Source organism: Pipistrellus kuhlii, unplaced genomic scaffold (assembly GCF_014108245.1).
Source record: "Pipistrellus kuhlii isolate mPipKuh1 unplaced genomic scaffold, mPipKuh1.p scaffold_m20_p_1, whole genome shotgun sequence".
NCBI classification, from domain to species: Eukaryota; Metazoa; Chordata; class Mammalia; order Chiroptera; family Vespertilionidae; genus Pipistrellus; species Pipistrellus kuhlii.
In genome coordinates, this window is record NW_023425404.1 from 196715225 (window position 1) to 196992087 (window position 276863).

The 276863-nt window shown below is 62.4% G+C and overlaps 7 protein-coding genes and 1 long non-coding RNA gene across 9 annotated transcripts in view; all 8 read right to left on the bottom strand.

Annotated features, from left to right (window-relative positions):
- Nucleotides 1–1612: 1612 nt before the first annotated feature.
- On the bottom strand, nucleotides 1613–38749 carry CUNH4orf50 (chromosome unknown C4orf50 homolog). The gene is made up of 14 exons (XM_045572153.1): nucleotides 38445–38749; nucleotides 35984–36418; nucleotides 30105–30249; nucleotides 26759–27327; nucleotides 20281–20332; nucleotides 19305–19434; nucleotides 18207–18334; nucleotides 14940–17375; nucleotides 13115–13294; nucleotides 10224–10280; nucleotides 9074–9256; nucleotides 7644–7692; nucleotides 6392–6498; nucleotides 1613–2104 (listed from the first exon to the last, which is right to left on the bottom strand). Exons 2-14 carry the CDS (start codon nucleotides 36307–36309, stop codon nucleotides 1862–1864), a joined length of 4605 nt encoding a protein of 1534 aa, XP_045428109.1. The 5' UTR covers nucleotides 36310–36418; nucleotides 38445–38749; the 3' UTR covers nucleotides 1613–1861.
- Nucleotides 17074–19480, bottom strand: LOC123651485. Its single transcript, XR_006740244.1, has 3 exons — nucleotides 19305–19480; nucleotides 18207–18334; nucleotides 17074–17375 (listed from the first exon to the last, which is right to left on the bottom strand). It is a non-coding gene; the product is annotated as an uncharacterized LOC123651485 (long non-coding RNA).
- Nucleotides 38750–40433: 1684 nt separating the features above from the next.
- JAKMIP1 (janus kinase and microtubule interacting protein 1) lies at nucleotides 40434–108099 on the bottom strand. The gene is made up of 22 exons (XM_036420781.2): nucleotides 107924–108099; nucleotides 77019–77280; nucleotides 74938–75432; nucleotides 71506–71715; nucleotides 70342–70461; nucleotides 69185–69331; nucleotides 67528–67668; nucleotides 67252–67311; nucleotides 61447–61575; nucleotides 60371–60499; nucleotides 58853–58936; nucleotides 57805–57867; nucleotides 54809–54907; nucleotides 51575–51676; nucleotides 50834–50887; nucleotides 50288–50353; nucleotides 47310–47378; nucleotides 45361–45438; nucleotides 43076–43279; nucleotides 41775–41840; nucleotides 40980–41024; nucleotides 40434–40536 (listed from the first exon to the last, which is right to left on the bottom strand). Exons 2-22 carry the CDS (start codon nucleotides 77145–77147, stop codon nucleotides 40507–40509), a joined length of 2520 nt encoding a protein of 839 aa, XP_036276674.1. The 5' UTR covers nucleotides 77148–77280; nucleotides 107924–108099; the 3' UTR covers nucleotides 40434–40506.
- Nucleotides 108100–124926: 16827 nt separating this feature from the next.
- WFS1 (wolframin ER transmembrane glycoprotein) lies at nucleotides 124927–139745 on the bottom strand. 2 transcript variants are annotated; one of them, XM_036420820.2, is made up of 8 exons: nucleotides 139574–139745; nucleotides 135788–136019; nucleotides 132124–132206; nucleotides 130173–130317; nucleotides 129291–129461; nucleotides 128681–128761; nucleotides 127612–127763; nucleotides 124927–127322 (listed from the first exon to the last, which is right to left on the bottom strand). In XM_036420820.2, the coding sequence occupies exons 2-8, from the start codon at nucleotides 136011–136013 to the stop codon at nucleotides 125514–125516; spliced, it is 2667 nt and encodes an 888-aa protein (XP_036276713.1). In that variant the 5' UTR covers nucleotides 136014–136019; nucleotides 139574–139745; the 3' UTR covers nucleotides 124927–125513. The 2 variants fall into 2 exon arrangements, with proteins under 2 accessions (XP_036276713.1, XP_045430210.1); XM_045574254.1 differs by having other exon boundaries at nucleotides 135788–136014; nucleotides 139570–139745.
- PPP2R2C (protein phosphatase 2 regulatory subunit Bgamma) lies at nucleotides 129578–207639 on the bottom strand. Its single transcript, XM_036420839.2, has 11 exons — nucleotides 207230–207639; nucleotides 172982–173079; nucleotides 171758–171923; nucleotides 170516–170628; nucleotides 166804–166981; nucleotides 158674–158838; nucleotides 152314–152483; nucleotides 151793–151884; nucleotides 150219–150527; nucleotides 149921–149926; nucleotides 129578–129624 (listed from the first exon to the last, which is right to left on the bottom strand). The coding sequence occupies exons 1-9, from the start codon at nucleotides 207297–207299 to the stop codon at nucleotides 150236–150238; spliced, it is 1344 nt and encodes a 447-aa protein (XP_036276732.1). The 5' UTR covers nucleotides 207300–207639; the 3' UTR covers nucleotides 129578–129624; nucleotides 149921–149926; nucleotides 150219–150235.
- Nucleotides 207640–223572: 15933 nt separating this feature from the next.
- On the bottom strand, nucleotides 223573–257705 carry MAN2B2 (mannosidase alpha class 2B member 2). Its single transcript, XM_045572204.1, has 19 exons — nucleotides 257568–257705; nucleotides 256225–256371; nucleotides 252832–252937; nucleotides 246888–247060; nucleotides 246234–246319; nucleotides 244418–244567; nucleotides 239719–239945; nucleotides 238221–238411; nucleotides 237048–237201; nucleotides 234449–234582; nucleotides 232869–233146; nucleotides 230621–230812; nucleotides 229690–229936; nucleotides 229064–229174; nucleotides 228726–228918; nucleotides 227419–227550; nucleotides 225695–225807; nucleotides 224801–224909; nucleotides 223573–223842 (listed from the first exon to the last, which is right to left on the bottom strand). The coding sequence occupies exons 1-19, from the start codon at nucleotides 257703–257705 to the stop codon at nucleotides 223751–223753; spliced, it is 2973 nt and encodes a 990-aa protein (XP_045428160.1). The 3' UTR covers nucleotides 223573–223750.
- A 5695-nt stretch (nucleotides 257706–263400) lies between these two features.
- On the bottom strand, nucleotides 263401–265631 carry LOC118709080 (putative MORF4 family-associated protein 1-like protein UPP). The gene is made up of 2 exons (XM_036420886.2): nucleotides 265103–265631; nucleotides 263401–263616 (listed from the first exon to the last, which is right to left on the bottom strand). The coding sequence occupies exon 1, from the start codon at nucleotides 265474–265476 to the stop codon at nucleotides 265117–265119; it is 360 nt and encodes a 119-aa protein (XP_036276779.1). The 5' UTR covers nucleotides 265477–265631; the 3' UTR covers nucleotides 263401–263616; nucleotides 265103–265116.
- Nucleotides 265632–275289: 9658 nt separating this feature from the next.
- The window catches only part of MRFAP1 (Morf4 family associated protein 1), a 2052-nt gene continuing 478 nt past the window's right edge, over nucleotides 275290–276863 (bottom strand). The window contains exons 1-2 of the mRNA XM_036420877.2: nucleotides 276771–276863; nucleotides 275290–276240 (exon numbers count right to left, since the gene is read on the bottom strand). The exon at nucleotides 276771–276863 is cut by the window's right edge and continues 478 nt beyond it. Coding sequence (XP_036276770.1) covers nucleotides 276780–276863 — 84 coding nt within the window. The 3' untranslated portion in view covers nucleotides 275290–276240; nucleotides 276771–276779. The remainder of the gene's footprint in view (nucleotides 276241–276770) is intronic.

Genomic DNA, 276863 nt, shown 5'->3' on the forward strand with positions numbered 1-276863 from the left:
GAGCAGCGGCTGACCAGGGACCGAGACCTTGCAGGCAGAGGTGGGGTCGGGTAGGAAATGGGGGTGGGCATCTGTGTCTTTCTGTGACCACCACGTGGAAGGTGCCAGAAGGAATCCCACTGTGCCTCCCCTGTCCCAGTTAACGTGCATTTTTAGTACAGGGGAAACATTTTTTAAAAATTCAGAAGGCAGAGGAGTCTACAGTGCAAATCCCCTACCCAACCGCCTCCCAGTTCCCACCCCAGGGGTTTCCTATGGGCCTTCCCGAGACGGCCTCTCTATTCTAAGCAGACACACACACACACACACACACACATGCACGCATACACATGTACACACACCCTCTCTCCCCCGATGGCGGCGTGCGCCACGCTCTGCCCCGCACGCACCTGCTTTAACAGCTGGATTGCACCAGGCGCTCCTCCCTCACGGCTTGAACAGCCGCGTTGTTCCCTGGTGGGTGGATGTTACCGGCCCCTCTCAACGCCCATCTGCGTGTCTCCGGTCTTGGCTGGTGCTGACATCACCGTGCCTGCGTGCACATCTGTTCACACACGTGTGCGGACGCCTGAGGGAAGCTCCCAGGGGAGGAATCGCCGGGTCCCCGCTGAGCGGCACTTGTCTGAGAGCCTGGCCCCCCCACACCCTCTCCACTCTGCACGTGTCCAATTTCGCTCCCCAATGCAATGCTTGGGGGCCCCTGCTGCCCCCAGCCCTCCCAGCGCCCACCAGTGTGCTGATCCCACTCAGCACTTACTTTCTGAGGCCCTGCCGTGGGCTGGTGTGGTTTGAGGCCCACAAGCCAGACCTTGGATTGGGGGAGGGGGGGGGTCAATGAGTAGGTGTTTGCTTCCTGACCCCAATGAAGGACCGTCCGTGTGTCATCCCACAGGTGCGTGGGCCTGCGTGGCCTCGGTGCAGGGGCGCTGGAGTGTGCCCACTTGCAGCAGGCTCGGCAGGGAGCGGCTGTGCACACTCCTCCACCGGGACACACCCAGGGCCTTTGCGCATGCTGTTCCCTCTGCTGTGACACCCTTCCCCCCTCACCCAGGTGTTGACAACCTCCTTGGGCCCCGGGGCCTTGCCCAGCCAGCCATGCCTTCCTGGAGCCAGGTAGAACCGGCCCTGCCCTTCGGCACACATCTTGCGACACCCGTGATGTGTCTGCACGTGATGTGTCTGCCCGTGATGTGTCTGCATGTGCCTCTCCCCGGGGCAGGGACCAACGTGGACTCGTCTCTCCGCCTCACACAGGCTGCCTGGCACACACTGGGTGTCTGCCAGTGCTGAACAGGTGGACTGATTAGAAAGTCCTGACGGGCTTTTATTGTTTTAAAATGCAAAATATAGAATGAGACCTGGGGGTGAGGTCCCAGGGGCGGGAAAGTAACAAACAGTTCCCAAGGTGGACAGCGTTCGGCGCTGTGAGACCAGCCCGGGGCCTCCCTGCCCGGCTCTGCCGACACGTGGGCGAGGCGGCTCTGTCCAGGGGCTGCCGTGCATTGTGGGATACTCAGCAGCATCTTTGGCTCCTTCCCATGAGAGGCCAGTAGCGGCTTCCTGGTTGTGACAACAAAAACGTCTCCAGCCGTTGCCAAGTCTGCCTCCGGGGGCCAGCACCGGGTTAGGATTGAGTCCAAGAAGCATGCCCTTTGCCGCCTTGCATTTGCCAAAGCCAAACTGCTTGACATTGGCAAGGCCCGCCCAGGGCTCCTGTCAAGCTCTGACCACCTCCACAGCCCCCAGAGCAGGACCACGTGCCCTGGCCCCGGGCCCCAGCTGCTGCCCGTCTCTTCAGGTGCCCGAAGGCTCGGTGTCCAGTCCTGAGGGCCCGCGGGCGACCAGGAGCGGGCGGCGGGGGTCACAGCTCCAGCGGGGACTCAGTGACCCGGCGGCTGCCGCGGACGCTCCGGCTGAGCTCCCGGTGGAAGGCCAGGATCCTGGCAGGGCTCCGCAGCTCGGAGGGCAGGGGGCTGGCGGCCTGGGGGCCCGGACAGGACACGCTGCCTCTGTCCAGCAGACGCTGCACAGGGAGTCCCGACGCCTCCGCGGCCACGGCCGGGCTCGGTCCAGGATCGGGCGCCGGCCCCGGAGGCAGGGGAGGCTGGAGGCGAGAGCATCGTGACAGGCCTCTGCTCCCACGCTTTCCCGAGGGCAGATGGCGAGGAAGCTGCCATTTCCCAGCACTTCCCGTGCCGGACCCCAAACATGCCTCCCCCTGAGCTCACGTCCTTCTGCTGAGTCCCTGAGGCCCACACCATCCCCGGGCACAGGTGCGCAGAGGAGATGGGGGAGAGGTGGCTTACCCCATGTCACCCAGATGCCTGCCCGGACACCTGGTGGGAGACCCCAGGGAGCCGATGTCGTCTGCAAGCCTCCTTGTTCCCAGTGACAAGAGGGGTGACTCTTCCCATCAGGAGGAACCTCTGTCTCCGGGACACCAGCCTCCTGCCCTGCCCTGCCCTGCCCTGCCCTGCCCAGCCCCCCTCTGCCCAGCTCTGCCCAGCCCTGCCCTGCCTATCCCTACCTATCCCTGCCCTGCCCTGCCCTGCCCAGCCCTGCCCTGCCCAGACCCCCTGCCTGCCAGCCTGCCCCAGCCCCCTGCCCTGCCAACCTGCCCAGCCTATCCCTGCCCTGCCCTGCCCTATCCCTAACCTATCCGCCCTGCCCTGCACTGCCCTGCCCAGCCCTGCACTGCCCAGCCCTGCACTGCCCAGCCCTGCACTGCCCTGCCCTGCCCAGCCCTGCCCAGCCCTGCCCTGCCCTGTCCAGCCCAGCTCTGCCCTGCCCAGCCCTGTCCAGCCCAGCTCTGCCCTGCCCTGCCCAGCCCTGGCCAGCCCAGCTCTGCCCTGTCCAGCCCAGCCCTGTCCAGCCCTGCCCTGCCCAGCTCTGCCCCGCTCAGCCCTGTCCAGCCCAGCTCTGCCCCGCTCAGCCCTGCCCAGCCCTGCCCAGCCCCCTGGTGGTCAGTTCACTCCCACAGTGGGAACAGCGCTCAGAGGGCGGGTCCACAGCCGCTGGGCGGACAGGGATGAGCAGTGCTCCCATAGTGGGCTGGTCCCTCAGGTCACACCCCCACCAGTGCATGAATCCCTGCCCCGGGCCTCTAGCCTTGCACTAATGATACCAGTTTAAACCATCTGAAACCCTGCGTTTATAGGGAGAGGGTGGTATGACATCAGCAATTTCGTAGGGTTCAACCCATGGCGGTGAGCATTGGCTGAGCTCTTATGCACATGTATCCATTTGCTCTTTAACCAGAAGGGAGAAGTAACATTATCCCATTACACAGCTGAGGGAGCAGAGGCCCAGAGGGTTAGGTGACTGGCCCAGGGCCACACAGCTCCTGAGGAGGCAGAGCGAGGTTTGAACCCAGGCTGCATGGCTCCCACCCTGCACCATTCGCCGCTCAGTCTGCTGCTGCCCAAGGCAGGGATGAGGGGTCTTCGGTGGGAGATGAACGTTTCCTCAATCCTCCGAGGCTCGCCGGCCCCTTCAGCGTATTTGTGAGTGTTTTAGGCCCTCGCCTTCCTTTCCTTCTCTCTGAGCTCAGCCATAAAGGGATCGTGACATGTGATGATGGAGCTGCTGCCCTTCCACTGTGACCTCGCTTTGCTTAGAGGCCACCACTCCCCTGGTGAGCTTATTAACCAATCGGATTTCACCGCAGGAGGCTCCGAAATCCAGAAACCCAGCCTGCAATCCCAGGCAGAGAGCCCGGCCTCCACGCCCACCGCAGCGGACAGAGCCAAGGTGGGGGCACGCGGTGTGGGGCGTGGGGTGCGGGGTATGTGGTGCGGGGCATGTGGTTCAGGATGTGCAATGCGGGGCATGGGTGTGCGGATGGGCATGGGTGTGCGGGGTGTGGGGCGTGCGGCGGGGCATGCGGTGCGGGGCGTGCGGTGTGCGGGATGTGCGGTGTGGGGCGTGCAATGAGGGCCGTGCAGTGCGGGGTGTGCGGTGCAGGGCATGCGGTGAGGTGTGCGGGGCGTGAGGTGTGGGGCACGCGGTGCAGGGCGTGCAGTGTGGCCGTGAGAACCAGGCTCCTGCATGGCCTCCCAGAGAAACAGCCCAGCAGACACCGCCCCCTCCGGTTCTCCATCCCATCAGGCCTTGCAGAGGCTGCCTGCGGACCAGGTGCTATGTGAAGCATGGGACGGAGCGTCCCAGCGACAGCTGCCATCTAACCACACCGGAGCTGAGTGAGATCAGGTCCAATGAAGGAGGCGTTTCCATCCGTGACATCCAGTGGGAACCAGGAGGGTCAGCTGCTCTTCCGGTTCCTCCATTGATTTCATCTGCGTTCTACCTGCTCCCTCCAAAGGTCCCCCCTCACAGAACTCCAGGTGGGCGCACCCAGCAGGCGGGCGGGACCTCTCCTGTCTCCCCTCCCCCACCAATGCCGGCCCAGCACCATCGGGCCTCAGGATGACCCGCGTGCCAGCTCCAGAGCCAGGCTGCCCAGGTGGAACCCCTGCTCTGCCAGTACTGGCTGTGTGACCTGGGGTCAGCGATCCACCTCCCTGTGCCCACCCCTCCCCCCGCCCTTTCTCACAGGTAACGTGGAGCTAATGATGAGAATCACGTGGTGGGCCAGGTGAGTACTGGATAAGCCAGTGGTCAGCAAACTGCGGCTCGTGAGCCACATGCGGCTCTTTGGCCTCTTGAGTGTGGCTCTTCCACAAAATACCATGGCCTGGGCCAGTCTATTTTGAAGAAGTGGCGTTGGAAGAAGTTTAAAAAATGTGGCTCTCAAAAGAAATGTCAGTCGTTGTCCTGTTGCTATTTGGCTCTGTGGACTGATGACTTGCCGACCACTGGGATAAGCGAATGCGTTGCACACAGGCCCAGCACCTGGGAGCCTTCAAGGATTGAGGGGTGGGGGCGAGGGGCGGGGGGAGGCTTTCTCATTCTGTTCTTATCCGCAGCATGCTTGAGGCCTCTGAGCCTCCTGTCTGCACTCCGCACTGCCTGCGGCAGCCGTGTTTGATGCTTGCATCACCCCCCCTAATTCACAGGCCCTCGCCCCTCCGTCTTTGCGGGTGCTGTTCCTTTCTGTGCCTTCTACCTGCCCGAGATGGCACAGGTCAAAGATCAAATGTCAGAGGTAACCCTCCTAGAAAAGGAGCCACGCAGGAAAGGCCTTATTCCTGGGCAGTAAGCCTGGAGGCACGTGATTGAAAGCCACCAATCGGGGCAGAGAGTTCCAGGTCAGTGACAGGCTGTCCCCTCGTGCGGGGCAGTGCCTCTCCGTGTTCCAGGCCCGTGCTCAGCCCTGCCTGCCTCGCCTCCTACAGCAGCGGCGGCGTTAGCCCGGTTCCCAGGTGAGGGGAGTTAGGAGCACGGGGGGAACCCTCCCGCACCCCCTGAATCACAGCTGGGATGTGAACGCAGGCCGCTCAGACCCAGAATTCGTCACCTCGGTTTTCTCTGAATTCAGAGAGCTGCCCCGGCTCTGATCGAGGCGGGCATTTTGGACCAAACCTCCGGGAAGGACGATGGGGAAAGCTGAACGACATGTAACAGAAGAGCTCTCTGCACCGTCTGAGGGCTCCGGGGACTGCGCGGGTCTGCGGGGCCATCACCGGAAGCAGGAGAGAAGCCGGGAATAGCCGCCCGGCCCCGGGGCCGGCCGCCTGTCCCCTCCGCCGGTGAGGGCCCGTCTGCGTGAGGCTGGCAGCTGAGCGGCGGGAAGCCGGGCAGAGCTCCAGGGGCCACGGGGAAGGACGCTAAGAAACACGCCAGGCTTTGCCCAGGACCCTGAAAGCTCTGCCCTAGGAATCAGTGTGAACAGAGAGGAAGCAGACCCCTGAGCATGGAAGCAGCTGGTGTGAGGAGTCTGCACCGGCCCAGCTGCCTGTCAGAAGCTACAGGAATCCTCTCTGGATACAGACAATACCAAGCTCAACCTCAAAGGATGATGTTTGCACAAGTGTCCATACACAATGTCCAGCACTCGCTGAAAAACAGCCAGACACAGAACATACGATTTACGGAGAAACACACACTAGCCCAGCAAAGTGTAGCTCAGTGGCTGAGCGTTGTCCCCTGCTCCAAGAGGTTGCCGGTTCTAGTCCCAGTCAGGGCCCGTGCCCCAGGGTTGTGGGCTCGATCCCCAGTAGGGGGCGTGCAGGAGGCAGCCGATCAATGATTCTCTCTCATTGATGTTTCCATCTCTCCCCCCCCCCCCCCCTCTCTCTCAGGCCAATGAAAACATAGAGAACAGAGAGACGAAACCAGTGTTGTGGGGTTGGCCATTTTCTCCTCCTTGGCCTGGGGATGCCCTCACAGGTGCAGGAGGCCCTGGGATAGTCACGGAGCTGCCCACTGCCGCGTGTGCCCTCTGTGTGCGGCACACCTCCCGTGGGAAGTGTATTTAAGAATGCCCTCTCACCTCCGGAGGACCCAGCCGCGCTGTCTGTGCTGGCCACTCCGCCTCAGTCACCGGCCACGGTCCTGGGGGGGCGCTGTCCACGTCAGGACTCAGGAGAGCGCTCTGAGCTGGAAGGAAACGGTCTCAGTCAAGCCTCCACCAGAGTCCAATGTCAACATGTCCCTGAGCCTTGTCCTCACCCTTTCATTCCCAGACCCCCACGCCCGCAATCGGGCCTGGAACTCTCCGCGCCTCCCCCACAGGCCTCCGATGGTTCTGCCATGGCCTTGGGCAGCCTGAGCACTGCCTCCCGACCGCACCTTCCCTGCCGGCTGCGGGCCCTTCTGCTCTGGGACCCGCTCTCACCTTCCCTCTCCTTCCCCCATCCTTCCTTCTTTCCTCCTCCCTCCTTCCTTCCTTCTTTCATTTTATTTGTTTGTTTGTTTGTTTAAAACATGTATTTTATTGATTTTAGAGCAAGAAGAAGGGAAAAGGATAGAGAATAGAAACATCGATGAGAGGGAAGCATTGATTGGCTGCCTCCCGAACACCTGCTATACCTCCTACTGGGGAGCAAGCCCACAGCCTGGGGATGTGCCCTGACCAGGAATCGAACCAGCGACCTCTTGGATCCTAAGTCAACGCTCAACCACGGAGCCCAGCTCGGTGGCCCACTTCCTTCTTTTGAGGTTGAGGAAGCTGAGTCCAGACAAAGAGGGAGACTTACACCAACTAATGGGCAAAGCAGGACCACCAAAATGCATGCCCCCCAGCTGTGAGAACAGACCGGCTAAAGCTGAGGACAGTCTCTCCTCTGGGTCAGGCACTGGACACCCCTGAGAAAGGCCGCATTACCGCCTTTGGAAGATCAGCGTCGGGGGCTCAGAGGCCAACGGGCTCATCCAAGGTCACCAGCTGTCAGAACGGAACCTCGTAACAAGAGCGGCTCCCTGAAGGGGACGCCCCCCACGCTGCCGTCTGAGCCGAAACAGCTGTTCTTACTGAGCTCACCGGAGTGCCTGCTGCCTCTCGCCTTAAAAGGCTTTTATTTTCAGGGGAGCAGGGGGGCTGCGGGCTGGGGAGCTGGGCCATTCTGCAGCAGCAGCGTTTTTCTAACCTGCTCTCCTGAGCTGTGAAGCGAAGGCGGCATCAGTAGGGAAGGGAGGGGGCGGGGAAGTGGCTCAGCTCCTCCTCCTGGCACTGACATGGGTGCTTCCCTGCCCCTCCCCCACAGGTCAGAGCCCAGGGCTGGTCCTGCCTGAGCCGCGCTGACCTGTCGCAGCCGCTGGCGCCTCCGGCTCCACGGCGGGGTGGCGGCTGGTCTGGAAGAGACGTCCCAGTGGTTACTCTGCATGACCGGGAGGGAGCTCACACAGGCGGCCACCGGACAGAGCAGGGCCGCATGCAGAGTCCTCCCAGCTTCCTGTCACGGACCCCCGGGAGGCCGGCCAGGCCTGCGCAGGGGAACCGGCCCGCCGCTCCCTGGCCAGGTCAGCTGACCCAGCCCGCCCCCCCCCCATCCCAGGTGGAGACCAGCACTTGCTTGCAGGGTTTTGTTAGAACCGAATGAGAACAGCTAACTGCCCCCAGGAGAGCAGGCAGATCAGGCCTCGCCCTAAGGCCCCGCCCCCCACGTACATTTTTGGGGAATATTCTAAACTTCCTGAAAGGCAGGCGCTAAAAGAACAGAATTGCCTGGGTCCCCCGAGGCCCAGCTGGGCTTCTGGTTTGATGAGTGAGGGGGGTGTAGGCCTCTGGGTCTCACTGTGGCGTTTTAAAGGAGCCTCTACTTCTGCAGGCTGGGATCTGGGGCTTGTTGACTGAGCCCCAGCAGAGAACAGGACGTTTCCAGAAGGAAGAGAGAGGCAGAGCGGGCAGGAGGAGGCCACAGGGCAGCTTCCTGGCCAATCAGCCAATCATAGCCTCTGTCTTCCCCCCCCCCCCCCCCCCCCCCGCCCCGCCGCTCCGGACTGTGGCCCAGAGGACAGGCTGTGGCCCAGCCCCCTCCCGCCCCCCCCCCCCCCCGCCACCATTCCCCCGAGGAAGACAAGCTCCGGTTGTGCTCAGTAAACGTCTGTGGGATGCGGTGGCAGAGCTGGATTTTGTGGTTTGTGGGGGGATCAGTGAGGCGCTCCCAGATCGTGAAAAGGGGGTTATTCTTATAGAGCTGGATTTTAAAATAAAGCAAGACAGGTCCGCAGACTCAGTGACCTCAGAGGGAGTGGACGCTTACAACTGGCCAGGGCCTTTCAGAAGGTCTGGGGAGACCCCGGCCCACGGGGAGACGTGTCCGGGAGCAGGGGCACCTCCTCCCGGGAAATAATGCAAGGTCGCGCTCAAACTGTGCCCGGAGAGATGGACAGGAGCTGGAGGGCAAACAGGATCTTGCCAGAGGAAGCGGCAGGTGCCAAGGTCCTGAGGCACACGGGAGAGAGCCGTCTGGGGAAGCAGGCACAGCGCCAGGGTGACCCTGAGCTCCAGCCGCTGCGGGTGCGTCTGTCTCCTGCATCGTGTTGTGAGCCCTGTAGGGTAAGGATGGCCGCACCCCCTCCCACGCCAGCCCCGAGCACAGAGGAGGTGTTCAGGGCGTGTTCCCCGCGGGATCGGGGCACAGGGAGAAAGGGGGGCAGGGCAGGCCAGCAGGTGGTGGGGCCACTTGCCCAGCCCCACAGGAGGAGGGACAGGGCTGCCCCGGGAACTGACCTCCGGGGCCCCGGGCGGCAGGAAGGCGGCCGTGTACTCGGCCAGCGCCACGTCGTCCACCAGGCTGCGCACCGTCTGGCAGAGCAGGCGGTCGGCCGGCCCATGGCGGCTCAGCTCCCCCAGCAGGTGTGTGAGCAGCCGGTTCCGGTCCCGGCACTTCTGGACCAGGGAGGCCAGCTTGGCCTGTGGGAGAGACGTAGCCGGTGGGTCCTCGGACACAGGGCGTCCAGGGGCTGGGCATCGGCTCCCTTATCTGGACCCCCACCCCCGCCTTCGCAGCTCTCCCTCAGCCCTCCCTCAGCCCTCCCTCCACCAGAAGCCAGAGTCCCACTGACTGTTGCCTGAGTTGACAGCAGGATGGCTTCTCTCTACTCCTCGCCTTGCCCATCGGCACAGTGGGCATCTTGAAGGGCACCAGGACAAAAGGAGACAGTGCAGGCAAAGCACCCGCACAGGGCTGGCCACTCAGCCCCGGAACCCAGCCATTCCCGCCTGCCATCACTGACTCTTTGGCCTGCACCCTCCAGCCCATCATGGCCCGGCTTCCTTCTCGTTGTCCTGTTCCCATCACACTGGCCACCCCCAGCCCAAGCCCAGCACTTCCTGGTCACTCCTTCGTGGCTCCCACACGCCCCACGTGCAGAAAAGCCGGATCACCTCCCCAGCAGGCCTCCCCATCTCAGGGCCGAGTGTCCCTCTGTCCCTGGCCCCGGCTTCCTGCTGTCCCTACAGGTAACCATACTATGGGCCTGGCTTCCCCACGGCCTGGAGCACCTCCAGGTCAGAGCTGGGCCCGGCCTGTCACATGTCATCACTGGGCACCGTGTGGCCCTCGGGACGGATGTGTTCCATGAACGACACGAGTGGAGGGGTGACAGGCCCGTCCTGCCCAGGGAGGCCCTGCGGGGGGCCCTCCGCTCCGGGGGGGGGGGGGCGTTCAGGGTTGCTGGCGCGTCAGTTTCCTGGCAGTGGGGCCAGGGTGCCCGTGTAAGACACCCAGGAGCAAGCCCAGGCACACGCCACAGGCAGCGGGTTTGGGAGTGAGCGCCGTCTGTCCCTCCCCCTCCCAGGACTCTCCCAGGACGTCCCATCTCTAACGGGTAACAGCTTTTCTGAGAATGCAGGCACAGCACCCGCTCGAACGTGTTACCTTCAGGGGGGTCACGGCCAAGGTGGCCTCGTGCTGCCGTCTCCGAAGCTCGTCCACCTGGAACAGACCGCACCGTCAGGGCTGAGCCACTGCCCCACCCCCTGCTCCCGGGGGCTCCCCCAGGCCGCTGTGCCCCTCCTCTCCCACAGGAAGTCCCGGGGGGCGCCTCTCCCGGCACAGGTCACCCCGGCAGGGTCGGGAGCAGGGGTGCCCTGAGCACGGCAAGCGAGCCCCACGCCAGCTCGGACACCCCTCCCTCCCTGCCGGGTGCCAGAGCCCCTGGCACCAGGTGACACCTGCAGGTTCCCGGCCCGGCCACGCCCTGGGACGGCGGCCTGTGCCAGCCCCTCTCTCTGCCTCCGTTCTCCATCTGTGGGGAACGTTAGTGACATGCAGGGGTGGTGACTGCAGCCAGGACTCCGTGAGTGAGGACCAGGCCTGGCACCCGGGCAGCTCCCCAGGACTGTGCGCCAGGGCTGCCACCTGGCCAGAGGGGCCAGGCCCGGAGAGAGGCCGCCTGGGCCCTGCAGCCCCGCCCGCGCCGGCGGGACCAAGAGACCCGGTGCCTGAGGGGCAGGCCCGCCGGCCAGGCCCACCCGCGCGCCTGAGCCACAGCTCAGGCCGGTCCACGGGGGGCGTCCGAGTTCTCCTTGCTCACCCTCCTGTCCCCACAAGCAAAGCCCTTCTCCCCTCCCCCCTCTCTGACCCTGAGCACACGCCGGGATCGAATGTGAGGGGTGGGTATGAAGCGACATGCAGAATGCCTTCCATCTTGGTTTCGTTTTGTTTTTTGTTTGTGTTGTTGTTGTTGTTGTTGTTAATCCTCACCCAGGGATATTTTCCCATTGATTTTTTGAGAGAGCGGAAGAGAGAGGGAAAGACAGAGAGAAACATCGATGTGAGAGAAACACATGGACCGGCTGCCTCCTGCACGCCCCACAATGGGAACAGAGCCTACAACCCGGGCGTGTGCCCTTGACCGGAATCGAACCCGGGACCGTTCAGTCCACAGGCCGATGCTCTATCCACTGAGCCAGACCGGCTAGGGCTCATCTTGTTGTTGTTGTTGTTTTTTCCATTTGATTTAATACCATGGTGTGATTTCCATGTCAACACAAACGGACCACGTTCTTTCACAGTCCTGCCTATTCCTTCATCATGAGGCTGAAACACAACTCATTAGCTAATTCTTATTCTGAAAATGCATATTGTTCCTGCTTCTCTATCTGCAGACCAGCGGCCACTGGACCTGTCTTTCGGCTCCTTTCTGGATGAGCTCAGGGTAAAGGCCAGCTCCCAGCGGACTGTCCATCACCAAGAGGCACCCGCTGAGTGGCAGGCGTGAGGTAAGCCTTCTCTCCGCTCCGGTTCAGGAAACGGCCTGACTCCGTTGCCGAGAGCTGTGTACTGGCCGTGTCCGGTCACAAAGTCAACGAGAGGAAAGTGAGAAGACCACAGGTGACAGGAGACATTTCCAAATCAGATCCCGAACGAGGGACATGTGTCTAGGACATACAGCAAATTCTTACAGCTCAACAACAGCCAAAGGCAACTACACAACGCACAGAGGGTCTGACCGGCTTTCTCCACAGAAGATCTACGAATCTCCAAGGAGCACGTATTTAAACCGGAGGTAATTACAGCTTCACACGCAGCTGTGAGAAGCCATGCAGAGACCCCGGATATCCCGCTGGTTTCCCCTGAAGGGAGCAGTTGCCACCAAATAATGTCAGTTCCATACCATATTTTCCGGTGTATAAGACGACCCCCTAATTTTACAGTTAAAACATAGGTTTAGGCCTATATTCGCTGTATAAGACTACCCCCCACTTCCGAGGCCACACCAGTTCTTTTTTTAATAGACCGCCTCTCTGACTCCGGCCAATCTGAGCAGTGTGTTCTAGTAAAAAGCCTGCTCAGATTGGCCAGAGTCAGAGAGGCAGTCTATTAAAAAAAGAACTGGTGATGCCTCGGAAGTGGGGGGTAGTCTTATACAGCGAATATAGGCCTAAACCTATGTTTTAACTGTAAAATTAGGGGGTCGTCTTATATGCCGGAAAATACGGTATATAGATACACCCCACCAGCTTCATTCAGGCTTTTCCAGTTTGCTTGTGTGTGTGTGTGTGTGTGTGTGTGTGTGCATGTCTGTCTCTCTGTGTCTGTGTATGTCTCTGTGTCTGTGTGTGGGTCTGTCTGTGTATGTCTGTCTCTGTATCTGTGTCTGTCTGTGTGTCTGTGCGTGTATGTCTATCTATCTATGTCTGTGTATACATGTATATCTATGAGTCTCTGTGTATGTGTACATGTGTTTGTGTCTCTGTATGTGTCTATCTGTGTGTCTATGTGTATCTGTATCTGTGTCTAAGTGTATGTCTAAGTGTCTCTGTGTGTGTGTGTGTGCATCTGTGTGTTTATGTGTGTCTGTGTTTGTCTCTCTGTGTGTGCCTGTGTATATCTCTGTATGTGTACATGTGTGTCTCTCTGTGTGTATGTCTATCTATGTCTGTATATATGTATGTCTATGTGTTTCTCTCTGTGTGTATGTCTTTCTGTGTATACATGTGTGTGTGTGTGTGTGTGTGTGTGTGTCTACTTGTGTGTCTATGTGGATCTGTGTCTGTGTACTGGGCTGTATACAGTTTTATCACCTGTACCACCACACACACATCCTTGAACAGGCCTGATGCCGCCGGTTCTGTGTTCTTTTTAGGATGGACAGGTGAGCTGCCTGGAGGTTTTCTCCCTGTGCTGCCCTGTACTTTGTAAGCCTGATAGAGACTAAGCAGTTCCTGGCAATGGCCGCTGAGGGCTGAGCTGGTTCCTTCTCCTGTTCTCACTACCTTCCGGAGGGTGGGCCGCTGCATGGGAGAGGCCGCCCGCCCGCCTACCTGGCCCTGGAGCTGGTCCCGGTGCCGGAGGGCCTGGTCCCGGGCCGCCTGCAGCTGCCGGCCCGCAGACGCCTGGTCCCGGAGCTGGCACTGCAGAGTGAGCACCTGGTGGTGGAGCCGCCGGACACGCAGCCGGAGGGCCTCCTCCGGGGTCTCGGCCTCGGCCTCGGCGTCCGGGGGCTGCGGGACACAGACTCGGTGACAGTCTCAGCTTACCTGCCACGCCATTTGCCTTCACAAATGCGTTTTCTGTCGTTGGTCCTCACCCGGGAGTAATGTTCCATTGATTTTTAGGGAGAGGGGAAGGGAAGGGAAAGAGAGAGACACATAATGTGAGACAGACCATCTCCTGCTGCCTCCCGAACACACCCCACCGGGGACTGGGGATGGAACCCGCAACCGAGGTAGGTGTCCATGACCGGGAATCAAACCCAGGAATCAAACCCGGGAATCAAATCAGTGCTCGGGCCCATGCTCTAACCACTGGGCAACAGCGGGCAGGCCAAGCTCTTTCCTGCTTATGTTTTCCTAACAGTTAAGAACTTGGAGAAGATAAAGGAGCAGAAATCACTCCTCATCCTGTGAGCTGGTATCACCGTCGTCAGGACACACGTGTGTTCTTCCCCTTCGCTCTGTGCTCTTACACACACGCTCATATCATGTGTGTGTGAGTGCAGGGCCCGTGCTGGGCTCCTCCAGGGTGGATGGCGGGCACAGGTCTGGGAAACTGAGGTCTGACAGTAATACTTTAGAACATTGTTTTCAGAAACACCTCTTCCACCTGTATTTCAAAGGCCTGGGGTCTGATTTACAGCCGCTGGCCGGCCGCCATTGCCTAGAGCTCAGGGTGGCGAGTGGTTCCATGTCAAACCCAACTCTGAGCGGCTCATTACGGGGTGCTTCATGGTGCGTTTGTAGGAAACATAAGATACTGCGTTTTAACAGCTTTCTTTCAAAACGATGTGTTTTTTTTATTTCAGAGAGGAAGGGGGGTATAGAGAGAGAGAGAGAAAGAGAGGAAAACATCAATGATGAGAGGGAATCATTGATTGGCCATGGAGCGTGTAACCCCTGATCTCCTGGTTCTATGAGCCATGCGGCCAGGCTAAACAGATTTATTAAACCGGTGCACAGCGGTCCAGCGCAGGGCCGGAGGAAGGCCGTGGGACTGTGGGTAAGTAATTGGGATGCTGCTGCCCCCAGTGGCCTGGAGTCTACATTGTTATTTCTAAGAGATTTATGCAGACACCCAGGCGTGCACATACATACACGCAAGCCCACCTGTCTGTTTCTTTCCTTTGTTTATATATATTTTATTGACTTCAGAGAGAAAGGGGGGAGGGAGAGGGAGAGATAGAGACATCCAGGATGAGAGAGAATCATGGACCAGCTGCCTCCTGCACGCCCCCTACTGGAGTTTGAGCCTGTAACCCAAGCATGTGCCCTTGACTGCAATCAAACCCTGGACCCTTCAGTCCCCAGGCTGACGCTCTACCCACTGAGCCAAACTGGCTAGGGCTATTTTTCTACGTAAAATTCCGTCTGTATCTCTGTGGCTCTGCTCCTTCGGCCACGCAGGGAGCAGCTGTCCGTGTCACGGAGGAGGCTGGAGGGCGGCGTGCGGCCCTGTGCCCACTGGGAGCTCAGGTTAGCCTGAGACACGCTCCCTGACTCCCTGAGCCAGTGTGTTCTCCCGGCTCAATGGCGGTGGCTGCGCCTCCTCTCGGAGCTGCGGGAGGGAGGGTGGCATGTCTAGGGGGCAGGGGTGCGGGCACAGTCTAGACCGTTAGCACGAGGAGATGAGGGAGCGACGCAGTCAACCTACCTGGTGGCCGCCACCCGGGGGCGCCAGCGCGGGCCCCGGGCCTGCAGAACGCCGCAGTCCGGTCTCCTCTCTCCCTGCCTCGGCCTCCTGCGCTCCCATCCCGCAGACATTTCCTGGCAGGGCTCCGGGCACACCAGCCCTTCTCCCGGCCAGCGAGGGGGTGGCCGCCTCGGCTCCGCGCTCAGGACGCTCTGTGCCCAAGGAAGGACCCATCCTCCCCTCTCCGGGCTGATCTGTGTCCTCCTCCCAGGGTGGCCCGGGGGCTCCCGCTGTCAGCGGCTCGGAGGGCGGACCGACCTGCACCGCCATGTCCACGGCGCCCACCGGGCCCACGGCGCCCACCTGGCTTCTCCCCCGGGGGCGCTGCTCTGCTCCCCCCGGTCGCCCCGCGCCCGCGCTCCCCCCCAGGGCGACCCCCGTCTCCAGGGCCCGGACCCGGTGCAGCAGGTGCGCGTTCTCCCCGCGGAGGGCCCGGACCATGTCCTGGATCCCCAGCACCACGTCCCTGACCAGCCCCCTGTAGCCCAGCCCCAGCTCCGAGATCAGCGCCTTGAGCTCCCAGTTCTCCCGGGCGGCGTCCCCCGTGAGGCCCCGGCCCCGCCCGGTGCCCGCGGCCACGGCGGCCTGCAGCCGGCCCAGGCCCCGCCTCAGGCCCTCGTTCTCCTCCTCCAGCTCCGAGAGGCGGCGGTAGCTCCTGGCGTTGCAGTCCTCCAGGTCGGCGAGGAGCTGCAGGTACTGGGCCTGCTCCCCGCGCAGGCGGGACAGCTCGCCCCGCAGCGCCCCGAGGTCCCGCTCCAGCGCCCGGGCCCCGCCCGCCTGCCGCTCGCTCTGCGCCCGCAGCGCCCGGATGGTCCGCCGCAGCCGGGCGTTGTCCTGCAGGACGAGGCGGCCCTCCTCCTTCAGCCCGGACACCAGCTGGCGGAACCGCCTCCGGGCGCGCTCCAGGGCTCTGGGGGGCGGGCGGGGGCTCGGGCCCCGCTCCAGCTCCGAGGGCCGCCCTGGGCCGGGGCGCGGGCCCCCGGAACCCAGCCCCGCCCCTGGGAAAGCGTGTCCGGTGCCCGGGGCCTCGGTCTCTCCTGGCCTCACGTCTTCACGACCCTCCGAGGGGCCTGCTTCCTTCCCAGGACACGTGTCCAAACCCTCGGCAGGCGCCGGGCCACCGCCCCATCTCCCTGCAGAGCCCGTGTCCTCCCCGGCCCCGGGGGCCGCCTGGCGCCCCCAGCCCCCGCGCCCGCGCCTCAGCGCCCACAGCTGCTGGAAGCAGGCCTCCATCTCCTCCGCGAAGGCGTCTATGGTGAGCGCAGGCCCGGCCTGTCCTTCTCGTGGGGGCCTCGGGGGCGTGGGGGGCCTGCGGGGCCTGGCGGGTTGGGCGCCCTCCGGCGAGGAGGCCCACGTGGGAGGTGGCGGTGGCAGCAAACTGCCCTCTCCTGGTAGGAAGAGGGTTTCCTGCGCCTCCCTCTCCTCGGCGCCCGCACTGGGTCCTTCCAGACACAGCGGCTCCTCCTCCTGGCCCGGCCCCCCATCCCCAGGGCCTTCCTCCAGCAGCAGGAGCGCAGTCACAGCCCACGGGGGGCTGTCCTCGTGGCCCTGGGGGCTCCTGGGGGCCCTGTCCCCTGAGGGGAGCTGAGCGCCGGGTGGAGACGGCCCTTTGGCACCGTGAGCCCTGGAGGAGGCGGCTGTGGAGGCCTCTTCCTCCTCCTCCTCCTCCTCCTCCTCCTCCTCCTCCTCCTCCAATGGAAACCCTCCCAGGAGGCCCCACATGTGCCCTTCTGCCTGCCACCTGCTGCCCAGGGACGAGGGGCCCTCAGTGGCCGTGGCGGCCTCCTCCTGTGGCAGAGGAGGGGGGAGCTCCCACCCGGGCCCGGAAGCCCTCTGTGTGTTCTGCAGGCCTCCCAGGGCGCCAGCACCATCCTCCCCGTCCTCCCTGTCCTCCTCGCTGGGGTCCTCCTGGCCCTCCTGACGCCGCTGGCACCTGTCCCCGAGGTCTTCCTCCTTCCAGCCCCACGTGCTGCTCGCCCCCCACGCCTCCACCGCTCTCCACTCTGCAGCTCCCCCTCCCTCCTCCCATGGACCGCTCCGATCGCCGGGCCCTGTTGGGATCCCATCGCCGTGGCTCCTTGCCGGGGGCTGGTTCCAGCAAGACTGTCCCACAGCTCGGGGCGCAGGCAGGGGCCCCGCGTCCAGCCCCTGCTGGGTCTGGGACTCTGTGAACACGGCCTGGAGCAGCAGGGCGGCGGGGCCCCCGTCGGGCCCCCAGGGCGGGAGCACGGCCGTCCGCAGCAGGAGGGACTCCTGGGCCGCGGCAGCCACTGGCCTCTGCGCGGAGACCCAGGCCAGCTCCGTGGGGAGAGGGGAGGCGTCGGCGCTCTGCCCAGAGGGGCAGCCACAGAGCAGGAGGAGCGTCTGTCCCTGCAGGGCGGGCTCAGCCAGAGCGGGCTGGGGGGGGGGGGAGGAAAGGGGAGAGGCGGGAATCAGCCCCCTCTGCCGCATACCCTCCTCTGTCACATACCCCCTTCTGCCGTGTGCCCCCCTCTACCCCGCCTCCTCCTGTCCCGGGGCTTCCTCACCAGCCGCACAGGCCTCCCTAGCACCTGCTCTGCCCTCTGCCAGAATGCCCTTCGCCCAGAGCCCTCCTGGCTCACCCCTCGCTCCGTTCATCTCACCCATAAGGTACTTCCTCAGAAGGGCTCCCTGAGCACGTCCACTCCCTGCCATTCCTGCACGGCACCCCCACCCCGTTAGTCTGTGTGTGAGGGCACAGCCCTCCATCCCCCGCCACACGCACACACACACACACACACACGTGTGCACACACACACAGGCTCACACACACAGCACCTCTGCTGAGCCCCAGAACCAGCCAGGCCGAACGGTCTGAGCTCTGCTGGCGGGCCTCTGCCTTTCATTTGCAGGAAGCGCTGGGCCTCAAAGCGGGCCAGACAGGGCGGGGGTTGGTGGGGGTGGGGGAGGTCGGCTCCTGACCCTCGGGGGACAGATGGGCGGAGTGTGGCTGCAGAGTCAGAGCTCGGGGCCAGCCCAGGGCTGTGTGGCTTGGGGAATCACAGCTCTTGGGGTCCTGGAGCCTTCTCTGCAGAGTAGGGGCTTGCCTCCTGCCTCGCAGCCGGTCAGACGTTTCCACGGGATGAGGCATGACAGGTGGCCGCTGGGCCTGGCACACAGCTGGGCATCTTTACCCACCCACAGGGAGGGCTCACGCAGGGCTGATCACCCAGCTGGCACCTGGGCACCCAGGAGGCCTCTCCTTACCTGTCCGTGGTCAGGAGCCACCAGCTCTGCCAGGAGCCAGGCTGCAGTCTCCAGGCCGGGCACCAGCTCCGAGGGGCCTCGCCCAGCCTCGACGCCACCCAGGCCGCAGGGCGCCTCGGCCGGCTGGCCTGGGGAGGGACAGGGCCCCGGGGTTAGAAAGACCCTCCTAGGACCCTGCCCGGGATTGTCGCCAGTGGCCCTGCCCTTGCTGCCGGGGCTGATGGCACTGCCCGCTGACTCACACCCTTCACACCCCCAAGGCCTGGGGATCCCCAGCACCCTCCGGGGGAGGAACCAGGGGCTCAGAGATGGGAAGTGACCGTCCCTGCGCGCGCAGTGGGTCTGCATCTGGCAGCCGCTTCTAACCACAGAGCCCGTGCAGGGACAACCCACGCCACCTTCCTCCCGGCTTCCTCAGGGGCCGTCATCCCTGTCCCCTGCAGCCCCGTCCCCCGCAGCCATGCCCCGTGCAGTCTGTCCCATGTAGCCTGTCCAGTTGCTGTGGGGGCCAAAGAGCCGGCTCCTGGGCTCCTGCAGGCAGACCCGTGCCTTCCGAGGACGACTCTGACCTTGTTTGCTGGTCAGCACGGCTCCCGGAAAGGGGGCGGAGGGGAAGTGGGCCTCGAGGTGAGTGGCTGATGGGATATCTGACCCTCCTGTGCACGCCGCCCCTGGCCGGGGGACTGCGGAACCCACAGACATTCGGGGGGATGGGTGTCCCTGGGCTCCGGGGAGCAGTGCGTGTGCACAGGGACCTGGGAGCCGTGGCTGAGCCTGCCATCAGGGACATGGCTCCCGTTGGGGACAAGATGGAGACAAGGGGCTGTTGAGGCCAGCAGCTCCCAGGCCTGGTGGTCACTGGGGTGGGGAAAATTGCCTGAGGGGCCTGCGGCCTGTGCTGGCAGTGTGTCATGGGCACTGCGGGCTCTGGCCCCTTCACCAGCCGTGTGACACTGAGGGGCCGCCACCTCTGAGCCCGGCTTCCTGTCTGCAATCGGGACGGCCGCCCCTACACCCTCAAGGTGTGTAAGTGAGCTAGCCCAAGGGGGGGTGTCCACACAGGCGCCCCATGCTCCACGCACTGTGACTCCCTCATACCTGCGGAGGCGTGCGGTCCCGGGGCCCCGTCGGGGTGGGGCGGTGTCTGCCCGCCTGGGCATCCGCGGGCCTCCGGCGCCTCCTCCCAGGGCAGGAGCAGCCACTCATCCCGGGCATGGCCCCAGGCGTCCTGCAGGGAGACAGGGAACCAAGAGCTGAGTGTCCATCCGCGCCGGTCCCCGTGCGTCCCTCCCTGTGGGTGCAGTGGGAACCCAGGGGAAACTGAGGCTCGGAGCCGTGGCTCGTGGCTCTTGGCCTGGCCTGTAGCCCTGTCCCTGCAGCCTGACCTGTGCAGCCTGTCCCATGCAGCCTGTCCCATGCAGACTGTCCCATGCAGACTGTCCCATGCAGCCTGTCCCATGCAGCCTGTCCCATGCAGACTGTCTCATGCAGTCCTGTCCCATACAGCCCTGTCCTGTGCAGCCTGTCCCAGCTCCTGGCCCTACAGCCCTAACTGCCTCCTGTTAGCACCGCAGACAACGAGGGGCTTGTCTGCAGCCAGGACACCTCCGGGCTCCGGTTCCCTCTCCCTCCTGCTCCCACTGTGTCCCACCAGGGGCATGGGCAGTCCTGTCCCTCACATGCCAACAAGGCCAAGCGCTACGGCCAATGCCCCTGGGTGGCGCCCCTGCCCTCGGCCTCTCCCCAGGCCCGGCGGGTGCGCAGTAAGGCGCCCTGCAGGGCACTATAGCACACGCCTTCTCCCGCTGCAGGCAGGCATGGGGCCGCAGAGACTCAGCTCGCACCGCCACCCACGCGCCCCTAACCCGTCCTAACGGTGCTGCCTGCTGCCCTCTGCCCACACCAGACCCTGAGGCCCTTCTGGAGGGGAACTGAGTCCATCCAGGCTGCACTCGCACCTTAGCCTAGCACACAGTAGGTGCCTGATGCATGTGTGACAGCCGGATGCGTAGGCAGACCCTGCAGGTGGGCAGGTGGCTCAGACCCCCCAGTGCGTCTATGGGCACACGTTTACCCAGTTCCTGCCATGTGCCAGGGCTTGGTCTGGGTCAGAGAACGGAGGTTCTCTGGGTCAGAGAACAGGCTACATGGGACAGACTGCATGGGACATGGCTGCGGGGGTCAGGGCTGCAGGGGACAGGGATGACGGCCCCTGAGGAAGCCGGGAGCAGGTAATGCCCCCCCCTTCTGTCCCCCGGGTGCTGTCCTGCTCCCAGGGGCCCTGCATCAGCCCCTAGCTGGGCCTCCCGCTCCGAGCCACCCGGCTTCCTTGGGCTCCAGCGCTGAGACAGGCCCTGGAGGCCGCCATGGGGTCCCGGGCTGACGGACACTCCTCACCCTGGCCCTGGCCCCCACCCTCAGTGGCCTCTCCCCCAGCCGCCTCCCCGCTGGCCCTGGCTGGCCTGCCTCTGTGCGCCTGCGTCTACTGCTCCCTCTGCCCGGCTGGCACGTAATGGGGAGGTGCTCATTGCCTGCAGCTTGCTGGGCACCCCTTCCCCCCCACACACACACACCCCTCAGTCTCAGCCCTGCCCCCCCACACGCCCACCTCCCAGAAGCCCCACTGAGCTGGAAGAGAGGCAGGCTGCTCTCCTGTCTCCAGCCTTTCATGCTTCCCGCTGCGCTGAAGGAGAAGCCCCCTCACCCGGCTCAGTCCGCTCCTCCCACCCCATCTCTGCTCCTCCCCAGACCCTCTCCCTCCTGCTCAGAGCCTTGTACCCTGCCACCTGCTCCGGGCACCTCCCCTCCAATGGAGGGCGCCCAAAAAGACGGTGCCACCCCCCTTTCATTTCATAAGTGATGCCCCTCCAGGGACGCTGGGCAGTCCTGTCCCTCACATGCCAACAAGTCCAAACGCTACGGCCAATGCCCTCGGCCTCTCCCCCAGCCGGAGAGGGAGATGCATTCTCAGAGAGGGAGAGCGGCTGGTCCCAGGCCACACAGCGCACACGTGGAGGACAGGACCCAGCTCGGGGCTCTGACCCGGATCCAGGCTCTCTCCCCTTCCCGCACCTCTCCGCTCCGTCTTATCAACCCTTCTCGCCTTCCCTGCTCACGGGAGCACTGGCCTGTCCCTGTGCATGCTTTCCGCTTTCGTTTTACTTTGAAAGATAAGGAGGAAAACAGGAACTGCGTGAGATCCAGACGCAGCATGCTCATGTGCGAGACTGCATCCTGCTGGGCTTGTCTGTGCAGACACGTTTACATCCGCCCCAAAGCCAGCTCGGTTCTGTGCTTTTCCTGTGTTTGAAGGGCCGTTTCCTCGCGAGTTCTCCTGCCACGTGGCGTTTTGCGCTGCCACATGGTCCCCGATATAAGGACCGCCTTCACTTAGGCCCCTGGGGGGCATGCAGGGTGTTTCCAAGGCTCGCCAGCGAGGGAGCGTGCTGAGGTTCTTGTAACGTCTGAGAAACGTGCAGAATGAAACGCAGTCTCGAGGTCGGGCCTATTGTGATCCTCACTGATGGGACGGGACCCACCTTTGGGGTAAGGTGACCGGCCTGACATCTGGCCTTCTACCTCAGTGTAGGTCACAGCTCCCGCCTGTGTGCTGGTTCTCACACTATCGCCATGGTGTCTCAAAGCCCCGGTGTGCTTCTGGGCGTGAGGGTCAAAGGTGAAATGCCATTTCTGCCCAAAGGCAGGCAGTCCCAGGCCAGGACTCCTCCCTAAACAATGAAAGATTCCGGTCACGGCCACCAGGGGTCGCTTACTCACACCTCTGGGCAGAGAGGCTGGCAGAGCAGGGCCCAGCATTCCTGATGCTGCTGTCACCCACAACAGTCACTCATTCGTCCACAGAGCCAAATATCAACAGCACAAGGACAGAAATTTCTTTGGAGAGCCACATTTTTTAAACTTAAACTTCTAACGCCACTTCTTCCAAATAGACTCGCCCAGGCCATGGTATTTCGTGGAAGAGCCACACTCCAGGGGCCCAAGAGCCACAGGTGGCTGGTGAGCTGCAGTTTGCCGACCACGGACCCAGAACACGGTCTCAGCTCTAAAATTACAGCCCGAGGCTGGCAAATTAAAGGCTGTGACTGAATCTCCTGGCATCAGCCTCCTGCTACCCGCCGGGCCAGCCACAGCCTCTGGCGCCCCTGCTGGAGCAGCCAGCCACCAAGTGCCGCCCGTGTCTGCCTCCCCGGCAGCTCGCAAGGCCAGGTCGGGTCACCTCGCCAGCCCAGTGCCATGTGCCTTCTTGCTAATTGATCAGCTGCCTCCTGCACGCTCCACACTGGGGATCCCAGTCTGTAACCCGGGCCTGTGCCCTGATCGGGAACTGAACTATGACCTCCTGGTTCATAGGTCGATGCTTAACCACTGAGTCACGCCAGCCGGGCAAACCAGTCCTTTTTCATTTCCTTTCACCGGGACCCTGAGCAGGAACTCCCCGCCACGCTCCTCCCAGGCCTGGGCTTGTCCTTGGAGCGGCCGTCCTCCCGGGACGGGGGCTCAGAGCGGCCTGCACCAGACTCCGCGAAGTGTGTGACCCGGGCACGGCCGTGCCCCCGCGCACTGCGGGTTTGGGGACGAGACGCCGATCCCTGTGGCTACCTGCCAGCGTCCATGGAGTTCCAGCTGGGAAATCACTTTTAAAATATGAAGCAAATAAGTTATTATCTTCCCACAGTGACTGCCTTCCCCGTAACTCTCGCCGTGACGGCCACAGCTGCCGGGGCAGCACACCTCGCTGCTTCCCTGGGTGAGCAGCCTCGCCCCCTGCCTCAGTTTCCTCCTCTGCAAAGTGGGATCAGGAACCCTGCAGGTCCTTGTAGGGGAACAGCAGAGGCTGGCAGGGAGTGTAGCACTGGGCCAGGCCTGCAGCAGCCACGCAATATGCCAGCTTCTGTCACGGCTTTCTGCCCGGTGCCCACGGCCCCGGGGCTGGCCCACCCCAGGTTCCCACTCCTGTAAGTCACAGCCAACCTTGCCCTGCGGTGGTCCCTTCCGCTAGGAGCTTCCGTTCCCGTGGGGCCATGGCGCAAATATCTCCTTACGTTCATTTATTCCCCGAGCAGGAGCGCCACCCCAGCCCACCCAGGCAGGTCGCCTGTTCGTCCACCAGGTGTCACAGCCGTGGCTGAGGCCGGATTTAGGGCCGAATGGCCCCGGCAGGTGACGGGGAAGAAGGAGAGTGGTGGAGGAGAGGCGGCAGGCTGTCCCAGTGGGAACTGGAGCCACCGGAGCGGGGGGTCATGGCATCATGGACTCCATGAGGTCAGGGAATCTTAGAGGAAATGACCTTCCCGCCCAATGGGGAGAAGGTAGCAGGGACTTGGGGGGCGGCCTGGGGAGGGGGAAATGGAGGCTCCTAGACACGGAGAAGGTGCACAGGCTGTGAGAGCCTGTACACGCAGGGGCGCAGGGTGCGGGGGGGGAGGGGGGGGGAGGGTCGGGCACGGCCTGGAGCTCAGCCAGAGCAGCAGGGGCCTCGGGTGCTGTGGGCAGGAGGCTCCACTCCGCTCCGGGGCCTGAGGGCCAGGGGAGCAGGACATCAGGCTACCAGAGTTCTCCCGAGAAAGGCCCCTGACAGGACCTGCTGAGCCTCAGCCCCCGGCCCCGCCCCTTGGGCCCCGCCCCTCGGCTCTGGGAAGCGCGCATGTGCACTGCTCTCAGTCCTGAGGCCGACCTCACAGGTGCACGGACACTGCTGCCACTGCTGCCACGGCCACGGCCGCCACGGCCACGGCCAAGCTCACACATTCCAGACCCAGACCCCGTGGGCAGCAGCTGGCTTTGCAGCTTCCTTATCAATAGGCTAGACTAGAGCATTTTCATTTTAAAATCACAGTGGGCTGGAGGCTGGCGGGCCCCTTCCTCTGCCCCCACGCCTTCACCAGGGGGTCTTGTCTCCCCTGTGGGGAGGGGTCTCATCTTACCCCCCCAGGGTCCCGCCCAGCAGTGGAGACCAGTCAGTCACCTCGGACTGTCCAGTCTAGGGGCAGCGTGGGGACAGGGAGGGGGCAGCTATTGTGTGCAAAGCGTGGGTGCGTCCACCCAGCTCCCCCGGGACCCCACGAGCCCAGGAAGGGATGGTGGCGAAGGCGGTGATGATGGTGGTGACAAAGAAGGCACTGACACTGAGTGTGACTGCCCACCCGCCATGCACCACACGGGGCTAAGGGCCGTCTCCGAACCTCTCGTCCCATCCTCACCAGCCAGCAAGGAAGTGGGTCCCGGGTCCCTCCCAGCTCACACCTGCGGGCACGGAGGCCCAGGGGGGTCAGTGACCTGCCCGCAGGCACCGCGGTGCCAGGAGGCAGCGCTGCCTGCCACGCAGGATCCCCGCCTCAGCCCTGCACACTCCACGCCCAGCTCGCAGCTCCGTGTCTAAGGTCCGCGCGCTCTGTCCTGCGGTCCCTACACGGCAGCCTCTGCTGCTCCCTCTGCTCCCGCCTGGGGAGGGGCTGGAGGCGGGCTGGCTGGGACTGGACCTGACAGCCACGCAGGGAACTTTCTGGAGGATCTGACGGCACCACGGTACCCAGAGAAGCCTCCAGAGCCAGAGCCTGGGGCATGGGGCCTCTAACTGATAACTGGCGAGACAGCGAGGTCACAGGTGCAGGCTGACGAGGGGCTGGGGGCTGGGGGCGCACAGCTACGAATCCGGCCGACGCCGCCCCACAATCCTCCAGAGCCATCCCCGGCCTGGCACCTCCAGGTGCGGCACAACCTGGAGCCAGGGCTCCGATCCGACCCGTGTCCCCTCCCGGCCCCGGGACTGGGTGACTGAGTGCCCATGGCCAAGTCTCAATCTCTCCATCTGCCCAGTGGGTGGCAGCCTGGCGCCCAGGTGTGCTGAGGGTTAAATGGGAACACAGACTGTCCAACATGCCAGGTCTCTTAACTATTTGGGTGCCACCCTGCCTCTTGGGAAAGAAGGCGTGGGTCGAGCGTAGGAGGAGCTAGATTGGGCGAGTGAGGACTGACGCCGTGGTAGGCAAACTGCGGCTCGCGAGCCACACGCGGCTCTCTGGCCCCTTGAGTGTGGCTCTTCCACAGAATACCATGGCCTGGGCGAGTCTATGTTGAAGAAGTGGCGTTAGAAGAAGTTTAAAAAATGTGGCCCTCCAAAGAAATTTCAATCGTTGGGCCGTTGGTATTTGGCTCCGTGGGCTGAGTTTGCCGGCCAATGGCCTAAAGGATCGTCTTACGCTTAGGAAGATCACAGGAAGGATTCTAAAGGACAACTGCCATCCAAACACGGTTTATTTTCCAAAATTACAGTCAGGGGCCAATGTTCAAACGTACAGTGTTCCTTTCATCCACGAACATAGCGAAGGGGGAGCGAGCAGGACACGCGGCGGGGGACGGAGGAATATAAAGTCAAAGATAAACAGACGCAGAGAAACGCTCATTAAAAAAGGGTCCCGCAAGGTACAGGGCATCAGGCTGAGACGTGCACGGTTAAAGGTCCAGTGCCTTTGAAATAGGTGGTCTGGTCAGAAGGTAAATGTGATTTTTTTTTTTTTTTTTTAATGAGCAATGTTGCTTGAGCTACCGTGGCTCACTGGCTTTTCCTTCAATGCACGCCGACCCCCGAAGAGAAGCCGAGAAGAGGGCCCGGGAGGAGCTGAGCTGGCTCTTTTGGGGAGGCAGAGGTGCAGCGCAGACAGCAATCGGACTCGGAGGACTGCGTGACCACAGGTCAGTGCATGGCCTCTGAGCCTCAGCCTCCTAGGAAGTGAGGGTGCCGACAGCGCCCGCCTCAGCCGCCACCATTCAATGCAACAGCGCCTCCGAGACAGCCCGGAGGGCGCCAAGCACAGGGCAGGGCAGGTCACATGTAAGCTGTTACCTTTCCGTCAGTCACGTGACTAAGCAACGGCCTCTGCCCTCGCCTCCAGAGCCTCAGAAACCTGCCCGAGGTCACCCCACTGGCGAACAGGAGAGCCGGAAGGTCCGCCCCGTGAGCTTCCCACCGCGCAGCCCCCTCAGGCCCGGCCTGCCCCCGGGGAGCTCACAGTGTCAGGGGGAAGGCAGGTGCACACGCAGGCCACGCCCGGACGGTCACCGCCTTCGGTGCGGTGAGGGAGGCCAAAAGGGGCAGCTGCTGTCCCAGGGAGCGGGGACCGGGGACACACACCGCGCCCCAGGGGCGCGGCCAGCCCAGGGCCTGGCACATGGCTGGGCCATTAGAGGTTGGCTCTGGGTGGGTGGACCACAGGGACCAGACAATGAGGGGTGAAGGGTGGGTGGCTGGCTGGCTGCCTGGAAGTGGTTGGAAGCAGACGGTAGGGTGAGATGATGGAGCATGGGAGACACGTGGATGGGTGGACAGGTGGATGGATGAATGGGTCGGGGGTGAGCAGGACTGGCTGGCTGGCTGGCTGGCTGGTGGGTGGGTAGGTAGGAGCTGCCCGGGGTGAAGGGTGGACCGAGGGGGCTGATGGGGTTGGCTGGGTGGGTGAAGAGGGAGCCTGGAGAATGGGCGGGTCAGTGACTTAACCAAAGTCTGCACCAGGAAGTGAGAGAAAGGCAGTCACTCCTGCCCCCAGGTGCCGCCACTTACCAGGCTCCCGTGGCCAGCAGGGGGCGCGCTGCGCACGCGCTCGCCCGGGGCCTGGGCCGCCAGCTCCTCGCGCAGGCGCCGGTTCTGCTCGGAGAGGTCGTCCACCTGGCTCTGCAGGCCGATCTCCGACAGCTGCAGGCCGTACAGGCAGCAGCGCAGGTCCTCCAGCTGCGCCCGCAGCCGGCGCGCCGCCTCGTCCCGCTCCCGCTCGCCGCGCTCCGCCCTGGCCCGCAGGGCGCGCAGCTCCGCGGCGTCCTCGGGGTCCTGGGGGTCCACGGGGCCGCGCTGGGGGCCGGCGGGGCCCCGGGTCGGGGCGCTGCCCGGGCCCGGCGCGTCCAGCTCGGCCAGCAGGAGGCCCGCGGCGCGGCAGAGGCGCCGAACGTCCCGCTGCAGCCGCTGCACCTGCGCCCGCAGCGCCCGCTCCTGCTCGCGCGCCAGGCCCAGCTCGCGCCGCTGCGCCCGCCGGCAGCGCTCCAGGGCCTCGTCCGCCTCCCGCAGCCGCTCCCGCAGCCGCCGCCGCTGCCGCCGCTCCGCGCGCTCCTGCTCCAGCACCTGCGGTGGCCGTGGGCGAGCGTCAGGGGGCAGGCCCTGGAGCCTGTCTTCGGCTTAAACTTCGGCGTTTGGTGCATCGGAGGATATTTTCACATTAACATGTCGCATCAAAACCCTATTTATATCTGTTAGGGAGTTTTCCGGCGCCCCCCTCCCGTACATCCTGCACCGGAGCCGAGTGGTGCGGGGACAGTCACCCAGCTCAGCCGGGCCGGAGGAGCCGGGAGTGTCTGTTAGGGAGATGCGGGGAGGAGACCCGCAGGCACACCTGGAGACAATTCCCGGTGAGGAAGCCCCTCGGGGTGAACCTGTCACCGGTGGTGCTGGGTGCTCTGTCCCCCGACAGGTGTGCCTCATGGGCTTTCAGAGTGGCCACAGGCACTGCGGACACGAGGCGTCCATGGCGCAGTGCACGCTGCCCGGAGCGCTGACCGCGGGGCGGAGCCGCCGCTGGGCCAGCATCAGGCACAGGGCGGCCGAGCTGGTGCCCGCACCCCTACCGCACCTGCTCCGCAATGCACGGGTGTCGGGGAGGGAGCCAGAGGCAGAGGTCCAGGTCACCCAGGGATCCTGAGCAAGCCCCTCTTCACTGACCACCCTCGCCTCCCCTGGGATGGGGTCCTGGCAGGGGTTTCCCAGGAGCATGCAGGCGTCCTGAGGCCAGAATGGGGATGGGGAGGGGCCTTAGTGTCCACAGAACGAGGGCCGTGGCCTTGCCGCGCCTCACACGGTCTCCCTGGCTCTCTGTCTCCCCAGCGCTCGGTGAGCATCTCTGATCACAGGGCCGAGTCTGATTCACCTTGGAAACCTTGCTTGTCCTGGAGGCACGGCTCAAAAATGCATATCAGTGTATCTTCCACAGAGACCCGTGACGGAATCGCTCACACCTCTGTGTTTTGTATTAAAAACTCCCCTGGGGCCGAAACCGGTTTGGCTCAGTGGTAGAGCGTCGGTCTGTGGACTGAAAGGTCCCAGGTTCGATTCCGGTCAAGGATATGTACCTTGGTTTCGGGCACATCCCCGGTGGGGGGTGTGCAGGAGGCAGCTGGTTGATGTTTCTCTCTCATCGACGTTTCTAGCTCTCTATCTCTCTCCCTTCCTCTCTGTAAAATATCAATAAAATATATATATTAAAAAAAAAAAAAAACTGCCCTGGGGCCCGGCTGGTGTGGCTCAGTGGTTGAGTGTTGACCACTTGCAGACTCGATCCCCAGCCGGGGGCATGCAGGAGGCAGCCGATCCATGATGCTCTCTCGGTGTTTCTGTCTCCTTCTCCCTTCCTCTCTCTAACAATCAATAAAAACACAAGAACTCCTCTTGGGACACTGCTGGTGACTGCTACAAGCCCGGGAGGGTAATGAACTTGACTTTCAGTGCCCGTCGTTCAATAGAAGGGGGAATCGCCACTCATGTGCCGCCCCCCCTCTCCCCCCATCGCAAAGACTCCTTTCAACATAACTGAACGCCTTCCCTGAGCCGGGGTGACGAGCTTTTGTGAGCGTCTCTGAGCGCTCCCACAGTAAGGAGCACACGGCCACGCGTACCCCGCTCCAAGGCCCAGGCCGTGTCCTGAAGCAGCGCCTGCTCAGCCCGGAGCCCCTTTCTCACCGCCTAGTCGGCTCTACCTGTAACCGGGCTGTGACTCAGAGCTGACTTCCCGCCCGCCGGCGATGGCAGCCTGCAAGCAATCACTGCCCAGGACAGGACCCCCTGAGGCTCTGGGGGCGCCGCTGCCTCCGTCTCCACCTCTGACTCCTGTCATTTCTGCCTCCGCAGTATTTCCTATGCGCCCCGCCCTCCTGCCTGCATCATCTCCCCCCTGGAGTCTTTCCATAAACACTACTAATGACAAAAGCGGCCACTGCTGTAAGTGTTTTACACTTATTAACTCACTTAGCCCTCATCACAATCTGAGGGTGTTGGTGCTATATCCTTCCCATTTCACAGAGGAGAACACCGAGGCCCAGAGAGGTTACGTCAGTTGCCCTACGTCACACAGCCATCTGCCTCCAGCTCTGATTTGTCCCCCATCCCTGCCATCTCTCTCTCCCTGCAACTAGAATGACATCCCCCAAAGCCTGGTCCAGAGCCTCTCCTGCTACGTCCCCAGCGCCTGCCCTCTCTCTCTCTCTCCTTCAGAATCGGTCCGCGCAGCGGCCCTGGCGGGCTGGCCCTGTGGGAACCCTCCAGTCTCACCAACTCCCTCTCCCCACGCACACCCCCTGCGGGGACCTGGTATGTCCCCCAGACCTCCATGCCTCTGCCCGGGTGGCTGCCCACGCCTCATCTCGCCTGCCCTGCCCGCAAGGCCCAGCTCTCCGGCCGGCCCTCTGCGGCTCCCGCCCCATGCATTGCTCACCATGCCGCACCGCCCTCGTGACCCCAGCGCCCAGCTCTGAGTCCTCGTTTCCTATCTGGGTCCCCACCTGCACTCCAGCCCGGAGGCAGTGACCGGGGCAGCCCTCTCCCTGTCCTTAGGCCAGAGCTGTGTCCCACCCCCCCATACAGGCACGGAGGCCCCAGAAATGAACTCTGCCCAGCGCTCCCAGTGAGTGCCCAGACCCCGCAGGTCACCCCGCCCGCACCCCCACCCCAACGGTCCCCGCGGGAGCCTGTGAGGCAGGCAGGGCAGGGATCCCATGTTCCACATGACCTCACCCAGGTCCCCCACACACTGTCTCTGCTCAGGTGTAGCTGCGACCACATCCAAACACGGGGGGGGGGGACCCCGAGGGGAAGAGAGTTGGTTCTGGAGGGAAGGGGAAGGCCCGTACCTGGCAGGCGAGCTCGCCCTGCAGCGCCTGCAGCTGCTCCTGGGCCCGCAGGGAGGCGCTCCTCTCCTGGCACACGCGGGCGCTCAGCTGGTCCACCTTCCGCAGGAGCCTCCGCTCCGACCGCTCCAGCTCCTGGATTCTGCACGGGAAGCAGGCGGCGCTCAGTCCCACGCGGACACGGCAAACACGCCCAAGGTTTGCACACGCCCGGACCGCCTCTGGGTGGCTGTTTGGCCCATGTCGTGCTCGGACACAATTGCATTTTGTAAAACATCTCACGTATCTTCCTAGGGATGAGCTACCACAATCCAAAAGGCATCTGTGGACTAAGAAGGCTCCAGGCGTCAGAAATCCCAATAGGAACCTCATCTTTAAGCCAGAAACCCCGAGGCTGGCCACTCAGGGAGAGCTGCGCTGGACAAAGGTAAGTACCTCGTGGTCTCACTCACTTGTGGGACACAATGAATGTAAACTGATGGACAGAAATAGAGCCAGAGGGGGAAATAGTCTAGCCCAGTGGTTGGCAAACTGCTGCTCGCAAGCCTCATGCGGCTCTTTGGCCCCTTGAGTGTGGCTCTTCCACAAAATACCACGGCCTGGGCGAGTCTATGTTGAAGAAGTGGCGTTAGAAGAAGTTTAAGTTTAAAAAATGTGGCTCTCCAAAGAAATTTCAATCGTTGTGCTGTTGATATTTGGCTCTGTTTAAAAAAAAATAAAAAAAAATAAATAAATATATATATATATATATATATATATATATATATATAATTTTATATATATATAATTTTATATATATAATTATATATATATAATTATATATATATATATATATATATATATATATATATATTGATATTTTACAGAGAGGAAGAGAGAGGGATAGAGAGTTAGAAACATTGATGAGAGAGAATCATTGATCAGCTGCCTCTTGCACACCCTCTACTGGTGATGTGCCCACAACCAAGGCACATGCCCTTGACAGGAATCGTACCTGGGACCTTTCAGTCTGCAGGCCGACGCTCTATCCACTGAGTCAAACCGGTTTCGGCAATATTTGGCTCTGTTGACTAATGAGTTTGCCGACCACTGTTCTGGACTATAATAGAAGTAATTCTGTTATTTGCAGATTTTCAATATTTCCTACAACTTCTGTGATATCATACTGTGTCAGTACAGTTTTGATATTAAATATTATACTTAAAATCTTTTTTTCTTCAAATATTAATGTTTTGTTGCATGTAATATTATACTTAAGATTGTTTTTCTTAAAATATTAATGTTTATTGCATGCAACATTATTATATTTAAAATCATTTTCTTGAGCTATTAATCTTTATTGCATGTAACATTATTATATTTAAGATTGTTTTTCTTAAAATATGAATGTTTATTGAATGTAACATTATTATATTTAAAATCATTTTCTTGAGCTATTAATCTTTATTGCATGTAACATTATTATACTTAAGGTTGTTTTTCTTAAAATATGAATGTTTATTGAATGTAACATTATTATATTTAAAATCATTTTCTTGAGCTATTAATCTTTATTGCATGTAACATTATTATATTTAAGATCGTTTTTCTTAAAATATTAATGTGTTTTTCTTGAACTATTAATGTTTATTGCATGTAACATTATTATATTTAAAATCATTTTCCTTAAGCTATTAATGTTTATGCATGTAACATTGTTATATTAAAATAGTTTTTCTTGAAATATAAATAAGATAAAGGAACTGAGCCTGAAGCAAGCACCTGCATGGCCTCAGTGAACCTTCACCTTGCCAGCCCACAGGTGGGCTGCATGACCCTTTCTTCACACTGGAGGAAACTGCAGATCAGAGAAGCCAGGCAACCTGCCCCAGGTCACACAGCATTTTGGAGCCCAGGCTGTCTGACTCCCAAACTGACACTTTAACCCTCTGCTCCATTGCCTCCCTTCTGAGCTACATTCCTGTGACTCTCTTCTGTAGAAGTGATTGAATCAGAAAAAAAAAAAAGTTTGTGCAATTAAAATAATTAGTCTCTGTGACTACAGAAGTAAGAAGTTGGAGGGGCCATTTGTCTGGCAGGGACAGCAGAGGCACGTGAAGGCTGTTTGTTTCCCTGGGGGAATGCTGAGGCGGGGTCACATGCAGCGGAACACCCAGCCTGGACGAGCCGCTGACCACAGCCACGTGTCGGGGGAAGCACGTGTGAGTGGGGGAAACCCGAGGCCACAGCCTGGCTGCGGCCCAGGAGGAACCTCAGAGACGTGCCTGCCACCTGCATGCACCGAGCACCCCAGTCTCCGAGGTGCCGATCTTACCTCCATAATAGAAACCAGGGGCACGTGGGAAGTGTGTGCCCGCCTGCCTGGCCTGCCCATCGCCACTCCTTTACCAACTCCGCCCCGGCCACCCGCTCATCCAGGACAGCGTGGCTTCCCTAGATGAGGACTAGCTTTGCCTGCTGGCTCTGCCGCGTACAGCCATGGAGCCCAACTGGACTCATTCGCCACTCTGACCCTCAGTATCTATATCTGTTAAAAATAGAGTTAATTGCACCTTGCTCAGAGGTTGTTGTGAAGATTAATAAAATGATGCATTCTTATTAATAAGTAGAGGCCCCGAAATTCATGCACGGGGGGGGGGGGTGTCCCCTCAGCCCAGCCTGCACCCTCTCCAATCTGGGACCCCTTGGGGGATGTCTGAATGCTGGTTTAGGCCCAATCACCTGCAGTCAGACATCCCTCTCACAATCCAGGACCGCTGGCTCCTAACTGCTCACCTGCCTGCCTGATCGCCCCTAACTGCCTCCCTCACCCTTTCCCTCCCCCCCAACCCCTGCCACTAGTTTCCCCCAACTGCCCCCTGCTGGCCTGGTTGCCCTAAACTGCTCCCCCCTCCACCAGCCTGGTCACCACCAACTACCCTCCCCAACCCCCCCGCCCCTGCTGACCTGGCCACCCCACCCAGCCTGCTGTTCGGTTGTCTGTCCAGTTGTTTCTGTCATGATGGCCCCTGGCTTTTTATATATTAGGATAAGCTAAGAGACCCTCTCCTCCTCTAGCTCCGAGGCCCTGGGGGAGATCCGAAAGTGGCAGAAGGGCGTGCGGATTATAATCGCGTCCCTTCCAAACTGCACGAGAGGAGGGGCTCCAGGTTCACCGGTCAGGCTGTCCCGAGTGGCTCTGATCTGTTATAAAACGTGGCATCGAAACGGAACAAGGAAAGCCTCTCTAGCCTCTGAGAGCGGCCTGAAACACTAGCCGGGAGACAGTGTTTCACTCGGACATCGTCCCCACCGGGGAATGGTGGGTCCCACTGGGGGCGGGCGGAATAACGGCCCACAGAGGCATCTAGGCCCGGACCCCCGGGACCCGGGAGTGCTGCCTTCAAGTGCATGTGAGACTGCGGTGTGACTGCGTTCAAGAACGTGAGATTATCCTAGACTGTGCGGGGGGGGCCCAGGAGAGAGGCAGACGGCTCGCACATAGAGGGTACAGGCGTGCGGGCTGCTAGGCTGGCGGCATTGCAGACGGAGGCCAGCACGAGCACTGCTCCTGCAGCCGCTGGCCAGGCCAGGGCAGCCCCCGCCGGCTGAGGAGCGCGCGCTGGCCAGAGCGCAGGGCCCCCTGCACCTGACCCCAGCCAGGGAGGCCCTGCCTCCGGAGACGCAGGGCTGTGGGGCCGCTGTTTGAGCCGCAGGGCTGGGCAACAGGAAACTCACACACTCGCCAACACGAAACACACACCGAAGTACAGCTCTACACCAATGAGCGCCCAGTTAGACCAGCATGCAAGGCGGGAAGGAGAGCTATGAGCTGGGAGACACGCTCGGGGGGTGGGGAAAAGTCGTCCCTCACGGCCGCCACTCTGGCCAGGCTGCCTGGGTTCCAGGCCCAGCCCCGGGGGCTCGGTGCAGCCCACCCGCCGAGAACAGAGGACACGGCCCACATTTCCCCACAGACGGGCCCAGGCTGCCTGGCCCAGGTCAGCCTCAGCCCAGCCGCAGCAGCCACGCACTCACAGTGCCCGTCCCCGTCCCTCCCTCACACGGAGGGGTCGCCTGTGGCCGGGGTGTCCCGCCCATCCTCCCCACGCCTGCTGACCTCCTGGTTTTCACTGTCAATCGTTCTGGAGGAAGATTTGAATGGGCAATACTGTGTGGGCCACACTACTCCTCTGTCCGGGGCTGGGCCCTGTCCGCCCGCTCCCCGCCCCCAGGACGTATGCTCTGGGATGGATGTGTCCCCCCAAATTTGTACATTGAAGTCCTAACCCCAGGGCCTCAGAATATGACTGTCTTTGGAGATGGGGTCCACACAAAGGAATTCAGTGAAAATGTGGTCCCTTGAGTGGGCCCTAATCTAATCTGCCTGGTGTCCTTATAAGAAGAGATCAGGACGCAGACACACACGGAGAAATGACTGTGGGGACACAGAGACAAGATAGCCATCCATCAGCCAAGGAGAGAGGCTCAGGAGAAATGAACCCTGCCCACATCCCGATCGGGACTTCCGCCTCCAGAGCTGTGAGAGGATAGATGTCCGATGTTGAAGCTGCTCAGCCTGTGATACTTGGTTGTGGTTGTCATGGAAACTAATACAACTTAGTGCGTGGCTCTTGGGAAGTGAGTACAGGTTGTAGAATCAGTGGGTGGGTGGATGGAAGATGGATGATGGATGGGTGGATGGTGGGTAGATGTATGTATGTATGGATGGATGGATGGATGTGTGGATGGATAGATGAATGGATGGATGGATAGGTGGATGCATGGATGGATGGATAGGATGGATGGATGGATGGATGGATGGATGGATGGATGGATAGTTGAGTGGATGGATGGATGGATGAACGGATGGTGGGTGGGTAGATGAATGGATGGGCGGTGGGTGGATAGATAAATGGATGGGTGGTGGGTAGATAGGTGAATGGATGAATGGATGGGTGGTGAGTGAATGGATGGATGGATGGATGGATGGATGGGGTGGATAAATGAATGGATGGGTGGTGGGTAGACAGGTGAATGGATAGATGGATGGAGAGATGGAAGGATGGACAGATGGATAGACAATCATAGGAGTGATACATAGAATAACTAAATAATTTTTTTGATATGTGAATTCCTCCATGTGAAACGTATTATAAAGAAGAAAAATAGTAAAGCAGATGTAAATACACATTTAATGACTTGCCTTTATTAAAATGAAGGGGAATACAAGGAAAGGCCGAAGTCTCAGGCAGACCCCAGACTCTGGCTGCTGGAATACTGGGAACCCGTGGGAGGCGATCCCGCCATGACCACACTGCGTCTCTCCTCTGAGGTCCATGCCGAGCCCGCCTCCCGCTGCCAGCCCGGGCACCAGACCGCAATCCCGGAAGAGCCCGGGCTTCGGAGAGAGGCCTGGAGCCCATGCTCAGCCTTGGGGCCATGTGGCTGCCTCCGGACAACTTCCCACAGGGAGTTCAGGGTCAGCAGCGAGAAACAGACACAGGGCCTGCTGCGCCGGTGGTGGGTGAGCCCAAAGGCCCATCAGAGATGACAGACAACCCAGGGACTAGTGACTGCCCACGGCTACCCCTGTCCCTGGGCTGGGAGGCCCCCCGGGAGCGGGTGGTGATGCTGGGGCGGGGCCACAGCAGGAACAGGACCACGGAGGGACCGGGAGTAGGACTGAGCTGTGGCCACCGTCAGAAATGTCACGCAGAGCAGCAGAGCTGGGTGGACGGGAGAGAGAGAAGACATGGACAGCAGGGCCGGGCGGGCAGGCTAGCGACGTAAGTGCCTGCTCCCTCGCCAGGGGAACGATGCTACCCGCCTTCTGACCGGCTCTGACGCCCGGGCCCAGGCAGCGCACCCCGCAGAGGCCCACGTGGCACCTTTACCTGCTCCTGAGCCCCGACTCCGACCTCACGTACTTGTCCACCGCCGCCAGCAGCTTCTGCTCCGAGGCCTCCAGCTGCCTCCGGAGCGTCCCTGCGTCCGTGTCCACGTCGGGGCTCCCGGGGGCCACTCCTCCCGGGAGGCGTCCCTGCTCCTCGCCGCTGTCCTCGGCGCCGCTGCCCTCCTCGCCGCTGTCCTCCGCATCCCGGAAGACCCAGGCCGTGTCGATCTTCACGTCCACGTTCACCACGTCCCCGCCGTCCCCGCCGGGGGCCCTGACCACGTAGCTGAAGGTCTTCTCCGCGCGCCCGGCCGCCGCGGGCTCCATCCCGGCATGGCACGGGCCGCGGCCTCAGCAGGCAGGTGCGCTTGCGACGCTGGCTTTCTGGAGATCGCGAGGCGGGTGCAGCCCTCCAGATTGTGCGGGAGAATGTCCCCTGAGGAGGCAGGAGCGGTGCATTATTCATGAGGGGCTCGGTTTCACCCGCCAAGCGTCACGCGATACGCACGGCCCTCTCGGCTTACGCACCGGCATGCCAGCACTCCCGCCCAGCGAGGCACCGCGGGTCCCCGGAGCTCAGTGCCGAGCCCGCCGTGCACAGGAGGGCACAGAAGGGCATAGAGGGTCTCCCAGCGCGGCTCAGGCTGGCACTAATGACGGGGGTCTGTGCCCGGCGGCCAGGACAGCCGGCCTCCACCAAGGACCCGGAGGTGGAGCCACCCTAACTGCCTCGCGGGTGAGGAACCGGGTCTGGGAGGGGGCGCTTGTCCAGCCCACAGATATGGGGGGGCAGAGTCAGCTCACAGCTGGGCCTGACTGTGAACCTGAGGCAGGGATGCCCCCAGCCTGGGGGAGCTACACTTCCCTCCGGCAGGGACAGCCCCGGGCCTGGAGGGGGGCGGCCTCCTCCTCTTTTCTGGAGGAGCGCAGCCCTAAGAGAGGACTCCCCGCCGCATCCCCCAGGAGGGTAAAAGGCGGCCCGTGAGCCTCAGCTGGGGAAGCGCCCAGGCCTTTAGGGTTCGTGACTAAGACGTCCAGGTCCAGGGAATGAGCTCCCTGGTTCTGGGGGAGGAGAGAGGAGGCCCTCCCTGTCAACCACCTCCCGCCGGCTTCTTGGGGGTGGAGCCCTGGTGGGAAGGGGGGGGGGGCATCACAATGAGGGCTGTAAGGACGGGCCCTGCACCCTAGGGAGCCACCAAGGCTGAGGGTGGTCCCAGGAGGGGCAGCTGCCGAGAGCGGGGCGCTGGAGTTCCCAAGTGGACTGTAACAGCCCAGGGAGATGGGAGAAGGGAGGCGGGAGGGGCCCCACTGCACCCCGCTGCAGGGCTGGGAGGGGGGCATCGTTTGGGGTGCAGGAGCCTCGGAGAGTTCTCAGACAAACTCCGGGAGGGGACCCCCACCGGCTGGAGGGACTGCCCCCCCTCGCCGGCAGGCCGCGAGCAGGCACTGCTTCAATGCAAGAAAGCAAACCGGGAACAGAGCCAGTGCCTGGCCTGGGCTCAGTCAGGTGGGCTCCTGCCGGTCCCCCCGCTGACGGATGTGGAGGGCAGGGCCGCAGCCACGCACCCTGAGCCCTCGGCCTGCAGACAGGAGGGGAAGAAGACCGTGAGGGGGCGCAGGAAGGCGTCAGCTGGCGCAGGCACAGCAGCCAGGTCTCCAAGGCAACGCAGTCCCCGCCCCAACGGGACAGCTGACCCCTGGCCTCCCGGCCTGCAAAGCAGCCAGGTGCCGGGTGCAGAGTGGGCAGCCGCATCATAGGTTTCTACATCACCCCGTGCCCTGCCCGTGCCCAGCCCCGTGCCCAGCCCCTGGCTGGCGGCCCCTCTGCCTCCCAGAGGCTCCCAGGGTGGATGCCAGAAACCCATCACTGTCACTGACAGAGAGGTGTGGACAGGGAATCGGAAGGCTGGTCACCCCTAATTGCTCTGAAAGGTCGGAGCTAATCGCTCACTGTTTAGTTGAGACCTTGGCAGCTAAAGCGGCCTCCACCTGTTAGTCATATGTAAATTCCTGCTGAGGAAACCCCAGACCCAGGACCAGCTCCTTTTCGGTTGTGATTTGCAAGAGGAAGAGATGCTGGGAATGGCACTTCTTTTGGAATTTCCTGCCAAACGGATATGGGTGTATTTCATAACCTTATTAAAAGGGATGGCGAGGCCACAGCGAGGCGGTAGTCCTCTCTTGGGCTCCCACCTGGCCCCCAATATTCTCAAATTAATGCTCTTCTAGTCTCTTTCATTTGTGTGTGGCCTCCTCCAGAACCAGAACCCTGAACCGGAACCCTGAACCACGTGAGACGTGAAAGGGGCTCCCCCAGACGGACCCATCCCTTCCCCCTTTGTGTAAGGATGTGACCTTGGGTCCAGCCGACCCCGTAGCTCTGCTCCCTGGAAACCACACCTGTGGACCATGGGCTGTGTTACCAGGCAACCGCCACCACCCCCCTGAGGGGTGCAGCTCACCTGGGCGCCGAGGCGTGGCTCCCAGGGCCCCGAGGTTCCCTGAGAAGAACACTCCTGGCCCCGGGCCGGCCCTGGCAGGGACCGTGGAAGCGACGCCTGGACCGTCACGGCAAATGCCGGCTCCGTTGGCGATGCTGGTCTCCCAGGCCCGGCAGCTCCGTGCCTGCCGGCGTGAGCCTCAGCCCTCACACCCGTGCCGTCTGAGAGACCGGCCTGGTCCCGTGGGCTATGCCGTCTCCTCTGAGGACGCCGCCCGCCGAGGAGCTGGGTGCCCCTGCTGAGCCTCCTGCCAGGGTCCCGGAGACCTGTGGCTGCCAGCTGTGCCAGAGAAGCGCTCTCGGGAGGCGCTGGAGAAACCGAGACGCCGAGGGGCGAGCGTGTTGCCAGTGTCCGCGGCAGGGAGGACGCCGGCTGCTGGTGGACCTGCGTGGGTCTGACTTCAAAGTCCATGCCCTTCCCGCCCGCCGCCCGGGTGTGAGGTGAGCGGACGGAAGGTGGACACGCGGGGGCGCCCTCCTGCAGCGGGCAGAGGACCCCGCGCCACAGGGACTGCTTCCTGAGTCCCGGCGTGGCCCCTGGCGCCCCCCGCCGACTCAGGCAGCAAGGCGGGTCTCTGGGCTTCCTGGGCCCCGAAAGCAGATGGGGCCCGCGGTCCTCCCTGCCCACGCGGCCCACACGCCGTCCCCACCGCGTGCTCAGGCGCCGGGTCTTCACGCACGGGCGTCCGTTTGGTCGCTGAAGGCTGGCAAGTCGGGGGGCTGGGGTAGCAGGTGCTTTGGGTTTAGATTAAGAAGAGAGTCTCCCTCAGCGGTTCCGGGGCGCTTCCTCTGGCCCCCAATCCTTAGATTTGGTGGGAACAACCTCCCCATGGGGCTGGGATGCCCCCTTGGTGCCCACGGCCGGTCCTTCTCCACCCCTGGGGTTGCCCTTCCGAAAACTCCCTGCGCTTCTCCTGGGTGCCCGCCCCCACACGACTGCAGGTATTTTCCTTTCCGCCAAAGGCTCTTCTCACCGGCTGTGCCAGGAGGGCCCACAGCGCCCCACGGGCACCGAGCGGCAGTGCCCGTCCTCGGGATCAGCCCGCCCTTGCCTCCCGCTGCCTCTCCTGGCCCAGCGTGGCTGTCCTTCCCTGCGCACGCACACGTCCATGTCACCTGGTCCAGTCTGTCCAAACGTCTTCCTCCCGAAGGTGTGGGGGCGGCAGGCAGGTGAGCAGGAGCATTATTCTGGACACGACCCTCTCAGCCTCCCCCAAGCCCCACCCTGAGAGAGCAGCAGCGGCAACGCCCCAATGCTTTCCCCAGGAGCCCTGGCTCCGGCTGGTCTCCGTGAGCAGGAGTGCGGCCTGGTCCCAGACCACTGTAGAAGGAGCGCCATTCCCAGCATCTCTTCCTCCTGCAAATCACACCCAGTGGAGCCGGTCCCGGTGGTCAGCGGGGCCGGGCCGCCCATCCTCACTCCGCGTGGCCCCAGGACTGTCATGCTCTGGGACTTTCTCCACGTCACATACATGGGAGTGATGGAGCTTGGTGCTCCTTGGGGTTCGCCTTCCGCAGCGGGCGAGGCCCCGGGCCCCCTCTCTGGCCGTCAGCGGCCGGGCTGGCTGCACACACGTCTGGAGGGTTTTGTGGGCCCGGGGCGTGGCTTTGGGTCCAGGTCACAGGAACACTAGCCAGTCCCTCTGGGTGCACAGGGGGCTGTTCACAGGGACGTATGTACAGGGTCTGTGTCCACCGGCAGGCCGGCCACGGCCACGGCCACGGCGGCACACAGGCCGGCCACGGCCGGCCACGGCCATGCGGACGCTCTCCGGGGAGCTGTGTCCGGTAATTGCACTTGGTTCCCTGGAAGTCGGGTTTCCGCCCCGTGGGCTCTTGAAGGCCCCCCGTGGGGACTCCCTGGCCCCGAGCGTGACACAATCCCGTCCCCCCTGCAGAACTCCTCCAGCTCGGCCTGGCGGGACCGCTGCCATCCAAGGCCCCCTCCGCCGCTGTCAGGGCCGTGAGCCCGCGGGGAACAGCTTGTGAACGTGGTTCGCGTGGGGTGGGGTTGCCATAGGGCCTCAGTTTATCCCACCGGCTCTTTTTCTGCCCTGTGGAAAGGAAAAATAGTGTGATCGGATGCAGGAACAAGGGGAAACTAACATGGCGGGAGAGCCCCAGGCTGACGTGCCCCCTCCTGCCCCAACTGCTGTCCTGCCACTCCAGCTGAGCCCACGAGGACCTTCCCCCCCAAATCCAGGGGAGGAGGAAACAGGACCCGGATAGCCGGCCCTGCAGCACCCACCTCCCCTCACCCCCATGGCTTCCCGCCCCTGCGGCTTCCCGCCCCCACAGCTTCCCGCCCCCACCTGCTGAGGCCCGGGGCACTCCCTGGTCCTGCACAAACCCTGCGTGAGCACTGCTTAGCGTGAAGGCTGACCCAGCCAAGCAGAGTCGGGCCTTCCCCGCCTCGCTCCAGGGAAGGTCCCAGGCGCACCAGGCAGGCTCGCCCTTGAAGCCCTGAGATTTTCTCTGAAAAGGAAAGGGTACCAACCCCAGGTCTCGGCTCCCTGCCGTCCTCAAGGCCACAGAACGAACGCTAGCGAGAAAAACAAAAAAAGGAACAGAAACTATAAAATAAGACAAAAGAAAATGAGACAAGAAAGGAAAAAAGAGAGAGAGGTGTAAGAGGCGGAGTATGGGATTTAGGGGCAGCATTTTCTAAGAACGTGGGCCCAGGGGTGAGGAGTGGAGAGAGAAACAGGAAGTGAGGGGGTTTCCGAGCCGCCCCTTCCCAGTCCCGGGTCCTGGCCAAGCATCTGCCCCTCTCGGGCTCGGTTTCCTCAGCCGTGAAACGGGAATGCCTGTAGCCACACAGGGCTGGTGTGAGTGCCGGCCAGGCTGGCCTCGCTTCTCTCCGGGAGGGAAGACCTCAAGGACATGCCCTGGCTTTGGCAGAGGCGGCCACGGGAAGGGAATGGCCCCTGGGGAGCCCCAAAACCTGTGGCTAGCGGTTGCCTCCTCCTTCCCAGAGAGGTGACGCGGAGGGGGGGGCGAGAGGTCTTTGTGAGAAAAACAACATCATGCCCCCCCAACACACACCCGCGCACACGCGCGCACACACACACACACACACACACACACACACACAATTCATCCCAAACTGCACTTCCCAGAAGCATGCTCCAAGCAGCTATTGGTTCGTGGACATGCCGATTTGGGGGGGAGGGGTCAGGGCAGAAAGGGGGTGTCTGGAGACGGCCCGTTCTCCAGCAGTGGGACCGGCAGGAGAGAAGGTTTCCCGCTAACGTGGCCCTGGCACAGCCCCATGGCCGGGGCCAGCACCCACCTTTTCCTCCAGCTCCTTCAGGTGCCGCCGCTGGGCCTCCAGCATGGCCTCCAGCTCCCGGACTCTCTGAAACACACCCCTTCGCGTCAGCAGAGCCCCTTCAGGTTCTAATCCGGACCCCCCTGTTCACCGAGGAGCAGTGGCTTTCCCTCCCCCAGGAGGCGCTCGCAGCCCCCCTCGCCCCCCAAACTCTGTTCTGCTCCCACTCACTAACGGAGGGTTTTGCCTGCTCCGGAAGTGGAATTAGAGCTCCACAGCGTGTGCTCTTGTGACAGGGTCTCTTTAAAACGTAAAATAGCCAAAGCCGGTGTGGCTCAGTGGATAGAGCGTCGGTCTGCGGACTGAAAGGTCCCAGGTTCGATTCCGGTCAAGGGCATGTACATCGGTTCCGGGCACATCCCCGGTAGGGGGTGTGTAAGAGGCAGCTGGTCGATGTTTCTCTCTCATCGATCAACGTTTCTAGCTCTCTATCTCCCTTCCTCTCTGTAAAAAATCAATAAAAATATATTTAATAAAAAGAATAAATAAATAAATAAATAAGCCAAGACCAGTTTGGCTCAGTGGATAGAGCGTCGGCTTGGGGACTGAAGGGACCCGGGTTCGATTCCGGTCAAGGGCATGTACCTTGGTTGCGGGCATATCTTCAGTAGGGGGTGTGCAAGAGGCAGCTGACCGATGACTCTCTCTCATCGATGTTTCTAACTCTATCTCTCTCCCTTCCTCTCTGTACAAAATCAATAAAAATATATTAAAAAATAAATAAGTAAATAAATAAATAAAACGGAAAACAAAGACTGGACCACAGCACGGCGGTGTCCTGGGCAGGACCATCAATTTGAGGTGGTGCAAGACCCCAGGGGGAGTGGGCAGAGGGAGTAACGGGGGCAGGCCCAGGGTGCAGAGGGCCTGCCTGGGGTTCACCCTGAAAGTCCAGGGTCCTGGGGCCCCCAGTCCTGGAACGGTGCTTGGTACCCAGACATTAGAAAACTCACAAACAACAATGGTGCGATAAGAGAGAGGAAGGTGGTACATTTGTAGAGGGGGCAGGGGCTAAACAACCCAGGCTGCATCCTCTGGGCAGGGGGGAGCCAAGGAGGGTCTCTGGAGAGGGGGTGCTGTGTGAGTGTTGGGAAGGGTGAGGCGGGGGTGGTTGGCAGGGAGAGGGACGGTGTCCCGGGAGGGTGTGGTGATGGCCTGTGGTCCCAGCAGATGTCCCTGCAGGCCGGCTGGGGCGAGGACACTAAGGCACCAGGCACCAACACGACACGGGTGAGGAGTGGCCGTGGCCGTGGCCGCCGCACCTGCTGGGCCTGCTGCAGCAGCTCCATGCGCTCCCGCAGGACCTGGCTGTCGAACTCGCGGCTCTGCCGCAGGATCTGCCGGCGCACCTTCTCCACGGCGGCCTGCAGGCCCTCCCGCTGGCCCGCGCTCAGCGCCGCGCCCGCCTTCCCGCCCGGCTCCTGCTGCAGCGCATCATACAGCGTGGCCTCCAGCTCCTGGATTTTCTGAGGGCAGAGCACACAGGCAGGGCCTGGTCGCAAACGGGGGGACAGTCCTGGCTGGGGCGCCCAGGGCGGCAGAGCCGGGCAGGGACCCTCAGCCCAGGGCGGCAGAGCCGGGCAGGGACCCGCCGGCAGCCGGCAGCCACGGCAAGGGGGTGAGGGAGCCGGGCCCAGCCCCGCACCCGTTTCTGGGAACGTGTCTTCCTGGATCCGAGGGCAAGAAGAACAGGATCATAACCACCCCTTAAACGTGTGATCCAGCCTGGCCGGCGGGGCTCGGGGTCAACCCAGGAGCCAGGAGGTCGCAGTGCGATTTCCCGACAGGGCACAGGCTCCGGTTGCAGGCTTGATCCCCAGTGTGGGGCGTTCAGAAGGCAGCCGATGAACGACTCTCTCTCATCATGGATGTTTCTATCTCTCCCTCTCCCTCCCCCTCTCCATCTCCTTCCTCTCTCTCTAAAATTCAATAAAAGCATATTTTTTTAAAAAATGTGTGATTCAACTGGTTCTTAATTGACCCCTGACCTTGGGAGCAAGCGCCCCCTTCCTCAGGGTGCTGAGAGGGGATCGCCCCAAAGCGCCACGCCGGGGTCCCCTGGCGGCTTAGGAGGAGGGCAGCTGTAACCCACGCAGTAACCCTGCGCCCCCGGAGAGGAAGACGCCCCACGCAGCTAACGGCTGCAGAGCAGTGCAGCATGGGCCTGGGAGGGCTCGTGTCCCCATCGTCAGAGGAGGCATTTCCTCTCAGCTCCCCGTGAGGCCGCATGTGCCTTCATCTAGGGACGAAGGAGCTACCTTCTCCGCCCCCTGGATGCCCGTGCACTCCGCTTCCCCAGAATAGCTCCGCGCCCTAAGACGGCACAGCCAGGCACCCGTTTGGGGGGGACAGGCAAGACGAGGCATGCGGAGGTGTTGGGTGGGGACAGCACAGGGGACCCTCTCCTGCTGGGGGGCCCTGGCCGCCCGGCCTCCTCAGCGCCAGCACAGTGTGCTCACGCCTGGCGGACTCGGGGCCCAGCGGGCCGGGCCCAGTCCCACCCGTTCTGCACAGTGATTGTAACAGCACGGGATCTGGCCCGGAGGTGCCAGGCTCTGTCTGCTGCCCTGCCTCTTCCTGCTCAGCGTGGCCTTGACCTCGCACTTCTCGCCGCTGGAAAGGCTGCCACCCGAGCACTCGCTGTGGGTCCTCGGAGCCTCTGACAGACGTGGGACCCTGAACATGAGCTTTGCCTTAGTCACCAGGAAGCCCAGGACCAGTCTGTGGCAAAAGAGCAATACTGGCCTGGCAGGGGTGGCTCAGTGGGTAGGGCATCCCCGTGCAGTGAAAGGTTACTGGTTTGATTCCCGGAAAAATCTTTAAAAAAAGAAAAGCAATAGAGCAAAAGCCCTCGCACAGGGCCATTTTGTTCTGATGAATAGGCGGCCGCTCCCTGCTTTCCCTGTTCCTTCATGACTGTCTCTTTCCTATCCACAGGAACACTGTCTTGAAGGTTTATTGATTGATTGATTGATTGATTGATTGGTTTCAGAGAGGCAGGGAAAGGGGGAGAGAGAGAGAGAGAGAAAGAGAGAGAGAGAGAGAGAGAGAGAGAGAGAGAGAGAGAGAGAGAGAGAGGGAAACATCAATGAAGAGAGAATCATTGATAGGCTGCCTCCTGCACGTCCCCCACTGGGGACTGAGCCTGCAATCCAGACATGTGCCCTGACTGGGAATCTGAGCTGTGACCTCCTGGCTCACAGGTCGACAAGCAACCACTGAGCCACGCCAGCAGGGCAGCTTTGCACTTTTAAGCATAATATTTAAATGCAAACAAACATAAGAGGGTGTGTTTTTCCATTCGTCTGAAATGATTACTAGAATTGGACAGCTTGTCTAGAGGAGCCACCAAGCTGAGTGATGGAAAGTCACGATGATGTGGGACGTGGGCCCTTCCTCTGTGCGGCCATTCCCAGCCCGGCGTGCAGGTGGCGCCTCTGCGGCTCCCTGGCGGCACGCGGAGGACTCGGAACGGCCTCGGCCGAGGAGAACGCGGCCTCCGCGACTGAGTCTAAAACGCCACCGCGCCCACCCCGCCCGGTCCTACCAGGTGAGCCTGGTCCAGCGCCTGCTTCCTGTAGTCCAGCTCCTCCTCCAGGAAGCCCTTCTGCTTGCTGAACAGGTCCTGGGGGAGGAGGCGCGGTCAGAAGCAGAGGGACAGCTGCAGCCGGCCCTGCCGAGCCTACCGCCGGCCCTGGCTCCGCGCGTCTCCCGGGTTGAGGAGGGGACTGGGGCCTCAGGAGAGAGGGGTGGGTGGGCGCCTGCTGGCTCCCTGAGTCCTCTGGCGGGAGCCTCACAGGCCCACAGACCCGGATCAGGGCTCCCGCCCTAGTGGGAGTCCAACTGCAGAGAAGGGTCCCCCTCCAGCCCCACGCCTGGATCTCCAGAATCTGTGAAGAGCAGCTCAGTGTTTGGACAGGTTCAGGCCTCGGACTGATGAGCAGGCACAGTCCTCTCGTGGCCACGTGCAGATCCCAGCCTGGAGGGCAGAGCCTCCCAGCACAATGACAGCCAACTGATGGTCCGAGCACCTGGCCCCACGTGCCTGAGTGACGTGCGCTTGGTAGAGTTCAGATGCATGTAACTGAATAGGATCGAAACCCATGAGAATGTTGTGAACATATTGACCACGCCCTTCCTTTGCCTCCTGGCATCGGCTATAAAATAAAGACATGGCTTGCAGGCCTTGGCACTGTCTCTGCATCCGGGAGCAGTGTCCCACCCAGACCCAGCTTTCACTCTCTTGTCTGTCTTTTCTCCATCCTTCACCGCCCCCTCTCAGGGTCACAGAGCCTGGCTGAGCTGGTGGCACATAGGCGCCCTGGGGCTGAGGATGCCATGGCCGTGCCGGCTCGCCACAGGAATCCTTTCTGGTCCTCTTACCACATCCTGAGGCTCCCGCCGACCGTCTCAGTCCTTCCCAGAGGCAGGTCTTCTGCCTCACGTGGCCAACACCATTCTCCTCCCCCCCCCCCCCATGAGTGTCACTGCCCCACGCTCCCTCCAGGTCCCACTGTCAGCCCCAAGCTCCATCTCTCCAGATCACAGTCGCTCTCCATTGCGAATTGAAGGTTTCAGAGTTAGAGCGCCTATATGGTAGCCCTTTGACTTTATTGATGAGGAGACGGAGGGCCAGAGTGGACCAGAGCCTAGTGCTGGATACCCAGTTGCCTAGTGACAGGACTGAAAGCCCAGGTTTTCAGTGACCACCGTTACCCAGCGCAGAAGCAAGGTTCCTAACCCAGGTCCTCACCTGTTCCTAAGGCCCACCCGCACCTTGGGGCTGTGCTGAGAGGGCGTGGGTGCCTTAGTTTCCAGCTCGGGGGTCTTTCCACACCACACACGAATCCAGGCCTGTGCTTCCCGCCCACACCTTTCTTGCCTCTCATTTCTGGTCTCAGAAGGCTCAACAGTTCTCTCTTCTGACACTCCTGCCTGCCTCTCTTCCCATCCAGCTGCCCACACGCTCCCGGTGAAAAACCACCAGCAGGCGCCCGGTGCTGCGCAGAAACAGGCTGTGCATCGGGGGTCTCTCGGCTCCACAGCCCCATGAGGTGGAGATGGAACCCACTTATGGCTAAGGAAACGGAGGTCCAGGGTTTCTTCCCAGGCGCTCCGGCCCGTAAGGAGAGACGCCTCAGTATCCCCAACGTGCCTCCCCGACTGCACGCTGCACAGTGGCCCCATGGGCTTGGGGGCCGCTCCTGGCAGCAGGCGCCCCGCGTTCAGTACTGAACCCCTGAACCAGGCCCCGCGTTCGGTACTGAACCCCTGAACCAGGCCCGGACAGCAGAGGCGCCCGAAACATATAGTAAGTGAACAGCGAGGTGGATGGATGACCACCGTTACCCAGAAAGGCGCCAGGGCAAAAGCAAGAGAAATGCGTGCAAATAAGTAACGGGAAAACGCACGCCGGTTTTTCTGGGGCGAGGGCGGGGGGTGAGGAACAGGGGGTCACCTGAGCTCTTCCTCGCCTCCTCCGGCTCCGTCGCTTACCTTTTCCTGCTCCAGGTCCAGCATCTTCTGGGTCAGGGCCGCCTCGGTGCCCTCGATCTGCTTCAGCCACTGGAAGAGAGCGGGCGGAGGAGCAGCTGAGGGCGGGGCTCCGGTGAGGAGGGCGTGTGGGTCTCCTCCCAGGTGGGCTCCTGGCCCAGGGGCACAGCCCAGGGCAGCCTCGGGATGGAATGTCAGTCTCTGCAGATGTTCCAGCTGTTTGCTCAGGGACCGGCCGCGTCATGGACACACACGTGTGGGCACGTGTCGGTGGATGGGTGTGGGGGTTACCCAGGTGAGCCCCTGAGTACCGGAGGCAGTGGGCACGCGTGGTGTGGGAGCCTGCCTAGCACGGGGTGGGCCCGAGCGTGGAGGACTGCAAGAGTGGGCATCTGGACTCCGCAGCCGGCCGTGGCCCACATGTCCGGACCTCCTCCAGCCCCTCGCAGCCGTCCCAGGGAGAAGCCAGCATCACCCCATTTTACAGGTGAGGACCTGGGGGTGAGGATCTGAGGTTAAGTCTCTTGTCCAAGGTCACACGGGTGGGGAGTGGGGATTTTGAACCCAGCACTGCCCCTGCAGCCCCGCCCCCCAGGCACGTCTGAGCAACCAGTGCACCAGGGGATGCAGGCAGGAGAGGGGTCCAGACATGCAGGGGTGCAGCTGCGAGGGCCTGAGAGTCACATGTGCCCAGTACCAGTGTGCAAGGGGCTGAGGGAGGCGGGCACAGCTGCTGAGGGCTGAGGCAGGGGCCGCTGTTCCCAGGCTGTAGGCTCCACACAGGACTCACCGGCACCCCTACAGCCTGGGATGCAGCGGCCCTGCACCTCGGGGGTGTGCTGAGGGGGTGCTGGTGCCTTAGGGACAGGTAAGTGTGTTTTGGGCAGGGAAACGGTTTCGTTCCTCACATCCTGACGTCAGCAGTCGTGAGATGAACAAACTAAAACGGGAGTCGGTGTCAGTGACCACGGCCGGCTGCTCCCAGGACAGGCTCTGCAGGACGTGATGTCCTCCTCCTCCCGGGTACACAGAGCGCGGGGCGCGTGCTGTGCTCAAAGGGCCGGGACAGGACCTCCCCCGCGGCGGACAGAAGTCCGGGCCACGAGCAGCGTGGGCAGGCGAGGTCGCGAACTCCACATCGGAGTCTGCCGTGTGCAGGCCTCGCTCCGGGAGTGGGAGCCACAGGGCTGGGGCAGGCGTGGCCAGTCCGCCCCCAGGCCTGGAGGAGTCTGGGGAGCCCGGCAGGTGCCCCTCCCCGCAGCTCTCACCGCCCACACGTGCTGGGCGGACCCTGGGACCCAGCTCCCCCTCAGGGACACCCCGGCCGGGACTCCGGGCCAGCCATTAGCAAGCCTGACCGGGGCGGCCTCAGTCACCTTCTCTGATCCCGCGTGACCGGCGGGAACACGGGCTTTTTCCAGCACCCATCTTTCTGATGAGCCTTGAACTTGAGGGAAGGGAGGTGACTCGCCCTCACCTGTGAACCTCCAGGGCCCTGTGTCCAGGCCTCTCTGAGGGGCATGTGCCGTGGGGGGGGGGGGGGGGGGGGGCAAGACCCGGTCCCTGACCTTGGCCTCCCCTGACCAGGGGGGTCTGGGTGCTGGGATGGGGCAGGGCTTCCGGCGGTGAGGGGAGGAGGCCTTGGCTCGAGGTCACCGAGGACAGCCTGGGACGGCCCGCCCTGACTTACATGGGTTCACGCCCACGCTACGAAGCAGGCCTGGCCTCTCACCCGAGAACTGCAAGGCCTGTTTGCTCAGGTGCTGGTTTGGGCGGCAATCCTGAGCTGTGGTGTGATGGTGGAGGGGTGACGGCAGAGTCAGCAGGGCCCCTGATCCCGTGAGAACTGCTCTGCAGGGTGACCGGCCCGGCTGGCCGGCCGGCTGCCCAGCTGTCTGACGGGGACCGCCCCTATCTCAGCTGAGATGCCCACGTCCCTGGAAAACCCTGGGCCTGGAGCAAGCCCCACGGGTGGCCACCCAGCTGCCCTGTCATTGCTCTCAGCGGGTCCCACTGACCCGCTTTCTGGGGGGCTCACAGCACCCACATTCTCCCTAAGGGAGAGAGCCACTCCTGGGCATTTCACCTTTGCTCACGGACAGGTGGCAGGATGTGAAAACACCCGTCTCAGTCCAGTCCCCAAGACAGCCCCCAGCTGGACCTCATCCCCCTGGCAGAGTTGGGCTCCTCTACATGAGCCCCGGCAGCAGCTTGCTGCTTCTGCTCGCACCCACCTGTGTGGGATCTGGCAGCTGAGGGAGGAGCTGGCAGGAAGGGGAGGAGCTGATGGAGAGAGGAACTGGCAGGGGGAGGAGCTTACGGGGGGAGGAGGTGGAGAGAGGAGGAGGCTGATGCAGTTCTTTGTGGTCAGGGCACCCATGGTGCCAGGCTGACCAGCCAAGGATTCTGGGGATCCGGGCAGATGGGAGCAGCTGGAAGAGGCTAGAGGAAGTGGGTGGGTGACAGAAACCAGACAGCTGTAGCCACAGCCAGGCAGGCCCCAGGCCCTCGGCCCCTCAGGCAGCCCTGCCCCGGAAACCGGGCTGACAAAGCACCCAGAACTTTCTCCATCACCGGCCAGGCCACGTCCGAGCCTCCCGGCCGGAGGTGAAATGGGAGAGACACAGGGGTCGGGCCTCACCCGCGGTGGGGACAGGAAGAAACGTGGGAATGCCCTCAGCGTCTCACCGCGGAGGGAAGGCTGAGCGTGGGGGCCACCGGCGGGACAGCGGGGGCGCAGCAGGGGAGCTGACGGGAGGCTCAGCCTGGAAGTGTGAGGGGTTCAGTCCATGTGAACAGGGGCGTGGGCAGGGCCGAAGGAAGCACACCCACTGAGGGCCCGGCCTGCGAGTTTCCCACAGCCGCGCCTGACCCTCTAGAAAGCAGGAGGCATGCACGTGCGCATGCACCACAGACCGACAGACCGGCAGACCGGCCTGCGCCCTGAGCGAGACCCGAGGGCAGTGGGTGCTGGGCTCTACCTTCTCACACAGCGCCAGCACAGTCCCGGCCTGGATGATGGCCACCTGCTCCTCGTTCCTCAGATTCTAAAACACAAAACCGGGCAAGGCTGTTTGGCACGGGCTCCCACAGACTTTCAGCGCCAGACAACCGACAGGTCCTCTCCGAGCAGTGTCCTCCACCCTCTCAAGGTCATCCCACCCTCTCAAGGTCAGCCCTACCCTCTCAAGGTCAGCCCTACCCTCTCAAGGTCAGCCCTACCCTCTCAAGGTCAATCTTCACCCTTTCAAGGTCAGTCCCACCCTCTCAAGATTAGCCCCCAGCCTCAAGGTCAGCTTTCGGTGGCAGAGACATTCTCTCTGAGGGGCTCGGAGATGAGCTAATGGAGAACTCCACTTCTGGCAAGTGCAGGCCCAGCCGCCCCTGGGAACACGGCCATATAACAGCCGTACATTGTACGTATCCCATCCCTTACGCTAGGAAGAAATGAAAACAGAACAGAGCCACACAGAGTACACCAGACCACCACGAGAACACAAATCCCGCAGCCAGTCGCTCATAGTTACCCCGTTATCGCCAAGGATATCTAACTTCTTCATGAGGTCGGAAACATCCACGTCCTGGAAGAGACACCAACGTTCATTTCTGAGTGAGCGACAGAGCACATCACGCCAGCCTCTGTGCCACAGTCCCCACTGCTCCCTAGGCCTCCCCCTCCTCCTCTTACAGGGACACAAGCTCCTCCCCCTCCTCCTCTTACAGGGACACAAGCTCCTCCCCTTCCTCCTCTTACAGGGACACCCAGGCCCCTCCCCTTCCTCCTCTCACAGGATACCCAGGCAGGGGGGGGGGGGGGGGGGCCTGAGTCATCCCAGCAGCCCCTTTGGCTTAGGTCCCTGCTTTCCAGGACGGCCAAGACAGCCTGTGGGCCAGGAGGACCATCCCAGGAGAGGGACAGACACTGGGCTGTTAGACAACCACGGCTGCCCTGTCCACGGCGCCCCCTGCCTGATGGGCACCACGCTGAGTGCTCCTCTTGGTTACCAGACCGCCCAGTTCTCATCAACGAAAAAGAGACGGAAGGTCAGGGAGGTCATGGGCCAGCGCTGGCGTTAATTCAAGGCCACTTCCCAGCTCTGCTCTTTTATCGTGGGGCACAAATAGGATAACCATTGGTGATTCACTGAAATAATGAACTATGTCTTTCAGGATCGGGGGCAGGGGTCTCTTATGAAAGCGCATTCTGTCCCTGGCACCCCTCCCCCCCCCCCCCAGCCCTGCCCTGCACCCAGCCCCTGGCCCGCTACCTTCACTCCTTCCTGGTGGCAGAACAGCTGGAGGGCGCTGCCGTGGTTCTCGGGGAAGCTGGCGATTTGGAGGTTAAAGGCGGGCGACCTCCGCTCTCTCTCCTGGGGAAAAGATGGGGTTGAAACACAGCACTTGACTGCATGAGGTACCACTTGCCGCTTCCCCCTCGTTACTGGGCAAAAACTAGCCAATTCCAGCGGGCAAAGACGCTCCTACAGGGCGCCGTTCAGACTGCGGCCTCCTGGGGACGCCTCTTCGCCTCTGACCCGGGACCGGGGAGAAGCGGTTCACCGCGGCCCGGACAGGGGAGCCAGGAGGCACGCACACCGCGGGCTTCCGTGCTGGGAGCGAGCGCCCACGGCCCCGCGCACAGCCCACGTGTGACCCCGTGTGACCCTCGCACAGCCCACGTGGCAGGCGTGGTGCGTTCCTTCGTGGACGGGAGACGGAGGGGCGGCCGGCCGGGACCCCGGCCCCACGTACTTGGATCTAATCTGCTGACTTCGTTCAGGTGCTTCACCTAAGGTGACCAGACGTCCCGCTTTTGGCAGGACCGTCCTGATTTTTAACAATTTGACCTGCGTCCCGCGGCCGCCACGGGACGCGGGTCAAATTGTTAACATATTGTTGAAAATCGGGACGTCCGGTCACCTTAGCCTAACCCCCTCACACCCAGCGGCCACCCGGTCCGCCGTGGCTGGAGTCCAATCTCAGCGACCCCGGGAGGAGGGCAGCGTTCTCCCGGGAGAGGCTCTTACTCGTCACCAAGGCGGCACGTTCTCAGAAAGGACAGCACCGCCCCGGCACCCGCAGGACAAGTGCCCAGCGGCCAGCCGTCCCGGGCGAAGGCTCCTCCCGGCTGCCCTTCCCCCGGGAGCCAGACAGGCCGGCGGCAGGAACCTTCGCGAATGCTCCCCGGACCTCACACCGCCCCTTCCTCCGGGCTGCAGTGAGGCCTCAGCGGGCTTCGCCATGTCAGAGGGCCTCTGAGTGATGGCTCCTCCACTCCTGAGGGGGGCAGTGTGGCCAAGGGCCTCGTTTAGGGCAGGGGTCGGCAAACTCATCAGTCAACAGAGCGGTTTGCTGACCACGGGTGTAGGAGAAAGGTCGTAGCAGATGCAGGGGAGAGGAAGTCCTTCATCCAATCAGCTTCCCTCTCACCTGGGCTTCCCATGGTTTAAAGCACATGTGTCAAACACAAGGCCCTTGGGCCAAATCCGTCCCGCCAGGCCTTGCAATGTGGCCCGCACCGCGCTGTCATCACTGCACTCCGCTGCGTTTCCATCACAATGACAGTTTATGACTGTTCAGTAAACCATTCGGCCCGCGATTTAGGCTGGATTTTAGATTTTGGCCCCTTCTCTGATTGAGTTCGACACCCCTAGTAAAGAAACCTTCTCCGCCTTCTGAGCCAAGAAACGGAACTGGCCACTGCTCCAGTCAGTGGCTGCCTTTCTGCCCACTGACATGGCATCGCCGTAGAAAAGGTCGTAAGAGGCAAAACCGGTTTGGCTCGGTGGATAGAGCATCGGCCTATGGACTCAGGGGTCCCAGGTTAGATTCCAGTCAAGGGCATGTATCTTGGTTGCGGGCACATCCCCAGGAGAGGAGTGTCCAGGGGGCAGCTGATTGATGTTTCTCTCTCATTGATGTTTCTGGCTCTCTATTCCTCTCCCTTCTTCTCTATAAAAAAATCAATAAAATGTATTTTTTTTTTAAATAGAAAAAAGAAAAGGTCGTTAGAGAAAGCTGCTATTCCGTGTGAATGGGAGTTAGGAAATCCCTGAATGGCTCTGAAGGACAGCGGAGAGGCCTGAAGACAATTCTAGTCAGCTGAGCAGCGCTGGTAGGATGCGCAGGAGGAAGAGGAGTAGCAAAGACCCCTCCAAGGCTTCCTAACAGGGCCGATGCATCCACTGTGCCCGCAACCTCACGTAACTTCTGATTTCTGCTGCACCAACGAAACCCCGGCTCGCACGAGCGAGAGCCACGGGCAGTCACCCTGGCTCCTGAGGCCCCGCCGCGGTCCAGGCCAGCAACTGACGACCAGACGCCAGGTTCCAGCCAAAACAGAACTGTCACGGAAGCCGGAGGGGAAAGCAACGTCAGAAACGGGCCCGAGGGTCCCGCATGCAGAGGCCAGCGGAGCCGCCCTGCAGGGACCGTCACCAGCGCAGGGCATGTCCGGGGCGCCGAGGGAGTGTTCAGCGAAAACACACACACAGGAAGGAGTGGGAGGTGACGTGGCAGCGAGGCGCTAGGGACAGGAAGGTGTTCACGGGAAGCCACGAAACCGTCGGCATTGTCACCCGAGGCCGGCCTGTGCAGGGGGAGCAACTGAAGGTTTAACGCAATGTCTAGCCCGGCCGGTGTGGCTCAGGGGTTAGCTCCGACCTAGGAACCAGGAGGTCGTGGTTTGATTCCCCGTCAGGGCACCTGCCCTGGTTGTGGGCTCCATCGCCAGTGTGGGGCGTGCAAGAGGAAGCTGGTCCATGGTCCTCTCTCATCATTGATGTTTCTCTCTCACCCTCTCCCTTCCTCTCTGAAATCAATACAAAATGTCTTCTAAAAGCAAGCAAACGAACAAAAACCTCGCGATGTCTACCGTGTACAATGCTCAGCCGCCCTCTGGGCCAGGGAGTGGCTTCCAGCTGCATCTGGGTTACAGGAAGGAACTGTGAGCCCCGGGCTGCGATGCCAGGTCTGTGTGCTCCGGAGCACAGAGCTGGAGCGACGCGGTGGTTTCCCGGGTCACTTACCTGGCTTCCTGGGCCAACAGAAAGCGGGCCAGACCAGCGCGCACACACAGGCGCCACGCACAGAATGCGGGGGGGCCCCTCTACCCGGCACAGCCTGCAGCAGGGCTGCGGCCCGGCCAGCAGAGGGCGCACCGGGACATGCAGGCAAGAGGTCGTTGTGGGAATGAAACACAAATAAAAAAGGCAAACTATTGCAAAAACAAATCATTTTTATTAAGTGCAAAACAAGCCGTAGGCAATAAATAGTGGGCTCTGGTACAGGTCCGTGGACCGCGGCGAGCATCCCCCACCCCCGGGACGTTAAGGCAGTGAAATCATGTGAACATACAGGTTTCGAAAGAAAAAGAAAGGGACCCCGGGGAGCGCCCCCCTTCCTCATGCTCGGCGGCGGGGCGGGCATCACAGGAATTTCAGTTTGGACTCAAAGAGAATGTCCGCGCCGTTCGAGAGCTTACAACACAGGGAGTCCCTTACTTCGAGCTCGAGCACCCTGAACTCGAGCAGCTCATTCTGGTCCCGCGCGTCCTGCATGTCGCTCTTCAGCTGGCGCTCCTCCATCTCCAGCCGGTGCACCTGGAGCAGACACAGCGCGGCTCAGTGGGCGGCGCCGCCGTGCTCCCGGGGCCACGAGGGGCGGGTGGCCCCGGGCCGGGAGGGGGCCGCGGCGAGGAGCCGGGCCCGGAGGAGGGCTGCCTCGTGCATTTGCTGAATAGATGGGTGATGGGGAAACTGAGGCCCAGAGCGAGGAAGTCCCTTCCTTCCCTGAGGTCGACAGTGGGGAAGGAAGAGTGACCTGTCCTTGTCCTTCTAATCCGGGCGAGTCCAGCAGCCACAAAGGTGCAGCTGCTGGAGGCCCAGGGCTGGAGAAGGTCATGCTGGCTGCCCTCCACTCCCCTCAACCCCGCCCCCCTCTCCCCACTGGGGGTCCCTGGATGAGCTACTAGCTGCCCTGCGCCTCAGTGGCTTCCAAGGAGAACAGCCGCCCGAGGCCCCTGGCTGCAGAACTGAGAGTCACGGAGCACTCTGACCTCACCCCAGGGAGCACTCTGACCTCACCCCAGGGAGCACTCTGACCTCACCCCGGGGAGCACTCTGACCTCACCCCGGGGAGCACTCTGACCTCACCCCGGGGAGCACTCTGACCTCACCCCGGGGAGCACTCTGACCTCACCGCAGGGAGCACTCTGACCTCATCCCGGGGTGCACTCTGACCTCACCCCGGGGAGCACTCTGACCTCACCCCAGGGAGCACTCTGACCTCACCCCGGGGAGCACTCTGACCTCACCCCGGGGAGCACTCTGACCTCACCGCAGGGAGCACTCTGACCTCACCCCGGGGAGCACTCTGACCCTCTGACCTCACCCCAGGGAGCACTCTGACCTCACCCCGGGGAGCACTCTGACCTCACCCCAGGGAGCACTCTGACCTCACCCCGGGGAGCACTCTGACCTCACCCCGGGGAGCACTCTGACCTCACCCACGGAGCACTCTGACCTCACCCCAGGGAGCACTCTGACCTCACCCCGGGGTGCACTCTGACCTCACCCCGGGGAGCACTCTGACCTCATCCCGGGGGCACTCTGACCTCACCCGGGGAGCACTCTGACCTCACCCCAGGGAGCACTCTGACCTCACCCCGGGGAGCACTCTGACCTCACCCCGGGGAGCACTCTGACCTCACCCCGGGGAGCACTCTGACCTCACCTCAGGGAGCACTCTGACCTCACCCCGGGGAGCACTCTGACCTCACCCCGGGGAGCACTCTGACCTCACCCCAGGGAGCACTCTGACCTCACCCCGGGGAGCACTCTGACCTCATCCCGGGGAGCACTCTGACCTCACCCAGGGAGCACTCTGACCTCACCCCGGGGTGCACTCTGACCTCACCCCGGGAGCACTCTGACCTCACCCCTGGGAGCACTCTGACCTCATCGGACGCACTCTGACCTCACCCAGGGAGCACTCTGACCTCACCGCGGGGAGCACTCTGACCTCACCCCGGAGGCGACTCTGACCTCACCCCGGGGAGCCACTCTGACCTCACCCCAGGGGAGCACTCTGACCTCACCCCGGGGAGCACTCTGGACCTCATCCCAGGGAGCACTCTGACCTCACCCAGGGGAGCACTCTGACCTCACCCCAGGGTGCACTCTGACCTCACCCAGGGGAGCACTCTGACCCTCTGACCTCACCCCAGGGGAGCACTCTGACCTCACCCCAGGGAGGCACTCTGACCTCACCCCGGGAAGCACTCTGACCTCACCCAGGGGACACCTCTGACCCTCTGGAACCTCCCCCTGGGTAGCACTCCTGACCTCAACCGGGGAGCACTCTGACCTCACCCCGGTGGACTCGACACTCTGACCTCACCCCGGGGAGCACTCTGACCTCACCTCCGGGAGACTTTGACCTCAACTCCGGGGAGCACTCTGACCTCACCCCGGGGAGCACTCTGACCTCACCCCGGGGAGCACTCTGACCTCACCCCAGTGGGACTGGAGGGGGTCCTGCCCCCGCGGGCAGTGGAGACAGCATCAGAGCTTCCTGTGGCCCCGGCACTGAGCAAGCAGGTCAGACAGCGCGCTCTCTCTCTCTCTCTCTCTGTCTGTCTGTCTCTCTCTCCCTCTCCCTCTCCCTCTCTCTCTCTCTCTCTCTCTCTCTCTCTCTCTCTCTCTCTCTCTCGATGCACAGATGCCTCAGGGGACAGCGGCCCAAATGCAAATGACCACAAGGGGTCAGGGCAGAGCTGGGGCTGCGCGGAGGCCCTGCGCCGTGCCAGGGCCAGGCCAGGCTATCCCGCCCTCGCATCCAGGACGCCTAAAGCCCAGGCCTGGCACCTGTGGCCCAGAAGGTGCAGCCAGGCACACCTGGAGGGACACCGAGTCCCCGGAGGCGCCAGGGCTTGGGGGTGCGGTGGGGGGGACTGCACGTGGGCACGGGGGACCTCTATGGGGGAGGGCAGGGAGTTCCCGAAACCACACCATGGCGATGGCTGCACCACTCACTAAACTGCAGGCAGGTGAGAAAAAGTTAAGCTAAGGTCTGTCCCAAAGCATGAGAGAACTCTCTCCTGGAGAGAGTTCCAGAAAGTTCCATGACCGGCAAGGGAGGGCAGGCTCAGCTCTGCCAGCATCATGGCCTCCAGTCCATAAACTGGACCAGGACAGCCAGTCAATTAGTGTCCTAGGCCCGTCCCCTGGGGTGGGGGGCTCTGGAAGCCCCATCAGGACAGACACATGACCTTGTCTGTCTACAGGTGCCCTGGGGAAGGCCCAGGTCAGCCCTTCTGCTCCTCCCTAGGACGGAGCCAGCACCAAGGCCCGGGATCCCCCGGAACCGGGCTCTGATGAATGCAAGGAAGGGGTCTCCCTCAGAGCCGGCCTGGGGTGCTGCCAGGAGAGGCTGGGAGACTCAGGGCCACAGCGGCCTCGGAGGCCGGAGGGCACGGGGGAGGGACAGGTGCACGTACCTTCTCCTGCAGCTCCTGGTTGGTCCTCATGAGCAGCTGCTTGTCCTCCACCCACGTGGAGCCCTGAGGAGAAGCACCGGGCATGTCCCCACGCACACGGCCAAGCCCCCGGGGGCGGGGCTCCCAGAGGAGGACGGCCCCTAGAACGACCTCGCAGTCCCCCACCTCGAACCCCAGAAGAGAGACGCGGCTGGTTTGTGGAATACCCCGCTCCCGGCTCATGTCCCTAAAAGCGTAGGGACTGGGGTCTGTATCAGCGACAGAGAAACAGCCACGCTGTGAGGGGGCCAGGTCGGCCCGCAGACCCCTCTCCTGCCGGCTCACCACAGCCGACAGGCCAGCGTCTGACAGCGACACCCTCATCCCCTGGCCGTGCCGCCCTGACCACGGCCACCCCATCAGCCCCTGAGCACACGCACTGGCCCTCCTGTCACTGCGTCCCTGGCGCCGACAGGATGCCGGCCACACGGCCAGGGCTCGGAGAAGGCAGAGGGCGGTGAGTGACAGGAGGAGGACACTCCTCCCCCCTGTGCTCAGGGGCTCCGGCTTCCTCCTCCCAGCAGCTAGGCTGCGCTCTGGAGGCTCCCACCCAGAGGCAGGCCTGGCTCTGCCTCTCCCCCGGTCCCGCTGTCACCAGGCCTGACCAGATGCAGGGGCGCATACACGGGGTGGCACTAATCGGAGAGGCACGGGCCGGGTTTTATGGGACGGTCACAGCCTGGAGATCGGGGGCAGGGGCGGGCCTCTGCCCAGATTGGCAGCTGGTGGCAGGCCCAGCTCATCGGCACAGTTAAACCCTGGGCGTCAATGGCAGCTTTTCCTCGGACACAAGTCAGAAAGGATTTGGCAACCACTTTGCTTTTGGGATTGTGTCCTATTTTCGTGCAAACAAACAGGAAGTGAGCCAGGTCAGAGCTTCAGAACTTGTAGGTCTTAAAGGCCTGCACGCAGGCCACCCGGCTGGGGTGTTCTTGCCTGGCTTCCGCTGGTGCTTTTCCCCCTCAATGTCTCCCTCCGGCCCCAGGGGCATCACACAACCACTGCTCACCTGACCCCTCTCGGCCAGCAACTTCTCCAAGTCCTCGATCTTGGCCTGACACCTCAGCAGGTCGGCTTGCAGCTGCTCCCGGGTCTGGAATGAAGAGGCCAGAAGGTGAGCAGGCGGCCGAGCCACGGGAAGGGTCACACTGCAGCGCAGGCCTCAGAAACGGGCCCGTGTTCAGAGCATGCGCTCCCACGTAGCCCCCCGGGGGCTGCCAGCTCTGCCCTCGGAGGAAACATCCGGAAAACCAAAGGCCTGCGTGTTGGCAGGTCTGCCCTGTGTTATAGACAAAGACGCAGAGGCCTGGGGAGGGGCAGTGCCTCTGGGCGAGTCCAGCCGCCACAGAGCGCACCTGCTGGAGTCCCAGGGCTGGAGAAGGTCATGCTGGCTGCCCTCCAGCTCCCCACCCCTCCAGGAGCCTGACAGCCCTGCGCCTCAGTGGCTTCCAAGGGGAACAGCCGCTGGAGTTCCCTGGCTGCAGGACTGAGAGTCACAGAGAACAAAAGGGAGGGAGCCGAGTCCAGAAGCTGCTCACACGCAATCACTAGCACCCTGAGCACTTCACACCTGCCTGGCAATCTCAGGGGCCCCGTATCTATCGCCCAGGGCGAGGGCTGAGCACTGAGGGTGGCTAACAGGGAGCGCACAGCCGGGAGCCTGCCGCTGCAGAAGCTCTGACTCCCCGAGAGAAGCGGGCGCCTGGAGGGCTATGCAGACTCTCCTGGCTTTTCAACATCAAATAAAATTTCCAATAAAACCCACATGGCCCTGGCTGGTTTGGCTCAGTGGATAGAGCGTCAGCCTGCGGACGGAAGGGTCCCAGGTTTGATTCTGGCCAAGGGCACTTGCCTGGGTAGCAGGTTCGATCCCTAGTGGGGGGCGTGCAGGAGGCAGCCGATCCATGATTCTCTCTCATCAATGATGTTTCTCTCTCTCTCTCCCTCTCCCTTCCTCTCTGACATCAATAAAATATATATATTTTTAAAACACACAAAAAACACACACATGGCTCAGCTCAAACCATGCCCAGCCATTTTTTACCTTGTCGGACTTACACGTTTTGGGCCGGAGTCGATCGTGGCTCAGAAGCGCCCTCCCCGCAGCCTCCCTCGCCACCCCTGCCTCTCGGGGTGAACGGGGTGTGCAATGCAATGGCCCCGGTGTGCTCTCCAGTGCCCTCGCTCTCGGAAGGAGGGCAAGCAGCCCCGGTGTGGTGACCCCCGGAGGCGGGGAAGGACCAGCAGGTGGGTGTTACAGGAAGACAGAGCCCAGCCCAGCACCAGGGCAGACGTGGACGGACCCGGTGGCCAGCAGGGGCTGAGGCAGCCTGACAGACCCGCAGGTTTCCGTGGGGTTTGGCAAACGCTGGGACACTGCCGCCACTAGAGTTTGTGATGTGTCCCCCCACCCTGTCACCTCTCAGACCCCCTCCAAGCGACCCCCAGGGCGACAGGACAGAACCACAGGGGGCCAGAACCACAGCGCGAGGGGACAGACCAGCCCTCCCAGCGGGCGCGCACTCACCCGGGCCTCCCGCTCGGCGTCCAGCGTGCCCCCCACCTGCTCCTGCAGGAGGGCGTAGGCGCGCTGCAGGGCCTGGTACTCCCTGGTCAGCTGGCAGAACCGCAGGTCGGCCTCCTCCCTGGTGGTCGTCTGGAGGGCGGGGAGGGAGCCAGGACAAGCGTGACTGGGTGTGGTCCGGGGCAGGGCCACCCCGCTGCCGCCCACGATGACCGGGAGCCTCCGGGCCAGGGGTGGACGGCGCTGAGCGACACCATGGCCAACCCTCGAACCCAGAATCCTGTGACCGGGGCCAGCTCCGACGTGCAGGGCCCTGTGTGCCTGCCCACACCGGGACCTCCTCCACGGAGGTACACTGCGCGGCGGAAACACGCCTGCAGGGGGCGTCAGTCAGCGTGTTGTCTGCACACGCCCGTCACAGGACTGTCGAGTTAAATGCCCATGTGCCCCCACGCGACACAGTCCCGTGTGCTGGCGAGAGGTCAGTGTGGAGCAGGGCTTCGGTGCCGAGAGACACCTGTTACTGTGGCTGAGAAGAGAAATCAAAAGCCCGAGCCTGGCATGGTCCATTCACTCCGTTTTCCTAGGAAAGCTGGGCTGGGGTGGGGGCGGGGAGAGAGGACGCCCTCTTCGCACCCGGTGAGCCAGGTCCAGGGAAGGGGGCGGGGCCTCGGCTGGGGGCCTCCAGCGGGTTCACACCTGCCTCCCCTCAGTGCGCAACCTCTCCCACACACGCCTGCTTCGTAAGGAAGGCAGCAGCCTGCTGCTTCCACTGGGAGGTGTGGGGGTGTGCACGCGTGTGCATGCATGTGCGTGTGTGTGTGTGTGTGTGTGTGTGTGGCAGAATGAGGGACCGGCCACCACACACCAATTTCAATCCAAAGGGTGAGTCACCCCAGGCACCCTCCGTCCTCTGTGAAGCCGGTGCTGGGGGCGGGGAGGGACCCTCGCCAGCCCGTGCCGCCAGCCGTCCAGAGCCCGCCAAGGGGGCCACCTCCCCTGACCACGGCTGTTCCGTCCCCGTCCCCGGGGCAGGGTGGGAGCTCTAAGTGGGGCGCAGGGGCCCGGGGTGCACTCACGTCGTCCAGGTCCTCCTCGGGCGTGGCCGGGGCCCGGTCCGTCCTGTCCGTGTTGCAGGACGTCTCCGACAGGGTCTCCGAGTCCACCGACTCCTCGTCAAATCCAAAAAACGTCTCCACAACATGCTTCTGCGGAGGCAACGTGGGCGTGTGAGGAGCAGACTCAGGCCACCGGGTCCCCAGCCACGGCAGCCTCCGGGCCGCAGGGCACCCTGGGTGCAGGCCGGACCCTGGCTCCGGGCAGGGCTACTGGCCTTCCGCCCCTCCGAGGGACCTGGAACCTGCCCTCACCTGTGGGCGCAAAGTGAGGCCACCCAGGCTGTGCCCACGTGCGGACACTCGGAGCAGCACGCATGCACGAAGGAGCAGAGCAGGCCAGGGGGAGGGTCTAGACACCACACCCAGGGAAAAGCTAATGGGCATAGACGGGCCCTGAGCACCCGTGAGCATGTGGCCCGGTCCTCACCAGGCCTGAGCTGAGAGGCAGCGTTTCTTTAACTTTCTATTACGGGAAACTTCGAGCATTTGTAAAGTTAGAAGGAACAGTGAGTGGACCCTCACGCACCCATCACGCAGAGTCAGAGGCGATGTTAACTCTGGTCACTGTGTAACGACCTCCCGATTACCCTACCCAGTACTTCTCCCACCCCATTCATTCATTCACATTCACACTCATTCATTCATTCACATACACATTCATTCACAGGCACCTGATGGAGCACCTCCTATGGGTCAGACACTGGGAGGGTGGGGCCTGGGGACTGCAGACATCAGACACAGTCTCCAGATCATCTTGGTTTAGGAACATGGTCTTTACCCCCAAACAATCCCTGAGGAGGATTTTTATTTAATTTTACAATCAACAAGAGGCCTGGTGCATGAAATTCGTGCAGGGGAGGGGGAGTCCCTCAGCCCAGCCTGCACCCTCTCCAATCCAGGACCCTCGGGGGATGTACAACTGCTGGCTCCTAACCACTCACCTGCCTGCCTGCCTGATCGCCCCTAACCCCTCTGCCTGCTTGCCTTATGCATCTAACTGCTCCTCTGCCCTGATTTCCCCTAACCACCTCTGCCTGCCTGCCTGATCAACCCAACCTCTCTACCTCCCTGCCTGATGGCCCCTAATCCCTCTGCCTGACTGCCTGCCTGGTCACCCCTAACCACTCTGCCTGCCTGATGCCCCTAACTGCTCTCCCCTGCCAGACTAATCACCCCTAACTGCTCTCCCCTGCCAGACTGATCACCCCTAACCACCCCTGCCTTGGCCCCCACCACGTGGCTTTGGCCAGAAAGACGTCTGGAAGATGCCGGATCTAATTAGCATATTGCCCTTTTATTAGTATAGTTGGCTGTTTCTCATGATCATGAAGAAAGAACCATGACGAACTCCAGAGCCAAGCCCCAGATCCCACTGGTGTGTCCGGACCTGGCTTCGCCCAGACGCCCTGTGCCCCCCTCCCCCCCACCTGAGGAACCAGGGGTGGGGGTGGGGCGCACCCACATGCTAAGGCACCTCCCACTCTCTGCAGCCTTCTGTTCCAAGTGTACAAAGAGCGGGGCTGGGGGAGGAGAGGGAGGGCCTTGTCACCAGGAGTCAGTTTCTGAAGGGGCGCTGCGGGAAGCAGCCGACCACCACACGGCACCCCAACATCCCTGCCTTGGCACCTGTCTTCCGCTGCCCCTCCCGCCTCGCGCCCCGTTTTTGTTTTTTTAATACCCGTGGGGCAGGAGCCGAACTCCTGGCTACGGCCAGTGTCTCCCCTGCAGCTCATGGGCCCAGTGGGCAGTAACGCACCCCCAACGCCCACCGCTCCCATTGCCCATCCAGTGCCCCCCACGGAGCTCCGCCCTGTTAGTCGCTCAGGCCAAACCCCCAGGCGCCCTCGCTGCTCCTGGCCCTCCCCTGGGGCTCCACCTCAAGCCCAAGCCAAGCCCCTCAGCCCCGGCCCCTCCCTCCTGGTCCAGCCACGGGCCTCCCTCGTGAAGTCACCAAACCGCCTCCCACTGGCCTTGGCCTCCCCTGTCTGCACCCTGGCGGCCAGTCACCGCTGCAGCCTCACCCCTCTCCCTCCTCTCTTTGGGTTAATCCTCACTCGAGGACATCTTTTCCTCTGCTTTCAGAGCGAGGGTAAAGGAGGGCCGGGGAGAGAGGGAGAGAGAGAAACACCAATGTGAGAGAGGCACATCCTGCATGCGCCCCGACCAAGAACAGAGAGGGAATCCATAACCCGGGCACAAGCCCTTGGCCAGGAATCGAACCCACAACCCCTCGGTGTGAGGACTGACGCTCTAACCACTGGGACACACCAGCCAGGCCTCACCCTCCTCTACTGCTGTGCTTCAGCCACTCCGCCAAGCCTGCCCGGGCCTCCCAGGTGCCTGGCACAGGGCCTGGCACCGCCCAGACACACTCCTCCGGGACCCGCAGGCTCCCTCCTCACTCCCCTGAGTCCGCACAAATGCAGCCTGATCCAGAACGCTGCCCTGACCCCACCAACGCCTCCCAGCCTATCCCCCTGGCGCTCGCCTGTCTCCTCCTCCACTCACCGCCACCGGCAGGTTATTGGCACAGATGGCTCTGCTTTAGGCTTATCACTGTCTTCCCGCCGGGCTGGGCTGGGAGCCCCGGGGGCAGGGATGGGGGTCCACGAGGGCAGGGTCTGACTCTCCTGGCCCCCCTCCCCCCGTTCTCCTCTCAGAAACCGAGCATGTCTCTGCGTGACCTTCATGCCGAGCAAATGTGTCTGCCCGCCAAGCGCCCCCTCCAGTCCGCAGCCACTCAGCGGGAGCTGCCTAAGGTGCTCCATCGATTCACGTGTTTCTTCTCTCCACGGGCGGGGTGGAGACAGCCAGGCACCCAGTCCCCCGAGGGCAGAAACCCCGCGGAGCTCAGGGTGGCCAGGGAGCAGGGGCTGGGACCCCGGCGGTGAGAGCAGCACCCCCAGGGGGAGTATCTCACACACACACACGCACACACACGCACGCACGCACAGCCCCCTGCTCTCCGGGGCACAGGCGGCGGCCTTGTTGTTGTAAACACCGCTAATTGCCAGGCCTCTGGGGAGGCCTGTTTGTGATGTGCCCTGGGCAGCGTGGGGATGCAGGGAAGGCCCTGCCTGGCAGGGTGTGCCCCCAGGAACCATGAGCCACACTCACCAAGGATCAGGGCAGGACGGGGTGCGACGCTGGGACCGTTCCAGGGGTCATGACCCCGGCTGACCCCGTTGCTGAAACCCTGGGGCTGCTGGCCAGGCGCTCAGGCACGGAGCCCCGGGCAGGGCATCTGCGCAGACACTGCGGGTGGCATCACAGCGGGGCTGCCCAGACCCAGTGGAGCCCTTAAGTACAACGTGGCCCCCGAGACCAGACCCATCCCTCCACCCCCGAGGCAGCAGCTGCCGGGAGGGAAGGAGGCGGCAACTCTGAGGGCGGAGACCAAACACAAAAGGGCACTCGGTCACTGTCCTCTAACAACAAAAGCTGTGGGGCCACAAACGGCACACGGCACACGGCACACGGCACACCGCCTGTAACACGTGCCCGGGGTTAGTGCCTCTAGACCCGCAGTCGGCAAACTGCAGCTCTCGAGCCACATGCAGCTCTTTGGCCCCTTGAGTGTGGCTCTTCCACAAAATACCACGTGTGGGCGCACACGTACAGTGCAATTGAAATTTCGTGGCCCATGCGCAGAAGTCGGTTTTCGGCCTTGGCGAGTCTACTTTGAAGTGGCATAGGATGCTCAAGGGGCCAAAGAGCTGAGGTTTGGCGACCACTGCTCTAGGGCAAGCTTTTTGTAAGAGGCTGTCTCCAGGGGAAGCCACCCTGGACCAGAGTGTGTGCCTTCATTCACAGGACGAGCCGGGAAAGGCCGTTTCCCGCCTGGCGGGGGGTCTGGTCCTGTCTATGAGGACCGAGCTCCTGCCTTTCCCGGCCCCTTGGCCGTCCACAGGAGCCCCCGTGCTGCCTCCCAGGAGCGAGCCGAGAGCCACTGCACCTGCCACTGAGGAGCGAGCCGGGAGCCACCGGCAACACCGGCCGCAAGCACAGTCAGTCTCCATCCTCTTCACCCCCCACCCCCGGGGTCCCCGGGAAAGAGACTGCAGGGGCACCGCGTCCTGTCCGCTCCTCCCGCACAGCTTCTCCGCGCCCACGGGGCTCGGCCTCCAGCTGCATGCTGGTCTGCTGGCTCCTTTTACCAAAGAGACAAGCATGGGGGGATGTGCCTAGAAGACGTAAAGGACCCCAGTTTCGCTCTGATATCCAGAAGGGCTTTCCCTGAGCTGGTCACACGCCTGAGGGGGGAAGAGGGAGCCCCAGAGTAGCCAGCCCTCCACCGCTCCAGCCGCCCCTCTGCGCCCCTGCCTGCCGGCCCTACCTTCATGCCGGTAGGTCATCTCCTGGCAGCCGGAGAAGTACAGGCAGACCAGGGCGCAGAGGCAGAGGAAGAAGGAGAAGTACAGCACGAAGAGCACGTACTCCATGGCGCCCGCCCGCTGCCCCGTCCAGCTCCCCCCCGCCCCAGGGCACCCCTTCCCGCAGCCTCCGGCCCTGCGTCCTAAGGACTGGGCAGGGACAGGATGCCAGCTCTGGCGGATCAGCGGGGAGCCGGTTTCCAGAGCCTGGTGCCGGTGAGTCACACAGCTCAGCTTCCGCCGCCGGCAAATTCTCTGGGGCTCCCTCCCACCCCCAGGCTCCCTGTCGCCAGTGTCACCATGGCCTGGTCCCTGGGTAGTTCCAGGGGACCCGGCTCAGCCCTAGCAACGGTGACGTCCACCCAGGCCCGGGAGGTGCTGGCGCCTCCTGCGCTCGGGGAAGAAGCGTGCTACAACACTTGCACCGACGGAGAAAGTGCTGGGGTTTTACACAGAGCACAGTGCTGGGCGTGAACCGGGTCCCAGAGAAGATGTGTCCAAGTCCTAACCCCCTGACTGACCGACGATTCTCTCTCATCACTGATGTTTCCCCCCTCCCCCTCTCTCCTCTCCCTTCCTCTCTCTGAAGTCAGTAAAATCACACACTGAGTGGCCAGATGATAATGATCTCTGAACGCATAATAATCTGGCCACTCAGTGTGTAGCCTATAGAATAAAAGGCTAATATGCAAAGTGTCCCCTTGACTAGGAGTTCGACCAACAGGTTGGCCAACAGCCCATGTCCCCTCCGCATGGCCAGGCTGGCCGGACCCCACCCATGCACGAATTCATGCACCAGGTCTTCAATACACACACACACACACACACACACACACACACACTGAGTGGCCAGATTATTAGGCCTTCAGAGATCATCATACTCTGGCCCCTCGGTGTATTTAAAAACAGAAAGCCAGAAGCCAGGAGGCGAGCAGGCCTGGTCTGCACGGAGGTGAAAAGTATGTTTACAGGTTTAAACGCAAACAGGGTCTTCCTTCTCCCGGCCCCCACGTGCTCGCTCAGGCCAGCTCGGCCCCGGCCGCTCCCTCTGCCCGGACACTCACACACTCGCCCCGTTACCCACATCCTCCAGAAGGAACACCGCGCCGCCTCGTCCCCATGCCCCGCAGCCCCCGCCTCCTCGGAAGGGCGGTGAGACGCTGCCACCAGGCCTGAGCGCCATTTAACCCCCGTCAGGTCTGACCCTCACCGCTCTCCCTTTGCAGGGAGCAGCCCCTGAGGCCGAAGCATCCTCGTTTACCACGAAAAGTCACACTAACCGTGTCCACGCCGTCAGTCCCATGCCACGGAGAAGCGGCGGGAACACCTGCACCGTCACACGTGCAGGACGCGTGTCCCCTCCCCCTGGCCCCGCCCGCACCCCCTCACTCACCTTGGGCATCTTCAGGCCTTTCCCACGATGCCTCTTGGGGCGCAGGAGCCGTTCCCGCTCCTGGAAGGAAGGAGACACCGCTGTGGGCACGGTCAGCCTCGCCCACCCGCCAGCCTGGCTCTCTGACCAGGACCTCAGAGCTGCCAGCCCGCCCGCAGCCGGCCTGGTCCGGCCAGGCTCTGACCCCAGTGGCAGCGGCAGCGCCAGGAGCCACGGTGCCACCCGGCAGGACGGCGGGGCACCCGGCATCGCCGAGGCATCCCAGGGCAGACGCACCAGGGAGAGGTCGTCGATGACGTGCTGCTGCTCCAGCACCTGCAGCCGCAGGAACTCAATCTCCTGCTCGTCCCGCGTCAGGCTCAGGTCATTCAGGGACGTGTGTCGCTTCAGGGACGCCTGCGCCGACAGCTTCTCTTTCTGCGCCCGAGGGAGAGAACGCTGCTCAGCCACGGCGGGGAGGACCCACTGTGCGCGTCCCTGTGAGGGCCCACTGTGCGCATCCCCGTGAGGGCCCACTGTGCGCGTCCCCGTGAGGGCCCACTGTGCGCGTCCCCGTGAGGGCCCACTGTGGGCATCCCCGTGAGGGCCCACTGTGCGCATCCCCGCGAGGGCCCACTGTGCGCATCCCGGCAAGGACCCATGTGCGCATCCCCGTGAGGGCCCACTGTGCGCGTCCCTGTGAGGGCCCACTGTGCGCGTCCCCGTGAGGGCCCACTGTGCGCATCCCCGCGAGGGCCCACTGTGCGCGTCCCGGCGAGGACCCACTGCGCGTCCCCGTGAGGGCCCACTGTGGGCGTCCCCGCGAGGGCCCACTGTGGGCGTCCCCGTGAGGGCCCACTGTGCGCGTCCCGGCGAGGGCCCACTGTGCGCGTCCCCGCGAGGACCCACTGTGCGCGTCCCCATGAGGGCTCACTGTGCGCGTCCCCGCGAGGACCCACTGTGCGCGTCCCCATGAGGGCTCACTGTGCGCGTCCCCGCGAGGACCCACTGTGCGCGTCCCCGTGAGGGCCCACTGTGCGCATCCACGCGAGGGCCCACTGTGCGCGTCCCCGTGAGGACCCACTGTACGCATCCTGGCAAGGGCCCACTGTGCGCATCCCCGTGAGGGCCCACTGTGCGCGTCCCGGCGAGGACCCACTGTGCGCATCCCCGTGAGGGCCCACTGTGCGCGTCCCGGCGAGGGCCCACTGTGTGCGTCCCCTTGAGGACCCATTGTGCGCGTCCCCTTGAGGACCCATTGTGCACGTCCTGGCGCAGAGCGGGGCTCCGGGATACGGGATGGGAGGGTGGATGGAGGGGTGACGGCCACCTGGTCCCCAAGCTGGAGGAGCGCACAGCTGCCCAAGGACCAAGCTGCAGGCGCGGCTGCCGGCGCCCACCCACCAGGAGAGGGTGGGGCCGGCCCTGGGTGGGTGGACGTCCACACCCAGCCTTGACCGCCAGACAGGGAAGCGGGAGGGAGCACGCCTCACACCGGATTACATGCTCGTACCTGGACCTGCGAGGGCCCAGGGAGAAGGGCATCGCCTCTGAGCCTCAGTCTACTCAGCTGTAAAATGGGGGCGACCTACTCCCCCTGCGTTGGGCAACGAGCCTCAGAGTGCTCTCCGAACCATCTCCGCCAAGACTGCACCCTGACCACAAAGAACCCGCCTCGTAGGAGCAGCAGAGCATCTATCACACACTGAGCCTCCCCAGCCGCTGTTTTCGGTGCTGTCATCCCGTCCCCCCCGTCCCCACCACACCGTCATTCCCATTCTGCGGATGAGGAAACGGAGGCGCAGAGGCACAGGCAGGGCTCACAGGGCTCCTGGGGCTCTCCCTCAGGCTCCCTGACTTCCAGGGCCGCAAACACAGTCACCCTGACTGTGGGCCGGGGCCTGGTGGGAGGGGGGCCGGACCTGCGGCCCGGCTGGTCGCCGCGGCGACGTACCATCTCCACGTTCTCCCTCGTGAGCTTCTTGAGCTTCTCCTCCATGCGCTGGATGCTCTGCAGCAGGTCCTCGTTCTTCTTGCTCATCCTCTTGTTCTTCTCCACCAGCGGCTTCAGCTGCACCTCCGTCTCCCGGGAGCGTTTCAGCTGCGGCCGGAGGGCAGGGGCGCCGTGAGCCAGCACGGCTGGCGTCACATCGACGCGGGGCTTCCCACCCGCACCCACCGAGCTCAGAGGGAGAGGGGAGCCCCGCGGAGGGGGCCCCCAGACCTGCCCCAGGGCGCCCTGCTGGCCAGCGGCCTGTGCTGTGTCCACTAGGCCGCACTTCCAGAGGTCATGGGTCACGTGCATAAAGGTCAATCCCGCTACCCAGCTCCTCCCCAAGCACAGACCTAAGAAGGCTCCGCCCTCTTCGGACAACAGACAAGCCCAGGGCACCTGCATGGCAGGCTCAGCGCTGCGGATGGGGATAACTGAGGCAGCGCCAATATGAACAATATAGTTTTGTTCTAGAAACTGTTCATCTTCTGAACCAATGTTCCTGGCAATTAAACATGATCCATGTGGTCATTCTTTTTTTGTTTGTTTTTTTGTTAATTCTCACCCAAGATTACTTTTCCATATGTTTTTAGACAGAGTGGAAAGGATGGGGAAAGACAGAGAGAGAGAAACATGGATATGAAAGAGACACATCAATTGGTGCGTCTCCCACACATGCACCAACTGGGGCAGGAGATCAAGCCTGCAACCAAAGTACGTGCCCTTGACTGGAATCAAACCCAGGACCCTTCAGTCCAGGGGCCGATGCTCCAACCACTGGGCCTGACTGGCCAGGGCGGCCCCGTCATCCTTAATGGCTGCATGCCATCACTGTGTAAGTGTTCTGCGGTCACTCTGACCGACACCTGAGCGCCACACAGTGGGGCGTGCTGTTACAAAGGACACCCCCTGAGCATCCTCTCCACGCCTCTCAGCACTTCTCTCACTGTCGCCAGGATAAACCCTGCAGAGGCCAAGGGCAGGGACAGGCTTCCGTGGCCGGGTGTCCGACCAGAAGGAAACGGGGAAGCACAGAGCCAGAGGCCCCGCGTCAGCTTTTACCCAGCCTCGCGGCCCAGCGCGGCTCCTGGTACCCCATCCGTCCCCGGGGCCGTTACCAGTTCGTTCCTCTCATCTGCCAGGAGGGTGTTCCTGTCCTCCAGCTTCCGGATCACCGAGTTCAGCTCCGCAATCTTCAGCTGAAAGCGCCTCACATCTCGCTCATCCAAGTGCTGATCCTGAAAGACACGAGTGCACGCTGAAGGGCCTCAGAGCGTCTTAGAGAACCGGCTCCCGGGACCAGCTTCTTAGAGAACCGCAGCCGCTGGGCGAGGTGGCTCCCACCAGCACTGGGGCTCCAGGAGACCGGCCCCAGGGACAGCCCCTCGGCCAGCTGCCCGCAGAAAGGCTTCCTGTCAAACCCGCCGTGGCTCCCGAACCCGGGACCGGGCCTCTGGGGCCTCAGGGGCCTCCGGGTTCGGGCCCCTGCACACTCTGAGCCGAGTGCCCTGGCGAGGTGCCAGCACTCCTCAAGGGCAGGCCTGTGTCCACTCGCTTGTGGCGTCTGCACGTAACACGCATGAGGCGCTGGGACAGTGAATGAGTGAGTGAGTGAACGGATGGATGGATGGATGGACGGACGAATGGACGGATGGATGGATGGACGGATGCTGCAGCCTGCTCTGGGCCTAGTAAGCACCACGCTGCCACCCCAAATGCCCGTCAGCTGGCTGAGGCCCTCGTGTCCCATCTTGGCTGGGTCCCTGTCTGCTCTCACTGCACAGCCTGCACTGACGCTTCACTTTTCTTTTTATCCTCACCTGAGAATATTTTTTCCTTTTTTTTTTTTTAGAGAGAGAGAGTGGAGGAGATGCAGGAGGGGAGAGGGAGAGAGAAAGAGAAACATCCATGTAAGAGAGACACATCGATTGATTGCTTCCTATAGGTCTGGGGATCGAGCTTGCAACTGAGTTCCGTGCTCTTGACCGGGAATCAAACCCGTGATCCTTTGGTCCATGGGCCAACACTCTGACCACTGCCCCACACCAGCCAGGGCCTGATGCCTCCATTTCTTTCTTTTCAATTAGAGGCAAAGCCGCTGCTGTCTACCCCTCCACTCCAGGCAAAGCAGAGGGGGCGTCAGCGGATTAGCCGAGAAGGGCTGAAAGGAACAGAAGATGGACAGGTGGATGGAAGGAGGGAGGGAAGGAGGAAGGCCGGCAGGCTGAGTGGAGGGAGGGCTGGCCAGGGAAGGGAGGGTGTGGGGCAGCTCCGAGCCTCACCTGGGCGCCCAGGAGCTCCGCCATGTCCCCAATGCCGGGCGGCAGCTCCCGCTTGGGGCTGCTGTGGTGCCGCTCGGCCTCTTTGACCTGCACCAGCTGCTCGTCCAGAGCCTCCTTCTGCAGCAGCAGCCGCTGCGTCTGGCCGGCCTGCACGCCCAGCTCCTTCTCCAAGGCCAGGATCACCCGGTCCTTCCCCTTGATCTCATCCATCTGAGAAGAAAAGGAGGGAGCCGTCCGCTGTGGGGGCTGTGCCGGGGAGGTTTGTCCGTCCCCGGCTGGCGGAGGCCCAGGGGACGGCCGGCAGCTCATGGCCACAGGACACAGCGAGGCCGCAGCCCACGGCCCAGCCCCGCTGCCCGGCGTTTCCAGGACCTAGATAGACAGCCAGCCAGGCACTGGCCTTGGAAATGTGTCTGTGCCCGGGTCTCGTTCACCTCCATGAAGTCAAACCCTGGCCCTCGGGCCCCTCTGCCCCTCCGCCCTCCACAGCGAGGCTTGTCACCACGGTGGGCTGCACTCCTGTCTCCCACTCACTCCTCGGCCGCTCCTTCTGGGCACAGCCCCCGCCCCACCACCAAGGGAGCTTCCCGCCCAGGCCCCCTGACAGCCTCCTGTCCTCCAGCCTTCTCCTCGGCAGGACAGAGTCACTCACACTCACACACACACACACACACACACCCGCTGCTCCAGGACCCTCTCCCGCCCTCGCTGCCCTGGGACCCTTCTCAGCTCCTACTTCCTCCTGACCTGGCTGGCCCTGGCACTAATGTCTGTGGGTGTGATTGGAAGGAAGAGTTTCGATTCCAGCTGCTTGGAGTTCTCATGCCGCGTGGCGGGTGCTGAGGCTGGGCTGCCGTGCAGATGGCGGCCAGCTCAGGGGCCTCAGGCCACGGCAATTCGTTCTCTCCCAGCTGGAGGCCCGGTGCCCACTCTCAAGGTGCCAGCAGGCTGCGCCCTCTGACACCCAGAGGGTGCTTCGTGCCTCTTAAAGAGGCTCGGCCCCTTCCAGGCTGTGCCCCTTCCCCGGGCATCTCTGTCCTCACCCGACAGTAGGCCCCTCACAGGCAGCTGAGGTCACCACATCTCCTCACCCCGCTTCCTCGCAGCCCCACAATCACGGAAGCCTCTGTTGCCTGGTGTTGTCTCCGGACTCTTTAATCATCCACGCATCAGCCCCAGCCGGTTCTCCAGAGTGCTGACCCCTTTGTGAGGCTGGGGAGAGAATCCAGGCCCACAGTCCCACCGTTTCTGGACACAGAGCCGACAGCTGGGGCACTGCCCATAAGGGCACTGTGCTGGGGTGCCGTCTTCCCAACACCCAGTCCAGGTCCGTCCTCGGACCCGCGCTGTGCCTCATTCGGGAACAGGGCTGTACGATGCTGTCCCTCTGGGTAAGGGGCCTTTGTGACCGGTGTCCTGTAAAAGGAGAGGGACACACTAACGCACCGCAGGGGGCCTTGTGGAGATGGCGGCAGGGACCTGAGTGACACGGCCACAACTCGGCCATGACAAGGTGGCTGGTGCCACAGACACTGGGATAGGCAGGAAAGACCCTCTGGCATCAGAGGGCGCAGCCTGCTGGCACCTTGGGTGTGGGCGTCGGGCCTCCAGCCCTGGGAGAGAATGAATTGCCGTGGCCCAAGGCCCCTGAGCTGTGGGCCACCTGTACGGCAGCCCAGCCTCGGCTCACGCAGAGTGAGAACCCCAAGTGGCCGGAATCGAAACTCTTCCTTCCAACCACACCCGTGGACGCACAGGCCGCCAGGGCCTGGGACCCTGGTCCAGCGTCCTGCCTGCACTGCCCGTCCTGCTGTGGGATCCTGCACAGGCCGCCACCTGACTAGCTTCAGCCTCTGTAACACGGGGACCCTGAGAACATTCTAGAACCTACTCTGTCCAGTTGCGGGGAGATATACTAGTAGATCAGCCGCGAAACGAATTTGGCCCGGAGCCTGGCGTTTTATAACCATCACTCTATGTTAGCTGCTGGTTAACAGAAGGCCATCTCACTTAAACAGCAGACCATTAAAAACCGATACAACGTAATTGAGGTTATAGGGGGGAAATGGGAGCTTTTCACACAAAGCCTGCTGTTCCCACAGCTCTCGGAGTCGCCTTTCTTTGGAGGAGAAACTCCTGCCTCCTTTCCCTTGAGATCCCCAACCTCCCTCACGACATGCCCACGACGCCCCCTGGTGGCCATCCTCCAGCAGCGCCCGCGCTGGCCAGGGCCTCTGCCTGGACTCCCAGAAGCATCTCCCCGGCTTCAGGGAGAAGCTTAACCCCGGGCACCAGGGCAGCCACTGAGAGCCAGCCGGAGCCGTCAGAGCCACGAGAGAGGAGGGCGTTAATCAAACAGGCAGGTATCTGAGCTGCCGTCAATCCAAGTACTGAGCTGGGAAACATCGGAGCAAACCGAGGGAGGGAGGCAGCCGCGCGCATAACAGGTTAACACGGTGGTGGGTCGGAGAGTGACCGGAGCTGGGAGCAAGGACACGGCAGGGCCGGGGCCAGGGGGTGGTGCTGCAGGTTAACGCCCTCCTCTCCCGTGCTCTGACGGCTCCGGCTGGCTCTCAGTGGCTGCCCTGGTGCCCGGGATTAAGCTTCTCCCTGCAGCCGGGGAGGTGCTCCTGGGAACCCAGGCAGAGGCCCTGGCCAGCGCAGGCGCTGCTGGTGGATGGCCACCAGGGGCGCCGTGGGCGTGTCCTGGGGAAGGTTGGGGAGGTGGAGGGAAAGGGGGCACCCGTTTCTCCTTCACTCCGGGAGCTGTGGGAACAGCAGGCAGAGAAGGGCAGGGAACCCTGAGGGCGCCCAGCCACCCCAGCGCCGGAGGCGAGCCGCTGGGTGACCTACCAGGGACCGCGCCTAGAAAGGAGGGACCCGCCGGCAAAGCCTTCCTCCCCCCCGCAAGACGGCAGGTCTCCGCCGGAAGCCCGGTGCCAGGGCGCTGCCCGGAGCGCAGTGTCCTTGGAGCTGCGAGGTCCCTGCGGGGAGGGGGGGCAGCGCGCGGGGCAGGAGAGGGCGGCGAGCCGGCAGGGAGGGCCGGGTACCAGCCTGGGGGCGGGACATGTACCAGCCTGGGGGCGGGGCATGTACCAGCCTGGGGGCGGGGCATGTACCAGCCTAGGGGACGGGGCATGTACCAGCCTGGGGGCGGGGTATGTACCAGCCTGGGGGGCGGGGATGTACCAGCCTGGGGGGCGGGGCATGTACCAGCCTGGGGGGCGGGGCATGTACCAGCCTGGGGGCGGGGCATGTACCAGCCTGGGGGCGGGGTATGTACCAGCCTGGGGGGTGGGGCATGTACCAGCCCGGGGGCGGGGCATGTACCAGCCTGGGGGCGGGGCATGTACCAGCCTGGGGGCGGGGCATGTACCAGTCTGGGGGCGGGGCATGTACCAGTCTGGGGGCAGGAAGGGGCGGGCCACCTACCAGCCGGCGGATGTCGCGCTCACACTCGCGCTTGATGCGGTGCACCTCGTCCTGGTGCTCCTGGTAGGCGGCGCGCAGGTCGGCCGCCTTGGCCTTGTCGGCCTGCACGCAGTGGCTGAGCGCCTCCTCCGCCTGCTTGCGCGCCGCCTTCTGCTCCAGCAGCTCCTGCTGCAGCCGCAGCCGCTCGCCGTCAAAGCCCCTGCGCGCCTCCTCGCGCGCCTCGGCCAGCAGCGCCGTCTTCACCTTGTCGGCCGCGCCGTCGCGCAGCACGTTCAGCGTGGCCTGCAGCCGCTGCAGCTCGCCCTCCCTGATCTTGGCCGTGCGCGCAGCCTCCTGCTCGTGCTGGCGGATGAGCGCCTCGCGCAGCGCCTGCAGCTCCTTGGTCTTCTCCTCGTGCAGCTTGGCCCGCAGCGCCGAGAGGTAGGCCGTGTGCCGCCGCTGCTCCTGCTCCCGCTCCAGCTTGGCCTCCTGCAGCCGCTCGCGCAGCTTGCCCACCTGCAGCGGGGAGAGTGGGCCAGGGTCAGGGTCAAGGGCAGGGGCAGGGCTGAGGAGCCAAGCCATGCCCCGTGGAAACCTCCCCACGTACCTTTGTGCCTGCTGTCCCTGAGCCCCTCCCTGGTCCCCACTCTCCAGTTCCCCTGCAGCCACCCCCTGGTTCTGACCCTGACCAGCCCCGCCCAGACTCCTTGCTGCCTTGCTCCGGAGAGGAGATGTGCCCTGGGGGTGGGAAGCAGCTGCAGGTGTGGGAGAGGAGCGGAACCTCCCTCCATCCAGAGATTTACAAGGAAGGACATGTATCCGTCATGAACGTGCCCAGCAGACATCCTCTCTCACTAACACTGAATAAATCTTAAATCAGAAAGAAGTTTGCAGGGCCGTGACTGGGCTGAGCTAGAGAAGACAGGCGGGTGGAGGTAGGGAGGGAGGGGAAGAGGAAGAGGGGGAGGAGAAAGAGGAGGAGTGGCTCCTGTGGACTCTGGAGGGAGGTGTTGCCACAGGGCACCTGAGGCCCAGAGACCTGCCGGGGCGAGGGGCTGCCAAGGGGCGGAGCCAGGCTTCACCCCAGGCGCCTGGCCCGGAGCTGGTGCCCCAGGTGCCAGGCCGCCAACCCGCCTGCGTGTATCTGTGCGGCCAGTACACAATTAAAAACATGATTTGTAAAACGACCGGTGGTCGGCAAACTGTGGCACCCGAGCCACATGCGGCTCTTTGGCCCCTTGAGTGTGGCTCTTCCACAAAATGCCACGGTCTGGGTGAGTCTATGTTGAAGAAGTGGCATTAGGAGAAGTTTAAGTTTAAAAAATGTGGCTCTCAGAAGAAATGTCAATCGTTGTGCTGTTGATATTTGGCTCTGATGACTGATGAGTTTGCCGACCACGCCCTTAGACTGATTAACTCTGAGTCAGCAGACCTGGAGAAAGCGGATGGCCCTCAGTGGTGGGGTGGGGGGGCCCAGCGAGGGGGGCCAGCCTCCTGCGGCCCCCGGACTCAGGACCGCGAGGGCAGCTCCTGCTGGGGTCTCCGCCGCTGGCCTCCACAGGCGTGAGGAACCTCTGGACAGTCCCTCTCCTCCCCCGAGCACACGTGTGTGTGTGCGCGTGTGTGTGTGTGTGTGTGTGCGCGCGTGTGTTATATGTAAAATCTCCTGCTGGTTCTGTCTCTCTCTGAAGAATTCTGAGTGTGCACCCTCCCACAGCTTCCTGCTCGTCTCCTGGGAAACGGTGGCCACGGCGGCCGTGAGGATGCTGGGAAGAGGGGAGCGGAAAGGGAAGAGCTGCGGGAAGGGTGGGCACGGGCGGAAAGGAGGCGGACGAGGCGGGGGAGGGCAGAGGTGTGTGCGGGGCGGCCGGGCGGCCAGCGGGGCGGGCCAGGGGGCCCGGTGAGCAGGTGAGGGGAGTCTGGGCAGGGAGAGTGAGGTAGCTGGTCCCAGGTCACAGGAAGATGGGGGGCTGGGGTTCGCCCCCAGACGATGTCTAGCCCGCCCCTGATGTTGGCCTTAGATGGGTGGGGTGCCCACTCCGACACAGCCAGCGGCAGTATGCCCCGGAATCCACAGCCTGGCTGTGTGGAGGCCCGCCCACCTTGCTCTTCTCCTGCTGGAACTCGATCTGGATGCTGGTCAGCTTGGCCCGCAGCTCCTCGTTGGCCGCCTGCACGGCGTCCGCCTCCATCTCGGGCTTGTCGCCCTTGCTCCGGCCCTTCTTAGACATGCTTCCTCCCGGGAGGTGCCGAGAGCCCGCGCTCACGCCCGCCAGCCCGCGGGCACCGCCGCCAGCTCCGCCGGGCCCGCCCGCCGCGCAGGACTCTGCTCGCCCTCCGTGGAAACCAGCATCACTCGGGAGCCTGTGGGAGCAGAAAGCGGGTTAGCAATGAACGCCAGGCCCACGCCTGCCCGCCGGCCCCGCTCCCCACCCCTCCACAGCCGCACCTGGCGCTTCTCCGCCAGGCTGCACCAGAACCACCTGGAAGCCAGTTAAGGCGCCGAGGCCTAACCCGTTCTCCCCCCTGCCGGCCTGAGAGGACCCCTGAGGGCCCCGCAGACCGCGGTCTGCAAATGTCAGTGAGCTCAGCCCCGGGCGCCCGGCAGGGAGGCGGGTCCCAGAGGGTGCAGAGCCTAGGACTTGGCAGGGCCAGGGAACCCGGAGTCCCTCCCACCCGCCCAGCTGCCTCTCGACCAGGGTCTGAGGAGCAGCTCTGAGAAACGAGTGTCTCCCCTCGGACGCGGCACTTCCACAGCCTGGAGGGGAGACGGAGGGGCCTTCGCCTCAGAGCTGCAGAGGGGAGCCTGGGATCTTTATTCCGGGATCCACAAAATGCTGGCAGAAACGTGACGTCGGCCCCCAGACCACAAATGCCCACCCCCTCTGATGAGCAGGAAGTCCGGCCCGGCTGTTGGAAGGGCTTTCTCTGCCAGCTTCCTGCTCATTGCGCCCAAAGACGGAGGGAATCCCCCTCTGGGAGCTTAGAGCAGTTTACTCCCTAACGGACACGTGTACTTAATTGGCCCTTAAAGTGTCTCTCCCCCTCGCCAGGTGGCATCGGTTGGAGTGACACCATGTGCACCGAAAGGTGTTACTAGAACACAGTGTGGCTTCGGGTGCAGAACATGTATAATTTGCTGCATAAAAAGCCTGCTCCGATTGGCCAGTCAGAGAGGCGGTCTATTAAAAAAAGAACTGGTGATGCCTCGGAAGTGGGGGGTAGTCTTATACAGCGAATATAGGCCTAAACCTAGGTTTTAACTGTGAAATTAGGGGGTCGTCTTATACGCCGGAAAATACGGTATATTCCTGCAGCAGGTCCTTAGTATAATATATATAACAAATAAAAACACATCCTGGGGTGAGGATTTTAAAAAGTCTCTCTAGGTGCCTGCCTTCCCTACAGTGTGTTGAAGTCTGATCCCATCATGCTGGCTTATGAAGTCCAAGCTCAGCGGCACTTGGGGGTTGATTCTCTGGAGAGAATTCCCACAGGGAAGGTCAGACGCCCTGGCCGTGAAGTGCAGTGCCATCTGAATGGTAGCTAGTAAGGAAGGGGAACTCGCCTGCGGGGGCCAACGTCAGGGCGCGGCTGAATGAAGGACCACACCCCAGCCTACCCGCTTGGCCTGGGGCAGACCTGCACCTGGGCTCCGCAGGCAGGGGAGAGTCGGGGTTCGGCAGGGCCTGGGAGACTGGGCCTTGGCAGGGCCGGGAGGAGACGGGGCGGCCCTCTCTGTTCACCAGTCCGCACCGTGATGATGGTTTGGTGCTGCAGCCATGGTCGCTGCAGTGCTGCTGTGCCATCAGCACAAGTGATGGGGAGATGGTGCTGAGTCTCACTGAGCATGAGCCGAAAGCACCCGGTGATGCCCCACCCACCCGGGCGTGTCGGGGTCAGAAGGAGGGAATCAGTGTGGCCGTTTGTAGGCACCCCCTCCGAGGGGTTGCTGGGGTAGTAAATGGCTTATGTGAGTGAAGGCCGTGGCAGTTCCTGGCACATAGCGATGCTCAAAGCTGCCAGCTGTCGCCGCCTCCTCCTCCTCCTCCTTCTCCTCCTCCTCCTCCTCCTCCTCCCAGCAGGCACGCTCTGCCGGACTGGCTAATAGCGAGCACAGCTGGCCCAGGACTTTCCCGAGGCTCCAGCAGAGGGGGCAGCGTGAGGGGAAGGGGCAATGCCAGGTGACTTCCAGGGGACCAAGACCTTTTCCCTGCAGCCTCTCATATCTTCCAAAAAACTGGGCCAGCCCGGCATTAGGAGAGCCAGCCCTCCAGACAGCCTGCCCGAACCCAGGGCTCCCTGCCCTCCACAGCCGCACCAGCAGATGGCGCTAGGCTGTGCCCTGGAGGCGAAGGGGCAGCCAGGAGCTGGCCACAAGGAAAGACGCTAACCCCGGCTCCAGCGGATATTCAAGAGCAGGACCCAAGGATTCCTGATTAGATTTAGCAGAAACTGGTCTTCGTGTGAAATCTCCCAATCTATGTGTTACACACTCACTCAAAAAAATAGGTTTAAATATTGTGCAGCCCAAGCAAAACACATCTGTCCTCTCCACAAGCACCCCTCCCCTGCCCCCCACTCCTGGCCATCAGCATCTCTTCTCCTTTATCAAATATGTTTTATTGCCCTGTCCGGTTTGGCTCAGTGGATAGAGTGTCGGCCTCTGTTGATATTTTATTGATGTCAGAGAGGAAGGGGGAGGGAGAGAGAGACAGAAACATCAATGATGAGAACCTTTGATTGGCTGCCTCCCACACACCCCACTATGGGGATCAAGTCCATGATCCAGGCCTGTGCCCTGACCGGGAATCGAACCGTGACCTCCTGGTTCATGGGTCAACGCTCAACCGCTGAGCCACACCAGCTGGGCTTTCAGCACCTCTTGTCCGTCCTTCCAGTAACAGGAAGCCCGGGGGATGCCTGCTCCCCTCGGGTGGCCCCTACAGTAGAAAGCATTTCCTAGTTCAAGCCAAAAAGAAACTCACAAACAGAAGGGCCCCCTGGTAACTTCCGCTCCTTCCAGCACTCAGTGCCGCCCACTCTCCCCGCCAGACACCAGAACCACTCCCCCAGCCCCTCCGGTCACACGGCGTAAGAGAGCAAGCAGGTACCCGGCTCCCATCCGCCTTGTACCGGACAGTCTCCGGTAAGCCTCTCAACAACAGTAGGATACGGTACCTGTGGGAAGCCACCCGTGGTCCTCACCATCAGACAAGTGTAAACACGGAGTCCGGAACGCTGGTGAACCCTGAGCCCTGGCAAGGGCCGGCGCTATGCATTATTTAGTCCATAATTGTTTCATCCAAACAATGGGGGCTCAAGCAACTTCCTGACCAAATGCTCTCAGAGTAAATCTTCCTAATATTTACTGACCTTTAAGATAGTCTGTCTGTTGCCAGAATTGCCTGCCTGCCTGGGGGCAATATGTGTACCGAAAATTGAGTAAAAGGTTGGCAGGGCCTGGGCACCAGGGAAGCCCTGGGCACTGGGGACTCTTCCGCCTGGACCCCAATTTCCAAATTATCATTTCTTTTTTTCTTTTTTCTTTTTTTAAATATATTTTATTGATTTTTCTTACAGAGAGGAAGGGAGAGAGAGAGAGAGCCAGAAACGTCGATGAGAGAGAAACATCGACCAGCTGCCTCTTGCACATCCCCTACCGGGGATGTGCCCGCAACCAAGATATATGCCCTTGACTGGAATCGAACCTGGGACCTTTCAGTTCGCAGACCGACGCTCTACCGCTGAGCCAAACCGGTTTCGGCCAAATTATCATTTCTTGTCTCGTCTCTGTCATTTGCACATGGCCCTTCTCCGGATCCCGAACCCTGAACCACGCGGGACGTGGCTCACACAGGTACTATCATTGCCCCCATCTTCTGGATGGAGAAACTGAGGCCAAAGACAGTCAATTACCCACAGCCATGTGGTTAGAAGCGGGCCGGGCAGACATGGACTCAAACCCCAGGTCAGTCCTCTGGGCCTCAGCTTCCCCGGCTGTGAAATGGAGGTCTCTCTCTCTGTGCAGCTCAGCGAGTGGGAGCTGTCCATGCGGACGGCAGGCACTGGCTTTCTGTGGGTGTGTTTTCCCACGCACAGGGGCACGGGCACCGAGCTCAGGGCAGGCTGAGCGCGGGACGAGACGGAGGAGGGAGCCGTGGGAATCTCAGCGGACACCAGGTCTCCACGGGGCCTGGGGTTCGTCCCTCAGCGGGAGAGCCAGCTGGTGGCGATGTGCTCCTTCCACAGAGAGAGAGAATGGGCGCATTGTCTGCCGGGCACCCCAGCTCCCGAGCATGCGGCCACGTGCCCCTCCTCCCGCCATCCACTCTCGGCCGTCCCCACGGGCAGTGCTTCGGCCAAATTCCCTCTGGAGTCCTCCCAGTGCCCCCACCCCTGCCACCTGCAGCCTGGCCATCTGCCTCCACTTCCTGGCACTCAGTGCCAGCTCTCAAACCCCACTCCCCTCCACTGGGCCCCACCGACTCCCCCATCCCACAAGCCTGGATCTGCCTCTGGGTCTCCATCTGCCCGAGGGGCCAGGCTCTGTCCTCCCTGACCCCAAACCCCTCCCCTGAGACTTCCACAACCGCTCCAGCAAACCCACGGCACCCTCGAACGGGCTGCATCGCCCACCGGCTTATCCTGCTCAACTGTGCATTCATTCCACTCCATCACTCATTCATTCAGCGCATCCTTAGCGAGCCTCTACTCTGCTGGACGCCATTCTCAGCACTGGGGACACAAAATGGAAGTCTTCCCACCTGAGCTTCCAGAACATTCTATCGTAAGGGCCAGGACAAGACTGGCTGACTCTGTGCTCCTGGACCTCCCTCCCCCCAGGTCCCTGGTGCTGAGCAGGTGCTGGAAGAAGCGTTAGTGAGGGTAAGACACCGGGAGTGACCCCCACGGTGGGCCAAGCCCCGGGACTGCTGGGGGCGGGGCATGCCCTGAGCCGACAGAAGGCGGGCATACTCCAGGTTGAAGTCCAGCTGGAAGGCAGTGGCCTGCTGGCTCCGTGCATCCGTTTCAGACCAAGCGCAGAGCGAAGGCACTTCCTGGTGAGATGCTCCGCCCAGCGATGTACTCACAGCCTGACCTGGCTGGGCCCAGGTCTCCCTGGGGCAGGAGAGAGCTGCCACTTGGCATGTTTCTTCTGAAGCAAATGTGAGCTCAGGCCTTGGTGCTGGACTCCACCCAATACCTGCGACCACGTGAGCAGAAGGTTCTGTGAAGCCTCTGAGTCCACACCCCCCCTTTTCCTCCTGGCTCCCTGGGGCATCCCCCACCCCCTCCTCCCGGCTCCGCTCGGAGCAGCACTTGGCCTCCGGTGCCACACCCACCCCGGCAGGCGGAGGGCGTCCGTGCAAATGGCTCTGCGGGTCCTCCCTTTACGGGCGTTTTCTTTTCTGTTATTCTTTTATTATCATTATTTATCATAGTTTATTCAACCACTCTCCTATTATAGATGTTTGTTGAAGAAAAAAACATGGCTTACGGAGATCAAACAATGCAAGTTTGAAGTTCCTCCAGGAGACCCTTCAGATCAAATGATTGACCAACTCCCTCTTTTACCTCCGGGGCATGGACAATGTTTTCTGTGCTGCAGTGAACACCTTTGTGCGTGTGTGTGTGTGTGTGTGTGTGTGTGTGTGTCGCTGTACTGCTCAGAGCACGCCTTCAGGGTACGTTTCTGGAGTGGGATTGCTGGGTCAGAGGTAAGTGCGTGTTCAGTTTCGCTGGGTAATTTCTAAGTTCCCTTGTGGGACTGGGGTACCAGTTTTCATTCCCATTGTAAGTATTTCCCCTTCACAGTCTCACCCACAGCAATCCAGTACGTAAAAAATGGTATCCAGTAATGTTATTATAAGGCGTTTTCTTAGTAGGAGAAGTGAAAATATGCTAGTCACAGGAACACAGCGAAGATTTCGAAAAAGGAGGCAAAATTCATTTCCACTCCCGACTATACTTGATGCCTTTTTCCCGGAGGGAAGGACCAGCTGCGGGTGGCGGGTGGTGGGCGGCGGGCGGGCCCGGCTCTCTGCGGCTGCGCACTTGGCCCTCCTGGGTTTGAAGGATGCCTCTCCCACCTCACAGGGTTTCGGTGAAATGAGTGGGGCGGTCCCAGGCCGCCCAAGCTCTGAGGCCAGACGGGACGCTAAGTCACAGTAGCGCCACACGTGCCCAAGATTTAAGAATCGTCCGTTTCCTCTCTCCCAGAGACGCTTAAAATAGGGCAAAGCGGTTACGGGCTTAAAACCCAATATGTACACCTGCTCACAAAGTCCCGGTTACATCAAGTGCCCATCCTGTCTTCAGGGTCTTTTTCTCCCTCCAGGCTGTGAACTCTGAAGCCCTGCCCGCCCCTCCAGCACAGAGGCCCTCAGAGGCTGGCAGGAGAGGACCCGGCATCGCACTTCTCATCCGGGCTCCTGGGCCTGCCCCAGGGCCAGTGAAGCGGTCAGGGTGGCGCCTCCACCGCTCGCACCCCCTCTTGCCACAAACACGACCCCACTCTGGGTCTCCGCCTGCCCACACTCCACATCCTCCAAGGCCAGTCACGTTCATTCTTTCAGGAAATAGGCCACAGCCCTGGCCGATGGCGCTCAGTGGGGAGAGCATCAGCCTGCACACCAAAGGGTCCTGGGTTTGACTCCCAGTCAAGGGCACGTACCTCGGTTACAAGTTCCATCCCCAGCTTCCAGCCGGGTACATACAGGCAGCCAATTGATGTGTCTCTCACATGATGTTTCTCTCTCTCTACTGCCACCCCCATCCCCACCCCCACCCCCACCCTGCCTTCCACTCTCTCGAATCTGCCAGTAAAGATTAATAAAAACTGCTGAAACTGGTTTGGCTCAGCGGTAGAGCATCGGTCTGCGGACTGAAAGGTCCCAGGTTCGATTCCGGGTCAAGGACATTTACATTGGTTGCGGGGCACATCCCCGGAAATGGGTGTGCAAGAGGCAGCTGGTCAATGTTTCTCTCTCATCGATGTTTCTAGCTCTCTTTCTCCCTTCCTCTCTGTAAAAAAATCAATAAAACATATTTTTTAAAAATTAACAAAAACCATGCCATCAAGTTCATGGAGCGGCTGAGCTCTGGGGACAAAGACAGATGTCCCCACCCCTGCCCCCTGCAGCACAGGGCACCACACTCCTGGGACAAGGAGCAGCCTCCCCGTGTGTGTGCTCCAGCTGTGTGCGATCAGCTCAGTGAGCTCTGCAATTCTGTGAAGCAGGTGCTGTTACGCCCGGCCCCACCTTGATGTTAGAAGCCGGGAGGCCGCGCCCCAGCATCGGAGTGGCCTGCCTGGGATGGAGACCAGGGAAGTGGCAGCGCCCGCCGGAGTTCCATCTGTCCGACCCTTCCTTCTGTGCCCTGAGCTTCACTGGCGGGCGGCACCTCGTCCGCCCCAGCGTCCCCGACCGCCTGGCGCCTGACGCCCAGCGACACGGCCCAGCCTGCTGACCCGGTGGTTTCTGGTCCAGGAATAGACCACCTCATCAGCAGGCTGGGCCCTCCCAAGCGGCCCCTGCAGCCTCAGCTGGTGCAGCCCAGGGAGCCGGCGGCCGCCCGGCATCGCCGTCTGTCTGTCTGTCTATCCGATTTCCTCTCTGAAACCCGACAGACTCCCTCCGGCCCCAGGAAACTGGCCTGCACCGCTGCTGGTAGGAAGCAGCCTCTTTCCAGAGCGCCTGAGGAAGTGGGGTTCTAAGTCGGCTCCCCCCGCCGTGGCAGGGCAAACAGGGCAGGTGTGATGTGTCCGCATCCCAGGGCTGAGCTCCTCCACGTTAGCTCGGCAGTCGCGGCGCCTCCACGCGGGAGCCCTGGTTCCTCACCGGAGCGACCGCCCTCTGGCAGCTCTGAAGAAGGATGCGCACACAGCACGCCTTGTCGGGGTGCTGCTGTGGGGAAGGGGAACAGGCAACCCCGTGCTGGCACAGGGCAGACAGCACCAAACGCTCGCTGAGGGTGTGATGGTCCATGTGGTCACCACTGCGTGCCCAGCACCGGGCCTGATACACTGTACACCACTTAGGGAGGGACGAGGGAGGAGAGGAGAGGTGGAAGAGAGAGAGAGATGGAGGGAGGCAGGAGAGGAAGAGAAGGAGGGAGGGGGGAGGGAAGGAGAGAAGGAGGAAAGGAATCTGGAAGAAAAGGGTAACCACAGACAGGACCCTAAATGGGAGCAGGCCACATCTGTGCACGTCTGGATGCTACAGGGCTGGGAAGTCATGGACTGAAGCGCCATTTCTCATGTTTGTCTGGCGTCCTCCTGCCCGCGATCTCCCAGGTGCTGGTGAGAATGCAGAGGCCTGGGTCCCGCCCAGACTGGACCGCAGGCAGCGTCCGGCATGGGCCTGGCGGTCGGGGAGCTGCCACAGGGCCGGCTCTCTGCCAGAACGGGCGCCCGGCAGCAGCAGGTGCTGGAGAGGATTTGGTGACCGAACGAGCCCGTCCACCGACCACCTGTTCCGTCAGCGCGTCAGGGACCCGCTGTCTGCGTGCTTTGGGGCGAGGGGACAGTGAGCATGCCAGCCATGCCCAGCGCGGAGCCAGCCCATGGACATGGCCGCCAACAAGTCAGCACGTGAGCGTCCGCCCATCGCCACCTGAGTCCCAGGCACACACTTTCCACGTTTAACATTTCCAGCCTAGCCTGCCGCCGGCCACCCGGCCGCGTTGCCGTCCGTCCCTCTCTGGCAGCACGAGCACGATGGTGGGTCTCACGACTGACGGCATCCTCCTCAGTTTTAATAAAATACCCGCAGGCCGGCGTGGCCCAGCGGCTGAGCGTTGACCTATGAACCAGGAGGTCCCGGCTCAATTCCCGGTCAGGGCACGGGCCTGTGTTGTGGGCTCAGTCCCAGTGTGAGGCCTGCAGGAGGCAGCCCATCCGTGATTCTGTCTCATCATTGATGTTTCTCTCTCTCTTTCCCTCTCCCTCTCCCTCTCCAACATCAATAAAAATATATTTTTTAAATACGGTGACTAACCAAGTTCATCATTCTGATAAAAAAAAGTTAGAGTCCGATGCCGACACAGCAAGCAGATGGTTGTGCATTCCCCTCCTTGTGATTGGCAGAAATCAGCCCGCCATCTGTGCGAGCTTCCGGCTTTCGCCCCGGCAGGCTGGTCACACCAGGCTCTGCTGAGATGCAAACCCAGTGCCCGACGCCAACCCAGCGCCCAACGCCAACCCAGCGCCCAACGCCAACCCAGCGCCTGATGCAAACCCAGTGCCCGATGCCAACCCAGCGCCTGATGCAAACCCAGTGCCCGATGCCAACCCAGCGCCCAATGCAAATGGCCGGCACCCAATACCCAGTGCATGCCCAGCACCCGACACAGAGTCAGCGCCCAACGCAAACCCAGCGCCCTATGCAAATGGCCTTCTTCACCCGGAAGCTCTGGCAGCAGCAGCTGGAAGGTTTCTCTTCGTCTCCCCTGGAGCCCGCGGGCTGGGCTGGAGGACGGTTCTGGACCAGACGGGCTGACACCCAGCCCCACGGCCGCTGGATGTCCACCCCGGCATGCGGTCTGTCCAGGACAGCTGCCGGCTGCTCTGCTCCTTCCCCATGAGGGACCCTGGCCAGGTGACTCTGTCTGCCACCCGACCTAGTGTGCGAGGACGATAAGAATGGCCTCCCCCAGGGATGCTGGCAGGACTGCGGACAGATAACGCCCAGCACGCAGTGTGTCCACACGTCCCGGCTCCCCCAGGCGTGTGCCTGCCTCCGGCCAGTGACCACAGCGCAGACCCGAGCACTGAGGCCAGCAGCCTGCCAGCGCAGGGATGGCAGCGGGGGTGGGAAGGGGTGGGGATCTCGGCGAAGGCATCACAGTGTGAAGTGGCCCCTGTGTGGCTGGAGGGGGGCCTGCGGCTGCCTGTCAGAGTGAAGGTTTGGCTTGGCAGCCGTGATGGGATGGATTAAGCAGGAGGAAGGGATGCGGACATTCCAGAGGGCTGGGGCGAGGGCCATCCCACAGGGCCTTGTGGGGTCCTCCAGACAGTGGCTGCCATCCTCCGGCTGGAAATCCATCTTCTTCGTTTAGGAAAGAAAATCTGGTTTGACAACTTCAAGCTGGAAGTTTATGTCTCTCTCCTTAGGGATAGAAATTGGGCTGCTCAACAGATCAACGAGACGGAAGAGAAAGTCCAAACACTGAGGACGGACACAGGAAGTCCATGCCTGGGAGGGTGGGGGGCACGCAGCAGCTGACCCACTGTGTGCAGCAGCTGACCCACTGTGTGCAGCAGCTGACCCACTGTGTGCAGCAGCTGACTCACTGTGTGCAGCAGCTGTCAGGAACCAATGAAACAGGATGTCCACCTGGTTCCTCACAGCAGAACACCTCTCCGGTGGTTTTACAACATGAAATAAACAGAGAAACCACCAGCAAGAACATCTCCAAGACCAGCATTAAAGGGGGCAGGAAGTCTGAGCACCCACACGGGGCATCCACGGCAAACCTCCGCGGAGGAAAACGTCACCCCACCAGGTGGGAGGTCACTGTCACTGGCCACGAACAGGCGTGCTGTAAGCCACCCGCCCACAGAAACATGTATGCACGTAATGAAGAGGCAATTCTCCCAAAAAGAAACCGCCCGTGGCCGCACACAGACAACACACTCAGCCTCCACCCCCCTTCCTCCCACCCCCACCTCCCCACCCACCACACACACACACACACACACACACACACACACACACACACCGTAACCAAGGGAACGCGGACCGGGACGAGAATCCTCCTCATCCCATTGGCTAAGGTTTTCAATGCCCGTGGCTGGCAGGCTCTGGGAACTGCTGTTCTGGTTTGCTCTCGGTGGGTGCACACGGGCACAGCCGCTCTGGAATGCCAGTTGGCACCTTCTGTGCCCTTTGTAACTGGGGTTACTTCTGCTCAACAGCCTCACTCCGAGAGTCTCCCCCCAGGGAGAGATCGGACGAGGAGCTAACCACACAGACGAGTGGCCAGGGGCGGGTCAGCAGAGCGATCCCAGCCACACCGGGAGGTCGGGAAGAGTCGTCACCGCGGCCGGGTGTGGAAAGCGGGTCCCAGTGTGAGCCCCCCGTCTGGCTCACAGCCTGATGGGGCTACTTCCACCTCCTGGTGGGCAGGAGGCTGTGAGGACAAAGGGAATTCTGAGAAGGAAAAGGGGCAAGTTCCCCCCAGGATGCCGGGAGAGGAGATGGCGGAGGCACAGAGGGCGGGTTTGGGCCGAGAGTGGAGGGGGAGGAGGACTGCTGGAGAGAGACACCGGAAAGTGTCACCATGTGCGGTGACAGCGGTGGCACGCTGGGTCCTCACGGGGTGGGTAGGGTGAAGCACCAACAAGCAAGCACCCGTCCTCCACACCAGTGGTGACCGGCTCCTGAGTGAGCCCAGGAGGCGGCCCAACTGAGGACCAGGCAGGACCGGTGTCCCGCCCGAATGCCCACATACCCCTGGCCTAGGCCCTCCTCATCCCTCCCTTCCCCGCCCGGCCTCTGTCCTGGCCGCCCAAGTGTCACCTTCCTCAGGGGGCTCCTCACCGTCAGCTTTTCATACCGGCCATTCCCATGAAAACAAAGCCGACCCCTCCGCCCAACACCCCCCCCCTCTGTTCCATCACCTGTACGGCCGGTCAGGGCCCGGCCCCATCACCTGTATGGTGGGTCAGGCTCATCCTGAGACTCCTATTACTTTTCTGAGGATGAGAAAACAGTGAACTATCACAGACCATCTTTGGCTCCCACTGCCCCGGGGTGAAACCAAACTCCTTGCCTGGAAAAGGCCCTTCCCAGCTGCTCCTCCCCTCCCTTCCCTTCCCCTCCCCTCCCCACAGTTCCCTCACTCTCCTCGCCCACATCAGAGAGCAGTGCCCTGAGGGGCAGGTAGGTAGCATTCTCTGAGGGACTGCTGAGGCCATGGGGGCTCAGAGAGGTGGAGGAACTGGCCCGGGGTCACACAGCTCAGGAATGACAGAGCCAGGACACAAACAGGTGCGTTCTGAAACAGGCCCCCATTCCACAGGGAAAGGAGAATGTCCGGTGGCACACGCCCTCCACGGCTCTGCCCCCGGCAGGGATGGAAGGGAACGGGGACAGCAGTGCGCAGGGCGGTGGGAAGACACGCGGATACTGTTCCTTTTTCCTCTTTGAGCACTTCCCTTCACTCTGTACAGTTTTATGCTCTCAGTGGGTACATAACGTCAGAAATTGGTGGGCACTGAGTGAAGAGTCCAGAGCACCGCCCTGTCAGTCCCGCAGACCTGCTGTCCAGGTGATCGGACCGGGACCTACTTGCCGTCCAGGTGATGGGACCGGGGCCTGACCACGGAGGACTCCCAGGTGGCAGTGCCGGCAGGATCTCCCTCCCGCTCCGCCCAGGCAGAGGGACGCTGCTAGACCACCTGCCCGCACCTGTGGCGGCTGCCAACCCTCAGCCCCCGCACCTGGGAGAGGCTCCGGACTCGGGCTCAGACTTCCGTTCCCGGTGAAGGCAACACTGCCTCCTGCCGTCCCTCAGGAGGCTAAGAGAGCGAATGTTTATTCAATGATCGTGCGGAGTCCTATCAAGACCCGGTCCTCTCCGAACCTCAGTAATAATGTGAGTAATAATGCTGACACTACCCGCGTGTCTGTACCCGAAACGCCTCAGCGGACGGGTGCCCTGCTCACGCACACCGGGTGAGGAGAACGACCCGCACGAGGACCAGTCAGTGCCAGGGGCTCTCCGAGGCACTGGGCTGTGGCGGTGAGAGAGCACAGTGCTGCCCCGGCGGGCCTGAGGTCCAGGGGGAGAGGAAGCACCATAAATCCCGAAAGCGCTTGGACTTGGCCTTAAGCACCGCGGGAGCCATGGTGAGGTTTACGCCGGGGAGGACAAGGCCAGACACCTGTGCACCTCGGACCAGCTGCTCAGGATCCGCTCGGAGGGCTGCACCCTCGTGTGGCCAGGGCGGAAGCGGCCTCGGTGAGCCCGGGATATGAGCAGGGCTCAGGGAGAATTCCTAAAGCTCGCGTTACTCTACATTTTAATCTATTTCCAACCTCCCCACACACTTACCACGTTCCTCACACTCCTACCCGCCACTCGGAACAGCGCGGCGGGGCCAAGGTCTCGGGCTGGGAGAAAGCACCGCCCTTTGTTTGTTTGGTTGGTTTTCGTAGTTGTGTTTTTAAAATATATTTTACTGACTTTCTCACAGTCAGGAAGGGAGGATAGAGAGTTTGAAACACCCATTAGAGAGAAACATCCATCAGCTGCCCCCTGCACACTCCTCTCCTGGGGATGTGCCCGCAACCAATGTAGTGCATGCCCTTGACCAGAATCAAACCTGGGACCTTTGAGTCTGCAGGCCGATGCTCTATCCACTGAGCCAAACCGGTTAGGGCAACATCGCCCTGTTTGCAGGTGGGGAAACGTTGGCTCTGAGGCGCACCCGCTGGCCCACGGCCCCGCTGAGCACACAGAAGATAGGGGATTCGAACCCACATCTGTCAGGCCCAGGGCTTGCTTCGCCGTGTCCCCCAGGAAGCGAACATCCTGGCAGCATGGATAGCCTGGTGGACAGAGAGACCTGAGGTCTTCCCCAGTGGCAGGCCGGGCACAGCCCTGGTCATGACCAGTGGCCCCCCTGGCCCCCACGGCACCCTGAAACCACAGAGGGGCGGGGCGGGAGAGGTGCTGGTGGTCAGATGTCAGGCTGCCCCGGGAGAAATATTTAGCAAACACCAACGCTGAGGGGGAGGGAGCCCCAGACTCGGAAGAGACATCAATGTGCAGACGGGACCCGGAGCCCAGGACGGTGTGTCTAGTCCAGTGGTCGGCAAACCGCGGTTCGAGAGCCACATGCGGCTCTTTGGCCCCTTGAGTGTTCTAACGCCGCTTCTTCAAAATAGATCCCACGCAGACCGAAAACCCACGTCTGTGCATGGGCCACGAAGTTTCAGTGGCACTGTATGTGCGCGCCCGCACGTGGTATTTGTGGAAGAGCCACACTCACGGGGCCAAAGAGCCGCATGTGGCTCAAGAGCCGCGGTTTGCAGACCGCTGTTCTGGTCCACACGCACACAGCCTCCTCTCTCCCGGTCCTGCACTCTCCTTACCCCGGCTTCACACTCAGGCTAGGAAAGGTTTGTAAGCCATGCCACTGCCTGCTCCAGGGAGCCCTCCAGGACTGCCACCGTCCCCTCTCCCTGAAGGCCGGGCCTCCCAAAGAGCCAGGACTTGTGTCGGGCAGACCCGGGGTGGGTCCTGGCTCCATCCCTCCCTGCCTGTGCACCTACAGCAGGTCCTGTCCCCCGAGAACAGCCGCACCAGAATGCCTGTGCTCCCCTGAACATCAGTGCCACCCCGTGCTCCCTCCAGGCCACTAGCCTACATCACCACCTTCCAGGGACCACGCCTCCCACACCAAGGCCACCCCCCTCCCCACTCCCCGTCTTCCCCCGTGAAGCTCCCTCCTCCCCAGGCCAAGTCTGCACAGAGGAGGATGAGGTTAACCCGCAGCCCTCAACTTCCGGTGGTGCTGCTGGCCTCTCACCAGCCACTGACCTTTAAAGCCATCTGACTCCTCCCCTTCCGCTTCCTGTCCCCACGCTCGCCCCGCCTCCTTGGCCACGCCCAACACCTGCTTCTGGTCACGCCCCTTGGCCACGCCCAACGTCTGCTTCCGGCCCTGCCCCGCCCCAGGGTGGAGACACTGCTGCGAAGGAAGCAGGTGTGGGAAGCCTGCCCAAGGAGTCATTGGCCCAAGAGGCCGAGGTCGTGGGTTCCATCCCCGCCAGGGCACATACAAGACTCACGTGGATAAGCATAACCAATGGACAAAAAACTCTGGAGGGTGAGGGCATGTATGGGAGTGGGGTGGGGGAGCAATGGTAAGATATGTGCACATATAATATCTTAATAAAAAATAAAAATAAATAAAAAACTCACGTGGACTCACAAATCCGTGTTTCTCTCCCTCTCTAGAAAGATCGGTAAACAGAAAGAGGGCCTGGTTACCAAGCGGGTCCTGGATGACCCCAGGAATTTACTAAATTGGCATATATGTTCAGGGGGGAACAAAACAAAAGACCAGAGGCTTTCCGAACATTTTTTTGCTTTTTTTATGGAATTAAATCCTGTCCGGCAGTCCACACGAAGGAATGAAGGGCGCACCCCCAAACCTTAGCCTCCTATGCTACCCTCGCTGAACCCCCCATCTCCCCCTCCCCCGGACACCCCCGCGTGGGGGGGAAGAGGCAGGCTCTCCCCGAGGCAGGAACTCTGCTAGAAAACTGTGACCTCCCAGGCCTCCGCTCCTCCTGTCTTCTTTGTGGTGGCCGAGAAGCCCAGAGAAAACCCTAAAGAAGCTGGGGGGGGGGGCACCCCCTACACTGCATGGCTGGGGTCAGACTGAATGGGATGGAAGGCTGAGCCCGTGAGGGGGGAGGTGCTGGCTGGGCTGCCAGCGAGCCTTCCATCCTCACCGCCTCCGCCTTGGCCGTCCAGAAAGCCTGGTGGGGACCATCAGGGACACATCACTGCAAAGCCGCAAACCCACAGGAACCGGGCCTCCGGTTCTCAGATGCGGCGCCTCTGCTACAGGGGGCGGGGGGCAGGGGCTGCCCCTCGACCCCGCGGAGAGGGGGGCCCAGGGATGGCCCCGAGTCAGACCGCACGGGTCCCTCGGGGTATCCCTCCTGCCTTGAGGCCCTAGAATAGGGGTGTCGAACTCAATCAGAGAAGGGGCCAAAATCTAAAATCCAGCCTACATCGCGGGCCGAATGGTTTACTGAACAGTCATAAACTGTCATTGTGATGGAAACGCAGCGGAGTGCAGTGATGACAGCGCGGTGCGGGCCACATTGCAAGGCCTGGCGGGACGGATTTGGCCCGCGGGCCTTGTGTTTGACACATGTGCCCTAGAGGCACCGGCTAGCTGAGAGCTGCTGTTTTTAAGGGCCTGTTCCATGCCAGGCAGTGTGCTTGGCACGCCCATCTCAATCCACCCTCCAAACCTTCCTGTAAAACAGCCTACAGCATTACCCCATTTGACAGGTGGGAAAACTGAGGCTCAAGAGGCGAGTCACTTCCCAGGATTTGCAGCTTTTAGTGGCAGAGTCAGGCTCAAACCTGGGTCTGTCTGACTCGGAGGCCACGCCCCCGCTGCCCCAAGAATTGTGTCGGTGTGGTTTTCCAGCCTCAGGACCCAGCACCACGCCTGGTGTGCTCTGAGGAGGCACCCAAGAGCATTTATTTTATTCTTTAATATATTTTTATTGATTTCAGAGAGGAAGGGAGAGGGAGAGATAGGAACACGAACTATAAGAGAGAATCATTGACAGGCTGCCTCCTACAGCCCCACACTGGGGATCCAGCCCACAACCTGGGCCTGTGCCCTGACCGGGAATACAGCCGTGACCTCCGGGTTCATAGGTCGACGCTCAACCACTGAGCCACACTGGCCGGGCCCAAGGGCGCTTTCAGGAACACACAGCCAGGTCCTCCGCACACAGACCATCCCCCGCCGAGAACAACCCGTACTGACCGCCAGTCCAATGCCACGGAGCGGCCCAGCACGGCCATCAGACAGGAGGTCGCGAAAAGGTTCGCTCACAAACACAAACCGTTTCTGATAAACACTGCCAGCACGTTCAGGACGCACTTCACGGAACTCTCACCCAGCGGAGGAAGGGGGTGTGTCTATCAGCCTCCTGAGGACTGAGCAAACTTCCTTTGCAGAGGGGGTGCACGTGAGGTTCCGCTTTTATTTAGCCGCTCACTGCAAACCTCACCAGGCGCTGAGCAGGAGGGAAGGGGGGGAGAGAGAGGGGGAAGCGGTGGGAACCAACACCTGGGCTGCAAGAAAAGGCACCATAATAAGAAATACAATAAAAGAACCAAAAAATAAACGTAAAATGGCTGAAACCAGTTTGGCTCAGTGGATAGAGCGTCTGAGGACTGAGGGGTCCTGGGTTCGATTCCAGTCAAGGGCATGTACCTTGGTTGCGGGTACATCCCCAGAAGGGGGTGTGCAGGAGGCAGTTGATCAATGTTTCTCTCTCATCAATATTTCTAACTCTCTATCCCTCTCTCTTCCTCTCTGTAAAAAATCAATACAATATATATTTAAAAAAAATAATAATAGCCGAAACCGGTTTGGCTCAATGGATAGAGCGTCGGCTTGGGGACTGAAGGGTCCCGGGTTCGATTCCGGTCAAGGGCATGTACCTTGGTTGCGGGCACATCCCCAGTAGGGGGTGTGCAGGAGGCAGCTGATCGATGACTCTCCCTCATCGATGTTTCTAACTCTCTCTCTCTTTCCCTTCCTCTCTATAAAATATATTAAAATAAATAAAATAGCCTTCTCTTTGCTATTAAAATAATAATAATAATAAATAAATAAATAAACGTAAAATGGAAGGCCCATGGAGCACCCGCCCCTCAGACCGACGCCAGCACAGCCCACAGGCACGCGGCAGAGGCAGTGACAGCAGGCCTCTCCGCAGCTGCCCGCACCGGGAATTGTCCCAAAGTATCGGCTGTGCCCCAGTCCTGTGACAGGCTGTTAGCAGTGCCCCAGGCCAGTGTCCCAGCGGGAAGGGGGGAGGACCGTGACCCAGCTAGCAAGCAGGGGGTCCGGCTCCAGCGTCACGCTCTTACCGGCTCTGCCACACGCTGCCAGGGGCCAGGGGCCAGGCCGGGCCGAGGAGAGAGCCCAGGAGTGACCGAGGCCCGGCCCCACGCGAGGAAAGGCCAAACCGCTGATTCGCTGCGCAGCTCAGCCCCGGCTCCTGCGTCCCCGGGCGGGCGCTGCCTGCCACCCTCAGGCGCCAGGAGGCACAGGTCTTGGCAAGAGGCCCTGCAGACGCGTGCCCCGCACTCCCCGTCACACAGGCACAGAGCTCAGCGGAGAAAGGTCCCGCTGAAGTGCAAAGCCTGTGCTCTCAGGCGCTGGCCCTTGCTCGGTGTGGTGTGGAGTGGAGTGGAGTGGAGTGGAGTGGAGTGGAGTGGTGTGGAGTGGAGTGGAGTGGTGTGGAGTGGAGTGGAGTGGAGTGGAGTGGAGTGGAGTGGAGTGGAGTGGAGTGGAGTGGTGTGGAGTGGAGTGGAGTGGAGTGGTGTGGTGTGGAGTGGTGTGGAGTGGAGTGGAGTGGTGTGGAGTGGAGTGGAGTGGAGTGGAGTGGAGTGGAGTGGTGTGGTGTGGAGTGGAGTGGAGTGGTGTGGTGTGGAGTGGAGTGGAGTGGTGTGGAGTGGAGTGGAGTGGAGTGGTGTGGTGTGGAGTGGTGTGGAGTGGAGTGGAGTGGTGTGGAGTGGAGTGGAGTGGAGTGGAGTGGAGTGGAGTGGTGTGGAGTGGAGTGGAGTGGAGTGGAGTGGAGTGGTGTGGAGTGGAGTGGAGTGGAGTGGTGTGGAGTGGTGTGGAGTGGAGTGGTGTGGAGTGGAGTGGAGTGGAGGGGGGTGGAGTGGAGTGAGTGAGGTGGTGTGGAGTGGAGTGAAGTGGAGTGGTGTGGAGTGGAGTGGAGTGGAGTGGAGTGGAGTGGAGTGGTGTGGATGGTGTGGAGTTGGAGTGGAGTGGAGTGGGAGTGGAGTGAGTGGAGTGGAGTGGAGTGGAGTGGAGTGGTGTGGAGTGGAGTTGAGTGGAGTGGTGTGGAGTGGAGTGGAGTGAGTGGTGTGGCGTGGAGTGGAGTGGAGTGGGAGTGGAGTGGTGTGCAGGTGGTGTGGAGTGGAGTGGTGTGGAGTGGAGTGGGGTGGAGTGGTGTGGGAGTGGGAAGTGGAGTGGTGTGGAGTGGAGTGGTGTGGAGTGGAGTGGAGTGGAGTGGTGTGGAGTGGAGTGGAGTGAAGTGGAGTGGAGTGGGGTGGTGTGGAGTGGAGTGGAGTGGAGTGAGGTGGTGTGGAGTGGAGTGGAGTGGAGTGGTGTGGAGTGGAGTGGAGTGGTGTGGAGTGGAGTGAGGTGGTGTGGAGTGGAGTGGTGTGGAGTGGAGTGGTGTGGAGTGGAGTGGAGTGGAGTGGTGTGGAGTGGAGTGGAGTGGAGTGGTGTGGAGTGGTGTGGAGTGGAGTGGAGTGGAGTGGAGTGGAGTGGTGTGGAGTGGAGTGGAGTGAGGTGGTGTGGAGTGGAGTGGAGTGGAGTGGAGTGGAGTGGTGTGGAGTGGAGTGGAGTGGAGTGGAGTGGAGTGGAGTGGTGTGGAGTGGAGTGGAGTGGAGTGGAGTGGAGTGGAGTGGTGTGGAGTGGAGTGGAGTGGAGTGGAGTGGTGTGGAGTGGAGTGGAGTGAGGTGGTGTGGAGTGGAGTGGAGTGGTGTGGAGTGGAGGGAGTGGAGTGGAGTGGAGTGGTGTGGAGTGGAGTGGAGTGGAGTGGAGTGGAGTGGAGTGGTGTGGAGTGGAGTGGAGTGAGGTGGTGTGGAGTGGAGTGGAGTGGAGTGGTGTGGAGTGGTGTGGTGTGGTGTGGAGTGGAGTGGAGTGGAGTGGAGTGGAGTGGTGTGGAGTGGAGTGGAGTGGAGTGGAGTGGAGTGGAGTGGAGTGGTGTGGAGTGGAGTGGAGTGGAGTGGAGTGGAGTGGAGTGGAGTGGAGTGGAGTGGAGTGGAGTGGAGTGGAGTGGAGTGGAGTGGAGTGGTGTGGAGTGGTGTGGAGTGGAGTGGAGTGGAGTGGAGTGGAGTGGAGTGGTGTGGAGTGGAGTGGAGTGGAGTGGAGTGGAGTGGAGTGGAGTGGAGTGGAGTGGAGTGGTGTGGAGTGGAGTGGAGTGGAGTGGAGTGGTGTGGAGTGGAGTGGAGTGGTGTGGAGTGGTGTGGAGTGGTGTGGAGTGGAGTGGAGTGGAGTGGAGTGGAGTGGTGTGGAGTGGAGTGGAGTGGAGGTGGAGTGGAGTGGTGTGGAGTGGAGTGGTGTGGAGTGGAGTGGAGTGGTGTGGAGTGGAGTGGAGTGGTGTGGAGTGGAGTGGAGTGGAGTGGAGTGGAGTGGAGTGGAGTGGAGTGGTGTGGAGTGGAGTGGTGTGGAGTGGAGTGGAGTGGTGTGGAGTGGTGTGGAGTGGAGTGGAGTGGAGTGGAGTGGAGTGGTGTGGAGTGGAGTGGAGTGGAGTGGAGTGGAGTGGTGTGAGGTGGTGTGGAGTGGTGTGGAGTGGAGTGGTGTGGAGTGGTGTGGAGTGGAGTGGAGTGGAGTGGAGTGGAGTGGAGTGGAGTGGAGTGGAGTGGAGTGGAGTGGAGTGGAGTGGAGTGGAGTGGAGTGGAGTGGAGTGGAGTGGAGTGGAGTGGAGTGGTGTGGAGTGGATTGCAAGTGGAGTGGATGTGGAGTGGTGGGGTGGTGTGAGTGGAGTGAGTGGAGTGGGAGTGGGTGGAGTGGTGTGGAGTGGAGTGGAGTGGAGTGGAGTGGAGTGGAGTGGAGTGGAGTGGAGTGGAGTGGAGTGGAGTGGAGTGGAGTGGAGTGGAGTGGAGTGGAGTGGAGTGGAGTGGAGTGGAGTGGTGTGGAGTGGAGTGGAGTGGAGTGGAGTGGAGTGGTGTGGAGTGGAGTGGTGTGGAGTGGAGTGGTGTGGAGTGGAGTGGAGTGGAGTGGAGTGGAGTGGTGTGGAGTGGAGTGGAGTGGTGTGGTGTGGAGTGGAGTGGAGTGGAGTGGAGTGGAGTGGAGTGGAGTGGAGGTGGAGTGGAGTGGAGTGGAGTGGAGTGGAGTGGAGTGGAGTGGAATGGAGTGGAGTGGAGTGGAGTGGAGTGTGGTGTGGAGGGAGTGAGTGGAGGTGGATTGGAGTGGCTGTGGAGTGGAGTGGAGTGGAGTGAGTGGAGTGGAGTTGTGTGGAGTGGTGTGGTGGAGTGGAGAGGGAGGGAGTGGAAGTGAGTGGAGTGGAGTGGAGTGGAGTGAGTGGTAGTGGAAGTGGAGTGGTGGAGTGGTAGTTGGAGTGAGTGAGTGGAGTGAGTGGAGTGAGTGTGGTGTGGAGTGGAGTGGAGAGTGGAGGTGAGTGGCGTTGGAGTGGAGTGGAGTGAGAGTGGTGTGAGTGTGAGTGGGAGTGGAGTGGCGTGGTAGTTGGAGTGGATAGTGGTGTGGAGTGGGAGTGGGTGGAAGTGGAGTGGAGTAGTGTGGAGGTGGAGTGACGTGGAGTGGAGTGGAGTGGTGTGGTAGTGGGAGTGAAGTGGAGTGGAAGGAGTGGTAGTGGAGTGAGTGGAGTGGTGTGGAGTGGAGTGGAGTGGAGTGGAGTGGTTGTGGAGTGGAGTGGAGTGAAGTGGAGTGGAGTGGAGTGAGTGGAGTGGAGTGGAGGGCGTGGTGTGGAGTGGAGTGGTGTGGAGTGGCGTGGGGTGGTGTGGAGTGGTGGTGGTGGAGTGGAGTGGAGTGAGTGGAGTGGTGGTGGAGTGGAGTGGAGTGGAGTGAGTGGAGTGGTGTGACGGTGGTAGTGGAGTGGATGTGGAGTTGATTGGTGTGGAGTGGAGTGGAGTGGAGTGGAGTGGAGTGGTGTGAGGTGGTGTGGAGTGGAGTGGAGTGGAGTGGAGTGGAGTGGTGTGGAGTGGAGTGGTGTGGAGTGGAGTGGAGTGGTGTGGAGTGGAGTGGAGTGGAGTGGAGTGGAGTGGTGTGGAGTGGAGTGGAGTGGAGTGGAGTGGAGTGGCGTGGAGTGGTGTGGAGTGGAGTGGAGTGGAGTGGAGTGGAGTGGTGTGGAGTGGAGTGGAGTGGAGTGGAGTGGAGTGGTGTGGGGTGGTGTGGAGTGGTGTGGAGTGGAGTGGTGTGGAGTGGAGTGGAGTGGAGTGGAGTGGAGTGGAGTGGAGTGGTGTGGTGTGGAGTGGAGTGGAGTGGAGTGGAGTGGAGTGGAGTGGAGTGGAGTGGTGTGGAGTGGAGTGGAGTGGAGTGGAGTGGAGTGGTGTGAGGTGGTGTGGAGTGGAGGTGTGAGTGAGTGGAGTTGTGTGAGTGGAGTGGTGGAGTGGAGTGGAGTGGAGTGGAGTGGAGGTGGAGTGGAGTGGTGTGGAGTGGAGTGGAGTGGAGTGGAGTGGAGTGGAGTGGTGTGGAGTGGAGTGGAGTGGAGTGGAGTGGAGTGGTGTGAGGTGGAGTGGAGTGGAGTGGCGTGGAGTGGAGTGGAGTGGAGTGGGGTGGAGTGGGGTGGAGTGGAGTGGGGTGGAGTGGAGTGGAGTGGAGTGGTGTGGAGTGGAGGGGAGTGGAGTGGAGTGGAGTGGAGTGGAGTGGAGTGGTGTGAGGTGGAGTGGAGTGGAGTGGAGTGGTGTGGAGTGGTGTGGGGTGGAGTGGAGTGGAGTGGTGTGGAGTGGAGTGGAGTGGTGTGGAGTGGAGTGGAGTGGAGTGGAGTGGAGTGGAGTGGAGTGGTGTGGAGTGGAGGGGAGTGGTGTGGAGTGGAGTGGTAGGTGTGGAGTGGAGTGGAGTGGAGTGGAGTGGAGTGGTGTGAGGGAGTGGAGTGGAGTGTGTGGAGAGGGGTGGAGTGGAGTGGAGTGGAGTGGGGGGGAGTGGAGTGGAGTGGAGTGGAGTGGTGTGGAGTGGAGTGGAGTGGAGTGGAGTGGGGTGGTGTGGAGTGGAGTGGAGTGGAGTGGAGTGGAGTGGAGTGGAGTGGAGTGGAGTGGAGTGGAGTGGTGTGGAGTGGAGTGGTGTGGAGTGGAGTGGAGTGGAGTGGAGTGGAGTGGAGTGGTGTGGTGTGGAGTGGAGTGGTGTGGTGTGGAGTGGAGTGGTGTGGAGTGGAGTGGAGTGGTGTGGTGTGGAGTGGAGTGGAGTGGAGTGGTGTGGAGTGGAGTGGAGTGGAGTGGTGTGGAGTGGAGTGGAGTGGTGTGGAGTGGAGTGGTGTGGAGTGGAGTGAAGTGGAGTGGAGTGAGGTGGTGTGGAGTGGAGTGGAGTGGAGTGGTGTGGAGTGGAGTGGAGTGGTGTGGAGTGGAGTGGTGTGGAGTGGAGTGGTGTGGAGTGGAGTGGTGTGGAGTGGAGTGGAGTGGAGTGGTGTGGAGTGGAGTGGAGTGGTGTGGAGTGGAGTGGAGTGGAGTGGAGTGGAGTGGAGTGGTGTGGAGTGGAGTGGAGTGGAGTGGTGTGGTGTGGAGTGGAGTGGAGTGGAGTGGAGTGGAGTGGTGTGGAGTGGAGTGGAGTGGAGTGGAGTGGAGCGGTGTGGAGTGGAGCGGAGTGGAGCGGTGCGGTGCGGTGCGGTGCGGAGCGGTGCGGAGCGGAGCGGAGCGGAGCGGAGCGGAGCGGAGCGGAGCGGTGCGGTGCGGTGCGGTGCGGTGCGGAGCGGAGCGGAGCGGAGCGGTGCGGAGCGGAGCGGAGCGGAGCGGTGCGGAGCGGAGCGGAGCGGAGCGGTGCGGTGCGGTGTGGAGTGGTGTGCCAGGGCCAGAAACGGCCGCAGCCATGGTTTCTGTCTCAGTTCTGCGGGAAGGTGTCACACCGTCGCACCACGGAGACTCCGCTGCTCGGCTGGTGGCGTTCGAGCAAAGAGCCGCTTCTCCTGTGGCCTCCACAGCCCCCCGCCCCCCGCCCTCCACACGCTCACTGAGCCGGGCACTCCCTCCGCCTCGGACGCTCGCTGTGCCCGCCCTGCGCCCGCGTGGAGCGGGGCCCACAGGGCTCATGTGTGTCCTGGCTTCTCCGAAGAAAATGCCTCAGAACTGAGGAGGGGGGGCGGGAGGGGCGGGGCAGGAGCCTGGGACAAGGAGGGAGAGGCAGGGCCGGCCCAGCCTCGTCCATGCCCTCCACGCCAGCCTTTCTGATGTTTTCTGTTGTGGTTAATCCCCACCCGGTGATTTCTTAGAGAGAGTGAACGGGAGCGGGAGAGACCGAGAGAGAGCAACACCGATGAGAGAGAGACCCATCCATCGGTTTCCTCCCGAACACGGCATGACCGGGACCAGAGGTCGAACCTGCATCCAAGGAACATGGCCTTGACCAGAATCAAACCCAAGACCCTTCGGTCTAACACTCTCCAGCGAAGGCTGCCTCCCCGGTGCTCCCGGTGGAGCCGTCTACCGATGCCTGTGAGGTCTGGCCGGTTTCCGGTGGGCCCTGTCTCCTTGTGGAACCTGCGCCTCATGCTCTGCCCGCTGTCGGAAGCGGGCTGTGGAGGCGCCCAGCGCTGCTGTGGATCACCAACGTCCCGGCCCGGCCCGGCCCGGCGTGGACTGGGGCTCTGCTGTCAGACCGCTCGCTTACGGAGCGCGGTGACATGTCTCCCTCTGCCTTTTTATTTTAACTCCGTCTCCACTGGCATCAGCCCTCACGCCCGCCCTCTTGTGGCTGCTCTTCGGGACGTGACTGTCCCCAGCCTCTGCTTTCAGTCTGTTTGTATCTTCGGATCTGAAGCGGCCCGCCTCCCGTAGGCGGCACGCGGCTGGGGCATTTTTAACCTGCTCTGGCAACATCCGCCTCAGACTGGATCGCAGGGTGGCGTCAGGAAAGTAAGACCCGTCTGACTCGCAGCAGCAGCAAGGGTTCTCTATTGAGCACCGACTGCATGCCCCCCCCCCCCCCCCCCCCCCCGGACTCTCATTCCAGCTCCCGGGCACAGGGGCGTGGCCTTTGGGAAGACGACGGGGTGCCCAAACGGAGAATGCCGTGGAGGGACCGGCGGGGAGACCTGTCCATGGAGGAGCATTTCCTGTGTGATGTGAGCATGAGGAAGCCACTCTGGCCGGGGCAGGGGGAGGCGTGCCCGACAGCAGGCAGCAAACACATGCTGCAAGCAGGAGGGCCCAGCGTGTCCCAGGAGCCAGAGGAGGGCAGCCAGGCCCAGCGCCTGCCAGCTGCCTCTCTGGGCCGCTCAGCGGCCCTGTGCCCTCCTCCGGCCTTGAGGCGCTCCCAGGCTCTTGGTGGGAAATGAGAAGCCGGCGACCCATTCTGCAGATGTGGAGGGTGAGGCGGGAGCTGACAGGGCGGAAGGGCCACGAGACGGGGGTGGGGGGGGGGGGGGGGGTGGAGCCCCAGAACCACCCCACAGCCCAGGTCCCGGAGAGAGAGCTTTAGCACTTGGCATCTTGCTCCAAACACTGTGCACGCCCATTAGCCAAACGGTGGAGACAGCCAGGCCGCCGGCGCAGACAGGAAGTGCAGAGCCGCACCGTGGGGTGTTACGGCCGCGGGAAGGTCTGGCGGGCAGCGTGGCCGAACCCGAGGGCACCGTCCGGGCACCGCGGCCCGCACAGCACGAGGCTGCATTCAGAACGGCTGAGCGGGGCTCCGTACTGAGGGCGGGCGCTGGCCAGGGCTCAGGGGAGGGTGCAGAGCCACCGCTTACCGCGGTGCGGGGCTGGGCAGAACTGGGCAGAAGCAGGGTGCACAGCAGAGCGGGGGCGCTAATGCCCTGGCCGTCCACTTTAAAGAGGGCGACCCTGTGTTGTGTGAACCCCACCCCCATTTTTTTTTTTTTTTAAAAGAATGATTTCCAAGCAGAGGCAGGCCATGGCCCCATTCCATAAACCCCACGTCCAGCGAGCGGGCAGAGGGGCAGCCTGCAGAAGCAGCGGTGACGTGAGGGGAGAGGAAGGCCGAGGGTCCGAGTGTAGAGACACGGAAAGCTACCGGCGCCTCTCCCGTGGCCGCCATCCCCCGCCAGCCGGTCCTCACAGACACAGGACACCCCTCAGTGGTGTGGCCACCCTCCCCCCTGAGCGAGGGCAGGGGCCAGCCCGGGCTCCTGGTCCAAATGCAGCCAAGGCGAAGGCACGGGCCGCGGGCCGTCAGCACGTCCCCCGGCCTGGCTCGGCCAAGGCCAATCCTGCCACAATGGGCAGCCGCGGCGGTCCTGGCACGGCCGCTCACAGGCCTCCTTTCATTCATTCCTGGAAGCAGCCCTTCAGCCAAGACCAGGCCCCAGGGGAAAGGACGGCAGGGCGGGGCACCCACGACCTCTGGGTCCTCCGAGGCCCCATCCTGGCAGGTAAAGGCAGAGAGCGTGTGGCCCATCGCTAACTATCAGTCACATCAGCATAGCTCATCTGAAGAAAGGACAGAGGGGACGCCGCGGGCCACACGGCAGGACAGACTGACCCAACGCCTCAGCCCCTTATTCCACCCTCACAGGCACGACCTGCAGGCGGGCGCGGGTTAAGCCCAGTTCACAGACGGGATGCTGCCCGTGGAGGGATGCGAGGGGCAGGCGCCTCGGTCACCAGCTGAGATGGCAAATGGCAGAGCCAACATGCAAACCCCAGGCGCCCTCAAAGCTGCACTGGGCTGGGCGCTGGCGTCTGCTTTTCCTACAAAGCTCCCTCAAGGCCGGTGCCGGACAAGTCCTGGAGGCGGAGGTGGGGATGGTGTGCAACAACGTGAGCACACGTAACGCCACGGAACCAGACACGTACACGTGGGGAATGCGTTGCCCACCACTAAATAGCGGTGCATACTTAACACAGGTGTTTTAAGAAAGGATCACGGCAAGATTCAATTAGAAGCAAATAACATATACAAATCCCTCCCCCGCCCTGCAAAAATAATACACAGGCTCCCTGCTCCCCACTTACCAGCTCTGTGCCCCAGGCAGCTTTCAGAGCCTCTCTGTGCACATCTGCGACATGGGAGCGTCCAGGACCGAATGAACTTAAATCCAGGACAGACAGACAGACAGACCACAGGGCAGCCAGACAGTGAATGCTCCTGGCTTCCCACGTGTCTGCCTCACCTGTCCGACCTGCCCGTGCTACGCGAAAGCAGCCGCCGACAGCAGGCGCAGGAATGGACGGGGCTGCCTGCCAATCAGGCTTCATTTACAAAAGCAGGAGGCGGGCGAAGGGCTTGCCAGCCCCTGGCATGCACCTTGGCACTGGCAAGTGCTTGGCAAGTGGCGACTGTTCTAATGAAGGAGCCCGGCACGTGAGTCCCTTCACGGCCCACGAGCGGTACGAACGAACTTCTCCTTACGGCGCTGCAAACGCGTACAAGCACCGAGGGCAAGGACAGGGCGCTGTCCCCCGGCCGGGAAGGCAGGCGCAAAGCAAGCCCGGTCTGAAGCCTCCAGAGCCAGAGCAACGACACCCAGGCCCCTGCTGGCTGCCAGCGGCTCCTTCTCTGAGCCTCCGATGACAGCCACACCCGTGGCTCCCGGCGCTGCCCGGAGGTGAGGAGGTGACTGGCTTCTCTCACCAGCACCGAGGAGGCTCCTCTCCTGAGCGCCCGCCGTCTGGAGGAAGGCCGTCTGGCGGCCATCTCCCACGGGGCGAGTGGGGTCAGAGACTGGCGATGCCCACACCCCCCTCCACGGCCACACGCAGCCCCAGCTCCTCAGGTGCTCACACAATCCTCACCCCGGACAGGGCTGTGCAGCTTAAATGGGACAATCCACAGCCAACAGGTGGTTTAAGCCCGTGGCCGGCAAATTGCGGCTCGAGAGCCACATGCGGCTCTTCGGCCCCTTGAGTGTGGCTCTTCCACAAAACGCCACCTGAGATTGAAACCTGGTGGCCCATGCGCAGAAGTCGGTTTGTGGCTCTCCAAAGAAATGTCAATCGTTGTGCTGTTGGTACTTGGCTCTGTGGACTCATGAGTCTGCCGACCACCAGTGTAAGCAGTGATGGCTACGTCCCTTAGGGACATCACAGAAAAAGGAACTGGGCACAGAGCGGTGAAGTGACGCCCCCAGGTCACACAGCCAGGAGAGGTGAGCTGGTCCTCGGCGCAGCTCCTCTGGCCCAGCCCTGCTCCCTCACCGCTCAGCTCCCCGCGCTGCTGGCCACGGCTCAGGGCCGTGACTTCCTGAGAGTTTTCCTGGGAGCGGGGTGGGAATCCTGGGACCTCTAACTCCAAACACAGAGCAGGAGAGAAGTCCAGACGAACAAGCAGCGGAGGAACTGCTCCGGTTCCTCAGGCAGCCTTCCCTCAGCGGGCTCCGGGTTCGGGCTCTCACACCTTCCTCACTGTCGGCACCACCCACAGACGCCCTCGCCAGCCGCCCGCCCTCCCTCTCTCACTCCTTTGATACTTGGCTCATCGGTGTTAGCGAGGCGAGGAGGGGGCCCGGAGCTGGGACGTTTGCGCTGACACAGCCAGAGGAGTGTTTTTAAGCCGTTTGACCCACGCCCCCTCATAGTGACCACTTACTAAGTGCCCCCTCTGCCCAGATCCCCACCGCTGGCCCCACACCAAGCCCCCTCCTCGTGTGTGCAGGAAAGGCTCAGAGAGGCCTGCCCGCATCACACAGCCAGGTGAGCCCACTGCTGAGCCCGATGCTGAGCCAGCCACTGCCGCAAGCAGCCGAGATCCAGGGGACACCGAGGCCATCCCAGGGCGGCACCCCATTTATATCATTTTTTAAAATACGTAGAGGAAGGGAGAGGGAGATGAGAGAGAATCATTGATGGGCTGCCTCCCGCACGCCCCCTACTGGGGATCGAGTCTGAAATCAAACCTGGGACCCTTGGGTCCGCAGGCTGACGCTCTATCCTCAGAGACAAACCAGCTGGGGCGCGGCACCCCGCTTTGGGCAGCGCCTGCCCAGTCACAGCTGAGTGAGGGGCCAGCCGGAATGGGGAGCCGGCAAGCTGGCCCCGAGCCGACAGGGAGGCAGGTTCCAGAGCTCAGAGTGAAACAGCCAGCACACACGGCTGCTGGCCCCCGCCCGCCACACAAGCTGTTTCTCCTGCCGCTTCTCCCCTGGCCCGGCCCGGCCGGCCCGGCGGGCCCAGAGAGCGGCTCCAGCAGGAAGCCCGGGGGCAGCCCTGCTGCCGCCCCCGCTGTGCGCGTCGCTATGGCGCTGGCAGTGCGTGCCCTGGTGACCGCCTCCCCGAAGATGGAGCCCAGCAAAGTCACCATCTCCCCGACCTCACTGTGCCCCCGCCTCAGGGGCAAGGTCTGCTGAAGGGAAAAGGGCATAAGTAGCATACCGTGTAGCCCAGTGGTCGGCAAACTCATGAGTCCACAGAGCCAAACACCAACAGCACAACGATTGACATTTCTTTGGAGAGCCGCATTTTTTAAACTTACACTTCTAACGCCACTTCTTCAACATAGACCCGCCCGAGCCGTGGTCTTTTGTGGAAGAGCCACACTCAGGGGGCCCCAAGAGCCGCAGTTTGCCGAACCGGGTGTAAGGGAATCACAGGTGAGAGAACCACACACGCTGTCGGCAGAGTCGGGAGACACCAGGGAGGACAGCCTGAGGCTGGGCCTTCTCGGGTGAGCAGTTCTCCAGACAAACAGGAGGGAGCGGTGTTTCTGGGGAAAACGAGCAGGGCGGGGGAACACCTCCGTGTGAGGATGTGTCTGGGCACACGGAGGGGGCACACGGGGGCACGTGTGGCTGGGTCAGCGTGGCGAGCGGGAGAAGTGGGCGGGGCACGCCAGGCTGAGGGATTGTGCGGTCCTGGGCAGCAGGAGCCATGCGGGGTGGTGAAGGAGGAAAATGGCATGATCTCATTCTCAGAGCCCACAATCGCCCCCCTGAGGGGCCTCTGGGTGTGGAAAGACTCCAGGTGAGCGTGTCCCCCCACCATGTTCAGCACCACAGACCACGTGTTCGAGTCTCAGCAACAACAAAACTTTGCAATCACCCAGGCCCTCCCCTGAGTTACCCACACAGTGACCTCAGAGCAGCAGGTCTCCCGGGAACTGACATGCCCACCGGGCAAGCAACCTGATGGGGCATCCGACCACCCCACCCCTTCCCCAATCTGCCCCCTCCTCGTCCATGGAGCTCATGAAAATGCCACGCACCTGCCCAGTTCCGGGGGAAGCCAGCTCCTCCACAGCCTCCCCCACACCGGGGGCCACACTGAGTTAGGGGCAAGCCATGCCCTCACCACCACCACCACCACCACCCTCCCTGCCCCGCCGCCCCCCTCCCCCCGCCCCAGTGTGAGGGGCTGAGGTTGTCCAGCCGCCCCGCCCCCCTTCCTGTCTGCCCAGGTAGGCAGAGGCCAGTGGCGGGGACAGCAGTGCCAGCACACACACGGGGAAGCTTGAAGCTCGGAGGGAGGAGGGCTGGCTGGTTGCAGGAAGGGCCTCTGGGGAGAGGGAACAGCATGAGCAAAGGCCAAGGACAGGGTGCTGAGAGCGCGGGGAATGGCGGGGGTGGCGGGAGGTGGCGGAAGAGGCCCAGCGGGTCGATACAGTATCTCCAGCGCTCTCGGAGCTGGCAGAGGCTGGCGGCGAGCCCAGGCTGACCGGCAGCAGGAGGAGAGCAGACCAGGATGTGCGGGGAGGGGAGGAAGGGGAGGGAGGGATGCTTCTAAGGCAAGCGGCCTCCATCAGAGGACCAGGCTGCACCCTCAGGGCCCGCAGCAGAGGGTGGCGTGAGGGAGGAGAGGCAGCTGGAGGCCAGGGCGAGGGCGAGGGCGTGGCGCACCAACGCAGGCCCGGAGGCCGCTGGCCTGCCCCCAGGGTGCCCGCCTGCACCCAGGGTGTCCGCCTGCACCCAGGGTGCCCGGCAAGGTCCGGGACCCACGGAAGCCAGTCCCTGTGCGCCACCTCCGGAGGCCCGGGCAGGAAGGTGGGTGCCAGCCTTTCCCCCCATCTCTCCAGCCTGCTCCCCGGCGCCCACGGGAGCGGAGCGGCGCGGGGTGTGCGTGGCGGGGGCGCGGCGGCGTGTGCGGGGCGCGGGGTGGGAGTGCGGGCAGCGCGGCCGCACCCTCCTACCCCGGGCTCCATCCTCCGCGCCGCGGCCCGGGCTCCATCCTCCGCGCCGCCTCGGCCAGGCCTGGGGGACCCGGACCCACTCTGCGGGGAGGCCCGAGGGGACCGGCCGGCCACGCCCCCAGCCCCTCCCTGGGGCGCTGGGTGGGCCCCCTCCCCGGGGCGCTGGGGGGTGCCTCCCCCTCCCCCTTCCCCTCCTCATTCGGGGGCGGGATGGGAAGGACGGGAGGGTGGCGTGAGGGGGGAGGGCTGGCGCGGGATGGGGAGGGGTCCCCGGGAGAGGATGGAGGGAGGGATTCGGAGAGGGGTGGGGGATGGGGACGGCAGGATGGGGGCTCCCGGAGGTGGGAAGCGGGCGTGGCAGGGGGTTCGGGGGGGGGGGCGGAGGAGGAAAGGGGGGCGGTGGGGCGGGGCGGCGCCGGTAACCGGGTCCCCAGCCGCCCGATCCACCCGTCATCGGTCGCGGGGTCCGCAGGTCCCCTCTGGCCAGCGCGAGCCTCCCGCCCCCGGGGTGCCTGTACCCACCTGCTGGGCGCTCGGACCCGAGCCGGGCAGCAGCAGCGGCAGCGGGCGTGGCGGGCGCAATCCCGCGCCGCATCCTCCGGCCGCCCCTCCCGGCCCCAGCCTCCGCCGCCGCCGCCGCCCCCGCCTTGAAAAGGACAAAACGGAACGGAGAAAGGATGCGTGCAAAAAAATAAATAAATAAAAATCAACGTCGGCGGCAAACGGTGAAGCCTGGCCGGTGTGCGCGGCGGCGGGCGCGGGGCCGGGCGGCGCGGGGCGCAGAGCTGGGCGCCGGCCCGCGTGCGGCTCCGGCTGCAGCTCCGGCCCGAGCCCGGCTCCCCGCGGCCCCGCCCCGCGGCCCCGCCCCGCCCCGGGGCGCCCGGCGATTGGGCGGCCCTTCTGTCAGTCAGAGAGGAGGGCGTGGCGCTCGCCCCGCCCCCGCCGCGGGCCGGCGCCGGGAGTGGCTCTGCGGGGAGAGGAGGTGAGGGAGGCCGGAGCGTGCGCACTGGGCCGGCGGCCCCGCCGGGAGCGGGGCTGGGGTTCGCAGGGTGCGCTCCCCTGGGGTGAGCGCCGCTTCGGGGTGCCCGCGGAGCAGGAGCTGTCCCTGGGGGCTTCGGGGCGCTAGATGGAGCTAAGGCCCGGGGAAGTGTGTCCCCGCCCTCAGCGGGCTCGCTCCCAGTCCGGTGTGGGTTGGGGTGCGGGGTAGGAGGGTGTACAAACCTGGGGCTGTGCCCACCGGGCAGCTGGTGGTGGGGAAGACACGGGATCGCGGTTACGGCTTTTCCCCCTTTGCACAGGAATCTCGGGGTCAGAGGTTAAAGGAAGATGCTGAAGGTGACACAGCTAGCAAGTGGCCGGATGGGGAGTCTTACACCTGAGCCCAAACAGCCCATCACCAATCAGCAGAGGAATGCGAGCCGTGATTCCCGAGGCTGGAGGAGGGAGAGCTGGAGGGGGGAGAGCAGCGAGCTGGGCGAGGACTCATTGTTCTGTTGTGTCTCACAAATATGTACTGAGCTAGGACCCAGGCAGCCGCTAAGGTAGGGATTCCACCGGACACCGCCGAGAGGCCACTGCCCTCCCCAGCGTCCGGTCCAGCACAGAGGAGAGAGGGCCTCCCATCCGGTGCAGCATCCTCCGGAGCGTGGGGAGCACCTTGTCCCAGGTCAGGAGCACGGGGCTCATTGGAGACTAAAGCACAGCAGACATCTCTGGGCCGGAGAGAGGCGAAGGGGGCGGTGGCTGAGGCCGGGCATCTCGTAGGCTACGGGAGAGAAGGTTCATCCTGGGCTGTTTCGGCAGGCGAGGTGCTCAGGACACCGTCAGACGTAGGTAGGTACGTGAGTGTGCCGGACAGGATACGCTCTGACGCCCCAGTGACAGACAGACACACCCACATCTCCGCGTCAGTCTTGCTCACCCAGCACATGGCATCTGGTCCAGCAGAGGGCTCTGCTTACTTCTAGTCTTTCCCAACTGTACCTGGGCCGCGGGTGGCAGAAAGGGAAGGTGGCACATTGTACCTCTTTTCCAGCTTCCTGTTGGAAGAGACACATCACCCCCCTCAGCGTTCATTGGACAGAGCAGGTCACATGGCCACCCCTGGCTTCGTGGAAATAATAATAATAATTAATAGGAATAATAATAATATAAGGATGGACACTGTTACCTGAAACAAAATCAGGGCTCTGTCAGTGCGGGAGAGGGGAGGATGGATACCGAGCCGGCAGCCAGCGGTGGTGGAGGTTTTATAGGACACCAAGCTTCTAATATTTGGAGGCCCCTTTAAGAAAAAAAAAATTAAGAAAAATTACAAATACAAAAGTAGGTCTCAAAGTGAATATGTATTTAGAGTAGTTTAAAAACAAATTGTTCAATGTTTCAATTTGACTAGTAACACAAACCTTATAAATCCAGAAATATAACAATTTTTAAAAATAACTACATGACCACCTTTCTCTCTACCTTTCTTCTTTGTTATTTTTATTTTATTTTATTTATTTATGTATTTATTGCTTTTTCCTCCTTTGGGTTGTTTCTTTACAGGACAATGATTTGTAATGATTTTTTTCTGAGGAAAACCTAGATAAGTCGGCGTACCCGCCCAGCGATGGCTTTCCCATCTGGTTAGGACACTCCCTGTCGTCGCTCACCATCGCAGCCATGTTCATCTACTGTCCGATTTGGGAAACCTCTCTCACTCTTTCCTAAATGAACACCAAGATTTGGAAGAATTGCTTTTTTTCAGTTCTCTTATTGCAATTGTATTAATTTTCTCAATAACAGGGATTGTACAAATTCAAACCAGAAGGTGACTCAACCAGCACTTCGCTAGCTCGGTGCCCTCGCAGGCGTGTGGGAAGCACAGGAGCAAGGCCGAGGCCTGGGCTGCCCTGCCCCCGCTGCAGGGGGGACCTCCACACAGCAGGGCCCAGCCCCGGGGGTTCAGTTTGCTCACCAGGTCAGGCCAGGCCAGCAGGAGCCTGGGAGGCTGGGACTCGCTGAAGGAGGACCATGACGTGCGTTCCAGCCTGCTGCCCCCTAGAGGACACACAGGTTTAGAGGCGGAAGGAGGACAGAAGGTTGACAGGCTGAAGGCCCCCTGGGGACTCCTGGGAGTGAAGGAATCTGGAAAAGGGGGGGCACCCCTGAGAGGTTGGCGGACTCCGGCGTGTGCGTGGAGGCCCCTGGGAGGTGGCGGGGAGCGGCTATGCCGTGGTGGGATGAGGCAGGCTGGGGGCCAGGCCAGGCAGCGTGAGCCGTGGTCCCTGGAGGACAGGTGTCCTGGGGGCAGGGCGGACAGTAATAACAGTAAGGGCAAACACTGGTCAGGCGCCCCGAGCGGTGCCAGTGCCAGCGCCCCCTGAGCAGTAGCTTGTCTAGCCTAGGAGAAGGGCATCCTGGGGTTGGTCCCCCTGTGTTGTTTCTTACAGCTGCGTGTGACTCTGCAGTTATGTCAGAATAAAAAGTTTCCCCCAAAACACTGGTGGCCGTGAAGGCAGCTGAGCAAGGCTCCTGCGGCGACACAGGGGCCGTGGGCTTTTCCTTGGGGCGGGGGGCCACCAGGAGGGGCGAGGCAGGCAGAGTGCCACGTTCTCTTTCGCGTCTGCCCTTCTCAGCTGCAGGGTCCTAGGCCAGAGCATGCTTCTCCCCCCTCTCTGCCTTCAGTGAGAGCCGCTCTCTGCGCTACTTCCTGTTCCATGCATAATACATGCTCGTTGTAAAGAACAAACAATACAGGCAGCTCCAAGAGAAAACAGAGCTCACCCTGAATCTCGCCAAACCAGCCAACCCCCTCGGGCCCTGGCGTGACCGGGCCCTCGTATGACTGGGCCCTGGTGTGACCCGGCCCTCACATGACTGGGCCTTCATGCCGCCCCCGTGCACAGGGGCATGCGTGTAATTTCACACGAACGGCCCTTTCATGCTCAGTGCCTTTCCTTTGTATGGATGCCCTGCCCCACTCTCTTCACACTCCCACACCAGGGAGCCCGCTAACAGCCTCACTAGCTTGGCTTCACAGTTTTCTCCATAAACATATGTAGGCACACACTACACACACACACACACACACACACACGGCCTGGGCTCATTGTTTTACCAAATGAATTCATCATCATCATCATCGTATTCGCCTGCTTCTTGCTTTCCACGCTCCTCCACGCCGCCTGGTGGGGATCCCTGCCCTGCTCCAGAGCAAACATGTCAAACTCTCGACCTGCGGGCCGCATGCCCCGTGTATTTGGCCCTTTGAGTCTGACACACTTGCCCCAGGGAACTTTCCGTCCTCGGAAAGGCTGGTGCGGTCCCTGGCGCAGGCACGCCCTCGCCGACGAGGAACATGGCGCACAGCGTCCCGGGAAGCGGGGCTTTCCTCCCGGGATCGGGCCCGGGAGTGGAGTCGCCGGTGGAGGAGAGGCTGGCAGGTGCCCTTCCTAAAACCCTGGGAGGTGCCGCCCTCTGCCTGCATGGACGGATTTCCCATCCCAGCCCGTGCCCCGCGGTGAGGGCTGCGCCTCCGGGGCCTCTGCCCACAGGCAGTCCTCCGCAGCTTGCTGGCCGCTCAACATTGGGTTTTTAACATCCGTCCGTCAGAGCAGCGCGGTGGGGAGTCCTCACATTTGGCCAGCGGCCCTCTCCAGGACGCGCCCCTCCTCTCCGGCTGCTTTTCCCTGGTCGGCTCTCAGGGCTCCGTGTGTCCTGGGCACTGGTGTCTTGTTGGGAGTGTTCACACATGTCTTCTTTCCGTGAAGGGAAGGGCCTGTCATTTCGTATGCTTCTGGTTCCCATTGGCACTGGGGGAATGGAAATGTTGCTTTTAATACGGTGAATGCTTTCCGTTGTTTCTTTATGATGTGTGCCTCTAAGGAAGTCTTCCCTAGCTGGAGTCACTGATATATCCTCCCCAGCCCTGTCCGTTTACATGTTTTAAAGTCGGACGTATGTGCGTGTGTGTGTGTGTGTGTGTGTGTGTATATTATTGATTTTTCACAGAGAGGAAGGGAGAGGGACAGAGAACCAGAAACATCGATGAGAGAGATACATCGACCAGCTGCCTCCTGCACACCCCACACCGGCGATGTGCCCACAGCCAACATACATGCCCTTGACTGGAATCGAACCCAGGACCCTTCAGTCCTCAGACAACACTCTATGCTCTAGCCACTGAGCCAAACCGGTTTTGGCTAAAGTGGGACTTTTTAATTTTAAGAATTACCGCCCTGGGAATTGCGCTTTGGGTGCCGTGCGAGGTACAGGTCCCCGTCCACCTTTTTCCCTCTTGGGAACGGCCAGTTGCGTCGGCATCATTTATTTAAAGCTGCACCCTTCCTCGCAGCGAGCAATGCGGCCTGTGATGAACAGCAGGTTCCCCAGGGCCCATGGCCTTTCTGTGTCTGTCCCTGCGGCGATAGCACGCCGAGGGGACTGGTGAGCACCACAGCGAGTCCTGGCTCCTGTCAGAGCAAGTGCCCTGCTCATTCACCTTCTCCGGAGCCTTCCAGCTTCTTAGTCTCGGCTCGTCCAAATAAATGTGGCCTTAGCATGGCAAACCGGGCAACTGCCCCACAAACCCTTGTTGGGGCTTTGGTTGGGACTGCGGTACATCTGCCACGCAGTCTGCAGGAACGTGTCTCCTGCCCCGTCCTCCCAAGGACGAATTCCTCTGCTCACTTGGGTTTGCTTAAACATCTTTCAATACGGTTTTCTGTGTAAAGGTCGGGATTAGGGTGAGCTAGATCCACTTCTCATGTTGCTGTGGAATCATAAATGCTATCTTTCTTAACATGACAGGTGCTCTTTATGTGATCCGAGGAGAAACCTATGTGTGTTCCTTAAACAAAGCCGATCATATGTGTTATTCAAATTCTATCCTTTCTAGCTCTTTTCACTCTTCCGCCTATAAATTATTAGAGGTGTGTTGACACTTCACACTCATTTGGATGGCTACTATTTAAAAAAAACACACACACACACACACACACAGAATATAACATGTCCGTGAGGATGTGGAGGAACTGGAGACCTTGCACGGTGCTGGTGGGATTGCAAAATGGTGCAGCCACTATGGTGATTCCTCAAAAATTAAACATACAATTAACATACGACCGGGCAATGCCACTTCTGGGTATGTACCCAAAAGAAGTGAAGGCAGGGACTGGGACAAAAATGTGTCCAGCCATGTTCATGGCATCATTAATCACAAGAGCCAAATGGTGGAAGGTAGCAGCAACACAAGTGTCCGTCAACAACCGAATGGACGAATAAGATGTAACCCCCATGGTGGGACCCCAAAGGCCTGCGTCACCTCCCTTCGTCACAGCAAGGAGGGCCAGTCAGGTACCATCAGACATTTTGAGAGGGAGACAGACCATATTCACATAACTTTTACTACAGTATATTTATGCCATTGTTCCTCTCGGCCTGTGCCTTATTTATAAACTAGAGGCCCAGTGCATGAATTCATGCATGGGTGGGTCTCTCGGCCTGACCAGCAATCGGAGCTGATTGGAGCCATCTTGCTCAGTCCCAATCAGGGCTGGCCAACTGCAGGAGGTTGGCTGTGAGAGCACACTACCCACCAGGGGGCAGCTCCTGCGTTGAGCATCTGCCCCCTGGTAGTCAGTGTGTGTCATAGTAACTGGTCGACTGGTCATTTGGTCGCTTAGGCCTTTTTATATATAGATTAAACGTTATCATAGTTGGAGAGGAAAAACTGTCCAGACAGGCACAGTTTGGAGATATTTGGGTCCAGTCCCAGAACACCAGGATAAAGCGGTATCACAATAAAGAGAGTCCTAATCCTCTTGTAGTGGAGGGCCCTGCCTTCAACTGTACAAACACACCCTCGGGGAGCGCAAAGCTTTGAGGCAGGCAGGTGGGTGCTGGAGTGCCAGCGTGGCCCCCTCCTCGCTGTGGCACTGTCAACAGGCATCTAACTCTCCAGGCCTCCGCTCCTCGGTAAAACGGGGATAGCTTTGCCGACTTCGAAGGGATTTCTGAAAATGAAATGCTAACAGCCACCTGCCCCCGGGTCTGGTCTGTAATACGTGTGCACCAGCAGGTTTGTTTGGTTTTTGTTTGCTTTTTCCTTTCTACCTTTTCATTGTGCCAGTGCAGGCGAGGGGTGGCCGGGTCTGCTGAGCAACAGCAGAGAGAAGCAGTGACCCTCGGTGTCAGTCAGGGCCAGGCTCAGCAGCCACGACAGAAACTGCATGGCAGAGGCCCAGCCAGGAGAGAGGTATGTTTCTCTTTTTCTCCTGTGAATGGCGTATAAAGGAAGGTGGTTGGGGGGGTGGGGAGGGGCGCAGTATGAAGGTACCACAATCTCTGTCCATTGCAATTTGAACTAGGAAGGTCTGTCCTGGACAAGATCCTATTGAAGCGGATTTCTCTCCCATCCGCTGATTTCCTGCGCTGCCGCTGGCTACACTTTTACAAAACCAACCTTCCTTTGTTCCATCATCCTCGACTCCTCTTTTTCCCTCGTGGCTGACGTGCTGGGGCGTGTGGGAGCCGTTCTCACAGCGACGCCCTGCGCTGGTGACCAGCTCAGCGTGGACGCGGCTGGATGCCGGGCAAGTCATCAGCGTACAAACCCCGTGCGGGAAGGTTGGCAAGAAGAGGCGGCTTCGGAGGAACATACGCCGCTGCTCCCCGGGCGCCTTTATCCCGGGAACCGTGCTTTCTGGGAAAACGAAGAAAGCTCTCGGGAGGAACCTTTTTTCCTAAAGAAGCTGAGACACAGAGCCCAGGACGGCAGCAAAGTGACAAACCCAGTTACTGTGACTCTTGACCTATAGTAATAGGACATAGAGAAACACAATAAAATGTATTTCAAAGTATTTCTTCCAATTAATACACACACACACACACACACACACACACACACCAGCTTCCGCCCTGTGCAGCAGCAGAGGGCTGCGCGGGAAGAGAAGGCAGCGCTGTGATGCGGGCACAGGTGACCTGGCCCACGTCTCCTCACCCGGGCAGCGGGGGAGGGGGGTCTCCCTTCCGAGGCAGGCTCTACGCCCAGGGGTGCTCCTGGCTTGTCACGGCCTCTCATCTTCCTCACATCACCTTCCTGAGCATCCTCCTGTGACGTGGAGGGACGGTGGGTTTTGCTTTGACTGGAGTGTGAGGCTCACGTCCTTGCAAAGCCCTGGTAGCTCCATCCAGACAGGCTGCTGCCCCCAGCGCCCATGACTGAGTCACAGCCCCGCTGGGCCTGGGAGCTCTCCGCGGTGCTGAAGGGATTGTCTCCCTCAGTTCCAGGCTCTGGGATCAGCACAGCGGACACACACAGGCGTGAGGGAGGACAGTGTCCTTAACTGTGCCCCTGCTGCCTGCTGCCACCTTCTGGGTGCCCGCCACCCATCTCACTGGCGCATGCGGGGGCTCCCTGGCTCTTAGCCTCTGCCTGGCCCAGGCTCTGCCCTCCTGCTCCTTCAGCCCTTGCTGCCAGGCGCTGCCCAGACTGCCTCTGGCTTTGGTCCCCAGCACATCTGGCCTGGCCGTGGGGCCACTCCCCAGTCGTGTACCTCCAGACCCTCGGCAAGGCCAAAAGTGGGCAAGTCTGGGAGGGAGCTTTGGAAGCTGGAATGCAAAGACAGAGGTTTTCAAGGACACGTTTTAGTCACTGTCCACCATTTTTGACACGTGTGTGTGTGTGTGTGTGTGTGTGTGTGTGTGTGTGTTTGGTTTAGGGAAAATTGACACTGAGCCCTGAGTGCCAGGCGTCCAGGCTGCCATTCTGTAACTCTTTCCCCCACAATGAATTGGTGCAATTGTTTATATACAACCAGGGGACCAGTGCACGAATTCATGCACCTTGAAAGGAACTGGGGGCCGAAGGGCACATGCGGATGGTGCGGAGTGATTGGGGCTGGTGCCAGCAGAGGGTGTGAGCAGGGTCAGCACCATCAGCAGATGTGAGCCCCCGGCACAACCATGGCCTGTGGGAGCAAAGAATTCTCAGTATCCACCAGAGGCTCGCCTCGATGACAGCACCCGGCACCCGCCTTGGTCTGGAGCTCCCACTCATGTGCTCCACCATTCCGCCACAGCTGATGCCTGCCATGTTTTGCATTCTGCCACGGCTGCCTAGGCCCCCCATATTCTGCATGTGCCCTCTGGTGGTCAGTGCACACCATAGCGACTGGTTGTTTGGTTGTTCTTCCATTCGGTCTTTTTGCATGTTAGGGTTTTATATAGAAAGGTGGTCTCCACCATTAGGCTGAGCTGCTGCAGGCAGGCCTGTGTCTCAGCCAGCCCTCTAGCCTCTGAGCCTGGCACAGTCCTGTTGACAGCCAGCACCCAGGCACTGTCCACGGACCAAGGGATATGGGGAAAGTGAGCCTGGGCTTCCCTCCTGAGACCAGCGTCGGAGGGAGGGGCCTACGTCCCCCCATAGCAGCGGCACTAAGGGAGCGCTTCCCGCACCTGGCTCTGTTCTAGGAACTACACCCATATCACTTTAGTCCATGCTGCAACCCACAAGCTTAGGACTACTAGGATCCCCACTTTATAGCTGGGGAAACTGGGGCACAGGATGCTTCTAGTTCACCTACGGCCACGTGGCAGGTACGTGGCAGAGCTGAGGTGTAGACCCAGGCTAAGCGCCCATCAAGCCCAGGTGTTAACCCCCACATCCCAGTGTCCCCACTTGGTCCCTGTCCCTGTGAATCTGTTGCCTAAACTTTAGGTTGCATTCTTTAAAAAAAAAAAAAAATTACCATTTTATTGATTTCAGAGAGGAAGAGAGAGAGCGAAACATCAATGATGAGAGAGAATCATGGATCGGCTGCCTCCTGCATGTCCCACCCGGGGGATCGCGCCTGCAACCCTGGCACATGCCCTGACCAGGAATCGAATCGAGACCTCCTAATTCACAGATCAATGCTCAGCCACCGAGCCACGCCCGGCCAGGCTTGAGTTGCATTCCGGGCCCTGCCCCAGGACCGTTGTACAGACATAACATGGTGGGGGGGGGACCGTCCCCGCTCCCGCTCCTGTGGGGGGACATTGGGGCAGTGGGTGCGTCTTCTCCATGCCTGGCCTCCCAGGGAAGATCGGGGCTACTCTGCAGGGTTGCTCAGAGGTTAGAGGCCACGTGGGGGACTCGTGGACACGAGAGGACACCTGGATTAGTGTTGTAGGCTGTGATTCAGATCTGGTCAGTCATTATTGACAGCTGAGGTTTTCCTCAGGTGCTCAGAGTCAGAAAAGGAAGGGGGCTGGCCCAAGGGCAAGAAAAGGAACCCCCCGAGGGATCTCTCTGACCCCAAGCTCCTACGGCCAGGTATGGGGGCTGTCACCCGCCCCGGTGTGAGGGTGACGTATGGGCTCACGTGAGGCCTGTGCGGTGTGCCGGGTGCAGCCACGGTCCCACCTCCGCGTTCACGTGCTTTTCAGGCCCCTGGTGGCCGCAGGGAGAAGGGCGGCTGGTTATTTCTTTCACCTGGGGCCAGGTTCTGATGCTCAGAGGAGAGGACGGAAGAGCCAGGCTTGGGTCACAGGCAGGAACGCGGTGGCTCTGGGGTCAGCGTCTGGTGTCCCTTCCAGGCCTGCCGTCATGGGTGTTCTGGGCCTCAGGCGAGGTGGCTCACCTTTATGGAGGCCCTCCCAGCGCCCCGAGCCCCGTCCCTGCCCCCCAGCACCGGGGGCTGCAGAGATGTCCCACGCCACGCACTCCCCCTGCTCTGAGGGCGGCCGCGCTCCTCCGGGGCCCAGGTGTGTTTCTCTAGCCTCAGGTCCACGCCCTTGTAAGAGCAGGGTCTTCTGTTTTCCTGTTGGTCTGTCTCAGTGGTCAGCAAACTGTGGCTTGCGAGCCACATGCGGCTCTTTGGCCCCTTGAGTGCGGCTCCTCCACAAAATACCACGTACAGTGCGATTGAAACTTCGTGGCCCGTGCGCAGAGGCCGGTCTTCAGCTCTCACAAGAGATTTCAGTCGTGGTACGGTTGGTATTTAGCTCTGTTGACTAATGAGTTTGCCGACCAAGGGTCTGTCTCACTCCAGCCCCCGGCCTCTCCCCCTCTCCCTGAGGCGGAGCCTTTGGATCAGGAGGGTGTAGGGCCGCACCTGGAGCAGGAAGGCCGCACACGAGCCCTGTTAGCAGGAGGCACGTGTCCATTACACAGAGGGGAAACTGAGGCTCAGGCAGGGTAAGTGACACACCCACCCAGGCCCCAGGCCCCTGCCTCATGCCCAGCCCACGGGGAGCGCACAGACCCACGTGTCCGGGGTGCGCCGTGGGGCCTGGCAGCCGGAGAGGGCGATGCCGAAAGAGCAGAGCCAGGCACCGCCTCTCCGGAGAGGGCTGAGCGGGCCTCACAGTCCAGAAGCTCCCTCTGGCCCCGGTGAGAAGGACGGACTCGGAGGGAACCGCCCCTCGCCCAGGCTGCAGGCCTTCACCCGGGAGAGGACTCCCCGGCTTCTCCTCTGGAGACAGCTGAGCCCCCGAGCGGCCGGCAGCACCGTGATTCCTGTGCTGGGTCCCTGGCCCTCAGCGGGCGTTTCTGTTTGTTAGGAAGCATGTACCCGCGCCGGGAATGGAGCTGACACCAGCGCTGGGAACAGGGCGAAGAGGGGAAATGCTCGCGTGGCTGTTTAGACTGAAGAAGGGGCAGGGGGTGGCCAGGCCTGGGGCTTGGGCCTGGGTACCCAGAGGCTGTGCCTGCCGCGCCTGCTGAGGGAGCTGCCAGGCTCAGGTGGTAAAAGGTCAGGAAGTTCTTACGGACCTGAAGGTTCACCTCAAGCAAAATGTTACTGCACCCAGCGTCTCTCCTTCCAGACCTCGCCATCCTCACGCCCGGGGGCAGCAGAACGGACTCTGGTTCTGCAGCTGACGTGAATTTGCAAACATCTCAAAGGCTCAGAAACACAGAGTACGGTCAGGGGGTCACATTTGATGGAAAAGACCCTGTTTCCATACCAAGCTCTGACGAGCCAGTTATTAAAGAGGAAGCCAAAATGAGAGAGACAGAACGCACACACAGCGACCGGGCTGCACACAGATCACGCTGTCCCCTTGGGTTCCTGTGTGAGCGCCACCAGTTGTTTCTGTCATCGAAGTTTCTAACTCTCTATCCCTCCCCCTTCCTCTCTGTAAAAATCAAAATATATTTAAAAAAAAAAAAAAAAAGCAACCAGTGAATGCATCAGTAAGTGGAACAACAAATCTCTCTCCCTTCCTCTCTCTAAGTAAAAAAAGTGAGTGGCTAAACGTTGAACTGCGGTGAGCCGATGGGAACCTGCGGCCACGGAAGGCGAAGCGATCTTGTCACCACCCTCTCCGTTCACCGGCATCGCTTATCGTGTGACAGGAATTATGAGCCAAAGTGTTTTCACGGCTTGTAAGCTTACGTGTTCCTCGTGGGTCCCTGTTGTCCCCGGACAGGGTCTCCGTGATAGACATCCCGAGGGGAAAGCTCACCCTGCTGTCAGGGCGCCCTATCTTCCTCTGGGCCCTCCATTATGTAGCCGTGTAGCCGCCGGGGAGCCTGTACCCTGGTGTTTCTGCGGAGGTGGGAGCTGGCTCTGGGAGGCCCGGGGAGAAGGGGCCTCCAGGGAAGTGTCCTGGCCCCTCCCCATGGCGGGATGGCCAGATGCTCAGGGGCGGGGCACGAAGTTCGTGTCCTCCCCTCTCGAGCGTCGCGCAGGCAGAGCACAGGCGCCCCCAGACCCTCTGCGCAGTCTCTGCCGGCTCCCAGGTCCCCGGCGCCCGCCTGCAGCCAGGTGAGAGTGGGAGAGCTCAGCCCTCTGCACACTCCTTGGGGAGCTTGTCCTGTCCAGGCTTTTATCTTTGTCCTCAGGGCTGTTGTTAAAACCGTGGCCACTAGAGGCCACTAGAGCCAAGTGATTGTCTATTTGGTTTGACAACCAGAAGCAGGACATAGAAAAAATGCCAAGAACAGGACTGGAGTGACTTCAAAAAGTCCCACTCCCCCTGGCCGCCCTCTCCCCGTCCCCTCCCACGCACAGAAATCCCTGCCGCCTCCTCACAGCGTGTTTGCTCAGAGATCTGCACCTGCCAAGGAGCTGCCCGCCGAGGCCACAGCCCTGGTTCCCGCAGCGAAAACCCGCCTGGGGCCGGCCTGGTGGGACGTGGGGCCCGGACGTGCTGAGTGCTCCCTGCGCTCCGCTGCCACGGGGGACCTCAGGCACGTCCTCGCTCTCCGGTAAGGGCCTCCTCCATAGTGTGGGCTTGGACCCTGGATCCCAGGTCCCTCTCCGTCCCAAAGCCTGAGCGGGGTGCTGCTCTTCCAGGGCAGCCGTCAGCCCTGTGCCCCACGCTGGCCAAGGGAAGAGAGCCAGCTCCGGGCTCCCTCTCCACAGAGAGCATGAGGCCCTCTCGCCCTCCCGCTCCCCCTCCTCGGTTTGATGACACTGGGTTAGAGCATCGTCCCAACACACCAAGGTTGTGGGTTCAAGGTCTGGTCAAGAAGCAACCAGTGAATGCATAAGCAAGTGGAACAACAAATCTCTCTCCCTTCCTCTCTCTAAATAAAATTTCTAAAAAAGTGAGTGGCTTTTTTTATTTCTTCCCCCTCCTCCCCCTCCTCCTCCTCCCCCTCCCACAGCTCCTCCTCCCTCTCCTCCTCCCCCTGCCCCTTCTCCTACCTCATTCTCCTCCTTCTCCTCCTCCTTCTCCTCCCCCTTCCCCCTCCTCCTCCCCCTCCCCCAGCTCCTCCTCCCTCTCCTCCTCCCCCTGCCCCTTCTCCTACCTCATTCTCCTCCTTCTCCTCCCCCTTCCCCCTCCCCTCCCCCTTCCCCCTCCTCCTCCCCCTCCCCCAGCTCCTCCTCCCTCTCCTCCTTCCCCTGCCCCTTCTCCTACCTCATTCTCCTCCTCCTCCTCCTCCTCCTCCCCCTCCTTCCTCCTCCTCCCCCTGCCCCTTCTCCTACCTCATTCTCCTCCTCCTCCTCCTCCTCCTCCTCCTCCTCCTCCTCCTCCCCCCTCCTCCTCCCCCTCGCCTGCCTAGGCCATGGGAGCCAGGGGCTGGGCCGGGAGGTTAAGGCGCCCATCCTAGAGCCAATGGCACGCTCACCTGTGTGTGAAGTAGGGGGTCTGAGCGTGCAGAGGAGTAGGATGGCAGAGGGGCAGTGCCGGACCACCCCAACGTGTCGCAGATGGGGAGCCCGAGGTCCAGCGTGGACTGGCGGTCAGAGCGGCGCTGGGACCAGCTCCAGCTGCCGAGCCTGGGCAGCCGTGGTGGCTCTCACAGCCTGGCTCTCTGTGGGGGCCTGGCGCTCGCTGACTGACGTTCTCACGGGACCTGCTGCCCAGCCCAGGGCTCAGAGCGTGGCCGGTGGGGCGGGGGGCCCGCAGGGCGGCCCGGTGCTGCCCGGTGCCCATGCCACCAGGAGGACGAGAGCGGGACACACACACACACACACACACACACACACACACACACTTCCCATAGCTGGGGCGCATCGGCCTCCACTGGGCACCACACTGCTGACTGCACACCCTCTCGGTGGGGCCGTGTGGTGGCTGCCATCCCTGCCGCTCTCACCGGCGCCCCTGCCCAGGGCCCCGGGCTCCTCCTGCAGAAACCTCAGGCTCCTTACTGTCCTCCGGAATCGGGGCTCCCTGCCTCCCCAACGCATCCCACCGGACGGCCGCTGGCTGGGCGGGCACAGGGCCACCCCTCCTCACCCCACACTCCGGCCGGGCCCCCTGCGGCCGCCCGCCTCCCTCCCCAAGGCCCTCTCCCTCCCATGGAGGGCCTAGCTCAGCTGCTGGCCTCTCCCCCACCCCCACCCCCGGCCCCTCTGGGCTCCACGGCCCCCAAATCTCCGAGCCGTTTTCTGACGGTAACGCCAGGCCGCCCCGGGGTGCGTGTCCCTGGACGAGTCCCTCTGGTCACATCGCCTGGCGGCCCCCGTGGCTCAGGGACCGAGGGCGGTGGACTCGAGGACGGCAGTGTGGGCCTGGGGCGGGCGGGACAAAGGCAAGTGGAGTTCCAACCTGGGGTCAAGTTCCAGGTCAACCAGTCCACGCAGCGCCCGTGTCCCGCACCCTGCCCTCCTTCCGCCCGGCCCACCGGCACTCACAGCCCTGGGTCCCGCACCCTGCCCTCCTTCCATCACCGGCATTCACAGCCCCGTGTCCCGCACCCTGCCCTCCTTCCATCACCGGCACTCACAGCCCCGTGTCCCGCACCCTGCCCTCCTTCCGCCCGGCCCACCGGCACTCACAGCCCCGTGTTCCGCACTCTGCCCTCCTTCCATCCGGCCCACCGGCACTCACAGCCCCGGGTCCCGCACCCTGCCCTCCTTCCATCACTGGCACTCACAGCCCCGGGTCCCGCACCCTGCCCTCCTTCCATCACTGGCACTCACAGCCCGGTGTCCTGCACCCTGCCCTCCTGCCGGCCCACCGGCACTCACAGCCCCGGGTCCCACACCCTGCCCTCCTTCCATCACCGGCACTCACAGCCCCGTGTCCCGCACCCTGCCCTCCTTCCATCACTGGCACTCACAGCCCCGGGTCCCGCACCCTGCCCTCCTTCCGCCCGGCCCACCGGCACTCACAGCCCCGTGTCCCGCACCCTGCCCTCCTTCCGCCCGGCCCACCGGCACTCACAGCCCCGGGTCCCGCACCCTGCCCTCCTTCCATCACCGGCACTCACAGCCCCGGGTCCCGCACCCTGCCCTCCTTCCATCACCGGCACTCACAGCCCCGGGTCCCGCACCCTGCCCTCCTTCTGCCGGCCCACCGGCTCTCACCCAGCGTCTGGGCATGTCCGCCCCCCCACCGTTCCCAGCAAACGGAAAACAATTCCTTTCTGGGTAATTTCTCTGATGAGGGGCAAGAACAAGATCTCTTTGCACAAACCTCGGGCTCTTTGTCCCGCTTCCTCCCCCAGGGCCGTGTTCCCCCTCCGCTGCAGGCCACGCCCTGGGCCGCGGGGGCGGCTGTGAATGGGGCTGTCAGCTCCCGCTCCCTCCCCTGCCTGTCCTTCCATTGTTCCTGCTGCGTGAGGCGCCTCTCCCACCACCGTGGGGCGTGTGAGTGACAGTGGGGGCTCGGGACTGAGCTGTCACCCACGGAGGAGGAGGTTAGGGTGCTGTGTGACGGGCTTCAGCGGCACCATCTTCTCTCCTCAGGGGAGCTGGTGGGGTCTGCGGGAGGCGTAGCGTCAGGAATGGGACAGCCACAGAAAAGAGGTGCGGGTGTGACCTTGGGCACATCCTTGACCTCTCAGAGCCTCTGACGCCCCCCGTGACCCGGGACAGCCTGCCTCCGGGACGCTGTGTGCATTAAGGAGCCACCAGCGCGGTGACCGTTCCGGGAGGGGCACGCTGGTTCTGGTGTGACGGGGAGCCGGCACCGCAGGGCGCAGGGCCGTGCTGAGGAGGGAGCTGACCCCAGGAAAATGCCGGTTTCCTCGTGGCCTGCGGGGGGCAGCACCAGGAGAGGCCTGGGCTCCCACCTCGGCTCTGCCGGTGGCTTGGGGCACGGCGTGGCACCTTTAAGAGTTCTCGTGGGAAATGTTGGCAGGAAGTGGGGGGGGGGGGTATGAGAACTAGTGGCAGCGACCAAATGACCTGATGGACGTAGTGCCACAGCCATGGGGGCTCCAAACCTAGGCCCCTGCCCCGGGCAGAGGGAGGGGTCAGGCCCCCATGTAGGATGTAGGGCACAGTGCTGCCCCCAAACCCCAGAAGGGACACCTGGTGCTACCTCACACCGCCCCCCCCCCGGGCAGGAACACCTGGTGCTGGGTGCAGACGGCAGCCTGTTTACCAACAGGAAGGGGTTGGAGCCCAGCAGGAGCCTTGGGCCCACAGCCCGGGGGCGGCCTCATGTTTAGGCTCATGGAAGCGTCCAGTCTCCAGAGCGGGAGCACACAGCTGGCCGGCCTGCGGGGAGGGCGCCTGCACGCCTCTTCTCCTGCCCGTGTCCTCCTCCCACGGCTCAGCGGCCTCCCGGCCTGCGGGGCTCGCTGCGGCAGGACGGGCCCACCTCACCCTGGCCTCCGACCTCCTGCGGCTGTGGTTCGGTCAGTGCGCCTCCCGCACACACACTGTTTGCGCAGGAAGCGCCAGCCCCCCGCCCTGACAGTGAGTGGTGAGTCTGGGGGGTGGGGCTGACGTGTGAGGCGTTCAGTGGCCTCAGATCCTTAGGATCAGAGGGGAGGTGGCGCCGACCTTTAACCTCACGCCCGCCGCCCAGGGATGTGGGGCTGCAGGGTAGGCAGGACGAGGGGACCTGCCCGGCACTGGCCGCGGGCCACAGGTAACCACGCACAGCTGCCTCACCAGCGACTGGTTTCACAAACCACCGTGACCAGGCGCGTTTCAGACGTGGCAGACTGCGGGCAGCGGGCGGGCAGGCCACGAGGCAGGGCCCGGCCTGGAGGCGGTGCCAGGCCTGCTCGTGGCCACGCAGACCGCGCTGGCGTGGAGCTCGGCGTGGGGCAGGCCTGTCCTCGGCCGGCGGGAAAGGCCTCCCTTTAGCAGAGGCAGAAGGAGCAGACGGCGGGTCCAGCACACGCTTTATTTGCTGTCGGGCCCTGCCGCTCTGCCCGCCGTGGGGACACAGCCAGGCTTCCCAGGGGCTGGGACACCCGGGTCCCGTTTCCTGGGCTGGTGGGCCCAGGCGAGACCCTCCCCCCTCCCCACTCCCCGCTCTCCCTCGAGTGAGGCAAGCTGTGGAGCAGAGCGCAGCGTGGCCGGGCCGTGCCCTCCTGCCCCTCGCCTGGCTCCGGCCTGGAGGGAGCCAGGGCCTGGGCCCCGTGACGGCTCAGAGAGCCCGCGGGACCGGCGGGCAGCGTCGAGGCTTAGCAGCCACCAAATAAATAGCAAGTGTCATGTGGAGTCTACACAGCAGCACATTCGAGAACAAATCCACACACGTGAGCGGGGCGGGCTCCGGGAGGGTGGGGGGAACGTCATGCAGAGTGCCTCTGGGGACGGGGTCAGGCCGTGCACGCAACGTCCATGCCGCGGGCGTTCCACGGGCAGCGCTGAAGCAGGCGGCTGGCGGGGGCGGCCCGCTGCACACGACAAAGGCCCCTGCACGTGCACAGGCGAGCACACGCACACACACGCACACGCACGCACACAGGGTCGGCAGTCGTGCCCGCCCGGGGGCCGCGGCCTCACACGGCCGACAGGAAGGGGAAGAAGAAGAAGTCGAAGGCGAACTTGACGGCGCCGTGCACTGTGCTGCGCCAGTCCCGCTCGATCTTCACGTGGCGCCGGACGGGCGCCGGCTGGGCCAGGCAGTTGAGGCAGCTGATGGCCTTGAGCTCGAACACGGGCCACTTGCTGCCCAGGCGGCCCTCCAGCACGGTGCTGAACTCGATGAGGCTGCCCTGGCGCAGGCCCAGCAGCACCTCCTTGAACTCGCCGCTGGCCCGCAGCACGATGTCCTTGGTCACGTCGTCCTCCTCGGGGCCGCGGCCGCCGTTGGCGCCGAAGGGCATGCCCACGGTGATCTCGAACTTGTAGCGGTCGAAGCGCTTGATGTGGCAGGGGTGCTTGGCCAGCCGCGTGAGGCGGCACAGCTCCTCCTCGGCCGTGGAGGCGCCGTCGCCGGGGCTGCAGGCGGGGTAGGCCTCGCCGTACAGGCAGCGCATCCAGTCGCCCACCACGAACGGCAGCATGTTGATGGCCGCCTCGGCGCTGTTGTCGATGTCCGTCACCCGCACGTACTTGAAGCGGCCGGTCCACGTGACGCGGTGGCCCTCCAGGTGGCTGCACAGGATCTGGGTGCGCGCCATGTTGGTCTCCCGCCAGGCCCGCGGGCCGCACAGCGCGCTGTACTGCGGCCAGGTCAGCGTGGAGTTGTACACCTTCATGCCCTCCGAGTGGTACACGTAGAACCAGCAGAAGAGCACGATGGCCGACACCCACACCAGGATGAGCTTGACCACGGAGCTGCGCGTCAGCGAGTGCGCCACCTCCAGCAGCGGCCCGCGGGCGCGGCCCCACCCGCGCAGCAGCACGGGCACGCCGCACAGCGCCAGCGCCACCGCCACCTTGGTGAGCTCCAGCGACGCGCACCAGAGGGCGAGCCGCGCCGCGCCTATGAGCGCCAGGCCGGCCGCCAGCATGGGCAGCGCGAAGAGGAAGAGGAAGTAGCCGATGGAGGCGCGCATCAGCCCCAGGCTGGTGGAGTGCGGCAGGAGGGCCACGGCCAGCTCGCACCACATGAAGCACACCAGGTAGGGCACCAGGTAGCAGTAGGTGCCCCGGAAGTGCCGCAGCTGCGCCATGCGGAAGCAGAGGAAGAGCAGGTAGACGTACAGCAGGCAGGGCAGGCTGGCGTTGAGCACGGCCAGCTGGCCCAGGGGCACGGTGAAGAAGGTCTGGCCCAGCAGCTTGAGGCCGGGCCAGTCCACGGGCAGGCCGGGCAGCAGGGAGAGCAGGCCGGCGGCCACCTCGGTGGCCAGGGCCCGGCGGGTGTAGGGCTCGGCGGAGCTGCTCAGGCTCATGTAGCTGGCGGCGGTGAAGAACACGGCCACCACGGCCAGCTCCGAGCAGGGGATGCAGTCCTTGCTGGCGAGTGGGAAGGAGAGGATGACGAAGGCCACGGACAGCAGGAAGTGCACGTAGGGCTCCAGGTGGTTCCAGCCGAAGTTGCCCTCGGCCTGCTCCACGTCCAGGCCCGGCTCGAAGCGCAGCAGCAGGCCGGTGAGCGTGCGGAAGCTCTCCCAGGCCCGGCTGTCCTGGAAGACCTTGAGGGTGCAGATGACCATGGACAGGAAGCTCAGGTAGAAGACCACGAGGGGCACGAAGAAGGCGAAGAAGTCCACGGTCAGGTTGCTGATGATGAAGAAGAAGACCAGGGCGTTGATGTGGTGGGTGGGCACGATGGTGGACAGCCAGTGCATGCCCGCGCGCGAGGCCATCTCGATCAGGTACTCCTTGATCTCCATGATGGCGTGCAGCGGGAACTTGACCACCTGTGGGGGGGGGGGGGGGAGGGAGACGGGGATGGAGCCGGGCCCGGAGGCTGCTCGCTGCCCTCACGGCCCCAGGAGGCAGCCGCCCAGCTCTGGCCCCGTCCGCGCGGGTCTTTCCACGCGACACTCTGCACCCGGCTCCCTGCTCTCCTGGGCCCCAGCTCTGGTCCTGCAGGAGGTAACCTCCATCCTGTGCCGTAAGCTCACAGCTTCTCCGAGGACACCGTCTGAGTCACACGGACGCAGCGCTGGTCTCCACACACAGGAGGGCGCGGGGGTCCGCTCTCACCTTCAGGCGCAGCGGCAGGTCGTCGGGGCTCTTGCCCGCCAGCTCGTCGTCCTCATCGTCCTCGTCCTGCAGGAACAGGTCGGTGGGGAGGATGCCCTGGGCGTACTTCTTGGTGATCTCCACAAAGTCGTCCAGCGCGATGTAGTTCTTGGCTGAGGCGGAGAGAATGGCACGGGGGCTGTCACCGGGGCTGTTACCCGGGCTGTCACCGCCCGGGCGGCCAGGCGGGCAGTGGCTGGGCCACCCTGAGGCCTGGGCTCAGACACCCATGTCTGTCCTGGGCGGTGGGTGAGGACCCAGCCAACGAGGAGAAGGAGGAGGAGGAGGAGGAGGAGGAGAAGGAGGAGGAGGAGGAAGAGGAGGAGGAGGAGGAGGCGGCGGAAGAGGAAGAGGAGGAGGACGAGGAGGAAGAGGAGGAGGAGGAGAGAGGGAGAGAGGGAGGGGCAGACGGCTGCCAGGAACAGAGCAGGAGCCGAGGCCCCGCCCTCAGTGCTGGCTCTGCCCAGAGCCGGCCCCTTCCAGACAGTTCCCACCTGCACGGGGGAAAGTGGAAAGTGGGGCATGCCCTCAGTATGGTGCCCGGCCGCCCCAAGGCGGCTGAGACCCTGAGGGCCTCTAACGTCCTGTGAGTGCTGAGCAGTGTGGTCCCCCACCACCACGTCTCCCCATGGGCGCCCAGGGCTGTGACAGGAGCGCTGCACACCGGGCACCTCACGGTGTCTCCTAGCTGGACGGCCCAAAGGCACCCCAGCTCCCCGAGCCCCCGATCCTCCATCCCTTCCCCCCCACTCTCTGCCCCCCACCCCACAGCCATGCTGGGTGCGGAGCCCCCACTCTCCCTGCCCCACCCTTGCTGACTCACCCAGGACCCGATGCGCCCAGGGCCTGCAGGGACCACCGTGTCTGCCTCCCCGCCAGGCGCATGCTCCCCATGGCTAGGGCCAGGTTCTGTGCCCAGAACTGACACCCATCACGCCCCAAGCCCCGGGGACGCGGTGCACGCGGGCGCGGGTGGCAGACATGGCTGTGTGGGAGCTGCCCCGGGCGGAGGAAGAGCGGCCGTACTCACACTCGCTGCTGACCAGGCGCTCCAGCACCCGCCGCTGCTTCTGCAGGGACTTGGGGACGGGGCCCGGCTGCGCCCCTCCATCTGCGGGGACAGAGCGGAGCGAGGATGAGGCGGGCAGCCCTCCGGCGTCCCCGAGCTCTGGGGCCTCAGGGCCTGGGCCTCCGCTGTAGGTCACGTCCTCCACCCGCCCTCCGGGCACAGCGTGTCCCCGTCACAGGCACATGGCGGCCTCTGAACAGCATGATGGTCCCCATTTGGCTGGCGCTGTCCGTGCCAGGGCCCTCCCTGGCCTAGGCTCTGAGTGCTGTGTCCCAGCCCTCCGGCCGGGGCTCCGTCCAGGTCTGCTCTGGGGTGAACACACGGCACCAGCATGGCTGCCCTTTTGCCAACACCGTCCTGGGCCACAACCCCCTGGGCTCTTCCCGCGTGCCACCCGCCGAGGGAGGACCCGCAGGAGGGCAGGGCGTGACAGCAGGGAGCGGCTCCGGCACCAGCGGAGGGGCAGTGGGTGCGGGGTCTCTGGGCTCCAGGGTGGCCCACTGTCACACCGGGCATGCCCTCAGGCCACACCGCCCAGGAGCAGCCGCGGGAACCTCGGGAAGCCGCGTACCGAGCTCGTTGACCTGGCCCACGTTCTCCAGCAGCTCGGCCACGGGCACCTGCTTCTTCCGCTGGGGGTTGAGCCTCCAGTACATGACCAGCGCCGCCTTGCGCACTGCCCGCTCCAGGTCGGTCTCGGAGGACAGCCGCTTCACCTCCTGCTCGTTCTCCGAGGTGATGCCTGGGGGACGGGAGCATCAGGGTCCGCCCCCGAGCCCGGCTCTGCCCGAGGGCCTGGGAGAGATTCACGGGAGGGCGTCCCGGGCCCCTCTGGTCACCAGGCAGAAAAGGACCCTGTTCGGAAGGACCCTGGGCCCGGCCCCTGTGGGCGCCCACCACCCCAGCCACCACTGGGGGGGGCGCGGGGCCACTGTCCTCCGCTCGCTCCTCAGACCCCGGGTCCTCAGCCTGCGGGCTCCCTCGCGGCCTCTGGGCACCCCTGGCTCTGCCTCCGCCATGGGGACGCCCTAGCCTGCTCGGACAGCGCAGGGCGTGGCGGCTCAGGAAGGAGCCGGGTGAGGGACTGGCTACCACCACCACCAACTGGTTTCCACGGCATCAGCCCAGCCCGGAACTGCCGCGTGGCAGGCAGCACGCACCCCTGGGCACGGCTCCGAGCCCCCCGCACCCACCTCTCCCGTCCGCCAGGCAGCGGGTCCGGGACCCCGCACCCACCTCTCCTGTCCGCCAGGCAGCGGGTCCAAGCCCCCCGCACCCACCTCTCCCGTCCGCCAGGCAGTGGGTCTGAGACCCCGCACCCACCTCTCCCGTCCGCCAGGCAGCGGCTCCAGGACCCCGCACCCACCTCTCCTGTCCGCCAGGCAGCGGGTCCGAGCCCCCGGCACCCACCTCTCCCGTCTGCCAGGCAGCAGGTCTGAGACCCCGCACCCACCTCTCCTGTCTGCCAGGCAGCGGCGCAGCAGCTTGACGGCCTCGCGCCGGCCCTGCTTGGCGGCCAGCGTCAGCCAGTCCACGGCCGTGCAGTTGTTGAGCTCCTCGTCCGCGTCGTCCGCCAGCTGCAGGTAGTGCTTCCCCACCTGCGGGGGGACACCGCTGATGCCGTGCTCGCAGGGCCTCCTTCTCACCCTGACCTCACCTCCACGGCTGGCCCGGCCCTCACCTCACCCCACACCCGGCCCGGCCCTGATCTGACCCCACACCCGGCCTGGCCCTGACCTCACCCCCACACCCAGCCCGGCCCCAACCTGACCCTCACGGCCGGCCCGCCCCTCACCTGACCCCACACCCAGCCCAGCCCTGACCTAACCCCACACCCGGCCCGGCCCTGACCTCACCCCCACGGCTGGCCCGGCCCCAACCTGACCATCACGGCTGGCCCGCCTCTCACCTGACCCCACACCCGGCCCGGCCCTGACCTGACCCCACACCCGGCCCGGCCCTGACCTAACCCCACACCCGGCCCAGCCCTGACCTCACCCCCACACCCAGCCCGGCCCTGACCTGACCCTCACAGCCGGCCCGCCCCTCACCTGACCCCACACCCGGCCCGGCCCTGACCTCACCCCCACACCCGGCCCGGCCCTGACCTCACCCCCACACCCGGCCCGGCCCTGACCTGGCCCCCACGGCTGGCCCGGCCCCAACCTGACCCTCATGGCCGGCCCGCCCCTCACCTGACCCCACACCTGGCCCGGCCCTGACCTGGCCCCCACACCCGGCCCGGCCCTGACCTCACCCCCACACCCGGCCCGGCCCTGACCTGGCCCCCACGGCTGGCCCGGCCCCAACCTGACCCTCATGGCCGGCCCGCCCCTCACCTGACCCCACACCCAGCCCAGCCCTGACCTGACCCCACACCTGGCCCGGCCCTGACCTGACCCTCACGGCTGGCCCGGCCCTGAACTGGCCCCTACACCCAGCCCGACCCTGACCTCACCCCCACACCCGGCCCGACCCTGACCTCACCCCCACGGCTGGCCTGGCCCTGACCTGGCCCCCACACCCAGCCCGACCCTGACCTCACCCCCACACCCGGCCCGGCCCTGACCTCACCCCCACACCCGGCCCGGCCCTGACCTCACCCCCACACCCGGCCCGGCCCTGACCTCACCCCCACACCCGGCCCGGCCCTGACCTGACCCCACACCCGGCCCGGCCCTGACCTCACCCCCACACCCGGCCCGGCCCTGACCTGACCCCACACCCGGCCCGGCCCTGACCTCACCCCCACACCCGGCCCGGCCCTGACCTGACCCCACACCCGGCCCGGCCCTGACCTGGCCCCCACGGCTGGCCCGGCCCCAACCTGACCCTCATGGCCGGCCCGCCCCTCACCTGACCCCACACCCGGCCCGGCCCTGACCTAACCCCACACCCGGCCCGGCCCTGACCTGACCCCCACACCCGGCCGGGCCCTGACCTGGCCCCCCCGGCCGGGAAACCTCAGGCTTCCTGGACCTCCTCCCCCTGTGCCGGGACAGCCTCCCCTGTTCCCCAGGCCAAGAAACAAGGTTGCAGGAATGGGTTCCTCTGGCATCTGCACTACGCTGGGCCTGTGGGACCCTCAGGGCACCCGCTCCTCACAGGCACCCCCTCCCCAGATGCAAGGAGAGTGGGGGTGGGGCAAGCACAGGCAGGAAGCAGGGGAGGCATCCTGGAGGTGGTGCCCAAGACCAGGTGTGGGCAGGACACAGGAGAGTCACGTGGGCTCCCCAAAGAGGTGGCAGGAATGACCGGGCACACAGAGAAACACAACAGGGGCCAGGCACATGGCGGCATCACCACGCTGCACCCGAGCCCGTCCACACGGCACCACCTCCGTGGCCACGGGGCTCTGGTCCGGGCCTGCGGCTCTGGGGTCCCCCCAGCACCCCGGCCCTCACCTCCGTCTGTGCCTTGGGGTCCCCGGCCTTGGCCTTCTCCAGGACTTCTTCAAAGGGGGCCTCCATGTCTCTCTTCGTGGGCCCTGTAGGAGAGAAAGCGACGTCACGGAGCCGGCCTGCCGGGCAGGGGTGGGAGGGCAGCGGAACGGCCAGGCCTGGAGCACCTCCATGCAAACCGGGCCGGGCGGTGAGGGAAGACTCCACGATGCCCCGTCAGCTCAGGCTCTGCCATCTCTGGGCGCCTGGAGAGGACAGGCCCACAGAGCCGAGTCCCCCCACCTCCCTAGGCTCCCTGCCTGGCTGCAGTGCTAGGAGGCCCCCCTCAATACCGAGCTGCACCCCGATGCCCAGCACCCCTCCCCCACAGACAGAAGGCACGTTTCCTGAGGCTGCAGTCCATACAACCGCAATCAGTGCGCGTGCATTCTGAGACGAGGCTTTATGATAGTTACAACCCATCCCCCGTGGTGCTGTGGTGGGATTTACATTCCAGGGGCTCGGAAAGCCTGCTGGGGGGGCAGCCAGGCCGCCAGGGGGTTCCCGGTCCCCTCGCTTTACGGGGGGCCACATGCCACCCCGTGTGACACTGTGGGGGCGGCGCTCCCGGCTGACCACCAGCGCCTCCCGCTCACACCGCGTCCCTCTCTGGAGAGCGAGGCCCTGACGGCACTCCCGTCCCTCCCCAAGCTCACTGTCCCCTCCCGCGTGCTCCTAACAACAGCTCAGCTCCTGGAAAGACCCCCTTTCCCCCCCATCCCCCGCCTCTTCCTTTACAGCCCACTGCGCCCCGCCTATGCCCATCGCCCATCGCCACACCCTCCGGGCGGTGGCCCTCCCGGCAGGGACTCGCCACTGTGGCCACAGAGTAGGTGCTTCTTAGGAACTAACGGCCTGTGACTCGGAAACAGAGGCCGAGTGAAAAGAAACAAGAGCAGCCCCACTCACACCCCCGCCCGGCCTCCCGTCCGTTCAGGCTCCGCCGGGCTCTGGGCGGCGGCTCCGAGTCTGCGGGGACCCAGGCGGGCAGTGGCCTAAGGTGACCCGCCTCCAAGGCCGGGCGGGGCTGGGGACGGCGCACGGGAGGCCTTCACGAGGCACCAGGCCCTCCTGTGACGGGGTTTCCTCGCCACGGCCCACGGGGCTCCCCGGCGGGCGCTTCAGGCCAGGACGACAGCCTTTCCCCAGCACGGCCGAGCCCACGGCCAGTCCTCCTGGGTGCTGTCACCCCTCGGCCCCGGGCGCACTTGCTGGCGGAGGACTCAGACTAAGGGGACCGCTCAGCGGGGCCTCCTGGGTGGGGCGCAGCGGGAGGGGGTGTGGGGGGAGCCTGATCGGGGTGAAGTGCCTTCAGCATCAAAGCGGGGTGGCCCAGCCCAGTGGGAGCCGCCTCCAGGGTCACTGACCCCCACAGGTGTATGAGGAAGGGGCGCTGTCTTAAGTGCAGAGCCGGCATCCACACAACCTCAGCCTCAAGCCCCGCTCGGCCTGGCTGACCCTGGCCCCACTCTGACCCCTCACCTGCCCAGGGCGCCTGCATGGCCCGGTCCTTCCTCCCTCACACTCCCAGCACCCCCTCCCGCCCACTGTCTCCGCACCCGGCTGGACGGGCCCTCGGACAACGCTGGGGTGAACACTCCCTGCAGTCTGCACCCTCACCCAAAGGTGCCAGCCACCATCCCTGTCGGTGGCCCTGCGGCTGCCCAAGCGAGCACTTGGCCTGGGGTGGGCCGCGGGAGCCTGCGGACTCGGCAGTCCTGCAGCTGCGGCCAGCTGCCAATGTGGGGGGCTGGGACCCCGAGGCTGCCCACCTGCCCAGGACTCGTCCCTCCCTGTCCTCCCCTCTCCATCTCCCCCCCCCTCCTTTCTCCCCGTCCCTCCTCTCCCCCTCGGAGGCAGGACCACAGAAACCACATGCTTCCTGACTTCTTATCGAGGCGCCCAGCCGGATCCGTCCTCCCAGGCTGCTAGCATCAGCCCTGCGGCCGGAGGGGAAGGCGTGTGGCTGGGCTGAGATTCGGGCCGGCCCCGGCCCGCCCCGAGCTCAGCGGTAAGAGCAGAGCACCCGGGGCTCCCCAAGGGGACGGAGATCGGAGCACCCGTCAGGGCTGGCCCAGCAGGGGCGGGGGTAGGACAGAGACTCGGTGGCCCTTCACTCACAGCAGTCCCCCGGACCAGCCTGTGACTCGGTTTCCTCATCTCCAAGTGGGGACAACAGCAGCAGGCCCCCTGTGGAGAGGGGTCCCTAAGACCCGGGGACAGGGACCCCAAGGCTGTGCTCATCACAGAGGGGCGCTGCTGCGCCTCGCTGAGCTGGGGAGCCACCGTGGCAGCGGCCTCTCCCGGGAAAACATCCTGACAGCTGGAGAGGTGTGGGGAGCGTGACTGGTGGACTGGGGGCTGGGCTTCCGTACCTCACAGACGACCCCTCCCCGGGGGAGATGCAGCCAGGAACAGGAGAGAAGGCACGGGTCCTGCCCTCCAGTGGCGGGGGAGAAAAGGCAAGCATCCCCCAATGCGCACACACGGGTATACACACATGCAGTTTGAGGCATAATCTGATACACGCATGAGCCCCAAACACAGGCACACGGCCCTGAGCTGACCTTGCGGCCATCACCAAAGAGGGGTTCAGTGGGGGGTCATAAACCTCAATGGACGTGTTCATGTGCGAGAGACACCCCGACAGGAGGCCCGAGAGGGACTCGGCGGAGGAGCCGGGGCCAGGAGGGGCCTGTGACATGAGGCCTGCCAAGTGCCACAGCTCAGGAGACGGCCGGGCAGTCCCTGCAGGGGAGGGGCGGGCGCTCGGCGGGACTCCGCAGGCCCGGGCCTCAGGAACGTCCCCCAACGGACAAGGTCCCGCGCCCGCACAGCCCTCACGCCCGCCGCGGGCTCGGGGTGACCCCGCCCACTTCACAGGTGCAGAAACGGCGGGGTGACCCTCAGAGGCCCTCGGAACGGGGCCGCCACGATGACCAGACTGCGGCACACACGTGGCTGAGCAGCACACACGTGGCTGATCGTAATTGTGGGAGCATGGCCCCGCTGACGGAGTGTGCGAGGGTGCCTGTGGGCGGGCGCGCCGGGTGACAGCAGCGCGGGCCTGTCTGCCGTGGGAGGAGGTGAGAGTGTGAGGGCGGCCTGGCCTTCAGAGTCAGGCCGGCTGCCACAGGAGGCGGCCGTGCCGGTCACTGTGGGACGTGGCTCCCACGCAGCCCGGGGAAGGCAGAGCGGTCTCGGGTGCAGGGAGGAGGGGCACCCGCCCAGGGAGAGGAGAACAGGCTTTCTCCACCTGCAAAGCTCGGACCTGGCCCCGGAGCGGGACCGCAGAGCAGGGCGCAGGCTGGCTCCAGTGGCAGCTGGCCCCGAGGAGTGGCCACGTGGAAAGGGGACTGCGTGAGCTCCCCCCGCCCTCCCCCGCCCCTGCCCCCGGGCCTGGTGCGGAACCAGCCCGGGTGAGCAGGTCCGAGCCGATTATAAATAAACAAGGTCACGTGGCCTCCGTCTGCATGCGACGGAGGGGGAGGCCCTGACCCGCAGGGGAAGCCGCACGGGAGGAAGCTGGAGGGGCCTGGCCCACAGCGGGACGCGGGCTCACCCTGCACTGTGCCCAGGGGAAGGCCCAGGCTGAGGGCCACCCAGCTTCCCGGGCCCAAACCCTCACCCGCTCTGTCTGCTCTTTCTCGGCTCCTGGCACGAAGGGCGGGGGGCGCCGCTGGGGCGCCGGCTTCTCCCACAGCCGGTCCAACGTGGGGCCCAGGACCTCCGGGCGCTCCACTCTGCTCCTGCTTCACCGTGGATGTGCCATTGAGCCGGGAGCGGGCCTGGGGCGGTGCCGGCGGCGACGGCTGTGCGCGGGAGGGGCTCGGAGGAGGGGCGCTGGCGTCCATCCTGCCGGGAGAAAAGCTGCAGGTCAGACACACCCGGACCCCGCCGGCCCGCTCAGGGAAGAAAGGAGACAGCGAGGGAACGGCAGGGGCGGCCCGGCCTCACGGCAGCCCCATAACCCCCACGTTACAGAGGAGGAAACCGGGGGAGCAAACGCACTCAAGCCCAGTGCCGTCGGCTCGACGGGCCCGGAGTCGGGAGAGCTCAGGCCCCAGCCTTGGAGACCTCGAGCCACACGGCCTGGTGTCCCCATCGGAGCAGCGAGGGGTGCCCCGAAGCGGCCTGGCCTCCGTGAAGTCCCCCTCACGTCTGCGGGGCTGACCCGGCCTGGGGAGGAGGTCACTGGGTGGTGGAGCCTAAACGTGACGGTGTCCTTGTCGGTGACGGTGTCCTTGCAAAGAGAGGAGGGAAGCAGAGACCCAGAGGAGACCACGTGACCAGAAGGCAGAGGCAGAACCTGGAGTGGCTGCGACCCAGGACAAAGTCAGTCACGGCAGCTGGAGGCCAGGAAGAGCTCGCCCTCAGAGCCCCCAGGAGCGGGAGGGGGGGGGGGTGACGGACACCACAGTCTAGGACTGTGATTAAGTCAGATGGGCCCCACTCCAGGCCAGAACCACAGGACACAGATCTCAGAAGGTGAACGCCACGGAGAGGAACACACAGAAACGCAGGGTGACGTAAGCCATGTGGTGTCTGCGCAGATCCTGGGACCGGCTCACGATAGGGGCGGGGGGGGGGGGGGGGGGCTCAGCCCACAAGAGTGCTGCTCAGGCTGGTGGCAGCATGGACGGACGGACACCGCTGGCACGGTGAGGACAGCCACAGCCCTGGAAGCGCTGCCCACAGACTCCCCAGTCCTCACGGCCTGTCGGGGAGGCAGGAGTATCCGGGGGTTACAGGTGGAGATGCGGCTTATGCATCATTCCCACCCCGTTTCACAGACGAGGAAGCTTGGGGCCAGGAAAGCAGCCACAGCTCAGCGTGGACACTGGAATTCCAACTCCCCAAACCGGCGTGTTTCTGCACGAGGGGCCCCCCACGCCCTGCTCTCCCCTGGCCCGCTCTCCCCAGACGTGGTGCTCCTCCAGGGCCACAGCTCTGCCCGCCGCGCCCAGCCCCGACAGGACGGTTAACGGGTCCCATTCCCCCCAGGGGCTGCCGCGCCGCACAGCTGTTACCAGCTGTTCAGGAACATGTAAAGCTGTGCGGTGCGTACACCCGCTTAAACAACAGGAGAATGAGTGTGTGTGTAACACTGTCAGGCAGGGTTCCAAGCAGCATGACGTCTGTGTAGGATGAAAGCAAAGTTTATCTTCAGAAGGAAATGCCTCCGAAAGGTAAATACTGACTCTCTCTCCGGGAGGGAGTACGGGTGTTTTACTTAATTCTCTAATTTTGTGTAATGACTGGGCAAGGTGTTGGGGATTACAACGTTTTTAAACCCGCCTGCTCGGCCCCACCCCCGCACAGGGTGGCCCCTTAGACCAGGGCACGAGGCCCCTGGAGGCTCCAGGAACCAATTTTTGCCCCCAGGGAATTAAGGGCCAAACCAAGGAACATTCCCACATGCCAAGTTCACGGGGTCAAAGGGCAGGTCATGGGAATGTCCGGCCACAGTGTCGCCCAGGGCTGAGCCCCCTGCCCCTGGGCGCTGGGCCTGTGCCGGGCACTGCTTGGCCTCCCTGTGGGCCTGAGGGATGGACGACACCTGCACAGACACCCAGGAGCGGAGCCGGCCTCGGCCTCTGTCTGTGGGGCAGAGAGCCAGGGCCGGGTTCTGGAAGCGAGGCCGGGACTAAGCATTCAGGACGGCGGGCAAGAGCCAGGCGAGGGCGGAGGAGGGGTGTGTCGGGCATTCCGGCAGGGACTGCCAGAGACAAGGCAGCAGAGGGAGAATGAGCCGGCAATGCGGCCGGGAAGGTGCCTGCAGCTGAGGAGTGGCCTCTGGGGGAGGGGACAGGGAAGGGGATGGGGGAGAGGCTGACTGGGTGGCAGGGGAGGGCCTGAGGAGTGCCAGGCCTAGGGCCGGAGGAGGTGAGGGCGGTGCTGAGCAGGGGGGAGCAGCTAAAGAACCAGTGGGGCTGTGTGGGCACTAGGATGGGGCACCAGGAGAGGGGCAGGCGGCTGTCCAGGGAACGGGGCGGAGGCCTGGCCAGCGCAGGCCTCTGAGCACAGCTCCGGAGCGGGACAGTGGGGCCCTGCTAACTGAATGTGAGGGTGGGAAGCAGAGGGGCTGCGTCTGTGGCTAAGGACCAGGGCGGAGGCAGGGACGTGGGAGCCGCCTAAAGCATCAAACCCCTCTGTGTTAGGGTTCTTCTTGTCACCAGCATTGGGGACCAGGGCTTGGTCTCTGTCATTGGGGGGGGGGGGACAGGACTAGGCGAGGCCCCCCTCGGTGACCTTGCTGGGAGGGCAGAGGAGGCCTGAGTGGACTTCATCCTGGGAAGCAAGGTGAGAGGTGGTTGCCTAGCAACCTTACCTGCGTCCACCTGCCCTGGTGGGACACCGCGGGGCTCCCAGGAGAACCCCAGGAGGGGACACAGCCAGTGTGGCCTCCAGCCCGGCCCCTCGCCAGGCGGCAGGGCAGCAGGGCGGTCTGTCAGCCGCGGGCACAGAGGGACTGGGACTCTGAGTGATGGATGGGGGCAGGAGGGAGAGCCCTTTCCACAGGCCGAACTCCAGGGGTCACTGTCCAAGGTGAGCACAGGCGGGGCTGCGCCGGCCAGAGCAGGTCACCAAATCCCAGCCTCCGCTTCCTCCTCTGTGAACGGGAGCTCAGGTTGCTCCCCCGGAGCCGCCCCAGAGGGCCGAGTCCTGTGCAGACGTTGGTTCCCTGAACTGACTCCACTCGATGCCCAGCAGGTCTGGGCCGGAGTCCCAGAGCTCATCTTTCAAAACAGAAACTATGGTTCCGAGGGCCAGGCTCCTCAGCCAGCCCCACCCCCTTCCCCAGCGGCGCTGGGGTGGGGAGGGGGGGGTGGGGAGGGGGTAACTGTCATAGTTTCCCAGGACGCTGCGACCCGTTAGCCTGACCCAGAGGCTGATGCTGCTGGGGGGTAAGGGGTCCCCTCACTCGGGGACTGAACCCCACCGAGCCCCTCGAGCCCTTCCAGCGGCCCTGGGTCCCCCCGACGGCGGCCGCGGGGGAAGGGCCATGACGGGGCGGCTCGGGCCGGCGCTGCGGGGCCCGGGCGGCGCTCGCCACCCGCCAGGCCCCCGGCCGCGGCCGCCTCGCCCGCCTCCCGGGCTCTCACCCCACACACAGGGGGCGGGGGTTCGCGGCGAGGCTCGCGGGGCAAAGGGCGAGAAGCGCTCGGAGCGCGCGAGGCCCCAGATCCCCGGGCGCCGGGCCCCGGGCCCCGGGGGCAAGCACCCCCTCGGAGCCCCCCGCGGGCGGGGGTCGCTGGGCGGCCGCGGAGCGGGCGGGCTCCAGCCTCCCACTTCCGGGGAACTTGCAGAAGGGGCCGGCCGCCCGCCTGCTCAGTGGGGGAAACTGAGGCCCGGGACGGGCGGCATCTCTGTCCATCCCCCACCCCCACCCCCGCCCCGAGTACTCACCCGCCGCGAGGGGACGGCCCGCGGCGCCGCGACGGCTCTGGGGCCTCCGGGCCGCAGCAAAGTTGTCGGGAGGAGCGGAGGGAGGAGCGGAGGAGCCGGGCCGGAGAGGAGCGGCCGGGACGAGCAGCGGCGCCAGCAGCGGCCGGAGCCCACGAGCGCGGCCCTCCGCGCCGAGGGGGCGTGTCCGGGGCGGGGCTACGGGCCCGGGGGCGGGGCCGCGGGCCTCGCTCCACTCCCGGCGCGGCTGCGAGAACGCGGCGCCGGCTCGGCCCGCTGAGCGGCGGGCGCGCCTGTCAATCACTGCGCGCGTTCGCCAATCACGGAGCGCTTCGCCGCGCTGTGGGCGACTTAGCCCCGCCCCTGCCGGGCCAGGCCGCGGGCGCCGGGGGCGGTCCGGCTGCGAAAGTTTCCGAGCAGATTCTGGCCTCAGCGCCGCCCAGGCTTGGCCAGACCTCTCTCCTTCGCCTACGACTCGTGGCTGGTGGGACCCTTGGACAAAACGCGTGCCGCTTTCACCCACCGCCCCTCAGATCCATTACACTTGCTATTGCAACGGGAACTAACAGGTTGAGCGCCTCCTATGCGCCAGGTGCCTTCATTCCCTTCATTGCAGGCCCGCTAGAAAGACAGGGCACCCCTGCTGCAGCAGCTGCAGGGATACAAAAAGGTGGCCCGTTTAAATGTGTGCGTGTAGCGTCGCTTTACATGCAAGGAATCAAATGTACGTGGCACTTTTTCACAAGGGAATCAGGGGCGCGTTTAAAAATGAGCATTAGCCCAGGCAGGCAGTGAGGCCAGGAGAGGCAGCTTGAGAACCCTCTTCTTGGGTCCCGTCCCTAGTCTGACAGGCGTGGCTTGGAGACGAGGGCAAAGGTCTGTCCCTGAGGCAGGGAGGCCCGGGGCGGGCCCATGGCTTGTGTCTGCTCTGTGATCCTCCAGGCCACCCTGAGCTCAGGGGCGTTGCCAGCCGTATGCCCCCAACACGGTCGGAGCAAAGATCCCGATGGTTTCGGAGACGAATGCCACTGGCTGAACATGTTCCCCGGGGACTTTTGTCAAAGCTGCCGCTTCAGGTCTGCCCCCTCGCCTCCTCGTTCCCCAGCTGCCCCCCTCCGGGCACCCACGCCCGCGCCCTCATCGAATACGCTGAGGCTCACAGGAAGGAAGGCCATGGGCACCAGGCAGCACCCCCTCCTGCCCCAGGTTCGGGTGGGGCCATTTACACAGGAGGTTTTCATTTTGCCCCAATGACCCCACGAGGCAGGTGCCCTGGCTCCCTTTCATTGACAAGCAAGCTGAGGCTCAGACACAGCTGTTTGCTCAAAGCCACTCGGCGGCCTTCACTCCTTCTCACACACGGATGTCAGAAAAACTGGATAATTACAAAGAGTGGAAAGAGGAGAAAATGACGCAGAGGCAATTTCGGCTCACATTTTGGGACCTCTGCACCTTTAAGAAAGGGTTCCCAGCACTTCTGCCGACCCTGCAGGTGTAGGTGCCTGTGCGTGACCGATTCACCAGGGCCACGCCACCCTGACCCCACTGCATATGTGCAGGAGAAGTCCCAGGGGCAGAAACATTGGGTCCTGGGGGCTTTTCTGATCTAAAGACACATTTACCAAAACAGGTTTCTCAGATCCGTTTCCAGGTCACCGCTGAGGGCTTGAGGGGTTGCTATATATTGTTTTTGCTATATATTGTTTTCCCAATTTGTCCCTAATATGCTAACAGAAAACCGGTCTCTTGGCTATTGTAATTCGATGTCCATTGTCACTGAGGAGGTTGCACATTTCGAGTTAATTTTGAGAAACAACCCCTCTCTTCTCTATCTGGACACAGAGGCTCTTTGAGGAGTCAGCTGAATGAGTTTGTTTTATTTTCAACTCAGCCCCCTTTACCGCCCATCCTCACCTGGAGCTCGGGGACCGAGGGCCCACCTGAATGGCCCTGTGGACCCCCCCCCGGGGGGAGGAGCCAGCCACCCCCCTGCACCTGCGCGGCTGGAAGCAGAGGTGTCCCCCGGCAGGGCGTGGCCCAGGAGCCGTCAGGTGGTCCTTATGGGCCTGAACACCCATCACAGAGAGGACAAGACACGCCCCAAACCTTGGAGTGGACTCCGTGAGCAGAGAGAAGAGGATGGATTGAACCATTCCTCCCGGAGAGGGCTCAGGAGAGAGAAAATGAGCCCGGCTGGCATGGCCCAGGGGTTGAGCGTCAGCCTATGAATCAAGAGATCAGGGTTCAGTTCCGGGTCAGGGCACATGCCCGGGATGTGGGCTCGATCCCCAGTAGGGTTTTTACAGGAGGCAGCTGATCAATGATTCTCTCTCGTCATTGAGGCTCCTCTTTCCCTTTCCCTCTCCCTTCCTCTCCGAAATCAATAATAAAAATATATTTTAAAAATGTATGAGACTTGCGTAAGGAGCCCCAGTCCAGCATAGAAACACTTAACATACTCCACAGCACTGAAAAACGTCGTCACAGGCAAATGCAGAAGGAGAGTGGCTGGGGCGAGGAAAATGAGCATGTGGAGTCAGTAAACGCCTTGTAGCGTGGAGGGAAAGCACGAGAAAGCCACCTGGAAGGAAACGCGAGGCTTGCAGGACAGTTCCAGGAGGAACAGCTGCAAGGAGCTCCGGAAGGAGCTGGAGGGGAAACGGAAGTGAAAGAAGTGCTAGAAGAAAATGTGTCCGGCCTCGAGCTAGCCTGCGACGAATCCCGCTCCAAGGCTGAGGAGGAAGGCTTGCCGAGTTCCAGACACAAGCGGTGACATCCAAAGGCAGGAGCCGAGGGCACCAGATTCCTAGGGGGCCCTGGAGCGGCTTCCAGGGACTCTGATGAGCTGAGCAAGGGGCCTTTTCCTGATGGGATTCGTTGTCAGGGCAAAGGAAAGAACACAGGGAGGGCCCGGCCCGGTTCCCTTTCCCCACGGGAGATCCCCCTCACGGAGACAGTTCAGTCATGGCCAAGGTCTCAAGGCAGAGCGGATAGACGCGGCGCACAGACGGTGGGAGACCCTTACACGGTTCTCAGTTCAATCTGCATACGCCAGGGCTTTGGCACGGTGATTGCCACATAAGGGCTCCTGAGAGCTTGGCCACGTACTGTGAGGCAGAGACGGGAGCACCTGGCCCCCGGGCCGGATAACGCCTGCGAAATCCTGTGGTCTGGCCCTGCCAGGGCATCAGGCTGAGTTAACTTTGACCAAAGACAGCAGGCTGGTGTTTAAGTCGTTAACTTTGTGTGGCCCGGGAACGATGCTATAAATATCCGAACAGCCCTCGGCCGGACAGGGTTCCGCCCCCGCTGTAAGGGAGCCTGCATCACCCTGGGCGCAAAAACAGGGGCATCTTAGTGAACCCAGGAGGGGAGGGAGCAAGGGGTGCAGGGCAGGCAGACATTCTAGGCCACATCTGGTTGGGGGTGAGAGAGGAGGTACAGGGTCTGCTTCCGTGCTTCCGGGGTGTGTGTGGGGGAACAGGGAGAGTGGAAAAGGACAATGTCATGGGTGGGCATCCTTACCATCTTCTCTGAATGCATTCATAGGGGAAGAGCAGTTTATTCATGCTCCGCCTGCCTCCCCCTTCCCCTCCCCCTTTCCCACCCTGTGCCCCCGCCCCCCACCCCATGTCCCTTTATAAACACGCGCTCCCGCCCGCTCCGAGGCCTCCCGGGAATCTCGGGAGAAGCGGCCAGATTCCGAAGGCGGGCTTGGTGCTGGTCATACGGCTCCGTGTCATCCCTGGCTGATGCTACCGCGGGGGCTCCTGTCCCACCCACACCTGCCGGCACCGCTGACCCCCACGTGGCACGCACGCACCCACCCACCCTGGGAGCTCTGAGCCCCTCGTGAGCCGAGTGGCCACTTACTCATCTGGGAAGGCGAGGGCGGGCTGGCGATGAGTCATCGCGCATTTAGCCGTTCCCTGGCAGAGAGGAACATTGAGGGGGTGCCGGCAGCTCCGCCCCACCACCCCCTCCCCTGTCCCCTCCCCCGTCCCATCACTGTCAGTCACTGTCACTGGTCCTCAGTGTGGGTTCCTCGGAGGAACGGAGAGTGAGATTTATGCTGAGGGACCGGCCCACGCCGTTCTGAGGCTAAGAAGCCCCACCAGCTGCCGCCTGGGAGCTGAGCCAGGACGGCCGAGGGCTGGGTTCGGTCCTGTCCGAGGGCCCAAGGCCCCGGGGTGCGGGCGGGAGTGGGTGGATGCCCTGTTCAAGCCAAGAGCAAACCCGCCCTCCTCTGAGTTCTTGTCCACCCCCAGAGGCTGGGGTCCGCCCCCAGGGGAGGCCTCCCCTCCGCTCAGCGCTGACCCCTGCGGAGTCCTGGAGCCGCCCTCAGAGACCCAGGGGGAGGCATGGCCAGCTCCCCGCCAGGCAGCCACAGGAGCCGGATCTTGGCTAACAGGCCACAGGGCTATGTCACCGGGGTGGGCAGAGGCAGCAGTCACGTTTGCTGTGCGACCTTGTCCCTGGCACCCGCATCTCTCCTGACGCCGAGCCCAGCGTCAGGGTGCAGGAGGGCGTCTGTCATGTGCACCCTGGAGCCACGGCAGGCCGGACACACTGGCTCCCTGCCCGGGGGCGGGAGCACCAGCCACTGGGCAGAGAAGAGGGATGGCTGTCCCTGGGGAAGCCGTGCCTGCCTGCGGGTTCCTGCAGGGGGGAAATTGCTGATGGCTGTGGTGGTCAGGGAAGGCTCCCTGGAGGAGGTGCTGACTTCACCCTCCTCCTCCTCCGCCCCGCCTCCTCTTCCTCCTCTCTGGGACTTTTCAGTCTGCAGGCCGATGCTTCATCCTTTGAGCCAAACTCAAAGGTCCCAGGTTCGATTCTGGCCAAGGGCACATGCCTGGGTTGGGGTCTCGATCCCCAATAGGGGGCGGGCAGGAGGCAGCTGATCAATGATTCTCTCTCATCGTTGATGTTTCTATCTTTCTCTCCCTCTCCCTTCCTCTCTGAAATCAATAAAATATATTAAACACACACACACACACACAAAACAACAAACAAAAAAAAAACACCTGCAGGACTAGCCAAGCTACTGTCAAGGCTGCATTCTCGCACCCCCTCCTCCCTGCCTCTCCTCCGGGGAAGTGGGCTGGAACGTTTCTGGTCAGTACAAGGCTCTTCTCCCTTTCAAACCCACGCTGCCCCCTTTCGAACCCCTTGTAACTTCGCTCTGAGGACGTCTGCAGGCTCCGGAGGAGGCTGGGAAAGGGGCCTCCTTGGGACGTCGGCAGCTGAAGGTCCGAGGGACAGCCTCCCGGAGCTGGGAAACGCCAGCGGGAATCCCCGATTCCCTCTCCTCTCCTATGGCTCTGCCCGCTGCCATCTACCGAATAGCAGAGCGGCCCCTGTCCCGGAGCCTGTGCCCTCACAGGGCACCGGCCCCTGCCCTTCGGGGAAAGTAACAGTGAGCGTGCTCTCCACTCTGTCTGCTCTCTCAGGGCCCGCGGGCCGGCAAGGCTGCCCCCGGCTCACCCACGCTGCCCGGTCCCCGCCCTCCAGAGGGCTTTGCACAGGTGTAACGGGAACAATTTGCTTCTCCAACTTCCATGTCTGTTTTGCATGTGTGTTTTTTAATGTATTTTTTGATTTTTTTTACAGAGAAGAAGAGAGAGGGATAGAGTTAGAAACATCGATGAGAGAGAATCATCCATCAGCCGCCTCTTGCACACACCCCCACTGGGGATGTGCCCGCAGCCAAGGTACATGCCCTTGACCGGAATCGAACCCGGGACCCTTCGGTCCGCATGCCGACACTCTATCCATTGAGCCACACCGATGAGGGCTGTTCTGCATGTTTGACAGCGGGCCATCATTTTAAAACCGGGTTCCCTCCCACCTCCGTGGGCACTTCTGTCGCTGCCGTTTGCCCACGTCCCAGCCGCTCCCTGAGGCACGGCTCGCACCGCCTGACTGCGTGGGCCCGGCCTAATGGATCCGGGAGATAATGGGGCTTTGTTTTTCCGAAAGGATGGAGCGTTCGACGTGTTTGACGTGAGTCGTGAATCGCTCAGAACTCAGGCGATTATTCTGAGCTCTTCAAGCTGCTCGGTTGCCGGGAAACCACCCCGAAGCCGGAGCCTTTGCTCAAGTTTCCACCAGGTGGCTGAGCCTCTGCAGGCCCTGCCCTGCGTGGGGGCAGGGACGGGGGCTCTGGTCAGCAGTCTGGGGGCTGGGTGGGGAGCAGCCTTCGTTCTGGGCAGAGGACCCCAGGCCCCGTGGCCGGCAGCCATCAGAATCGCCTGGGGAGGTGCCGGCTGCCCGGCCCCGGTCCCGCCTGGCTCCCGGACTCAAGTGTACAGCCCTGCGAAGCCCTCTCTTTGTGCCTCAGTTTCCTTATCTGTAACGTGCAGGAAGTCGCAGCATTATTGTACACAGAGCCCTCAGCACGGGCATGGCTCCCAGGTGCCCATGGAAAGGTGGCTGAGGGAAGGAATGCCAGCAGCCAGGCCGATCGCCGAGAGGGCCACATGCGGGGCCAAGGCTCCCGGACGGAGCCCAGGGGGGTCAGGGCCTCGGAGCCCCCTGGGCTGAGGCAGGAGGGTGAGAGGGAGGGTGACAACGCCTGTGGCTCGGAGAGGTCCAGAGACGGGGCGGAGCCTGGGCGAGACTTCTCGCTGTTCCTGGGAAGACACGGGCCCTCCGCGGCCTGGCCTGCGTGGGCTCTCGACTGGGAGCAGGGAAGCACTCAGCAGCCCGGGTGGAGGAGGGGGTGCCCATGGGAGCTGGGACAGCGAGATGGGGGCCGAGGACAGAAGCAGCAGCAGCGAGAGGGGGCCGCTTTGGCCCCTAGAAACCTCAGAGGAAGGAAGTGAGCCCGGCGGGCTGCTGCCAGCTCAAAGGCCGTGGGTTGGGGGTCTGAGGGGGGTCTTAGGCTCCTGAAGGCCGTGGGTTGGGGGTCTGAGGGGGGTCTTAGGCTCCTGAAGGCTGTGGGTTGGGGGTCTGAGGGGGGTCTTAGGCTCCTGAAGGCTGTGGGTTGGGGGCCTGAGGGGGGTCTTAGGCTCCTGAAGGCCGTGGGTTGGAGGTCTGGGGGGGTCTGGGTAGAAGGCCCATCGCTCTCCAGGGGTGCCCCTCGGGGCCGCGGCCTCCCCTGATTGGTCGGCGCCGGTGGGTCATCGGTCACCGCAGCCGGTCCTGGCATCCCACCTGGCTCTGCTGCTTCGCTGGGCCTGGAGCCGGAATCCACCCCAGCCTCCATTCTCTCCAGGGGCAAAGGTCAGGGGTCTAGGCCACAGGACCAGCGAGATGCCAGGGGAGGGCGGCCACCGATGTGCCCGTTGCCAGGCCCGGGCCCTCTGCCCGGGGGATGCCTGTGTCCGACTGTCAGCCGCTCGGCCCGCGTGTCCAGCTGCGTCCGTTTCCCCGTTCCACCAGCCAAGGAGTTTCCCTCGCTCCCTACTCTCCCGCCTCATCCCAGCCCCCACACAGCTCTGAGCCGGGGCGCCTGCCCGCAGCCCACCCAGCCCAAGGCCCAGCTCCCTATGCACCCCTGCCTTCTAGGGCCCCTCCCCCCGCCCCGCACCACGATGTGGGTGCCAGCCCATTGCCGGGAGCTCCCAGCAGGATCCCACCTGCCACCCTCCCCGAGGGCAGCGTGGATCCGATGGCTCTACCTCCACTGCCTCTCACGGGTGTGCCAGGCACGCGCTGGCACCGCCGAGGGCCCTGGGCTGTGAGAGCTGCAGGGCTCGGCCGGGAAAGGTTGAAGGTGCCACGTGAACTCGTTCCCCAGGGCCCGTGGGACGAGAGCAGCGCAGCCCCCACACCTTTCCTCTCACGGGGTGGGCCAGGCGCCGGCAGGTCTCCTGGCAGTCGGGGTGTGGGCAGGGCTGGCTCCTGCTGGACGGACACCCTGAGGGGAGCCCATGTCCGGCCTTTCCTAATCCCGGCTGGGCCCACGTTCCCTGCACCGGGCCCTTCCTCCCGGGGAGGCCCCACGCCCCCTCTCCGCCCTCCCCACGGGGCAGCTCCAGCCCATCCTCAGCCTCTCGGCACCTCGGCTTCCCCGTCTGCAGCCTGTCCTCCCGGGGGGTGTGAAAACCCAAAGGATGCTGGGGGACAGGGGGAGCGGGAAACCGTGGTGGGTGCTGCCCCCCGGCTTCAGAACCGTGCTCTGCAGGCCTCGCCACACGCCCCGTCCCTCCGGAGCGACGTGGCTGAGAGGACCAGCTGTTTCCTCGGTGATGAGCTCGGCGAGATCCCGGGCTGCACCCGGAGCTGGAGCGGCCGGGCCTCCCTGCACCCCGTGTGTCACTCGGGCCTCGCTCGAACAACACCGGCCCGGCCCACGCATCGCAGGGGGTGAGCGCGACCTATGAACCCGAGGTCACCGTTCAGTTCCCCGTCGGGGCACAGGCCCAGGGTTGCAGGCCCGGTCCCCAGTGTGGGGCGTGCAAGCAGCAGCCCATCCATGATTCTCTCTCATCACTGATGTTTCTCTCTCTCTCTCCCCTGCTCCCTTCCTCTCTGAAATCAATAAAAACATACTTTAAATGAATAACTAAAAAACAAACACCCTTCTGAGCCTCATTTTCGATGTAACATTTGTTATTTTATTGGAAAAGGCTGGTATTCACATATTTATAATTTTATTCAACAGCTGGATAATCTGTGAGACACCAAAGAAAACAGCGCACCCGTGAGCGACAGGGTCCAACACGGCCCGTCTGTCCACGCCCCCCGCCCGGCCCCGGGCCACCCAGCCGCCTCGGAGGACGGAGCAGACAGACAGCCAGACAGACAGCCACCACCTGGCAAGGACGCGGGAGCCCGCCCCGGCGCCAAGAGCAGAGACACCAGCCTCCGGGAAGCCACGCCTGTGAGCGTCTCCCGGTCCTTCCCTCCTCCCGCGTCTGCGGCTCTGCCCTCCGCCCCCAACCCTGTTCTCCGCACTCAGTGTCCTCTGGACCCCATTTCCCGGGGATCCAGGACGGGCTTTCCTTCGGGAAGAGGGTTGTCTTCCTTCCCCTTTGTGGTTCGGTATCCGCTGGAGTTTAAAACCGACTCCCTCTCGGCCGTGCGTGAGAGCCGGCCTCAGCGTGTGCCGTCTGGCGGGGCTTCCTCTCGGGCGCACTCTCAGAGGGGACGGTCTGCGGAGCACCCCAGGGACCGGCCAGGCCCTCCGCGCTGGAGCTCGGCTCCCACAAGATCCCAGACCATGGACCCCGTTCTGGAAGCTCTCCCCGGGGGGCGGAGTCCAGTCCTGTGGTCCTTCCGGAGCATATGTACATGCAGAGCGTCCTTGGCCGGGCTGGCCACGATGCACGCACATTCTCCGTCCGCGTGGATGGAAAAGGGGTGCCCGGACCCCGCCTGTGTGGACGGCCGGAGCCGAGCGCCATGCGTTTGTGCTTTGACATCCAGGCAGGTCCCGTCCCCACGGAACCTCACTGGGTCCACGTCCTCATCCGGTGACAGCGAGTTAAAACAAACAAATAAATAAATAAATAACTGTGGGGATTGGCGGGGCCTGGGCAGAGACAGGGCGGGTGGCGGGCGGGGAGGGGCGGGCGGAGCTGGTCCCAGATTGTCCCTAAAGAAAAGGTGCTTAAAATGGTCCTAACATGCAATTTTCTCTGGGAGGCGGGTCGGCGTGTCTGCGGAGGAGAGAGGGCGCCGCGGGGGAGCAGGGGGGGCGGGCAGCTCCTGAGGCCAGCAGACAGGGGAGCCCCGGGCTTGTCCATTCTCCACCTGCTCCATTCTCGTTCTCCGGCCGGTCATCCACCTGCTCTGTCTGCTCCAGGCGGGGCGACGCTCCGGGCCAGGCTGTGGTTTCTGTGTGGCCGCCAGCGTGGTAGGCCGGTGCCCGCGGGAGACCGGATAGGACTGTGCCTCGGCCCCCACGGGTGCACGCCATGGGCTAGCTGTGTGTCCTCCGGGGACCGTTTCCTCGTGTGTGCAATGGGGATGAGAAACTGCGCGCCTTCCCGCCCATGGCCCCTGGCACAGAGCCTGGCACGCCGTGAGCAGCAGGTGTGCGTGGAGGGTCACGATGAAGATTCCAGAAGGTCTGGCGGAGCAGGAAGTCCCCACAAGTGCCCGGGGACTGTGTGGAGTGCTGGGGGCACAGGGGTGACATGGTGCCTGAGCCTGGGGCCTGCGGGCGGCGAGGTCGGCGGGGTGGGTGAGAGTAGCAGGCACACCCATGGGAAAAGGTCACCCCCCTCCACCCAGAACTCTGGCAGACCGGGACACGGAAAGACCTGGAAAGAACCCAAAAGACGAGCCAGCGCCCCAGCGTCTCAGCGTGAACTCACAGCAGCGTGAACTCAGTCCCCCACACGCAGGGGCCCTGCAAACCACTCCCTTCCGGCTCTGAGGGCCCTGCAGGCTCATCGGAGCGTCATTCTCTGTCCGGAACCCGACCTGGGAGCGTAAGGAGCCGCTGGAGGGAAAATTAACCAAATGAACCGAAGACAGGAAAACCCTAGTGACGTGGGAAAGACAGCGCGGGGTCAAGTCCCAGGACGAGGAGCCCTGAGCGGCAAGGCCGACGGCGTCTGTGCTGCAGTCTGTGCTGTGGTCCTCGTTCTCCTCCCTGGAAGGCGCCGGGCCTGGGGGAGCCGGAGGAGGCTGGGCCACAGGGACCCCCCACACACACAACGCCCTGCCGTGCCGGAGCGGCCGCGGCCGCCTGCGGGGAGGCCGGCCGGGCACACGCCTAGTGCATCTCGGAGTTGACCTTGTCCTGGAAGATGTACAGGTTGTTGGTGGCGGCGATGGCGATGATGTTCTCGGCAGGGTGCCAGGCCGTGTGCAGGATCTTGCGGGTGAAGTCCAGGCTGTCCACGCTGATGTCGTCGCGCCGCCGCTTGCCGCCCACGCACACGCGCCGCGGCTTGAGCACGGCCCGCGGCTTGCTGCTCTCCCGCGAGGCCTCCAGCGTCACGTCGCGCTTGGTGTTGCGGTCGAACATGCGGAAGAAGTTGTTGTAGGCCCCGGTCATGATGACGCTGCGGGGAGGGAGGCGTCAGCGGGGGCTCGGGGAGGACGCTGCCCCTCCCCCCAGGCATCGGCCGGCGCCCCGAGAGGTGGCCCGGGGAGGAGGCCGGCCTGCCGGCCTGCCTCTGGGACACCCCTCTTCCTCCCCGATGTCTCAGCTGCCATCACCCCCACACGTCCAGTCCTCTGCCCCCAACACCCAACAGAAGTCTCCTGAATGTGCCCCTCCGGTCCAGAGCGAGAGTCCAGGCATTCAGGAGACAAGGTCTGAGGTCGGAGGGCGGGGTGGGGGTGGGGGGCCGCAGGGGGCATACAGGGAGAGATGCTGGGCTGTCAGGAGGCCGGCCAAGGGCAGGCCCCCAGCCAGCCAGCCCCTCCTGCCCGCAGGACCCCAGGACCCCCTGTGCTCTGAGCAGCTGAGTGAGTACGTGAATGCTCTCTGCACACGGCTGCTGTGCAAATGTCCACAGACATGCCGGTCCGGCCAAGGAGAGCGGTCCGTCTGTCCGTCCACTGTCCTCCCTGTGAGAGCAAGGGGACGCCACTCTCCCGCCTCTCCTCTCCCCAGTGAACCAGCAGCGTGGAGCTCTGATCCCATAGTTGGGGGAGGAGAGTCAGCTCACTAAGCTATTTGCAGCCCACAGGTGCTAACGCTGAGGGGCGCGGAGGATGGAGCCGCCTCCCACCGGACTGGGCTGCTCAGGGTGAAGTGCGGGGCAGGAAGTGGTGGGCCCCAGGCAGCTGGGAGGAGCTTGGGGCACCTGGCCCAGGGAGCCAGGCATCGCCTGGCCACGCGCGCCCCCTGGTGGCCATGTGAGGAAGGGCAGGCAGCCTTCCCAACCTGCGGAAACCCCAACACACACGTGCACACACATATGCACACACATATGCACACACAAGCACATGCACACACACAACTGGGGATTGACCTTTTGCTAGCATTAAGAATTGAACCCCCAACCCACGACCCACTGGCACGTTTATGAGGGAACCCCAAGGTGTCAGGGGTACAGCTCAGAGGCTCCTCAGGAGCCTGCCCACACGGGGGTGTCTGGGCGGCCTGTGCAGGGCCTGGAGGGGGTGCCAGGTGTCCCCGCAGCTAGCCTCAGGGCAGGGGTCCCCGTGGAGCGCGGGAGGCGGGCTTGCTTCCTGTCCCGGAACGGAGGGCTGAGTGGTGCCTGCGGCCGGGAGGGCGGCCGCCTCCCCACTCCTTGGTCAGCGAATCCTCGTGACGGTGGGGGGGGCGGGGGGCTTCCCGCTGGGTGAGGCGCCTTACCTGTCGCTCCCGTTCCAGGCGCACTCAAACTTGTCGAAGATGCAATCGTTCTCGTACAGGGAGCACAGCTTGCTCCGCAGGTAGTCGTGCACCTGGCGGACGAGGGGGCCGGTGAGTGGGGACCCAGGCCGCCCCAGCCCCTCCAGGGGAGGGCCCCCCTGAGCAGCGAGGGGCTGTCCTCCGGTCTGATGCTCCTGAGCCAGCCCAGCTCACCCGGGAGGGCCCACACCTGGCACTTGGCCAACCCCGAGTGGTGGCAGCAAGGGGACAGGCACCGTGACCGGGAGACCAGACCCTCAGGGCAGCAGCTGGCGGGCAGGGGACACACAGCTGCCTGCCAGGCGGGGCTGGACCGGCCTCCCCCCTTGGCCAAGCTACGTCTGCTTCATTTCCTGAGCCTCAGCGTCTTCACTTACAAGATGGGCGTATGATGGCTGTCCCCCTCCCCATACGTGGGACAGCCCCTCCGGGGGGGGGGGTCCCGGCACAGGGGAGGGGCTGGGGTCTCCGCCACGGCCCACCTGGTAGGTCTCGATGGGCCTGGCCTCCATGTTCAGGTCCCAGACCTTGACTGTGAGATAGTCCCGGGTGAGCATGTAGCGGCCACTATGGCTGAACTTGACGTCGGACACAGAGGAGATGATTTCCGAGAAGAAGGAGCGGTTGCTGGGGTCCTCGGGCTCCTCGAAGACTGCGGAGACAGACAGACGCAGTCACCGCCACCGGCCGCTCCCGCACGGCCGCGGACCACACTGCTGTCCCCCCTGTGCGCCCCTGAGGGTCCTCACCCTCCACCACACCAGTAACCGAGGCCCGGAGTCACCCGCCCAGGACAGACCCCGCAGAGGGGAGAGCCAGCCGTGTTTACTGAGCACCAATGCTGAGCCAGTCCACAGCCCTTCCTCTGTTTTCTTTTTCTTTTTCTTTTTCTTTTAATCAATCTTTATTGTTCATATTATTACAAAGGTTCCCACCCCCCTCCCCCCTTCCCCATCCCCCACTGTCCTCATCCATAGGTGCACAGTTTATGTTCAGTCTCTTCCTCCCTCCCTTTCCCCGACAGTAAATCCCTTTTCAGATAGTAAATCTGTTACTTAGCATTTTCTCATATCAATAATACCTCCACATGCCCAATGATACACTTCACACAAAAGACATTTCCAAATAGGTCAACCAGCCTCATCCAGGCCCCACCCAAGGCGCTCACAGATCAACACCCCAGCGCCATACTAACTCAACACATCCAGATCTAAGCCTTCATCACTTGATTCAGCAGACCCTCAAGTTCCCACAAAAGTTTCCAGCCATGTCTGAGAGGCAGCCGTGGGGCAGGGGCAGGTGAGGAGCGAGCTGTTCCGGGCCTGGCTGCTCCGGACCTGGCCTCTGTTGCTCTGGTTCGTTCCACAACCAGCTGCTCCGGGTCTGGTCACTGCCGCTCCCAACCTAGTTGCTCTGGACTTGGCTGTTGCTGCTCCAGGCCTGGCCGCACCCGACCCGGCTGCTCTGGGCCCAGCTACTCCGGGCCTGGCCGCTCCCAGCCTGGCAGCCGCTGCTCCAGGGCAGCCCTTTCTCTGAGTCACTGCGTCTCATCCCCCACAAAACAGAGGAAGTATATATATTCCCACTTTATAGCCAAGGAAACTGAGGCACAGAAGGCTGAACCCTAGCCCTAGGTCTCCCAGCTGGAAGGATTTTGAGCGGAACAGGCACGGGCTTGCTGCACTCTACCGCCACCTAGTGGTGAGGGTGCCGCCAGCACAGCGAGGTGTCAGCACAACCTCCAGGCGCTGGACCAGGGGGGTCCCTGCTGGTCACCTCCAGCCTCTCCAGCCTCTGACTTCTCTCCGGTCACCTCAGAGGCGTGTTTTGTGGCCTGGGGATAACCAGAGCACCAACGCCTTTACTTCCGCAGGCTTGCGCGCTCGTCTTTTTCTTTGAAGTTTCTGGCACAGAATTGTTTTATCAAATGACAGCAGAGTCTGCTGCGCCCTCTTCCATGTCTCTCCCACCGCACAGGGTGTCTCCTGGGCGTCAGTAAGAGGATCGGGGTCTCCCTCCTCACTGACGGGCCTGCCAAGGGCATTTCAGGGCAATTAGTGCTGCCGAGAGTGTAAAGGCCCCTCCCCCTGACCCCAATTACTTCACAGCTGGGGCTCTGAGTCCACAGAAATCGCCACCTACTTGACTTCAACGGCTCCACCTAACAGCTCTCCCGGCCCTGCCGGTTCCCTGCTCTGCGGTGCCTCGTGGTGTCACTACCGTCACCCACAAGGGCTGGTGGGAAGCACATCCTCCGATAGCCACAGTGACATGGCGGGGCGCCGGCTGCAGGCACCTGCGCGTCCACAGAAACGCAGGCAGAGGGAGGCCAGAGGCAGCCTCCTCTCCAGCTCCAATGGGGGGCACCCCTCCTTGCTCAGGCCCTGCGGCTCCTGGTGCCCACAGGCTCCGGGCGCCCACAGGGACCAGGCGCCCACAGGGTCCCGGCGCCCACAGGTCCCGGCGCCCAAGGGCTCCCAGCACCCACAGGGCCCGGCGCCCACAGGGCCCAGGCGCCCACAGGGCCCAGGCGCAGGCTCCTCATGGGGCTGATGAGCTCCTGGATCCCAATGGCCACCGGCGTCCTGCTCCAGCCTCAGACAGACACTCAGCCTCCTGCAGCCGCACCCACGCCTTCCAGCCGGGGCCGAACCTACAGCCAGAGCCAGCAGGGCTGGGAGGGTGCCCCCGGAATGGGTCTCAGGGCCGCCTTGAGGGAGGCCTCCTGCCATGACGCCTGGCCCTCGCCCTGCCACGTGCCAGGCAGCGGAGCAGAGCACCGCTCTGTGTGACCCCTGACCTCTCCGAGCTCCAGTCCACTCACCCGGCGAACAGCATGGTGGGGCCCCTGGAGGGAACCCCTGGGAATGCGGCCTGCGAGGGGCTGGAGCAGCTGCTTGGTACAACGGTGACTATTTTTACAGTTTTTTGTCCCCAGTTTTGCTCCCTGAACTCTCCTTGTCCATGTTTAGCCCATCTTTCCTGCCAACTCCTACACGTCCTTCTGAGCCTCCATCCAGATGCCCAGCTCCCTGGGCATCTCGTCCAGAGGCTCCAAAGAAATCAGACTCGCAGCCCGGTCGCCCTCACAGCCCCAGGCTGTCTCCTGTATGGTCCCTGGTGGGGCTGTGCGCTCCCCGGACGGGTCTGGCCTCTGTCACAGGTCATCTGGCATCCACCCAGCGGCGACCCGGCCAGGCCCCTCCCGCCACACACACCCCGGCTGCTCTCCCGCCTGAGAACCCCCAAGCTCTCCGGTCTGTGCATCCCTCTGGGTGCGACCCCCCACCCCCCAGCCACCTGCCGCTCTGAGCTCCCACCCGCCTCTCACCGCTGTGCTCTGGCCAATAGGGGCCTCGGGGTCCGGCCCCAGGGCCTTGGTGCTGGCCGTCCTGTGGGGAGACTTTGTCCTGGCTCTGCCCCCCGGACCTCGGGGCCTCCCCACAGAAGGTGGCTGGGTCTGGGGCGCCCCTTAGCCCTGGTCGATGGGCCTGGCTCACTCACAATCCCCACGAGAGTTCTTAGTCCTCAAGGCTTCGGTGAAGAGTGAAAGAGCATGGACCCATGGGCGGGAGACTATCGGAGCCTCTCTGCTGGTTCTGCCTGGCTGTGTGACCCAGGGGACGTGTCTTAACCTCTCTGAGCCCCCCCGATGGCTGCCTCTCAGTCCCCGGAGCTGCACGTGCTGCCTCCGCTGGCAAAGCCTCGGCAGGTGGACGGGCCCCGAGCGGCAGGGACTGCCCCGGCCGCCCTGACCTCCGGGTTCCCCTGAGCCGGAGACAGGGAGGCCAAGGGCCGGAGGAAAGAGGGGTGAGCAGAGCGGAGGTCCGGGTGCAGGCGCCTCTAGAAGATTCTCCCTTGGAGCTTCCAGAAGAAAGATGGCCCAACCCGTACCTGGATTTGGGGCCTCTGCGCTCACGTTGTAAAAGAACATACTTCTGTGGGTCTTTAAATCTAGTTTTAATTAAGTCAGAGAGGGAGAAAGAGAGGGACATCAATGGTGAGAGAGAATCTGACCGGCTGCCTCCTGCACGCCCCCCACTGGGGATAAAGCCCGCAGCCCGGCCATGGGTGGGAATCATCGGTCAATGCTCAACCGCCGAGCCACACCAGCCAGGCATATTTGTGCCGTCTTAAGCCAAACACAAGCGTGGCCCTCGGTCTCAGCCGCCCTGGGAGACTCAGCCGTCCTCCGGTCTGTGCGTGAACACCACCGGCCTCCTCACAGGGCAGGCTGAGGGTGCCTGCGAGTAAGCACAGCACCCCATGTGCCGCCAACACCCCCACCCTCAGCCGTGGCTCTTCCCCCGCACGGGGCGGGGGGTGTTGGGGGGCAGCGCACAGTAGGGGCCATAGGGGCAATGGCCCCCACCGCCTGGCCTAAGAACTCGCCGAGCTCGGCGCAGCCCTCCTGTTGGCAGACTTCGCGCTGTTGAAACAGAAATAACGGTCTGTTCTGAGGACCCCTGTACAGCCGTTTCCATGGTTACGCTGTCTTAATGACCAGCGGACAAAAGACCTTGATTCCTTCTGCTTCGGAGAAAGACAGGAAGCTTTGGGCCAGGCAGCAGCCACGGGGCACCCAGCTCTGCCCGAGGGAGGCCCGGGGGAGGGGAGGAAGAGGAGAGGGGAGGGAAGGGGAAGGGGGAGGGGGAGGGGGAGGGGCACGGCTCTGCCTGAGCCTCGGTCTCCTCATCTGTGTCATGGCAGCTGGGGCGCCCTTTACTCAGAAACGCCCGTCTCACCCACTGGGAAAGGGGCGCCATGGCTGCATCTCGGAGTCACGCTCAGCCGGTCCCTGAGTGTGAGCAGCAGCTGGGTAGGTGGACGGAGGTGGGACGGAAAGAAAGAGTTCTGATCTCCAAGTCGTTTTTAAAAATCGGCTCAGCCCGGCTGGCGTGGCTCAGGGGTTGAGCATCGATCTTTGAACCAGGAAGTCCTGGTTCGATTCCGGGTCAGGGCACAGGCCTGAGTTGCAGGCTCCATTCCCAGTAGGGGGCCTGCAGGGGGCAGCCGATCCATGATTCTCTCTCATCACTGATGTTTCTATCTCTCTCTCCCTCTCCCTTCCTCTCTGAAATCAATAAAAATAGGCCCTCGCTGGTTTAGCTCAGTGGCTAGAGCATCGGCTGTGGACGGAAGGGTCCTAAGTCAGATTCCTGGTAAGGGCACAGGCCTGTGCAGGCTTGACCCCCAGTAGAGGGTATGCAGGAGGCAGCCGGTCAATGATTCTCTCATCATTGATGTTTCTATCTCTCTCTCCTTTCCTCTCTGAAATCAATAAAAATATTAAAACATATATACTGAGTGGCCAGGTTATTATGATCTCTGAACGCATAATAATCTGGCCACTCAGTGTGTGTGTGTGTGTGTGTGTGTTAGAGGCCCGGTGCATGAATTCGTGCATGGGTGGGGTCCGGCCAGCCTGGACAGGGGGAGGGGACATGGGCAGTTGGCCGGCCGGCCTGCCTGCTGGTAGAACTCCTGGTCGAGGAGACAATTTGCATATTAGCCTTTTATTATATAGGATATACACTGAGGGCCAGTTATGCATTCAGAGATCATAATAATCTGGCCACTCAGTATATATATATGTTTAAAAATAAATGAATAGCTGAAATCGGTTTGGCTCAACAGATAAGAGCGTCGGCCTACAGACTGAAAGGTCCCGGGTTCGATTCTGGTCAAGGGCATGTACCTGGGTTGCGGGCACATCCCCAGTAGGGGGTGTGCAGGAGGCAGCTGATCGATGATTCTCTCTCATCGATGTTTCTGGCTCTCTATCCCTCTCTCTTTCTCTCTAAAAAATCGATAAAATATATTTTTTAAAAATAAATGAATAAAAATCAAGCTCAAATGACAGTCATTTGTGTTCTGATTCAAAACAGTGCCACCCCCTCGGGAGAACGAAGAGGTGAGGGGGTCAGGGTGGGGCCTATGCAGGACACAGGCCCCACCCACTACGGACACGGGAGCTGCGAGGGCAGGAGGAGGGCAGGCGCCTGTGCTGTCTTCACTGGAAGCTCCTGTGCAGGGTGTTGGGTTTGAGGAAAAAATAAATCCACAGCCCTGGGCGGTGGCTCAGCGGTCACAGCGCCAGCCTGTGCGCTGAAGGGTCACGGGTGTGATTCCGGGTCAAGGGCACGTGTCTGGGTTGCAGGTTCAATCCCGGCCCTGGTAGGGACACGTGCAGGAGGCAACCGACTGATGTATCTCTCTTACATCGATGTTTCTCTCCCTCTCCCCGTCCCTCCTTCCTTTCCACTTAAAAAAAAAAAAAAAAAAGGAAAAAAATCCTCTAGTGAGGATTAACCAAAAATAGGAAAATCCACAAAACTTTAAAATACAAAATTAACTCCGATAGTCAGTTTGCATAAAGCAACAATAACAGGTTACACTCGAGGTTGCTAAGGCTTCTCAGTGGCGCACGTGCAGGCCAGCCGTCTTACAAGAGGAACAATCTCAGTAAAACGGGGCGAGGGCGGGCTCCCCCAGCTCCCCGAGAGGACCGCCCTGCCGACCGACTGCTCCCTGTTGGGGAGACCCAGGCCAGGCCTCTGAACTGCAGAACCCGGAAAGCAGCCTCCTCCTGGCCCGGCTTCCCACCTCCCCAGCCAGACCTCCCGCTCCGGCACCTGCTGCCTCTCCACATCCTCCCTGGAGCTCAGAGCCCAGAACCTGGGGCCTCATGCTTCCCTAGGCCCACCCGAGGCCCACCCGAGGCCCACCCAGGGCTCATGTCTTCTCCATCCTCCCACCCCGACCCTCAGCAGCCTCGCCTCCCTTTGAGCCTGCCCCCCGCCCCCGCCCCCAGCCCCCTCACCGCCCCCCCAGCGGCTCACGCTTGGAGTGCTTGTCGCACAGGGCGGCCGCCCGCATGTCGCACAGGCGCAGGGAGCCCTTGCTGCTGCTGTAGACGAACAGGTTGCAGTGGTGCGGGTGAAACTCAGATGCCGTGATCACCTCCGTGAGGTCCTCCATGTTGGCCGGCTTGATGTCCACGATGTCTGGCCCGTCAAGGAAGTGTGGGCGCTCTGCCTCCCAGGCCTCCCCCCGGGATCCCACACCCTGTACCCAGCGCCTCCCCACCCTACACCCGGGTCTCCCCACCCCCTCCCTGACATACCCCACATCTGAGCCACCTCTCCGCATCCCAGAGACTCCCCAAGCTGCAGGCCTGCATGTCGAACCGCCCACTGGCTGGGTGCCCGTCCACTGTCCCAAAAGCCTGGACTTGCCACCTCCCTCCTGACCTGTGCCCTCTGCCCGCCAGTGCCATCCACGGAGGCCCCTCCGCCTGCCCCCTCACCCCCCGTCGGAGCGGGCAGAAGGCAGAGCGTGGTGGGGCGCCTGCCGCACGCTGGGCACCCAGTGGCCCTCCCCGGGCCCCCGCCCCGGCGCTGAGGGGGTGGCACTGCCCGCTCCCCGCCCACCGTGCCCACTCCCCTCTGCCTGCAGCAGCAGGGTCCCCTGGGGAAAGGCCCTGCCTTCTGGGTTGGGGCTCCGATCGGTGCCTCCCACCCGCTCAGCCACCACGAGGGGAGGGCTGCGGCCCCTCTGCTGGGTGTGGAGGGGAGGGGGGCAGAGGGAAGCGGGAGCTGAGCCTCGGACAGCACGAAGGGCGGGGTGGTCTGTGTGCCTCCGTGTCCGGGCCAGGCTGCAGGGGCTGGGCCGCCTGTGAGCATGTGCTGCTCGGGACCAAGACCTCTCCGCCGGGAAAGGCGTGTCCCCGGCGCACACACGGAGCCGGGGGCGAGCGCCTTATCCGGGCGACGCAGCGGGAGCAGCTGGGGGACTGCTGCCCGCCCTCCCCACATGGGCATCGAGCCCTGGCAGGCGTTCCAGGCTGGTGCACAGCCCCGCCATCGACCTTCCAGCTTCAGAGGCCCCCGGGCACTTCGCTACGGGGCCTTCCCGGCTGCCTGGGCCGCGGGCGCCGGTGCCTCTGAATGGGAGCCCCGCCCGCGTGTGCGGAGGCCCCAGCCAGCTCGGCCAGCCCTGCGGGGTGACCCAGGACAGTTCCCGGTCCTCGGTGCCTTGGTCTCCTGGCCTGTGAAACGGGCTAACGGTTCCTGCCCATGAGCACACGGCCTGCCGCATCTCAGAGCCGGTGCCTGTCAGTGGCCCGCCATTAACGTGACCTTAACGCCAACCCAACTCTGAGACTCACCTCCCGTCCGTCAGCCCCTCCGCCCCTCCCCACTGCTTTCTCTCGGTACAAAGGGGCGCCTTCTGGAAGCTGCATGAATCCTCGTTATACACCCTGGGGTCACCCCACCCCATACCCCGAGTCTCTCCATCCCTACACCCTGGGGTCTCCCCTCTCCTGACACCCTCACCTCCTCTCCCTGACACCCCGGGGGTCTGTAAGGATCAGAAGACCCTGACCCTGCACATGAGCACCCCGAGGAGGGTCTGTGCTCGCCCTCAAACCCCACCTCCTGGGAAGCATGGTGCTTCCCAGAAACGGAGAATCACCCAGAAACAGGCAGAGAGGGCCAGGGGCTGCGTCACCCCGCCTGAGCGGTTGCCCTGGAAACGGTTTTCTGTGCGAAAAGCAGCGGAGATTAAATCACGAGAAATGAGGCTGGAGCTGGAGGAGGAGAAGCTGCAGCATCTGTGATGCGAAGGCCACCCCCATCAGCCTCGCAGCCCAGCCACAGAGACCCTCTCCTGCGCTCTCAAAAGAGGACTCTGCCTTGGCTGGCGTGCTCAGTGGTTAGAGCACTGGCCTGTGGCCTGAAGGGTCACGGCCTTTATTACTGGTCAAGGGCATGTATCTGGGTGGCAGGTTCAATCTCTGTCCCTGGTTGCGACGCATGAGGAAGCAACCAATCAATGTGTCTCTCTCCCTCTCCCCCTCCCTCTCCCCCTTCCACTCTCTAAACATCAATGGGAATTAGCAAAACAAGGGGTCTGGATATAGCGGGTGCCAGGGAAAGACAGGGTGCCACACGGAGCCTGCATTTCCACGCGACCCTGGTGGAGGGAGACAAAGCCAGAGTCAGGGTCCACGTGTGTCTCTGAACCCCAAGATCCAGAGCCCATGCCCGGCACCCCTGGGGCCGGACGGCACCCTCGGTACGGAGCACACTATGCCCCACACAGACACGTGGACCCTGGGCCCACACCGGCGGCCACACGCCTGGCCCCTTAGAGGCACCTGGTCCTCCGAGGACCACGGCTTTGGCCCTGACCTGGCGGTGCCCAGTGCTGGGTGGAGCCTGGGCTCCAGTCTGGGCGGCTGGCCTCGCTCTCTCTGGAATGACAGTGCCCCCTGAGCGGGCCAGGTCCCTGCTGCATGCCTGCTTTCCAGGTGCAGCATGAGGGGCTGGCCTGTCCACCGGGAGGTGGACTCCGAGAGCAGGCGGGCTCAGCGACCAGCAGGACACGGCCTTGGGCTCCACCGATTCAACTGAGCAAAGCGTGCTTCACCCAGATGTCTCGGCAGGAACACGCTCATGATGGGAGAGGCTGTTACCATGGTGACAGCAGCCTCGGAGTGAGGATGGAGGCAGCTCTCCCAGGAGCCACGAGGGGCCTCCCACACAGGCCCCAGGGACGCGGGCATGCCGGCGGCCTCAAAGGGCCACACCAGCAAAGAAAGCAGCTTCTTTCCAGCAAGTTTCCCCGGACGCTGACTCAGGCCGAACCATGCCGACTGTGCAGAAGCTTCTCCAGGGAGCCTGGCAGCCTGGCCCGAGGGAGCTTCTCCGGGGCGCCACGGCAACACCACGCCGGTGGCCCGGCCTGCAGAGAATTATCTTCTCACAGTTCTCCCTGCCAGCATCCACCATCGAGGCGTAAGCAAAGGTGTGCTCTTCGGGCCTGTCTCCTGGGCCCGCCACGGCACCGTCTCTGCCCTCACACGGTCCCCTCTGGGTGTGCACCCCTGGTATCTCTCTCCGTCCAAATCTCCTCTCCTTGTCAGGCACCAGTCTTACTGGATCAGGGCCCCCGGGACCTCATCCGCCTGCATCGCCTCGTTAAAGATCGAACGCCCACCTCCTGAGGGCCTGGAGATGTGGACTTCAGCTTTTTTGGGGGTAAGGGGGGTCACAGTTCAGCCTCCTTCTCTTCTCCGCTCAGAACCTTGATCTTCACAGTGCGGTCTGCTCAGGGGGCAGAAACCAGGTTGCTGGGGCAGGTGGGGCCATGGGGGAGGGGCCTTCCTGCATGGCTGCTCCCTGCACACGCCCCGATGCCCATGCGTGTCTCCTCTGGGTGGTGAGCCGGTCTACGCACCCCTGCCCCAGCCGGGGTGGATGACTCCCAGGTGGTCAGGCAGGAGAGAGAGCACTGGCTTCTGAGTCAGAAAGATCAGGACACGACGGCCCAACCCCGCCATGCAATAGCTGTGCGACTTAGGGAAACCTCCTCCGCCTCTCTGGGCCTTGCTTTTCTCATCTGTAGAATGGGTTGGCCACGCCTGCTTTGCAGGGCTGCAATAAGGGTTTCATGAAATGACACGTGACAAAGACCCTCACACATGGTTAGTACTTTTAGCAATAAACCCGTTAGATTAAATCAGAACCAGCCTTTCTCTTCCTCTGAAAAAACAAACAAACAGGAGATGCTTGGGTTGGGGGGGGTGGGTGTCACTGTGAGGGTTTGTGCTGACTTGCACGCCGGGGTTTCTGAGACCCGGGAGGGGAAGCCGAGGTGGACAGAGCTGGACAGTCCAGTGGCTGCCTCCTCCTGGCTCTGGGAGGGCGATCCAGCCCCACCCCGGCTTCCTGGGCTCCGAGCCCGGCAGCGAAGCCAGCTATCGGCCCCACCGCGATGCTCCAGGAGGGACACTCGGGGCCACGTGAGGGGATTTGTAACGAGGCCCTGGGGTGGACTGGAGAGTCGGTGACGGGTCCTCTGAGGCAATTGCGTTACACCAGGGCCGAGAGCCAGCGGAGTTATCTGGGCGGAGGGCCAGGGTGTGGCGGGGGGGGGGGGGGTGATCCATGTGACAGGGAGGCGGAAGCTGAGGTGCTGTGAGCGGCAGGCTGGGAGGGAGGGAGGGAGGGAGGGAGGGAGAAGGAGGCCGACAGGGCTACAGCCAGGATGGTTCAGTTTTTTGTTTTGTTTTGTTTTTAATATACTTCATTGATTTTTTACAGAGAGGAAGAGAGAGGGATAGAGAGTTTGAAACATCGATGAGAGAGAAACATTGATCAGCTGCCTCTTGCACACCCCCTACTGGGGATGTGCCCACAACCAAGGTACATGCCCTTGACCGGAATCGAACCTGGGACCTTTTAGTCCGCAGGCCGACACTCTGTTTACTGAGCCAAACTGGTTTTGGCGTGATGGGCCAGTGTTAACCGGCAGCGTGTTACAGACATGCCAAGAGGCCTGTCGGGAAGGGGCAGAAGCACCACGGAGTGGCACGTCCCGCCATCAGAGGGGACGGTAGGCCAGAGCAGACAGAGCTCATGCATCGGCCACGTGTGTCACACACAGTCCCAGCGTGGCCTGTAGGGCCCTGAAAGTGCCAGCTTTCCCTCAGAATCCAGAACAGGAGCCAGGAGACATTACCCCATGGCTGGGGCTGAGGGGCAGTCTGAGTGACCGGGGCGGGGAGGGGCCGCAGGCAGTGTACCTGCTTCTCAGAGGCGGAAGGACCATCTACACGAGAGACCCAGAGTCTGACTCCCAGGCCCTGCCACTGCGTCAATCTGTGGGATTGACTGTGGGAGCACGAAGAGGCTTCTGTGGCTTATGTCCCCCTGTAAAGGGGACGTGTTGCCCCGGCCCATTTGGCTCAGTGGACAGAGCACTGGGCTGCAGACTGAACCCAGTCAAGGGCATATTCCTCAGCGGCAGGCTCAACCCCCAGACCCAGTCGGGCACATGTGGGAGGCAACCAATTGATGTGTCCCTTTCAAATCAATGTTTCTCCCTTCTCCCTCCCTCCCTCCCCTCCCCTCCACTTTCTCTGAAATGGAAAATATCCTCAGGTGGGGATTAACAAAAACCAAACAGAACAATAAAAGGGGGCACCTTCATAACTCTTGTTTCACAGTGTGGTCGAGAGGATTAAGTAGGTCAATATGTTCCAGGTGCTTAGAACACTGTCCGGCACAGCGTAAGTGGTACAGAGCAAGGGCTCAGGAGGAGGTGCCGGTGTGTGGGAAGTGGTGAGGGTGATGACCTGCAGGACAGGCTGCTGGGGAGTCAGCACCGTGGACAGCGCACAGCCAGGGAGAGCCCTGGGCAGCATAGAGGCAGGTGGGTCAGCACCGTGGACAGCGCATGGGCACTCTCAGGGAGGTGGAGGCTGGCCGGCCTGCCTGCCCTCGGAGAGGCCTCAGAGAGGCCTCAGAGCAGCACTGAGGTGCTGTCACGGGTTAACAGCAGGTTTTCCAAGCGGAAGCCTGACCTGGGGGATTCGGACTTGGGGCATTTTTGAACAGATGCCCCCCCGTTTCCTCCTCTGCACGGTGGGACTGTGGGAGCACGAAGAGGCTCCTGTGAGGTGCCGACCACGGTCATGGAGGAGGGGGTGGTGGGTCTACGGCACATCAGGCCCTGTACCCACCGGCTCCACCCGCCCAGCCCCGCCCCAGCGGCACAGCCCGCTGCCCGGATGGGAACAGCGAGGCAGAGTGAGTGACAGAAGCAGTTGGACCCTGGGATCTCGGAGCTTCGCCAGCAGCGGACCTGGCGGGCAGAGGGGCCCTGGTGGGTCCGCGCCATTGTTCCCTGCGTGGGGGACAAGCCCCGCCCTCAGGCTGCTGGAGGCCTGGAGCCTCTGCCGACGGCTGGCCCACCACCCAGCCTCGCTCGGGACCCGCTCAGGAAACAGGAATCAGACCTCGTTCCAGACGGAGGGCCTGTGCACTGCCAGCTCCCACCGGGATACATCACTCAGGGGGAAGAAATCAATGGAGCCACCTTCGCAGTCCTCCGGTGCCACACAGAAAGCCGAGGCTCCTGGGCCGAGGCCCCTGAGCAGCCTGTTCCCTATGAGACGCACCGAACGCGAGAAAAATGACCCCGCGCTGCCAACCGTCTCAGAATGTTGGTACTGAGGGACGTGAGCGGTGGCTTAAAGAGAGGTGGAGGTGGAGGTGGGTAAAACCAACAGAGAACCCGCAGGAATTCTGAGAGCGAGCCTTAACCATCCTGGGGCCCGTTGCTGACGAGGGAGAACAATGGCAGCCACCGGCGGGGGCCCGGTTAGTGACTGATTCTTTATTCCCTACAAACGCCCTCCCAGTGAGGAACGTGGCCCAGTTCACATTCGCGTGAACAGATGGCCCAGGACGTTAAGCAAGGAACGGAGCCCAGGGGGTCCAGACCCAGCACCCAGCCTGCTCCTCTGTAGTGTCTGGGACCCGAGCACCATGGAGCCCAGACTCATGGGGGCGGGGGGTGTCTACACCCCAGGACCAGGTGGAAACTGAGCCTCCTCACTCGAGTCCGCACCTGCAACCATCACAAGTCCCTACTGTGTGCAGGCCCTGCATTCCATGGGGGAGGGGTGCAGAGAGGGCGCGGACTGGGCTCCTGACCCCCAGGGTGTCCCTGGAAAATGGGGGCGGGGCATGTTAACAGGTGAGGAAAGCCCAGTGTGACAGGAAGGGGGGCCACATGCAGCGAGACTCCCCGATGACCCGTCGGCCAGGGGAGGTCTGCTCAGCCACCGCAGGCTGGAGGCGCCATCTCTCCTCAGCGGCCGAGCTGGCACCAAGGCCCACAGCGAGGCTGCCGGAGCCTCGGGTCCCCAGGACCTCACCAAGCACGCTCCCCCAAGGCCCGGACACGTCTATAGCTGACCAACTAACAGTTCAGTCTCACAAACCAGAGGCTGCCCACAGGCAGGACCTGCAGCCAGGGAAGCCCCCAGTTCCCACAGGGATCCCAAACCTGACGCTCCCTTCCCAGCACCAGCCCTCGCCTCCTCCGCTGACTTAAGTCCCGGGTCAGCCATTATTCCCACTCCCTGCATCCACCATCAGCCCCGTGTCTGCCGTGCTCCTCTGGACCCAAACCGCTGCCCTGGCCTCCACCCACCCTGCACCTGCAGCCCAGCGGGTCCCCAGAGAAAAGTGGGCGCCCTCGTGCTCTCCGGCCCTCTCGCCCCCACAGCTCCGCCCGCCTGCCAGCTTGCTGGATGCTCCCCTGGCTTATGGCACCCAGAGGGGCCTCAGGGGCAGGGCCCCCTCACTGCATCCGGGCACCGGCCTTTACGGAGCAGCCTGGTGCCAAAGGCGGAAGCGGGACTCCTGCTAGGAGTGGGCTCAGCACGTCCCCTGGGCTCCCTGTGACTGTCTCCTCATCTGTGAAGGAGGGTCGTAGCTGCGCCTGCCTCACAGGGCTGTGGTGGGGGTGAATGAGCTAATAGTGAGATGTGCTAATGCTGGACAAGAGCCTCGCTGTCACTCTCGGTCTTATCATCCGTCTTCAGAACGGGGACATCGTAGCAGCCAGCTGCTCTCTCCACTCACCCTGCCCGGCCAGCCTCGGCCCCATGCTCATGCCTGGTCAGTCCATTCCTCACCGGCTGTGGGCGCTGGACTCCCTAGCTTGTCCAGACACAGGGAGCCGCCACACAGGGCCCCGGCTCCGTCCAGCTGGGCTTTTGACACCCTCGTTGTCACGCTAAGGCCTGGGGGGGGGGGGCAGCGGGAGGGTCCAGAGGAGCCTTGGGTGGACGGTCTCAGGAGAATCAGCTGTCCCTCCTCTGGGAGGGGTGACCCCAGGACCTTACCTCCTCCTTCGTCCCTGGTGAGGTCCCACACCCGGGGTGACAGGGGTCTCAGCCACCCGGCGAGGAGGTGGCGAGGGGTCAGCTGTAACCCCCACAGCCGTGGTTCCCAGGTGTCCACAAACTCTGAGCGTGAGCTCACGTCTGCGCGTCATTCACACACGGTGGACTCACCGGAGGCGAACGAAGCAGAAGCCCCCCAGCCAGCTCCTTACACACCAGCCGGCACCACCCAGAAGCCACCGGGGCGAGCGGCGGGAAAGGATACTGAAGCTGCGGTCGGTGATGGCCAGGTGCCAGAGGTTGATGCGCAGGTCGTCGGCCGACATGTAGGTCTCGCAGTCGCTGTTGACGGAGATGGAGTTGATATGGTAGGTGTGGCCGTTGGCAAAGACCCTCCGCGGGCTCACCTCCACCATCAGGTCCATGGGCTTCAGCACGGGCACCTGCCGGGAGGAGGGCAGGTCAGAGCGGCCATTTGCCGGGGGCAGGCCGCCTGGGCCAGGCAGCTGCAGCGGGGAGGGCGCCAGTGGGCATCCATCCCGCGCGTGTCAGAAATAATGTCCATCGCCACCAGCCCTGCAGGAAAGCCCACCTCCTTCGCGTGGCCTCCCAGGGTTGGTTCTGAGCCCACCATGTGACTTTGACGAAATGACTGGACCCCTTGTCACCCCAATTTCCTCCTCTCTCAAATGGAATGAGAAGATACCATGGCAGAGTCAGCTGACTGTCCTACCAGGAAGTGACCAGTGGCCGCCCATAGAAGGACTACATTTCCCAGCTACCCTTGCATTGGGTGTGGCCACATGACTGGTTCTGACCAATGGACTGTGAGTACAGTGATGCCCTGCACTATGGGCCAAGGTAGTTAAGAGGCAGGTGTGCCTTTTTCTATCCTCTTTCTCTTCCACTGAAGGGAGGTGGAGACCCAACCTTTAGGGATGGAGGCACATGGGATGGCAGGAGGCTGTGTCCCTGCAGGAGAGCCAGTTGCCAACCCACATGCACTTTACTAGAAGCGAGAATTATATTTAAACATTTTTAAAAATATATTTTTATTGACTTAGAGGAAGAGAGAGGGAGGGAGAGACAGAAACATCAATGATGAGAGAGCATCATTGATCGGCTGCCTCCTGCATGCCCCACACTGGAGATCGAGCCTGCATTCCAGGCTTGTGTCCTTGACCAGAATCAAACCCAGGACCCTTTAGTCGCAGGCTGACGCTCTATCCACTGAGCCGAACTGGCCAGGGTGAGAATGACATTTCTGTGTGCTCTGCCCTGCAATGAGGGGTCATTTGTCAGAGCCTCAGTGTTAGCCTAACTCATAGGAACTCCCGCCTTCGGCGTGCGAGGAGTCCCTGAGACAGTATCAGACGCACGCCTCTGCTTCCCTTCTTGCTCTCTGCCCGGAGTGCCCCCGACCCCCTTGGGACAGCCAGTGAACCCCAACTCCTCCTGCAAGATCTGGAGGCAACAGCCCCCCAGAAGTGTGCAGCTGCCCTGGTAGGCAGGGCTGACACCCCCTCCCCCGGACACACCCAGCACACGGCCCACCTCTCTATAATATTAGAGCTCAGCATCACTGCAGTGTCACTCCAGTAAAATGGAAGGTTTCAAAGGTGCCGGACAGACGGACAGACACAGTGGCCTGGCCTGGGCTCGATGCCCAGGAAAGGGGGCTGGCACTGCCACCCCCACATCACCGGTGCGAAGACTGAATGCCGAGATGAACCCAACTTGTCTAAGTCCCAGGGCCAGGAAATGAGAGTCAGGACAGGAAGCTGGAGTGCCCGCCCTTGAGGGTCCTACAGACGGAGACCTGCCTGCAGCATGGAAACCTGCCCGGCCACGCACAGTGCCGCCTTCACGGTCACTTCTCAGGCCTCCGCTTCCTGTTCTGGGAGGGGTGAGGCTGGTGCCAGCTCAGAGCTAATACAGCGGGTCCCTCGGTCTGTGCTAGGGGCTTCCCGGCTGGGAGGCGGGGGAGGAGAGATCCACGCCCTCCCCCCTCCTCCTGCAGCCTCGGTTTACGTTAAGTGCCGCCTCGGGATGTGCGGGACTTACAAGACCCTCTCAGACGCTGGGAGGGAAATAAGCAGGATTCCCGCGGGCCAGGGCTCTGCGCAGACGAAGCAGGCCATCAGGAGGTGATAATTGCATCTTTGCCACCAGAGGAAACACTCCCAGCCCTTCCGGGGCGGGCGGTGGGGGTGGGACACTCCGCTACTCAATAGCCAAGAAAACTGGCGTCCCTGGTTCTCAGAGTTTATCGGTGCAATTCCCCGGCCACGCAGAGCCGCCGTGTTCACACACGTGTTTCTCCCCCCGGGGAGCAGCACTGGTCTCTGCTTCATGTTCATGACAATGGCGGAGGCTCTGTGCGTGCCCAGCTGTCCTCTCAGAAAAGGCGAGGCATCGTCTCCACTTTGCCGGTGAGGAAACTGAGGCGGGAGCGGGGGGAGGGGGGCTTGGGGGTGCCCCCAGCCACCCAACGGCAGTGCGGGGAGCTGGGAGCCGGGAGACGCGCTCACACCACAGCCAGGCGGCACCCCTTGGAGCAGCCACACTCGCAGCTGAGGAGCGAACTGAGGGAGACGGCATTTCACGTGACGGGAACGAGCCTTTCCAAATCCACTGGGACGCCCGGCCGGTGTGGCTCAGTGGTGGAACACTGACCTGTGAACCAGGAGGTCACAGTTCGATTCCGTCAGGGCACATGTCCGGGATGCAGGCTAGATCCCAGGAGGGGGCATACAGGAGGCAGCCGATCCACGATCCTCCCTTATCTTTGATGTTTCCATCTCTCTTTCCCTCTGCCTTCCCCTGACATCGATAAAAATGTATTTTTTAAAGTCTGCTGGAATGCGCAAACAGGAGCTGAAGAGGGCATCACTTCCCGACACTGGTCCTGGCCCTGCACAGCCCTCTGGGCCACCTCCTCTGAGGCAGCTGGTCCCAGGACTGGGCACCGAGAAGACCGGCCCCATGCTCCCTCGGGCTCTGTGCTCACTGCCGCCCCCAGGACCTCCAGCGGGCCTGGCACACAGTAGGTGCTCAGGAAATGTGTGTGAACGGGTAAATCCGGGTCAGCTGTGCACCAGCTCCTCCTTCAGCAAGCAGGTCCGCAGCACCCGCTCCGCGCCCGGTGTCTGGAAGCGGGGGACAGCAGAGGCGCGCCGTGTGCTTCCTGATCTGCTTCCGGGGGAAGGTACGGATTCTCCACATCCTCCCCGCGGACGCCATGACCGTCCGGCAGCTCTCCCGTGAGACAGGGCCTCCTGGCCCCATGAGAGCATCCGGGTGCCAGTTCTGGGCCAGCCTGCCCCGGGTTCGGGTTCCCGCGTCTGAGAAATGGGGAGATAACCCCACGGGACAGGAGGTGGGTGAGGGTCAGGGAGCTGACCCAGGCCACGTGCTGGGAGGACACACCCTGCCAGAGTCTCCCCTCAATCAGAGTGAAATCTCAGTAGTTATTTGGAGTTGTTCTCTTCAGAGAACAGGTTGAAGAACCGAGGCTGTGCAGCCTGGCGCTAAGCCCGGGTCTCACCACCAGGAAGTGGCAGAGGCAGGACTCGAACTCCGGCCCGTGACCCACGGGACTTTCTCCCGGTCCCTCTGCTGGGACAGAGGAGTCCTTTGGCCTCTGAATCGTGGTGAGAATGGGAGCTGGCTCTAGCTCAGCTCCGTGGCTTACCCACCCGCGCTCAGCAATCACAGAAGCTGAGTCTTCATAGCAGCAGCACGAGGCCCAGCCCCAGGCCTCCCTCCGCCCCTCAGCACAGGGCTCGGTGTCAGTGAGCTCCTGCCCCCCTCTGGGCCTCAGTTTCCCCTGTGTGACACGGGTTGCAGACTGAAAAGCTCCGTGCGGACTCCGGGCGCGGAGAGGCGGGTGCGCAGGCAGGGCCTGCGCTGACTGTGCTGGAGCCCCGTCCCATCGGCTGGGAACGGAGCCCGGCCCAGCCCCCGCGGCAGCCCACCTGCAGGGATGTCACTGTGCTCAGGTCCTTGAGCTTCCCCTCCTCGTCCTTCAGGTTGTAGCCCTCCGGCCTCTTATCGCGCTCGGTGATCTTCCACAGTTTGATGGTTTTGTCTTTAAAAACAGAACGAGGGGAGACAAGACCCACGGTTAACACGTGTTAACACGGGCTAACACGGAGCATGGGCTGTCCGCCCGCCCTAGCCCGCTGACGCTGACGCCCGGCCCAGAGCTCGCCGGGCCGCCACTCCGAGCTGGGAGAGGCGGTTCATTCAGGGAACAGCCCCAGCAAACCCCTCCGGGCGGGGGACCCCGCCTGCCTTCTCGCGCTCCCCACCGGGATCCCATGGTGACATCACAGGTCAAAGGGCACAGCACGCTCAGGGCAGTTGTCAGAGATGGCCCTGACTCAGCTCTAAGTCTCCAAGCCCCTCCCTGATGCCCCAAGGGAAGCCCTGTATTTCCAAGCAGCACCCCCGCCCCCGGCCAGCACCCCCTCTCCGGGCAACTCACTTCTCGGCCACCCACCAACAGCATGGAGAGAGTATCTGGGTGGCTGTGAGGGTAACTTTACGTGCTGACTGGGCCGAGCCGCAGCCCCCAGCCATTTGGCCAAACGTGTGTGAACGTCACTGCGCAGGCGTTCTGAGAGGAGAGCAACCTCTAACCCACAGTGCACAGACCGTCCCTGGCCGGGGGGCCTGGCCCAGTCCGTGAAGGCCCTACGAGCAAACAGACGGGGCCCCCAGGAAGAGGGGACCCGGCCAGACGCCTCCAGGGGCCTGGACTGAGGGTGCAGGTGGCGCTGCCGCAGGCTCCCTGTGCTCCCGGCCCCTCCCTCCTCGGAGTGCCAGCCCCCATCCTGGGGGATAGTCAGCCGTGTTCACGGCTGCTGTGCGTGACCATGGCAGGGCCCGTGTCCAACAGGGACGGCGGGACAGGGGCACATTCATGGGGCTGAATTACACGCGGCTCAGATGTTTTTAGAAAAACGCTCACTGTGTCAGGTGAAAACAGCATTTGCTGTAAATCATTACATCACACGCCTACACCTGTTCGGGCACACACACGCACATGCATGCACACATACACTTAGGCATGCACACTCATGCATGTACACACATGCCCAGGCACGCACCTGCACACACATGCACGGGTCCACACATGCCTTGCACCCGCACACATGCACACACATGCTCAGGCACACACACACACAGGCACCGCGCACGCAGCACGCCCTCACCGTTGGTGGACAGCAGGGAGTGGGCGGCATTCTGCTGGGGCAGCCATTTGATCTTGTTGATTTTCTCCTCTATCTCCAGGCTCTTGAGATAGTCGAACTCCGGCTCGTGGCTCTGGAAGGTGCTGTAGACGTCGTACTCGCCCTGGCTGTGCGGCGCATTCTTACTCTGCAAGGACACCCATGGGCCTGAGCGAGGGCGGCGGGGGAACAGGCCGGTGCTGGGCCCGGGGTTAACCCACGGCGGGCCTCACAGCCACGACGGCTGGCGCCCACAGTGCCGCTGGACCCACCCAGGTCACAGGAAACCCGACACGTTCGACTCCTGCTGTGTGGCTGTGGGACTCGCCAGCTCCTGTTTCCTGAGCGCCCGCTGTGTGCTGGACACGTAGCTCAGAGCATGCCACGCCTCCTCTCCTCTATGCTGAGTACCGTGACTCTCCCATCTTTCAGGTCAGCAAGGGGAGGCTCAGGGGGGGCTGAACCTGCCTAGGCCACGAGACCACTGAGTGTAGCACCCCCCACAGGGCCCGTCTGTCGCGGAGGCTGAGGCTGTGGCCTGCCCCTCACGCCCACATGTCCACGGGGCAGGACGTGAGGACTGAGTGTGCTCTGAAGCAGACTGTCCCCCGGGCAGTGCCCTGTGATGTCAGGCTCAGGCAGGGGACTGCTCCTCGGCTCCCCTCGCTGGAGGGTCCCATCCAGGCGTGGGCAGCAGAGTCCCAAACTAATGAGGTGGAGACCACCGAGGGCACCAGGGGCCGCCTCCCAGGTGACAGCGTTTTTATGACAGCAGCACATAGTAGGTGCTCAATAAACGGGGCCTTTTCTCACCCCTTTCTGTCAGCGGCTCAGAAACAGCACGCCTGGGCGGGGAGTCCCAGGCCGCCCCATCTTACCCGAATCCTGCGGGACCACGAAGGTGGCTGGGGCTCAGGCCTGGGCCTAGCAAACCGCCCCCCGCCCGAGGGCCAGCCACAGCCCCCTCCTCCCAGGGTAAGACAGCGCCCAGGGTGCGTGTCCGGGTCCCGGGTGCAGGGCGCCATCAGTGAACATCTGCTGAGTGTCCTGGGCCTCCCTGCCCCAGACCTGCGGCCCCACCCTGCACCGCACCTTCTCCAGCCAGCCGGGACCCTGCGGGAGGCAGGGAGTTCCCCGGGACCAGCCGGTGGGCCGTGGGGCACCTCTGAAGACAGCCCCCTCACCCCCGCTCCGGGCCCCCCGCACCTCCGGCTCCCGCTGGAAGACGACCACCCGGCCGCCCTTGTCGCCGGTGGCCAGCAGCTCTCCCGTGTGGTTGAACTCGACGGTGGAGATGACGTCGGCTGGGGAGGGAGAGACAGGAAGGCGAGGCTGTTAGGACCCAGTCCCGTGCCGTTCGCCCCACCCAGAGGCCCTGCACCCCCAGAGGGCCCCCACCAGTCAGCAGGAGCCTGAGGAGGGGGAGACCCTGCCCCTCCTCCCCGCGGCCACAGGGCAGAGGCCTGTTCCCTCGGCCTCCTTCCTGCCTCCCGCCTCGGCTCCTTCCGGAAGCAGTGTGAGGGATCCCCCCTGTGCCCGCCAGGTGACTGGGAAGCAAACCTGACACTCACTGACCAATTCCGGGGGCCACTAAGACCAACGACACCCCTTCCTGCCCCGCTGAGCTCCCGTGGATGGGACCCCTGGGACCTCACAGTCCTGGGGGCACTCACAGGCAGAGCGGGTCTACTTTCAACAGCCACCCATCAGACCACGCCTCCTGGGCCCCCCTCACTGCTCTCCCACAGCTGCCCAGGCGATGGGTCCCTCAAGTCATGGTGTGTCTCTGCTAAAACCCTCCACTGGTCCCAAGCCGAACCCTGATCCCTCCACCCCCCTCTTCTGAGCAGCCCCCACTCGGTGATGGCAGCTCCGTCCTCTGCTGGCCGGCCTGCCTCTCCCCCTCTCCCCCTCCTCCCCCCGGCTCAGTCTTCATGCCCAATCCCCCCCTCCCAGGTCTCTGCCTCTCCCTACGGCAGCCTCCCAGGCTCTGCTGGCCCCGCCCTGCCCAGCTGGGCTGACCTCCACAGGGGGGCGCGCGGGAGGGGCCAAACCACTGCCTCCAACGACCCCCATCTTATGTCAGAGGAAAGCCGAGGTCTCAGAGTCGAAGTTGGAGTCAGACAGGGTTTGTTACCTGCATCCCCGAGGCAGCCACATCAGGAGCCCAATCTCCCGCCCCCCGCCCCTGCGGGGTACCCCAACATTGCCGCACACCCTCCCACCCTGCCTCTGGGCTGGGCCCTGGTTTGCTTGGGCCTGTGGGACACCAGCAGGCAGGCCAGCAGCCTGGGCCGTGGCCATGCCCGGCCAGGCTGAGCCCGCGGATCCGGGGTGGGGGGCAGGAGGAGGACAGGGGATGCGTGTGTGACAGCCCAGGCCGGGCCCCGGCCTGAACAAGCTCTGGTCAGCAGGACCAGCACATGCGTGATACAAACATCCGTGCTCAATGCCAGGGCGTTCCGTTTTGACGGAGAGTACGGGACGCCCTCCCCCCCAGCCCCTCCCTCCCCCGCACCCTGACACTCCCCTCCCCGCCCGTGGCTCCTGCTCAGCTCAGAGCTCCGCTCCCTCTGGCTCCAGAGCTGCTCCCCACCGAGGGCCTCTCCCGCTTTTAGTCCTTAAATTCGCTTCTCCTGTCCCGAGGCCACTGAGGCTGGAGCCGCGGGGACACGGGCTTCAGCGGGAAAGAAACAGGAGGAAGAAGGCGCTTCGGGGGCAGGCGGCGGCGGGCGGAGGCACCGGCCAGGAGGGAGGCCCAGGGCACTCCGCTGGCAAAGACGCACAGGAGCCGCCTGGGACGGCACACGAGGGCGGCAGTGGGTGCAGCCAGGCCCCAGGGCTGGCACGCCTCCCCTCTCCCCCGTCTCCCCTCCCCTCACCCGGGGACACGGAGAGCCACACGCCAGGGCACAGCCCCGCAGCGCCGGGTCCCAGACGTGGCCCGGTTCTTGCCGTCTCCTCCCAGCAGCCTGGGAAGGGCAGGATAGCACGTGGTGCACACATGTTGTCATCATACAGACCGGCGGCCGCAGCCTCACCAGCAGCACACGCCGGCACAGAGGAGCCTGGCGGCGAGGTCCACCCTGCCCGCAGAGGTGCCTTAGGTGGTTGGATTAAGATATTTTTAATTCTCTTTCTTTAATTCCCTTCTCCTCCTCCTTTCCTGACCCTGGACTTTCCGTAACAAACACATATTTTAATAGCTCCACCGAGGTACAACGGGTATGCAGAAACGCGTGTGTTTTGCGTGTGTGGTGTGATGCGTGTGGACACATGCATAATTTATAGGACATTTATGACGGAGCAATAACAACGCTATTACATTAAAGCAGCGGTGTAACCAAGAGCGCCCAGGCCAATGTGGTCCCTAAGTGCTGGGCGGTTACCACGGTAACAGACACTAAACGTCTGCAGGCGATTTACAGCGTTTACATCAGTTTCATATCCGCCCCCATCCCGGCCCCGCAGGAGGCGTGACTGTGCGTCCTGCTGGCAGAGCCTTCGGAGCGGGCGTGGACCAGGTAGATGCCCTGGTCGGACCTGGGCTCCAGGGCTGTGGCTTCTTGGCCATGGGCTGGCCACACCCTCCTCCAGGCTCAGCTGTGCCATCTGAGCACCCCAAGAAACCCTGTACCCCAGCCGTCACTGCCCCTCCCAGCCACTGCGAGAGGACGAGTCACGTGACGGGAATCCTACAACCTGTGGCCGTGCGGCCCCTCTCCCTCAGCCTCAGGCTGTCGAGGTTGGCCAAGCGGGAGCAACGGTCAGCGTCTCGTCCTTCTGATGCTGATGACACTCCACTGGGCTCACGTGCTTTTAAAGAAGGCCCCGCCCCCTTCAGGCAGAAATCCAGGCCCCAGAAGGGGACGGGGTGGGGGAGGGAGCCTAGGGGTGACCTTGGACCCTGGACCACGCTTGGCCCACCTCTGCCAGCGGAGGGGCTGGAGCCGGGGCCAGAGCACGCGGGTGCCAGGGGGCCAGGGCTGGTGCTGCCAGCTCCTCCCTGTCAGGCCAGATGCCCCTGCAGAGCGGCTGCTGGCCTGGCCGGCACAGAGGCAGATGGGCCTGGGGGCCGGGGGCTGGCCTGTCTCTGGGCCAGGTGGTGCTCACGGCGGCAATGACGCCCACATCGGCTCCACACAGCCCTCCAAGCGCCACCCCTCACTCCAACCCCTGGGCCCTGCAGGAGGTCAGGTGGCTGAGGCCAGAGCTGCAGGGGCAGGGACGGGGCAGGGGCAGGGGCAGGGGCAGGGGCAGGGGCAGGGGCAGGGGACGAGGAGCCCCCCTGCTCCGGCCGCCCCTGCAGCACAAGCTCCTGGGAGCTGAGGCAGCGTCACCCAGCTTCTCTCATTTGACACGGCCCCCTGGATGCTGAGGTCTGAGAGCCAGCTGGGAGGGAAACCCCACCTTCACAGCTGCCCTATTCTCGGCGAGTTACAGACAGGCTGGGCCTGCTTGCCTGTCTAAAGGGGAGTGAGGGCTTCATGAGGCAACAAATGCCCAACTGCCTGGCAGCGAGCGCCTGCCTGAAAAGTGTTAGCTGCTCTCAGAACCGGCTTATTCCCACGATGCACCCAGACCAAGCCCCAGCACGGTGGGAGACGGAGAGGAAGGGGAGGGCAAGGGGCAAGAATTCACAATGAGACAGAGAGAGGGCGGAAATGGGCAGCTCTGCACCAGGTCCTGGCTCTGCATCCCACCCTCCCCCCGCTCTCACTTCACCCCGAGCCTCAGTTTCCCTACGTGTGTGATGTGACAGGAACCGCCCAGGCCGGAGGGCTCTGCCAGCTGTTGAGCGCTGTCCTGTGCCTGCATGGGGAGCCGGCGTGGGGAGCCGGCGTGAGGAGCCGCGTGGGGAGCCGCGTGGGGAGCCGCGCGGGGCCTGAGGCTGGCCAGACTGGTGGCAGCTGGCCCGGCTGCACCCCCTCCCCGCCGCCCCCCGCAGGCGCGGCCTCTGCCTCGGCAGGAAAGCAGGCCAACGGCCGCTGACAGACACCTCGGGCCACATCACATCAGCGTGCCCATCCGAGCCCTTGCCAAGCCCGCGTCTGCTCCGGGCGCAGGGAGACGCGGCCCAGGCATGAGGTCATGGTTGGCAGAGCCGGCCGAGCCCGCGGCCGCCTCTCCTGCCCCCACCGGCCCAGCTCCGTCCGGCGCCCCTGGAGGACGGGCTGCCTTCTGGCCCAGCCTGCCCCGCAGCCGGCCGGAGGGACTTTACCGAAGTGGCAGCATCCTCCCCACGCTCCAGAGCCTCCCTAAGGCCCCCTGTGGCTCCCACCCGCTCCAGCCCTCGCTGCCAACACCGCCCTCCCCTTCCGCCAGCCCCGGAGCTTTGCCTTTTCCTAACCGGGGCCCTTTACCTATCCGGCAGGGACTGACTGCGCACCTACTGCGCGCCAGACCCTCACCAGGCACCGAGCACCCAGAGGAGCCCTCCAGGCTAAGCGAGCTCTGCGGGCTGTGCACACAGCCCCTCTGCCTCCCCCCGCCTCTGGGGGTCAGGGGGAGAGGAGGACAGGGGTGAAGGGCTGCAGGCAGTGGCCAGGACTCGCACAAGAGGGGCTGGGACAGCAGCCACAGCCCCAACACCAGGGACGCCCCAGGTGGCCGAGGGTGAGGGTGTGGGCTGGGAGGCGGACGGGCAGGGTCCCTCCCGCTTGGCGTGGCTGTGGGCCAGGTCCGTGCTCCTGACACTGTGGGCGCCGGGGCCAGCCCAGGTCCCTTCTCTGCGAAGTGGCCACACACCCCCAAGGAGAGTCCACGCGCCTCCGGCCGGGTGCCCTGCGCCCCCGTGAACATGAGCAACCAGGCCAGCCGGCGTGGCTCCGTGGCTGAGCATTGGCCTATGAACCAGGAGGTCCTGGCTCGATGCCCGGTCGGGGCAGTGCCCGGGCTGCGGGCTCCATCCCAGTGTGGGGGATGCAGGAGGCAGCGGATCCATGGTTCTCTCTCATCACGGATGTTTCTCTCTCTCTCCCTCTCCCTTCTTCTCTGACATCAGTAAAAACCTATTTTTATTTTTTTTTAAATAAGCACAGCGAGGCACCCTCAGGCCCGGCCGCCAGCTGGGGGTTCCCAGGCTCTGTCCTGGAGACAGAAACCTCCAGCCCAGGGGATGACCCCGTCAGGCTGGTGGGACCTCACACCCACGACCTCACACTGGGCGGAGGCCTTCTGGGTGGCGTTTCTCCTGCCCTTCCAGAAAGCCTGGTGGGTGGCGCCTGTCTGACCTCCTGGGCGGGGCCCCCGGGAGGGTGTCAGCCACGGGTGGAGGCCGGGCCAGGCTGGGGCAGGGGCGGCTGGCGGTGTGCGGAGGAGGCATGGACTGCCGCCCTGCCCTCCCGTGTCCTTCCCATTTCCACACGCGTGTCCCTGTGCGGTGGTGACCGGCACACGGGCTGTGTGCCCGGGACCAGGGAGTCCGGGACTGCGTGCCCGGAGGAAACGGGTACAGAGACCGAGAGTGGGACAGCAGCACAGGGCTCAGCACCATGCAAAGCCCTCGGTCCGGGAGCATCCGGCCGGGATCTGACGCACTGGACTCGAGGTCTCTGCTCTGCTGTGCTCTGCGCGGCCCGGGGGCCTGGCAGCCAGGTGGCTCCGGGGGCCACGGCTGGAGTGGGGACCACGGGGCAGCTCCAGAGCGCCTGGCAGTGAGCTCGGAGGTAAACACCGCCATCGGGCTCGGGGAGGCCCTGAGCCAGCCCCTGAGGACCACTCGGTCAAGGACACGGGTGTCCCCCTGCTCTCCTGACCAGCACCACCTTCCCGGGCCGGCTGGTGAACCGGCAGGCAGGGAGCCGGGGAGCAGAGGCGGAGGGAGCCGCCGGGCTAAGGAGAGCCGAGAGCTGTCGGAACTTCAATTACCGCCCCGGCGGGGAGCGGCCGCAGCGCCCGCAGCTGCTGAATCCCTGACCAGGACGCCCTCCGCGCAGAGCAGGGCCTGGGAGAGGGAGGCCTTAGAGAGGGGACCCCCAGGGCAGCTCTGTGCCCCTTAAAGGGCGGATGGCTCCTCTGCGGCCAGAGCTGGGAGACAGACACTCTGGGAGCTGCAACAGGGCCTGGTTTGAAGGTGAGAGTGACAAGAAGGCTCCGTCCTCTTCCTCGGCTCCCCGCCCTCCCTGTGCTTTATTGATGTTTTTGTAAAAGACAGAAACCAGATCGCACTCCAATCCAAACTCTGCTTCCCATTGTGACGTCTGCAAGAAACATGGGCTGAGGAGGAGGAGGGGAAGGAGGAGGAGGGGAGGGCTCGGCACGGCGCTGGACCCTGGCTCTTAGCAGACACTCCGTAGCTATTTGCTGAACTAATGAATGAATGAATGAACGAACGAATGAACAGGGGGTGAAGGAATACGAGAATGCCACCGTGAGGACAAGCCTTCGCCTCAAGCTCGGCGGCAGGAGAATCCCCGTTTAATGGCGGGCAGGCCCACAGCAGCCACGCACACGCTCTCATTAGTGTTTATGGCTCCGGGCTCATCGGCAAGTCCCAGGCCCTGAGGCGGTGAGGAGAGGAGGGGTGCCCCGGTGACACAGGGGAGGCCCAGGCCTGGGAGGCAGCCGCCTCGAAGCCAGATGCTGGCATGACAACATGGAGAAAACCTCATGTGCAAACCCAATGAGTGCCACCCTGAGGGTCACAGGGAAGAGGGAGGGGTGCATGGAGTCACGGTGAGTAGACAGGTCGATCCAGGGTGGCCTGGGGAGCTTCCGGAAAGTTGGCCTGTGGGTGCCAGGCACCTCACCAGCCGGGAGCAGTGGGACCTGGCACGCTCTTCACTGCCCATTTGGCATCTGCTTGATGGATGCCCCAGAGCCCGCCTGGCGTCACCGGGGAAACCTGCCACGTGTCCCTCAGATGCCCTTAATTTCACGGGCCTAGCTCGGCACCCCAGCAAGCTGGCACGGGAGGAACATGCCTGCTGAGAGCTGGGCCTCTGAGGCTCAGGGCCGCTTTGGGGGGGGGGGGAGGGTTTGCAGAGGCAGACGCCCCCCGGCGGCTCCCCAGGTGAGGGAAGCTGCCCGGAAGCCGTCATGCCAGCTCAGGGGCCCAGGCAGGGGCTGGGGCGGCGGGGCCTGCTCCGTCACGCCAGACCTAACGGTGCCTCCCGTGTCCTGCACACCTCGCCGTGCGATTTAATGGGCCTCGGCTCCCGGCTGCCCCCGTCACCATGCGGAGGAGGAGACCGCGGCCAGGCTCAGCACCCAGGTGTGCCCGGGGAGGGAGCCTGTGTACCAGCCTGTGAGGCCTGGACTCAGCTCCCCTTTAGAGGGAAGATAAAATGCCAAGAAGATACGGGCCATCCAGTGACAGGCACCCTGCGGGTGTGGCAGGTGGTGTCTGGCCGGGGAGGGAGGGCCACCGAGGGGCACTCTGGCCAGTTCGTGGGCAGCGCCAGGTTGCATATAAGGTGCCGTGGCATATAGACCAGTGGTGGCAAACTCATTAGTCAGCAGAGCCAAGTACCAACCGTACTACGGCTGAAATTTCTTTTGAGAGCCGAAAACCGGCTTCTGCGCATGGGCCACGAAGTTTCACTCTCACGTGGTAATTTGTGGAAGAGCCACACTCAAGGGGCCAAGAGCCGCATGTGGTTCTCGAGCCGCAGTTTGCCAAACACTGATATAGACAGAGAGGTCGACACCCGGCTCTGCCACTTACCACCCGAGGGAGCCGGCGAGTGGCCCTTCTTAGAGGCATGTGCGCAGGGTCCGAGTCCTTCACATGCACTTCATTGGACTCTCATGGGACGCTCAGGACAGCCCTGTGGCGTGGGGCGACTGTGACCCCCACTTTTCTTATTTTTTTAATATATTTTATTGATTTTTTTACTGAGAGGAAGAGAGAGGAACAGAGAGTTAGAAACATTGATGAGAGAGAATCGTCAATCAGCTGCCTCCTGCACACCCCTACCAGGGATGTGCCTGCAACCAAGGTACATGCCCTTGACCTGAATTGAATCTGGGACCCTTCAGTCCACAGGCCGACGCTCTATCCACTGAGACACACTGGTTTTGGCGATGACCCCCACGTTAATGAGGAAGAGGCTGAGGATCAGAGAGGGCAAGTGAGGAGTCTGCAGTCACACAGCCGGAGAGCAGTGGCCAGGACTCCAGCCTCGCCCAGGAGTCCTCCCCTGAGGCCGCCCTCCCAGCACTGATGGGAGTGTGGCCTCTGACCCATGGGACAGGACGGGCGGGGACAGCAGTGCAGCAGGCGTCTGAGGGCAGAGCCGTGGATCCAGGACCGTGGACAGATCCCTGTCCCCTCACGGAGCTGGTGGATCCCGCTCCCTTCGTCCACAGGTTCAAGGACAGCGTGTTTCCCTCCCTCAGAGTGAGCATCCGGGGCACCTTCCCACGGCCCCACGCCCGCCGGCGCCAGTGCCAGCCAGGCGGCCATGCCAGCCGCACGCATGGGGCTCCGCGCCCTGCTGTGAGGCAGGGACACGGCTCACGGTCAGCCTTCCAGCTGCTGAAACCCATTCGCATGCGGCAGGCTCACGGCATCTCATTTTAAAGGCACATTTGACGTTACTTTTTCTGCTGTAAGAAAAGTAAAAACACGCAATAAGCTTGTCCAGCCTGAGGCGAGGTGCCCTGGGCCACAGTGCCAGGTCCCCCGGGGAAGCACCCCTGTGCCCTAAACCCTGAACGGGGGCAGAGCTGCTGGCACCCAGCCCACCCTCCCCTGGTGTCCTCTCCATGGCCCCAAGCAGACCTCCAGCTGACTCCCTCCTCCCGGGCGGGGAACTCACTGCCTCCCTGGGCAGCCCATCCCCACTCGAGGCACCAGCGCCTGGTCCCCGGCACAGTCCCAAGGACGCCGGTCCATTCTTGTTCCAATCACACTCGTCACAGTGTTCCTCCGGGAACTTCTCACCAGCGGTGTACCCGCCCTGCGCCTCGGACCCAGCCCGCCATTTTCCGAACTCTCCCTCCGCCCCCTGCGCCCCCAGCCCAGCCTGAGCCTGAGTCAGCTCCACACACACACACACACACACACACACACACCCCTCCCTCAAGATGCTACCCCAGCCAGGGCGCCGCCTCCTGAGGCCCCCATGGCCCGGCCTGAGCTGGGAACGCTGTGCACACAGCAAGCCCACACCGGGAGCCCCATTCTGCAGAGGAAACACCGAGGTCCAGAGAGGCCCCAGGACTTGACCAAGAGTGGGAGCTGGACTCAGAGCCAGGTCTGGCCTCGCCGCCCAGAAGGCTGCCGCCCGCCCGCAGCCCAGCCTGTCCGTCCCCACGTCCCTGTCTCCTGTCACCGCCTCTGGTCCCACCGCCTCTGCCAGCTCAGGCTCAGCCGTTCCACCCGGAGCCGTGCCTCCCGCCCCCTCCGCCTGAGTCTCCCCACTTCCTGGCTGAGCCCGATGCCCGCCCAGGCCTCCCTCCGGGCCTGCCCACTCCCCCTCCCCCTCCTGCTCCTCACACTGACCTGCTGGCCAGGCCTGGGCTGCCAACGTGCCCACCGGCTGCACAGATGCCAACTGGCAGGGCCAGGCTCTGAGCCCAGACCCTTCTGTCGCTCAGGATGCGGGCTGCCCCCCTGGACCACACGGTGCCCACCCGCAAGGGCGGCTGCAGCCATCTGTCAGGACGAGGGGGCTGGGAGACACTTCTTCCCGACGCCCACTGCCTCCCACGGGCAGCTCGCCGTCAAGCTCCTGGCCTCTCCCTCCTTGGGAGGGGGTGGCTCCTGGTGCCTGTGGAAGGAGCCCGGTCAGGAGAAGCCATCGACCCGTCCTGGGAGCCAGAGCCAGGGTGCCCGGGCGCCCACTCTGCCCCGCCCTGCAGGCCCGCAGTCCGGGGATGAGCGGGGATGCGGGTGAATCCCCTCAGCCAGGCCCCCAGCACCCACCACGCAGGGCCACAGCGTCTTCGGAGCTGACATGGGGGGCCAGGGCCTGCGCTCAGGCACCTGTCAGACCTCACAAAGGACCGAGCGGGGGGAGGGTGACAGGGCCGAGGGGTGACGGTGTGGCAGTGCTTCTGAGGAGACAGGGAAGAGAGCTCCCCTGCCAGTCACAGAGTGAGGGCGTGGCCTCCCCAAGTCCACTGCCTGTCAGCCTCTGGGTTTCTGATGAGAGGCACCCCTTTCTGGGGCTCCTGGCCGTCCTCTCTGTGACCTTGGTCTGCCCTTGGGGTCTGGCCCCTCCCCCTCCCTGCAAGCCCCAGCGAAGGCGCTCCAGGCTCCTAGATCCAGGCCCGACCCCCCCCCCCACGCCGGCTCCCTCCGGACTCCGCTTCTGGGTAAACACATGCAGCTCAGAGGCTCTGGGGCAGGGGGCCCCAGGGACCCCGGCCATGGCCTTGGCCTCGCACAATAATTCAAAGATGCCACCGAGCCGAGGGCAATCCAACGGGCCTCCCCGGGGAAGATTCCGATTCAGGCCAGACCGTGGCCAAGGATGGGGCTGGGCCGTGTATGGATCTGGGGGTTTGGAGCGGGGGGTAGTGGGGGAGGGGGGCAGGAACAGGGAGCAGCCACCGGGAGGTGCTCGGAGGAGTCATGAGGCCTCCCTGGCAGAGGTCCCGGCAGATTCGTGTCCTTCAGTCCAACCGTCTGAGATGACGGAGGTTTTCCTTCGCTCTGGCCAGCACAGCCTGGCCGTCCACAGCGGGGACTAGGCCTTGAGTGCCCAGTGCCTCGGAGGGGGCGGAAGGGAGGGGCAGGGGGAGGACCGGCCAGGGCACCTGACTTGCCACTTGCCTTGCGCCTCAGGCAGGCCTCGCCGAGCCCCTGCGTCCTCATCTGTGAACTGGGAGCGGGGGGGCTCACAGCAATCCTGGACTGTGCCAGGATGGCAGGGACTCCGGGGGCGGGGGGGGGGAGACAGGACCCTCTGGGGGACAGAGGGCTCGGCAGGAACTCGAGCCAGTGAACAAGGGCTGCCGCTGAGAGCAAGCGCCCGGGCCCTGGGCCCCTCCCACCCCGTGTGCCGGCCCTCGAGGCCCAGCAAGGTCAAGGCACTCACTCGGGCCACACAGCGGCCAAGCAGCAGAGCCAGAATCCAAACCCGGCCAGCCGCCTGCCAACCCGGTGCCCCAACACCAGCTCCGGGGGCTCCCGGGTCACCTCAGCTTCTCCAGACCTGCACCCAGCGCCCGCCGGGGCCCAGCACTGCTCCCCGCGAAGGCCGGCTCCAGCAGGCACCCCGCCGGCTCTCGGCCGCTGCGGCACGCGGGGCGGCATGACAGCACAGCGCCCGCCTCCCAGAGGGACTGACGACGGCACCCGGGAGTCCCTGTTATGGCAGAGGAAACTCAGGGACGGCCGGCCCCGACAGGGCTTCCAGAAGGTTCCTTCATGCCTCGCCAAATCTCCCCTGTGCCCAGCCCCGGAGAGTGGAGTGTGGACAGACAGGCTGGGCATGAAGACGGAGGCACGAGTCCGTCTAGCCCGGCCCCCGTGGCCTTCCCTCCCTCGGGAAAGCCAGGCACGTTCCCTGGGACGAGTAAGGAAGCCAGCCCCGGGGCTCCAGACCCACTCCCCCGCAGCTGGGCCCCGGCAGAACCCACGACCACCTGGCCTGACCCATTGGCTGGGGCTCCACAGACAGAACTGCAGCCCGCAGGCCAGATCCAGCCCACCATCAAGGATGTCTTTTGTCCGCTTGGCCAGTATGGCTCAGTGATTGAGCGTTGACCTATGATCCAGAAGGTCAGGGTGCACTTCCCAGTCAGGGCACAGCCCCGGGTTGCAGGCTCGATCCCCAGCAGGGGGCGGGCAGGGGGCAGCCGATCAATGATTCTCTCTCAGCACTGATGTTTCCATCTCCCTCTTTCCCTTTGTCTCTGAAATCAATAAAATGTGGTGGTTGGTTTTGGTTTTTTTTTTGTTTTGTTTTGTGCCTTTCTGAAGGACCGCAAAACAAACAACTAACAATGACAACAAAGCGAAGAAAAACATGCAACAAAAGAAATTATGGAGCAGGCACGGTGTGCGGCTGGCAAAGTCTCAGACCTGGGCATCTGCTGTTCCCAGAATGTGTGTCACTGCTCCCAGCACCTCACCTCTCAGAGGAAGCAAAGGGGCCCCCGCTGCACCCAAAGAGCTGGCGGCCGGGCCGGGCCGCGCCTGCCTCTCCCTTCCCACCGCAAACAGAAGGTTTCTCAAGTTCTGGGGCCAGAGTGCACAGCCAAGGTGCCAGCAGGCGGCCCCTCTGCGGGCTCTGAGGGCAGATCCCACAGTGCCCCTCTCCTCCCATCCGGGATGCCAGCCCCCTGGCCTGCTGTGGCTTGTGGGCTCGTCTTCACTGGCCTTCAGCCCCTATGTCTCTTTTCTTAAAAAGATCGGGTCCGTCTTTTTCTTATAAAGACTCCGATTGGGTCAGGGCCCACCCGGTCCCGAGGCCTCCTCTGAGGTCCAGCAATTGCATCTGCAAAGGCCCTACTGCCAACAAGGCCACCTTCTGATGTTGTGGGTGTCCATGAATTTGGGGGACACTGTTCAACCCACTCCTGTCTGGAGCCCCCATTGTTTCCGTCCATTATGGCTGCCCCCTCAGAAGCATCGTGTCATGGAGTGTGGGCACGGCTCCCTCTCTCCCCTCCCTCTCTCTCACACACACACTCAAGTCCACTGCCAGGTGGGCAGCACTCCCCACGGCCAGCTTGTGCAGCAACATGCTGGCTGGCACAGGGCCATGACAAATGGCCGGCTTCTTGCCAAGCCCACTGCCAACGTCTCCTTTCCTGAGCACGAACCAACGGTGGTAACAGCGAGAAAAAGCTGGCTCGCTGAGCGTGAATCACCAGCATGCCGCCCCCCCCCTCAGTCTCACCACCAGCACCCCCACCAGCCCAGCGGCCTTAGGCTCTCACAGGTCCCCCTGGGAATCGGCACAGCCCACCAGACTTCCGGTCCCGGGGACCCATGTACTTTTTCTGTTCCAATAAAACTTTATTTACAAAAACAGGCGGAGGGCCGGAGTCGGCCTGCAGTCCGTTCTATACCACACGCCACCGCAGGAGCAGCCTTAATTTCTGACCACGACATGGCCTCTTTGTAACTCATTTCCAAGCTTGTTTTTCCTATCCCTTGGAGCGATGAATGGATGGCTCAAATTAGGTAATCAATAGTCAATCCACAGCGCACCTCAGGCCCTCATTCCTGGCAGAAAGACAAAAATGACCATCAAAAGCCTCACTCCGATGTACTTGAATTTAAGAATACAAAAAGAAATGTCGCAAACATCAACAAGGAACTTGAAAAGGAAGCCCGCAGACACGCGGTCACGTATGATCAAACACACGCCAGCTCTGCTGCTGAGAGCTGCAGCGGGGCCCGTGGTTACACACAGGCGCGCGGCCCGGGGTCCGACACGCTGAGTCACACCCTGCGGAGCCCCCGCCGCTCCGCCGGCTCCCGGGATCTGTCACGAGGAGCTCCGATAGGGATGAAAAGCCGAATCCATCACCTGTTTCCCCCACACCCCTTCCCCCTACGCCGCCCCCTCCAGGCTCAGCGGCTCCTGGAGCTTTGCTGTGCACGACGCCCTGGACGCCAGCCCGGGGTGAGCAGACGCCCATCATGACCAGGAAGCAAGGCTCTGAGTGCAGGCTGCCCCTGGGGAGCGGGGTGCGGGGCGGGGCCGGCTGCACCCACAGCACCCAGGAGGCCTGCGCACCCTCTCTGGGGCAGCCTGCTCCTCCCGGCCAGGTGCCCTGCGGACATCGAGGCCCAGAGAGGCCAAGGGCCTTGCCACGGTCACGCTCCACGGCCACCGGAACCCCCTCACCTGTGGGGCCTCCCCCTCATCGGAAGGTGCCAGTTTCATAATTTTAGGGTGCTGCCTGGGCTTAACTGGCCAAGACCAAACCCGGGACGGGAACTTCTGCCGAAGATGTGGCCCCATGGGTTCTCCCCGGGTCCAAGGTGAGCTGCATGCCCAGCACCGGGATCCGGGAGCGGGGCCACCCCATGTCCTCGATGTGCAGGTGCGTGGGCACCACACCATGTCCTCGATGTGCAGGTGCGTGGGCACCACACCATGTCCTCGATGTGCAGGTGCGTGGGCACCACACCATGTCCTCGATGTGCAGGCGTGGGGCTTCCCCGCTGCCCCCTGCACTGTCCCCCGAACCCCTCAGACCTGAAGGTCTACAAGGATCCTTGGGGTTCCCAGGACACCATGGAGGCCCAGAGAGGTGGAGCAAAGTGCCTGAGCCCCACACCCCTCATCATCCCCCCACCACCCCCCGCCCCACCAGCAGCCTGGCCACAAAGTCCCGCTCTCTCTGCAGCATCGGTGGGTGCAGACAGCGGCGGCCGGCCCGCTGGGTGCTGGTGAGAACTGGCCGTTGGGGTCTCGGTGAGAGGAGGAGCCCAAAGCCAGTCCCACCGGACACTCGGAACCTCGGTGGGGACCACCCAGCCGGATGCCATAATCGTGGCCCCACCGTCAGGACACTCACAGCTCTGGCCAACGGGGCCCCGGCCCAGGAGGCCATCACTTAGGAGTTGCCAGGGCCCCCGTCTTCAAAGTCGAACCCAATCTAGGCCAAGAGGAGCAGCAGCAGGTGCTGTGTCTCCCGCCATCTGTCCTCCGCTTCCTGAAACGTGCTGCGAACACGCCTTGGTGAGCCCAGGAACGCGGGTCCTGAGCCGCCCGAGCCGTGTGGCAGACTCTCTCAGCTTCTTGCAGAAGTGGCAGGTGGCGCCGCTCACGCTGTGTGAGAGCATCTTCCCCCTCAATGCCATCATCACCTCCACTGTCTGCCTGTTCATACCTTGTCTGATCTGACCCTCACGACAACCCTGCGTGCAGATACACTGCCTTCCGCTCTGCGTGGGGAGGCTGCTGTCTCCTGTCCCTGTAAGTTTCCTCTCTGTGAACTATGGATGCTTGCACGGCAGGGGATGGAAACAGTTTGCAAGCGAGTTTTTCTTCGCTCGGCCTCCTGGGCCAATCCTAGGTTTTTTGGAAGGCTCCTCAGAGCGCGTCACAGCCTCCCCTCCCTTTCCCTTTTCGTCCAGGGCCCCTGGGTTGGCGGTCCCCAGCCGCAGCCTGGGCCAGCAGCACGTGGCCGCACGTAACAGCTCTGCCGGCCACGGACAGTCCGTTCCGCGGTGACCACGGCTTCCGCGGAGCAAATCAGGCCGCGTGTGACTTGTATCCGGAGAGGTAAACGGGTGTCCCCTCTCCAGAGGGAGGCAGAGCCACACGGAGACAGCCACGCGAGACAAGTGAGCAGAGACTGCTTCCCACTGGCCCTGCGTATGCGTCGGTTCGCTGGTCTCAGCAGAATGACTGACCTGCAGTCGGAGGCCCCGGAGTAGGGTGTCGAACTCAATCAGAGAAGGGGCCAAAATCTAAAATCCAACCTAAATCGCGGGCCGAATGGTTTACTGAACAGTCATAAACTGTCATTGTGATGGAAACGCAGCGGAGTGCAGTGATGACAGCGCGGTGCGGGCCACATTGCAAGGCCTGGCGGGACGGATTTGGCCCGAGGGCCTTGTGTTTGACACATGTGCCCCGGAGATAAAGAACCGGTTTATTACGAGTGCAGGTGCGCACGCATGGCGATGGCGTGTCCTCCGGTCTGTGATGTGCGCTGACTACGGCACCACCTTCAAACAGGGCTGCTCCCTCGGCCTCCACTGCTCGAAGGGAGACCAGGATTGAGAGGAGATTTAGGCGTCTAACCTGAGCTTGGTTCAAATAGCTCCCGCTGCCCCAGGAGAGCAGAGCAGGGGTGTCTTTCCTCTCGAGTTTGTCTAAATTAGGAAGATGTGGCCTGGGCTCCTGGATGCTGTCTCTGGTCACAACCTCTCCCAGCCAGGCCCAGAGGGCAGCCCTCCCCCCCCCCACGCCCGCCCCATCGCCAGGACAGTGGGGAAATCTCTCCCACTGCTCCCTCTCCAGGCTCCCCGTCTTGCCCACAATCCCCTCCAGGGGGAGAGGCCTTCCTAAGTCAAAACCCTGACTCCGTCAGTCCAGCTCCATGACCTCTGCCGGCGGCTGGAGCTCCCGGACCGAGGCCCGTGCCCGGGTGCACTTCTCAGCGTCCTTCCTAACTAAGCCCACACTTCCGCCCCTTCTCCCCTTGAACTTGCCGAAGTGACACTAGAGTTGTCTCTGAGCCAACTGCCTCCTCCACAGCATCCGGGGGCCCCAGCCATCTCTGGTCCCCAGGGCCTCACAAGGGGTCAAAACCAGCTGGAGACCAAACCGTGCCGGATGGGCAGACAGACCGACCGGGAGCCTGCGCTCCACGGACTCACGTTCTGGGAATTCCCATAAAGGGCATCTACCTTTAAAGCTCCATGCCCTCAGCGGTTTGGCTCACCACAGGGTCCCGGGTTCGATTCCGGTCTAGGGCAGGAACCTCTGTTGCAGGCTCCTCCCCAGCCCAGGCCCTGGTCAGGGATCATGCAGGAGGCAACCGATCAATGTGTTTCTCTCACATTTATGTTTCTCTCTGTTTCCCTCTCCCACTTTCCTTAATCATCAAAAGGAAAATGTCCTCGGGTGAGGATTAACAAAAATAAATAAATAAATAACAATAACAATAGGGCTTTGTGCCTGAGCCATCAGCCCCCTGTCCTGGCGAGCTCAAGCCAGAATGCCCATCCCACGAGCAGGAAAAGCAGACATGGGAGCCCAGAGCCTGGTCAGGTCCTGTCCGCCTGGGCCACGGATTGGCAGGGTGGGTGCGAGAGGACGGATCAGAGACTCCGAGGGAGGCCACGCCCTGGTACCGTGGCAGTGACGGGAGAACAACGGGCTCCTGAAGCGAAGAAACAGGCTGGCTGAAACCGGTTTGGCTCAATGGATAGAGCGTCAGCTTGGGGACTGAAGGGTCCCAGGTTCGATTCTGGTCAAGGGCATGTACCTTGGTTGCAGGCACATCCCCAGTAGGGGGTGTGCAAGAGACAGCTGATCGATGACTCTCTCTCATCGATGTTTCTAACTATCTCTCTCCCTTCCTGTCTGTACAAAATCAATAAAAAATATATTTAAAAGAAGAAGAAGAAGAAGAAGAAGAAGAAGAAGAAGAAGAAGAAGAAGAAGGAGAAGAAGAAGAAGAAGAAGAAACAGGCTGGATGTCCAATGCCCACTCTCACCCCCATCGTGTCCCTGAGGAGACCCCAGGGCGCAGCCAGGGCGCTCCCCGGCGCTGTCCGCGGTGCTGACCTCCAGCCTCCGGTCCTCGGTGGCCTCAGGGCCTCCCATCTCATCCTATTTCTCCTGAACTTCCCTTTTCAAACACATTTTTATTGATTTCAGAGGGGAAGGGAGAGGGAAAGAGAGACATTAATGATGAGAGAGAATCATCGATTGGCTGCCTCCTGCACACCCAACGCTGGGGATCAAGCCCGCAACCCGGGCCTGTGCCCTGATCGGGAATCCAAACGTGACCTCCTGGTTCATAGGTCGACGCTCAAACGCTGAGCCACGCCGCCCGGGCCCCTGAACTTCCTTTTGAAAGAGTTTCCTGTCATCTCCGCTGCCCTGCGTGAGGCTGTGCCGGAAGCAGCCCTGGCACAGGATCTGAGCGGAAGTGTTCCCGGGAAAACCCGGAAGGGGTGGGAGGTGGCACAGCTTAGAGAGGCCCAGAGGGGGTGAGGCAGCCGAGTCCCCAGGATGGTGACGGGCTCGGTCCTGCGGGGAGCTCTGGTCAGGGTGGGTCACCCTCAGGGTGTCCTGACCAGGAGCGAGGGGGCGAGGGGTGTGCACGCCTGTCAGCCATGGGGCGGGGGTGAGGGCCGCCCCTCAGAGAACACGATGCCACAGGCTTCCAGCTCCCCAGACACAGGCAGACGGCGTGCCAGCCGCCGGGGGAGGCCAGTGCGGGCTCTTGGGAAAGGAAGCACTGTGTGGTTCCCACGCGTGAAAACAGGCCGGGGGTCTGAGTGGACCCCTTCACCATCAGCCTCAGCCCCACCTCCCACCTCCTCGCCTCCAGCCCCTCTCCACCCGACTTGGCTCACTGCTGGGCTCCACAGACTTCCTGGCCACACCGGCTGCAGGGGTCCGTCCCCTGCCTTGCCCCGCAGGCCTGGCCCCTGCAGCCCCAGCTCCCAGCTCCCAGCCTGCACCTCACCGTCCTGCCTAATGCATGGCCTGCGGTCCCTCCACTCAGCAGCTGCCTGTCACCCACTCAGCGCCCTGGGTCCCTGCCCCTCGCCCAGCCCAGCCCCATTCCTCAGCCCCGGCCTCTGCCCCCCTCGGAGCCACCCCCAGAGGAGGGAAGGGACCTCGTGGTGGAAAGTGAGAGGATGGCTCCCCCGGTGTCTCTGGGCAAGGACCCAGCCTGGGTCTCAGCTTCTCTGCCTGTAACTCAGGGTCGCAGACCCTCCTGTCACAGAGCCGCCATCAGAATGAACTGCCTCGTGCCTGCGGCTCTCAGCCCCACACGGCTCCGTCCCCCGCCCCAGTCCCTCCGTGCGCATCTCCCAGGCCAGGCCGGGCTGCCAGAAGCTGGGTCAGGGCCAGTGCACCGCCCGTCGGAGCCAAACGCAGACCGGGGGCGGCAGAGGCCGGGTGAGGATGACCCCTCGTCCTCGGATCCGTCCTGCTCCCCGGGCTCTGATTTAACTCAGAGGCTGTGACATGTGGCGCCGTGTGTGCCATGTGACCGCCAGCCGCTCAGGCGGGCCCAGGGCGAGGAGGCCGCCAGACCGGCTAAGGCGCCGTCTCCCACGCCGGGTCCCAGCACCTGGCTGCCCTCCGGCCATCTGCCCCCTCCAGCAGGCCTGCGCTCCCCCCACCCCACCCCCACCCCGACCTGGGGCTGCAGTCAGCTCCACCCGCTCCTGGCAGGAAGGTGGGCGAGTGGGCGAGAGGCCCGGGCTCAGGGCCAATCCGCTGAGCCGCTCCGAGCCCCCGGCCACCTGCCCCAGCCCCGGGGGCCGCCCGTCCATGGCATGGAGCTCTGCCGACCATTCGGTTCCGTTTAGTTCGGGGGCATCAGGCACAGCGGAACGGCCCGGCTCCCAGGGGCCGGGAGGGACGCGGCGAGCACTGCCGAGACGCGCTGAGCACGTGCTGTGTGCCGGCACCGCTCAGTGTGTCATTCAGCTTCCCCAGGGCGCGAGAACACGGTTTCATCATCCCCATTTGTCAGATGAAGAAACTGAGGCAGGAGAGGTTCCTCCCCTGCTGGCTAGCGGAGTAGACATCTGAATGCAGGTAGTCTACGTGGAGCAGCTGCTGGCTGTGAAGCTGGGTGGGCCCTGAGCTACCTCCCCCCCACACACACACACACACCCTCACCCCTCAGTGAGCTCCAGGCCCCCGGAATTCGCTCCTCGTGTCACAGCCCAGGAGGCCCAGGCTCAGAGGATGTGCAGGACTTGCCCAGGGCCACCCAGAGGACTTGACCTTGAGTCTATGGGGCTCTGAGGCCATGTCCTGAATGACTGAGCTAACAGCCTCCCTGCCTGTTACCACCGTTCACCTCCCATTTCCACACGTTATGGGGAGCCCTGTGTTACATGGGAGGCCTCCGGGAGAACAGAACCCTAAAGACGCCCCCAGTTTGTAACTTCCAGCAGGTTCTGCTCTGGTCAAGGGCACAGGGCTGGTTGTGGGTTCACTTCCCGGCTCCATCAGGGCATGTGCGGGAGGCAACCCGCCTCTCTCTCTCTCTCTCTCTCTCTCTCTCTCTCTCTCTCTCTCTCTCTCTCTCTCTCTCTCTCGTTGATTTTTCTCCCTCTCTCCTTTCTCTCTCTTTCACATCCCCTCCTCCACTTTCTCTAAAAATCAGAGGAAAATACCCTCGGGGAGGCTTAACAACAAAGCAGTCTGGCTGGATTTATGGAAGAGCCTTCTGTAGGCAAAAAGCTTTCTAACAACCCTTGCACTCTGGCTGTGGGCTTACTCCCGCATGCGTGCCTCACCACCACCCCCACCCCCCGTGGCTGCTTCCTGTAGGTCCCCCCAGGGCTCAGCTGGAAGATGACCGGAACCTCAGAGCCTGGTGGCCAGGAAAAGAGCTAAGAGACCAGGGAGCCCTGGGTTCGAATCCCCGTGTCTCCTCCCCCTCCCCTGCCCCGCCCCGCGCCCCCCGCCTCTTTCTGGCTGTGTGACTTCCTTGGGCGACTGGACCATTCCTGGTCTGCACGGTCAGAGAGCACGCCCAGCCTACAGGGCCGTGAGCGGCTCTGGAAGGTGCTGGGTGCTCGGCAAATAGATCCCCGCCCCGCCCCCCCCAGGAGCCTGCAGACCATCTGGTCCCAGGGCTGCGAGCAGATGGCTCTGGGCACGGCCCGCCCGGGTTCGGCCCACGCAGCGTGCAGGCAGCGTGACAAGGCCGGTGCCGGGCTGGCCCAGCCCAGCAGCAGCACCAGCACCGCCCGGGGACCAGCCCGGGGACGAACCGAATGCCGCAGCCCTTGCCTGGGTCTGGGCCTGGACCACGCCGGCGCCAGCACCTGACTAGGAGAGAGTTGGGAGATCTGGAAAACTGCAGCCAGACCGAACGGTGGACGGCGATGGCGGCGCGGGTGCCGACCGAGGGCACACAGACCGGAGGCAGCCCCGGACCAGCGGCTGCTCAGCGAGGCCCAGGCCCTGACTCCGGCCACGGGAGGTCTGCGGGGCGGGCCGGGGGGCCTGGGCCAGACGAGGGCCACCAGTCACACCGCAGCCTCTCTCCCACCCACTTCCTACGGGTCTCCCAGCGTCACCCGAGCCTGGCTGTCACCCCCAGCTCACAGATGCAAAGACGGAGGCGTAACGGTCACCTCATCCGCCAGGACGACTGGACATGCCAGCGCGCGGTGCCACCTCGGTCCTCACGCAGCAGTGTCGGTCTCCCAGCCCGCCCTGCCTGCCCCGCCCAGGGCTCTGCATTTCAGAGGCGGTCGGGGCGGACTCAGGTCCTGCTTTCTGTGCACACAGGACAGCTGTGGGAGGAGTCATGGCGCACAGACAAACGTCCCCAGTGGCACGGAGCAGGACGGAGGGCGGGTGCTCCACACTTGTTTCTGTGACGCGTCAGGACGATCCGGCCCGGCCCGGAGGCCAGGGGGCAGACGAGCCGGCGGCACTGCCATGGCCACGGCCGGTGGCATCAGACGCCCGCCCCTCGCCCTCGCCTGGTGACCCCCGCCATCTCTGCAGCAGCTAGAACATTCCCGATCTTGGCCCTGGCTGCCCAGGTCTGACGTGACGTGCTAGTCTCGTGCACATGTGGATCGGCGACCACGGAGACTGGCTGATACCTGCACAGCATGCACTACCCCAGCCCGCCCTCCCCGCCCTCCCCAGCCACCGAGCCCGGCACCCAGGTTCCCACGGATCGGAGGAGAAAAGTGAGGCCCGGGAGCTCCCACAGCCCGCATCTCTCATCGAGCCAAGGGTCCTGCTTGTGAGAAATAAACTTGTCGGAGGCCCGGCCGGTGTGGCTCAGTGGTTTAGTGTTGATCTGTGGACCAGGCGGTCAGGGTTAGATTCCCGGTCGGGGCACAGGCTTGGGCTGCAGGCTCCATCCCCAGTAGGGAATGTGCAGGAGGCAGCCAGTCAATGGTTCTCTCTCATCAAAGGTGTTCCTATCTCTCTCTCCCCCTCTCCTTTCCTCTCTGAATCAATTAAAAAACACATTTTTAAAATCTTCCAGCTGAAGGAGGGGTGGATAATGGATGAGACCACACAGGAAAGCAGAGGCGCCACGCCTGGTTCCTCCACCCAAAGCCAGAGGCCCGGCCACGGAAGCTGGCCGCTGCTGGCCGCCCCGAGACCTGCCGGGGGAGAGGCCCAGCCCGGAGGTCGGGGAAGCAGCCTGGGTCTCGGGGGCGTGCAGAGGGCAGAGCCCGCAGGGGTCACGGCCGAGGAGAGGGGAGGGGGCACGGCTCTCTGGGCTGAAACTCCCGGTCTGAGCCCACGCCGTGCCTAGAAGGTGCCAGCAGAGCCCACAGCCCGGCTGCCGGTGCAGACAGAGCAGAGCGGCCGCCCACTCCCCGTTTCCATGGGGATCCCCTTGAAATAACCCCGGCGCCAGGCTGCTATTCTCCTGCAGGGGCGGGGCTGGGCAAGCGGGATGGGAGGCAGCGCTCCAGCACCGGGCTGCGGGAATGCGGGCCCACACCGGCCTCCCCCTCCCTCCCCCCCAGCAGCCATGCCCACACTGGACCACGCCACTCTATATCCCTCCCCCCTAACAGCCATAACCACGCCTGACTCCCCCACTCCCTCCCCCCAGCAGCCATGCCCACACTGGACCACGCCACTCTATATCCCTCCCCCCTAACAGCCATAACCACGCCTGACTCCCCCCCCCTCCCCCCAGCAGCCATGCCCACGCCTGACCCACGCCTCCCTCCCCCCCCCTCCAGCAGCCATGCCCACACCTGACCCCCCTCCCTCCCTCCATCCCCCCTCCCTCTGTCCCCAATCCCCAAGCAGCCATGCCCACTCCTGACCCACGCCTCCCTCCCTCCCCCTCCAGCAGCCATGCCCACACCTGGACCACGCCTCCCTCCCTCCATCCCCCTAGCAGCCATGCCCATGCCTGGACCACGCCTCCCTCCCTCCCCACAGCAGCCATGCCCACGCCTGGACCACGCCTCCCTCCCTCCCCACAGCAGCCATGCCCACGCCTGGACCACGTCTCCCTCTCTCCATCCCCCCCCTCCAGCAGCCATGACCACACCTGACCCCCCTCCCTCCCTCCCCCCCCAGCAGCCATGCCCACGCCTCCCTCCCTCCCCCCCCCCTCCAGCAGCCATGCCCCCACCTGGCCTACGCCTCCCTCCACGCCCCCAGCAGCCATGACCACACCTGACCCACACCTCCCTCCCCTCCCCGCCCCAGCAGCCATGCCCAGGGCCTGGGGGCAGCAAGGCCACGCCTAGCAGTGGAAGGCGGGAAGGGAACGGCGATCGCACCCTCAGCATCGGCGGCCTCCTCGGAGAAGGCTCCATGCCAGCCCAGGGGACACGGCCCGGGTCCCCCCAGGTCCCTCACCGCAGCACCCTGACCTGGGCGAGCCGCTGGACTTGGGTGCCTCACCCAGCCGGCAGCCACCACGGGCTCCGGCCCCGCGCGGGAGGCGGAGGCGCTGGCCCGGTGACCCTAAGACACCGGAAGGCCTCCCCTCCCGCTGCCGTGTTTGCGGAGCCTCCGGGGCAGGCGGCTCCGGTGTCTCTGTGGCCGTGACCGTGGCCATCCCGCGCTGCGGGCACGGAGAAGGCCGGGCGGCTGCTGCCGGGCTCCGACCTCCAGAGCAACAGCCCGTCCCGATGCGGGCAGGAGAGGACGGAGCGGCAGGGGCGGCGGGAGAGGTGCAGCCCCTTTCTTAGGCCCCCCCCCCCTCTCTCTCCCTCTCTCTCTCTCTCTCTCTCTCTCTCTCTCTCTTTTTAATATATTTCATTGATTTTTTACAGAGAGGAAGGGAGAGAGATAGAGAGCCAGAAACGTCGATGAGAGAGAAACATCGACCAGCCGCCTCCTGCACATCCCCCACCGGGGATGTGCCCGCAACCAATGTACAATGCCCTTGACCAGAATTGAACCTGGGACCTTTCAGTCCGCAGACCGACGCTCTACCACTGGGCCAAACCGGTTTCGGCTCTAGGGCCCCCTCTAGATTCCCGGAATTCCGGTCCTAGATGGTGCTGGGGCGGCATTTCCTGCGGCAGCGAAATCAGCTCCAGGAGACACGGGGTGCCGGGGGAACAGCAGAGCTGGGCGGAGCCCCAATTCCACTGCCCGCTGGACGTGTGACCTGGGCAGGGAGCATGGCCTCTCTGAGCCCGTTTCTCCTCACTGCGGGGTGCGGAGGGTGGGGATCGGGGGGTGGGGTGCAGGAGGTGGGGGGGGGGCAGGAGGGGGATGTGGGGGGGGGGGGCAGATGGCAGCTGAGCTGAGGACTGGCTGCCTGTGGCCGTCACCTGGCCCTGCTCCCAGCACCTATCCCACAGACACTGGCTTTCCCCGCCTGCACCAGTGCCCATTCACCCACTCATAAGGCGTGGGTGCCGGGAGGAGGGCTGCCCAGTGCCCATCTGGGTCAGAGGAACCAAGCAGCACTCGGCCGCCCTCAAAGCTCGCCAAGCGCGGGAGGGAAACGCCCGGGGCCGGCGCGGCGGGTCAGCTGGGGGATCCGGCCCCTCCGGCCCGCGGGACGCGCCAAGCTTCCTCCCAGCAACGAGGGGAGGCAGGGAGGAGCCGGCCAGCGAGCCGTGAGCTGTCCCAGGCACGGTACCCCCCCTCCCCAGGCAGTCGGGGAGGCCCCGCAGACCTGAGCAGGGGCTGGTTTGGCATCTGAAGGCCTGGGTTCAAATCCCAGCCCACCCACTATGAGCTGTGAGCCCCTGACCCCATTTCCTCGTCTGTCCATTGGAGACAGCCATTGCACACGCCCCGGGGTCTCGAGCAGACCGCCTGGGCCTGCGCGGGGGTCCCCAGCCCACGTCACCGCCGGTCACCACACCACATGCTCCTTATAGAGATACAGACCACGACCCAGCCCCAGGTCTGCACCCCCTGCCCCAATTTCCCACCTGCCACCCCCTGCCCCAATTTCCCACCTGCCACCCCCTGCCCCAATTTCCCACCTGCCACCCCCTGCCACCCTGCCCCATATGGACTCGCACCTGTACCCGAACAAATGTCCCCGTTTGGGGTTTGGGAAACTGGGTCACTGCTGGAGAGGAGCCGTCCACAAGGTGTGCCGGGGGCCCAGGGCTGCCCCTGAGGGCTCCCCACTCCACGTCCCATGTTCCCTGGCCTGGGACTCAGGGTATCACACAGAAGCAACCTCCAGCTGGACGCCCAGCCCCCAGGGCCTGCAGGTTCAGTCCCCTCAGCCCAGCGCAGACCAGCACCCTCCCAGATTCCCCACAGGAGCCTCCGGACCGGGCTGGCCACCAGCCACACCCCCACCCCGCAGGCGGCCACTCCTGGCCCCAGTGGTCCAATGGCAGGCCACCCCTCCGGGGTCACGGGCGGGACTGCCTGGGTCAGAGGGCAGGTCACGGCCTCAGAATCACCAACAACCTCTCCCTCGGATGCTGACAGCGGACGGTGGGTGGCCCCCTGCACCGTGGCCCGGAGTCGGCGGGAAGACCAGCCTCTGCCAGGACCTTCCCGAAGCCAGGTGCACCGTGCATGCTGTCACCTGCAAGTGTCCCCAGGAGACATCTTCTGGCCCCGGGTCAGAGCCAGCGCTATAAGCACACAGGGCAGGCACAGAGGAAGGCTGGCCCAGGGGACCGAGTGCCTCGGTGCCATCCCTCCCCTCTGCCCCCGCCACCGTGATGTGCAAGTACCAGGGACTAAGGCAGGGAGGGGTCCCCAAAGAGGAAGGAGAGGAGTGAAGGCCATCGGAGGGGCCCCAGCACCTGCACCCAGCTCCTCAGAGGGCGTGACTTCTGGGACCCTCAGGTTCCTCACCTGTAGAATGGGAAGAACCCCGCGCCTCGAGGCTGTTCACAGTTCAGCGAGATGAGCTGCCATAAACATGACGCGATGGTTGGGGGGCAGAGGGGACAGCGGAGCCTGAGGGAAGCCGCCCTGGGAGGTGCAGGACGCCAGACCACGTCTGTGACTCTGCTTCCTCCCAGGGGACCTCGGCCCTCAGAGATCTAACTTCCGCGGCCTCGCGGGGCAGCCCCAGCAGGCGGGGAGCAGGAGGCCAGGCCTGCGCAGAGCTGGTCTGAGCTGCAGCTGGAGATCCATTCCTGCTTGGGCAACGGGGGCCTCTGAGCCGCCTTTGTTCGGCCTCAATGGGCCCTTCAGCCCAGGGCTCGGGAGGACAACGGTCCCCACTGTGCCAGGAGGCAGTGCCCAGCCTGGGAGGCACAGCGGGGCCGGGGGCCTGCTCCCCAGGCAGCTGGCGAGTGCCTCCTGGGCTTAGGCAGAGGAGCCTGGACCGTCACTTAGCACATGTCCCTTAGCGCATGCTGCTCCTCCAGCCTGGAATGCACTGGAATGCCATGTCCTTCCTTCCTTCACCCGCCCTCATCCGCCCTGCCTACCATGTAGTGGTCATTCTAGAAATAGCTGTTGAACGAATGAATGAGTGAATGAGTGAGTGAATGAATGAGTAAATAGTTGAATGAATGAATAACTAAACAATTGAATGAGTGAGTGAGTGAATGAGTGAATGAATGAGTGAGTGACGGCAACAACCTTGATCTTCAATGTTGAACACCCAGCTTCCCCTGTCCCCCTGGGCACAGACAGCGGACCACTGACCGTCTGTTGAACAAAAGCTGAAAAGAACGTTCAACCTCATTGGTATTCAGAAAAGGAATTAAAACAAATAGTTTTCATCCATGCTATTTGCGAAGGTCAAACAAATTAGAATGCCTAATGCTGAGCAGCAGGCGGTAAAACAGGAACTTTCTGGAGAGTAACGTGGTCACACGTGTCGGGAACGTTAAGCACGTTCATGATTTCACATAAAACTGCAGGCCTGGGACTCTCTCTCAGGAAAATTACTCCCGAGTCCGGGGGAGGGGCATGAGCAGGGGGCTTCATACACAGAGTTCATTCACTCAGTGTGGGTTACAGAAAAGGAAAAAAAAGCCGCCTAATTACCCAGCAATCAGGAGTGATTACATGAACCATGCATGTTTCATAGGCAGGTGCACAGCCGATAAAGGAAGGGGGGAGGCAGGCTGGGTACCAGTTACAGCTCTCCTCTCCTCTCCTCCCTGCTATACCTGGGGACACACTTTATTAACAGTAAACTTGGGGGGATGGCTGGGGGCCCCCACTCCACTGCCCCTCCCCGGGCCTGTGGGGAGAAATGGGTATAAAGGTTGGGATCTAAAATGAGAGCAATCGGCCAGCCGCGTGGCCCAGTGGTTGAGCATGGACCTATGAACCAGAAGGTCACGGTTCGATTCCCAGTCAGGGCACAGGCCCAGGTTGTGGGCTCCGTCCCCAGTGGACAGCGTACAGCAGGCAGCCGACCAATGATTCTCTCTCATCACTGACGTTTCTTTCTTTCCCTCTCCCTTCCTCTCTGAGATCAATAAAGACACGTTTTAAAAAGTTTAAAAGGAAAGCACTCAGTGCCCAATGGGTGATAGACTCTCACATTTCCACCAATCACAAAAGCCAAGGGGGCGGGAGGCAGGCCCAGGAGCCCACCTTTCCAGGAAGTCCCGCCTTCCCCATACATCGCGGAACTACCTAATTTGTGGGGCCCAGTACAAAATGAACACGCCTCTGGGTTTCTGATACTTTGTCATTTGGGGGATTTTAATTTATTTTGTTGCTTTAAAACTCAATGCAGAGAAGTTGTTGACTGTAGGGAAAATAAAGTTAATTCAAATTTTGGGGTGGAAAAATGAACACGCAGCACCCCTTGTTCAAAAAGCAGCGGGAGGCGTTAAGACACGAAGCCCTTCCCTTTCTCCGTGACTTGTCATGGCTCATTTGTTTGCTGTTTAATGCCAAGGGAAATAAAGTTAAAGGTTCACATTATCGGCCTGAGTTTTATCACTCATCATTCTGTGGTGCAATTCAAGTCTCCAATGCACATCTAAGCTAAGGTGACCAGACGTCCCATTTTTGGCCGGACAGTCCCAATTTTTAACAATGTGTCCCGTGTCCCGCGGCGTTTTAAACAAGTCCCGATTTTTGGAAAGATTCTTAAAAATCGGGTCTGTCCCGCCAAAAGCGGGATGTCTGGTCACCTTAATCTAAGCGCGTGGCACTGGGGTGCAGGATCGCCGAGACACGCCATCTGCAGCCGGGGCTCCCCACGCATGAGCTTTGTTCTCCCCAGAGCAGGGAAACGCTGCCCAAACCTCTGTTTTTATTCCACTTTTCTTTCAATCCTCACCAGTGGGAGGGAAGGAGGAGGAGAAGGGGGGGAGGGAGAGAGGGAGATTGATCTGAGAGAGACACATCCATCGGTTGCCTCCTGAACACACTGCTACCAGGGCTGGGGGACCTGCAGCGGAGAATTGACCAGGAATTGAACCCACAACCCTTCAGTCCCTGGGCCAACTCTCTAACCACTGAGCAACCAGCCAGGATTCTTTTTTATTATTATTTTTATGGATTTCAGAGAGGAAAGGAGAGGGAGAGAGAGACAGAAACATCCGTGATGAGAGAGGAACATCATCGATCGGCTGCCTCCTGAACACCCCCCACGGGGCATCAAGCTCTGACCAGGAATGGAAGCGTGACCTCGGTTCCTGGGTCACAGCTCAACCACGGAGCCAATCCGGCCGGGCTGTATGCCACCTGCTGGTGCTCAGACCTTCCACACGCCCCTCCCTGCCGGCGGGGAGGGGAGGCAGAGGAGGAGCCCGGGCCCTGCTTCCCCTTCTCACAGAAGTAACGGGAGCAATAAGCGCCTGCCAGAATGTCACTGCCTCCTTCCTGCGGCCGCATGGCGCTCCGCTCGCTCCCCAGGAAGCACGGCCTCTGGGCTGCCGCCGCCCCTGCTCCCGCAGTCACACTGCTGAGCCCGCCGCCGCCACACCCCGAGGGCAGGGGCCACGCGAGGGAGCCGCCTGGACACACACACCTGCCGCCTCTGCTCTCACACACGCCATCGCCCCCCAATGTCACGTACAAAGCAGGGGTTCACGGATGAAATGATTAAAGACTTCAGGGTGGCCATGGCAGGCCTGAACCAGCCAGGTCCCACACCTGACAGCTGCACGGCGCCAAGCCAGCTGGGCAGTTCTTACAACCTCACGCTTAACTGGAAAGCAGCTTTCAAAACAGTCTGGAGGAGAGATTGTGGCTCTTCTTGCAAACGGACCCGGGCGTTTAGAAAGCCTGGAGGGCCATCAGCCCCGGGCAGAGCGGCGGGTGGGCCTGCAGGCTGTGGGCGCTGCTCCCCTGCGACGCCCCCGAGCCCCAGCCTTCACAGCCGCCCTCAGACCCCATGCCCCTCGCACAGACACAGCCGGGGCCCTGAAGGCTCTCAGGGTAAACGCCGGAAGCTGGAGCCAGCACAGAACCAGGCGATGGGGTGGGAACGTGGATCAGAAGTCGATGTCCATCTTGCAGAAAGAAACTGAGAAAAACCCTGCTCCGTGACTTGGTTAGGATGAGTGTGTGGCTCACGGCGTGACAGTGTGGGGAGAACGACACCCCCATCAGGGGGTGGGCCTTCGGAGTCCACAGCCCCCGCCCCTCAGGGCCGGTGACAGCCCAGGGCGGGGAGCAGGGCAGGGAAACTGAGGCTCGGGGAGGCCTGTGCTCTAGGACACCCCGAAGTGTCCTGTAGCCGCCTCTGCCCCGCCCCCCCCCCCCAATGGAGACCACGTGAGCCTGTAATCCAGGGAGGCTTATGCAGTGGGCATTCCTAAACGGAGACAATGGAGCAAGATCTGAGCAGTCCACACCCTGCTGTTCCAAATTCAGAGGTGGCTCCCCCACACCCCTGGGCTGGCTCTCCTGCACCCCTGGGCTGGCTCTCCTGCACCCGCTCAGCTGGCTCCCCCACACCCCTGGGCTGGCTCCCCCCACCCCTGGACTGGCTCCCCCCACCCCTGGGCTGGCTCCCCCCACCCCTGGGCTGGCTCCCCCCACCCCTGGACTGGATCCCCCCACATCCCTGGGCTGGCTCCCCCCACCCCTGGGCTGGCTCCCCCCACCCCTGGACTGGCTCCCCCCACACCCCTGGGCTGGCTCCCCACACACCCCTGGGCTGGCTCCCCACACCCCTGGGCTGGCTCCCCACACCCCTGGGCTGGCTCCCCACACCCCTGGGCTGGCTCCCCCGACCCCTGGGCTGGCTCCCCCACACCCCTGGGCTGGCTCTCCTGCACCCGCTCAGCTGGCTCCCCCCACACCCCTGGCTGGCTCCAGGGCACCGCACAAGCAAGTGCCCTCCTAGCTGAGGTTTCTGGGGTGGGGATGGCATTGGGTGGCCAGGCTGACTCTGACCCTGAAGAACAGACACCATTGTGAGCGAGCGATAGTGACTAAAGGCTGGCTGTGCCGGGCCCGGGCTGGGCGAGTCCCGGACCCAGGCTGTTCAAAGCCTTGGGGGAGTGGGGGGTCCATGGAGGAGAGACGGCAGCATCACGCGATTGCACATCCTTCCCTTCGAGTGATCAAAGCAACAACCAGAGAGGAAACTGAGGCCCGGAGAGACTGAGCAGCCCGCCCGGGACCAGGGACCAGGGACCGGGGCCAGACCCATGGGCGCGGGTCTCCTGACCCCTGACCCCGGGTATCTCATCGGGCCGCACACCCCAGCCCCGAGTCCCAGGCAGGAGACCGGAGCTGGGGGCTCTGAGGGAAGCCAATAAAAGGGAGGGAGGCGGTTCCCACAACAGAAAGCAACTCAAACCCTCCGGCTCACGCCACCATCCTGGGGGCGAGGGACGGGCAGCGGCCTCGGGGGCTGGACACCCATGAAGGCTGTGCGGGAGGTGCCATCGGTGACATGTAACGGCAGCTTGGCTTCCGCCCCTGCACCGGGTCCTGAGGTGGGTGCAGATCAGGCCTGGTTCATCCACGGAGTCCCAGGCGAGGCCTGCACCCTGGTTCTCCCTCTGCCCGGCCTCGCGGGGCTGCTGGGCTTCGTGCTGTCACCAGGGGGCTGGCTTCCTGGGAGCTCTACTGCCCACCCCCCACATTAGCTGCCTCGCCCGTCCCGGAGCCAGTGGGTGCTCTGGGGTCACGCTGGCCGCACCCATGGCCACACATCTCCTGCTGGGAACCACCCCTGTTCTCCGGAGGGCGAGGACTAAGTGCACGGAAATCAGCCATAACACCCACCACAAGGTGCCAATCCAGCCCAGGCTGGGCTTCCCAAGGGCGGCACCCCCTCGCCAGGGGGGCTCAGGCTGGGCAGAAAGCTGACGTTATCCAGGGCACAATTCAAAACCAGGAAGGCAACACCAGGCGGCAGAGCGTGCCTCACGCTGGGCGGAGAGCGGCCTGTGTCCCCTCCTGACCTGGCCGGTTCCTGAGCAAGTCCCTTCCCTCCTCTGTGCTCCCTGTCTGCCCTCAACTCTGCAGAGATAAACCGATGACTCTGAAGCCACGTGGCGCACACAAAGGTGGCAAAGATACAGGGTTAGAGACGCAGGAACACGTCTGCCCGTGCATGGAAGAGGCATGTGCGTACAACAGAGTTTTAGGGCAGAGACGCTGCAGGGAGGGACAGCTGTGGGCCCAGCAGAAAGCAGGCCCCAGACTGCCTTCCCTGCCAGGCGTCTTCCCAAAGCAGCCCAGCCACCTGCCACCTTCCGGGCCACCTCCCCTGGCTGTGAGATCCTGTGGCTGGTCCATCACTGCCTGCCCAGAGCCAGACCCAGCGTCAAAAAAAAAAGGTAAACACTGCTCTGACTAATTCACACTAAGGTGTGAATGATTAGCCAAACCTAAGCCTTTCCTGAAATAGTTAAGACTTTACAAGAAACTCAGAAACTCAAGAAGGACTCCTCCTCCTGAAGATGGAATTTAACTTGAGCCCCAAAGGATGAGAAGAGCAGGGGGAAGGGGGTGTGCCGAGAGAGGACACAGCCCATGCCAAGCCTAGAAGCAAGGAAAGCGGCCTGCTGACGGAACAGGAAGGGGATCCGAGCATTTGTGGATGGAAGGACCCGGTGGGACAGGCATTCGCACACCTGGTTGTTGTTTTTTTAAACTCCCAGCATGCACTATTTTCTTGCGGAGTTCTTACAGGAACAAGATTTTACATTTTTTTAAAATATATTTTATTGAATTTTACAGAGAGGAAGGGAGAGGGATAGAGAGTTAGAAACATCAATGAGAGAGAATCATCGATCAGCTGCCTCTTGCACACCCCCTACTGGGGATGTGCCTACAACCAAAGTACGTGCCCTTGACCGGAATCGAACCTGGGACCTTTCAGTCCGCAGGCAGACGCTCTATCTTCTGAGCCACGCCGGTTTGGGCAAGACTTTCACATTTTAACAGCGTGTTTATTCAATGTTCCTAGCAGACCCAAGGCTGAGCGGAGTGCTCTCTGTGTCAGCATGATCGCTGTCCTGGAGGCCGTTAGCACTTCTCCCTTTGCAGAGGGAGGAAGGGAAGCGCAGAGAGGTTCAGTGACTGGCCCAAGGCTGCACAGCCCGGGAACCAGCAGAAGCGGAATCTGAACACAAGTCCCTCTGACATCCAGATCAGTAACGACCCTGTGCACTGAGCACAAAACGCAAGTGAGGTGCAAGTGTGAGCGTCGGCTTTCACGCAGGGAGGCCGGGATCCCCTATCCTTCTATTTCTAATCGTTTCGCTATTGCTTCCTCCCCTGGGCCCTGCCCTCCCTGAGGCAGGAGCTTCTGATCTTCCCTCTGCATCCCTGGCACCTGAGCCTTACACCCTACAAACAATGGGTGCTCAGTCTGGTGTGCAGACAAAGGCCAAGCCTCAGTCTCTTCATCTGTAAAATGGGGATAAGGAGCATGTGGCTGTGTGTGAGGCCCCAGAGCACCATGGGAGCTCAGCATACCCCCACTGCTAGTCATCCATCTATCATCCGAGGTGGCTCCTTCCTCCACCGTCCCTCCTGACCCTCGCAGACACCCAAGGACCTGCAGGCAGGGTGACACTAGCCACTCCCGTTTTAAAGATGGGGAAACTGAGGCAGGGGTGTCTTTAACATCACAGGACTTCCTTCTAGAACATGGGCTCCCTACCCAAGGGCAGATCTCTATCCAGTCCCCTGGGCTAAAAAAAAGTGACCGGCACAGCCGAAACTGGTTTGGCTCAGCGGTAGAGCGTCGGTCTGCTGACTGAAAGGTCCCAGGTTCGATCCCGGTCAGGGGCATGTACATTGGTTGCGGGCACATCCCTGGTAGGGGGTGTGCAAGAGGCAGCTGGTCGATGTTTCTCTCTCGTCGACGTTTCTAGCTCTCTATCCCTCTCTCCTCCTATCTAAAAAATCGATAATATATATATATATATATATTTATATATATATATATATTTTTTTTTTTAAAGTTACCGGCACAGAGTAACAATTTGCTGAATAAATGAAGAGGAATGACAAACCCTCAGGTCTCCTCTCGCTGTGCCTGCCCCTTGCCCTCCCTGTGAGGGGTGAGCTATGAAAGAGAAGGGCAGAATGGATGAGCCTCGGGGTCTGCAAATGTCCCCTGGGGTGGGGGGCGGGGAGCCTTCTTCCTTTCAGCCTCTCAGCCCTGCGCTGCCTGCCCTCCGTGTGGAGCCGGGACACGGGGCTCCCTCCAGGAAGCCAGACCGGACCTGCCAAGATCCCTGTCTCTGGGCCAGAGCCTGACTCCGGGCACCTGCCAGCAGCCCAGAGGCCTCTCCGCAGCCGGGAGCAGGGAGAACCCAGGACACACATAGGTCCTTCCTGGACCTCCCAAGGCCAGCGGCACAGGCCACCCAGCCTGAAGGGCACCCGCTCCCTCTCCCCACACACCGGCAGCAGAGCATGACTCAACGGTTCTCTTCCGGGGAGCGCCCCCCACGGCACCCACAGCACCCACAGCCGTTACACACCCAGCCTCTGCCCCCGGGTCAGGCTGCCCTGAGCCCACCCTGCCGGGCCCAGCGCTCCCCCAGCCTCCGCGGAGCTCGGGCTACCGGCTCGGCTTCATTTCCGGCGGCGGAGCCGGCAGCAAGGACACCACCGGGAGGCGGTCACCGCTGCGGACCCGCACAGGCTCCCGCCCAGGCGCCCACGCACCAGCCCTCGGCCAGGCCCCGCGCCCTCCCCCTGGGCACCCACCGGGCCCCCTCACTGAGACCCACCCTCCTGCAGCCGGGAAGGTGCGGCGATCCCAACCCTGCGAGGCCCGGCGCCCGCTGCGGGAGCTGCCCTCCGCTGGCCCCGCCATCCCGGCCCCGCACCCAGGGCGCGGGAGGCGGCTCCGGGGACCTTGGCAGTCACTGGCCTGAGGAGGAGGCAGGGCCCTCCGCACCCTCCGGCCTCCGGGCGGGACTGGGCTCGGCTCCCAGGGCCCATTCGGGGGATGACAGAGGCAGGGAGGGCCCTTTTGGGGTGCCATGTCCCACTTTTTTTTTTTAATCTGACAGTTTGGGGTCAGCTGCTTCCTCCCAGTAAAACTCACCGGGAATAAAAGCCCAGCCCCACGCCGGCCCTTCTCCCAGCCCTGGGCCTGCCCTGGAGGCACAGGGAGGGGCCGGGGCGCAGCCTCCCCGGAATCAGGCGATGCCTCCCCCACCCCCACCCCACCCCATCCCTCTCCGCCTCCGGAGCGGACGGACAGCCTGGAAAATTCCGCGGGCTTTGGGCAGGGCCCACAGGGCGAACCCGGGGTTCTAAGCAGCCCCTCTCCCGGGGCTTCTGCACCCGCTTCGCCGCAGGGCGGCCGGTTTGAAAGCGGGGCCCGGGCCACCTCGGGGTGCCGCCGGCGGGCGCGGAGGAGGCGCGGGCCGCGCCGGGGCTCCCTCCCCTCCCCGGGCCCGGGCGGGGGGCAGGTGGTTGGGGCGGTGGGTGGATGGGGCGGGGGGACAGACACACAGGCGGTGCACACCTTCGGAGGGCACTCGGTGCGACGGCATCGCCACGCCGCGGCCGGAGGCGCGGACACGCTAGTTACCTTCGGTCACGTAGCCGTGGTCCCGCAGGAAGCCGTGGTTAATCTTCCGCGCGTCCGCGTCCTCGCCCATTGAAGGCCGCGCCCGGCGCCCTGGGCATGCCCCGCCGCGCCACACAGTCCGCAGAGGCCGCGCCGCGGGCCATGCCGCCGCCTAGCAGGGGCGCGGGCCGGGGCCGCGGGGCGCGGGCATCGCGGCGGGAGGGGCGCGGGGAGCGGAGCGGGCGCCGCGGTCAGACGCGCGCGCGGCGGGGGGCGGGCCGGGGCCGGGGCGCGCATCCCTCCGGGCGTGCGGGCGGCGCGCTGCGTCCGTGCGCCCGGCGGCGGCGGGGCTGGGTGCGGGCGCCGGGCTGCGGCGGCGGCGGAGGGAGGGGCGCGCACGGCGCTGCGCTCCGGAGCCGGGCCGAGCCGGTGCGCGGGCGGGGGCCGCCGCCGCAGGCCCCTCCCTCCGCCGCCGCCCGCCCGCTGCCCCGGCCCCTCCCCGGCCCCGCGCCCCCAGGTGGAGCGGCCGCACCGGGCACCTGGGCGCTGCGGCCCCGCGGGCCGGCACCTTGGGTACCGGTTCCGCAGCCGGGAGGGAGGGAGGCGGGAGGAGGGAGGAAGGCGGGAGGAGGGAGGGGGCACCTTGAGTGCCAGGTGCTGCCGTGATGGGAGAGGTGACCAGCTGAAGGACATGAGAAGGGGGGCAGGTGGGCAGCGTAGGGGACACTGGAAGGACGGGGGCGGGGCCGGGGAGGGGGTTCAGGCGCCCCTTCTTTGGTAGAGAAGGCGGGTAGGACCCGTTCTGAAGGCCACCCCAGGGCAGAATCGGGTCTGTGGGAAGATGCTGGGTGGGGTTGGGGGCCTCGGGGAGGGTCAGCACTCTGCACGGTAAAGAAAGCTCTCTACAAGGCAAAGAAATCACGGAGCTCTGCCTGGAGGAGGCCACCTACTCCCAAAGAAAGCTCTCTACAAGGCAAAGAAATATCAGAGCCAGCTGGGAGTAGGTGGCCTCCTCCAGGCAGAGCTCCGTGATTTCTCCCCATGCTCACCTCTCTACTCACTGGTGAGACAGTGTTGGGACAGCCCGGGGTCACTCCAGAAACGGGATGCACAATTGGGAGTCCCTGTTCCTCTCCCCACCAAGCCCAGCAGGGACCTCCCGCCGGCCTCCCCTGTTACCAGTGTGATCTGAACCGCGGGGTACACAGCGCCAGCCCCCCACCCCCCAATATCAGTCCCTTCGTTCACTGATCCGCCACCTCCTCCAGGCTGGCCCCTCTGGCTGCTGACACTGAGATGCTGCCACTTGGGGCTTTCTGGAATTGTGCCATAGACCGGCCGGGAGCGGCTTAGTGTCTGGTTCCTCAGGTTCCGCGTGTGTCTGTGGCGTTCACGCATTAGCTTGCGTTACGTGCAGCTGCACTTGGTCCATTTTCGTTGCTATCATACTCCATTGCAGAAGCACACTGCAGCGCGTCCTCCTGCGGTGGGTGTTTAGCTGGTTGGGGCCTGGAGGTGATTGTGAATAAAGCAGGTCTCGGCAGACACCGGGGCTGGCTTCCGTGGGGTGTAGACACGCATCCGGGAATTGCCAGGACGGCCTGTGAGTGGAGAGCTCAGCCGCTGATGTCAGAGCCGATGGGAGAGAGTCCCCGTGGCTCCTCCACCTCCTCACCAGGTGCTGTCACTGTGAGGGGTTCTAGCCATTCCCCGCCCCCACCCCCGCCCCTGGCACCCCTCCCGCTCCCCACGCAGGAGGAACTGTAATCCTGCCCAGCCCTCACCCTCAACCCTTCACAGCCCTCTATCTCCCGGCCCTCAGCTCTCAAACCCCCCCACACTCCCCCTGCGACACTGGGCTCACCCTCCCTCGGGGGGCAGAACACTGACTTTCCTGCCTCCAGTGTTCCTGGCTCCGGCAGCCACAGGCTGGAGCCTGAAGGTCTCCCGGGATGGCCCCACCCCACCCTCCCGCCCCTCCCACCATCCCCGGAGCACCACCCTTCTTCCCTGAACATTCCCGGTTTCCCGAGGCAGGCAGCCCCTCTAAGACTGTCTGCACCTGCCCCGGCCAGCTTCTCCCCCTGGGCCAGCCTCACTGTCGTGGCCGCAGTGACTTCGGCAGCAGCTAACGGCATCGATCGGCTGGCGGGCCACAGGGCGGGCTCCGTGCTGAGCTCCCTCTCCTCCCTCCTGTCTCCTGCACACCGGGCCGATGTGCGCTTCCCGTCCCGCTTAGGATTCGGCGCAGTCATGCGACTTGCTGTGGCTGGTGAATGTGGGGAGGGACGGGTGTCCTTCTGAGTGGGAGCTTTGAGAGCATGAATGTGGTTTCTCAGATTCTTTTTTTTTCTTCTTCTTCTTCTTCTTCTAGACTTAGGGTACTTGGAGAAGTACCTATGGAGACAGGTCCTGTGTCATCTGGGGACCCTGAACGCCTGCAGGAACAGGGGCCCCTACACAATGTGTAGGGTGAGCAGGAAACAAGCGTGTGATATGTCCGGTCACTAAGATGTGTGGCTTGTTTGTTACTGCAGCATGACCTCCCCTGTGCTGACTGCTGCGCCCCCATCCGCCGGGAGGTAGCTGCGCACTCCACGTGGGTTATGGTAATCTGTCCGCGAGCACGGGGACTCTGCCTCAGCCAGAGGGCCGGCCTGGGTGGCAGCGCAGCCGTGGCCGACCCTGCAAAGAGGGGGGAGCGGCCCGCAGCATCTGCCTCCACTCGTGCTGCGTGCCCTTGCCGAGTTGGCTGCAGCTCCGATCCTTGTCTTCTTGACTCTGGGAACCAGGCTGATGGAGCAGCCCCTGATGTGGACATTGCCCGGCTCATGGCAGAGGCAAAAGAGAAAGACGGGGCCATGAGCTCACTCTCACAGCTCCACTGGCCCAAGTCAGTCACAGTGACCGCTCATGAGTTCTGCAGGGCGGGGAGGGACATGACTGGTCACATGGCCTCAATGGAGCTCCACAGAGCACACAAGTGCAGTCCTCCGAGGATGGACACCTGGGAGGAGGAGGTACGTGGAGCCGGGGGAGGCTGCGAATATTTTATGCAATAACTAGAGGCCCCCGGTGCACAACGTTCACGCACTCAGAGCTGGGAGGCCTCAGCCCGGCCTGTCCCCGTTAGCAGTCTGGGAGCCCTCTGGTGATGGCGGACTGACAGCTCAGACCCGCTCCCCCTGAGGGAGCGCACTGACCGCCAGGGGCAGCTCCTGCACTGAGCATCTGCCCCTGGTGGTCAGTGTGCATCATAGCGGCCGGTGGTTCCACCATTAGGTCCACTTGCATATCACCCTTTTATTACATAGGATTCTCTACAGCAGCGGTCTGCAAACTGCGGCTCCCAAGCCACACACGGCTTTCGAGTCACTCTTTGCCACTCTGATGACTAATGAGTTTGCCGACCACTGGGATAGGGGCTTAATCCCAAGGAACAACAGCCTGTAATTATTGGAATCGAGAGTCTAGGTCAGCGGTCGGCAAACTCTTTAGTCGACAGAGCGGCACACCATGGCTCAAAAGCCGAGTGTGGCTGGCGAGCTGCAGTTTGCCGACCGCTGCCCTTCGGCACTCAGACGTGAAAAAAAGGCGCCCATTCACTTTTCCCACGCTGCCAGCTAGCAGGGGGATCCCCAGGTCTGTGAGTCCAAAGCCTGTAGAGTCACCCATACTGGCTGGTACGAATGTGAACCAGGACGTCACAGTTCGATTCCCCGTCAGGCCACATGCCCTGATTCCAGGCTCCACCCCCAGTGTGGGGCGTGCAGGAGGCAGCCGATCAGTGACTCTCTCTCATCCTTGGTGCTTCTCTCTCTCCCTCTTCCTTCCCCTCTGAAATCAATAAAAAATACATGTTTAAAAGGAAAGAAATGGGCACATTCTGCACATTAACACTTTCCCCCTAGGTGGGCAGGCTCACCGTGACTACAGTGATGGTTATTGCTCCCCCCGGGATGGGCATTGACACTGTTGTCAGCCTCCTGAGCTCTCAAACACTACTGCAGCCACGTCCCTTTTCCTCGTTCCTCGTTCCTCATTCCTCATATCCCCGTGGGCGGTTTCCGAGGATGGACACCTGGGCGGAGGAGGTACGTGTACGCCGATAGTTACCTTCCTACGTGTTGCCAACTCAAGAAATGTGTGCACACCTACGACGTGTGTCACATTCGGAGTGATGCCTGGCGCTGGCTCTGTTGGTGAGTGGGCGGGAGAGAGCTGCCCAAGGATGTTTGTTTGATTGGCGTCTCGGGTGACAGTGCGGCCGACGATCTTCCTGTTAGGCCATTGGTGGTCCCGCTTCTGCGAATTGCCTGTTGGTCCCTTTGCCCATTGGGCGGTCTGGCTTTTTCTGTCTTGATCTCCTGGAGCTCCTTCCATCATTTTGCTACCTGGCCTCTGTCTGCTGACGTGTGCTGCCAACATCCTCTTCCGATTTGTTGCTTTTCCCTTAACGTGGCTTATGGTTCTTCCTCTCCTGCAGAGTCACTAGTTTGGATGGAGGGGAATTTGTCCATCGTCCCCCTTTAAATAGGCTGCCTGTAGGATAAATCCCTCTCTACCTCCTGAGTCACAAAAAAAGGGCTGTCGCATGTCGTTCTTGCACAGTTAAATTTAGCCCATCTGGAGCATACTGTTCCGTTTGGGGCGAAGGAGAAATCTAATTATATACCTGCCACATATAGAGCCTGCTACACAGGCAGCCAGCCTTCCTCCCGCCGCGCTATCACGCAGCCAGTTCTCCTCCGTGCCGAGGTCCTGGATCCGGAAGAGGGGATTTTTTGGACTCTCTGTTCTGCTCCGTTGAGATACTGGTTTATCCCAACACAAATTCTGCCTGTGTCGCTTGCTGAAGCTTTATAATAAGTCCTTGAGCTCAGGTCATCTTAGTCCTCCCACTCCATTCTCTTCTGTTTTGGCCAATTTGGCCCTTGGTGTTTTCGTATGAGTTCTAGAATGTGTTTGTCAGTCCACCCCAAAAAAGCCCATTGAGATTTTAACTGGATTGTGTTGAATCTATAGGTCAAGTTAAGGAAAATTGTCCCCTTAACCAAATCCAGTCTTCCATCCCATGAACATGGTACATCTCTCTGCTTCTCTCCTCAACGTTCTATCCTTTTCACTGTGCAGGTTTTTCACATCTACTGTCCGATTTCTTCTTCTCTGTCTCAGATTGTAAACGGTATTTTTACATTTTTGATGCTGATTGATCTTATTTCCTGCACACCTGCTAACATCGTGACTCCTCCGCCTAGGTTTGGAGGGCGGGGGCTGGTAGCTCCCGGCAGATTTCTGTGCAATCATGTCAGGTGTGAATAAAGACAATTTCCCTCCAGTTCCCACTGTCATTTGTTTCTCTTTCTTGCTCCTTGCCCGGGCTCTCCCCTCCAGGACGATGCTGAAGCGTGGCCACCTTGTCTTGTCCCTGGTCCCCGGGGGAAGGTCTTCCGTCTTCCCCGCTCCGCCTGGGGGTTTGCAGAGAAGCTCTTCATTAAATGGAGGGTGTCCCCTTCCATTCGTAGTTTGTTAGAGGTTTTTACCAGGAAGAAAGGTTGGGCTTTTTCAGGTGTTTTTTGTGTGTGAGGTGATTGCATAGGTTTTTTTTTTTAATTATTATTATTGTTGATATGCTGAATTACAATGACCAATTTTTCAAATGTTAAACGCACCTTGTATGCCTGGGATAAACCCACTCGGCCATGAGGTACTATCCACTGTCTATGTTGTTGAATTAGATTTGTTAAGAATTTTTGATTGGCCCTGGCTTGTTTGGCTCAGTGGATAGAGCGTCGGCCTGTATACTGAAGGGTCCCGGGTTTGATTACAGTCAAGGGCGCATGCCCAGGCTGTGGGCTCCCCAGTAGGGGGCTGCAGGAGGCAGCCAATCAATGATTCTCTCTCATCATCGACGTTTCTATCTCTCTCTCTCTCTTCCTCTCTGAGATCAATTAAAAAATATTTTTTAAATGTTTTTGATTGATCCTTAAGGAACATTAGTATTGGTCTGTCGTTTTCTCATCCCATCTTTGTCTGGGTTTTAATACCGGGGTAATTTTGCCTCTCAGAATGACTTAGGAAGTATTTTTTTTTCTTCTTAAATTTTCTGTTAGAGTTTGTGTCGAATTGGCACTATTTGTTTCTTAAATGTTTGGTAAAAGTCATCAGTGAAGACATCTGAACCTGTAGTTTTCTTTGTGGAAAAGTTCTACATTATCAATTCAATTTCTTTAATAGTCCCATAGAACTAATGAGGATGTCTTTTTTCTTCGGTAAACCTTGATAGTTCATGGCTTTCAAGTAATTTACAAATTCCATCTAAGCTGTTCATTAGTAAAAAGTTGATCCTAGGATTCCCTTATTATTCTGTTAATATCTGTAGGATCTGTAGTGATATCACCTTCTCATTCTTGATATTGGTAACCTTTTCTTTTGTTGTCCTGGTCAGTCTGGCAAGCGGACTATTAATTTTATTGATAAAAATCTCCAGGAATGAAATTTTGGCTTTATTGATTTTCTCTATCACTTTTGTTCTATGTTTTGTTAACTTGTGTTCTGGTTCCTATTATTTCCTTTCTTCTGCCTACTTTGGGCTTAATTTGCTCTTTTTTCCCCAGTTCCCTAAGATGGAACCTAAGGTAATTTATTTGAGAATTTTTCCCCAATGTAGATATTTCATGCTATCGTGTTCCCTCTAACAGTTACTGTCAATGACAGCTCACAGGTGGTGAAACGCGGTGAAAACACTCTCGCTGATGGAAGAAGTACTTTCCAGTCTCCCCGTCGATTTCTTCTTGGATGTAGGAAGTACGATGAGCCGATGTCTTCGATATCTGGAGGTTTTCCAGGGTTGCTCCTCTGTCGGTTCTAATTGAATTCCATTGGAGCCGAGAGCGTTCTCTCTGTACCGTGAATCCCTCCTCATTCACTGAAACTTGTTCTGTGGCCCGGGATGTGGTCTGCTTTGGTGTCTGTCTGTCTACGGACCTGAAAGGAGCGTGCACACTGCCCTCACGGCGGAGTGTTCTGGAAAAGCAAACCAAGTCCGGTTGATGGATAGTGCTGTTTGTGTCTTCTATTTCCTGACACATTTTGGATCTACTTGTTTTGTCAGTTATTAAAAGATGGTCACTGCTGCCCTGCTGGTGTGGCTCAGTGGTTGAGCGTCGACCTATGAACCAAGAAGTAACCATTCAATTCCTGAACAGGGCACAGGCCTGGGTTGTGGGCTCCATCCCCAGTGTGGGGTGTGCAGGAGGCAACCGATCCATGATTCTCTCTCATCATTGATGTTTCTATCTCTCTCTTCCACTCTGAAACCAATAAAAAATGTATTTTAAAAATAAAAGATGGTCATTGAAATCTCCAGCTGTAATTATGGACTCACCGGATGATGCTGGTGTAAACAAACCTACTGCGCTGCCAGTCATATAAAAGTGTGGCTCATACAATTATGGGCAGTGTATGATGCTTGATAATGATATCAAACTAGTTACTGTGTTATGCATTTATATACTATACTTTTTACTCATTATTTTAGAGTATACTCTTTCCATCTATTAAAAAAAAAAAAAAAAAAAAAAAAAAAAGCTTGCTATAAAACAGTAGCCATGCCCAGCCAGTGTGGCTCAGTGGTTGAGCATTGATCTCTGAACCAGGAGGTCTCGGTTCAATTCCTGGTCAGGACACATGCCTGGGTTATGGACTCAATCCCCAGCAGGAGATGTGCAGGAGGCAGCTGATCAGTGATTCTCTCTCATGGATGTCTCATCGATTTCTAGCTCTCTCCTTCCCCCTTCCTCTCTGACATCAATGAAAATAGTTTTTAATGACAAAACAGCGGCCGTGTGACACCGGCAGCAGCCTCCTGCATCTCATATGTTCGCTGTCTCTCGACGGCATCCTGTTCTCTTGTCCGTGATGTGATGGCGTGTCATTGAGCGCTGCACCATGCGGTACAGGCGTGCAGCCCGGGAGTGACAGCCATCCGTGCAGCCAGGTGTGCCCGCCGAGATGTGTAAGTGCCCTCTGTGATGTTCCCACGGCGACGCAGGCCCCCAGGGATGCATTCCTCAGCCCGGCCCTTGTTAACGGCGCGTTTGGCACCGTGTCTGCGGCTCCGAACATCTGCCAATCCCAATCCGTTTCGATGGGCTGACTCTGCTCCTCATTATGGGTTGTACTCTCTGGCTTCTTTGCATGGCTCATCATTTGTTTCTAGATAGCGGATATCATGGCCTTTACCTTGGAGAGGGGGGGGTGTGTGTTTGCATGTTTACGAATATCCTGAGCTGTGTCTGACCTCGCCAGTCCCCGTGGTCCCCCCCGGGCGGGCTGTCTGGAGCGGCTCTCCTTCGAGGCCTGAGGCAGGGCTGGCTCTCCTGAGGGGACACCAGGGCCGCCACCTGGGCGTTTCGGGGCTGACTGGTGAGAGCAGGCCCCGTCCGCCGCCCCGTGGGCTCCAGGCCCTTCCCTCCGGGCCTGGGGGTGGTCCCCTCCCCGGCTTCGGGCCATTTCCTGCACGCGTGCATGCGTGTGTGCGTGTGTGTGTGTGTGTGTGTGTGTGTGTGTGTGTGTCAGTGCCAGGCTGAGCCTCACGCGGGCACTCTGCACCTGGAGGCCACTCCGCAGCCCTCCCCTCCCGGCATTCTGCCCCGGAGGCCCTCCGCCTGGGCTGCCCGCCCGGCCAGCCCCCTCCCCGCGGTCCCACCGCTCGGCTCTGCATGGACAGCCTCTCCCTGCCGCGGGGCCGGGACCTCTCAGGGCGGGAGCGGGAGCATCTGAGCCGCAGTCTGCTCGCAGCCCTGACCACTGCCCTTCCCCACCTGCAGGCCAAGCTCTCGGAAACGGTGTCTGGTGTCTGTCCTGTCCGTTCATCCTTTCGGGTTGGAAGGTAAATCGCCCTGTTATTCTGTCTTGGCCGGACGCCCAGCAGTTACACTTCAGACAGCTGAGTCACTGATCCACACTCGCTGTGGAGGGGGCAGGCACCCCGTCCTCCTCCCGCCTCCAGAGAGGGGGGCCCAGCACGCACGCCCCCCCCAGCCCGCCCTCACCTTCCAGCCCCGCCCCCACGCGCCCCCTCCTGGTCAGTGAGGGCTCGGAGTGCCCGCACCAGCGATGCCCGTTCCTTGGGGGCCTGTCCCGCCCTGGCCCCCTCCTGTGTGCTGTGCTCTCTCACCGCACGTCTCCGGAGGACGGCGGGGTGCCCGCTGGAGCCTGGCACGTGGCGGGCGTCTGGAGCGTGGCTTGCCGCTCACTCCGGGGTCCCGCCGGCCCACCCCACCCTCACAGTCAGTCAGTCTGGGGGCTGGGGGTGCGCAAAGCAGCGGCCTTCGCCAGGCGGCGGGACAGAGTGCTGCAGCATGCGCCTGCCTCCATCCCGCCCAGGGTGTGCCAGCTCAACACCAGACAACGGCGGCATCCGGCTCTCACCCGAGACCGCCCTCCGGCAGCGCCAGCGGCACAGAGCGCCGCCGGCCCAGCCCTCGGGGGCCTCGGGGAACGGCAATGAGGCGGAGGGAGCAGCTTGGCCCTGCTGCGCCCGTGCCTGCACCGTGCTCTCTGGCGGTCAGTAATGCACTCACGGCTGCTGCCTCCACTGCTCAGCTCTCCGCCCGGCCGGCCCCGTGGGAGGCCCGGTGTCCCTCCTGGGCCCGCGATGGCAGGGGAAGGAGACCCCAGGCCTCCCCGGGACAGGCACCCAGATGTTGAGCACATAAAGGGGGGACCCCATCTATAAGGGGGGCCACAGCGAAAGGACCCTCCCAGCCTCCCCCAGCGACATGACACCCCTTTTCCCCGGCAGTGCCCAGCCTCCTAATGACGCCTCCTCCGGGGAGCCTTCCTTGATTGCTCCCGTGGCTGCGTCACCCTGAGTCCTTCACAGCATCTACTCTGCATTCGTGAGTGTAACCGGAGATCACTGGCCACTGGAGCACCCGGCCTGCAGGAGACACGGGGCAGGACCCAGTGAATGACACCAGCCCTGCCCTCGAGACCCCTCAGGAACTCGGGGCCACAGCAGCACAGAACGGGCACAGCAAACCCAGCTGCAGCGGTGGGACTGAGGCCTGCCTCCAGATTCACCACCCCACAAACTGTCACCCGGGAAACTGTCACCCCAAAACCGTCACCCCACAAACTGTCACCCCAAAACTGTCATCCCAAACTGTCACCATGCAAACCATCATCCTAAACCGTCACCATGCAAACCATCACCCCAAAAACCGCACCCTGCAAACTGTCACCCCACAAACTGTCACCCCGCAAACTGTCACCCCACAAACTGTCACCCCAAAACCGTCATCCCAAACTGTCACCATGCAAACCATCACCCTAAACCGTCACCATGCAAACTGTCACCCCACAAACTGTCACCCCGCAAACTGTCACCCCAAAACCGTCACCCCACAAACTGTCACCCCAAAACCGTCATCCCAAACTGTCACCATGCAAACCATCACCCTAAACCATCACCATGCAAACTGTCACCCCACAAACTGTCACCCCACAAACTGTCACCCCGCAAACTGTCACCCCAAAACCGTCATCCCAAACTGTCACCATGCAAACCATCATCCTAAACCGTCACCATGCAAACCATCACCCCAAAAACCGCACCCCGCAAACTGTCACCCCACAAACTGTCACCCCAAAACCGTCATCCCAAACTGTCACCCCAAAACCGTCATCCCAAACTGTCACCATGCAAACCATCACCCTAAACCATCACCATGCAAACTGTCACCCCACAAACTGTCACCCGGGAAACTGTCACCCCCAAAACCGTCACCCCACAAACTGTCACCCCAAAACCGTCATCCCAAACTGTCACCATGCAAACCATCATCCTAAACCGTCACCATGCAAACCATCACCCCAAAAACCGCACCCTGCAAACTGTCACCCCACAAACTGTCACCCCAAAACCGTCATCCCAAACTGTCACCATGCAAACCATCACCCTAAACCATCACCATGCAAACTGTCACCCCACAAACTGTCACCCCGCAAACTGTCACCCCAAAACCGTCATCCCAAACTGTCACCATGCAAACCATCACCCTAAACCGTCACCATGCAAACTGTCACCCCACAAACTGTCACCCCGCAAACTGTCACCCCACAAACTGTGACCCCGCAAACTGTCACCCCGCAAACCGTCACCCCAAAACCGTCACCCCACAAACTGTCACCCCCAAAACCGTCACCCCACAAACTGTCACCCCAAAACCGTCATCCCAAACTGTCACCATGCAAACCATCATCCTAAACCGTCACCATGCAAACCATCACCCCAAAAACCGCACCCTGCAAACTGTCACCCCACAAACTGTCACCCCGCAAACTGTCACCCCACAAACTGTGATCCCGCAAACTGTCACCCCAAAAACCGCACCCTGCAAACTGTCACCCCGCAAACTGTCACCCCAAAACCATCATCCCAAACTGTCACCATGCAAACCATCACCCTAAACCATCACCATGCAAACTGTCACCCCACAAACTGTCACCCCGCAAACTGTCACCCCAAAACCGTCATCCCAAACTGTCACCATGCAAACCATCACCCTAAACCGTCACCATGCAAACTGTCACCCCACAAACTGTCACCCCGCAAACTGTCACCCCACAAACTGTGACCCCGCAAACTGTCACCCCGCAAACCGTCACCCCAAAACCGTCACCCCACAAACTGTCACCCCAAAACCGTCACCCCACAAACTGTCACCCCAAAACCGTCATCCCAAACTGTCACCATGCAAACCATCATCCTAAACCGTCACCATGCAAACCATCACCCCAAAAACCGCACCCTGCAAACTGTCACCCCACAAACTGTCACCCCGCAAACTGTCACCCCACAAACTGTGATCCCGCAAACTGTCACCCCAAAAACCGCACCCTGCAAACTGTCACCCCGCAAACTGTCACCCGGGAAACTGTCACCCCCAAAACCGTCACCCCACAAACTGTCACCCCAAAACCGTCATCCCAAACTGTCACCATGCAAACCATCATCCTAAACCGTCACCATGCAAACCATCACCCTAAACCATCACCATGCAAACTGTCACCCCACAAACCGTCACTCCGCAAACTGTCACCCCTAAACCGTCATCCCAAACCATCACCCCGCAAACCGTCACCCCTAAACCGCCAGAGCTGCCCAGTGCCGCTTGCTCAGAGACGTGCGGATGGGGAGTCCTGCGCCTGGCTGGCCGGCTGGTCTGGGACAGGCAGCCGGTGCCCCTTAGTTTCACAGACGGAGGGACGTGGCACCGGGAGATGGAGGCGCTGGTCCCAGCTCACCCCGGGGAGCTGGGAGGGGCCGGCCTCGGACCTGAGCTGTGTGCCCGGCGCCCAGGCCCGCTGCCAGCTGTGCCCTGCGTGCCCGCCCTGCGTGGGTCTGGCCCCGGTAAGGAGCGGCAGGGAAGGCCGGAGTCAGGCTCAGCCACTCAGCGTCGCCGCACCTGCCCCAGCTCCTCCCCGGGGCTCAGCCTGCTGCCCACGGACTGGATGGTGAGCAGACACCTCTCAGGGACACCCCACAGCCGCCGGCACAGAACCCAGTGATCGGTGGCTTCCCCTCTCCACCTAGCGCCCCCCCTTCTGCATCATGTGCCCCCACAGGCCCAAGGACCCTACAGGACCTGCTGCTGCCTCCACTGCCCAGCTCTCCCGTCCGCACCGCCTCCTGCGCTTCCCCAGCTGCAGGGCTGTGCACCCGCCCGGGCCAGCCTCCGCCCGACGCTCCCGCCTGCCAGGCCCCTGCCCCTTCCTTCAGACTCGGCTCGAATGTCACCTTCTCGGGGAGGCTAATCGGATCCTCTACTTACAATCGCAGCGAGCCCCCCGCCCATCCCTCACCGCGGCTCTGCTTCCCCGTGGCCGTTGTACACGGGACGGCTGTCGGGAGTGTCTGGCCCCGTCTGAATGCCGTTTGGCGGGGGAGGGTCGTCGGTCTCGTTCACACGGGAGTCCCGGGGCCACGCAGTGGGGCCACACGTGCTCGCAGCGATGGTGCTGGTGGCGGCGGAGCCATTTGTCAGGGACGTGAAGACAATGAGTCGCCCGCCAGGCTCCCACACGCCCTGGCACGCCCACAGCGGCGCCCTGCGAGGACCCAGCCACGTGCTGCTAATCGATTTACTCAGAAGAAAAGGCCGGGTCACCCGTGTCCTTCAGAGGGAGGGGCGCACGGGCGGCTCCCGGGGCTGGCAGGACTGCACTGCGAGGACAGCACGGGGGGGGTGGGGGGGGGGACGGGACCTCCGCTTCCTCTAACTGCCTCTAACAGCGCCCCTCCTCTGGGCCGCACGACACCCTCCCAGCCCCCAGCCCCCAGTCCCCCAGCCCCCAGCCCCCAGCCCCCCAGCCCCCCAGTCCCCCAGCCCCCAGCCCCCAGCCCCCCAGCCCCCCAGCCCTATCCTTCTATCCCCCCAGCCCCCCAGCCCCCAGTCCCCCAGGCCCCAGCCCCCCAGTCCCCCAGCCCCCCAACCCCCCAGCCCCCCAAGCCCCCAGTCCCCCAGGCCCCAGCCCCAAGCCCCCCAGCCCCCCTGCCCCCCAGCCCTATTCCCCTATCTTCCCCTATCCCCCCAGCCCCCAGCCCCCCAGCCCCCCTGCCCCCCAGCCCTATTCCCCTATCCCCCCAGCCCCCAGCCCCCAGCCCCCCAGCTCCCCAGCTTAATGGTTCTCTTTCTGTGTCTCTGGTGGAGCACTGCTCGCAGCTTTCCAATCACACCCGCCTCAGTGTACTGGTTACCTAGCAACAGCCATAAATCAACAGGACACGCTGGAATGTTACAGCCCAGCTCTGCGGCTGATAGCCGCTTTGGCCTTTTCTAATCCAAACGTGCTCACCCACCCCCACGCGCTGTGTGCGGCCCCCTCGGCCGCCAGCTCCACGGGCACCCGGACGCAAGCACGCTGAAGCTGCCGGCGGCTGTCAGACTCTTCACGTGAGCCTGCGCCTTCCCAGCACGCCGGCCAGCACCCAGGGACTGGCCCGAGGCCTGGCCGCTGCCTGGCCGCTTGCCGGGCAGCCCGACGGCCCCGGGACCCGGGCCAGCCCTGCAGCGTGAGGGCCTGGCAAATAGCCCCTCGACACAGGCGGTCAGTGCGGGTGGGAAATCCTTTCCCCGGGACTCACCTTGGTGGCCAAGGCTGTGACATGGCAGCTTCCCTGGAGGGAGAGCAGTAATCAGGCTCACTCTCCGCTTCACTGGTGTGTCAGTGTCCACAACCACACCATCACCACCACCAACACCATCACCACACCATCACCACCACCAACACCATTACCACACCATCACCACCAACACCATCACCACCAACACCATCACCACCAACAACACCATCACCACCAACACCATCACCACCACCAACACCATCACCACACCATCACCACCAACACCATTACCACACCATCACCACCAACACCACCATCACCACCACCACCACCATCACCACACCATCACCACCAACACCATCACCACCAACACCATCACCACACCATCACCACCAACACCATCACCACCAACAACAACACCATTACCACCACCAACACCATTACCACACCATCACCACCAACAACATCATCATCACACCACCACACCATCACCACCACCATCATCATCACATCACCAATAACGACACCATTACCACACCATCACCACAACACCATTACCAACAACACCATCACACCACCACATCATCACCACCAATAGCAACACTATCACCATTACTGCCATAACACCATACCATCATCACCAATAACATTATCACCATTATACCAACAACAGCAACAGCAACACCATTACCACCAGTAACAACACCACATCATCATCGCTAACAACACCATCACCATCATACCACCACCAACTACAGAAACACCATCACCGACAGCAACACTATCACACCACAATCATCACCTTTACTGTCACCATCACTTCACCATCTCACCGCCTGTCAACACTACTGTCAACACCATTACCATGACCATCACAGCACCATGACCAGCACCACCATCGCTGTCACCACCACAGCATCACCACCACCACCAATGCCATCCCCATCACACCACCACCACCATCACTGTCACCACCACAGCATCACCACCACCACCACCACCATCGCTATCACCACCACAGCATCACCACCACCACCACCACCATCACTGTCACCACAACAGCATCACCACCACCACCACCACCATCACTGTCACCACCACAGCATCACCACCACCACCACCACCATCACTGTCACCACCACAGCATCACCACCACCACCAATGCCATCCGCATCCCACCACCACCACCATCGCTGTCACCACCAGAACAGCCAGCCTGTATGGGGCATGAACTCCATGCCGGGCGCTGGTCTAAGCGATGACCGTGTTTTCCTCAGGGAACCCTCACACGCACACATGCACATAAGCCAGGCATGAGGAGCATTAGCTCCATTTTTACGGTGAGAAAGCCGATTAGAATAAATTCAGGGACTTCCTAGTGAGCGTCAGTGCTGAAATCCAGTCAGATGCCTGGTCTCCTTCATTCGGGTGAAAAGCATTTTCTCTGAGGGTCTCCCAGTGTCAGGCACCGCGCTAGATGCTGGAGACAGAGGTAGGGGGGCTACGTTCCAGAGTGCATGTGTGTGAGCGTGTGTGTGTGTGTGTGTGTGTGCCCACAAGCAGGCATGTGTGGGTACATGTGGCGGGGCAGGGACACAGACCGTGAAGAGGATGGGGTGACCCCCATCGTCCTGTCTGCATTCTTCTCCTGAAGGAAAACCATGGACTATCTCCCCGCCTGCCTGCCCGCCCCAGCTTGGCGTCACCTCATAAACACTGACAGCGCTGGGCGTGGTGCTCTTTGGGGAATTTTCTCTCTGGGGCACACGGCGGTGGGAGCAGTCAGACAATCGGGGTGACACTGAGTGGTGGAGGCCCCGGAGCCTGGCAAAGGCGAGGGGACGAGCCGTGGGCGGGGTCACATCTTCCGTGGGCGGCTGGGTGTCGGGTGTCGGCAGGGTGTCCCAGACTCTGTCTGCGTCTCTGCAGCTCACAGCCCTGCCCAGGGAGACCTTCCCAAGGGCCCTCCGGACCCAGACGCCGAGCCCAGAGCACCCATGGCCTCCTGCTCCCCCGCCCCAGCCCCACCCCACGTCGCCGGTCCCACGGCAGAGCCACGGCTCACAGTGCGGCCTCGGTGAGACCGCGGGGCCTGCAGCGGGCACTGGCCACTGGCTCCGCGCTCTGCCTGCCCTGCTTCCCGGCTCTGACTTTTGCGGGTGAACCCGGAGCTGTGGGGGTGGGGGTGTCACCAGGGGACAGGAGAGGAGGGGCTGGCGCCGAGGCCGAGGAGAAGAAGCGGGTCCTCATGATGCAGCTTTTATTTCAGAAGCTAAGAAACCGGGACTGGCCACGTCCCGGACAGCCGAGTAGGCGGCCGCCGGCCGCCCGCCCGTCCCCGCGGCCGGGCGCGTCGGGCGCCGTGGTCCCCGGGTCCGGAGGCCCTGGCCCTCGGCCTTGGCGAGCACTCAGTGCGGCTGGAAGTGGGCGAAGAAGGTCCGGATCTCCTTGGGGCCGATGGTGACGACGGGGCCTCGAGAGGCTCTGGGCCGGGCGCCGCCTGGAGGGGCAGAGGTGGTCAGCCCCGCCCGCCCTCCCCCGGAGCCCCCACTCCTGGGACCCCCGGCACCACAGAGTGCGGCTGCCCCTCCTGCCGGGCCCCACGGCCACGGCCTCGCATCTCTGCCCTCCCCGGGCACCGGGCCTGCAGAGGAGCCGGTGCCGGTCCCGTGGCCTCAGGCCCTTCCGTTCGCTGGCTCCCCGAGTCCTTCCCTGGGACTGGGCTCCTACCGCTCACCCACCCTTCCTCCTGCACCACCCGTGCATGACCCCCCCGCCCACCCCACACTGACTGAACGCCCCCTCCCATCCCCGCCATGGTGCGGCGCAGTGGACAGAGCAGAGGTCTGCCCCGGCCTGGCCCGGAGCAGGACAGGCGGGAAGGCAGGCCCGGCACGCTCCGGCGGAGGCAATGGTGTCGGCCAAGCCTGGGCGGCAGCAAGCAGCCTGTGGTTGGCGGGGGCATGGTGGTGTGTGCAGAGCGGGCACAGCCTGGCACACTCAGACCCTGGGGCACGCCGGCGAGCGTGGGTCTCACCCGGGCACGGGCAGCGGTGTGGCCAGCACACACACACAGGCACACACACACACAGACATTCGCACACAGGCGCGCGCACACACACACACAGACATTCGCACACAGGCGCGCACACACACACACACACACACGCTCTCGCTCACGCGCACACACACACACACACACACACACACTCTCGCGCACACACACTCGGCACACACACACACGCACACACTCGCACACAGGCACACGCACACACACTTGCACACGCGCTCACACACACGCACTCGCTCCTGGCACGCGCCTGTGTGGAGCCTGGCAGGCGGGCACTGGCCAGAGCCGCTCCTCCCGGCTCAGGCAGACTCAGGGCGGCTGCAGAGCCAGAGGAGGTGAGGGGCCTGAAGGGGCCGCGCGGGCAGCACCCACACCCGGGCCCCCACACCTGGGGTGCGCGTCCTCCAGCTCCAGCGCCGCAGGGAGTCCGCACTCCAGGTCCCCGTCAGCGAGCGCTCCTCCACCGCCACCAGCGAGCCCAGCCCCCGCAGCACGGACTGCGGGAACAGCGCGAGGGCTGAGCCCAGGACGCACGGCTGCAGGGGCGGCGGGGGCACCCCCTCACTCCATTCCCACCCCGGCCCCGGGGAGGAAACTGAGGCCAGGAGGCTGCTTCCCGCTGCCCGCGGATGGGTGTGCCCGGGAGGTGGCGGGCGCTCAGAGCTGCCCCCCACACGGAGCCCTCCTGCCCGCCCCTTTGCCATGGAGTCAACCCAGGCCGGGCGGAGGACAGCCGGAGGACAGCGTGACCGAGGACACACGGCCCGGCCGTGTCCGCTGGTGGGAACGCCCGGCCTGCTCCTGACACCCTCGCTGGCAGCCGCCTGGCAGCCGCGCACCGTCCTCCTGAGGCCCGCTGGGGCCACGGACCAGCACCATCCACTCGGCGTCCGCCGGCCACCTGGCCCCGGGGCTCGGCACGCCGCCTGGGCGGGGCCACCTCTGCCGCCCCTGCGCCCTGACCGCGCTCAGACCTGCTCCCGGCCGCCGAGGGCCCGCGGGGGTGGGGGGGCAGGTGAGGGAGGAGACCGGGAGGCTGGGAAAGGGGGCGTCCGGGGGCACACAGGCGGCGGGAGGCATCTCAAACAACCTCCGGGAGAAGGGTCAGGCGGGCACCGGCGAGGCCCACCAGAGCCCACACCGTCCGGTCCGCGGTGAGCGCACCGACACGCCTCTGGCCAGCGTGGTTTCCGAGTCGGGATTGTGGCCGGGCATGTGACCCCTGGCCCAGCGCCCCCAGAGGCTGGACAGGGCGGCCCGGCGGAGGGACATGGGGGCTCACCTTCAGGTTCACGGTCACCGGCTGAGACAGCACCGGGTCCTCCCCGGTCTCGTACAGGTGGTGCAGCCGCAGCAGGACGCGGCGGAGGTCGGCCTTGGCCTTCCTGGGGAAGCCTGGGGGAGGGGGCGGGAGGGCGGCGGCCGTGAGGGCCCACTGTGCCCGGACTCACACACGCGCTCCCTCAGCGAGGAGGGGCAGGCCCGGCCCTGCGTCCCCCTGGCTGCGGCCTGCGCCCTGTCCTCAGCGTGCGGCTCTGGAGCATTCTCTCTCGCCTTCTCGGCCTATGGCCACGGGACCCTGAGGCCCGTGCAAAGCGAGCAGAGCGACCTGTCACTCCAGACGGGAGCGCTTCCTGTCAGCGGGACTGAGGCAGCCCATGGTGCCCCGTGGCCTCCATCTCCGTCCCTGGCCCCACAGCCAGAGGGCTGTGCTGCTGACCCAAGACAGACAGCGGCAGGACAGCGTCGGGGGGCGGGCGGGGAGAGGGGAGAGGGGGTGTGTGCAGGGGTGGGGTGAGGAGGGGGGCGTGCTGTGGACACAGGGCCAGCTGGGCCCTTGGTTCCTTCTCCGAGGTCCTGGCGCGGGGGTTCAGGAGGGGCCTCGAGCTTCACACCCCGCCATGAGGTGGGGCGGGTGAGGAGGATGGTGAGGAGGACAGCCTACTTCATAGGGGTCAGGGGGGGATCCTGCCCTCCAGGTGCTCCCCCGGCCCCTCCAGGGAGGGGTTTGTCATCGGGGGCTGCGGAGCTCGCCGGCCCAGCCCCTCCTCCTCCTCCTCCTTGGGAGCCAGCCGCCCACAGGAGTCACGTTAGAAGTCTGCTGGGGGGGAGGGAGGGGAGTACTGCCAGGAGAGCTGGCAGGGGCGGGGGGGGGGGGGTGAGAGGCCACCGCCCAGGGTCTCCTGTGATGGGCTGAGGAGCTGGGGTCAGTGTCAGGGAGCCTCTGGGACGCAGGCATGAGCCACGGTCTCCCACATGCTCTCTTTCAGGGACAAGGACGCTATTTGGCCTGTTGCCGCTTCCTTATTCCACAGGCTCTTACTCCGTGGGAGGCCAGGTCCTGGGTGGGACTGTGGGGACCCCAGGGTGGCTGGGGCGCAGCCAGCCTGCCTTCCAGCCACTCAAGTGCAAGGGGCAGCGGAGGGGCAGCTGGAGCCTCGGCAGCAGGAGCAGTGGCCCCTGGGAGGTCCCTCCTCCACCGAGAAGCCCTCCCTGACGCCCAGCCCCGGGCTTCGGTCTGAGCACCGTCATCGCCGCCCAGTGGCTTCACTGCTCCGCCCTCTAGACCAGGAGCACAGCGGGCAGAGACCTGGCCGCACCGGTCACGTGAGGCCCAGGGTGGGATGGGGAGGGGGGCGTGCTGTGGGCACAGGGCCTCACGAATGCATGGGGGCTCCGGGCAGGCGGCTGCCAGGGCCCCGAGGTGGCGGGAGTCAGGTGCCCGAGGCCCCCGGAGCGCAGCACTAGGTACGGCAGGATGTGGACAAAGGTGTGCAGGTGAGGTGGGCTTAGAGGGGTCCAGGGAGAATCCTTCGGGCAGGTCCTGGGCTGGGGTCCAGGCCTCCGTCCCTGAGCCCTCGATGCCTCTCCGTGGGCCTCAGTCTCCCCACTGGGCAGGCGAAGGGACCAGGTGACCTCCTGAGCCGTGACTCCTCTGAGGAGGTGCCCGGCGGGGCGGCGGGGCCGGGCGGCGGGGCGGGAGGAGGGCCGGCCGGGCCCGCCCACCTTTCCTGAGGTACTGCAGGTGCTCGGCGTGGTCTGAGCTGTAGTTCCAGCCGGGGATGCTCAGGGTCTGCAGGTGGAGACTCGGGGGCAGCGTCACGGCCTCTTGCTGGCGGGCGCTCAGGGAGTCAGCCTCTGCCAAGCCCACCGACACCAAGAGGGGGGCGGGTTTGGGGCCACTCTCCTCCTCCTGCTTTCGGAGACCTCCAGCCCGGTCCCTCCCGCCCAGCCCACCTCCCAGCCTCCCCACGGCAGCCTACAAGGCTGGCCCAGCGTCCACCCAGGCTCCCAGCCCAGGTCCTCCCCGCCCCAATGCCCCTCCTCCCCCAGGCCCCGCAGCTCAGGTGACGAATCTGAGCTGGAGGCCCCTGAATCTCCGGTCCATCCACGGCAGGTCCAGGGGGGCCACGGCCCAGAGGGCACTGTTTGCTCCGGGTCAGAGGCCCTGCTCACACGGAGACCCGTTTTCTATTCACGCCTGGGAAGCCGGCTCCTCCCTCGCCTGGTCACCCCAGTCTCTGCTCTGAGGACACCTCAGCCCCTCATCTTTCCGGGAAATTGCTCCTTTCAACGCTGGGCTGCAGCTGGAGTGCCACCTCCCTGCTGCACCCCAGGCCGCAGTGGTTGGTCCAGGCTGGGGTCATGTGACCCCACAGGGCCAATCAGAATCTTTCCCTGGGACTTTTGCGTCGGGGTTCCTTTGTGGGGAGATGGCGGAGGAGGGCGAAACAGCCTCATGCAGGTTCCAGCCTCGGTCCGCGTTACACCCTGCCCGTCCCTCCATGTCTCTCATTTGCAACCAACAGAGACCGAGTGAGGGCAGACGGACGGAGGGAGTGAGCGCAGCACCCGCCCCTGGCGGGGAAGGCTGTCTCCGCCAGGAAGAACACGGGCGGCCAGCATGGGGCCTGTGGGGCAGGCAGCAGCTCCGGACAGTCCGGGGAGAGACGGCTCCCGAGAAGCCCAGCGCTGCCCGCCTGCCCCGGCCGCTGCCCAGCTCTGCCTGCCGCCCTGAGCTGCCCAGCCTCTGCCCAACTCGCTGCTCCGTCAGCGCTTTTCCTGTCAAACACGAGAACCCTGAGGCAGCACTCGGACTGGCCACAGGCTCATCTTGGCTTGGGGGTGACACTACCTAACCCCCAGGTCACCGGCCCTGCCGTCAGCCCCGCCCGCTGTCTGCTCTGAATCTCAGAGGACGTCCCACGAGGCACCCCTCCCGAGAGGACGCGGCCTCCCTGCCTGTGCCCTGGGGGCACCCACGCCCCCAGGTCCTCGCCGGCCCGACGGGCTCCTTCTGGGCGCCCCCTTACCGCTCAGCCTCCCCAGCACCACCACGGGCCTGTGCTGCAGGGCCCGCCCCGCCCGCGGGCGCAGGCGGGTGGTCACGGACGGGGGGCCCAGCAGGAGCCAGAACTCCGGGCGGGCGACCGAGGGCTCTTTCAGGGAGACGTTGAAGTACTGGGTCAACTCCAGCTCGTTCCACAGGCGCCGGTGGAGCAGCACCTGCAGGCAGAGCCGGGTGGCAGGCCCCTGGCGCCGGGGGCGGGGGGGGGGGGGCATGGGGGCAGCGCGGGGCCCCGGCGGGGGGCATGGGGGCAGTGCGGGGCCCCGGCGGGGGGCATGGGGGGCAGCGCGGGGCCCCGCCTACCTCCAGCTCTCCGTCCCCCTGGCTGGAGACGCCGTGCGCCTGCCCGGAGACCAGCACCAGCCTGCTCCCGCTGTCCTCGATGTAGGCCGACTGCACCATGGGGTAGTAATTCTGCGGACACAGACACGGCCAGGAGGGCCGTCGGGCACAGGGCAAGGCGGGCCGCCCGGTCCGCGATGGCCCTCTGGCCGTCCAGCCGAGCCCCCGCTCAGGCGCAGCGGCAGCTCCAGGTGCCGTCGGGGAGGGACTCACATCGGCTCCCCTGCCCCCTGACCTGTGGGCTGGGGACCTGAGCCCTCTCGAGCCTCAGTTTCCCCTTCTGTAGATGGGGTGCGAAGACCCCCTCTGGACATGGGCCCTCCGGGGCCCTGGGCCCATGGGTGCTGGCGTAAGGGCCCGTGAGCTGAGCTGCAGCCACACAGCCGTGCCTCTGGCTCCCATGGGGCAGAACTTCCCCCCCCCCCCGCCCCGGGGTGACAGGCTGGACGGTGGGGGCCAGCAGACAGAGATGCAGCCCGGGGTCAGAGGCCAGCGGCCGGGCTGGCCCTGCCGCGGCGCCTCCCCACGGGCAGCACATGGGGCTCCGCCGGAGGCTGCCGCGCCCAGGGCCTGGCCGGCGGGCGTACCCGGGAGATGGCGTGGACCGGGTGGTCCCGGTACGGCCTCCGCTGCATCTGGAAGGCGTTGCTGTCCGAGTGCAGGACCTGCAGGTTCTGCAGGTCGGTGCTGGTCCGCAGGACGGCCTCGCGGTTCATCCGCAGCGGCCCCACGCGCAGCTCCTGCTCCAGGCGGCCGCAGAGCAGCTCCCGGGCGGCCGGCACCTGGGCCAGGCGGGAGTAGATGACGTAGGTGGGCTCTTTGGCGCCCAGCGTCCTGGGAGACAAGAGCCAAACTGGTCAGCAGCCTCCGGGCCTTCTGGATGCCCTTCCCCCGCCCCCTCCTCTCCTGCCCTCTCTCTCTCTCTGTTTTCTTTCTTTTTTCTAATATATTTTATTGATGTCAGAGAGGAAGGGAGAGGGAGAGAGGGAGAAACATCAGGGAAGGGAGAGAATCATGGATCGGCTGCCTCCTGCATGCTCCCTACCGAGGATCAAGCCCCCAACCCGGGCATGTGCCCTTGACCGGAATCGAACCCAGGACCCTTCAGTCCACAGGCCAACACTCTATCCACTGAGCCACACCAGCCAGGGCTGCCCTTTCTTGCTTCTTTGCCCCTCTCTCCCGCAGGCAGGTGGGCAGGGTGCCTTGTCAGGGACAGGACGAGGGGCGCCGGTCCCTGAGGGCTCAGGCCCAGTCAGGCCATGGCTTCCGGCAGGGAAAACAGGGGAACTCCCCCTGTGCTGTCACTGCGCCGCGGGTCCCTGTCCCGGCCCCGCTCAGACACCGCCAGGGCGGCACAGCACATGCAGACGCAGCCGGAGGATGCAGCTCGGAGCCCTCATTCCTGCCCCCGACCTCCATCCGGCGGCACTGCCACGCGGGAGCTGGGGGCCTGAGCGAAGGCGGCCCGCGGCACCGGCCACGGGCACCTCCTGCGCCGCACCGCGAGGCCAGCACCTGTAGAAGTGCTGCCGGATCTCCGTCAGGAGGCGCCCGCGCTCGATCTCCAGGCTCACCGCCTCCCACGCCGGGCCCGCGGGCCCCTTAGGCAGAAACACGTAGTTGTCGGAGACGGGGCCGTCACTCAGGGTGCCGCTGACCGGGTACTCCAGGAACTCCTGCGTCACGCCCACCGTCCGGTTGCTCCATCTACAAAAGCAGCCGGGAAAGCAGGTCACTGCCGTGGGCAGCACCTCCCGGCTTCACCTCACCAGCTGGAGCCACGTGGCCGCCCCCCTGCCGCTCCAGCTGCCACGCGGGCGCCAAGGGAGGATAAGTCGCCTCTGCACCCACTCTGGGGCGGCTAAGGGCCTCTGCACCCACTCTGGGGCGGCTTAGGCCTCTGCACCCACTCTGGGGCGGCTTAGGCCTCTGCACCCACTCTGGGGCGGCTAAGGGCCTCTGCACCCACTCTGGGGCGGCTTAGGCCTCTGCACCCACTCTGGGGCGGCTAAGGGCCTCTGCACCCACTCTGGGGCGGCTTAGGCCTCTGTACCCACTCTGGGGGTGCGCAGCACCACAACCAGCGAGGAAATGCAAGTCAGAGCCACGTCAGACGCGACGCCACTTCCGCGCGAGGAGCTTGATCAGCAGAGGCAGGGAGCGACACCCATCGGTGCGGCCGTGAGCCCACGCTCTGAGGGGGGCTGGCAGGCGGGGCTGACACCGTGGCAAACAGCCTGCCCGCACCTCCCACGGCAAACGGATTTATCCTGAGACCTAGCGATTCCGCTCCTGGAGTCCGCCCGAGGAAAGGAAAACCACCACATGCGCACAAAACCAGGCGCATGCATCGTCATGGCAACCTGCCTCAGAAGAGCCAGACCGTGGACACCGCACGAATGCCCGTCCGCTGTGGGCCAGGTGAGTGAGCTGGTGTGGCTCAGCGGCGGAATACTACTGAGGCGTGAAAAAGGCACGCCGCGCATACCAGGCGTGCCCCATGGATGACGCCATGGGTACGTGGTGCCACGTGACAGAAGCCAGTCACAAAAGGACCACGTGTGGTCGGCCTTCGTTCTACGAAATCTCCAAACGGGGCAAATCCAGAGGGACAGGAAGGCGACAAGTCCTGCCGGGGAGTCGGGGACAGGGAGCGTGAGACGTCTCGTTGGGGTGAGGAATATGCTCTGACATCGGTGGCGGTGGTGACGAACATGCTAAAATCATAGGTGCATGCAGTACGATGGGCGGGCGGGATGGCGTGTGAATTACAGCCATCCCGCCCTTATCCACCGCAGGCCTGGCGCGGCACTCCCTTCTCTGGCGCCGTGCCCCTCAGCTGTGCCAGCAGGTTCTCTCCTTCGAGGCCTCAGGCCGGGCTGCTCCTCTGAGCACCCCCGCCCCGGCTCCAGCAGCTCCTCTCTGGGAACGCCTCCCATGCTGCTTTGCGGGAGCTCACTGGGACTTCGGAGAGCCCAGGGAGAGAGCACGGAGAGACAGGGGCAGGATGGGCGGTGGGTCCTGGCTAAGGTGCTGGCATCCAGGGCTGAGAGGAAGGGGTGGCGAGCTGGAGCTGGCCCTGGCAGGGGCATTCCGGATGGTGTGCAGGACCGAGCACAGAAGGACCCAAAGCCAGCAGCTGACTCCACCTTTCCCACCTGACCAGGGAGCTCTGAGCATGCTCAGGACATTTCTGTGGCTCCCTTCCACCACCTGCTGAGGACCAGTCTCCTGAATGAGCAACTGTATGGATGGACGGACGAACAGAGGGGTGATTGGCAGACAGTTTGATGGACATGTAGATGGCTGAGTGCGAAAACGGATAGGTTGGTGAGTGGATGGATGGATGGGACAGGTGTGTGGATAAATGGGTGGGTTATAAGGAAGAATGGAGGTGTAATGGGTGAATAGATGGGTGAGTAGGTGGGTAGATGGGTAGTTTGGCGGGTGAATGAATAGATGAATGGATTTTATGTTTTACTAAATTTTAAAAAGGGGGTAAAATGATTATTATATTTATTCCCTCGGATGGAGGTCCCTCAATACCCCTTTTTCCTCAGGATCAACAGCTCTGGAATAAAAAAGTTTAAGAAAGTCTTTTTTGCACTGGCCAGAACTCATACCCCTAGAAATAGAGATGGCAAAACACTGAAAGGCCTCCCCACCAGGCAGGGAGGAAGCACAGTCCCCTGTGGGGGGATGACGGCTCGGACGGGCCTCGGAAAACGCCTCCGCCTCAGAGCCAGCAATGGCTGCTCCTCACCTCTCCCAGATGCTGTGCATCAGGTTGGTGTCCCGGTCCAGGAAGACAGTGTAGCAGTCGTTGGACACGGACACCAGGTTCTGGCCCCTGGGCCTGGTGCGTGGTCTTCTCGGCTTGAGGCCAAGCTTGGAGGTGACTGTCATGGAGGCACCTGATGCCTGTTTGCCATCCGGGGCCTGCTCGGCGGGCCTGATGCTGTAGTACCGGTAGCTGAGGCCCTGGATTGTGGTCAGCACATACACGTCATATTTATCGGGGATCTTCTTCGATCTCTGGACCTGCAGGGCCAAAGGTACAAGACGAGAGAGGTTCGGGGTTGGAGGACCAGTCTCCGCAGTAATCCTCAGCTTGCCCTCCTCCTGTGCAGGGTACTTACCCAGGAGGCAGGGGGGTCCGTCCATCATCAAACTGAGCTGAGTTCCCCTCCCTGCATCCTCCCTGCTCAGCAGCCTCCAGCCCTGGCCTCATCGCCCTCCCTCTTGGCACCAGCACCCAGGGGGCAGCCTTCTCCCTCCATCCTCCAATTTCCCACGAAGGGATGCTTTCCCGGGGGAGGGGGGATCCTCCCCATCCCCCTCCTCTGGTTTGGGGAGGGGCTCGGAGAAGGCACGGGGCCCACTCGGCCATGCCCCTCACTCTTAGGGCACGTGGGAGGCCTCCTGGGGAGGCCCACACAGCCTCCCACCCGCCTCTCCTGAGATGCCGGGGCATCTGTCACCGTCGCCGTCATCACTGTCACCCCTCATTCGGTTCACTGCCTGTCTCTCTGCCAGAAGCGGGCCCAGCGGGCAGGGACGTTAGCTGGGATGGCACCCCAGTGCCTAGACCAGCGCGGACATATGTACTCTGCGAGGTGCTGCCCTTGGCGGGAAGGGGTCCGCGCTGGGTCTGCACAGACCACGCCCTCCTCCAGCGCCTCCTGCTCAGGGGCGCTCCCCGCCTCCGCCTCCGGTGTGGGCAGGGGCTGCGGCCCTGGCTCCCGGGCGCCGGGCCACACCTCCCCTGGCCACTCTGCACCTGCTCCCCTCCCCACTGTGACGTGTCCGGAGACCCAGCCCCCAGCCCCCAGCCCAGAGCCAGGCCCAGCGCGGGCACAGGGGCGTGCTTGCTGACTGGCTGATGGCGGCACCTGCCGGGAAGGGCCCGCAGTATGGCAGGAGGGGGGCCGGGGGCACCAGGCCCAGTGCCAGGCCGGGAGGGGAGGCGAAGGGACCACACACTCACAGCGGGGGCCCCTGGGTGTCTGGTGCGGGGCCCTGGGGCAGCCCCTGGTATCAGCGCCTCCATAACCACCCTGTGAGGGACAGGACGGCCTTTCCCTGGCAGAGTGGACGTTTCCATTAGAAAACGCACCCTCAGGGCGGGGCGAGCAGCCCCAGGCAGGCAGGCCACAGAGGCCCGCCGGGGAGGGACTGTCCCGGGACCCAGGGCCACGTCAGATGCCCCAGCCCAGTGCCAGCCCCCCGGGTAGGTCCCCCCGACCCTCCGTGGACACGCCCCCCACGGGCGTCCCCGGAGGGCCCGGCCCGGGAAGGGGTCAGCGGCAGCAGCAAGTGCGTCCGCGCAGAAACGGGCCCTACCTGGGCCTCCGCCGGCCGGCCTGACTCGTCGGTGACATTGACGTGGGGAAAGCTCACGGTCAGTGTGATCAGAGCGGTGACCGGCCAGGCCAGGGGGTTGTAGACCGCGGCCAGGTGTCCCTCGGGCTCGGAGCCTGCGACGGGGAGCGGGCTTTCCTCGCTGTCCTCACGCGCCCCGTGGGGGCCCCTCGAAGGCGCAGGAGCAGCGGCCGGCGAGAGCGCCCGCGGACGCCCCGGGAGAGGGCCAGGGACGGGGTCCTCCCGCGGAGCGCCCCGGGGAGAGGGCCAGGGACGGGGAGAGGGCCAGGGACGGGGTCCTCCCGCGGGGCTCCCCAGGGAGAGGGCCAGGGACGGGGAGAGGGCCAGGGACGGGGTCCTCCCGCGGAGCGCCCCGGGGAGAGGGCCAGGGACGGGGAGAGGGCCAGGGACGGGGTCCTCCCTGGGGCTCCCCGGGGAGAGGGCCAGGGACGGGGTCCTCCCTGCAGGGCGCCCGGGGAGAGGGCCAGGGACGGGGTCCTCCCTGGGGCGCCCCAGGGAGAGGGCCAGGGACGGGGTCCTCCCTGCAGGGCGCCCAGGGAGAGGGCCAGGGACGGGGTCCTCCTGCGGGGCTCCCCGGGGAGAGGGCCAGGGACAGGGTCCTCCCTGCAGGGCGCCCGGGGAGAGGGCCAGGGACGGGGTCCTCCCGCGGGGCTCCCCGGGGAGAGGGCCAGGGACGGGGTCCTCCCTGGGGCGCCCCGGGGAGAGGGCCAGGGACGGGGTCCTCCCTGCAGGGCGCCCGGGGAGAGGGCCAGGGACGGGGTCCTCCCTGGGGCTCCCCGGGGAGAGGGCCAGGGACGGGGTCCTCCCTCGGGGCTCGCTGGGAGAGGGCCAGGGACGGGGTCCTCCCGCGGGGCGCCCCAGGCCGTGCACTCTGTGTGCTCCTGGCTCACCCACCGCTCAGCCCACCCAGAGAGAGGCGCGGCCCCAGGGGCCCGGCTCCGGAGGCCGAGCCCCGAGGCTGAGTGCCCGGTGTGGGGAGCAGCCAGAGAATGCTCTGGAGCCTGGACGTCAAGGCGTGTGAGACCCTCTCTGTTCCGCCCTGTGCCCCATGTGCAGCCAGCTCAGACCCTGCCCGTGACCCCGGCACACACACGCTGCCCAGCGCCTGGCCCTGCCCGGCGGCTCCCTCAGGCTGTGGTGCCCACCCAGGCGTCTCCACTGACCCCTCGCTGCACCACTGCCCATGCCAGCCCGTGGGAGTGACCGCCCTGCCAGCCGTGGGAGGGAGTGACCGCCCTGCCAGCCGTGGGAGGGAGTGACCGCCCTGCCAGCCGTGGGAGGGAGTGACCGCCCTGCCAGCCGTGGGAGGGAGTGACCGCCCTGCCAGCCATGGGAGGGAGTGACCACCCTGCCAGCCGTGGGAGTGACCGCCCTGCCAGCCGTGGGAGGGAGTGACCGCCCTGCCAGCCTGTGGGAGTGACCGCCCTGCCAGCCGTGGGAGGGAGTGACCGCCCTGCCAGCCGTGGGAGGGAGTGACCGTCCTGCCAGCCGTGGGAGGGAGGGGCCGCCCTGCCAGCCGTGGGAGGGAGTGACCGCCCTGCCAGCCGTGGGAGGGAGTGACCGCCCTGCCAGCCGTGGGAGGGAGTGACCGCCCTGCCAGCCGTGGGAGGGAGTGACCGCCCTGCCAGCCGTGGGAGGGAGTGACCGCCTTGCCAGCCGTGGGAGGGAGTGACCGCCCTGCCAGCCGTGGGAGGGAGTGACCGCCCTGCCAGCCGTGGGAGGGCCGCCCTGTCCTAGCTCTCCATGGCTGTGCGTCTCTCCCTCCAGCCCAGGCTGTAGGCAGCGCTCTGTGTGCTGCTCCCGTCCCCGGGCCCCCAGGGTCCGAAGGTGGGACGGGGTCCCTCATAGACACGGGGGAGGGGGAAGGGGAGCAGGCCAGGTGAGCAGGGACGGAGGGGAGAGGGCCCGGGCGGTGTGCGGGCTGAGGGGGCTGTGGGTGCGGGCGGAGGGGGCTGTGGGTGCGGGCGGAGGGGGCTGTGGGTGCGGGCGGAGGGGGCTGTGGGTGCGGGCGGAGGGGGCTGTGGGTGCGGGTGGAGGGGGCTGTGGGTGCGGGCTGAGGGGGCTGTGGGTGCGGGTGGAGGGGGCTGTGGGTGCGGGCTGAGGGGCTGTGGGTCCCGCGGTGTGATCGTCCCTGCAAACTCGTGGCGCCCTCGCGGCCAAAGGCCCTGGTGCAGGGCGGCGCGGATGCCTGTGCCCACGCGGCGCCCGGCCGGGAGGGGCCCAGCGTCAGGCTCCCGGGGTCCTCTAGGGTGGCCTGGGGAGTCCGCAGCAGCACCACCACCACCACCCCTCCCCCCTCCCCCTCCGGTGTCCTCAGCTGGAGGAGCAGGGCGGGAGCCGCCCTCGCATGCAGGGTGGGGGGACGTGAGCTGGCGGGGAAGGGTGCTCGCCGCCCTGTGCCGGGAGAGGACACGGAGGCGGGAGCGGTGACGCCCCTGCCGGAGGTCAGGCGAGGTCAGGGTGTGGCTGCTGCGTCTGAGGGTCAGGGGTGCAGCCCCCCGCCCCCCCCCAGGCTCTCTCCTCAGGAAGGACGGAGCGCCCGCCCCCAGCCCGCACCCACCCCGCGGCCTCGCACCTGGGGAGTCCGGGGGCCGGTCCAGGACGATGGCGGCCACCAGCCGGAGCACGGCCCGCACCCCCGCGCTCAGGTGCTCCATGGACATGTCCCGCACCTGCACGGCCTGCGTCCCCGTGATGCCGTCGTGGTGCTGCACCTGCGGCCCCAGAGAGCCGTGGGCCCCCTGCCGCCAGGGCCTGCTGGGCCCTGCCCGCTCCGCCGGCCACCCTCCTCTCCCCGGCAGGTGGAGGGGCCCTCACACTGCACAGAAGGGCCCCGGGGCACGGGGAGGGGAGCAGCTGGCTTTGGGGAGGGACTGTGTCTCCCATTGGGCGCCCCCAGACACACCGGGCACCCCCCCACACACACACACCGGGCGCCCCGGACACGCTGGGCGCCCCCCGGACACGCTGGGCGCCCCCGGGACATGCTGGGAGCCCCCGGACACACTGGGTACCCGGGACACCCCAGACACGCTGGACGCCCCAGACACGCTGGACACGCTGGGCACCCCGGACACGCTGGGCTCCCGGATACGCCGGGCTCAGTCAGTCCCTGCGCTGTGGCAGGGTGAGATGCAAACGGTGCCCTGTGCCCTGTGCTGGGCCAAGCGGGTCCTGCACATTGTGGCATCAGTCGCCCCCACCCACGGGTGGGCATGTGTTCTCATGGCACAGGGTCGTCCCCTGCCCGAGGCCTCGGCAGCATGGGGCTGGCACCAGCACCCCTCGCCGCGGCCCGTCCCGCCTGGCCGCCAGGGTGCAGGGTGCCCCTCGCCGCGGCCCGTCCCGCCTGGCCGCCTGGCCGCCAGGGTGCAGGGTGCCCCTCGCCGCGGCCCGTCCCGCCCGGCCGCCTGGCCGCCAGGGTGCAGGGTGCCCCTCGCCGCGGCCCGTCCCGCCTGGCCGCCAGGGTGCAGGGTGCCCCTCGCCGCGGCCCGTCCCTCCTGGCCGCCAGGGTGCAGGGTGCCCCTCGCCGCGGCCCGTCCCGCCTGGCCGCCTGGCCGCCAGGGTGCAGGGTGCCCCTCGCCGCGGCCCGTCCCTCCTGGCCGCCAGGGTGGCCCTCGCCGCGGCCCGTCCCGCCTGGCCGCCAGGGTGCAGGGTGCCCCTCGCCGCGGCCCGTCCCGCCTGGCCGCCGGCCCCCTCGCCGTGGCAGCGAGGCTGGAGGGAGGCGCCTTACCTCGGAGACGGCCCAGCGGAGCTTCCGGAGCTGCCTCAGGGCCCAGCCGGGGTCCAGGCGGCGCGGGGGGCGCGGCCACATGCAGCGCGTGAACATGGACTCGCCCGCGTGCAGCAGCGCGCTGGCCCGCCGCGCCAGCCCCTTGAGCCGGCTGCGGGAGGCGTAGAAGCCCGTCCACACCTGCGACTCCTCTGGGGACGGCGGCAGGCGGTGAGCCCGGCCCGTCTCCCAGGAAGGCCTGGGGCTCCCCCGCCCGGCCAGCGACCCCCCGGAGCCCTCGAGGCCTGAGGCCGGGCGGGAGGAGGGTGCCTGGGTGGGCGGGGGGACAGGAAAGCCCAGGGAGGGTCCGAAGGCCTGGCTCAGCCTTGAACCAGGGGCCTGCGGGCCTGGGGGAGAGGAGGGGGGCGAGGAGAGAGGGGAGGACCCGCTGAGAGGCCGAGCACCGCAGCCTCTGAATGGGACTCTGGGACAATGGGGGCCGGGGCGGGCCTGCACTCAGCAGGTCCCTCTGGTGGCCCTGGGAGGGAGGGAGGGAGGGTGGGTAGGAGGGGGTTAGTGAGAGGAGGGGTTGGGGGGGGAGGAGGGTGGTTGGGTGGGAGGAGGATGGAAGGAGCTGAGAGGCCAGGAGATGCTGGCCTCACAGTCAGAGGATGAGGCCTGACCAAGGTGGGGGCGGGGGTTGAGGGCCTCCACAGCGGGGCTCTGTCAGGGGTCCAGGTTGGCCCACACCAGTCCCGGCCGCCCCGGGGCAGGGGCAGCAGGGCGTGTCCTGCAGCCAGCTCCCCACGCCCGCCCGCTGCGCTGCCTCTAACTCCCGGGGGACAGTGGGGGGGCTGGGCCTGCCAGGGGCTCTGAGCTGGGGCTGACGGGCACACACTGCAGGCCCCGACGCAGCCTCCCGGGCAGGGCCTGCTCTGCTCGCACCCAGGGCCGCGCCTGGCACAGCGGGACCAGGGATGGCGTCGGCTTTTCCTCGCTGCATCTGCGGGCCCTGGCTCTGCACTGGACCCGAGCTTTTCTTATTTCGCTTCATCGTGACCACGCGATAGACCGAGCGCAATCACTGTCCCGGCCTCGCCAGGCACCGAGCGGGCTCCGGCCGGCAGCCTCCCCGCCTGGCAGCGCCCTGGGGGCCCATGCCCACGGCCTCCTGACGCAGCGAGGAGCAGGGGCTTCCGAGGAGGACCGGGGGTGACAGAGGGAAATGCAGCACACAGTAGGTCCGGCCTCAGGTCAGGACAGGTCCGGGGAGGGCCGTCCTCAGGGATGAGTGGAACTTGGGCAGGAAGAAGCAGGAGGGGCCCTTGGCTCACAGGAGGGAAGCCCCAGTGCACAGTGCGGAGACAGGACCTACTGTGTGCGGGCCGCCTGGGGACGGGGCTGAGGTGTGGCAGCCAGGATGGCCGAGGGGCTGGGGGCGGGGCCAGGGCCAGGCTCCCCGCCTGGAAGAGCAGACGCCGATGGTCCCTGGCACGGAGGCGGGCACCGAGGCGGGTACCTGAGGTGTAGGGCAGGAAGTCCTGGTGGCCGCGGACGTGCCAGGTGGCGTTGTAGGCGTGCACGGCGCGGAGGTAGGTGCTCAGGGTGGCGTACTCCGCCGTGATGCCCGTCTGGGCGGAGTGCGTGTTGACGAAGCTCAGCAGGAGGTCCATGTTGGCGAACTGTATGCCCGCTTTGAAGAACGACCGGTCACAGCCCTGCGGCAGGACACGGGCCATGTCCATCCTGAGGGCAGAGCTCAGCCCCGCAGCACGGCCCCGGGGCCCTCCCGGGACACCTGCCACCCCCACGGGCAGCCCCCGTCCCCACACCAGCTCCCCAGCTAAATTCCTGGGCGTGTCCTCTTTTATTTTATTTTATTTTTTTTTTTTTGAGTGGTGGTCAATTTATTTTTTTTAATATATATATATATATTTTATTGATTTTTTACAGAGAGGAAGAGAGAGAGATAGAGAACTAGAAACATCAAGAGAATCATCAATCAGCTGCCTCTTGCACACCCTCTACCGGGGATGTGCCCGCAACCAAGGAACATGCCCTTGACCAGAATCGAACCTGGAACCTTCAATTTATTTTTTTACTTATTTATTTTTCCCTTATTTTTTTAAATATATTTTATTGATTTTTTACAGAGAGGAAGGGAGAGAGATAGCTAGAAACGTCGATGAGAGAGAAACATCGACCAGCTGCCTCTTGCACACCCCCTACCGGGGATGTGCCCGCAACCAAGGTCCATGCCCTTGACCAGAATCGAACCTGGGACCTTTCAGTCCGCAGACCGACGCTTTACCACTGAGCCAAACCGGTTTCGGCTCCCTTATTTTTTTTTTTTAATTAAATTATTATCTGTGTACATATCTTACCATTGCCCCCTGTCCCACACATGCCCTCCCTCCCCAGTTTTGTATCCATGGGTTGTACTTAGATGCATGCAGAGTGTCCTCTCTTTTTCTTTCTTTCTCTGCATCATGTTGTACATCCCCATATTTGTTTATCTTTCATCTTATAAGAAGTTTGTTCCTGCTCTAGCCAGTTCGGCTCATGGACAGGGCATCAGCTGTGGACTGAAGGGTCAAGGTTTGATTCCAGTCAAGGACATATGCCTAGGTTGCAGGCTCAGTCCTCAGTGGGGGGTGTGCAGGAGGCAGCTGATAGATGATTCTCATCATTGATGTTTCTTTTCTTTTTTTTAATATATTTTATTGGTTTTTTACAGAGAGAAAGAGAGAGGGATAGAGAGTTAGAAACATCAGTGAGAGAGAAACATTGATCAGCTGCCTCTTGCACACTCCCTACAGGGGATGTGCCTGCAACCAAGGTACATGCCCTTGACCGGAATTGAACCTGGGACCTTTCAGTCCGCAGGCCAATGCTCTATCCGCTGAGCCAAACCGGTTTCGGCTCATCATTGATGTTTCTACCTCTCTCATTCTCTCCCTTCCTCTCTGAAATCAATAAAAATATTTAAAAAAAAAAAAAAAAAAAAAAGTGTGTTCCTTTGACTAATCCCCCACCCCACCCACACCTCTGACAACCACAAGTTGGATCTGCGTGTTTTGTGTTTTTAAGTTTCACATATACTATAAGTGGAATCATACAGTCCTTCGTCTTCCTCTGACATACTTCACTCCCTGGCATTTCTAAAGCCATTCATTATTACTGCTCATCACGTCATCCATCCCGGTGCTGTGAGATTTGTGAGGAACAAGGAACTAGCCACGACTCACATTCACTGACCTTAACTTCACCTTCAAAACAGCAAAGTCAAAATTGTTAGAAACAGTACCTGCCAAGACTGACTCTGGAAAAGCAGAAAATGTAAACAGACATCTTACTAGTAAGGAGACTGAATCAGTAACCAAAAGCTCTGACAGACAGAAGTCCAGGGCCAGATGATGTCATCGGTTAACGCTAGTAAAGAAGAATCGATACCAATCCTTCTAAAATCTCCCCCAAAAAGCAGAAGGGGAGAGAACTCCACACGTGTTTCCGAGGCCGGCATTATCCTGACACCACAATGAGACCGGGACACCACACGTAAAGAAAAGTATAAGAGAGAGAGAGAGAGAGAGAGAGAGAGAGAGAGAGAGAGAAGAGAGAGAGAGAGAGAGAGAGAGAAAGAAAGAAGGAAGGAAGGAAAAGGAAGGAAGGAAGGAATGAAGGAAGGAATGGAATGAAGGAAGGAAGGAAGAACAGAAAGAAAGAAAAGAAAGAAGAAAGAAGAAAGAAAGAAAGAAAGAAAGAAAGAAAGAAAAAGTGCAGGTGACCACCCCCGATGAACATAGATGCAAAAATTCTTAACAAAATGTGAGCGAACTGAAGTTGATACCTTAAAATCACCACACCATGGGACCAGGTGGGAAAACAACCCAATTCTACAATGGAGGAAGGACTTCATTAGATATCGTTCCGAAGAGGACGTACAGATGGCCGACAGGCCCAGTGAAAAGGGGCTCAGCACCCCTATCATCAGTGAAATGCAGGTCAAAAACCGCATTGCCCTGGCGAGTGTGGCTCAGTGGATAGAGCACTGGCCTGCAACCTGAAGGGTCCCGGGTTCGATTCCGGTCAAGGCCATGTACCTCAGTTGCAGGGTTCCTCCCTGGCCAAGGCTTGTGCAGGAAGCAACCAATCGATGTGCTTCTCTCACATCGATGTTTCTCTCTGTCTTTCCCTCTCTCTTCCGCTCTCTCTAAAAATCAATGGGAAAATATCCTCGGGTGAGGATTAAAAATAACAATAATAAACAAATCAAAATCCACAGTAAGACCTCACCTCACACCTGCTACAATGGTTACCATCAAAAAAGACAAGAAAGAAGTGTTGGTGAGGAGGAGGAGAAAATGGAACCCTGTGCACTATTGGTGGGACTGCAAATTGGTGCAACCACCATGGAAAACAGTATGGAGGTTTCTAAAAAAAATTTTAAATGGAATTACCATCTGATCCAGCAAGTCTACTTCTGAGTATTTAGTCAAAGAAAACAAAACATTAATTCTAACAGTTATATGCACCCATATTCATAGCAGCATTATTTACAACTAGAGGCCCAGAGCATGAAATCTGTGCTCTGGGGGGGAGGGGGGCCTTCCTTCAGCCCAGCCTGCACCCTCTCCAATCTAAAACCCGTCAGGCAATGTCTGACTGCCAATTTAGGCCCAATTCCAAAACCGGCAGTTGGACTTCCCTTTCACAATCTGGGACTGCTGGCTCCCAACCACTCACCTGCCTGCCAGCCTAATCACTCCTAACCACTCTTCTGCAGCCTGATCAAAACCTAACCGCTCCCCTGCCAGCCTGATTGCCCACAACCGCCCTTCCCTGCTGGTTTGGTAACCCCCAACAGCACTCACCTGCTGGCCTGGTCACCCCTAACTGCCATTCCCTACCTGCCCAGTCTCCCCCAACTGCTCTGCACTGCCAGCCATCTTATGGCTGCCATCTTTGGCCACATGGGGGTGGCCATCTGGTGCAAGGGCATGCTGGTCAATTTGCATATTACCTCTTTATTATATAGGATAGCCAAAACATGAAAGCAACCTAAAGTGTCCATCCATAGATGAATGGATACACACACACACACACACACACACACACACACACACACATCATTTGATTCCCAGTCAGAGCACGTGCCCAGATTCCAAGCTCGATCCCCAGCGGGGGTGTACAGGAGGCAGCCGATCCATGATTCTCTCGCATCACTGATGTCTCTCTCTCTCTTCCTCTCTCAAATAAATAAAAACTAAGAACAAAGGGAGGTCATTGAATGATACTGTTGGGGTTTTGTGGCCTGGACACCAGCTATTTTAGGCAGGTGTTTCTGTGCCCCTTTGCAAGCATCCCATTCAATTGTGAACTCCTGAGGAAGCAAGCATTTCATTATCTTGTTTCTTTATTGCCTACGTATATTTTAAGTTATGCCTCAAGCCTCATCCAAAGTTATCCTATATAATAAAAGGCTAATATGCAAACCAACCAAAAGGTAGAACGACTTGTCGCTATGATGCACACTGACCACCAGGGGGCAGACACTCAATGCAGAAGCTGCCCCCTGGTGGTCAGTGTGCTCCCACCGGGGAACACTGCTCAGCCAGAAGCCCTGAGCCAGGCTCACCTGGCAAGCACAGCAGGGGTGGCAGGAGCTTCTCCCGCCTCTGCAGCAATGCTAAGGATGTCCAACTGCCAGCTTAGGTCCATGGGGAGCAGGCCTAAGCCGTCAGTCTGACAGCCCCCACGGCTCCAGACTGTGAGAGGGCACTGGCCAGGCTGAGGGACACCCCCGCCAGTGCAAAAATTCTGATCTAAAATATATGTATATTTTATTTTATTTTAGATCAAATGTGTCATACAAGTGGCCTGTTGATATCATGTATGGAGTTTTACCGTTTTAAAAAAATATTAATTTCTGCACCTACAGAAAAAAGGAATCACAAACAAAAGGAGCAAAGCAATAAAAGCGGCGTTGAAAGAGAGGCAGTCACACGTGAGAAGGTCGGGGAGAGCCGGTGGGAGCCTGCGGGGCGGGGACCAGGGCTGTCCTTCGGGGGAGAGGCTGGGTGAGCTCGGGGTGTGGGAGGAGCCGGTGGGGGAGGCCCGGGGTGTGCAGGATGGCAGGCCCGCCCGGGTTCGAGCGGAGCCGGGGCCCGGCCCGGACGCTGCTTACCCAGGGCCAGAGGACATGCGGGGTCCGGTACAGGCTGGCCCGCTTCTGCACGCTCGACACAAAGCTCTCCAGGTACGACTTGATGTTGCGCATGGTGACGGGGGGGTCGCTGGGGCTCACGAACGCCACACTCTGGAGGCGTGCTGGGAACGGGGCCACGCCTTCCCAGGAATAGCCCTCCCTGAGGCAGAGAGAAAGGTTAGGGGGGCCCACCCAAGAGGAGAGCAGCCTGGGTCCCGGGGGCTGGCGGGCTCAGGCCATCCATGGGGCAGCTCAGGGCCTGCAGACCCTCCTCGATGACCCGTCTCCCACCAGGGACAGGGACAGGCGGGGGGACAGGGGGCAGGCAGGGGCTATGCAGACAGAGGGGGCTCCAGCCAGGCCCCAGCTCCCCAGCTGCGGGGCAGGCACGCCACTCCCTGGGCCCGCGCCATTCGCTCCCCGGGGAGCCCACCCCCGTGGGACCCCTCAGACCACTGCTCCCGGTGCACCCCGAGCCTGCAGAGGAGGTGCCGGGCCACGGACAGTGCTGGGGCCGGGCTGGGCCCGGGGGACCAGCCACCTCCAGCTCCGGCCTCAGTGCCCCCGGTGACGAGATTGAGCACAGTGTTTTAGCAAATAAGACGGACGCCGAGCCGTCCTGGTGAGCAGAGCCTCCCGGGGCTCCACCAGGCAGACGCCGCGGCCCTTCCCTCCGCCCGCTCCCGCGTGGCACGGGGCACGGCTCTGACCCTGCCAGCGAGCCTCACCGGGCAGCCCAGGGGCACGGGGGACCGGCCAGCCCAGGGTCTCGGGGGACCGGCCAGCCCAGGGGCACGGGGGACCGGCCAGCCCAGGGGCACGGGGGACCGGCCAGCCCAGGGGCACGGGGGACCGGCCAGCCCAGGGGCACGGGGGGACACGTGCTGAAGGCCGTTATGAGGGTTCAATGATGACAGTGGTGTAAACCTCGAGAAACGGTGCCTGGCACAGAGCGGCAGTGAGCGGCCCCCCAGCACGCCTGCTGCCGCTCCTTCTCACGAAGCGGCCGGCGGTACCCAGCACGCCCGGCCCGGGAGCTGGCGCCTGAACCCAGCCCACTCCGACCGTCCGCCAGCCGGGCTGCGGGCTCGGACAGGGGCGCCCGGTGCGTCTCCCTGGGGTGCGGTCTCCGGAGGGCACGGGGACAGCCGAGGGGCGCCCGGTGCGTCTCCCTGGGGTGCGGTCTCCGGAGGGCACGGGGACAGCAGAGGGTCGCCCGGTGCATCTCCCTGGGATGCGGTCTCCGAGGGCACGGGGACAGCCGAGGGGCTCGGACAGGGGCGCCCAGTGCGTCTCCCTGGGGTGCGGTTGCCGGAGGGCACGGGGACAGCCGAGGGCCTCGGACAGGGGCGCCCGGTGTGTCTCCCTGGGGTGCAGTCTTCGGAGGGCACGGGGACAGTGGAGGGGTGCCCGGTGCGTCTCCCTGGGGGTGCAGTCTTCGGAGGGCACGGGGACAGTGGAGGGGTGCCCGGTGCGTCTCCCTGGGGTGCGGTCTCCGGGAGGGCACGGGGACAGCGGGCTGCGGGGCTCGGACAGGGGTGCCCGGGGCGTCTCCCTGGGGTGCGGTCTCCGAGGGCACAGGGACAGCGGGCTGCGGGGCTCGGACAGGGGTGCCCCGGGCGTCTCCCTGGGGTGCGGTCTCCGAGGGCACGGGGACAGCGGGCTGCGGGGCTCGGACAGGGGTGCCCGGGGCGTCTCCCTGGGGTGCGGTCTCCGGGAGGGCACGGGGACAGCGGGCTGTGGGGCTCGGACAGGGGTGCCCCGGGCGTCTCCCTGGGGTGCGGTCTCCGAGGGCACGGGGACAGCGGGGGCCGCAGGGTGCTCACATGCAGTAGCTATAGTCCAGGACGTGCGTGAAGATCTCCTGCTGCTCCGCCAGCGACCGGGACCCGCGCCACACGAACTGCATCTCCTGCCGACGGGGGAGGGGGGTGCCAGGCTGAGGGCGCCGGCCCGGGACAGACCCCCTCGCTGCCTCCTCTGGGGTCCCATCTCGCCCCCGAAGCCACTTCAGCTGTGGATTTGCCCTCGGAGCAGCCGCCTGCCCGGTCGCCCGCCTCCCCCTGGGGCCCCTGCCAGGCCCAGGCTCGGCGCGGCTCCCTGCGGGCAGCCCGTGTGGCACCGCTCAGGGCCAGGCAGCACTCAGGGCAACAAGGGGGGGAGATCCTGGTCCCGGGGCATCAGCTCGGGGCTCCCACAGGGCCCGGCTCCCCAGCGGCTTGGTTTCGGGCCTGGGAGACGCAGGCTCAGGCACAGGACCACTGCAGGAGGCTTGGGGCTCATGAGCGCCCTTCTCTTGACCCCTGGGCTCCCCCTCTCAGCCTGCCTCCTGCCGCGGTGCCCAGGCTCTGCTGACCTCAGCCCCGCTGCTCCCCGCTGGGGCGCGGCCTGCCCTGCAGGGGTGCCGCCCTCCGAGAGCACAGGAACCACAAGGAAGGGCAGGGCCAGGGCAGCGAGGGGGTGCAGGGGGGAGCACTCACCTTAGTGTCTGCCATGGCATTCTTGACCTCGTAGTCGATCCGGGAGATGACGTGGGCATTGAACCCCGCCAGGGCGAACAGGGTGGGCGTGGTGGCAGAGGCGCCGAACGCATCCACCTGCCAGGAGACCCGTGGCCGGATCCCGAAGGTCTCGTACAGGAAGCCGTGTCCTTCTGCGGGGAGAGCCCCGTCGCCCACACTGCGGACGGGGCCCCTCGCCTGGGCCTGGGCACCGGGCACCGGGGGCCCAGCAGGCGGGGTCTGCTGCACAGATGCCTCATGCAAAGGGCCCATCACCCGCCCTCACTTACTCCTCCAGGACTGAGGGCCTCCCGGGAGCCAGAGCCAGGCTGAGTGACAGGGGGAGGGAGGGGCTGGGAAACGGAGCCTCTGGGTCCCCCGGGGAGAGCACCCTTCCCGTCCCAGGCGCCTGCAGGGTCAGTACTGGGCGCTCAGGGTTCGAGGGCACGGTGGGCTGAGTCCTGAGGCGAGGCTGTTATGCTCTGGGCACCCCCTCCCCTGCCATGCCCATCAGCCCCTTCCCTCCCCTGCCATGCCCATCAGCACCCCCTCCCTCCCCTGCCATGCCCATCAGCACCCCCTCCCTCCCCTGCCATGCCCATCAGCCCCCTCCCTCCCCTGCCATGCCCATCAGCCCCCTCCCTCCCCTGCCATGCCCATCAGCCCCCTCCCTCCCCTGCCATGCCCATCAGCACCCTCTCACTCCCCTGCCATGCCCATCAGTCCCCTCCGTCCCCTGCCATGCCCATCAGCCCCCTCCCTCCCCTGCCATGCCCATCAGCACCCCCTCCCTCCCCTGCCATGCCCATCAGCACCCCCTCCCTCCCTGCCATGCCCATCAGCCCCCTCCCTCCCCTGCCATGCCCATCAGTCCCCTCCCTCCCCTGCCATGCCCATCAGCCCCTTCCCTCCCCTGCCATGTCCATCAGCACCCCCTCCCTCCTCTGCCATGCCCATCAGCACCCCCTCCCTCCCCTGCCATGCCCATCAGCACCCTCTCCCTCCCCTGCCATGCCCATCAGTCCCCTCCCTCCCCTGCCATGCCCATCAGCCCTCTCCCTCCCCTGCCATGCCCATCAGCACCCCTCCCTCCCCTGCCATGTCCATCAGCACCCCCTCCCTCCTCTGCCATGCCCATCAGCACCCCCTCCCCCCCCTGCCATGCCCATCAGCACCCTCTCCCTCCCCTGCCATGCCCATCAGTCCCCTCCCTCCCCTGCCATGCCCATCAGCCCTCTCCCTCCCCTGCCATGCCCATCAGCACCCCCTCCCTCCCCTGCCATGTCCATCAACACCCCCCTCCCTCCTCTGCCATGCCCATCAGCACCCCCTCCCTCCCCTGCCATGTCCATCAGCACCCCCTCCCTCCCCTGCCATGCCCATCAGCCCCCTCCCTCCCCTGCCATGCCCATCAGCACCCCCTCCCTCCCCTGCCATGCCCATCAGCACCCCCTCCCTCCCCTGCCATGTACATCAGCACCCCCTCCCTCCCCTGCCATGCCCATCAGCACTTGTCCAGCCAGACCATGAACTGAGGGAGCCCCAAAGATGGCTCAGACTCGGCTGCTGGCAGAGGCCCCCTGAGTGTCGGGGTGGAAGGGAGGTGATAGGAACTGAGGGCCCCAGAGGAGGGGTCCTGGCAGAGAGACTGAGATGGGCTGCTCGGTGGAGACAAAAGGAAGCATTATGGCCGAGAACACCGGTGGGTTCCAGCTGGAGCAGGTGAAGGGCGGCAGGGGCCCTGGCCGGTGGCTCAATGGTTAGAGCTTCAGCCGGCAAACTGAAGGGTCTCGGGTTCAACCCCAGTCGAGGGCACAGATGTCTGTGTGCAGAAGGCAACCAGTCAATGTGTCTCTCCCTCATTGGTGTTTCTCTCTCTCCCACTCTCTTCCACTCTCCCTAAAAAATCAATGGAAAAAATATCCTCAGGTGAGAATCAACAAAAAATATATAAATAAATAAATAAATTTTAAAGGCGGCCGGGGGAGGCAGCAGGAGGCAGAGAGGAGCCGGGGGAGCCCCGAGCAGGCCCGAGGCCACACTGCGGAGACCGGATGGTTATGACGTGAGAACTAAAGCGACCGGCATCGCGTTCCCAGCTCCGGCAGACCCGGATGGACTCCCTCCCTCCCACTGGGAGCCAGTGCCAGCCGCCCTCGCCTGGCTGGCGGAGGGGGCAGGAGGCCCTGAGCCGGGCCCCCGCCGGGTGCGGGCATCGCGAGGGCACAGGAGCAGCCTGGCACGCAGTAGGGGCGCTGTGGGCGGGAGGCATCTTGGACACAAGAGGGCGCTGAGAGCCTGAGAAGAAAGGGTCTGGTCAGGACACCAACTTCTAGAGCCGTGGTCGACACACTGCGGCTCGCGAGCCACAGGCGGCTCTTTGGCCCCTGGAGTGTGGCTCTTCCACAGAATGCCACGGCCCGGGCGAGTCTGTGTTGAAGAAGTGGCGTTAGAAGAAGTCTAAGTTTAAAACAAACATGTGGCTCTCCAAAGAAATGTCCATCATTGTCCTGTTGATACTTGGCTCTGCTGACTAATGAGTTTGCCGACCGCTGTAGACGGAAGTGGCAAAGAGGGTGAAGTCTGGGAACAAGGCGGGAGACCTGCTAAGGGCAGGGCTCCAGGTTAAAGAGGGGTTAGACACCCTAAGACAGCACCCAGCCTCCTGCTCTGCCTGTTTCACACTCTCAGCACCCGGGGCCATGCTATCGGGGGGCGGTCCGGGCGGCGGGCGGCAGGCCTGGGGTCCTTCTGGCTCACCCTGGCTGCTTTCCTGTTTTTGTCAGTGCCTCGGCTGCCCTGGTTTCCTCCCGGCAGCCTGCCGTTAAACGCCCCCTGGGAAGCGCCTGGTAACCGGTGGGAGAAGGGCCACCATTGCCATGGTGGGTGGAGATGGTGGTGGTGGTGGGCATGAGGAAGGTGCTGGTGGTCATGAAGGTGGTGGTGCTGGGGTAGATGTGGAGGCTGTGAAAGTGATGCTTGTGCTGGTGGTGATGGCGATGGTGGTGGTGGTGATGGTGATGGTGGTGGTGGTGGTGGTGGTGGTGGTGGTGGTGATGGTGGTGATGGTGATGGTGGTGGTGGTGATGGTGATGGTGGTGGTGGTGGTGGTGGTGGTGGTGGTGGTGATGGTGGTGGTGATGGTGGTGGTGGTGGTGGTGATGGTGGTGATGGTGGTGGTGGTGGTGATGGTGGTGGAGATGGTGGTGGAAGTGGGCATGAGGAAGGTGCTGGTGGTCATGAAGGTGGTGGTGCTGGGGTAGATGTGGAGGCTGTGAAAGTGATGCTTGTGCTGGTGGTGATGGCGATGGTGGTGGTGGTGATGGTGATGGTGGTGGTGGTGATGGTGGTGGTGGTGGTGGTGATGGTGATGGTGGTGGTGGTGATGGTGGTGGTGGTGGTGGTGATGGTGGTGATGGTGATGGTGGTGATGGTGGTGGTGATGGTGATGGTGGTGGTAGTGATGGTGGTGGTGGTGGTGGTGGTGATGGTGGTGGTGGTGCTGATGATGGTGTTGATGATGGTGGTGGTGATGGTGATGGTGGTGATGGTGATGGTGATGGTGGTGGTGATGGTGATGGTGGTGATGGTGATGGTGATGGTGGTGGTGATGGTGATGGTGATGGTGATGGTGATGGTGGTGGTGGTGGTGATGGTGGTGATGGTGGTGGTGGTGGTGGTGATGGTGGTGGTGGTGATGGTGGTGGTGATGGTGATGGTGGTGGTGGTGGTGGTGATGGTGGTGGTGATGGTGATGGTGGTGGTGGTGGTGGTGATGGTGATGGTGCTGATGATGGTGGTGATGGTGGTGATGATGGTGGTGATGGTGATGGTGGTGGTGGTGGTGATGGTGGTGATGGTGATGGTGTTGGTGGTGGTGGTGATGGTGGTGGTGGTGGTGGTGGTGGTGGTGGTGGTGGTGGTGGTGGTGGTGGTGGTGGTGGTGGTGGTGGTGGTGGTGATGGTGGTGGTGGTGGTGATGGTGATGGTGGTGGTGGTGGTGGTGGTGGTGGTGATGGTGATGGTGGTGGTGGTGGTTGGTGATGGTGACTGGTGCTGATGATGGTGGTGATGGTGGTGTGTTGATGGTGGTGATGGTGATGGTGGTGGTGGTGGTGATGGTGGTGATGGTGGTGGTGTTGGTGGTGGTGGTGGTGGTGATGGTGATGGTGGTGGTGGTGATGGTGATGGTGGTGATGGTGCTGATGATGGTGGTGATGGTGGTGATGATGGTGGTGGTGGTGGTGGTGGTGGTGGTGATGGTGGTGGTGGTGGTGATGGTGATGGTGGTGGTGATGGTGATGGTGGTGGTGATGGTGATGGTGGTGATGGTGGTGGTGATGGTGGTGTAACGATGAAAGACATCTAACCTTTAACGAGTGGTTACCAGGGAGCACTGCACTTTACTAAAGTGACCGATTTGAATCATTGCAATCTGTGTCTCACACAAACCTTTAGATCAGTTCATCAGACTCCTCTTAACGAGGAGGCACTGAGCACAACAGCTGACCCCCTTGCCCAGCTCACAGGCCCGCGCCCAGCAGGCTAGCTGGTCCTGCAGCCCCGCTCGGAGCCCCGCGCCCAGCAGGCAGGCCTGTGGCATGGCCATCGCTGTGTGCACTGTCTGTCTCCGCGCAGAGGGAAGACGAGCCCGCAGCTGGACTCAGACACCAAGTCCCGGCCGGAGGGAGGCCGGAGGGAGGCGGGAGGGAGGCCGGAGGGAGGCCCGGGAGGCCGGAGGGAGGCCGGAGGGAGGCGGGAGGGAGGCCGGAGGGAGGCCGGAGGGAGGCCGGAGGGAGGCCGGAGGGAGGCCGGAGGGAAGCCCGGGAGGCCGGAGGGAGGCGGGAGGCGGGATGGAGGCCGAAGTGGAGCCGGAGGAGGGCGGAGGGAGGCTGGAGTGGAGGTGAAGGCCCGGGAGGCCGGAAGGGTATGGCAGGGCACCAGGAGGGGCCGGGTAGGGAGGCAAGGAGCCGGAGGGAGGCAGGAGAAGGGGGGATGGCGGAGGAGGGCCGGAGGGATGGGGGAGGGAGGCGGGAGGGCAGGCTGGAGGGAGGTGGGGGGAGGCTGGGTGTCCGGATGGCCGGGGGGAGGGGGGGAGGTAGGGCCGGCGGGAGGGCGGAGGAGGCGGGAGGGAGGCTGAGGAGCCGGGGAGGCCGTCGGGAGGCGAATGAGAGGCCGGGGGGAGCCGGAGGGAGGCCGGCGGGAGGCGGGAGGAGAGAGGCTGGGGGAGGGGCCGGAGGGAGGAGGAGGGAGGCGGAGGTAGGCGGGAGGGAGGCCGTGAGGGAGCCGGGGAGGGGGGGGGGAGGCGGGAGGCGGGAGGAGGCCCGGGAGGCTGGAGGGAGGGGGAGGGAGGGACAGTAGGGGATGCGGAGGGAGCCGGATGGAGGCAGGGGAGTCCGAGTGAGGGGGGGGGGGAGGGCGGCGGGAGGGGAGGGAGCGGGCGGGAGGCGGAGGGAGGCCGGGAGGGCGGCGGGCGGGCGGCGGGGGGAGGGCGGGGGGAGGCGGAGGGAGGGCGGGGGGAGGGAGGCGGGGGGAGGCGGAGGGAGGCGGGAGGAGGCCGAGGGAGGTCCGAGGGAGGCGGGCGGGAGTCTGGAGGGAGGCCCGGAGGCCGTGGGAGGCGGGAGCGGGGCCGGAGGGCTGCGGCGGGCGGCGGGAGGAGAGGCGGAGGAGGTGGGGGGAGGCGGAGGGGGAGGGAGTCCGGGGGAGGCGGGAGAGAGGCCGGAGGGAGGCGGGAGGGAGGCGGATGGGAGGTGGGAGGGAGTCGCGGTGGAGGTGGCCGGAGGGAGGTGGGGAGTGGGGGCCGGATGGAGGCAGAGGGAGGCGGGCGGGAGGTCGGAGGGAGGCGGAGGGAGGCGGCGGGTCTGGGCTGGAGGGTCGGCGGCGGAGGGAGGCCCAGGAAGCGTGGCTGCGGGAGCGGCCGAACCTGTGAGCTGCAGGATCTGGTCGTCGAAGTGGGTCACCGCCTCGTCGGGCATGACCTGGCCTCCGCTCACAAACTCCAGGCGCCCCTGGGCCAGCAGCTCGCGGACCTGCACGGCAGGCACAGAGGGAAGGCCGGTCACAGCCAGAGCCCGTGGCTCTGCAGGGGACGTGTGACAGCGTCTTGGGGGCCTCCCCTGGACTCCCCTTCATTCCTCCTGCAGAGGCAGGTCCCTGCGTCCCCTCAGCACACAACCTGCACCGGAACAGCACCTGGCCTGTGGCTGCCGCCGGTTATAGGTTTTAAATCTTTTTACTTTTTTTTTTTAATATATTTTTATTGGTTTTTTTTTACAGAGAGGAAGAGAGAGAGATAGATAGAAACATCGATGAGAGAGAATCATCGATCAGCTGCCTCTTTTTTAAAAAATATATATTTTATTGATTTTTTACAGAGAGGAAGGGAGAGAGATAGAGAGCTAGAAACGTCGATGAGAGCAAAACATCGACCAGCTGCCTCTTGCACATCCCCTTCCGGGGACGTGCCCGCAACCAAGGTACATGCCCCTGACTGGAATCGAACCTGGGACCTTTCAGTCCGCAGACCGACGCTCTACCACTGAGCCAAACCGGCTTCGGCAAATCTTTTTACTTTTTAAAAAATATTTTTTTTTATTGATTTCAGAGAGGAAGGCAGAGGGAGAGAAATATAAAAACATCAATGATGAGAGAGAATCATAGATCGGCTGCCTCCTGCACTCCCCCTACAGGGGACAAAGCATGTAACGCTGGCATGTGCCCTGACCAGGAATCGAACCGTGACCTCCTGGTTCAAGGTCAACACTCAACCACAGAGCTGCGCTGGCCAGGCTAAATTCCTACTTTTGAAATAATCTCAAAGTGAGAGAAAATATGCACGAATTATACAGCAAGCTCCGTGTGGGCCCTCGGCCACAGCTGGGGGCCTGAGGGACAGCCCGGCCTGGGAGCACTCAGGGTGGCCGTGGGGTGGGCAGCCCCACCCAGCCGCCTCCCGGGGCTGGCCTCTCTGACGCCCGCGCGTGGGACTCCACCTGCTGCCCTATGAGCCACGGGGACCGCTGAGCCCGGCCGGGGGCCCAGGTCCAGGCCCATGAAGGACACAAGTGGGCACAGGGCCACCCAGAAGGCCTGCAGGGGCGCTCAGCCGGGCTCAGTGCAGGCGGGGAGCGGGGCTGCGGTTCCATGAGCAGCAGAGGCCGGGGTCCTGTGCGGCTGCCAGGAGGGAGGGCCAACTGCACTGCGCCCTGTGCCAGCCCGGGGTGGCCGGCCCTGCCCTGTGCGTCCCGGCCCCCCTCCCGGATACCGCCCTCCCGGACACCCCCTCCCGGACACCCCCTCCGGACACCCCCTCCCGGACACCCCCCTCCCGGACACCCCCTCCAGGACACCCCCCCCCGGACACCCCCTCCCGAACACCCCCTCCCGGACACCCCCCCTCCCCTCCCGGACCACCCCCCCCCTCCCGGACACCCCCCCCCCGGACACCCCCTCCCCCGGGACACACCCTCCCGGACACCCCCCTCCCGGACACCCCCTCCGGACACCCCCCTCCCGGACACCCCCTCCCGGACACCCCCTCCCGGACACCCCCTCCCGGACACCCCCCTCCTGGACACCCCCTCCTGAAACCCCCCCTCCCGGACACCCCCTCCCGGACACCCCCCTCCCGGACACCCCCTCCAGGACACGCCCTTCCCGGACACCCCCCTCCCAGACCCCCCCCCTCCCATACACCCCCCCTACCAGACACCCCCTCTCGAACACCCCCCTCCCGGACACCCCCTCCCAGACACTCCCCTGCCCGACACCCCCTCTCCCGGACACCCCCTCCGGACACCCCCTCCCGGACACCCCCTCCCGGACACCCCCCCTCCCAAACACCCCCCTCCAAGACACCCCCTCCCAGACACCCCCTCCCGGACACCCCCCCTCTGGACACCCCCTCCCGGACACCCCCTCCCGGACACCCCCTCCCAGACACCCCCCCTCTGGACACCCCCTCCCGGAAACCCCCTCCCGGACACCCCCCTCCCAGACACCCCCTCCGGACACCCCCTCCGGACACCCCCTCCCGGACACCCCCCCTCCCAGACACCCCCCTCCCGGACACCCCCCCCTCCCGGGCACCCCCTCCCGGACACCCCCCTCCCGGACACCCCCCTCCCGGACACCCCCCTCCCAGACACCCCCCCTCCCGGACACCCCCTCCCGGACCGGGCCACCCCTCCCGGACACCCCCCTCCCGGACACCCCCCTCCCGGACACCCCCCCTCCCGGACACCCCCTCCCGGACCGGGCCACCCCTCCCGGACACCCCCCTCCCGGACACACCCTCCCGGACACCCCCTCCCGGACACCCCTCCGGACACCCCCTCCAAGACACCCCCCTCCCGGACCCCCCCTCCCGGACACCCCCTCCCGGACACCCCCCCTCCTGGACACCCCCTCCCGGACACACCCCCTCCCGGACACACCCCCTCCCGGACACCCCCTCCCAGACACCCCCCCCTCCCGGGCACCCCCTCCCGGACACCCCCTCCCGGACACCCCCTCCCGGACACCCCCTCCCAGACACCCCCTCCCGGGCACCCCCTCCCGGACACCCCCCCCTCCCGGGCACCCCCTCCCGGACACCCCCCTCCTGGACACCCCCTCCCAGACACCCCCTCCCGGGCACCCCCTCCCGGACACTCCCTCCGGACACCCCCCTCCGGACACCCCCCTCCCGGACACCCCCCTCCGGACACCCCCTCCGGACACCTCCTCCGGACACCCCCCTCCGGACACCCCCTCCCGGACACCCCCCTCCGGACACCCCCTCCGACACCCCCCCTCCCGGACACCCCCCCTCCGGACACCCCCTCCCGGACACCCCCTCCCGGACACACCCCCTCCCGGACACCCCCTCCCGGACACCCCCTCCCGGACACCCCCCCTCTGGACACCCCCTCCCGGACACCCCCCTCCCGGACACCCCCTCCCGGACACCCCCCTCCCGGACACACCCTCCCGGACACACCCTCCCGGACACACCCCCTCCTGGACACCCCCTCCTGGACACCCCCTCCCGGACACACCCTCCCGGACACACCCCCTCCCGGACACCCCCTCCCGGACACCCCCCTCCCAGACACCCCCTCCGGACACCCCCTCCCGGACACCCCCCTCCCAGACACCCCATCCCGGACACCCCCCTCCGGACACCCCTCCTCCCGGACACCCCCTCCCGGACACCCCCTCCCGGACACCCCCTCCCTGACACCCCCTCCGGACACCCCCTCCCGGACACCCCCTCCCGGACACCCCCTCCCGGACACCCCCTCCCGGACCGGGCCGCCCCTCCCGGCGGCGTCACCTGGAGCTTCTGCACCCGGGAGGCCGTCCGGTCCCACCACAGCCGGAAGAACTCCTGCTCGGCGGCGATGAAGCGCCGGTGCTCCCCCAGCGCCAGCTCCCGCACCACCGTCGTGTACACGCTGGCCGCGTAGACCCGCATGCTCTCCTGCGGGGGCGCCGTCACCAGCCAGCGGACCGTGCCGCCGCCTCCCGCCCGCCCGCCCGCCCTCTGCTCTCCTGGGGCCCACAGCCCGGACACGCCGGGGCCTGGGCCGCAGCCAAGGACACGCTCCCGGCTCGGGAGGACACGCCGTGCCCAGGCAGTGCCCCAGGGCCGGCGCCAGGAGAGGACCTGGGCCCGGGCCTCGCAGGCAGGGGAGGTTGTGTGGAGGGGTCCCTGAGGTCACTGCCTCCCCTCCCGAGGGGGCTCCCAGGGGTGACCGGGCTGCGTCCAGCAGGGTCACCGGGTACAGCGTGCCCAGGGCTGCTGGGCACCAGGCTGGCAAAGAGCACGGGGCAGCGCGTCAGCAGGCTGGAGGTTATTCCTGAGTGACCAGGCCTTCCCTGGCCTGTTTCCTCTTCCGTTAAAGGGGGTGACACGCATGCTCCCCCCAGGCCATCTCCGTTTGCAGGTCTTCACCCCCAGACGCTCCCTGCGTGCCCGGGACCGGACTTCCCCTCGGCCTCGGCCTCCTCCTGCCCGGGCCCTGTGACACGGCCACAGCCTCACGATCGCCCTCCGCAGTGCGGGCCGCACACAGCGTCTCCTGCAGGCCCATCCTCTCCTCCCAAAGCGGAGGCGGCTGCAAACCCCAGGCGGTCAGAGACCTCCCCGCCTTCCTCTGTGCCAATCCGCTCAGCCAGGATTCCCCATGGCCATCGGCACCCAGAGAACGCCAGTGATCAAGGGGTGCGGCCCCCCGATGGGGGCTCCCTCTGGTGGGAGACGGGAAGTCCCAGGCAGGGTGGGAAGACAGACCTCAGTGGTGGCCCACAGGCCTCACCGGGAAGTGACCCACAGGAGCGCCCTGAGGAGGAGGAGACGGGTCCCCCGACATCGGGGAGGGAGCCTCTTGGGCAGAGGGAACCCGGGCAAGTCTGAGACCTGCACCCCTTATGGGAGGGGCATGGGCCAGAGCACCCCCAGACGAGGGCTGACCACACCTGGCTCAGCCACGTCACCTTCCCCGGGCCTGGGCGGCCCTGCCCTGGGGGGAGCCGGCTTCAGAGGCAGGAAGCCATCGGCTCAATGTCAGCCGCCCAGTCACCCACGCCAGAGGCCCCCGGAGGCAGGCGGACCCCTCCAGGGGGGCAGACCCGGGCAGAGGCCCACGCTGGGCGCGGGGAGAGGAGGCCGCCTACCTGCACCGTGTAGAGCCAGCCCACGTCCATGTGGCTGTGCGGCACCACGAACACCCTGATGGGCTCCCGGGCCCGCGGCCCTGCCGACAGCAGTGCCACCAGCTGCGCCAGCAGAGGCAGCCAGCGCGGCAGCCCCATCCTGGGCCTGGTGGGCAGGGCGGTGCGGGGACTTCTCTCCCAGCCGGCAGGCGGCAGGCAGGCCTGGGCAGCAGGCTGGGCAGCTCCCACCCCACCCTCCGCCCAGGGGAGGGAGCAGTGGGCGAGCAGGAGGCTGGCGCCCCGGGGAGGTGGTGCTCGCTCAGCAGCGCCCAGGGATCGGCCCCACCTCCTTTCAGGACATGGCTGTCCGCCTTCTCTGTTTTTCCTTTTTTTTTAAATGTATGAGTATAACTAAATGGACACAAAACTCTGGGTAGGGAGGGTATGTATGGGAGGGGGGCAATGGTAAGATATGTACACATATAATAATGTAATAAATAAATAAATAAAAATAAATAAATATATTTTATTGATTTTTTTACAGAGAGGAAGGAGAGGGATAGAGAGCTAGAAATGTCGAGAGAGAAACATTGATCAGCTGCCTCCTGCACACCCTCCACTGGGGATGTGCCCACAACCAAAGTACATGCTCTTGACCGGAATCAAACCCTGCAGTCTGGAGACCGACGCTCTATCCACTGAGCCACACCGGTTTCGGCTCTCTCTTTTTCTTTTTCTTTTTTAATTTTTATTTTTTTTTTATTTTTTTTTTAAATATATTTTATTGATTTTGTACAGAGAGGAAGGGAGAGAGATAGTCAGAAACATCGATGAGAGAGAGTCATCGATCAGCTGCCTCTTGCACACCCCCTACTGGGGATATGCCCGCAACCAAGGTACATGCCCTTGACCGGAATCGAACCCGGGACCCTTCAGTCCCCAAGCCGACGCTCTATCCATTGAGCCAAACCGGTCTCGGCTCTTTTTTAATTTTTAGAGAGAGGAAGGGAGAGAGAGAGAGAGAGAGAGAGAGAGAGAGAGAGAGAGAGAGAGAGGTATCAATGTGAGAGAGAAAGAAGACTCGTTCCGTTGCCTCCCACACGTGCCTGGATGGGGATGGAACCCACAGCCTGGGTGCATGCCCTGACCGGAAATCACACCCACCACTTCTTGGGGTACAGGACGGTGCCCCAACCAGCTGAGCCACTCAGCCAGGGCCATTGCTGTCCACCAAGAGCTGAATCCCAAGAGCCAGCTCGCCCAGCAGCCTGCCAGATGGCCCTCCGGCCGGGGAGCCCTCCCTCACCCAATGCCCACACGCCTCGCTGTGCCTCTCTCGGGCGCTCTCTCAGCACCCCCACCCGCCGGCATGGACTCCCGGACTCCGCGTTTGTCTCGCAAAACTCAATTCTAAACTCAGCTGGGGAAGTGCCGCCGCCAGGAAGCCCGCCCTGATAGCCTCTCCCTCCGGGGAATCCCGGTCTGGGCCGGGATAGGGGCCGGCACTCCACTGTGAGGAGGAACCTGGCCGAGATCAGCAAGACCGTCCTGGCAGCCAGGACCGGCTCGGGGTGCGTGAGGGCGACCCTGGCAAGTCACGTAAGCCCTCTGACTCCCCCGCATCAGAAACGGGTGGCGGCAGAGGGCTGTGACTCAGTGCCACGCACTGGGTGCCGCTGCAGTGCCGCCGGGGCCATCTCTGTGCCCCAGAGGGGGGGTCTGTCTTGGGGGGACACCTGGAGCCACGTGCCCACTGCCCGCTGTCTTGTCTTGTCATTTCCTCGGCAAAGACACCGAGAACAGCACTGTCCTCCAGCCAGGCGGTCCCTCTGCTCCACCGCCGCCCGGAGGTCTTTCCCTGGGGGCAGCCAGGACGTGCCCAGCACCCGCGCCCACATCCCGCCAGGCCACACCGCGCCCCTTCCAGGCTGGCCCGGAGCACCCCTCCCTCCCCCACGGCCGAGCAGCGGGCATTCAGGGCCCTCAGAGCAGCCACTGGCCGTTGAGCCACTGGGTGTATCTGACACGAATGTGTCTCCTGCGATGGCCGTGCAACACCCGGGAGCATTTCACAGGACAGGACAGACGCCCTCCCACGGGGGGACAGCCACGGAGGCTCTGGGCCGGTGACTGGGTCCGAGCAGCCGCTGTCCAGAGGAAGGCGATGGGCACGGCGCCCCCGGGCAGGCACTCGCCAGAGGGAGGCTGCCGAAGAGCGTGACGCTGGCTGATCTGAGGGAGGAACAGCGTGCCCTTTCCGGGGGAGCCAGCAGGATGGGCGCACCTGCCCCGTTCTCCCGGACCCTGTGACAGCAGCACTCCGTCCCCGAGCGAGGGACAGGCCCGGGGGCTGCCGCTGCCCTGCCGCGCCCGAGCGCACCGGTGCCCACGCCCGGGGGACCCGCATGGACGGCATCGCCTGCCCCCGCCCTGCCATGGCCGCGGGCCCGCCCTCCAGCAGCCGCCCTCAGCTGCGCTTCAGGCCTTCGGGGTCAGGCTCAGGCCTGGACCAGGGGCTTCCAGAAAAGCCGTGTCTGTCGTTATATTTGTTAAATGCGGTCCATATGCACAACGGAATACAACTCAGCCGTAAGGAAGGATGGAATACTGCCATTTGCAACACCACGGACAGATCTTGAGAACATGAAGCTGAGGGAAATAAGCCCGTCAGAAAAAAGCTAAGAACCGTGACCTCACTCCTGGGTGGGATATGAAATGGAACTCGTGAACACACAGCAGACACACAGCAGTGTGGTGGCTGCCGGAGGGGAGGGGTGGGGGAAGGGGGGCCCACTGTATGGTGCTGGGAGATGTGACTCTGGGTGGTGGGCACACGGTGCGATATACACATCTTGTCACAGAGAACCCCAAATGTCAACAAATGTCACCCTGATATTTTAATGTTTTTTAAAGAAGAAATACACTTGACACTACTTCAGGGGGAAAGCGAGTTTCAGAGCTTTCGTTCTTGGGCAGCCCCAGGACAGAGGGCCGCAACGGGGGTGTGGAACTACCTCTGGGAGCCGAGTCCGAAGGTGAGGTGCCCGCAAGGCCATGCCCCCTCCACAGGCTCACCAATGCCAGCCTTGGTGGCTCCTGCCATCCCTGGGGTTCCTTGGCTTAGCTCCTCGCTCGCACTCACTTCCACCTCCACCGTCTCTGGCCACCGGCCTCTCTGCCTCTTCTCAGAGGGACGTCGATCTTGGCGGGTTAAGGCCCCGCCCACTCCAGCACAACCTCATCTTAGCGGGATTACTTCTGCCAAGATCCCATTCCAGAGAAGGTCTGGTCACAGGCATGGGGTTAAGCCTACAACACAGCAGCTCACTGCACCCCAGACAGTAGGCTGTGTCTCTGTGGGCAGACACACGGAGAGATTTCCAAGCATCAGAGTGTTCGGGGAAACACCTGAGTAGATGGGGCTCAGGGGTTATGGTCACTGAGCACATTGTGGTGTTCGTGGTGACTCCCGGTGGCTAGTGACCCAAAGGTCTGTCCACAGTATGAGGAGGCAGAGAAGGGTGCGCTCCCAGTGTGGCGAGACCATGCCAGCACCAGCTGGGAGGTCTTACAAGGCCAGGCCCCACCCAGACCAAATAAGCCAGCCACCAATGGGGTGAGCCCAGCAGTGTGTGTGTGTGTGTGTGTGTGTGTGTGTGTGTGTGTGTATTTTATTGATTTTTCACAGAGAGGAAGGGAGAGGGAAAGAGAGCTAGAAACATCCATGAGAAACATCGATCAGCGGCCTCCTACACACCCCCTACTGGGGATGTGCCTGCAACCAAGGTGCATGCCCTTGACTGGAATTGAACCTGGGACCCTTCAGTCCACAGGCCAATGGTGATGGGAGCCTCTACTGCCTCCACGGCAGCACTAAGGATGCCAGAGGGTTACCGGACTGCGAGAGGGCGAGGGCACCACCCACACACACACAAGTGCCTGAATCTCGTGCACAGGGCCTCTAGTTTAATATATTAATACTGGGAGGGTGGGGGGGATTGGTAACCTGGTCACAAGAGGGATTCCCTCTAGGAGAGGAAGGGCTGGATTAAGAGAGCAGAATTTCTGAGGGTGTTAGTATGGTTTTACTTCCTGATCTGGTTACACGTGAATTTCCTTCCAAGTTATGCATTGTTATAGTTTATACTAGTGTGTAACACACTTCCTAAATATCCTATCACATGTATTGCCTATATAAACATATATGACACATGTAACATCCCTGCGTATCCACACAAACTCTGCTGGAATGTCACGTACCAGAGATGCTGCCTGACCATCCTACATAAAACAGCCCACCTTCCATGTTGCCTTCTGCTTTTTCCTAAACTCACTGCTGACGCAGACAATACCTTTCTTCCTGCCGCCCATGGCCAGGCGCTGTTCTCTTCCAAACACCAGGTCCAAGTGCAGCAGCACGGGGCCTGCTCCCTGATGGGGGGCTGCTCCCTGATGGGGGGCCTGCTCCCTGATGGGGGGCCTGCTCCCTGATGGAGCCGCGCCTCTGGGCACTGTTTTCGAGCTGATGCAGAGACCAGCACCGGGGACACCACACTATCATTGTGGGTTACAGACGGTCTCACCTACTAGCCCATCTCCCGGAAATTCCTCGTGTTCAGGGGACTGTGGGCTGGCACACGGTCCCGGTGAGTGACTGAATGACCTCCTGATGGTAGGGGCCCCTCCCGGCTCTGCCTCCTCCTCTCCTGCTAGTCTCTGCGGCTCAAACCTGCCTCTGGGCAGCACCAGCCTATGAACACATTCCTAAATCAGGAGCAACTGACCTCTTTGAGCAATTGACAATGACAGACAGTGAGAAATTTTCATTTTGAAGTAAATTTATTTACCTCACCTTTTCTGGCCAACTCAGTGGCTTTGGTCACCTGTACAAAGATTCTAAAAATTGGTTTTCCAGGCAAATGAGCTTCCTCATAACAAGCGTGAGCTCTGACCTCAAGCCCGGCAGAATCTGCGCCGATGGCCTCGGTGGACATGGTCTGAGCCTGGGAGGTGCCTGGTGCTCTCAGCCTGAGGCCCACCGTGGCCCCAGCTCCTCCAGACAGCGTGTGCGTTTGTGGCTGAGGAGCCTGTGAATGCACGGCTGCATCATATAAAAAAGTCACCAAATACGTGTGGTGACGAGAACCAGTCCCCTCCCCTAGGTTACTCACCAGACGGTTACATGATGTACACCAATTAACGTGCCACAGAAAAATTACATTTCTGGGGGGGGGGGGGGGGGAGGGAAAGAAAGAAAAAGAGACAGGACACAGCCCTCCTGCTTTGATCTGCCGGACTGCGTAGTCCCAAAATTCACGCACCACCCCTCTCCATGCTAGCTGTCCGCTGGGCGGCTCCGTCTTTTCCAGGGAGGAGGCGCGCACCCTCCATCCGGATGTGGGTTCCTGCTCCAGCAGCTGCAGCCAAGGTGTGTCTTCTCTCGTGCAGAACGCTGACCTCAAGTCTCTCTCGTGGCTCCCCAAATTCCAGGAAGCATAAAAAGCAGCAGAGCACAAGCGTGTGTACTTACAAACTTTAAAAATACAACAGTCACAGTAACGAACATGACCACACAGCAGCTGACAATCTAGGCCCCATTTTTCATGGAAGAGCATTTAATAAAAAGTAAAATGAGCCGAGGCCGTTTTGGCTCAGTGGATAGAGCGTCGGTCTGCGGACTGAAAGGTCCCAGGTTCGATTCCTGTCAAGGGCATGTACCTTGGTTGCGGGCACATTCCCAGTGGGGGGGGTGCAAGAGGCAGCTGATCGACGTTTCTCTCTCATCAAGGTTTCTGGCTCCCTGTCCTCTCTAAACAATCAATAATATGTATTTTTTAAAAATAATAAATAAAATGATGCCTACGCTGTCTTTTCCAAACCGCACGCACCACGTAATCCTACTGCACGTGTGACAACGTGACAATGAAGACATCTACCAGAAGGGTCTGGAGCGCCTTCACCAGGATGAAAACGCAGACAGAAAACCAGGGGCAGGGAGGAGAAAGCCTAGTGGCCTCAGCCTCTCCACGGGGGCAGTCCTCCTCACCGGCCGGGCCCATCAGCGGATAACCTAGAGCACAAGCGGGAAAATGTATCGTCACCACCCAATCACCCAGCCACCTCGCAGAATGCTACCCTGTCCGCAGGTCACCCGAAACACTCCGATTCATCAGAGCCGTTAGTTACAAGTTCCCATCCGACTTCAGTTTCCCACTTAGGATTGCAATCATAGCTCATAAAACAATAAAGAAAAGAAATTGGATTAAAAATATTCAACAATAGCCGAAACCAGTTTGGCTCAGTGGATAGAGCGTCAGCCTGCGTACTGAAGGGTCCCAGGTTCGATTCCTGTCAAGGGCATGTACCTTGGTTGTGGGCACATCCCCAGTAGGGGGTGTGCAGGAAGCAGTTGATAGATGTTTCTCTCTCATTGAAGTTTCTAACTTTCTATCCCTCTCCCTTCCTCTCTGTAAAGAATCGATAAAAATATATTTTAAGATATTCAACAATAAAGAATTATTTAGCCCTAATCGGTGTGGCTCAGTGGAGACAGAGCGTCGGCCTGCAGACTGAAAGGGCATGTACCTTGGTTGTGGGCACATCCCCAGTAGGGGGTGTGCAGGAGGCAGTCTACGGCCATACCACCCTGAACGCGCCCGATCTCGTCTGATGGATGTTTCTCTCTATCCCTCTTCCTTCCTCTGTAAAAATCAATAATATATATATTTTTTAAAAAGTTTTACATGTTAAATTAAAAAAAATTATTTAAAAACAAAACTGGTGAGTACCGTGCCTCCAGCCTTGTGGCTCCCCCAGCGGCGCCCCCCGGCGGCGGTTCTCGCCACAGCACCAGGGCCAGGCCGGTTTGCCTCCAGCCGCGGAGACCTCTCATCTCGCTCGGCTGCGGGAAATCGGGACGGTGACCTAGGTCTGCACCCTAGTGACTGGGCTGGTCCACATTCTGCAAATACACCCTGTAAGTGTATGGCTGTTTCACAGACCAACCAGTTTCCCTCTAATTAGCAACGTTAAAAGTTAAGAGTAAAATCTCAGCAGTCGCTGAAACCGGTTTGGCTCAGTGGATAGAGCGTCGTCCTGCGGACTGAAAGATCCCGGGTTCGATTCCCGTCAAGGGCATGTACCTTGGTTGCGGCCCATCCCCAGTAGGGGGTGTGCAGGAGGCAGCTGATCGATGATTCTCATCGATGTTTCTAACTCTCTATCCCTTTCTCTCCCTCTCTGTAAAAAAATCAATAAGAGCCGATACCAGTTTGGCTCAATGGATAGAGCGTCGGCTTGGGGACCAAAGGGTCCCGGGTTCGATTCCGGTCAAGGGCATGTACCTTGGTTGCGGGCAGATCCCCAGTAGGGGGTGTGCAAAAGTTTCTAACTCTCTCTCTCTCTCCCTTCCTCTCTGTACAAAATCAATAAAATATATTTTTTAAAAAAAAACCTCAGCAGTCTCAGCCTCCGCGTACCCACAGCCGCTCCCGCCCCCACCTCCGTCCCCCAGGGCCGAAGCCCGTCGGTGCGGGGCGTCACCGTCCCTCCAGCACCAGCTCCGCGCCCTTCAGCAACCCTCGCGGCCGTCGATCTGCTGGTGGATCTCCACGATGCGCTGGCCCATCAGCGCGGCCTCCGCCGCCTTCCGCTCCACCTGCGCGCACAGCCTCACCACCCGCTGCTCCGCCTCGGCGCCGGGGCCGCGCGCCGGGCCCGGGGCGCGCTGCCCCGAGGCCTCCGCCTCGCCGTGGACGGCGTCCAGCAGGCTCTCCATCTCCCGCAGCCGCCGGCGCGCCCGCAGGTGCGCGCGCACGTGCTCGCGCTCCAGCGCGCTGACGTCACGGCGGGCGGCGGCGGGCGCGGGGCCGCGGACCCTCTCCCCGTCCGGCTCGGGCTCCTGCGCCTCGTCCGCGTCCACGGGCCGCATCGCGCCGCCCGGTCACCGCCCCCGGGAGGCCGGCCGGCAGACGGCGAGCGCCGGGCGCGGGGCCAAGCTCTGCCCAGCCGCCACCCTGACGAGCAACAGGTCCTTTCAACTTCCGCAGCTGAGACGGCGTCCAAAATGGCCTCCCCGCCGTCCGCCGGGGCGCTGCTGGCGTGCGGCCTTTTACGACGCGCCGGAGCTACCTTACGGCCACGCCGCCGTGGGAACTCGCGCACCTGCGCTGGCGCGTGCACGCTCCCGCCCTCCCGTTGCGATCGGGCTTCCCGAGGTTTGGGCTCCGGTTCCTGTTCTCACGCGTCTGAATTTTAACGTGGGCTTCTCTGCATTGGAGTAATGCAACAGCTCAGTAGGGCGCTTACGACGTACTGGTCTAGGTACTTAATGTTCTAGTTCAAAAATAAGCCCATTAAGTTGGCACCGTTTGAGGGGTTTTTTTAAAATATATTTTATTAATTTTTTAAAAAGGAAGAGAGAAGGATAGAGAGCCAGAAACACTGATGAGAGAGAAGCATCGATCAGCTGCCTCCTGCACACTCCCCACCAGAGATGTGCCCGAAACCTAGGTACATGCCCTTGACCTGAATCGAACCCAGAACCCCTGAGACCGCAGGTCGACGTTCTATCCACTGAGCCAAACCGGCCAGGGCCCGTTTGAATGTTTTAATGCACCCAGCAAGGAGGTGGCTCACCCAAGGTGGATGTCAGCTAGGCCCAGGCCGCCATGGGGCAGAGGCTGTTCCCCGAGGCTAGTAGAGAACTGCCACATCCCAGTGCTGATGCTAATGGCCCTGTCCTCTTCGCACCGCCATAGTCCACGGCGCGGGTCTTACTCTGCCCTGGGCTATGGGTAGATCTGCATCTCGCTTTCCGGGACTTTGCGTTGGCCTGGTTCAGCCGTTTCCTCAGCCCCACATGGCACCGAGTGTGCCCTTGAGGAGGATACTGAAGTAATCTGTTCCTCACTGTGCTGTCCAAGCACCTCTACACGACGACAGACCCCGGGGCAAGAGTTAGCCCTCCGGTTCCTCACAGCCCTCATCGAGGGTGGCACACCGAGGGCTCAGTAAATGTTGCTTTAACATTATTTCCCAATAAGTGTTTTCATAAGCTATTTCTACTGTATGTTGTCATTGGGGGTAGATAAGGTACATTTCTAGGGGGTTCACTCTCTGTCCGGCTAGCAGATAATACGTGGGAGACCCTCTTTGTTGGTGGGCCAGCGTCACTCTCAGCTTCTGTCGCCCACTCTGCGCCTTGCACATAGTGAGTGCCCTCCGTATGCAAAGCAAGCAGCAGCATGTCAAATCGTTCTCATCCGTGTCATCGCTCTGACAGCCCTTTGCTCTTCGCCAAAGGAAAGTCTGCTTACTTTCTTTGTCCCCTTCTCTCTGCTCTGTCTGAACCACAGCCCTGGGTCCTTAGTAGGGCTAATAGGGACCGTCTCCATGGAGACTGCAGGAAAGCCCAGGCGTGGAGGAGTCCAGCCTCTGCTGTTACATGTAAAGAAACATGCTTTAAGGGGCAAATGATAACATGAGTAAATAGTAGTCAAAACAGCATGGAACTGGCACAAAAGCATACAGATCAATGGAACAGAATAGAGCGCCTGGAAACAAACCCGGCCTGTACTGTCAATCAATGTTCGACAAAGGAGGCAAAAACATTCAACAGAGTAAAGTCAGGCTCTTCAGTAAATGGTGCTGGGGAAATGGGACAAACACATGGGAAAAATGAGACTAGACCACCTTCTTACACCATAAATAAGAATAAACCAAAAATTGGTTAAAGGTGCCCTGGCACGTCTGCTCAGGCTTTAGGCCATTGGCCCATGGACCAACAGGTCGTGGGCAAAATTCCCCTCAGGGCATGGCCGTGGGTTGAAGGTTTGATCCCCAGTCCTGGTCAGGGCGTTTGCAGGAGGCAGCCAATTGATGTTTCTCACATTGATGGTTCTTTCTCGCTCTGTCACTCTCTAAAAGTCAATGGAAAAAAATATATTCTCAGGTGTGGATTAACAAAATAATGGATTCAAGACTTAAATGTTGGATTCAAAACCATAAAACCCTTAAAGAAAATAGAGGCAATCCACCCTGGCTGGTTTGGCTCAGTGGATGGAGAATCAGCCTGCAGACTGAAGGACTGAAGGGTCCTGGGTTTGATTCCGGTCAAGGGCATGTTCCTTGGTTTCAGGTACAGTCCCGGTGGGGGGAGTGTTGCAGGAGGCAGCTGGTGGATGTTTCCCTCTCTGTCGATGTTTCTAATTCTCTGTCCCTCTCCCTTTCTCTCTTTAAAAAATCAATAAACTATATTTTTAAAAATTCAATTAAAAAATGGGCAAAGAGCCCTAGCTGGTTTAGCTCAGTGGATTGAGCATCAGCTTGTGGACTGGAGAGTCCCGAGTTCAATTCCAGTCAAGTGCACATGCCCAAGTTGTAGGCTTGATCCCCAGCAGGGGGTATGCAGAAGGCAGCTGATCACTGATTCTCTCCCATCATTGATGTTTCTCTCTCTCTCTCTTTCCCTCTCTCTCTCTCTCTCTCTCTCTCTCTCTCTCTCTCTCTCTCTCTCCCCAGCAGGGGGTATGCAGAAGGCAGCTGATCACTGATTCTCTCCCATCATTGACCTCTCTCTCTCTCTCTCTCTCTCTCTCTCTCTCTCTCTCTCTCTCTCTCTCTCTTTCTTCTTCTTCTTCTTCTTCTTCTTCTTCTTCTTCTTCTTCTTCTTCTTCTTCTCTAAAATAAATTTTTAAAAAACTTAAAGATGGGCAAAGAACCTGAACAAATACTTCTCCAAAGAGAACATACAGAAGGCCAATAGACATATGAAAAGATGCTCAACATCACTAATCACCAGAGAGATGCACATTGGAACTATGAGCTATCACCTCACGTCTCTCACAATGGCTGTCATCAATAAAGCAACAAACAAGCGTTGGCGGGGATGCAGAGAAAAGGGAATCCTCCTGTACTCTTGATGGGAACACAGACTGGTGCAGCTGCTGTTGAAAGCAGTGTGTACGGAAAGACTATGTGCAGCCCTGTGTTCATTGCAGCGTTATTTACAATAGCCAAAGCTTGGAAGCAGATAAAAACGTGGTGGTACATTTACAAAATGGAATACTACTCAGCTATAAAACAGCTGTGACAGCCTGCATGGACTGGAGAGCACTACGCTAAGTGAAATAAGCCAGTCAGAGAAAGACAGGTATCTTAGGATTTCACTCATATGTGGCATCTAATGAACAAACTGAATAAGCAAAATAAAGACAGACTCAGAGAGAGCAGGCTGGCAGCCGTTGGGTGGGGCTGGGGGAGTGTGTGGGGGATGAGGGTGGAGGGATTGAGCAAAAACAAGAAAAAATCATGGACATGGGCAACAGAGTGGTGATTGATGAGGGAAGTAGGAGCAGGGGAAGGTGAGAGGGGGAGGGGGAGGGGATGGGGAGCCGAATGGTGATGGAAGGAGACGTGATGGGGTGGTGAACACACAGTGTACAGGTGATGTGTCGTGGAATTGTGGACCTGAAACCTCTGTAACGTTGTTAACCAGTGTCACCCAATAAACTCAATAAAAAGGAGAAACCAAAACAAACAGGAGTTTGGGAATAATAGAATGGAGGATTCTGCGAGTCAGGGACAGAAAGTTTGAAGGATGTAAATCGGAGACAGGAACTACAGAACGTTATGGGTCAGAAGAGGGGGCTGGTCAGGGAGAGGCCCTCATTTTGGACAGCAGCTGGATGAAGCAAGCCCTGATAGATGTCCCTGCATCCGGCCAGTGTTACCAGGCGACAAATCCCCCCTATCTCAGGAAGGGGATGGGAACTCGGCGCCATGCTTATCCACTGCCCGGATAAGACCGCTAAGGTTTTTCCTCGTTGGTGCTGTGTTCACCAGAGGCTGGCAGGGAGCTACTCTCATCCAAGGAACATCCACCCATTGAATGTAGCTGTGCCAGAGGGAAGAGAGCTCTGGAGGGTCTCTCGTGGGAGGTTCTGGCTTGGATGTGACTGACTCTTCTAACTCATTGACCAGAATTAGCCACACACGACTGCCGCCACCGCCACTGCCACCGCCACTGCTGCCACCGCCACTGCTGCCACGACTGCCACCGCCGCTGCCACTGCTGCCACCGCCGCCACTGCGACTGCTGCCACCGCTGCCACCGCCGCCACTGCCACCGCCACTGCTGCCACGACTGCCACCGCCGCCGCCACTGCCACCGCCGCCACCGCCACTGCCACTGCCACCGCTGCCACCGCCGCCGCCACTGCTGCCACGACTGCCACCGCCACTGCCACCGCCACCGCTGTCACCGCCACTGCCACCGCCACTGCCACCGCCACTGCTGCCACCGCCACTGCCACCGCCGCCGCCACTGCCACCGCCACTGCCGCCGCCGCCACCGCCACCGCCACCGCCACCGCCACTGCTTACCACCGCCGCCGCCACCACTACCACCACCGCCGCTGCCGCCGCTGCCGCCACTGCCACCACCACCACGGCCACCTGGGAGCTAGCGAGTGCTACCAGCCAGTGCCTGGGCGGTGGAGAATTTGAACAGAATTAATAGCCCTAGAGCAGTTTCCTCCAGATTAGCCAAAGCCCTAACAACTGAGCAAACAGGCAGGACGCCTTTAACCAATTTTTGGTTTATTCTTATTTATAGTGTAAGAAGGTGGTCTAGTCTCATTTTTTTTCCATGTGTTTGTCCCATTTCCCCAGCACCGTTTATTGAAGAGCCTATCTTTACGCCATTGTATGTTTTTGCCTCCTTTGTCGAACATTGATTGACAGTACCGGCCTGGGTTTGTTTCCAGGCACTCTATTCTGTTCCATTGATCTGTATGCTTTTGTGCCAGTTCCATGCTGTTCTGACTACTATTTACTCATGTTATGCTGGAATGAACCTGACACAAGCCAGTGTCTACTCAAGGTCACAGAGAGCAGGTAGCAGGTGCCGGGAGCCAGGACTCCCATGTCCCCGCTGTTCCCAGCAGCCTGGATCCTGAGGTCTCTGGGAAGGTGAACATCGCAGACTGTCCTGCAATCCGGCCTTTGTTAGCGCCCCTCCCCCGCCGAGTGTTGGCTGTGTCCTTGGCTGTCTCCAGTCCTCCCATAATGCCCACGAGATTCAAACTTTTCTTCCCCAGGGTCACCTCTGCTGAAGAAGCATCTGGATGCAGAAGCCTCTGTGGTACTACTTTGGGGACTGTCTCCCAGCCCCTTCCTGGCCAAGTGCGGGACTGGGGAGCTTAAACATCCCGCATGCTCTACTCCCTGCTCATCGGAGCGTTACCTAATCCTATAGGCTTCCCCAGCTCTTAGGGATCTTTCTATTGTAGAAGAGCACTCTGCTATATGACACTTGTCACACCTAGCTACCCCAGCAGACAGGTCCCAGCCTCAGGACCCTGTCCCAGAATCCCCAACGGCCCTCTGCTCAGCTGTCCATGGCCTGAACTCCGCAGGGCTCCCAGGAAAGGGATGGAGAACTTGGAGCTCATGAGGGACGTATGGCTCTGCCATGAAAAGCTCCCAGCAACCCTAGCTGGTCTCAACTGAGCCTCTCAGAATGGTTCACCAGATATTTTGGTTAGAAAATGCAAGATTCAATCGATCCTAAAATTCCTGGCAAGCCAGGACAGACTTAAGGAGCTGGGGAAATCTGAATTGGCAGCTGCTTTGCAATTGTGACTAAAATCACAAGGAAGAGGAACTAAGGAGTTACTGAAAAGAATTTAAGACAATGGTTCTCAAACTGGTGCAAGAATCACCTCTGATACTTACCCTGTTTCCCCGAAAATAAGACAGTGTCTTATATTAATTTTTGCTCCCAAAGATGCACTATTTTAAGGGGATTTCTTATTTTTCCATAAAGAAGAATACGGTACACATTTATTGTTAAATGAAAATAAAGGAAATTTATTACCTGTATACGGTACGATAGTACAGTAGTTGTCAGCACAAACCAGACAAACTGAGAATCCTACAGTATCAAGAATTTACTCATTTATTCAATGACAATTATGTCATCATCTTCTGGAACATCATCATAACAATCCAATTCCTGAATTTCCTGGTGAATTTCTTGTGACTCAATTTCTTTCAGAATCAGTGGACCAAATCTCTCATGTTTAGCAATAGCACTGTCTTTAAGTGAGTACTTCTTGTCAAGGTAGTCTGCTCGCAGTGCATTTGCAATGCAACTGTCAGTGATTTTCTCCCATGAATTCTTCACCCAAGTCAGAACTTCTTGCAGTTTAGGTTTCACTAAGTTTCCACGCTGATTTCTCTCCATTCTATTTTCAATGTAGTCATTAATTTCCATGCGCAAATTGTCTTTGAATGGCTTGTTTATTGCAATATCAAGGGTCTGGAGATAGGCCGTCATTCCTGAGGGAATCATTATCTGATCTATTTTTCTTTCTCGAAGAAATGTCTTCATGTCTTTAGCGCAGTGAGTGCTGGCTGCATCCCAGACTAGCAGACCTCTTTGGCTCCCTCGCATAACAAGTGGCAGCATTAAATCGACCCACTTTCTTAAAACTGCTTGTGTGGCCTAGGCTTTTTCAGTTTCAAGAATAAAAACGCCCAAAACACGTTCAAACTTTTCCTTCTTGCCCTTAGAAAATGATTAAAGGTGGGATTTTAGTGCCATCCAGATGAACTGCCAAAATACAGGAAACGCTTGCACTTTCGTAAGCAGTGGAGGGAATGTACACTAAGGAGGCACCCCGCTGTTCAATTGTTGTTTGAGATGATTGGCCCATAAACACTGCAGATTCATCCATAGCAATCATGCTGGAAAGATTATATTTAGAGAAGTCAGCATCATCAATAAAGGACTTGAATGCAAGTGCTCGCTTAATAACTTGAGTATCTTCCAACCTAAACAATGTTGTAGATCTTCTTAAAGACAGTTCACTTCACTGAAGGAAATAATCCAGCCAGTGTTGTGATGCTTTGAAGTCTTCCGGGGCTATGTCAAACTGTGGTGCCATTGCAAGGGCAAATTCTTGAATCTGAACCCTATTCACAACCAAAGCCTTTGCTCTCCTGTCAACAACCCATTCACAGATCAGGTATTCCAGCTCGGAAAATAATGGTTGCCGACATGATCCACACTTGTGCTTTTTAGCATTTCCCTTGTCCACTTGTTCAATTAGGTTACCATACTCTGCTCGCCATTTTCGGACCAATCAGATACTCAACATCTTCTCTTTGCAGAAAGCAGTAAGATTTTGGCCCCAAGAGTCTTCACAATTCCTTTCTTGTACTCCACGGAGTAGCTTTTTCTTTTTGCGCTCATTTCTAGGGGTAAAAAAAAAGGAATTGGGGTATCAAGGTGGGGGGAGGGGGATCACTTAAAATGACACAGGGGGGATCAGAAGGGGAAATCAAAATGGCACAGGAGAATCAGAGGGGGGATTACCATTTTAGTAACCCCTTTTGATCCTCCTGTGTCATTTTGATTGCCCCCTCCCATCCTCCTGTGTCATTTTAAGTGATCCCCTCCCCCCACCCCTGTGCCACTGAACACCTTCACCAGACATCCTCCCTACCCCTTTATCAGATATTTACCCCCTGGGGCCTGCCTGGGGACTGTCACTGGGCTTGCTGGGGCCTGGATCCGGGCTGGAGCAGGGTCAGTCATCATGAGGGCGGCCGCGAGCAACAGGTAGTGTCAGAGACAGACCAGCACTACCACCTTCGCCGCGTCCCCACTGCTCTAATCCTTCTGTTCTTCTACACGCATCTGTAGTCTCCTCCTCTCTCCCGCCCCACGCTCACCGTTCACTCCGACCTCCGCTCCGCCTCCATACAGCAGTGACGTCAGGACTCCGCGTACCGTCACTGGTTGCTAGATGCCAGTAGGGGCGGCCCTAGCGACCAGTTTACAGTAAATTAATTTTCATTCTGAGACAGAGCCTGGGGGGGCCTTATTTTCGGGGGGATGCCTTATATTTCACTCAGAAGGAAACCTGTAAGTAGGTCTTATTTTCGGAGGATGTTTTATTTTTTTGGGAAACACGGTATACCTTCTAGTACAAGGAACATGTGCAGCCATTTAAAAAAGGTAGACCTAGATGTTTAGAGCTAAGATTTTCAAATTATGGTTTAGGTAGAAAAAAGCAACACACTAAGGACCCTCACAGGTTATATATGTTACCATGTAGGTAAAAAAAAAAGTTTGGGTTACTTTTTTCCCATATTTGGAAGGACATATAAGATGCTGGGAAATGACTGTCTTCTCAGAGAAACTGGGAAACGGGGGTTGGGGTCATGGGGTGTGTGTGTGAAGATCACTTGCACCTTTTGAACAGTGTGCCTTTTGTAGTACCTATTTTATTTTTTTTAAATATATTTTGATTTTTCACAGAGAGGAAGGGAGAGGGATAGAGTCAGAAACATTGACGATAGAAAAACAAAGATCAGCTGCCTCTTGCACACCCCCCCACTGGGGATGTTCCCGCAACCAAGGTACGTGCCCTTGACCAGAATCGAACCCGGGACCTCTCAGTCCTCGGTCTATTTTATTTTATTTATTTCCTCAGTCTATTTTATTTTTTTAACCCTTCAGTCCACAGGTTGACAGCTCTATCCACTGAGCCAAACCAGCCAGGGCTATAGCACCTTTTTTTTTTTTTTTTTAATATATTTTATTGATTTTTTACAGAGAAGAAGGGAGAGGGATAGAGTTTGAAACATCAGTGAGAGAAACATCGATCAGCTGCCTCTTGCATACCTCCTACTGGCGATGTGCTCGCAACCAAGGTACATGCCCATGACCAGAATCGAACTTGGGACCCTTCAGTCCGCAGGCTGACGCTCTATCGGGAGCCAAACCAGCCAGGGTTGTAGCAACTATTTTTAAAATCAATTACCAAATGCAATGTGGTACCTTAAATGGAAAAAGGACTTTGGTGGAAAACTGGTGAGATCAGAATAGTCTGTAGTTCATGTACCAGGATGAATTCTCCTTTAACAAACGTACCAAATGCAGCTTGGGTACTGGTGGTTTCCTGCTTCATAATCCCGTCCTTCCCATGTCTCCCCACTAGAGTGTGCTCAGAAAACTCCGAACCTCCGGCATCTCCTCACTGCTCCGTGCCTGTATGTTCCGCATTCTCCTCTGGTATACTCACTCTTTAAGGCCAAGTTCACTGCTTCTGTGCTCGGAATGCTCTCGACTCTCCCCTCAGTGCTCTCAGACATGGCAAAGTATTGTGTTACATTGACCCCTGGTTCCCCGGAAGCACTAATGCAGCTTAGGGTGCAGAAAGGTCTGGATTAACACCTGTGAAGGGAGGCCTGGGCAGAGGGAGAAGCGGGCTGTGATGAGGGCCTAACAGCCTCAGGGACCCACAGGGCGTGGAAGCCAACGTGCCCTTCCTAGTTGCCCCAAGTAGCAGTGAAAGGGAAATGGCCTTGGGCCCCAGCCCCTTAGCCTGGAGACGGGCACCTGCAAAAGGGGGCCTGACCTTGGCTAAGGCAGCTCAGAGGGGACCAGCTGGGGCCATGGGCAGCGGCACTTCCAGCAGGAAGTCCTTCCTTCTGAAGGGCGGCCTCCCATCTCACCGCCTCACCCCTTACTCCTAGGACTCAGATTTGTCTCCGACTCCCAAGTGGCGCCTGGACCACAGTGCGAGGAGCCTTTCCTCTCAGCTCCCGCGCAGCACGCAGGGCTAAATGTTCCTGCTGGCGGTTACTCAGAGGATCACAACCCTCAGCGATTCGTTTTCCATTCGGCAGCGACGCCAAGGAGAAAGACTCATTCTAAAGGCAGGCCGTGTCTTTTCAAGCAAATGAATACTTTTATTAACATGGTAACTTTTTTTTTAAACACATGGTAGGGTTTTTGACCTCAAATACTTGTCAGGTCTGCTACTCAAATGAACTTACAGCTGGACAACGTATGAACCTTCAAGATCCCTGTCCTTTGGGTCCATGCTTTCCTTCCCCAGCCCCCCAAAGGCTTCTGCAAATACCTCTCATTTTATCCCCTGAGATGCATCAGGGTCTCACATCAACTCGCACAGAACACTAAGATCCCGTCACCCATCGAGGTTCCATGTCCAATAAAGGTGAGTTAGGTTGTCCCAACTGACCAGACAGGCTACATCGGATAGTGTGCCACATAAAATTTAAATTTTGAACAAAATACATCTCTCCTCCTTTGGTCTCACACAGAAAGAAATTCAAGTCCCAAAATACAGACAATGCCATCTTCCGCCTTCGGATTCACCAGTCCCAGCCAGATCTGCCCCGGCGGCGCCGGTGGAAGTCTGGTCCCTTCCTCAGCTTCTCCGGCCGCTGCTGCATGGAGTCCTCCCCCCGCGGCGAGCAGCCCTCGGTCCTGCAGAGCTGGGGACCTCCACCGCCGGCCCGGCGCCCGCACAGACCCAGAGTTCCAGGGAGCTGTCAGGTCGCACAAGAAAGAGCAAAGCACCTCAAAACTCAGAAATCACCGAAGCCTGGAACAATGCGCCTGCTGCAGGAGCGTACAATCTAGGCCCACTTCCGTGTCGGAGCGTTTCCCAAATCAAAGTGACTTCCCCAAACGAAAACATCCAACAGTCAAAACTCATATTGAGGTCATCAACCACAGACCAGCAGAAACGTAGTGTAAATGAGGACAGCGCAGACGGAGAAAAGAAGGGGGAAACAAAAGGCTCTCTGGTTTCAGCTTCTCCGGGGTGTCAGCCAATCGCCACCAGTCGACCAGAACCCATTGGCTGTCAACCTGCATGCAATGGCGAGAAACACATCGTTAACAGGTTAATTCTATGACAAAAACAGTCCCTTTCACCCCCCTCCCCCATCCCCATGGACAGCCCTGCGGGACGCCCTCCCCCCCCCCCCCCTCCCCGAAAGCCACCTGCCTCGGCCCGTCTCCTATCCTAGCCAAAGGCCGGAGCTATCCAACAGCCAGGCCTCCCTCCGAAAACCCCGCCTCTCCGCCCCGGGATTTGGTTCCCATGACGACTGCTGGGTTCCCTGCCCCCCAGTCACTCTCCTGCCGCGGGACCCCAGCTTCCATCCAGATACCGAGCCGACCACAGGCAATGCTTTTCCTAGTTACCAGCGTAATAAGAAATAAAAAATAAAAGATAAAAAAACGTAAAGGGCAGCGAGGAGGCCGCCTACGGGGAGCGCGGGGCCTGCGCTCTCCCCTCCCCCCGCCCGCCCGCCCGCGGGGACGGCGGCGCCTTCCGCCCGGAGGGTCCCGCCCGCGGGGCGGCCCCGGCCCCGGCCCCGGCCCGGCGGCCTCACCGCCGGCGCTCAGGACGACTCGCTCTTCTCTATCCGCCGCACCAGCGCCACCAGCATCTCGGCCATCTTCGCGATCTCCTTGGCCTTCTCGTC

Coding starts and splice junctions, on each gene's coding strand:
- WFS1 (XM_036420820.2), bottom strand. CDS start 136,013: ATGGACGCCAGCGCCCCTCCTCCGAGCCCCTCCCGCGCACAGCCGTCG. Junction 128,762..129,290: donor GGGCCAGGTCAACGAGCTCG/GTACGCGGCTTC, acceptor CTGTCCCCGCAG/ATGGAGGGGCGCAGCCGGGC. Junction 127,764..128,680: donor GCGCCTGGTCAGCAGCGAGT/GTGAGTACGGCC, acceptor TCTCCGCCTCAG/CCAAGAACTACATCGCGCTG.
- LOC118709080 (XM_036420886.2), bottom strand. CDS start 265,476: ATGCGGCCCGTGGACGCGGACGAGGCGCAGGAGCCCGAGCCGGACGGG.
- CUNH4orf50 (XM_045572153.1), bottom strand. CDS start 36,309: ATGGAGCCCGCGGCGGCCGGGCGCGCGGAGAAGACCTTCAGCTACGTG. Junction 30,250..35,983: donor GAGTCGGGGCTCAGGAGCAG/GTAAAGGTGCCA, acceptor CTTCCCGTGCAG/AATCCAGGAGCTGGAGCGGT. Junction 17,376..18,206: donor TGGCTCCTGACCACGGACAG/GTAAGGAGAGGC, acceptor CCCCCCCCCCAG/CCCGCTCTGGCTGAGCCCGC.
- JAKMIP1 (XM_036420781.2), bottom strand. CDS start 77,147: ATGTCTAAGAAGGGCCGGAGCAAGGGCGACAAGCCCGAGATGGAGGCG. Junction 71,716..74,937: donor AGCGCGACATCCGCCGGCTG/GTAGGTGGCCCG, acceptor TTTTCTTCTCAG/ATGGATGAGATCAAGGGGAA. Junction 61,576..67,251: donor AAGGCCTGAAGATGCCCAAG/GTGAGTGAGGGG, acceptor TTGCCTCCGCAG/AAGCATGTTGTGGAGACGTT.
- PPP2R2C (XM_036420839.2), bottom strand. CDS start 207,299: ATGGGCGAGGACGCGGACGCGCGGAAGATTAACCACGGCTTCCTGCGG. Junction 171,924..172,981: donor TCTTCCAGCGGGAGCCGGAG/GTGCGGGGGGCC, acceptor GTGTCCTTGCAG/AGTAAGAATGCGCCGCACAG. Junction 166,982..170,515: donor GCACAGTGACATCCCTGCAG/GTGGGCTGCCGC, acceptor TCCTCCCGGCAG/GTGCCCGTGCTGAAGCCCAT.
- MAN2B2 (XM_045572204.1), bottom strand. CDS start 257,705: ATGGGGCTGCCGCGCTGGCTGCCTCTGCTGGCGCAGCTGGTGGCACTG. Junction 230,813..232,868: donor ATGCACAGCATCTGGGAGAG/GTGAGGAGCAGC, acceptor CTGCTTTTGTAG/ATGGAGCAACCGGACGGTGG. Junction 227,551..228,725: donor GGTGCTGGGGAGGCTGAGCG/GTAAGGGGGCGC, acceptor TGGGCTTGGCAG/AGGCTGACTCCCTGAGCGCC.